Source organism: Pectinophora gossypiella, chromosome 12 (genome assembly GCF_024362695.1).
Source record: "Pectinophora gossypiella chromosome 12, ilPecGoss1.1, whole genome shotgun sequence".
NCBI classification, from domain to species: Eukaryota; Metazoa; Arthropoda; class Insecta; order Lepidoptera; family Gelechiidae; genus Pectinophora; species Pectinophora gossypiella.
The window spans coordinates 13,846,678-14,118,737 of NC_065415.1; the positions used below are offsets into that span (position 1 = coordinate 13,846,678).

The 272,060-nt window shown below is 36.7% G+C and overlaps 10 protein-coding genes across 21 annotated transcripts in view; 4 read left to right on the forward strand and 6 right to left on the reverse strand.

Moving 5' to 3' along the window:
- Positions 1-6,947, forward strand: part of LOC126371281 (spondin-2-like) — a 13,754-nt gene extending 6,807 nt beyond the window's left edge. Inside the window, exons 2-7 of one of the 2 annotated variants that reach the window (XM_050016575.1) lie at positions 805-1,016; positions 1,962-2,066; positions 3,195-3,338; positions 3,576-3,820; positions 4,261-4,403; positions 6,014-6,947. In XM_050016575.1, coding sequence (XP_049872532.1) covers positions 805-1,016; positions 1,962-2,066; positions 3,195-3,338; positions 3,576-3,820; positions 4,261-4,403; positions 6,014-6,189 — 1,025 coding nt within the window. In that variant the 3' untranslated portion in view covers positions 6,190-6,947. Of the gene's footprint in view, positions 1-804; positions 1,017-1,961; positions 2,067-3,194; positions 3,339-3,575; positions 3,821-4,260; positions 4,417-6,013 lie in introns of both variants that reach the window. The other variant, XM_050016576.1, reaches the window with a different exon arrangement.
- A 22,937-nt stretch (positions 6,948-29,884) lies between these two features.
- On the reverse strand, positions 29,885-40,871 carry LOC126371180 (uncharacterized). 6 transcript variants are annotated; one of them, XM_050016426.1, is made up of 14 exons: positions 40,661-40,871; positions 39,686-39,894; positions 38,695-38,777; positions 37,903-38,011; positions 37,113-37,325; positions 36,710-36,946; positions 36,294-36,479; positions 35,680-36,198; positions 35,390-35,485; positions 34,833-34,967; positions 34,280-34,528; positions 34,002-34,053; positions 33,827-33,903; positions 32,272-32,409 (listed from the first exon to the last, which is right to left on the reverse strand). In XM_050016426.1, the coding sequence occupies exons 2-14, from the start codon at positions 39,881-39,883 to the stop codon at positions 32,398-32,400; spliced, it is 2,166 nt and encodes a 721-aa protein (XP_049872383.1). In that variant the 5' UTR covers positions 39,884-39,894; positions 40,661-40,871; the 3' UTR covers positions 32,272-32,397. The 6 variants fall into 6 exon arrangements, with proteins under 6 accessions (XP_049872378.1, XP_049872379.1, XP_049872380.1 ...); XM_050016424.1 differs by lacking the exon at positions 32,272-32,409 and adding an exon at positions 32,440-33,576; XM_050016421.1 differs by lacking the exon at positions 33,827-33,903 and having other exon boundaries at positions 29,885-32,409.
- Positions 40,872-42,219: 1,348 nt separating this feature from the next.
- LOC126371335 (probable methylthioribulose-1-phosphate dehydratase) lies at positions 42,220-46,572 on the forward strand. The gene is made up of 7 exons (XM_050016642.1): positions 42,220-42,410; positions 42,564-42,658; positions 43,184-43,297; positions 43,710-43,860; positions 44,375-44,577; positions 44,939-45,088; positions 45,382-46,572. Exons 1-6 carry the CDS (start codon positions 42,393-42,395, stop codon positions 45,039-45,041), a joined length of 684 nt encoding a protein of 227 aa, XP_049872599.1. The 5' UTR covers positions 42,220-42,392; the 3' UTR covers positions 45,042-45,088; positions 45,382-46,572.
- A 3,835-nt stretch (positions 46,573-50,407) lies between these two features.
- LOC126371287 (uncharacterized) lies at positions 50,408-53,864 on the reverse strand. The gene is made up of 5 exons (XM_050016586.1): positions 53,653-53,864; positions 53,230-53,461; positions 52,278-52,577; positions 51,420-51,665; positions 50,408-50,713 (listed from the first exon to the last, which is right to left on the reverse strand). Exons 1-5 carry the CDS (start codon positions 53,848-53,850, stop codon positions 50,514-50,516), a joined length of 1,176 nt encoding a protein of 391 aa, XP_049872543.1. The 5' UTR covers positions 53,851-53,864; the 3' UTR covers positions 50,408-50,513.
- Positions 53,865-54,135: 271 nt separating this feature from the next.
- On the reverse strand, positions 54,136-62,209 carry LOC126371175 (uncharacterized). 4 transcript variants are annotated; one of them, XM_050016405.1, is made up of 7 exons: positions 56,689-62,209; positions 56,373-56,552; positions 56,088-56,195; positions 55,746-55,856; positions 55,468-55,602; positions 54,741-54,929; positions 54,136-54,327 (listed from the first exon to the last, which is right to left on the reverse strand). In XM_050016405.1, exons 1-6 carry the CDS (start codon positions 62,104-62,106, stop codon positions 54,750-54,752), a joined length of 6,132 nt encoding a protein of 2,043 aa, XP_049872362.1. In that variant the 5' UTR covers positions 62,107-62,209; the 3' UTR covers positions 54,136-54,327; positions 54,741-54,749. The 4 variants fall into 4 exon arrangements, with proteins under 4 accessions (XP_049872362.1, XP_049872364.1, XP_049872363.1 ...); XM_050016407.1 differs by lacking the exon at positions 54,136-54,327 and having other exon boundaries at positions 54,494-54,929; positions 55,468-55,587; XM_050016406.1 differs by lacking the exon at positions 54,136-54,327 and having other exon boundaries at positions 54,494-54,929; positions 55,468-55,590.
- A 947-nt stretch (positions 62,210-63,156) lies between these two features.
- Positions 63,157-234,166, reverse strand: LOC126371182 (axoneme-associated protein mst101(2)). Of its 3 annotated transcripts, XM_050016427.1 has the most exons (23): positions 233,885-234,166; positions 211,059-211,572; positions 206,752-206,865; positions 205,778-205,861; positions 110,591-110,647; positions 91,516-91,584; positions 90,692-90,769; positions 85,025-85,174; positions 80,936-81,325; positions 80,246-80,764; positions 79,751-79,857; positions 74,986-75,118; positions 73,462-73,566; positions 72,450-72,619; positions 70,729-70,939; positions 68,466-68,675; positions 68,052-68,291; positions 67,247-67,432; positions 66,252-66,782; positions 65,537-65,746; positions 65,166-65,234; positions 64,401-64,481; positions 63,157-63,612 (listed from the first exon to the last, which is right to left on the reverse strand). In XM_050016427.1, the coding sequence occupies exons 2-22, from the start codon at positions 211,440-211,442 to the stop codon at positions 64,425-64,427; spliced, it is 4,074 nt and encodes a 1,357-aa protein (XP_049872384.1). In that variant the 5' UTR covers positions 211,443-211,572; positions 233,885-234,166; the 3' UTR covers positions 63,157-63,612; positions 64,401-64,424. The 3 variants fall into 3 exon arrangements, with proteins under 3 accessions (XP_049872384.1, XP_049872385.1, XP_049872386.1); XM_050016428.1 differs by lacking the exon at positions 110,591-110,647; XM_050016429.1 differs by lacking the exon at positions 66,252-66,782.
- An 8,418-nt stretch (positions 234,167-242,584) lies between these two features.
- On the forward strand, positions 242,585-257,704 carry LOC126371265 (serine/threonine-protein kinase PAK 3). Its single transcript, XM_050016548.1, has 2 exons — positions 242,585-243,461; positions 253,367-257,704. The coding sequence occupies exons 1-2, from the start codon at positions 242,762-242,764 to the stop codon at positions 254,158-254,160; spliced, it is 1,494 nt and encodes a 497-aa protein (XP_049872505.1). The 5' UTR covers positions 242,585-242,761; the 3' UTR covers positions 254,161-257,704.
- A 685-nt stretch (positions 257,705-258,389) lies between these two features.
- On the reverse strand, positions 258,390-261,943 carry LOC126371270 (methionine synthase reductase). The gene is made up of 5 exons (XM_050016555.1): positions 261,732-261,943; positions 261,472-261,618; positions 260,562-260,798; positions 259,274-259,990; positions 258,390-258,652 (listed from the first exon to the last, which is right to left on the reverse strand). Exons 1-5 carry the CDS (start codon positions 261,843-261,845, stop codon positions 258,437-258,439), a joined length of 1,431 nt encoding a protein of 476 aa, XP_049872512.1. The 5' UTR covers positions 261,846-261,943; the 3' UTR covers positions 258,390-258,436.
- Positions 261,944-262,197: 254 nt separating this feature from the next.
- On the reverse strand, positions 262,198-264,377 carry LOC126371294 (uncharacterized). The gene is made up of 9 exons (XM_050016599.1): positions 264,284-264,377; positions 264,133-264,175; positions 264,000-264,052; positions 263,755-263,913; positions 263,459-263,639; positions 262,827-263,077; positions 262,588-262,746; positions 262,388-262,505; positions 262,198-262,288 (listed from the first exon to the last, which is right to left on the reverse strand). The coding sequence occupies exons 1-9, from the start codon at positions 264,335-264,337 to the stop codon at positions 262,251-262,253; spliced, it is 1,056 nt and encodes a 351-aa protein (XP_049872556.1). The 5' UTR covers positions 264,338-264,377; the 3' UTR covers positions 262,198-262,250.
- Positions 264,378-264,409: 32 nt separating this feature from the next.
- LOC126371278 (lipoma-preferred partner-like) lies at positions 264,410-269,499 on the forward strand. The gene is made up of 3 exons (XM_050016566.1): positions 264,410-265,714; positions 266,110-266,345; positions 267,024-269,499. Exons 1-3 carry the CDS (start codon positions 264,932-264,934, stop codon positions 267,262-267,264), a joined length of 1,260 nt encoding a protein of 419 aa, XP_049872523.1. The 5' UTR covers positions 264,410-264,931; the 3' UTR covers positions 267,265-269,499.
- Positions 269,500-272,060: the final 2,561 nt, after the last annotated feature.

The window sequence follows — 272,060 nt, forward strand, 5'->3', positions numbered from 1 at the left end:
CAAAAACGATTAGTCCGTTATCTTGGCTATTTTTGTAGGTAATTAAAGTTAAACCTGCATAAAGGGTGGCTGCAAACTGCTTTATTTACATATCTCCCGGTTGTTCTTCGCAAATGGTCCATAAAACCTCTTGATAACGGGTAAGGAGCCGTTTCTATTGAAATGGGATTCTTAAAGCTGATTAGTTACTTTGTATTTGTAATGAGACGGTTGGATCTGGTAGATTCTCGCTGCTCACCTTCTTTCGCGTTTTCATTATGTTTTCACAAATTCTAAATTCAAATTCAAAAATATCTTTATTCAGTAGATAGTTGATAGAATTATTAACTTTCTCTTATGAGAGAATTCTTGTAGACCTCAGAATTTAATATTACCCACCTATTTGATGTAATAAATATAGCATAATTATACTCTTGTGAGAGGAGCTCGGTGGCGCAGCGGTTAACGCGTTCGGTCTGCGATTGTTGAAGTAAAGCAACTTTCGCAAAGGCCGGTCATACGATGGGTGGCCACAAAAAAAAAAAGTTTTCATCTCGAGCTCCTCCGTGCTTCGGAAGGCACGTTAAGCCGTTGGTCCCGGCTGCATTAGCAGTCGTTAATAACCATCAATCCGCACTGGGCCCGCGTGATGGTTTAAGGCCCGATCTCCCTATCCATCCATGGGGAAGGCCCGTGCCCCAACAATGGGGACGTTAATGGGCTGATGATGATGACTCTTGTTACAGTTTTCTGCTCCTACTTTCACCACACATGCAAAATTCCAGAGAATATATGAAGACTTACAGATTTTTTTCTTATCTTCAGGTCAATCGCACAACAAAACTTACGCACTGTACCGAATCGGAGAAGTTTCCCGACCTCTAGTTAGAGATTTCCTACTACATGGTGACATGGATGATCTTATGGAAGATAGTGATGGAGAACCGAAGATCTACGATCAGTTTATAGCACCAGGTATTGGAGATGGAACTGGTTACACGGAAGCAGTCGTGTTTGTTGATGGTGGGCATAGCTTGGTAAGGAATGTTAATAATAATAATAATACCACCATAGTCCCGAGATATGGAAATAACAAACATAATAATACACATTATTGCACGCAAATTTACAAGACATTTACAGTAATGAATGGAATGAATAAATGGTTATATGTTAGGAATGTTGCTAGTATTTTAAGTAGATTTTGGCAGGATAAACCGCAATCTAAGAAATGCACTATTTAGGTGATGCTAAGCAAACCATGTAATGAATCTTTAAGCATATTAATATACTGACAAATTAGAGACAGTCATCCATGTTAAAGTTAGTATGAAATTGTAAAAATCAATTATGTTAGCTTCATAGAGTTTATAATTTTATTTCTCCCTCGGCGCATCTCGACGCGATCTGAACGCAAAGCGCCAAATACGGAAGACTCGACCAAAACTCTCCTATAACTACACACTCATATCGTCACGCCAGCTTTATTGCGTGCCGTGTGACCGAATCTTCAAGTCCAAGTTCGGTTTCGCCAGCCTCATCAGAGCCTACCACAACATAGCCTAGGATGGATATTTAGAAGTCGCCATCGCCGAATACGGTTTGGACGACATGATGATGATGGATGATGAATTTTATTTCTAAATCATAAATCGCATAGAGGCGCGATGTTCGTACTTCATTCTAGGTTTCACAGCGTCGTCGTAGCTAAGTGAGGTCATTTTATTTGGGACACCATCCAGTTCACATATGAGAAAGCCGACATACCATCACATTTAATTTAGATATAAGTTCTGTTTTCGTTTTTTTATACCTATGTTATATCACCTACCTGATAGTTAGCCATTTACTATCTGTTCTTAGTTGTACGTCTATCATTTGTCTTTGTCGTGTGATGCTATTGTAACTGTGATCCGTGTCTGTGGTGTCTTAAAATATTTTTTCTTTCTTTTTTTTTTCAAAACAACATGAAACATTTTCAGGTATCGCTGATCTGTCGCATGGTGGCATCGCACAACTGGTTTGTTGGAGTGGACAGCCTAGATCTTTGTGTTCATTCTTCTTGGATTGAGGATGTCACTTTGGATGTAAGTTTCTCAATACTCAATAACATTATTGCCATTCCACAGTGTACGGTCACGAGCATTAATATGTATACATTTTGGTACCATGTCACATTAACTTTTATGACAAATTGAACTGTAAGTCTCACTAAATGTCAAATATGTTAGTGCGACAGAGTCCTAAAGTAGGTACATCATATTGCTCATGACTGTACATTCAGGTGTCATTATAAAGTAACATTATCACATTTGACAATAATTGTTTTTAATATTCTAATGTCCCACACATTAGAATAAGAAGAATTATTGTTAAAGGCGATGATTATAACCCTATAAACCCTATAACCCCGGCTCTCTTGTGTAAGTTGTTTTTCTTGCGTGTTTTGATTGTAAGTTATGTGTTATTCCGTGTTTTGTTTTAAATTTGTTGCTGTGGTGTCCTTTTATAATAAACGGCTTTTTCTTTCTTTCTTTCTTTATAAGGTTGATCATCAACCTTAAGTTGGTTGGATGAGTTGGTTGGTTGGTTGTAGAGTCTTTTGTACTTAATTATTACTTTTTATTTTGGTACAATAAAATATATTTGTATTTGTATCATCGATGTAACTAATCCAGATGCCAGAATTAATATTGAGTGACAAAGGACTCGTGTAATGACTACGTACTTACTAAAGCAAGTACAGGTAGTTAGTACTGTAGGCGAGCCCAACTGCTTAACGTATTTTCTGAATCGAGAACAGATAAGTTCATTCAAGTGCTGATATAAAACGCTTAAAACCTAAGATACCTAACTACATACAGGGCGTTAGTGACATCGTAACGCATACTGAGGGGCATTCCCCTAAAAAAAAAATCGGGGAAAATCCACTTGATATCAACTCAGAATAATGATTCAGACCATGATTCTGAGTTGATATCAAGTGGATTTTTCTATTGGAAAATTTATGGAAATTTTAGTGTTTTTTTTTATTATTTTTAGTCCCATACTTTTGGGACAGTCTTCATCCCTCAAAGATTTCGTTAAGATGTCACTAACACCCTGAAGGGGTAGATAGAGGCTAGAGGTGAATTGTACATGCACTTACTATTCGCCAGCTATCCGCTACCAATTTATTCGTTTTTAAAGGTTCACCCATCCATACCCTGTTTCAGTTGGAGCCTCTTCAAACAGGGGTTAGTTTAAATGAAGACCAAGAGGATATTAAACCTGTTGAGAGAGTTTCTCACCGAAACTTTGCTAGATCGTACAGACATCCGAGGCAAAATCAACCGATTGCTAAAGTGGAATTTATTAAGGTATTTCCTAGAAAAAATATAAAACAAAATGTTCATAATAAATTAATGAATGACGTGGCATATAGAGAAAATTTTGCTTAAAACATACGGATTTTTTTAAGGACAGAAATATTTTTTTATGTTATTTTCCAATAATTTTAATTAAAGAATACATTGTATATTTGTTGCTCTTAGCTTTAATAACTCATCTAAATATAATAAAAATGGATTACCTAATAATTGATTTCAATATTTAAGGTTAAGGAATACTCAACTAAAGAACTGAATGACTTAGCTCGAAGAGAACTTTTGACTAAAATAAAACATGACGACAAACATAAAACGATTCATAAGCAATTCAATCGAGAGTATAATTTCAATGAAGCTACTATTAGAAATCCATTTGAACAACTGAAAGATTTAGAAGAAGACGCTGTTGGTACGCCCAGACCGAATAATCCTGATAATAATGTTATTGTGGTGACAAAAGCACCGGAATTGAAGTAAGTATTTATTTGTTTTTTTTTTTATTAGACTTCTCTGGGCGCCATCACACTCGCGTCAGACAGAGAACTGCGGGGCGGAAGGCAAGAGGGAAACCACTGCTCTATTTTTCCCTAAAAAAGTAGCATAGAGAATGCTACACCGACAAGAGTGTGGCTCTTAAATTAGTGATGATTTGTTTTATGTTTTAATATTAACAATTTTTATATATAACATTTTATATCATTTTTACATCCCGATGGCGGCTACACAATTCCCAACTTGCACACGTATTTCCCAGCAGACGCGAATAGAGGGCTTAGTCTCTGCTTACCCCGGTGGGAAATAGGCGTGAGTTTATGTATGTATGTATATATCTAAAGTTGCATTTAAACAACAACATAACCTTATGGCGGGTTGGTGGAGATTCTCATTATTATTTATTTACTGATAATTTCAGAAATTCAGAAGAACTTAACCCTGACTTGGAAAATATGGACGATGTGGTACTAGCAGTTGCAAATGGAAAGAAATTGGGCCTTGGGAAGCATCTACCTCGTCACTTCAGGTCGAGACTCCACCATGCTGTGAACAAACGTCACGGTATGTTTTATATGTAAGTTTTTACAAAATAAATTAAACGAGAAATCCTTTGGCTAAATACATCTGTCTAAACAATGTGATGTTTCTATATTAAAACTGTTCTTATTTATTTTTTAGGATTCTATGCCATTATTTCAATGACGCAAACCTAACCTTATCGACGTAGGTCTCTCCCTATCTAGCTAGTTAAAGAGATAGATTAGATATTTTTTTATTTTTGTGAGTAGTTTGAGGCTGTGCTGGGAGGTTTTCTGATCACGTCTTTCCCTCAGCAATACAGCTTCCGATGTGGTAATAGTTTTACAGCCAGTTATATAATACATAATTTGATTTTTGACGTTCAAAAAGTGCTAACTATGTAAGCCAATTTTGAAGAATAAATATTTTTGAATTTTCCGAGATGTGTTTTTGTTTTGCCTTTTTAAATAAAAGGCATAATATATTATGAGGAAAGAAATGAGTATGAATGTGGATGGATATAGAGGGACAGCCCAAGAAAGTGTGGATGGATTGTGTGAAGAAGGATATGTGTGGGAAAGGTTTGAATACTGAGAATACGACTGAAAGAGTTCAATAGAAAAGGAATAGATGTTGAGCTCGGTGGCGCAGCGGTAAACGCACTCGGTCAGCGATTGTTGAAGTTAAGCAACTTTCGCAAGGGCCGGTCATAGGATGGGTGACAACAAAAAAAAGTTTTCATCTCGAGCTCCTCCATGCTTCGGAAGGCACGTTAAGCCGTTGGTCCCGGCTGCATTAGCAGTCGTTAATAACCATCAATCCGCACTTTAAGGCCCGATCTCCCTATCCACCCATAGGAAAGTCCCGTGCCCCAGCAGTGGGGACGTTAATGGGCTAATGATGATGATGATGAGATGTTGTGCTGACCCCAGATAGAGTGAGATAAGAGCAGGAGGATGATGATGGAATTATACCTTTTAAAAAAGTCAAATCTACTCCTTTCGTGAAATTCCCAGAGAATTTTTTGCCGAATTGGTTTGAAATCGACTCATAAAACCGACACAATGTTACTCGGCTGTTCCTGTAATATATTCTAGGCAATCTTGAAGAAAATTATGTAAAAGTGCTACGGCTTAAAATCTCATTTTCTTCGCTTCAAATTGATATGAAATCAAATTCAGCGCCATCGCGGAATCTAACTCGATTCTACACGCGATACATTACCATACGCATTTAAATTCACATAATATAGGTGTTTTAACATTGACAGTATTAAGTATTAAATGATTGCAAATAAAAGTCCCCGACATGACTCATGTAATGACTATGTACTTACATCAGTAAGTAGTAACGCTTAACGTGCCTTCCGAAGTAAAGATCATCATCTTACTTTTGGACAATCGAGTGATCAGCCTGCAATGTCCTAATGAAACTAGGACTCACAAATTGATTTTGTGATATGTCCCCACGGGGTTTCGAACTCAGTCTTGGACCACGGAGGCCATTAGGCTTAAGTTATGTTTATGTGTGTTGTTCATACAAAATGCAAAATTTTTGGATAGCTGACGTTTTTATTGGAATTTTAGTTTTCTACGAGAAAATCTATGTTCAACAAAGTGAAGTATGTCTTCATCGTTTACCTCAATTCCCAGGTAAAGACTGCGTTTTAAGCGAGTGGGGCGCCTGGTCCCCCTGCTCAGACCCTTGTAGCCAGCAGACCCGAGTGAGGACAGTGCTGAAGAAGAGAGATGGAAGACATTGTGCTGAACTGAGGCAGACCAGGCGTTGTGGACGATGTGTTAGAGGCGACGGAGATTATATCTGGTGATCTACTTGAAACTTTCATATCGGCTGCTGTTTTGAAAGCATTTTTATTACACCCAGGGATTTAAAAAAAAACAGGCAAATAAACATGATTGGCCGTACATTTATTAATTAGATGTCTCACCAACTCCCCTACAGTAAAACGGTCTTCCGGTGGATGCTATATGCCAGCTGCGATAGTAAATATATTTGCTCGCCTTAAACACCACAACGAACACCACATAAGCGCCTTTTTTAAAAATCACAGTCGGATGTAATTTTTGTCAACAAAACGTCGCAATAGACAAACTAGTTCAACACCCATTAATTTAAGAGCCACGCTCTTGGTTGGCGGTGTCGCATTCTCCATTCTAGCATTCTATATTTTACACCAACCCAAGCAAAAGCTAAAACTAAAACAATAAAAAAAAAACACCAAAACCCAACCACAAAAAAGAATAACTGTTGTTATTATTGTTGTTGTGTGTTGTTGCTGTTGTTGTGAAACTTGTTTCAATCCACGTAAAAAATAAGATCTCAACTTTTACCAGGATTGAAATTAAATGAAAGAAATCGAGGTATTGTTGCATAAAATTACATCAATATGTAATTTTACAGAAAGTCGCATACGTGATTTGCACTATAATAATTATATTTTCGTCTTAATTCTGAGAGGTGCTAACCTTTTTGTATGATAAGATATTGTATTGTATTCAGATTACTAGTTTAAGCAAATAATATGTTTGGTGACAATAAATATCATAGATAATTATTGCGTAATTATTTCCCAGTCTATTTATATATTATTTCTAGTGATTCACCTGGCTACAACAAAAACAGTATCAACAGTGGCTGCAAGTTGTCTATGATTACTTGTGTGCTCACCCCATTAGAGATTATGGGCGTGAGTTTATGTATGTACGTAATCTGGTTACTCTATTATCAAAATGTTGTGGTCTTACTCTAATTCATTCTATGTTTGTGTTTCAGACACATAAAATACAAAGCTACTTAAATAATTTTATGAGATTAATGAAAAAGCTGAAGCTAGTCATAAAGGGAGAGCGAAGCCTGCGTGGCAACTTTATAGAGGTCCGAAAGTGTCAATAAAGCACCGCTCGCGAGATTACGGGGTCAATATTTAATTGACCCCCGCATAATACTCGTACACTTCAAGTTTAAGATGGACACTGTAGGTGTTATAAAATGTATTTGCTCTAGGTTACAATGTAAGCAGTTGGGGATGTAAAGTGTTTGGTAGACGTTTTAGAAAAAAATTAACATTTATACGTCTTGTCTGGGCATAACATACATACATAAACTCACGCCTATTTCCCATCGGGGTAAACAGAGACTCTCTCTCTCTTTATTTAAGAGCTGTGCTCTTATCGGTGGAGTAATCGCCATTCCTCTCTTCTTCCCGCCAAATCCTTTACCTCCTAATACGTCACGACCTGCACCTTCTCTTTTATTTGTTTCATAAATGTTCTAAGTCTACCGCTAGACAAAGACTATGGAATTTCATTTCTGAGCGGAATTGGAAAGGCATATAACTCCCCGCCCAGCACCAATAGGTTTCGAGCGCCGACCTTACCCCTCTGGGTCTTAATTTAGTCTTAAAAGGCCGTAAGCTAAGTAGTGAAGGAGAACACACGGACTATCTCGCTCACACTTACGCGTAGCTGCGTTTCTATTGACGCGGAGCTGTGCGGAGATGAGCGGAGATGTGCACGCAGGAATCGACCAATCACCGTGAGGGAGATAGTGACAGAGCGTCTTCGTTATTCGCTCTCTCCAACGCTGTGATTGGTCAAATCCGCACATCTCTGCTCTTCTCCGCCCATCTCCGCGTCAGTGGAAACCCGGCCTTAGGCGGCACACGGCAAGAATGAGATTTTTGTGAAAGAAGTGCCAGAGCTGGAATTCTAACCCGCGATCTCACAATAAAAGTGAAGCGTTTTTCCAACTGGGCTACCATAGCTTAGTTCTTCGTATTTTAAATTATAAATTTTCAAATTCCCTCAAATCCAACTAAAACATTTTAATTATTTATTTTTAATATAAACTTCTGGGTTTTTATGAACACTGCCTACCTTCAAGAAGGATTTAAGAATTTATCTTTCCCTTGAAACTCTCAAGAGATTAATCAATGACACAGATAAATGGTGTCTACCAACATCATGCCTATCGGGAATCAAGGGTCTTTGCATAGATTAGCCGAAGGTTTCGAATTCGTAGAATATACGTATATAATTCAAAGTAAACATAATATTCTCTTAAAGTACTTCGAAGTTTTTTTTATAACAAACATTAGTTAGAGTTACATCCCTCGCAAGATGAACTAAGTGCCCAGGTTTACTATCTGCTGTTAAGTTCTTTTTAAATATTACTTTAAAATCTTGTTGAACTAACTAATGCAGGTTGTGTTTAAAAAAGTAATATATAAAAAAATCGACAGGTGGCGAAAAGAAGTATAAAAACTTCACGCATAATCTCGCAAAACGGAGAAAAAATGTCCGTCTTTGTTAGATTATGCAACGTAAGTATAAAAGGAAAAATTAGGCGGAAAAAATATTCGTGCTCACATCAAACTGTGATCACCATAATAAGTTGGAGTTGCTGATGCTGCCCAGGAAGGGATAGTAAAATGTTACCCATCGATCGAATGCTATTTGTATTCCAACCGTGATCTTCTCAAAATCAAGGAGTATGTGATTCGATTTCTATACACTTGCGGATTTATAAAGAACTGTGTTTACCACCTAAGGGATCATCTTGTGATTTATTTTAATTTCTTTATTCTTAATGTAGGGTAAGTAGTTAGGATTGTAGATTTGCAAAATTTTGTGTTTTTTGGACATTGTAGTTAGTTTTAGTTGTTTAATAGCAAATGCCTGACCAGAATACCTGACTCCAGGGTTTATCAGGTTGAGCATTGATCCCACAACCCACGTGAGACAACGAGAGAAGAAGATGTAGCAAATGCGAATATACCTACTATGCTGAAAACCCATCCTTTTGCTAAGAAAAGCTAGTAAAAAATATTTTGCAACTAAAAATGATATTATGACTACCTAATTATAGAATGCTTTTGTATCATAATTATTATTTTTTTGTTTTTGCTCTATTGTTACTTTCTCTTCACCTGTTTTACAAGGTTAATGTCTTTACTAAGATAGATCATTGAGAGAGTGTGTTTCTGTTATTCCTTATAAGTCCAAATTCCAATTCAAAAATATCTTTATTCAGTAGGTAACAAAGTTACACTTTGAATCGTCAGTTTTTACATAAGGCACGTCTCATCCACCTAAAAGTATTACAACTTCTCATAGCCGGAAAAGACGCTGCAAGGAAAACCTCGGCACAGGGACCTTGACGTTCTTTAAAAAAAATACTGTTATACAATTTAGTAATTTGGCTGCCTAATATAAGAACTGTAACATGCACTTTTCCTTTCATTTTATACGTAAAAACTAAATATAAAAAACCCTTAAAAAACCGTGCAACTGAGAATGTTTCAATTGCTGCGGAGGTAAAATGAACTCTATATAAATCCGAAGTTCACTCAATCGGAAACATCAATTGAGTGTCTCAGCGCGCCTTACATACTAAATACGCGACTTGCTTGCACGTCCTTTCCTCTACCCCTGACACGTCAAAACAGGATGAGCAGAACACACACGATATATGTATCCCTATATTGCATTTGTATTGATAGAAATTATGGTTAACTTGAAATAGTTCTATGGAGTTGTAGAATAACAGAGTACATAAAACCACGTCAGAAGTTGATTTTCACATCTGTCAGACTCCTAGTAAAAGGTAACCTGGAAGGAAAATTCAACCTTATAACTTTTGCGTTAGGAAAACGTCAAAACGGACTTCATTCGTAATTTTTATTTTATATCGTCATTTAATTGTAAGAGTTTTGTGAGATTTATAGATTTTGATCTGGAGGGTAAAAAATGACCGCATTGATTCAATTCATCTAAGAAAGCGATGTTGCTATTTGATTTTTTAGATGAGTCGTTTCAATGTAACTATTTCAATCCCCTTCTTTCGGAAGTTCAATATTGCTACCTCGTATCTTTGCCACTTGAGCCGCCATATTGGAAAAGTGGCGACGAGCGTGTCATTACATGAGTCCGCAACCTAATGTAATGCTCGTCCTAGGGCCTGTTTAATAAAACTTACAATTGTAAATTACAATGACAATTTGATGTACATTGCGGAGTGTGTGGTCACGAATATTTTTCAGTTTCATATTGGCTACGTAACGAACACCAAATTGTCGTTGTAATTTACAATTGTAAGTTTTATTAAATAGGCCACTGGCTTGACAAGAGCTGCGGGTTCAAATCCAATCCGAGTATCACTTTATAGTTTTTTTTTATACTTTCTTGTTGTGCCTGTTCTGAGCAAGTAGTGAAAGCCATCGACAGCAAATCTCCAAAAGTTACCTTTAAAACAAAAGTAACACAAGCTTACGAATATATCCCAATTGGGGTAGTCAGAAGTAGATCCATCGCAAGATGAACTGAGTAACCACACACACCTCTCCCGAGCTTTCTGTTAGACCAACGTGATAGGTGGTGGGCCGTATCGCCGTCTATAATGGTCGAGCCAACTGTGTTAGTGAAAACTTCACTAAGATAAATTAATAACGATCCATTCTTCTATCGTGTAGGTTGTGAGGTGGAGTATCACCCTAGTGTCAGGGTTACTATTGCGCCGAAAAAGGCTCCTGACATGGCTTATGTAACGACTACTTACTTACATCAGTGAATAGTAACCGGGACCAACAACTTAACGTGCCTTCTGAAGCACGGATCATCTTAATTTCGGACAATCTGATGATCAGCCTGTAATGTCCTAACCAAACTAGGAATCACAAAGTGATCCATTAAAAAACTAGCACTTTTCTGTTCGGCGTTCACATATAACTTTACTACATTTGGCTTTACCGTACTGTTTGAGCAAGGCTTTAAATTGAAAATTAGAACTCAACTAAATCATCATCATCATCAGCCCATAAACGTCCCCACTGCTGGGGCACGGGCCTTCCCTATGGATGGATATGGAGATCGGGCCTTAAACCATCACGCGGGCCCAGTGCGGATTGATGGTTATTAACGACTGCTAATGCAGCCGGGACCAACGGCTTAACGTGCCTTCCGAAGCACGGAGGAGCTCGAGATGAAAACTTTTTTTTGTGGTCACCCATCCTATGACCGGCCTTTGCGAAAGTTGCTTAACTTCAACAATCGCAGACCGAGCGCGTTTACCGCTGCGCCACCGAGCTCCTCAACTAAATATTTGCTTTTAACTAAATTATTTTTAAGGCAAGTCTTTGTCAACGCTTTGCAAATCCTACACGAGCTTTTAGCCTCACAGCATTGTTATGTAGTAAGTACCTAAACCCATTTATTGCCAACGAGATCACGTAATCGCACCACTGTGGTGTCATTTACATTTTTTTTTAGGTAACCACTGCCGACTAGTGATGTCTAACATGTATAAAAACAAATCGTTATGTTTTTTGTTATTAATAAGTAATATCACTTCTTCTTCTTCTATCGTGCGGGTTGTGAGGTGGATTACCAACCCCACCAACCCTGGTGTCAGGGTTATTACTGAGCCGCCCCTGACATAGCTTATGTAACGACTTCTAACTTACATCAGTAAGTAATAACCGGGACCGGGATATTACACAACATTATATTAATTATTTTCACCGTACCTTTTTCTAACCTCATTTGCAATGTTTGCTGAAAAATTAACATCAGGATAGCATTTATGTTTAATTTTTGGTATAGTACTTTATTACCCTGTTGTGTATTAGAACTTCATTATTTTGGTGTGGTTACCTAAAAGAAATGTAAACGACACCACAGTGGTGTGGTTTCGTGATGTGGTTGACAATACACGCCTAAACCAAATACTAAGTACTTAAGTATGCTACGTAGGCTGAAACGGTATCTACGCCTCAAGTCGTTTGGAGTAAAACTTTTTGATTTTTCCCTCGGGACGCGAGTCTGCGACCTTGCGAGTGAAAGACTTTCACTTGTCTGTGGAGAGATGTAAAAGTTAATTCTGTTTATAAGCACCCTTTTTGTTACATTCGCGTTTTGGGTTTTTGTAAAACAGGCGACGGCTGTAACGTCTACAAGCCTGTAGGTATTTTACGTGGTTACGTCTTGTAAGAAAATCGAGCGTATAATAACAACTAATTAATAAATTAAGTAGAAATAAAAGGAAAGTTAGTAACAGGGGAAATGATATTTAGGTATTGCGTATGTGTTATGTAGATAAATAAATTTATACTCGCATAAAATAAGTACAGTCACGAGCAATTTAATGTACCCACTTTAGGAGTCTGTCGCACTAACATATTTGACATTTAGTGAGACTCATAGTTCAATTTGACAAAAAAGTCAATGTGACATGGTACCAAAGTGTATACATATTAATGCTCGTGACCGTACCTATAAACATAAACTGCCTATATACGTCCCACTGCTGGGCACAGGCCTCCCCTCAATCAACCGGAGGGGGTATGGAGCATACTCCACCACGCTGCTCCACTGCGGGTTGGTGGAGGTGTTTTTTACGGCTAATAGCCGGGACCGACGGCATAACGTGCCCTCCGAAGCACGGAATCATCTTACTTTTTCGGACAATCAGGTGATTCAAGCCTGAAAAGTCCTTACCAAACAAAGGACAGTCTCACAAAGTGATTTCGACAATGTCCCCATCGGGAATCGAACCCGGACCTCTAGATCGTGAGCCTAACGCTCTAACCACTAGACCACGGAGGCTGTGTGACCGTACCTATCTAAATACATCTCGTAATATTGTAGATTCGAGAAGCTGATTATTGTCTTGTCCTTTCAATCAGCAATGAGGTAGACTGGTTATTTGCTTTACGCACGCACGCACGCACTAACGCACGCACGCACGCACGCACGCACGCACGCACGCACGCAAGCACACACACACACACACTTACTACATACCTAACACTTCTATTGTTACATGTCCTTTTTAAAGTTACAATTTTGTTGTATTTTCATCTTGATCTCAATATCTTTTAAGATCGTTCTAAATGTTTTAGATTCTAAGATTTGTTATGTCCTATCTTTCTTAACTGTATTATATTTTTTAACTGTATTATTCAGTTAAGTTTCCACCGGACTTGATGTATAATTTTATTCATATTAAGCGAAAATTGTATCTCATTGAGCCACTGCGATACAGGGTGATCCCTAGTGCAGGGCTCGCTGTGAAAATGTTTAAATTGTACCTTGTTTGAGTAATAAAGAATTTTTATTATTATTTTTATTGCTATTTGACATTTGTTTGCATTGCGCACTTACTTTTATATGCCTTTTATTGTTATTATTTTTTATTTGCATTTGCGGAAAGGAGAACAATCAATCATCATTTTATTTTACGGTGTTAAAGATAATATTACGGCATTTTACGTTCTACAACAATAGGCATGTAAACAATTATTTTTATTATATTTAATTATTAAATTTATGACAAGATAATTAAAATTAATCATAATATGTACATGTTTTTTTAAGTAAAGTCCAATAATAAAGTTCAATAAATATAAAAGAGAAATTCAATTCGAAAAAAATCTGTCTTAAGCAGGACTTAAACAGGCAGCTCTTGTCCCGGCTTGACAAGCGCTTCGGGTTCAAGTCCCGTCCGAGTCAGAATTTTTATCGAATTAAATTACTGTTTTTGAATGGCCCTAAGCACGGATGAGTGCTATAAAAAATCCTTCAACCTAAGTGTCGCAATAACTATTTGATGTTTTATAAAACTTGCACATTGTCAGCCTTACAAATAAATCTGGTGTAACTTTTTATACCGATCATAACCTAAGAATAAGCGCAATCTACAAATATACTCGGAATAACTTATACCTTGGTGTAACGTCTCATACTACCGCTAAACCAACCACGCGAACCTAGTTTAAGTTCGGAATAACCTAAAACTGACTGACATTGACAGATGTGATTTTTTTGGAGATTTATTGGTTTCTTCTCGGATTATTTAAATTATCTCCTTATTATCGGTTTATACCAGGTTTAAATATTCCTAGTATAATCTTGAAATAAGGATGGAATTTTTATTTGTAAAGCCATTTATCATTAACAAAGGTGAAAGCTAAGTTTACTAACAAGTAATAAATACTACGTGACTACGCTCGACCTAGTCGACCACTTATTTCCCAATTTCCAAAGAGAACGCCTCAGCATCTCGTAACATTCAAATTTTACCGCACTTGAAGAAATCTATCAATTGTCAGCCGAAAATATAAGTTCCCGAAGTCAATAGCACATCGATATCTTTGTGCCCGTAAACTTTTTCATATCCAGCCGAAAACAATTTGCCGAGGAGATGTAAAAAAAATATAAAAACTAGCCGAGTCAGCTCGACCCTTAGATCCAGTTGGTTGAGATGCCATGCTGGAGTTATGAGAGGTCAGGGTCTGATTAAGGATGGATGTCCAGGTTTTATTGTCTAGAGAGATACAACTAGTCCAGACAAAAAAAATCTTTAAAAAATATTCCTTTAGAAAGAAGAAGTTGGCAGTGCACTTTTTAAGCATTTATCGATAAATTCCAAAAATCTTTGAGGGAAATTAGATTGAAAGTACAATAAAGAGGTAGTTGTTATGTAAATACTTAATAACAATGTAATATGTATATAATTTTGAAGTATAAGTCTACATTACAGTTATGTAGACATTGTTGTATAATATGTTACTATTTGCATGTAGCTGTATATGTCGACTCGTTTCTTTTTGACATTTCTATAGATAACAACTAGTTACTTATCTACAAACCAGCAAGAACTATCGCTGGAAATAAGTAGGTATGCATATGGAAGTACATTTGTTGCAACACTCTTATCACAATTCCTCTGAGAAATATTCATAGACTAGGCTTTTAGCTTCTTGCATAGAATACTTAAAAGTACAATAAAAATCTACGTAGTTCTAGTATCTTCATAGGATAGGATTAAGTATTTAATTCCATTATACGACAATACATGGCCAGACAAATGGGGAGCGCTAAGGGCTCCCACTAGGTATAAAGTTCAAGACGACTTGCCTGAAGGTGTTCAGTCTTGCTGTCCGATAGAAACTCCCGAACTCACGTATTAGAGAAAATCCATATTAGTACATACACAGTCATTTATTATGACATCCAAAATTCATTATACACATATATTTGTTTCGATGTCTACAAATTATAAATATTGATTCAGTGCAACTAATAAACATATTCAATATTCTTTATTTGCATACTTACTTTGATGATATACAAGTTGGTAATAAGTTACATTATTATGAGTTTCACATCATAGGCCCTTCGGGCACAACAATATAGTAGTCTAGAAGAAAGAAGCTTTTCAAATTGTTTGTAATACCAAAATCATTAAGATAGTAACTAGTTAGAGCATTTATAACTTATAATTAAATATTTGAAGTTCAACCATGACCAATCGTTTTTCGCTCCCGATCGTCAACTGTCTTCATTTATTGTTTTCTTCTTAAAAATGTCCGCCATTAAGTTTATTTTTCTTTTTAAAAGATTGGACCAAACAGTTTTGGACAAAGGAGTGTTTACATAGTTCGGCGACAACACTCCCCAGATCCGTCTCTGCGAAGGATCTGATATCTTTACTGCCTTCACATACTGTCAGCTGCCTTATTGATATCCCAGCCTGCTTGAATATTGACTCGCTATTTCTAACTCTTAGATCTGAATTCTGAATACGATCTGCCTAAACTTTATGTGAATAAAAAGTATCTGTACTTCTGGTAAAATAGGGTGATGGATTGCCAAAGATATAAGTACAGGAGGAATATGTCAATATTCTTCACAATATGTTACATTCTTTCGAAAAAAAAACGTAGCATCATCAATAAAAACATAGGCCTGTATCCCAGAAGGGGTTGCAGAGGTGTGTAGTATAAACAACGAGTTCTCAACAGCTATGCTTACATAGCTGCCAACATAGGCAAGCAATGAGGATAAAAACTAAAAGCTCAAATGTAGGTGGCAGCACTGTGGAGTGATCCTAAATTTTGTCAGTTCTCCATATTATCCATAAATTCGTGATAAACTGTTATAAAACGTGGAGTGTATCCCGTTTGAAGGATGAGTTACGAAAAAGAAAATTAGCCAGTTGGAAATAAAATTTTCTAAGTTTCCCTCTTTTCGATCTTTATGAGATAATTTAAATATGAAAAAGTGTAAAAATATAACCAAAATAATGTTTGTTTACTCAAATAATATAGGGAACAGTTAAAATTTTAGAACACCCAATAATAGCGAAACCTGATGGGAGAAATGGGCAGATTTTATCCTCATTTTCTGAAAAATCATATCTTTTACATATAGAGATCTCGTTTATTTTCCATGAGGGCAGGCCTTTCTCTTCACAGTAAGGATAATTTTGTCTTGACACTTTTACACAAGCTTTGAAGCAGTTGATAGTATTTTATCATATATATTTCTCCTTCTCACGATTACTTGAAACCGTTCCAACCAAAACGTCTCGCCCCGAATAGGTACGTAACTACAAAATTCCAGACTTGAGCGATCCGCATCACATATAAAAAGGGAAAACTCGTAACACTGAAAGTTCCAATTTTCCGAAAGATTAGATCAGGACCATCTTCGTTCGGCACGTGATTGATACCCGGTCCGCAACAGAATCTTTACTGATTGATTCAGATGCAGAAAAACACGGGAAATCTACTGGTAATGGGTTGGAAAGGGTTAGTTTTCCGGTTTTCTAGGTGTGTGTAGAGGTTTTGGGATGATGGATACCAGATTACTGTAGCCATACAGACAGCCAATCTATTCGCGACATCAAACACTTCAGGGGCCTTATTTTGAATTAAGGTGATGTGTTTCAGTCAGCTAGGTAACGCTGCGTCAGTAGATGGCGTTACTTCTGCAGTTTTCGTATTTTTTTCCATTTATTCGTTTAGTGTTGAGTTCTGACCCAGTGAAATGTTAGGTGGCGAAATCTTACATACATTATCTTTAAGTTAAGCTACAATTTTGAAGTATTTACTGAAGATATCATATTGAAACATTGCATCAAAAGTTGGTGTCATTTCAATTTTGTGTACAAACACGAAGCTGTCACACACACATGCGAACTAGGTTAGCTATTAAAAGAGATGCATAATTTGAAGTCTACTTCTAACTTCTAAATGGCGCATTTGGTAAAGCAGTAGCCGCCATTCTTAAGGTTCACGGTTCAAACCCAACTGCATGTTTTAATTGTTTTTACTTTTTGTATTTTTTTTTACAATTGAATTTGGCGAACCCGTCTATTTGTTACGGACTTTTCAAAAAGTATCACTTTTACCAATAATATTATAATTAAGTATACAATAATTTACTTTGCACTAAAGTACCTTCCGTAATTTCCGTATTTTTTATTTTGTAAAATTCTAACAGGCATTAATCGCATCAGTGAACATGCGGCTAACTAAAAAACTACTGAACGGATTTTCATACGGTTTTCACCAATGAGTAGAGTGATTCATGGGCGTGCTTTAGGGTTTATAATTTATACAAGTATTTTTTTTGTATAAAATGGTTCAAAAATGATGATGAATGTCAAACATAATTATCGTTACAAATATAGCCGACTTGGAGCTTTCGGCGAAAACGCTGCCTGAGCCCATTGAGATATAACAAAACAACGTATGGTTGAATTGTTCCTTTTTTGTAGGTATACCGAAAAGTCCACAATATGTCATAATAATTATATTGTGTATAAAGAATTGTGTATATGTATTGTATGATTTTACAAATAACGATCACAGTACAGTAATAATAAGGTAGATTTTTCCTAAATTGCGTAGGTTCAAACTTTGTCGCATCGCGTTTGAAAGATGTAATAGCGCTTCAGGACGTCCCGCAAGCACGGCGCTGATGTCGCAGTATCCGCATATAATTATTATGACTTGTCATTTAGTTCCAATAAAATCCGCGGGACTTCATACGTATGTCAGTGACAGCTGGTGATAGCATGCGGGACACTTAGCACCTAATCGAATTCTATGTTGTTTTCGCGCCCAGTCCAGACGACTCACAGCGCATTTCTGGACATATATTTACGCGTGGTGTTTATTGTTAGGTTAGTTAGTTCAGGTTAGGACGTCTTTTTATAACGAGGACGTTAAAAAAAGACGAGGCTGGGACGTATTGAAGTAGTATTTCCATATATACGCGGCCTGAAATGGGCTGTTTCGGGGACCTGAACTGGTTGCTGTCGAACTTATTATCACGTTTTCTTGATTAAAATTCATAAATAAGTCAAATAGAAAAAAGAAAAAAGATTTTATTTAGTTTTAGATCTGCCATGATGTCTGTGATGTTTGTTTATTATACATAAGAATTTCAAAATTTATCTTATTTTTTTTCCCAAAAGGCAAGGCAAAGGGAACTATGAACATACAGCCATGTCTTGTGTTTTTTTTTTCTTGATGATGATTAATGAAATGATGAAACCTAAGCCCCCACCCTCGGAGCAGACTCCTACTCCGAACCCCAAACGAAGTAAGCGGCTTGTTGGCGCAAAGCGAAAATAGATAGGTACACTTTGTTTATTGAATATTCCGATTTAATAATACTATCGGGAATGTTTTCCGACTAATGTGATCATTAACCACAAAACACCACTTCGTATTGATTATTTAGATTATTCAATGAAGAAAGCAACCTTCCCGTTCCCGGTCCCACCAAAAAGTCCGCGACAAAGAGAATATAAATAAATCTGTATGTTGGATGGAAAAACAATTAATTATAAATGACTACTATTTAGGCCGGCAAATGCAACAACTTCTTTTTTGATTTGGTTTTCCCCGAAGGGTAAGGCAAAGGGAACTATGCCCATACAGCCATTTCATTTTATGTATTGATTTTTTATTATAATATATGTCCTCTTTTAAAACACGGTATTTACCCATTATTTAAAAATGTTTAAATAAGATACGTTATTACAAAAATATTTTTCCAATATTCCTTTTCTCAGATTGTAGTATTTTTAGTTTTTTATTTATATTTATTCTCTTCATACAAAATCTCTTTATAAATTGTCACTGACATTCTATTACACTTGTCAAGTAGTCAAAGCCTTTAGAAAAAAAAAAACTATCACGCACACAAAGTAACATTGACACCTCTACACGCTCAGCAAATACACTGTAATCTGCACCACTACAAATGTAGAATTGATCAAAATTGAGGGTCTGAAATATGGTACTTCTCGTATTCGGACCCTAAATTTTTGTTAGTTTGCGAAAATAATACACCAAAATATTACTATTTATCGGTTTTATAACAATATTCCTCTATCCGTTTTCCTGTAGCACTGCATCAACTTTTGTATGGAAAACGAATCACCTTAAGTACCCGGCTTCAACTCGCGTGCCAAAACATATACCTATCTCACCTTGGAAATGACAAGTTCTGATGTGCTGCGTGAAATGGGTATATACAGGCTGGTAGTGACATCGTAAATCGTAACGAATACTGAGAGGGTTGATTCAACTCATTATTCTGAGTTAATATTAAGTGAGACGAAAAATTCCACTTCATATCAACTCTAAGTCATGGTCTGAATCATTTTCCAAAGTTTTCGTTAAGATGTCACTAACACCCTGTATTTTCGAACGTGAGTTGAAGGCAAGCGTTTCAAAAAAAAGGCCCCAGGACCCTGATACCGGTCGCGCCACTGGGGTCGATTAATTCTTTCAAATATTAACCCCTCAAATGACAGCCTGAGCCGAAGTTCGCGCCTGACTAAGCACCCTCAGGCCTGTTGTCTTAAATTTTATACCGCATGAGTACCCTTAGCGCTCTCCATTTGTCTGGCCAAGTAGTGAATGCAATTTGCGGCAAATATACAATAAGTGACGTCAAACAAGGGGGAATTAATCACAATCTTCCAAGCCATTTCGCTTGAGATTGCGAACGTCTCACAAATAACAGATCTAAATAATATTGCGAATTACATATTCATTTATGCTAAGTTGACGTGTAGTCTGAAGGTTTTAAGATGTATGTTTAATGGGTCATGCAAGCACATAGTTTGAAGTAGGTATGTTAAATACTCGCTCAAAGCTATTAAGATATCAGGTTGACAATTATCATTTATCTGATAGTTTGCCTTTTTTAGACGTCCGTCAGATTTAATATCGAGAGAAGAGGTTTGTCATGGAACAGATTAAAGAGAAGGTGAACGTCGTGTCTTATAAGGAAGTGAAGGAATTGGCATCGTCAAGAGCGTGGCTCTCAAAATTAGTGATGTGTGTCCATCAGATGCCATTAACTATTTGGCCAGACAAATAATGAACGCTGAGGACTCTTAGTTTCTACTTTTAAGACAACAGGCATGAAGGTAGGTCGCGAACCTCAGCATAAAATAAATAAATTTAAAAACAATTTTATATCCTCCATTCACGGTCGTTTTTCTTTAAAAACACGGTACGGTAGTACGGTGGTGTTTGTCTCCTTAAAATGAAACTAACTTAGATCGGGTATTACGCAAAATATTGTTTATGAATAACCAACTTGTTTCCTGTAAAATTAAATATTGAATCATAAACAAAAACAATAGCAACTTTGTTCGAACTTTATGTAAGGTGCTCAATAAATTGGTGCAACTTACAAGAGAAGCGTATTTCTTTTACGTGACTTATAAGAAAATAATAATAATAAATAATAATAATAATTTTTATATAATTTAATATTAAATAATTATTATCACGAAAATCTACTTATAAGTATATTTTATATAAAGCGCAGATGGTATTAACTACTTGGCCGGGAAAAAATGATTAAGACTATTTTTATTAATTTTCATTCATAATTTTTCCGATAAACAAGCCATCATAAAATTATTTCTTTCTATCCTAGAAAAGTCAGGCAACAAATTATGATGAAAATTAATAAATAGTTTACAAAGTCAGTCTATGAGGGTTTTTCCAGGCGCTGTTAAGATTTTCCATCGTTTAACCTTCTACTTTCATGGATAACAGACATGACATAATGCATCTTTTATCTTTGTTTTGGGTATAAATGATGACCCTTTTTATTACACTCAGGCACAATTTTATCTTCACCTATTATTATTCTGATCAAAATAAACAGAAGCAATATTAGTAGCAACATAATTATATACAGGGTGTTAGTGACGTCGTAACGAAAACTTTGAGGGATGATTGAGACCATGATTCTGAGATGATATGAAGTGGAATTTTCCGTCGCAAAAGTATGGAACAGAAAATAATAAAAGAAAAAACAAAAATTTTCATGAATTTTCCGACTGAATATTCCACTTGATAATAACTCAGAATCATGGTCTGAATCATCCCCCTCAGTATTCGTTACGGTGTCACTAACACCCATACCTACTTGTATGGGTACAGTATGTACTTGTGTGGGGTGTAAATGTGATCGTAACGAATACTGAGGGGGATGAAACAGCTGATTATTCTGAGTTAATATCTAGTGGAATTTTTCATCGCAAAAGTATAGAATTGAAAATAATTTTAAAAAACTAAAAAAAAATGGGTAGTAATTAAACAAGCTTCTATTTAATAGCATTATTCGCATCTGAAAATCGAATTTGCCTTCTAAATTACTAAGACAGCCACAATCAACGCGCGTCTAAATAATATTATCTTAGCCAATAGTTATCTCCTAAGTAAGCCACTCTAAATATAACTCAACATGGTGGTTATTTTTTAGCATCTAAATTTGTGGCATGCATTCGAGTAGCTAACTTCTAAAATATTAATATACTGCATCAAAATAGTAATTCTATTAGCTTCAAATTTTATAACTCAATATGTTTAAAATGTAATACATCCTACATTAATTGATCCTCAAGTTTACCTAAAATTTTCATCAAATTCTATATTAAAGCCACTAATTTCAAGTACCTAGACGCTATTGGGGGAAAACAAAATTAAATACTTTTTTATTTAAAAATCTGTGTACTTATTATTAAAATACCATAATGAAAACGTACAGTTATGTAATTAAAAGTAGAAAAAAAAAACATTATTGAATAATTAACGCTGCTCGCGCTTTAGTTGGCCTTCCACGCTTTCTTTTCATTCCAAGCGGTTGTGCCTTAGCCTCTAATGGTGGCGTTACGAATTTCAGTCTGATTGCAAGGCCTACCACATGCTTACAGATGTATTTGCGATAAAAGTCCGGACATTCACAGCAACCAGTGATCCAGTCAGTCGGATTTTTTGGTAGTGTTACTTTCCAAAATGAAAAAAACCCTTTTTTATATTCATCAAAATGCTTAAATTTCTTCTCAGCTTCATTATTTTTGAACGAGTCTTTGCATGGAATTAAATATGTGTTGCTGACTGGTGTTGATTGTACTATTCTTATTTTGGTATCAGTTTTGGCCCATTGATATCCTGTTGTCCAATCAGATAACTGCAATGTAGGTTGTGTCGCAAAAGTTTCTTCTTTTGCTTGTTGTGACCAGCCATTAACCATTTCCTCTGCCACCACTAAGAAACGAGCCAACGGTATACGCTCGCGGAGGGTGTTGTGGTCTTTTATAACTCTGTTAAAAGACTCGAGTGCGTTGTTCGTCGCTGGTGATACTGGCGCTGCTCCTAAATACCTTTTTTTTAGTTATACTAAGTATCCGCCTCAAATAGCAAATATATTTCTGCAGCACACTGTACTCCTTTACGTGGTACTTTGTTGCACCTATAAAATTGTTTCTTCCCGTCCATGGTATCGTGTGTAGTGCGTACTGCCCACGTATTCTCTGCACTCACAGCTTCTTTGGCGGAACTAAAACTCAAAAATTTGTTTTGAAATATCCATTTTTTAGATTCACCTCGCTTTTTTTTCGACAGCCGACCTTCTTCTTGCGATTCCTCGTCAGAACAGTACATAGGCACTTCGTTTTCACTTTTAGACGTCATAATTAATTAATACTTATCGAAAACATCAATTTAATTACGCCGACACGCGCGAACAACAATAAACAAAACAAACACGGGAGGTAGGCACTCGTCTGCACATGAATCGAATGGCGCTCTCTGATTGGTGCAAATGGCCAGTCGCTGTCATCTCTCGCACTCCCACCAAATCGTGCAGTGGCAATTTTCACGACAAACGAATATGAATTATTATTTTACGTGCTAAGTAATGATATATGATGTTGTCTATTGAAGCTTGAATTATTAAAAATAGAGGAGCTTGTATTGAAGCTGTAAAACGTAAAATGGTGATGAGTTGTAAAATCCGTGGCTGAGTTAGTAAATTTCGTGGCAAGGTATAAATCAGAAGGACAAATAAAAATAACAGTTGATCCATTTTTGATGCATTCTATACAATATTTAGTTGGCATTATAAAAAAGACGAATTAGTTTATTAGAGGCTATCTCATTTTCCCGTTGCTTTTTTATTAAATGAGAAGTTTGAACACGTGGCCAAATAATAATTCTGCGGCTGGACTTATAATTTCTCAAAAAAATCATGAATTTTGCGACGGAAAATTCCACTTGATATCAACTCAGAATCATGGTCTGAATCATCCCCCTCAGTATTCGTTACGATGTCACTAACAACCTGTATACATAATGTGATTCAAATATCAAGCACAATTATTTTTATGTATTCTGCCATTATTACCCGAGTTAATGAGAAAATAGGTAAATTATCACGTAAAATTTCGACAACGCCATCTATATTATTTTTGACGTAGCCTGGAAAGACCCTCTTTAAAGCATTTACTTGAAATGAAAACACAATATATTTGGGATTCGCAGTCCATTTCTAAGAAGCAACCTTTCCATATGTTGCAAGTTAGCAACATCATTTAATTAGAACATCCCTACTTTTATATCTTGAACCACGTCCTAAAATATTACAGAAAGGGCGTCCCCTTCTACAAAGAACACAATAACTGATTTGAATACACTTGTCTTGAATACAAATCAATTCATAATAGAGAGCCCGACATTGCAAACTTGAGACTCAGTGCGCTACAAATTTAATCAATTATTTCTGTTCCTCTGAGATTTTTATGGAGTTATTCCTTGCAGAGAGTTGTTGAAGCTTAGTGTTTCTTACAAAATATTACTAAAGTTGTTGACAGAGAAAGAGAACTGTTGAATTGAAGAATTTGTTATAAGTACTTACAAAAAATAAAAATGTAACAATAAAAAAGTGGTACATTTCCATCTTAGGACTTCGTATCAAAAGTGGTTGCAATTAGTGTCCTGGTTAGGTATGGTAGAATTGGGCTCTGCCCACCCTTTTAGTAAGTTTATAGATATGTGTTTGCACATTATTAATGGTCTATGATATTTCAAAGGATAGAGCAGAGCTCTTCTATCGGTGACAAGCTAAACAGCTGATGAGCAGCTATGTGATAAATGTTATTATTGTATAAAAAATATTTTGAAGATGCTTATTGTAGAATATTAATAATGTTCAGAGAGTTTTGAGACTGTATATATATTTTTGTTAATTGTTGTAGTTTGTTATTTTATTTGTTTCTTACATTTATATTAGGTTAGTTAAGTTAGTAAGTAGATTTATATTAGTTAATTAAGTACCTACCTACTTAACTCCTAATTTTTTGCATGCTTATATCTAGCGGATCATGTGATAGGTACTTAGAACATAAAACCTACCAACTGTTGACAAAACCATGAATAATATTGACGTTGACTGTTGTAGGACCATTGCCCGTACAAAATAATAATATTTATATTACAGTCCTACTGATAGAACCACGGGCAAAAAAAATCCCCATGGTACTACTAACTAGTAGGACTACGTAGTAGGACCACGGGAAAAGAGTGAAATCAGGTTTGCGAATAAATGATTTGATTTGATCGTTTTTAATGTATTTTATTCACTCCCGATCTACTATAGAAGCAATAGGCAGATTATCTTTCTCCATACCTTTAAAATAAAATAACAATGCCACTTTCACATTGTTTCCCCATCCTGCGGGACAAACGATAATAAATATCATAGTGATAGCTCGAGAATAGAAGAACCGTAAAATATACTTTCATGTTACTAAGGTATACTGTATTTTATCGTTACCGATCACGCTATCGGCTTTAACGGTAATCTTCGCGTGAGAGCGTCTTACCCCTACCATATTTTACCATGTGATAGGATTTTAATACGTTTTATTTATTACTTTGGTACTATTATTTCAGGATTCCTATTTTTTAATGTACTAAGAATCAAAACTTTTGTAATAGCCCTTGAATGTGAAACTTAGACACTGACACATAGAAGCTTTAGAAATGTGGCGATGAAGGAGGATGGCAACAATAAAGCCCAGAAAGGATGACTAATGAGGAAGTGCTAAAAAAAGTAAGACAAATATTAAAAGTTATCGAGGACAGAAGAGGCAATATGATTGGACACTCAATTAGACATGAAGAATTTATCAAAAATACTATGGAAAGGAAGAGAGAAAGAAAGAGAGGTAGGGATGAGCAAGAAGATCTTAAATGGAACAAATTAATGAGAAGGCGAACGTCGTCTTTTTTAATGAAGTCAAAGTATTGGTATTTGATATACAAGAATAGAGAATGCTACACAGACAAGAGAGTGGGTGTTATATTAATAATGATGATGAATTTGGAAGTGCCTTCTATTACTACGTATCGGTGGTGCAAATGTATTGGCTGCAAGGACCATACGATTTGATTGACAGGAAAGTATAATGCTAACGCGTCATTACTACCGCATTACGTGCGCCACGAAAAATACTGTAGAGGCAATTTCAAATATTCACCCATTTGTCCGTGTTTTGTGACCGTAACCTCAGGACCCTGCGTCTTATATATTTAAATCCTAAGCACACTCGAGGACGGACTTTTTCTCCAGTAGTTTTACTACCACTCGACCTCTCGTTTTATTCGTTCCATCCCATCCTGTTTTATATGGTTTCCGATCTCAATGCAGGTCCGTATCATGTTTCAATGTGAGGGTTGCGTTTCATTTCGCTATTTTCACAAGGGGGTAGTATCATATGGAGTTTCCGTGAATAGGAGCTAAAACTTGGGAGTTGACATTTTATTGCATTATAAACTATACATTTTTGGGACTCTAAAACACATATTGCATGTATTTTCTAACATCTTTGTCACCGTGAAGTTCATCATCCGTGGCTGCAAGATGTCTTTGATTACTTTTGAGTATAATTTCATAGCTATTTTTGAAAGTCAAAATTTTAGTAGGTATAACCAATATAAAACAATAATATAAAAAATAAAAATAAAAAAAAAACAATAATATTACTTAGGTAGGTAATTGTCGCGACTAACACACAGACGAAATCCCAAAAAATAATGTTACATTATATACCTAACGCTGCAAAACAATTCGATTCAAACTGCATCATGTTACCCTTACGTCCTACTTCCACTACCTAATTTACATTTTAAGTGACCCCCCTCACGTCCTTGGAAACACGACCCTGATTTACTACGGATGTCCTTTCCGCAGGTCGAGTATTAAAAGTTTTACAGCCCATTTTAAGTGTTCGGTCGGACGGATTGACAAATTGTGTCCCGCTTTTATCAAGCGTAAAATTGGAAGTCGCTGATAAGATTTTTACAATTCAACCTTGAAAAACTTAAAATACCCTTGAAACGAAATAGACAAAATTGATCAAAATATATTGTGGATCAGTGTTATAGTGTAAATATTTCTATAAGAGAATCACGAACAACTAGTTATAAAGAGCAATGTATAGTTATTTTTGATAAAAAATAAAATTATACTTGTAAGTAAATAAAACATTTGATATAATTACGTAGTCATTACATAAATCATGTCAGGGGCCTTTGGCGGCTCAACAGTAACCATTAGTAATTCACCTCACAATACCGTGGGTAATTCACCTCACAACCCACACGATAGAAGAAGAATTTTATGTTTTCATTGAATATCATACTAGAAAATTGTTCTCACTACTACTACAAAACTGAACCACTTGAAATCCGCCCATCGACAACTCGAAATCATCGATCTCGCCCACATTCCCACTCCTAGTTTCAGGTCTAGCTGTTTTTCATCCAGCTATTGTTTAAGGATATATCATCCACACAGATCCAAACTTTTTACAAAACTCGGCAACTTTTTTACCAAATCTCGTCAGACAACAAGCCGCACTCCAGAGCCTTTTCTCCTCAATTTTTCGCAGCGTGTTTTTGCCTCGAGCCTTCGCCCTGATTGATTTACGGCACGATCTAGTTTCATGCCTTCAGATGTTTCGGATAACGTTGCGAATCGCAATTTTTGATGGAACCCCACACATGAGAAAGATTTGCTGATATCTGTGTTTATAGCTTTATTTTCAGACAAATGACGGTTGTAGTGCCTATTACAGATAACACTTTTACTGTCCTTTAGGTTTCTTACTTAACCAAAGCGATCACAATTTTCTTGTTCGTATTTTTGTGAAAACTTCATTACACTTTAATTAAACGTTATCCTTGAAACTATAGAATCAGGTTTTAACAGCGCTTTAAAAATCCAAACCTCTACCACTGTAGACTTATTCTCACACGTATAACCTCACCATAACAAACCGAACAAAAGTGACACTCAACATTCGGAGATTATTCCCGGTGTAGCCACGAAGTTGGCTGATAAAGAAACAATTTGTATTCAATAAGCCTGTGCCCTGGGGAGTAAGTGCCGAGCAGAAATATCGCCCCGTTGGTGTTTCAGCTACATCTTCGGAACTATTTGTGCTGGAAACGGTACGAGGAAATACTTTTAAATTATTTTTCTTTTGTCGACGACCTCTTAGTTGTGATCTGATATTTGCGGAAACTTAATAATATGCTATGAAAAATGGGTAGCTGCTTCTTAAAACAATTCCTTTTCGGGATCGAATAAAACGTTATTTAGTTTAAGCATTATGTTCCCTTAAAACAAAGTATTAAATTTATGTTATCGGTTCTTGTATAGACCGGTTGCGTAAGAGTTTTTCAATACAAAAGTGATAAAATATAAGCACCTGAATATCCGATCATCAGTAATAATCTCTAGAAAGGGTTTATAGTTGAGTCATTGTAGGAATATTAGTTATATTCTTATAAAAGATCTGGTTTCTGACCAACCAACCCGCCACATTGCCCGCAGCATTGTTGAGTGTCTGTGCACCCTTACCACCGGGTTTCTGATGGTAAGCATTTTATAGATGTCAGTTTTATCTTCACTTTTTCTACTAATCCTTTCCAATAGACAAAAATGCTCTTTCAAAATCTTTAACTCTCTAAAACTTGGATCTATACTACACCTCACTTTCGTTTCGCAAGCTTTGTTGACGGCGAATAGAATACGGTGGAGGTTATGAAAAAGGGTGCTGTGAGCGAAACGTGTAATTCAAAACGTGTTACTGGGTCACGCCAGAATTTACTTGGACCTTGCACTGCAAATGGCGAAATTTGTCCTCGGCTTGCAAAGTATGGAAAAGTTTCTGTATCTTTTAAGGAGGAAAAGCGGGGTGAAATACGTTCCACGGGAATGATGAATTTTGTTTTGCATAACGCGACTGAGTGGTGCTATATTTGTCTAGCTGTGCGGTTTTTACTTTTTACTATGTTTGAACTGTACGAAGAAATGACAGACGCTATGTGGCGCCACTCACTGTGAATATTTCACATCCAAGGTAAATAAACTAACCGTGAGGAGTAACAGTCAAAATGGAAAAATTAATTAGATGAATAACGACCAACCTATGCAAGTCTCATCATCACACATAATTACACAGCCTATGAAAAGTAAAATTACTTTCTTTAAAAAACAATATTTTTTGTTTTAAACTCACTCTCCAATAATGTATGTACTCAGGTATCAAAAGGTAATTTTAACGTTTCATATTTTATCTAAAGCTTTTAAATGTAACTGTTTCAACAAAATGCATGCACATGAACATTTCAAACGCGTGTGTGTAAAAAAATATCACAGAGCAAAGTCATTAAACTACAAGTTGAAAGTTTTGGAACAGCGTAAATCCAAATCGAGTTATTCATTGTGTTTTTCGGATCCATTTGAATTAGTGTGTTCGAATTTATACCTTATGTTAGGTGCGGGCGCTTTAGGAATTATAATTATTAGTTAGTACTTACTAGTAACATTAAACTTACACAGTTACGGGGTAAGTAGAGACTGGATTTGCATTTGCAACCGCAATATTCGATCTTAACGTACTTCCTTCTATAATTTCCCCACATTTTCACAAAAAACTTATTGGAAATCACGTTTCCACTACTTTCATATCACTTACTATCAATATAGAACGTACTATGGCTGATGAGAAAAGAGATCGTCATCTTATTTAATATATTTTCGCTATGCGAAGAAGATTATTAAGATTTCAAACTAAAAAAGGTTGAACATAAATTTAGCAGAGAGTACAACCGCGATCTGAGAGCTCCGATCCCAGTTGCAATGGAACTTTGCCCATTCGCCGTTTGACAAACGTTTTGGCGTTCTGCAAAATACTGCAACTATTACCAACTCTACAGCGAGACACATAGCAGCATTCATCATGTCAGTTACATTCTTGTTTCCAACTGTGATAAATGTACTACAAAGAAATAATAAAAAAAACTAACAGAATACCTTTATTTTTCGCATTCTAACTACACATATTATATTTTTTGCCATTGACCAAAAACCATATTTTACAAAAACTGAATCACTGCAAATGTAAAAATATCAACCATAACTTAAATTTTGAAGAAACGATGGTAGTTGTGGTGGTAGGTACTTCATTGAGTCCCACCCTTCATCTGTGCTACTATCGCGGGAAGTTACTGTATGTAAAGAATCTTGACCTTTTAAATCCTGTAAGACTTGATTACAAAATCCAGATATATCCAATATTACATTTTCTGTCGTATCTCTTCCCTCAGTGGCTCTATCTCTATTGTACTCTGACTGCGTCAAGTAATAGCAATGTTCCATTGCTCCTGTGTCACAATTTGGTTCAGAGGAGCACGTGCAAGGTTTGCGTTGGTCATTCTCATCGAGCTCTGAACAACAACCCGCTAAACACTCCTTGGGGTCACAATCCTCCTTACCGCAAGTTTTATCTCTTTTTCGCATTTTTAATCGATGTCCGCATGTAACGGACCTAAAGGAATTAAACTTGATACCTATCGCTTTTTGACGTTCCAAAAAATAATTTTGCATACTATCACAAGCACACTTCAGTGGTTCACAAACACAACTATTACCATGTTTCAACTTACAAGATGTTGACGTTATTTTATTCTTTGTGTCCTTTGGTATATATTTAATATCATTTTCATCAATTAATACATAAATGTTTCCAGATGGTGTTAGTTTTAAAACGCCGTAGTGAGCTCCTTCTTCATTAACATTTAAATGTATAGTAATTTCTCCTGAATCTGTTTTCCTGATAGGTATCAGACCATGTGGGCTTAATGATAAATACTTTTTTAAATCAAATATAAATGTTTTCATTGATTCTTTCTCTAATATTACAGTATATTGGCCAGACGCAGTTCTTTGCAGTTTGGCTGAAGGTTGAGAAAAAATACTATCTCTTACTTTAATTTTATTTAATAAATTTGAATCACTATTAGATCTAACTTTAGAACAGTTGGATGAAGAAAAAGGGCCATCGTTTCGAACTTTGTTTTTATAATTAGGGAGCTGGTTTACCAAGTTTTCATATTGTTTGACATTGAATGGTGTTGTACTTTCTGATAAGTTTTCATAGACAGGGCCATTTACAAGAATTTTAATACGCCCTGAATTAGTTTTAACTAGTAATGCATTTTGATCATTAGCGTCAAAACTTAATAAAATGTTTGAACGCGTTTTTTGTAAATTTATATAACATGCACTTTGTTTTTCGAGAGAACTGTTAAGATAGTCGACATGTTGTCTTTGGAATTCTTTATCCACAATAAAAATGTAATTAAAGGACGGTGTTGCTTCTAATACTGCAGGAATATCTTTAGCACCATTGCTGTCTCTTACACTTACTTTAAATAGGTCATGAATTGATTCAGTAGTGGATCTTCTTGTTGTTGAAATAGATTTAAATATAGGTTCTGTAACTACTAACAAAAATCTTCCTGATCTGGTTCTCCTGAGAACCGCATTAGGCCCTTTGTCCTCATTTGAAAGGCGACCCACATAAACTGCAAATGTGCCTGACGGTGACCTCTTTAGTAAAACTGGCTGTTCTTCTAGCTTGTTCGAGAACTTTGAAACAGCTTTTATTGCACTAATATCAAGGGCAAAATTTCCAGATGATGTTTTAATTATTGAAGTAGTTATTTTAGTTGATAATCCGTTTTCGCCGTCGACTTTTACGGCGATATTCTTCATTTTTTGATCATACAATGATTTTAAGTCGTTTTTATAGGCATCTATTGACTGACATATATACGGTTCCCTACAAACACGTAATTTTTTAATAGCTTTTTCATCTTTGAAAACGGTTTCCTCCACAATTCGTGCAATTTCTTCATTCCATGTTGGATGTCTACTTTTTTCTTTCTTAATTTTGTCGTATGCATAGCTGGTAGATTTTGTATGTTTGCGGTTAAAATAGTGTCTATCAAAATAGTGTTTATCAACATAGCCTTTATCTATGGACTTTTCATAGTCCTCATCAACATTTTGTTGTTCTATCTTAGTGTGTAAATTGGGTTTTTTGTTTTGACGGCTTTCACTCATTTCAGCAAACTGTTTCTCGGCTAATCGTAAATCAGCACTACGTTTTTCTGAAGCTCGTAAATCAGACTCAACGCCACTATCTGATTTTTTGAAGTTTTCCATGTTATCTTTAATTGCTTTTAAGGCCATGGGACTATAACCTGGCGTACTTACTTTATATGCTATACTTTCACTGGAGATGGCATCTGGATTTGGATATTCAATAATGTAACCAATCGGCTTTGCAGCACCTGACACATTTGATTCATTAACAAAAAATGAATCAATCTGGTCAGTTTCAATATATTTGTCTTCAAATGACCTTTTTATAACAACTATCGGATCTGTTCCTTTCTCATTATCATGTTTTTCTTTTTCATATAGATACTGAATAGATTCTGCTTGAGGCAGTTCAACAACACATCTCAAACAGTTTTTGGCTATTGCTGCTTTCATTAGTTTTTTATCTGTAAGTAATCAAAATATATTAATTTATTTGAGCACTATTTAATTTGAAATATTCCAATAATTTATTTATTTACGTGGGAGCACAAAACAAATGAAAGCAGTATGACAAAATCTATGATTACATACTAAATATTACTATAATTAGTTTTTATTACGTTTATTTTTCAATTTTATTCGACGCTACTACAAATACATTATGGGTTTCACAACGAATATTAATCAGATTACTCGCAGTTTGCTACTTTCCACTTCAGTACATGCTACTTGTCCAAAACCGCTGAAATTATTTTCACGCGGTTCTTGTCATTACTTTTCGTTAAGTTAAAAATTTCATTAATCTCTTTATTTTTGGTATTAGTTATTACAGTAACTTTACGGTCCTCAGAAATCTTATCGTGAGGGCGTTTTAAGCGTTTTGTTCGAGTATTCGAATCTTTTGTTTTTTTCTTGTCTGCAATTTCCACATTTTTATCAGCTCTGAAGCTTTCAAGCATAAAAATATCTGTTGATGATTCACTACGTTTTAAAGGAGAATGCTTTATCAAAGGAATAATTGAAGTACAATTTTCCTTAGTTCTTTGAGATTTGACCTTCTCCCAAATACCGTCAATACTTTCAATTTCGCCAATATCTACACTTTCGTTCAACGTAAAAGTATAGCAATTTGAAGAGCCTGTGCCCTCATTTGTGAATGTTTTAACCTCTGTCTGTGACTTTGATCCAACGTGACAGTTTATTGGTTGCATATTTTTTGAGGAATCTGACCCCATCAAACATGTCGTTATCGTATGACAAGATGATAGCTGATAGCCACTCACTGATCTATCAATGTGTTTAATACCATGTTTCACATGGATCTTACTTGAAGCAAATACTACCCTGTTGCTACTTGGAGTGGTCTCTTGGGAAGTAGTTATATAAATCGGCCTTAACAATGGCACCTTTTCCTCATTTTTAGAAGAATTAATATCTTTTTTATTTATTTCCTCATAGTCTGCTTGTCTAATCCATACATCTTCAAGCTTGTGTTGATTTAAGTTCTTACTGGACCGTGCGAATTTGTTTACAATCGTGTTCGTTGTCAAGCATATGTTTGATGTGTTTAAACGAACACAATCTTCGTATCTTCTCACACTTATATCCGAGAGACTGTTTATGTTTGCCACCTAAGACGAAAACACAATTTTTCAATAATTTATACCTTCTGAAATTTTGAAATTCTAAAGCATGGTGGTTCATTTATACAAAACTACATCTAAAATAAAACCACCATGCTGGTTTTAATATTTTTATTGAAATTTTACTTGTTGTAGTTTTACTTCTTATAATTAACAAAGGGTAAATATGAAATATATAAGTATTTAATTTTTAAGATGACGTGTCACTAGGTGATGTCTTTGTGGACCAGAAACTTACTTTTTCAATAGGCATCACATCGAGGTATCTTCCCATGACCTCCTCAATCATTTTCTGTCGTGGAATGGTTCTTTGATCTAAAAACGAAAGTTCCAGTTCACGACGCGTCACAACAAGCAATCACGTAACAAAGTACTCCCACGTAAATAAAAATACATTTAAACAGAAAATTTACCTTTTGAACAAGTACAGGGTTTCATTGGTGACTTGCCGCATTTGCACTCAATCTGAAAATGGGAAAACTATATTATTTTCCATCCTTAAAGAGACCATGAAGACTATTTTGAAAATATCAGTGCTCATTATTAGTTTGGCATACCAACAGTTACTACAATCATGCATCAATGACAATGTACACATTTCAAAATTTTTTTTCTAATTGCGCAAATAATTTATTGACAAGCTCTGTATGAAAAAAGGGGTATCAGAAATTAAAAATTGCTTTAGCCATACCTGATCTTGCAATACATAGCTCGGCGCTTGTGGTGTTGGTACACCGAACTTAATGGGTTCGATTAAAGATTCTGGTCCCAGAACGCACTGGGCCGCACGCATGTTCTTCCCGAAAGGACAGGACTGCCCAGGCGCACAAGGGTCTGGTCTCCATTTGGCCACATCCTTGCCCACCTTGTTGGGCGTATGAGAACCACAATCCGGACCGCAAGCTACGTTCTGCTTATGCGGACACACCACGATTTCACCCTGGTTAACATAGACAATAAGAAACTTTAGCATCGGCTTTAGCAGGTGAATAATAACTGATATCAAAGTTGGTGATGTTACAGTGACGATCTCACTGTCAATATCACCTCACTAACCTAACCTAACCAAAATCTTATAACCCACACAAGAAGAAGAAACGCCTAATAGACCCTGAAGCCTGACAGTTATTAAAACCAATTTTAAAAATAAATACGACTTCTCCAAGCATGATGTGTAGGTCATTTTCAAAATTAATGCAACACCAGATAGACAAACTCAAAATATAATTCAACCAAATACTTACAGCGTCTTCCTTTTCTGGTGGTGGACAAGGAGTGGGATCATGCACAGGTGGTGGAGCTTTCTTGGAACATATACACGCTTTTGGTCCTTTCGGACAGTTACACTCGCTCGGACCTCCCCAGCGGAAGCATGGATCCTGATAAAAAGATATAACACCATTTTTAAAAATGTAATATATAGCAAAGTTAGTTTGATGCACCTTTATGTTGATTTATCTACGTTCATATTATTTAATGCGTACAGTCCTTTTGTGTAATATTTTATATACCCACGACATTGAATCTCAAAAAGTCTAGAGAACGTAATTTTCATGTTCTGAGTAAAAACTTGAAGACTTTAGAATGTATTTTGTCATGTAATATAATAACTCATACCTACCTACTAAGTTAAAACAGCAATATTTTGAAAGACTTGTTGTTTGAAGACTCATTTTAATATAGCATAAAGTTATGCTAACGTTAGAAGGTCACGAAATTCCAAAATGATAATTTGAAAAAGTTTATGTGAAATAATTCTCTTTTCAAAAACTCTTTTGTACGAAACAAAAAATAATCGTACCTTTTTTACGTCTGTGCCTTTATCGGATTTCGGAGTAGGAGTAGCTTTAACTTTTTTCAGACACAACATCAACTGTTCGTACATTGCAGTGTCCAACTATAAAAAAATAAGCTTAAGTATTAGTAACAAGTATGAAAGCAATCGCCAATGCATTTTGTCTAAAAATATTATTATAATTCAATTACTCTAAACAAATACGAGTCTTAGAAAAAATAAATTAGTTAAATTTTATTTCTTTTCATTCTTTCATTATTTTTTGTCTTTTCCTCTTTATAATTTTTTTAACTTACCTCACATCTTGTCTTCACGGCGCCGCCAACTATTGTCAAGTTCAAATTCTTCTTGACCGTGGTCAATATAAAGTCTTGCAAGATCCTTCTCGTGTGCTCATTTAGCTTCCCATTCCTGCTCTTCTTCAAACAATCTGCGATCTCCTCAGCCACTACCTTACCCGCATCGGTTCTAATTTGCTTCTCCAATACCGTGTACATATTCTCAAATACATTGTCTAAGAATCGTTGTTTAACAGTCATACATACACATTCTTCTTTAGCATCAGCGGAACAAGTGCCACCTTCCATCAAACATTCTCTTTGCTGCTCACATCTTGGACAATCAATACAGAATTTTCTAACATCAGAGGTGTCTATACACACGTTGCATCTAACACATTTCAGTTTGAAATCATAGATTTCAGTGTCAACATTCTTAATTTCTTCAAAAATGGATTGTTGTTTCTTTGCGCATCTATCTTTGCAATTGTCACAAGTATCTTTTAACATATTGATTTCTTGAATAAGGGCCACTTTCTGCAAGCAAATCGTACCATTTTTAAAACAAACTATTATCGATTATTGAACCGAATTCACAAACTGCGTTTTCATTCTGTATCTGTGTAACGTACCTCTGCTTTTAAGTCTTCGTGTTCCAATTTTTTCTGAAGTAACATTTTGCACATTTTCTGCAAATCCTCTCTAGCTCCTTTAATAAAACCATTCCCTTCCTTCTCTTTCTCTTGTTTTCGTTTGGTTTCTTCTTGTATTTCCTTTTCTATCTTAGTAATTTCTTCACAAATTTTGGATAACCTGCCCTGAACATAAAACAATATTACTAAAATAATAAAGTTTTTTTTTCAACTATTATTATAAAGCTTTATCTTATTTTGTTAAGACACTATTTTGTCTAAAAACCTAAATATACCTTGAGCTAATATAAACGAGAATGTTAAATTATATTATTTTTCAACCTTACACTCTTACTGATACAAACTTTAATACCGTTACGAAACTTACTATTTCTTTTTATTAAAAAAGTGCTTACATCAGACGCTATTTTCTTATTAGATAACTGTTTTCTTGTGGACTCGGTTTCCTTCTTAGTTTTTTCTATCCTTGACTTGTAGCCTGTTATTTCAGCATCTATCGATTTTAGGTCATTTGTCTTTTGGTTTATTTTTTCTGTCATGTCCACCTGACATTTGTTTATTGCTTCCAACTGCTTTTCTAAATCTTTCTTGTTTTTACGCCATTTAGCTGCGCTCGTTTCTATTTCGTGTAACTGTAGAGTTAAGAATTTTAAATTAAATTTAGCATGTTACTCTATAGTTTTACTCACATCACGTAGATACGAGTAAATACGACATTTCTCAGACGAACAGCCGAAACGTCCGTTCTAAGTTTTCTGTAACTATTTTCAATAGAACATCTATAGAAAAATTCCTTACTTCTTTAACGAGATCTCTTTGCCTCTCCAAAGATTCAGCGATCTTCTCCTTGTAAGCATTTTCCATACTAGACCACATGTCATCTGCTTTCTTCAACAGCGCTATACCTTCTTTCTCTCTGGTCTCCAAACGCGCTATTTGACACCGCAATTGTTTTTCAACGGTCAAAAGATCCCTTAGTTTCCTATTACAATCTCTATCAAATGATGCGGCCTGAAATTTGGGTGAAGCACAGTGTTACTATAGTAACTTACATCCGTATTCTAAGATATTAATTCAACTCTTCCTCCACTCGATTCGGCCTCAGCATTTTGGTATTTTAAGTTGAGATATACGTTCTCCACTTGAGGACTTTACTCACTGGAGTCGATCCTATCATACTACCAACATGATAATACGAAATTAATGACGTCATGGCTTACTGGACGACGTCTAAGTATACCGATTATGAGCTGAGTTCGCGGAAGACCTTGAGGTCGCCTCAACTAAGGACGGATTCGAGGAAGGTTCGTGTAAATATCTTAGAATACGGGTGTTATACATTAATAACGTACTTACTTTTATTTATTCATAGCTTACCAATTATTAACACAACATATTATTATAACTATCTGCTCAAGTAATTCGTGGTAACCTATTTTTGGCTTAACGACATAGCTTAAGATGTATTAAATTGTAGCTTAACATATGCATAAGTAAGCGCGTATTGACCGAACCTTGAAGTTTAGACTCATACGATCTACGTAGTCGAGAGCAACCAACCGATATAAAGAAGACATTATATACTAGCCTCTTTTAAGTTGCCTAACACTTTGCTCAGTGGGGGCGCATTGCTATTGGCTCCGCTGCAGCACCCTCCACCCTCACCTGCAGGTCTGGATCCACCGCTTCTTTGGTCCCTGATAGAAAATTAATATTGTTTAAAAAGTTTATTATAAACGCCCTAAACTTATCATTGACTTAAATCTATCCTTCGTTGATAGAAGTTCGGCACTGGTGCCTATTCGGTGTTTGTTCTTAGTCTCAATAAATGACTTAGGATTGCAAAAAATCGTGTTTGTAAGTAGGTAAGTATATATTTGTATATAATATAATTGGTTGTTTTAAAGCTCCATATTCCATCATAATTATATACGAATCACCACACTTAGAAATGTGTGAGGAGCTCGGTGGCGCAGCGGTAAACGCGCTCGGTCTGCGATTGTTGAAGTTAAGCAACTTTCGCAAAGGCCGGTCACAGGATGGGTGACCACAAAAAAAAAGTTTTCATCTCGAGCTCCTCCGTGCTTCGGAAGGCACGTTAAGCCGTTGGTCCCGGCTGCATTAGCAGTCGTTAATAACCACCAATCCGCACTGGGCCCGCGTGGTGGTTTAAGGCCCGATCTCCCTATCCATTCATAGGGAAGGCCCGTGCCCCAGCAGTGGGGACGTTAATGGGCTAGTGATGATGAGAAATGTCTCGACTTAGATATTTGTAATTGTCATGAAAAAGTTTGTGTGAAAGGTTTTTTTAAAAACCACTATGAAATTCGAAACCGATGCAGTTCGCTATTTAAATAAGTATATAAGATGGCTTACTCACTCGTTAGCCATATAACAGGATATGTTCTGTGGTTTCATGATGACTTTGTCGTCTGACAAGTACATGCATCGATGCACTGCGTCCTGTCGAACATTTAAATCATCAGTCATAAAGATATGTATATGACTGAAAGGACAGTAACGTGGGTGAATCGCCTTACGCCTCGCTTATGAAGACGTAGCGCGTCCCTACATTTTACGCATTTTTATAGCTACGGTCACGAGTACTAATGTATACAATACACTATACACTTTGAAACCACGTCACATGAACTTTTTTGACAAATTAAACGGTAAGTCTCATTAAATGTCAAATATGATAGTGCGACAGGGTTCTAAAGCGGGTACATGATATTGCTCATGACTGTACGTCACTATATTTTTAAACTCCGACGCGACGCTACGCGGAGAGGTGTTATAAATTTCATTCGTTTGTCTATATGTCTGCGCCATCGTAGCTCCAGAGGAGGTGGTATGATTTGGTTGCGGTTTTTTTTTTGTTTGATAGGTGGTATTTCAGAGAAGGTCCTTAGACATGACTGAGAAAATAATGATAACTAGGTAAACATATAGGAACTCGACAAAAAAATTACACAAGACCCCCAGTTTGGGCTTGTTTAAATTGTCTTGATAGGTAATCACTTCGGCTTTAGGTGATTTTTGTGGTTAGTGTTCATTGAATTTACCGCGCAACTAGCCCCTTCAGGCACCGTACAATACGTCACATCAACATGAATGAGGCTTTACCTACTTATTCTTGCACCATTTCTAATATCGTTACTTGACTTTGGTTTTATGCTGGATTGGGAGATAAAACGTGTACCAGAACCGAACAAAGGAATGTGTCCTTCAAAGCGTGATGACCGATCACCTGCCAGCATACGGTTCATCTTAAACATTCTAGAACGATTAAGGTTGCTCAAAACATTAGCGATTACGTACAGGTATAAGTTTCTGGATGTTTCTATGGTTGTATGTGACTAGTATTTTACCGGCAAATTGCAGTTAGGTTCCTCCTTGAGAATGTTCCAGAACTTGCACATGAGTCTGACGCCGGGATTGGAGGTGGCGCAAGAACCCGACTGGGTGCTCACAGGCGACATGGCGTTGAGCTCATGGATCAGTTCGTCGATCACCCGGTAACGGCGGTTGAGACATTCCGGTACGTCGGATTCGTTTTCGTCCCGCATTTTTGTGGACACTACGATAGAAGCAGATAACTTATGATGAATATTTGACGTGACTTATTGTAGAATTGCGGCAGATGGCATTAACTACTTGGCCGGAAACAGATAACTTATGGACAACATTATGACTGTATGTACGTAAAAATGTATCTCTCCTTCCGAGAAACTGTGAAAGGCATACTTACAATACAAGGAATAAAAATAAAATTACTATTCAAAATTCTAGATTAAGTAAATTAAATTCATCTTTTTTGGGGTTATGTATACGTTTTTACAATAAAATACCAGATAATATTTTAAATTTGTCAGAGAATAAATTTAAAGCTCATGTGAAGCTTACTTTATGTAAAAAAGCTTATTATAAGATTAATGACTACCTAAATGATAAAAATGTCTGGTATTGAATGTGTTCCTCTAGTTATTAAATAACTTGTAATGTATATTGGTTTTTAAAAGATGTGTTGCTGTTGCAGTTTCTTGTCATTTCTTCTCCTCAGCTATAACACCTTGCGAAATGACGTAAATTCAAAAATGTTATATTGACCTTCAACAAGTTTATCCATGATAATTACGTTGAATAAATGATTCTGATTTCTGACAAACTCTAGGTATAGTTTATTAGGCCAGAAGGACTTTGGACTTAGACGCGTTTTCATACACATTCCTGTCATCTAGTGCGTACAAGTAGGGATAACTTAGAAGGACCTACACTGCCGCCGCGACGTTTCTATACGTTTAAGCTAACTAATTAATTAGCAGCAAATAATAATCAGAACTTACCTGACGAATAAAAAAATGTTTTGGGTTTCGATTAAGTATCTAGACAATTTTATTTTTTTAACATGGTCATTGATCAAAGCATTAGTTAATATATAAATTTTTACATACTATAAAGTTATAAAAGTGTGAACACAAACTGACATTTTATTTTCAGATTAATTTGTTTCTTCTTGTTATGACGGAAAGAACTACAATTTTACAGGCCAGTTTGATTTTTTTTTTTTTTTGTTTTGGTTTTCCCCGAAGGGTAAGGCAAAGGGAACTATGCCCATACAGCCATGTCTTACGTATTTTTTTTTCTTGATGATTAATGAAATGATGAAAGGTGATGAATGATGATGATGAAACCTAAGCCCCCACCCTCGGAGTAGACTCCTACTCCGAACCCCAAACGAATTAACTCAAAAGTCCGCATAAACTTTTGAGCTATGAAGCGGCTTCCCAGCACGAAGCGAAAATAGGCAGATACACTTTGTTCATTGAATACTCCAATATAATAACACTCGCGAATGTCTTCTGACTAACTTAATGCGATCATTAACCACAAAACACCACTTCGTATTAATTATTTAGATTACTCAATGAAGAAAGCAACTGTCCCGTTCCCGTTTCCCGCCGAAAAGCCAGGCCAGTTTGATTTTTTTTTTTTTTTTGGTTTGGTTTTCCCCGAAGGGTAAGGCAAAGGGAACTATGCCCATACAGCCATGTCTGACGTATTTTTTTTTCTTGATGATTAATGAAATGGTGAAAGGTGATGAATGATGATGATGAAACCTAAGCCCCCACCCTCGGAGTAGATTCCTACTCCGAACCCCAAACGAATTAACTCAAAAGTCCGCATAAACTTTTGAGCTATGAAGCGGCTTCCTAGCACGAAGCGAAAATAGGCAGATACACTTTGTTTATTGAATACTCCAATGTAATAACACTCGCGAATGTCTTCCGACTAACTTAATGCGATCATTAACCACAAAACACCACTTCGTATTAATTATTTAGATTATTCAATGAAGAAAGCAACTGTCCCGTTCCCGTTTCCCGCTAAAAAGCCCAGGCCAGTTTGATTTTGGCGCTTTAAACTGTCAGAATTATTCCATTTGTAAATGTAGCTAATACCATTTGAGTGACCATTAAACAGGGCAAATTCAAGACATCTCTGGCTTTAATGTTGAACAAACTGTATATCAAAACTAAATACAACATTATAATTCGTAATTAAATAAAAAAGAATAGAATTGTTATGAGAAAAATCGAGTAAAATGTTATTACCTATTTTAATAGAACATTAACACACTTTTCAAATGCATTCCCAATTGTCACTTTTGAAAGGTGCGTTCGAAACATCCAATGAATGGTAACTTTTTCGGTGAACTCCATTCCACAATTTACGAAATAAATATACCTATTGTTATTTGAATAAACTTGCTTATAGTAGGTAGGAATTTTAATAAAAAAGTAAAGTAATATAATTTTTTGATTAATTTTTAGTATGTAACTTTTAACAAAACTGTTTCATACATTTTACAAAACAGTTAAAGGTTTGGTATATCATCTTTTAAACGCTCGCATGTCATCTTTTATCTCGCCCTTTGGTGTTTTCGTGTCGTTTATTCGAAAATATACGTAATTAACAGTAATTTACTTGTACGTTCTCATACACGTTTAACGATAAGATAAAGTTTCTATATTGACACTATATTCTATCCCATGTGCGCATATTATCAAAGAAACAATGTCTGACTTGGGACCTGTAAGTAATAGTTTTTGGGTATTTTGAGCATTTTAATACTATTTTATTGGGATTAAAACTTGAACTTCAAATACCTAGCCCATTACTTATTTCAAAACTTGAACATACGGTCTTTTTTTTCTGAAAACCTAATAGATATGATTTGAATTGCAGGAACACCCAAAGAATTTAATTCCTGAACTTTGCAAACAGTTCTATCATTTAGGATGGGTTACCGGCACTGGTGGAGGAATTTCTATAAAAGAAGAGTAAGCCGTTGTAAAATATACTATTAAATAAGTACCTAAAAATGAGTAGGTTAGGAATACATTTCTTGCAATGAGGATATACAAGCATTTTTATAATGTGATTATGCTTTAAGGAAAACTTAAGAAACTACTATTAAATGTGAACATTACTTAGTTACATACATATGTATGTACTTGGTAATCAATAGTGATTACAATTTATTATTTTATTCAGATTTTAAAAACGAAAATCCATTGATACAATGTGAAAGATGATCATATTTATAAAACACCTTTAGCATTTAAACAGTATAATGTGGCCTTATAACCATGTAAGCGCCTCTTTGAAAAATCACATACAGAAGTGATGTTTCTTAACAAATTCTCAAATAGACAAGCTAATTTCAATCCAGGTATGTTGAAAAAAACATATTATAATGTAATTTTTTTTATATATAGAATCTACATTAAATTAAAAACAGAACTGCCATCACTCTTTAGCACCTTACAGATCACATCATAACTTTGCTTCTTTTAATATTACAGTGGCAAAATCTACATAGCACCTTCAGGAGTCCAGAAAGAGCGGATGAAATCTGATGACCTGTTTGTACAGACTATTGATGACGAAGATTTGGAACTGCCTCCTCCAGAAAAGAAGTGAGGTTTACTTTTTAACATTTTGAAGATCAAACACAATACAAAATCTAATCTTATTTAGCTTCCCTAGGTCACACTACTAAGGCCATAAGGCTGTAAGGGTCATTGATCATGATCTCAGAATGAATGACATAATAATAATGTAGCCTATATTTTTTACATATTTTAGACAGATATATTTAACCTCACCTGAAACCATCAAGAAAACAACTTGCATCTTGTTAATGACAGTTTAACAGTCCATCACTCATAAAGATAATCACTACTAAACAATAAATGATGTTCTTTGTTCAAGGAAAGCCAGTCCACACCCCACACTTCCCTTCTTACAAAAACCTCGTTTTAGAGCGGAGAGTTGCCGTTATAATGTAGTATTATTCCTTATTCTATGGCCTGTCAAATGTGATTCCAGGTTAAAAAAGAGCCAGTGCACGCCGCTGTTCCTGATCGCGTACCGCGACCGCGGCGCCGGCGCAGTTATACACACGCACTCGCCTCACGCTGTGCGCTGCACGCTGCTCTATGACAAGGAGTTTGTTATTACTCACCAGGAGATGATTAAGGTAAACTTTATTAAACACTACACTTAACAAGTCCGGTACTGGGGTTGGAATCCAGCGCTCTCCGTTTGAGAAGCAAGCTGAACCACAGTGACTTTCAGTGATTATCGTTGATATGTGACACATTACCCATAATAAATCGACAATGGCCCCGATTCCTGCAGACACATCCTAATTTTATTTTAAGTCATACCTGTCATTCTCATATCCGCCGAAAAGGAAAGGGAGGAATGACTACTGTTAATTTTAAAATGAATGAATAACCTTGGCGAATAAAATAGGCATGTCGCTGGTATGCAACCCGTTTGACGTGTGCTGTCAATTTAATTCTGACAGGTAATTAAAATTCCTGCCTAAAATTGATGTGTGTTTCCTAAATTTTATGTCTGCCGGTTACCCGTCCTTTTCCTTTTCGGCGGATAAGAAAATGACAGGTATAACTTAAAATAAAATTAGATGGTCTCTACAGGAATCAGTTCCGTTGTGACATACTTATTACCGGTTATCCAATTTCCAGGGCATAAAAGATGCAAAGCTCGGCCGCTTCCTTCGCTACGATGAGAAGCTAGTCGTCCCTATTATAGAGAATACTCCCTTCGAACGAGACCTGGCGGGCAGTATGGCGGCGGCGCTGAAAGAGTACCCTGGCACCAGCGCCGTGCTGGTCCGCAGACATGGCGTCTACGTATGGGGCGACACTTGGCATCAGGCCAAGACCATGTGAGTTACCAAGTTTCACAGACAAATTGACGTTAAAAGTAAGACCGAGGGGGGGGGGCTAAATCTAGCTCAGCCGTTGGTGGGGATACGTATCCCTTACACTCTTTGCTTATAATATATTCAAATTCAAAAATATCTTTATTCAGTAGGTAACATAGTTACACTTTGAATCGTCAATTTTTACATAACGAACGTCTCATCCGCCTAAAACTACTGCAGCTTCTCACAACCTGTATAGCCGGGGAAAAGAAGCTGCAAGAAAAACCTCGGCACAGGGCCCTAGACGTTCTTTAAAAAAAAAACATAAAATATTGGTATACAATTGAGTATAGAACTTAGAGCTTATTTTTCACCTTTACAGGACCGAATGCTATGATTATCTATTCGAAATGGCGGTGGAAATGAAGAAGCTTGGTCTGGACCCCGCGCACAACCCTGAGACTGAAGCCAATGGGAAGTCGTAACATTGAAAGACTGGATGAGGTCATTCACTCCACTATATTAGGCAGGTATTGGTGCTAATTCCTGTAAATACCATCTAATTTTATTTTAAGTTATATCTGTCATTTTCTTATCCGCCGAAAAGGAAAGGGACGGGTAATCGACAAGCATAAAATTTATGGAACACAAATCTAAACCAACCGTCTAAAAATTTTACATCAGTCAATAACCCGACACATTCATTTACTCATTCTTCCTAAAATTAAGAGCTGTGAATCATCCGTCCCTTTCCTTTTCGACGGATATGAAAATGACGGATATAACTTAAAATAAAATTAGGCGGTGTCTCCAGGAATCGGGGCCACTTTCTGTATATCTTTCTTTATACAGCGTGTCCTGTAAGGAATGGTTCATACATAAGTGGAAAATGGGTGGTATCCTAGGTCAAAGATAAATTATGAAATTCTAATTACTAAACTGTATAAAGACAGATCTAACTGTCGGAAATCATTTTCTTTATTCTATTTAGCTTTTTTATGTTTGTTATCGACAAATACGCAATAATATGTCCGATATTTTATCACGTGTTTCTATGATGTCACAGTGTGCTTTTTCAATTCCATAGTAATTTCGTGTTTTGACGTTTAGTTAAAAGTAATAGATTTAACTAGTTGGAAACTAGCCTTTTTTAACGACTAGACGTAAGTGTTATACCATATTAGAAAACCAATAAAATGTCCCAGTTTATTAGAAAATAATTAAAAAAACTCATTAATTTTGCGACGGAAAATTCCACTTGATAATAACTCAGAACCATGGTCTGAATCATCCCCCTCAGGATTCGTTACGATGTCACTAACAGGCTGTATTGTCGCCTTATAAAATCACATTACAATTCGCGGCGCGGTTGCCATATGGCGAGAGCTGGATTGATAACGTGGGTTATTGGTCTCACAGCCCATACGAGAGAAAGAGACCTACTATGATAGAAGAAGAACACCTAACTTACCGTATAGCTGGTGGTCAGTCCTCATCGTCGCCTCCATCGTCGTCGTACACTTTAGGCTTTTCACGCGGCGGAGGCTGATAGCTTTAGGAATCCAATAAAATGACCAATGTACAGTTCACTGTCGCACATTTTTTTCATAGGACAACTTATTAAAATTCAGAGGGCTTAAAAAGGCCACATGGAAGCAATTTATCTAAAAAGCAATATTGCTATTTGACTTTTGCGCTAATTAGGTGAGTTATTTTCCACTTCCGTTTGATCCACTATTTACGGGACGCGCTGTATATTAGCCGCCTTATCAATAAAAAATAAACAACCTGTGGTGAATGCATAGGTACCTATGACATTATAAAAAAGCCAAGCAAAGTTCAACCTGTGGATTACAATAAACATTTTGTTTTTATTGAATTATTTTATGATTGGACTCCATTTTGGTCGCTGGTTCAAATCCGGCTCGAAGGACCATTAACAGGGAAGCATTTAGTTTTTCGGTGAAATTAAATAAAAAACTGAAATTACTTACAGCTCCCTTCGCGTCTTCATTTGGAAGGGAAGAATGAATGGTACGAATGTACATAGAATATATAGTTGGCTCACAGATTATAAAATTGTAAGTCGTGAACAATACTTAAACACACTTTCATCACTTGCTTATTTCTTATTGGTAAGGCGGTAGGTGTGTAGTAACTCGTTTGAGTCAACTGATGCCTCGTTTTGATGCGACACTCTTCTCGCTTCTCCGGGCGCGTTTGTGAACTTCGTATCAGCAATTAATTATATAGATAATCCATTTATTTCAAGCGATTAGGCCCCTACTCCCCTGAAAAATGCCGTAATCTAATGGTGCTGATTCTTGTAGACACCATCTAATTTTATTTTAAGTTATACCTGACACTTTTTTATCCGCCGAAAAGGAAAGAGACAGGTAATCGACCCGCATAAAATTTAGGGAACACACGTCAATTTTAGGCAGGAATTTTAAAAACCTCAAAGAACATTGGCGAGAAAATATTTTGAAAAAAAGTTAGCGTCTAGAAATGCGACATTTACTAATCTTCATGAAATAATTTTGGCCAATTTTTCAATATATCGTAATAAATAGTAAAACCCGGGTATGAAACTTATATTTAATTAGAACCACGATTGATTAAAATATTTTCACTTTATATATTCTCAAAATGTTTCCTTACATTCTTTTTGAGTTACCATTTATAAAATTAAAACTACTGATGTATTAAAGTAAAACTACTCTTCGCCTCTAGTGTTTTAGGCATTTGAAGAACAGATAAAAAAATATGAATTTTAAAATTGTAATAAAATAATTATATTATTTTTTATGAATAGAAATCAACATGTATGGTTTTATTATTATAAAATCTTTCATAAATACGTATTTTTCTATGTTTTCTTATGTCGTGCACACGGTAATTGTTTTGGCAACATTATTTCGACAATGACAGCCAGTGACATTGACAGTGCTTTTAATCCAACATTAGATTTTGAAAATATAACAGAAATGGATGAGATAGTATTTGAATACTAGATGGGACTTACAAAAGAAAAATTCAATATCTTATTGCAAGAGATACCCCGAATCGTGAGAATAAGAAGAGGCACCTCTTGAAGAGGTCTTGCAGCCCTGCTGTCAGACGACAGAATAGCCAGTTTGGTTCATGTTCCACGGCGCTCATTGGAGAACTTAATGGACAGTGTAAGGGAGATTCTTGTCCAAGACTTTGTGCCAAGGAACTTGGGCATCGAACAATTGAGCAGGGAAGAGGTCTTGCAAGGCGATGCAACATTAATAAGAGGCAAAATCAAATCACGCCACGTTTCTAGACGTCAATATTATATATAATGGATGGTCCACCATTTTCACACAAGTCCCTATCGGTGATGGAAGGCGAGCAAAGCCGATAGGCTAACGCATCCGGCTTCTACAGCGGTGGGGCAAGGCAAAGGGGAAATGCCTCAAAGGGCGCACGTCTGGATCCTTTTAGTGGCGTGCGGCCAATCTCCTGCGGCCTCTGCCTTCTGCCGGTCGTACCGGCTGTCCGGTCCATCGGCACCGGGAGGTTGAGGAGGAGAGAGTGGACTTGTACCAGCGCAACTACTTGTTCACTATAATACACTCACGCGCAGATGACTCCTGCATGATGATGATATAATATAATTGAGAATAATATACTTGGACGAACATGTATTCTGGCTTACTGTTGCAGTTGCCTAGTGGGCCGGCGCACAGTCGGATGTTGCGCACATGTTATGACTGTAGTGTGGTATTTGGTATGGGCGAGACGTCAAAGGCGTATTAGGGCGCCAGCAGCTTTCTTAGATGATGTTATCATAAGAGATGATGAAGATTGTTTGTAATAATAAAGTATAGTTGAAAATAAAGTGATTTTATTTCATAACCTGACGTACAAAAGAGTCCTTCATTGCACCTACTACGTTACTTGTTTATAAAATTATATATTTAGGTTTTAGTTACCTAACTAGTATTCATCATCACGATTTCAGTAAGGGAGAAGTCCACAACATATGCCTCCCATAATTGTAGGGTTTTTTTTGTCACTATGCTAAGCAGATGAATTGGTAATTGGTAGGTAGTAGGTGATGTAGGCAGTCGCTTAGAATAATATTTATGCAGTAGATGCTGTCAAGCATGTCCCGTTAACCACCATCGGAAAAGATGCTGTGCCCTATTTGAAGCCGAGTTTGCACGGTACCTACCTACAGTTGCTTACCTACTAAGTAGGGAGTTACCTACCAATCACTTTTCTTATCCACCGAAGCCCCACATATCTTCTTTCTCTTTCACATACCTAAATAGGTTATTACTGAAGATAAAGATGATGGCTTGTTAACATAACCTCAATTTTTTTAGTTTTGTAATAATAATGTCTGTCCTAGGGTTTCTCATGCATTTATTTTAAGACTAATATGTTTAAGAACACATATAGACTCATTTTAGATATTTTTGATGAATAGACGCTGTAATTTGGACTTAAATAAAACCTTGTATGGGCGCTCGCCATTGTTCTTTGATTATTGGCCAATAACCCGACAGAATTAAGTTGACAGCACACATCAAACGGGTTGCATACTAGCGAGATGTCTATTTTATTCGCCCGGGTTGTTCACTCATTTAAAAATTAACAGTTGTCAATCCGTCACTTTCCTTTTCGGCGGATAAGAAAACGTGTGTAACTTAAAATGAATTTAGGAGGTATCTGCAGGAATCGGGGCCGATATCAATATAACGTAATTTAAAAATTGATAATGATGGCACTGTTGTGCTGCATTCTTGTAGTTTAATCTATGTATGTGTGTGTCCATTATGTCATCAGCGAAATGTATAATATCAAGTTGTCTAATACAAGTTACTTAATATATAATAATAATCTAGTCTAGGCCAAATCAATAAAAATGTTTTATAAGTTTAATAAAATAATATAAATAAAACAAGATGTTTAACAGAAAAAATGCAGTTTACTTTGTTACTTCTGTGTAACGGACGATTTAAGTTACTAATGACATAATATTACAGCACGTGGGTAAATATGGCAGAACTGGGGGTTAGAAGGTGTTAAAACATCCAAAGCGTCATCTCGTTTTTTACAGGGTCCGCCTACCTAACCTGAAAATTTGACAGGTCCGGTTTTTTACACAATCGACTGCCTGTCTGACCTCCCAACCCGCGAAGGGAAAACTAGAGAAGGGCACATTAATTTAATTTGATATATTTTTGATATTGCGCACTTACTTTTATATGCGCAAATGTCAAATTGAAATATTGCTGTTAAAGGTCCGTTATCCTCTAAACCGTATTATAGACCGTATCTGTCTCAGTACGGTCACGAGCATTAATATGTATACACTTTGGTACCATATCACATTAACTTTTTTGACAAATTGAACTGAAGTCTCACTAAATGTCAAATATGTTAGTGCGACAGAGTCCTAAAGTGGGTACATTATATTGCTCATGACTGTACAGGCTAAAAATAATCTTTGTATGAATTTGTATGGCGCAACCGTAGCGTTTCATGTACGAACCGGCCAGAATTCTCGGTACATACGGGATAAAACGGGGTTACTCCGTTGCAGTGGGCCTAGTAGCGTCCGGCACGTGCCGGTCCGTGCCTGACACAGTTGTAGGTACATGCCTTTAAAATGTGCTCCAATGTGGCCTTTTGAGACCCCTAATTATGTAATATTAGCTATTCCAGAAAGAGTCAGTTATCTCATTTAGTGCGATCGACAGAGATAGACTCACAACCCAAAATATCTATAATATAATATCTATAATATACATAATGTACTAAATGTTCAAAACGCATTTCATGTCCTCAACACATTATATTTCTATTTCCGAGGCCAAAATTTTATTTTTCCTTTGAAAAGTAAAGAGCCATATTTACACATGTTTAAAAAAATCCACAGGAACGCCAAGCACATTTTATTGGTAAATGTTAGAAATGTGTTACATATTACTAGCGCAATCACGCAGAATATCGTAGAAGGCACTGTCAGATTTCATATTATCAGTGGGTGCTCCGTTAGGGCGTCTGACCGTCCTTCTGCTAATACCGATAGCTCCAGACTCGCATTTCGCCAGGATCAAATCTTTGATTTCTTGTAACTCTGCTTTAGAAAGCAGGTTTGTGTTCGAAAAATCGTGGTCTGAAAAAGACGTCGGCGCATAATCACTATAAAACAGTAAATAAACATGGAGCATTCTTGTGGCTCAATAATGACGCAACGAAAATCGTACCGCGGGGGCGGGGCTTAAAAATCATCCCGTCAATATAATAAGCCAAAAGTAATAATAAAATAATAATAATATACCACTAAAAATAAAAATATGCCACCACTATGCTCTTTATTGCTGTGTGGTATAAAGTTAAAAACCGGCGTGCGCCTTTTGTACGCCACGTACCGGTATGTCAACTTATTAACGAAACGATGTAAGCGGGTAATAGCGATATAGAATCAAGGCACAAACAAATAGCGACATAGAATCAGTAACATTAACGTGTTTCTTTTATTTTTGTGTACGAATATTTTAGTACTGTGAGTGTGTTTTGTTTTGAGTGAGTTTTGGCGTCGACAATCAACTGCAGCGTATAGACTGCTTCCATGTTTATTTCCGTTCGTCGCTATAAAAGACAACAATGCTGTCACAGCATTCACTTCCCGTTTAATATTTCTGTACGCATTTTTTTATGGTCCGAAAAATTGTACAAAATTCATGGACACTATAGTCTTTCTAAAATGGGAATGTAACTTGACAAGTAGTTGGACAAATGCCTGTGAAAACAGCGATGGTGTCCAAAATTTAGATAACAAGCGTAAAAGATAAGAAAGATACACAAAAGTAATATCACACCTAGTGGGGGGTAATCTTTCCTGGCCATGTCATACATAGATAGCAAGTCGAGAGTAGACTTCTTCTTCTTGGCGGTTATAACCCGTTGTTTCTTCAGAACGCGTCTGAGATCGTCCAAATAAGGTTTGTTCTCAGAAATTTTCTCGTCAATCATTTCTATTTCCTTCTTGCTCAGTTTTTTAAGCTCCTCTTCGTCGATTTGAAGTTTATTTTTAATCGCTGGTGGTATTTCACTCAGAAGTTGTCCTAAAAACGGTAATAAAATATTCAATTGTTAAAAAAATGGTGGTACAGAATAAAATAGTCTAAGGACCTATTTCACCTGCTGCTAGTCTATCCAGTAATTATATTTATGTACCTATTGTACTGATCAGACTGTTTTACGGGAAATGGTGAAACACTTCCAGAACCACGATAAATAGCATGTGCAATTATACTCATTCATATTGAAGACGGTAACAATTGGAGCGAATATACATAACATAACATAAACAGCCTATATACGTACCACTGCTGGGCACAGGCCTCCCCTCAATCAACCGGAGAGGGTATGGAGCATACTCCACCACGCTGCTCCATTGCGGGAGTGAATATACTTCGAGAATGTTATTTGGTATAAGAATACAAAACGTAAATGATAATAGGTAAAAATGTAATTAAAGCATAAACTTTCATTACTTGTAAGTCTCATCAGTGGAGGTTCTTGGACCAGTTTCCATTGTCCTTTGAACAGTGTTTATTAGAAAGCAAAGACTAAGAGATAATGTTTAATCCATCGACTTCTTATGTGGCACGGATGACTATTTTAAACCTAGTTTATCTTTAGTCTTCGTTTTGTAAAGGCGGGAACTGTCTTACCTCCTCCTTCACACTTCTCACAGCTAGTAGTTATTGAGAAGAAAGCCCTCATGACCTGAACAGGGTGCTTGAAGAAACCAAGTTCCTGGTCGTAAACGTCATACTCTATACAGACTATCTTCTCTTCTAGCTTGCGAAGTTCTATATTGTTCTTCTTGAATCTCGTATATTTTTCCGCGATGACCTTTACTCGAGGTGTTTCTGATATGTGAACGTCTTTTGAAGTATAATTTGTGAATGGTTTTGGAGTGGAGCTTGGAGTCTCAGTTTCGATTGGCTGTTTCTTTATTTGTCCACGTCCTGTGTAATTTTAAACTATGATTAGCTTTAAAATTAAAGGCCTATTTCGGTATTTGTTTATTAGCAACCCATAATACCTGCTATATAAGTTCTAGATCAAACATATCTTCGAACACTGGTGGTCAAGATAACTACCGTGATTGCAAACATATCCCAGAATCTTTTGTCTTTTTGCAAATATCCAGTTAGAGCATTTTTGCATTCACGGTAATGATATTGACGTCCGGTCTTCGAGATACAACCCGTCAACAAGTGACGAAACATTAAATATTCGGATCTATTAATTTCTTAAGTCAGTTATCCCACCACAGACGATGAACGAGAAATGAGTAGACATAGAAACTATTAAGAAGTTGGCGAGCAGCGAGAAGCGAATATGTAGCTCCGAAAGTTTTGTTGCTGGTATAATAAAAAGTTCTGAGCATGAAGTGAGGAGAATCGTGGAGCGAATATCGCTGGACGTGTTTTATCTTTGATGGTTCTTGTCGCTGCGACAAACTGGCTCTGTTATTTACACGGAATGTATATCTATTGTACGTTTCTTGAGCAAGGAAATAGCCGGTGGGACAAGTGCCTAAAAATCTATAATACACCATCAGAGGCCGGTTATCGTCGTTAGGACGGTAAAAGAAGGGACGAGTATAAGACCTACCTTTGCTTTCTCTTTTAAGGAACTGGTCAATATCGTCGACTGTTTCAAGAACAAACGGGGTCTCTTCATTCATATCCGCGTAGGTTTGGTCTGGATTGGCATATTGTGAACTGTTTTCCACCTTAGGCGATAAGCTGTTACAGAGAGCTTGTTTCAAAGCCTTAAGTTGGTCAATCGTTGTGCTGGGATCTATTGGGTCGAAGCCAAATTGCTCTAGGAGTATATTTTGGTACTGGAATATTAATTTTAAATAGTTGAAAGATAAGATCAGGATTATTGCAGTAAATTGTTATTCCATATTCTGATGTAGTAAATTGCTACACACAATACCAGACCATAAAAGTTGATTGCACTGAATCTACTCTAATAACCGCGTATTGGACAGTAGAGACTGTGTAATAAATTTGTCGAAGGCGGATTTACCTGGTCATTCCCTTGGGCAACAGTCGTGTTATTAGGCAGTATAACGCTGGTTAGTTGCCCAAAATCCTCAAGTTCTGGTAATGCAGTGCACGCTCGACTAGTCATCATCACCCTACGATCAGCAGTCAGTTTAGGTGGTGGTGATGGTGGTACATTATTATACTCTATAGGCAACTTATTCGTCGGAAACGGCAACATCTCTTCAAACTGATTTTTCCTGTGCTTATAAACGCGAACGTTCGCGTCGCTATCACAGAATGGCATTGCTCGATCCCGACCCATCTTGCCCAAATTCCTTTTCATTGTCCCCTAATTCGTTGCATAACATTTTTTTATACTTTTTACATCGTAAGAAATTTTGTTGAAAATGTATGACAAGTTTATGACAAAGTTGACGTCTTTCATAATTTACTTCCTAAAAATGCAAGTTAAATTTTTACTTTTTATATGCTATTGTAACATCCCATAAAACCCAAAGAGGATTTAACCACTATAAAATTTTCATTGGGCATCGACACTGCTACTGGTGTGGTGACTTGGTGTGACTATGGGTCGGATGAGGCAGTAAACACAGGCTGTGAATGAGCAAATCTAGCCTCGGATACCCTGTTCCACCTCATAGAGCTACACGGACCTCCGCGTTCCACCAAACAGTTTGGCGCATAATATGTTAGTCTGCAAAGAACAACAAGCAACTATAGTCGCGAATAAATAATCTGTATACCGAGGCTTTGCCAATCATCTTAGTAAAAGAAGCCTCCAAAATATTGATGACAATATTATTACCACTATAAATAAAACAACCCAATTAGTTCTATTTTATATTATCGTTACCATTTACTTAACAGGTGAATATTTCCAAGAACTAATAATGATAAAGATTTGGTAAAATAAAATGTGAAAACCTGCATCAAAAGTCAAGACTGACCAGTTGTGCGGATGTGAAACTTATACCTTCTAGTAATTAACTCTGGCAAATATTTCTCCCAGTTTCAATATAGGCAGCACACGATACCGCACAAATCTAGCAGCAGTCTATTGTAGCAGAAAACTACAACTATTCTGAACGGTGATTTGAAAAGACGTACAATTTAAGACTACTTGGAACGAAGACGATAGACAACTGTGGTGGTAGGATAGTTGCCAGTGGTAGCTGACGCCAGGGTGATGGTGCGGACGGTAAGGAGGACCTTGTTGGTATGCGGCAGGCAAGTGACAACCGCCATGTTGTGCGTTGGACTGAGCATCTTCTGAACTGAACGTCCGTTCAGAAGCAGCTGTGAAACATAGATACAGTTAGTGATAAAAAATAGGCACCAATTCTGGAATTGGATGGGAATTATCCCATCCTAGGTCGTTAATCAAAAGGATAATATTATGATGAAATCTTCATCGGATTAGTGAAGTCGCGGTTAACCCAGCAGCCAAGAGCTGATAAACTATCCAAAGGTTTCAAACCTACTTATGGAATGATGGTTGCGATAAGCCAGCCGTCGATAGCACAAAGGGACTCGAGATAACATACCACAAGATGAACTTCATTAAGGGGATTCTTTGTAACTTATTTCAATATTTTGTAAAAAAATGTAGTTATTTTTTTTGCCTACGACTTCATAGTACGTACTCAGAAAATGACTACCCTATCATAGTGTACTGGATGAAGGCACGTATTATTTTTTCTCTCTCTCTTTTAATTTATAATTAATATTTTGCAGTTATTGTTACTAAAAAATTTTGAGTAAAATCTGAATTACATGAAGAAGAGAGAAAGTTTCTTAGAAGTCTGGTTATAGTGATGATGAAGAGGAATTTTACCTCGTATCCTTCAATATCAGTGGTGATCAAAGGGACTTTCCACTTCACTAATATAGTGTGATCCGACACCTTCCGCACCGTTTGGAAAGCCACCTTCTTAGGGTCGTAGCTGCTCGTCGTCTTCTGAAACAAATGCTGCACATAGTCATATCAATTTAAAAATCACTTTCATTTTTATATTCACAGTGTTTAGTGCTAGCGAGAAAAGTCATATTGGTAATAATTCAATGTTCAGTTGATCCTTACCTACTATCTCATGATTAACAATTACCACTCACCATGATATTACTGGATGCAATTTTTTCTATTGAACTATCGATGCCCGTTAACAATCGCCCTTTCGTCTGTGGCACGCTTGGCATACTTTCAAATCTTCGTTGAAATTCGGCCTGATAAGATGAATTCATTTTTAATAATGTTAAAGTAATTCAGGGGGGTTAAAAAGGCCACATCAATTCGTCTAAGAAAGCAATATTGCTATTTGGCATTTGTTGAAATTGCGCACTTACTTTTCGTTGCGCAAATATCTAGTTGCAATATTGATTTTTGGATGAATTGTTTCAATGTTGCCTTTTTTTAAGTTTTTAAATAATTTTGGTGGTAAACGACAGATAAATTACCCTTAAAGTTTCATCTTGACTAGTCGACGCTTCTTCGATGTCTTTGTTCATTATATTGTAGTAACCCTTTGAAAAACTCATTTTCTGATATACGTTCTCATCTTGACTCTGAAGCCACAAAACATATAGTGTATAGCATAAGTTGTGAAACATGCGAAAATGGGTCTTGGTTACCTGAGGCCATGACTACTAAGTCAGTTCCTTAAGGCTGGTCTTTGGAAAGACTGAACGAAATTCGCACTTTAGAATCTTGAAATAGCTACGTTTACCAAAATATTATCTTACCACACAATCTATAGCCTCATTGGTGTTTAACCTTGCAGGGATGTCTATTAAGGCATCCTCTTTTTCCAGTGCCAGATTTGGATACGACACGTTCACGTTATTACTCGTTGTCAATTGGTTTTTATCCAAAAATGATTCTTTGTTAGAATTTGCAAACAGATTTTCATTATTTTCGAAGACCTGCAAAATATTCGGTTAATATGTTAATTATGATAAAAAGTAATTAAAGAGACAAGAGATAACAAACATTTCATATGGCCAAAAAAAATTATGTAGATTATCATTGCTACTAACTAGTACAATATGTGCAACTTACCAATATTTTATCCGTAGAAACACTGTCCAGGTCTCTCGGATCTACTGTATTCAGGTAAACAGTATTTAGTTTGTAATTGCTATCCTTTTTAATTTCATCTTTAGTTTCTTTATTAAGTAAAGAGACGTTTTCATCGTGACCATTATTCTGTATTAAGCTGTAACAATTTCTCGAGTTATCGGGACTAGCCGACTTCGAATGTGATCCGCTGCTACACGTTTTCTTCCATTTTTCTTTCTTGCACTTTATTATAGCGCGACTTATAAGTTTACTGTACATTTTGTATTGATTTTTAAGACTGTCCAGCTTTACCTTCATATCATTATTTTCTTGCACATGATTTGTATCTTTAAACGATGTTAACATCACCTTCACATTACTGTTTTCTTGCTCAGGGCATTGTTCATCTGGTGTAATTAACGGAACAATTTCGGGTCCGTTTAGATCATATATGTCTGTTAGAATTTTATTTCTTTCATTTTTATTATCCACGAAATTGCTAGAGATATTTATGGGAACGGTTTGTAAAGATATCGATGTAACAGATTCAACAGTTTCAATTTTGTTTGTGCTATCTGGATATATGTGAAATTGTGATTTAGTTGAATCATTTTCATTATTGATTGAATCATTCTCTATTGGTTGTATTTTTTCCGTTACTTCTGAGTTACTACTTTCTTCTTTATCTACTACGACATCGTCATTCAAGCGTGTTTCTTGTAATTCCTTAAATTTCTTAGACACACTATCAAAATCTTTGTTTGCTTTCTCGTACTTTTGTAGTATTTTGAGTAATTCTAAAGAAAATGCTTTAGCATCCCTTAAAGTATGTTGTACGCTGTCGTAATAATTAATATTTACACCACATGAATTTATTACGCAGTTATCATTCTTATATATCGCGCATTTATCATCAGTGCTATTTTTGTTAGTGTCCTTAGGTTGGATGTCTTTGTCCCTAGAAACTTCTAATTCTTGAGTATTCCATGCCGGGTAAAACTGTTTGACTAAAGTTTTTGTTTCCGGATTGATATTGTGGGCACTATGCAAACTAACTTCACCGCTGTCTTGTAACTCAAGAGTTTGAGTCAACTCGTTTTTCCGAATGTAAACAGACTTATCTTCGCTGAGACACGTTCCGTAGCAAAAACAATTATTACAATCGCAACGACATCGGTCGTATTTTATTGTTTTATACAAACATTTATCACAATCGCATGGTTGACAACCACAAGGACTTTCAGAATTAAAATTTTCGCACATTTTAAGATTCGATATTTTTATGACGCCTTGTTTTGAACTATTGTGGTTTACTGACGGATATTTATCTTTCAAAACTACGGTGTTATGAAGGTACTCTGAAATCGTTGATGTTTTGTACTCGCTTTCAGGTTTGGTCTGTGATGGTTTCAAAGGCGTAAAAGCAGACTTTTTGTAATTACTTAAATTCATGACATCACTTATACACGTTTCGACGGTTGACTTTGGGAAACGGATTAAATAATTCGAATTGTCGTAGCCTGAGCTATTACAAGAGCTCTCTTTCGATTTCGTATTACGATTTTTCAAGTCACTAATTTCTTTGTCATGTGTCAATCCTGAAGTAGATGGTTCGAAAGACGATGACGATTCACGTGTGATAGATTCGTCATTTTTATTTTTCATGGCTCTTTGCTTTTCTTTGTAACATTCATTATTTGTATTCTCAGTAACTTTCGTAATATTCGTTTTTTTCCTGCTTACATAATCATGAATTTTATCTTTCAATACACTAGGATTTGCCCTATCCATTATAAGTTCTTTGTTAATGTTTCTATGAGATCTGTTAATATTTTTATTGTTACTTGTAATTTCGCAGTACATATCGACCTGTGGTTTCGTTTTATGGTTTGGTTCTGTATAAGAATGATAAAAGTTTTTACTTTCTTTATCGGTTATAATTTTGTCTAAGAAACGATCCGATTGTTTCGCTTTAAGTAACGTAAGATAGCGACTACTGCTATCATTCATGCAAGGATATACGGATTTTTTATTTTTACTCGTATACTCTGGTCTTCTGTAACCGTAAGTTCTCAGCCTAGAAGGCAAGAATTTCTGACATTCGCTGCAACCGCAAGGCTTGCAATCACATACACTTGTATCGCACAACATACTTTCACAATTAATACACTCGCAGATTTCACAATAGCAATTTTTCATACGTTCTTTGGGATTGTGACCTTCTTTGTAATGTTTTAAACATTTCGGACATTTACACGGTTTGCAGTCGCAATCACCGGAATTGTTTACTTTAGCAAAGTACTTTGCCGTTGGGAAATTACGTGTTAAATTTAAAGCAACAGCTATCGTATCGTCGCCACCAAACCGGCTGCATAACTCGTCGCTTACATTAGAATTATCATCTCTATTAGAGTTTTGGTTACGTACAGCTGAGAACAACCATGCTGCATCATCTTTGTCAATATCTTGGTTTTGATGTTCACCATTATTTAATTCGTTAACATCATTATCATCACGGGTGTGATCATATAATTTCGAATCGGTGCTATTTCGTTTCATGATTTTTTGAGTTCGATGTATTTTAATATTCGAGTCATGGATAACCACTTCTTTACACCCAAAGGGTTCACATATTGACACTTTGTCATTGCAGCCATCATCAGGCTCGGCAATCTCGTTATCTTTTTTGATTGAGATTTTTTGTTTTGGATGTAAATGTAAGTCAGGTTGGTAGACGTCGCAATTGCCACTACCGGGTACAGCTGCTATTTGATTTGGTTCATTACAACCAAACCGTTTACATAATGCATCTAATACGTTGTTATCGGAATGTTGTTTCAAAAAGAGCCATTTGGCATCTTCATTCTTATTTTTTTTATTCTGATATGCACTTTTACTTATCACCGAGTCAGATATTTTAATTTCTCTACTACCAAACTGGGTGGATACTGGATCGATTACCTTGGCGTTGCTATTATGCGAAGATTCCTCGTTTGAGTCAGCAGCAGAAAACAACCATTTTCCATCACGTTTCTTAATTATTTTACTTTGAAATGCAGATGGCAAAACATAAGTCTCTGTTTCTCTGCAACCAAACTGGGCACATATTGCATTAGCAACTTTGGTATTATCTTCTTTAGAGCTCTGTTTTGGCGTAGTCGAAAATAGCCACGCTGCAGCGCCTTTATCAAGTTTTTTACATTTATAGGCATTTCTACCCAAGTTTGAAACTGTGACATGATGGATATCGTATTCTTGTGTATCCTTCAATACGGGTTTGCTCATTACTTTAGAATGCCTATCGCAGGTACAAGTATCTGCTCCATCTTGTTCACAATCGACATTGTTGCAAGGGTGACAGTGACAGTTGAGGTGCCGACGAACCTCGGTGCTCGTTTCTTGAGTTGTTCGGTTACTTACTGTTCCGTACGGATGCGCACATTCGTAACATCCACAAGGTGAACAGTCACAGTAACGGCGTTGTTGGTTTTCTCCAACCGGAGCTACTATATATTTTCTGTATTTTTTTATGTTACTATACTTACATTCAATGCATTCGCAAGCCTTGCAGGCACATGAACCTGAAAGTTTTGCGCTTGTACATTCAATGCACTCGCAAGGTCTACAATTACATTTTTCTGATGTAGTACTCCCTTTTCCATACCCTTGGCATTCGTCACAGTCGCAAGGTTTACAGTTGCACACTTCGCTTTTGGTCGTAGGGTTCGCGGGTACTATACTTGAGATGCATTCACAAACTTTACAACTGCAGGCTTCGTAAATATCTTTTATTTTCTTAAGTATATATTTACTGCCTTTTTGTTTCGGGGTACTTTCTATAGCAGGTTCTGGTTTACTGATATACTTTGTATATTCTCTGAAAGGTACGTTCATTATTTGGGCACTTAGTTCTGCCGAAGTTTTAGTGTGAGAACAGGAGTAAGATACGTTTTGATTAGGTTTGGTTTCTACTTCATCGCTTTTACTGGAAAACTTATCATTCCCACGAATGTCATAGACTATTTGTAATTCGATACGCTTTTTAAAAGGTTTGTGTCCTTCAAGGGTACAAAATTTGTTTTTACATTTACTTGATGTTTTTTTAAGGTTGTTATCAGGATGATTGTTTGTAATTTTCTCCTTTTTAGTAATGTTGACCGAATCAAATGCATGCTTGCCGTTGTCTATAATGTCATGCTCATCTTTTTTTGTTTGACTCTTTTTCGCTGTCTTTACACTATCGTTGATATTTTTATCACTGCTCTTGGGTTTGTCAGTAATGTGCTCCACATCTATATTTGTTTCCACCTTTACATTTGTAACTTTATCCACTTTAGATTTTTTATCAGTGTGTTTTTTATTAATCGTATCATGGTTCACATTTGTTTTCTGCTTTGCGTTTTGACTTTTTTCTTGATTTTGTTCTAAAATATATTTAAGCACCTCAATTATCTTTTCATACTGCTTCATCTCACTGTTAGAAAGGACAAGTTTATCAATTCTAATGGTATTTTTGTATTCATTATCTTTCTCAGTTTTAGGGGCATTCTCGTCGCTTTTATGGATGTTATAAGTCTCGGTGCTTTCTACTTTTATATAATCTGTACGGTCAGAATCAACGATTGGAACGACTCTGTATTTCTTATTCGCAACAGTTTCGCTGGACTCGATTTTGTTGTTCGGTTTCGTTATGAGATAGGACGAACATGTATTGTTTGTTAGTACCTGTCCTGGTTCACTTAAAACTTGTTGTTTATCCTTCTTGTAGTAAGGGCAGGATTTAGAGATTTTACATGAGCATGCTTTCAGACTTTCTAATCTCATAGGATATGGGATAGGGTCGCCTGGCGTGGTCTTTTTCTTAATTTGTGAAGGCGTCTCTGAAAACGCTTTTGGTAACGTATCAGGAGATGGCTGTGGAGTTATATTTGGAGGTGATTTTAAGGTTTCAGTTGGAAGTATCTGTGGAACCGACTTGTCTTTAGATTCCTGACGAGACTTTATGTCTTTTATAGCAGCCTGAGCCTCCTCGAGACGTGCTTTTATATTTTCGTAAAAGATAAGAGTATTTTTGGTGTTGCAATCATCGTGGAACTTTTTACTACAATCCTCTGTGTGATTATGTAACATATTGCATTTTGGTGTTGAGGTACCTGTGTCTTGGTAAGAGAAAGTCTTAGGTGTTTTTACTTGTGGTGTCTTTGCTTGAGGTGTTTTTAGTAAAGGTGCATTTAAGTTTGTTTTTACTTTATTGTAAAAGAGGCAAGTTTTGGAGTGTTCGCACAGTTTGCATGTGCAGCCGGCAGCAGCTTCGTGTCGTAGGGCGAAGCAGTTGTAGGAGTCGCAGTCGGTGCAGGAACAGACAATCTTTCGCCAAGCTTCAGGCGTGGAAGCCAGGTGCAGCATTTCCCCAGGCATTTCAAAAGTATGGAGGTATACAGTCCTTGTGATATTTTGATTTCGTTGATCTTGGATACTGAAATAAGTAGATTAATTGAATGATTATTAGTATAAATAAACATTTTTTTGGACAGCCTAGCGCAAACTTCATCTTCTTCTTCTATAAGATCTTCAGGCTGTGACAGCTAAATTCTCCTCTTTCCAAAAAAAAAACACGCGGCGTTTTTTTGCATCAAGCACCGTGGTGGATATGATCTGGTAACTGGTTACTTTTCTGGTAAATGGTTTGTGCCCAGTGACACGTATAGATATACACTGCTTATTTACGTATGCAACTAATTTCGAACACTACTAAATCTACTAAGTACTACACTAAACTTACTCATAATACTATTAACTTCATATCACACAAGTTCGCATAACTTAAATTTATTTTTTTTGCATTTTCAATATATTCTATGTGTGTATTTTGCAAAAATTATGTTTAAAATTTTACTTTAGACATTTTGACAAGTAATGTTTATTTATTAACGGATATGATTGACATTTATTCCTTGTCTTTCTGTTCTTTTTCTTCGACTATTTTGTTAAAGAACTTGACTGACAGTTATCTAAAAAGTTTATTATTTGGACCACGCGCGTTTATGAAATGATTGACGAATGTTGAGGAAGCAAGAGAAGTGCGTCAGGATCGAAGCAAATCGAATTCCATAGTTTCTGCTGCCGATGGGGAATAGATGTGAGTTTTTGTATGTATGTACGTATGTTATAATATGGATAAAAATCTAGAAATCTGGTAGCCCAGAAGAGGGACGTACTTATACAATGTCTACGTTCGTTTTTAGTCAGTTCAATAGCTTATGTTTACTATAGGTAGTCACTCCACTTAAATGTAACTAATTAATAATGTTTGCACTACGAAAATAACAAAGCCTACACTACCATAAGCTTATTGTAAATCTAATCTACTGTACTAAGGTACATTTTGGATTTTACTCAGGTACCTACTGTTACCACAAAATATACACTTCAAAAAAGTCAGGAACATAATAATTAAAACAACGATCGTTTAAATTATATTTTTAATCATCAATGAAATTCACTTTTCGTAAATAAAAACATTTCTAATCAAATAATAGACAAAGATAAAATCGCTAATTTGAGAACTTTGTTAGGTACAAATTACATTGATTCGTCATAGACATCGTTTGCCATTTTATTAGCAAGGAAGAAATTCGTCAATGAAAATCGATAAAATTAATCGAGAGAAATTAATACTCGTAATCGAAATGTTAAGCTTAAACAATGTTAAACAACTATTTACACAAAACTAAATACGATTGGCACGGAAACGATAAACAAAAATGTCGATGTCTTATTCGAAATGATACGACTTGTTCGATAATGTTCGCTTATGTTAGGTTCGAATTCTAGAGTATTATGAAATATACAGATTATATACAATCGTTAATTACTGGCTTAACTAATGAAGGCACCAGAGTGAGGTCGGTGGAGGTTTTACACCTGGAATGAAAGAGAGAAAAATATATTATATTTACAAGTCATTATCATCATCAGCCCATTAACGTCGCCACTGCTGGGGCACGGGCCTTCCCTATGGATGGATAGGGAGATCGGGCCTTAAACCATCACGCGGGCCCAGTGCGGATTGATGGTTATTAACGACTGCTTATGCAGCCGGGACCAACGGCTTAACGTGCCTTGCGAAGGAGGAGTTCGAGATGTAAACTTTTTTTGTGTGGTCACCCATCCTATGACCTATGAAGGTGCTTAACTTCAACAATCGCAGACCGAGCTTACCGCTGCGCCACGGAGCTCCTCAACTTTACAAATACTTGACTCCTAATACAGGTTCTTAAGCTTAACCCTCCAAAAGCAAGCTAACTTTAAGGCTACTCCTTTCTTTTTGTGTCTTATTTAAAAATATCTGCTTATTATTATATAACAAATAAGCTCACGCCTGTATCCCAATAGGGCTTTCATCACAATTGATTATATTCCCACTAGGGCTATTCACAGGTACGGTCACGAGTACTAATATGTATACACTTTGAAACCATGTCACATTAACTTTTTTGACAAATTAAAGCGTAAGTCTCATTAAATGTCAAATATGATAGTGCGACTGGGTTCTAAAGTGGATACATGATATTGCTGATAAAGTGGATGCACGACTGTACATCCATCGCAAGATGAACTGATCACCCACGCGTGATCAAGCTTTTAGCTATACCAACGTGATAGGATAGGAGGTGAATTAGATTTATAATAATGTATTAACCGGAACTTACATAAAGATCGCACGATTAACGGCTTTAGACGTCCGTGCTCCAAACTATCGCATTTGTGCCCAACGCACAAGATGGACAATTCTGAAAGCAAAGAAAAGCACGTTACATAAAATTATGACATTAACCATCATTTTTGGCTCAACATACATAAACAGCCTATATACGTCCCACTGTGGAGCACAGGCCTCCCCTCAATCAACCGGAAGGGGTATGGAGTATACTCCACCACGCTGCTGCAATGCGGGTTGGTGGAGGTGTTTTTACGGCTAATAGCCGGGACCAACGGCTTAACGTGCCCTCCGAAGCACGGAATCATCTTACTTTTTCGGACAATCAGGTAATTCAAGCCTGAAAAGTCCTCACCAAACAAAGGACAGTCTCACAAAGTGATTTCGACAATATTCCCATCAGGAATCGAACCCGAATCTGCAGATCGTGAGCCTAACGCTCTAACCACTAGACCACGGAGGCTATTTGGCTAAACAGTTGAGCAAATCTAAACTTTGTATCTGTGCAACAGCCATTTCTGTGACTTCAAAAGGTAATATGCGCTCGCAGCCTCGCAACGAATCAATTTGAAAACTGACGAACCTTTTCAGGCAGTGTATGTACAAAAGTCAAATCTTACTACTGAAGTAGAGTTGTTAGACTATACTCATCTCATAGACTCACGTAATATACCTTAATTATAAAACATCTGCAGTCTATGTAGTGAGTAACTATGTTCGTCTGTGTCTCCAGTGTAGATAATGATTGAATACTCACAACAATACTTTCAATGGCGTTCGCCAACTGCTCCTCCATAATCTTCACGTCGCCATGGTCCAATACTTCCTGAAAATCAAAAAAATTAATATATTAGAATTCATAATGAAATCTTTTGACGATTTTAAAGTTTAGTTTTTTTTTTTTTTGACGTGTCTTAGTAAAATTTTGTAGTTTTGTTTTGTTTTGTAGTTTTGTCTGCATAATACAGACAAGTGTACAGTTTTTTTTTGTTCTAGGGTTAAAAGGCCACATTGAACCCATTCATCTAAAAAAGCAATATGGCAAATGTCAAATTACAATATTGCTTTTTTTTTAATGTGGCGTTTAAGACTCCACAACAAAAGTCAAGCTTCGTAAAGTAAACCCACCTCCTGACAACTCTTGACGCTATCCGCAAGCTCAGGGACAGCGGCGCAGAGCCGTGCGGCCGCGCAGGCGCAGCTCACGCTAGCCAATCGCGTGGCGCCGTGCAACACGCCGGCATTGCCAGCCAATCGCAGCGACGCAAACTCGCCGCGCGCGTCGCTCGCGTAGTTCGGCACTGAATACGTCATTGACGAAACTGCGCGTTGCCATTCCTTGATTGGAAAGATGGGAAGTAGATACTTAGATAATCAAAAAAAGGTCCCTAGTTGCGAAGTATCAAAGGTAATTTGTTTTTATCTAACTAATCTGATGATTGTGGATGATGTATGTAGAGATAGGAGGATAGGATGTCTAATTCCTGATGTAAAAACAGTAAATTTATGTTTGGATAAATACAAGACGGTAAAAATAACAAAACAATTTAATGTTTGCTAATTTAAGAAATAAAAAAAGGTTTAAAAATAAACTACCTAATATATGAAAAGATGTAAAAAATAACTGCTCAGGTATAACTACTTATTGGTACTCAAACAATAACAGTCAGTAACTCATAGAAATCATGTATGCAGATTAGCATTTTTGGTGACAATACAATATTAATATTATTATCTACCACAACCATTAAAGTAGTAGAAATCGTTATTATTAGTTAAATTAGAGAATTATCGATATCTATCGCTGTTAAATAATTTAGTTACAATTTGTTAGTATACTCACCTCTGTATCAGTCTTAGCATCAGCATCGCCTATGGATCTGACAAGCTCCTTCGATATTGCCATCAGGAGGTAATTCGTGATTTTCGCTTTGGTTTCAGCACTAGCTTCCTTCCCCTTCACAGGAGTGATCTCTCTACACAACCGCGTCAAGTCATCGTCGACCGTGTTGTGGATCCTGTCGAACAGGTCCTCGATCAACTGACTAACCAGCTGGCTTCTCATCGACGGACACGAGCATCCAGACTCCGATGTTATATAGCTCATGCTATGGTGCATCCTTCCGTAATCTGTCTTCTTTGGTACTGCAGTGTATATTGAATAACCCTCGTCTACATACTCTGTCCTGTCTGGCTTCAGCTCTACTCTAGACGCGTGGTACGTCTGTCTCATAGTTTCACTTCTCAACTCTTCCAACTCCTCAGTTTTTATTGACAGTTCATGACTAAGAGTCTTGATCTTCTCATCGCATTTTCGCTTGCATTGGTTCAAAGCCTTTTGTGTTATAGATAGCTGCTTTTCCAGAGATTCAACCTGAGAACACACGTCTTCTTAAAACTTCTTCTGTCACCCCATGCAACACACTCCACGATCCGAAGGCGCATGCTAACATGAACCGAGCGAGACAAACCACACCGTAACATGCAGGGTTAGAACACAAAATAAAGCTCTAAACATTAAAAGCGTAACGAGTGCATGTCATGCTGTACGATAGCCAATACCCATTAAACTAGTTACACCAAGATATTAACTACTTATAAAAATACATTGCAGTCTGCATAAATCGTATGTGCCAATATATGTAAAATATTGTTGTGCAAAGGGTTCTTTCAAATTATATCAAACAATAAAAACACTTTTAATTTAATTATAAATCAACGCTTGCGAAGGACTTGAAAATTATTCTTCAAAAAATTAACAGTATCTTCTATGCATAAACTTTCTTAGCTTTCATCACATGCGTTGATTCTTCTTATGAAACTCCTAACTACACTTACCTCTTCTCTAAGCTCTGCGTTGGTCACATCCAAGTCTTGGTTGTACTTGGCCACTCTCATTAGCTCCTTCTTGAGGTTATCCACCTCATTCGTGTACCTACTATCCATATTCTTATTCTCCGCCCGTGTATTTGACACCTCATCAACAAGTTGCTTATTGAGTTTATGCAACTTTTCTAGCTCACTCTGTGAATATATAACATTGTATTATATAAAACCTACACTAAAAATCTTCACTGCTCATTTAATTATAATTTCAAATGGATTTTTTACTTTTCTCATAATATTTTTTTTGCAATTATAGAAATACTGTAGTGTTTTGACTGAATATTAATTTAGTTTTCTGTCAAATATTAAACCATTATTAAATTAAAGAGCATTTAGAAAACGTAAGAGTGTATATTTTAAAAATGGTTTGTAGCTTAGAAAAGTTGGCACACTATTTGCTTGATATGTTTTGCAGTGCTTAAGAAATCCCAAATATGATTATTGTGAATATTGTATTTTTTAAAGCTGAGATGCTGATGTGAATATTGAAGTTAAGCCTGTCAATTATGGAATTATATTTTACAACTGTGGAATATATGTAATGCAATTATGGGATTTATAAAATGCAATTGTGGGTGAAATCCTTGCGAAATAACAAGACACCTGTTCAAGTTTGCATACCAGCGATGTGTTAAGGTTATTGGCACAGAATATTATAATTATGCAATTATGGGATGTTGTTACGCGATTGTAGAATGTATATTATGCGTTTGTGGGATGTATGTTATACTGTTTATATAAATATGATTCCCCTCACCTTAAACTTAGAATCAAGCACCTTTAATTCGTTCTCTGTCCTCTGAACTTCGGAGCTTGCTTTTTGATACTTTTGGCTGAGGTTCTGGTTTTCCTTCATCAACGATACGGTGTCTCTTTCAAACTTCTCAAGGGCTATGCGAGATACGGACTCTGTTTCTTCTAGTTCCTTAAGTTTTTTCTTCAGCGGCTCGATGATGTCCTTATAGTTTCTGCTCTTCTCGCATTCTAAAGTTTTTATCTGAAAACGTAATATTAATGATAACTTATCTTGTGTATTTACATTATTACTATGTCGGCAACTTTGGTTCGTCTGCGGATCTCCTCTTTCTTGGTTCGATCACGCAGAGAAAACCGAATATAGCCCTATCCATTGCCCTCTGAGTGACCAAAACTATAATATCTTAAATTTTACCTTTCCCTTCAGCTGGTTTTCAGTGTTCTGTGCATCCTCAATCTTCTTCTTGTACCCTCCTTCCATCTCCGCCCACATATCATCCGCTTGAGTCAACATCTCCAGATATGCCGCCTCTCTTCGCTCCAGGTCTGCGATTCGCGCCAGCAACTTCTGTTCCGAGTTGATCAACGTCTGCAGCTTCGAAGCTGTGAAAACGTCTGCGGGTTTCTGTTAAAGAAAATATAAATTATCAGACCCCTGCGATTTCGTCCACGTGGACTTCGCTTGACGCGGTAGTTGTGCTAATTTCAACAGAATATATTATAACATAAGCTCACGACTATATACCAATTGTGGTCAAAGGTACAACCATCGCAAGATGAACTAATTTCCCACACGTCACTAAGCTTTCTGTTAAACCAACACGCGATAGGTGGTGCGCCGTATCACCCTCTAAAATGGGCGACACAACTGTGTTAGTGAAAACTGCCCTTAGGATAAATTAATAACTCATTGGTGCAAGTCCGGTACCGGGATTTGAACCGGCGCTCCCCGATTGAGAAGCAAGTCGTTATACCGTTGTACAGGAAAAAGTAAGTTCGTCTCTGAAAAGAAGGTACTCTATACCCTGCTTTGTACCCTGAGTTTCAACTTATCCATGCCAATTCCATCTAAAGGTTTTACGTATGCATGACAATTAGACACCTACTTTTGCATTTGTAATATTGGTATGGATTTTTCATCTTCATGTACGCGTTGTTAGGTCGATGACCAACCTCATCAACACTGTCAGTGACTATAGAGCCGTCAAGGGGAAGATTAAGTTACTAAAGTCAAAGCTGTATGGTCCTCAGATCTTTTCCTGCCTCAGATAAGGCGAATTTAAACATCAAACATCTCCGATATCACAGTAACATAGTGCCTTCAAATAACGAACACTTATCTCACACATAATGTCGGTCAATCGACTTTTACTTTCGCAATCTCAACCTTGAACTTATAAACGCGTATCATACTGTATGCGCATTTAACCAACAAAAGTAGTTCAGTTGCAGTGCTTTATCAACAATCGTCTATCGCAATTTAATCTAAGAGATGATTGTGGCATTGTTTTATAAAAAGCAGTACGCTAGGTTGCCAAAACAAGACAAACACGTGTCACTTGAACTAGTGGGGTTAAAAAGGCCACATGGAAGCAATTCATCTAAAAAAGCAAATAATATTTTTGGCATTTACATGCGCAAAATTGAAAAATTGGAAAATTGCCTTTTAGATTGCTTCTTTATGGCCTTTTCAACCCATCTGATCATCTTTCCTCATGGCGCTAGTATGTCTTATAATAACATAAGGTTTGATATTAGATTTAGTCTCTTCATTACTTTGCAAATATATACCAAATTCATTATAAATTAATGAATTCAAATACTATTGCTTCGGAAACATCGCAATCATTTGATTTGTGTTATTTTTTTGCCAAATTGTAAAATCGTAGGTTTGCATGGACGATTTAGGTGCACGAATGAAATATGGGCGTTTCTTCAGTTGTCTCACTGGTTATATAGTCAAGTCTGATCGTTACGCACGCCGCATTCTTCATACGGTCCAGTTGTTTCTATGCCAAACACTGATAACAATCATTTGTGGAAAGCTGCAACGTCGACTGAAACCAGATGGTTATCGAACCTATTGTTATCTGTCAAATTGATATAACAACCGTTAATTACGTCCAGTCTAATCTAATCTAAAATTGAAATATCATAACAAAATAAAGTGATTTAGATTTTACAGCTTATATCATAAAACTGCACGCTGAAGCCAATCTGTAAGTACCTAGCAATTAAGTAAGTATAAAAAAATCATATTAAGAAAACCTATTAAATCTACTTTTTCTAATAATTTGATTTCACAACCATTTTTTTATGTTACCTAGCTCTAATTATCTTTGTGAACTTGTTTTTACAGCTTGATTGATTGGATAGATTCTAAAGATATTCCAAGTAAAAGTTCGGTCAGAAAATTCTGACTGATTGGAAGATTGTACATACTTTACAACCATATCGCATTAACTTATTTCACAAATTGAGACCGAGTCTCTTCAATGGCAAATATGATAATGCGACAGGGTTCCAGACTATATACTTGAATTAAAACACATAATACCGGGTAACACAAAATAACTCAAACAATGTATGTATATGGGACCGCATTCATATGCGGTCCCATATACATACATTGTTTGCGGTTGTAGGGTCATCCCTACAACGTCACTTTCCTTACTCACCTTATCATCTTCTTTCTCCTTATTTATCTTCTTCTCTAGCTTGTTGATCTGGTCGTCTAGTCTTTCCTTCTTTGCTTCAGAGCAGCACACGGCAGTAGTCACTTGTCTTCTTGCTGTTTCTAGTTCAGATTCCAATTGCTTGATCCTTGCTTCTAGAGTACTCTTCAACTGATGCGTTTTGTTGTCTACTTCTCTCTTCTCTGCTATCAGCCTGGAAGTGGAGATCAATCATATTGCAAATTGTAATTCTAAGAAACTGTTTTGCCAAAATCCTTATCTTAATCATTCAGACATTTCTTGTATCTTGTCACGTCTGTTGTAGATTTAAGAATGAAAATTGAAACGAACGAAACACTGATACGTCTCAGAAATTTAGACTCAGGCTTAAATGAAAATAGTAAAGGAAGAATGCCTTTAGCACAAAATAATCCAATTTAATATTTCAAAATGGCCGCTTTGGAATCGACGTTTTTGTTCATGTTCACCCAGGATATTGTGTTTACCGCTTCGTTGGTTTCTCTTGCACAAATCCTGAACCCACTACCGCTTCCACCAAACGTACTAAAACAAATCGTTTTTTTTGTTCACAACCACTTAAATACCTTTCAGTATATTTCCTCTCGCATTCGCTCTACATACCCACATACCGCTTCTTTGAGAGACTATAAAGTGAAAATCAAAATATACCACTTAATTCTGTAAGTGTTATAAATGCTAATATTTAAATAAACTAGTTTAACAGTGAGTTGCCACGTACAATAGCTATATAATTGGTTGTACTGTATGGTTTTACTATTCCAGACACAGGTAATTATAATTACGATAACAATAACATACATGATGAAGACAAACATGCAGACAAGATCAATCCGTTAACAGATCAACAGTAGCCAGGGGGGCGGCAGAGGGGGAAGATTCTAAACGATGTTACGTGCTAAGTACACTAGTAAAGCAGCGTTATCAGTAGCGGAGCGTTCGTTAGTTATATGAACAAACATTACATTATAAAGCTATATCAATAAACTTGATGAAGAAACTTGAAATCCTTAATAGCCCTGTTCGGAGAACGTGCGACTTACATCCTAGTGTCATGGGATCGAATCCCAGTTCGGGCTCTAAATAAAAAGAGTTTGAATTCATATTTGGATCAAAGACAATTGACACAGTTACTGGAAATCAATTTACTTTATCATGTGTTTCCAGGATTTGTGCCTGATTAAGGAGGCACGGTGGCGCAGCGGTAAACGCGCTCGGTCTGCGATTGTTGAAGTTAAGCAACTTTCGCAAAGGCCGGTCATAGGATGGGTGACCACAAAAAAAAGTTTTCATCTGGAGCTCCTCCGTGCTTCGGAAGGCACGTTAAACCGTTGTTCCCGGTTGCATTAGCAGTCGTTAATAACCATCAATCCGCACTGGGCCCGCGTGATGGTTTAAGGCCCGATCTCCCTATCCATACATAGGGAAGGCCCGCGCCCCAGCAGTGGGGACGTTTATGGGCTGATGATGATGATGAAGGAGGCTCGCCTTCTATTACATGGAACTTGAACATAGCTGCCGAGGAGTTTCTATATATACCTACCATACACCTCACAGGCGTGATGCTATGTTGGTGAAGAAAGGTTGGTAGAGACCATGGAATTTCACTTACTATCTGACACACCACTTTCGCTTCTACCAATCTCATCAAAAACTTAAATAAAATATATAAAAGATCGACTTACTTATGGATCTGCTCCTCAAGCTTCCTCAAACCAGGCGTGCACGCTCCTCCGAGCACGCTGTCAATGTTCACCGTGGAGCACTTAGCTTCCCTGGCTCTGGTCATCTTCATCTCGGCGATTATGGTCTTGGTGTCGCTGCTCATCGGACCGATACGAGACGTTAAGGCTTTCTGGAAGTTGCAAACATTCGGTTTATAGTCCGTGTCCTTATTCAAGTGACATACTACTATGAATGACAGACATAATATGACTCGTGGTCAGACAGTATCCAAAGTAAGTAGAATAGAAAATCGATAGTAAGATGATCCGTTCTTCGGAGGGCACTTTAAGCAGTCGGTCCCGGTTACTATTTACTTAATCAATCAATCAATCAATGAATAATACTTTATTGCACAACGACATATACAAAGGACATAAACATACGAATAAAAACATAAGTACAATAGGCGGCCTTATTGCTAAATAGCAATTTAAGTATGTAGTCGTTATCCGGTTGATTGAGGGGAGGCCTGTGCCCAGCAATGGGACGTGTATAGGCTGTTTATGTTTATGTAGTCGTTGCATGAGCCATGTCAGGGGCCTTTGACGACTCAATAGTAACCCTGACACCAGGGTTGATGAGGTCAGTCGTTGATCTAAGATAAGAAGTCAGTATCCTTCAAAATGTCGGAACACAGTATAAACGAGACACCGCGCAGGATTTATAAATATAATCTATAATACTATATGTGATTAGAATCGAGATGCTAAAATTTAAATGAAATTGTTACTGATAATGTCATTCATCAACCACTGCTGGGTTAGTTCTTTTCCTTCTGCCACTTACTCTGTTCTCTGCTATTATAGTTGTATTTATCTTAGTGCACCGCTCCGATTATTATTTCTAATCACAATTTCTTTCACCCTTAGGTCGCCTAGTATACTCCTTCTGCCCTACTTGTGTACTGTTCTTTTCTTGTGTGATTGTGCAATGTTCAGTATTGTATATTATTGTTAAATGATGCATAATTACCAGTCCACCGGGCGAAAGGTCTGCCCCAATGACTTTGAAGACATTAAACGCGATGATGGCAGGAACTGCCCTCTCCAGTTTGTCCAATCTCGTCATTAGTTCGGCCTGAAATATTATACAGTAATTTTAAATTACATTATTTTTTATCCAACATCCATACACGACTATTAGCAGCAGAAGTATATACCGCAGAGTTCCACCTGTTCTTGCTAAAGCACTTACGCATCATTTTCTCTCATACACTTCCAATATACCACTCTTCCGTTTGACCTTTCTCTGCTACATCCTTATCTACCTTATTTATTTATTACATCTTCAATTTGATCGCGTTATGTTCGCCTAGTCCTTCCTCTTCCGACTCTACCTTTTCCATATTTATCCAACGGCCGATGCGGTCTAGTGGGAGAGCGTTGGGCTCACGATCCGGAGGTCCTGGATTGGAATCCCGGTGGGGACTTATCACAACAATCACTCTTTGATCCCTAGTTTGGTTAGGATATTACAGGCTGATCACCTGATTGTCCAAAAAGTAAGATGATTCGTGCTTAGGAAGGCACGTTAAGCCGTTAGTCTCGGTTACTACTCACTGATGTAAGTAAATAGTCGTTACATGACCCATGTCAGGGGCCTTTGGCGGCTCAATAATAACCCTGACCCTGGTTGATGAGGTTGGTAATTTACCTCACAACCCACACGATAGAAGAAGAATATTTATCCAAGACCAATTAATAACGATCCGATTGATATAAAAGATAGCCAAAAAAATCTGTGTCTACAAATTGAGGTATCGAAAGGAATACAAAATTGAAAGCACGGATGTTCCTCCGTTTTTGGCAATCTGCGTCATTAAAGCGGACGTCGACCTGGTGGGCATCTATGTTAAAAATATAATCTTCATAGACAACTTCACTATTTGGTCCTAATATTCCTAAGATTTTGGTCTGTGAGTAAAAAAATAGGTTTACCTGCTTATTATAATAAACATGACACTTACTCGTGCTTAAAGAGAAAATTTAAATCGAAAATTTCTGACTCGGGCAAGACTTGTAATGGTGGTGGTAATGGTGGTGGGTGGTGTAATGGTTAACACGCTCGTCCCGGTTTGGCAAGAGCTGCGGGTTTAAGTCCCGATCGAGTCAGATTTTTTTTTCGATTCTTCTTCTATCGTATGGGTTGTGAGGTGAATTACCAATCTCATCAACCCTGGTGTTTTCGATTTAAATTTTCTCTTTATAATAAACATGTCGCAAAAGTGGAGTGGTGATTCTTTCGGCTCAAAATTCGTCGGACGATCTATACGGATACGGTATCTATCAGTAGATTTAACATGCTTGCCTACCATGCCTTCTCCTTCCAATCCTATTATCCCCTGTTGGGATGTGTGGTTCGAATATCAGATTTCCACTCCTCGCGATCTATTGCAGCCTCTGTAGCTTGTTCCCATGACATGCCGAGAGTTTTTAATTCTCGGCCAACCGAGCGTCATCAGGGCTCTTTAGGCCGCTCCTGATTACATTTACCCACCTCTCTTGTCTTTAAAGCGCATTCTCGCTTGTTGATCTCGGCCATCAAGCGTTCGGCCTGCGCCCGCGAACACTCCCGTTGCTCCGTCATGTCTCTCAGTTGCGCTGCGCAGAGCTCATAGTCTATCTCAAGCCTGAGGAAGAAAAGGAGAGATTTAAACTAGACATTCTTGTAACTCAGGAATAGACAGCGCGATTTCTATATATCCTATTTTCAAACATGAATTCGAAAATGATTTCCAAAAAAAGCATTATATTGAATCCGTGCTGAATTTGAACCTGCGACCTCAAAGTGAGAGTCAAGCATTCTTCAAACTGGGCTGTTAGCGATATTTAGAGATGAGTATATCATACCGGTAATGGTATCTTCTTTTTTTTTAACGTGGCTTATTGTAGATTTGCCGCAGATGGCATTAACTACTTGGCCGGACAAATGGGGTGCGCTGAGGGCTCTCACCCAATACAAAATTTAAGACAACAGGCCTGAGGGTGCCCAGTTGGGCGCGAACCTCGGCTCAGAGCGTCATCTGAGAGGATAATATTTGAAAAAAATAATCGACCCTAGTGGGTCGATAGCGATAAGCGCTGAATAAGGGAAATCGTCGACCACGTATCGTATCGGGTATCATAAATCAATGGTATGTACGCTTTTGTAGAAGATAATATCAACATTGTTGATAAATAGATAGACAATAGACATTCAGTAAAAGAAAATCGAAAGTATAGATTGATAAAGCCCAACTCGTATCGCAAAACTTGTTAGATTATCTGATAGAGTTACAGCAACATATTGCAATATGGTAACTGATAATGATGATAGTGCTGAAAATCACAAGCAACAAAATCACTTTCATGTATATTATTTGAACACTACACGAAAAATCAATCACAGTTTTAAAACTTTCAATAACATTCAATACGTCTTTTGATATCCTAGCCATGCCAATAACTATATTTTAATTATAGAAATTATGCCAATTGCATCCTGTAAGTAAACTAGTGATCATTCTTGTGGTAATGGAAAATATAACCAAACAAATCACAGTGGGCGAGGTCAAACAGCCTACTATAAACCCGTTACCACAACCCACATTCATAGTTGTCATTATCAAGGCGATGGTACTTAAAACATAGACGGTAAGTAAACGCAACCTTTTGTATCGACTCGGGTAATGCTTTTATGCACTCCATAGTTCTAAGTAAATATAATCGAATCAGGAAGTGGCTTCAAAGATCATAAAGAAGGATATAACGAAGTATTAGACTTCTAATTGTGTCAAAAACGTCAAAGGAGATCATCGGCTCTCCATACTTTGGCCGGCCCAAATTCGAAAGTGCCGGCCAGAGAAAAAAAATGTGTCGAACCTTTCGAGTACATTGCTGTGAACATTTTTTACTATGACACCAAACGTGTATGACCATTAGTTTGGCTTTAATTGGATTTTAAAAATCTCGATTTTTCATACATTTTGTAAAAAAAATATTATGTCCGTTGGGAATAAAAGGGATACAGGCGTATTACAAAGGACCGTTAGAACATTTATTAGTATGGCGCCAAACTTCTATGACCATTATTTTGACGTTTATTGGACTTTCCGTTTTGGTTAATATGTTAAAATGCCGGCCATCGAATTAAATACGTCAAATCTGTCTAATAGTTGCTTTTCAATATTTTTTAATATGACACCAAATATCTATGACCATTATTTTGACTTTTATTGGAATTTACGTTTTAGTTCAAATGTGAAAAGTGCCGACCACCAAAAATACCATGTTGAGAGTATCGAGTAGATGCCTGTTAACATTTTTTTCTATAGCGCCAAACGTGTATGACCATTAGTTTGGCTTTAATTGGATTTTAAAAATCTTGATTTCTTTTTTGTTTTGTTTAAAAATAAAGTGCTTTAGGCAAAACTTGCGGTACGGCGGATTACAAAGGACCTTTAGAACATTTAATAATCTAGCGCAAAACATTTTTGACCATTATTTTGACTTTTATTCGTCTCTCTTTCCGTTTTGGTTCAAATGGGAAAATGTCAGCCAGCGAAACAAAATAAGTCAAATATTTTGGTAAACGACTTGAAACGTATTTTTTTACTATATTACCAAATATCGACTTTGGCTTTTATTAGACTTTTTAAAAAAAATCTTTTTTTATATACATTTTAACAATGACAATAAGCAGAGCTTTCCCTATGACTAGTTATTAGTCAGATAAATACTTTGTGTTTTTGTTTTGTGTGTTGTTAGGTGAACTTCTATATTAATACTATCTGATTTTAGATATGACGTTGGCTATAGTTTTTGCATTCGACTCAACGTTACGGCCTAAGTATAGGTCGAATTATGGTATTGATTCATCTTGACCGTAGATGGTTACCACCCTCCAAAGATAAGCTTGCCATCTAGTGACGAAACTCGTATTTAGGCATGACGTCTGAAGTAGCTGTTAGGGAAGACAGGAGTCGGGTAGTTGTACTTTGCATGTATGCCGACCACAATGTCCTGGTGCTACTCGGCCGACATAGCATCGTACCTCACTTTTCTTAAAAAAAAAATAAGCTTCTAAAGCGTGTATCACCATCAGGTGAGATAGTGGTCAAACGAAAACCTATTTTTGATTAATAAAAATGTGTCCAAAGACGACCACGATATTACGCCTTTACCTGCATTATCGCCAGATAAAACTTTTTTCGCCAAAGTGTAGGTATCTATGAAAACTCCAGATTTTTGAGAAATCTAATTGAGTTAAAAATAGTGGCCATAGACGTTTAATGTCATAGTAATAAACATTCTGACGATCCTTTAAATAACGCGCCTGTCATATTTTATTTTATAACAAAATAAATCAAGAATCGAGATTTTAAAAATCCAACAACAGCCAAACTAATGGTCATACACGTTTATTGTCATAGTGAATAATGTTTACAGGTATCTTCTCGATAGTTTTGACATGTGTTTTTCCTGACCGGCACTTTTCACTTAGAAACTAAAACGTAAAGTCCAATAAAAGCCAAAATAATGGTCATAGACGTTTGGTGCCATAATAATAAATGGTCAAAGGGATAAGTTTTAACGGGATATACCAATATTGTTTCTTGGCCGGCACTTCACATTTTCACCAAAATGTATGAAAAATACAAGTTTATTTTTTAATTCGAATAAAAACAGAATTATTGACGCTACGGCTTTGGTGCCATAGTAATAAATGCTCAGATGGATAAGTTCTAAGGATATATACCATTATTGTTACTTGGCCGGCACTTTACATTTTCACCAAAAATGTATGAAAAATACAGTTCTTTTAATTCGAATAAAACCGAAGATATTGACCCTACAGCTTTGGTGCCATAGTAATAAATACTCAGACGGATAAGATCTAACGGAATATAGCAAAATTATTTTTTGGCCGGCACTTTGACTTCTGGGCCGAAATCCGATGATCTCCTTTAGTTCAATTTATTATTATTATTTTATATAGTAAAATGATCCGTGCTTCGGAAGGCACGTTAAGACTTCGGTCCCGGTTACTGCTTACTGATGTAAGTGAGTAATCGTTACATGAGCCATGGCAGGGGTCTTTGGCGGCTCAATAATAACCCTGACACCAGGGTTGCTGAGGCTGGTATTCCACCTCACAACCCACACGATAAGAAGAAGCTGAATTTATTCGTATTTAAGGGTGTTGGGACCCTAGCCTGTTTTCATCCGTTACCTAGATGGCGTACCTACGTACAGCGCATTCAGTGTAAAACATAAATAAATTACTCTTTTTCTCATTTACCATTATTTCTGAGGCATCATTTTATTTTTGCCACAAGAGATAAAGTAATAATGTATTTTCTTTAAACACATTATTGATTAAATATACATTCCCTTACAAAAGTATTTACTTTGTTACTGTATTTTTGTTACATATAAACGTAAATATAGCTTTACAAAACAAAAACGCTAACAAAAGGCTTGTTTGCTAAAGCAATCAGCTTCCAAATGCCATGAGTTGAATGATTTCGTTATAGCACATCCTCTCCTTTTTTGCCTTCCACGTAGGTTGACCAAGCTACCTGTCAGCCTACATACATACGTATTTGCATTTGAAATAGTCGAGCCACGTTCGTACCACTCGGCCATCACGACTTTACGAAGGCCGTAAGTTCCGATACCAACTCCAGTGGTGCCATATCTCTTAGATTTAGTCTCGGATTTATTATTTGGTTCATATTTTTGATACCTTTTTTTTGGCGTGACTTATTGTAGATTTGCCGCAGATGGCATTAACTACTTGGCCGGACAAATGGGGAGCGCTGAAGGCTCTCACCCGGTACAACGTTTAAGACAACAGGCCTGAGGGTGCCCAGTTGGGCGCGAACCTCGGCTCAGGGCGTCGTCTGAGAGGAAAAATATTTGAAAGAATTAATCGACCCTAGCGGGTCGATAGCGATAAGCGCTGAATGGGGGAAATCGTCGACCACGCTGGCGGGGTCGGTATCGGGGTCCTGAAGTGTTTGGTGTCGCGAGCTGATTGGCTGCCTCTATGGCTAATCTGATCGTCGGGATCGTATATTACGTCCTCAATTTTTGATACCATACAAGACGTTGAGTAAGGAAAAATCTAGATGTGAAAGCTCTTTGTTCGAAAAAGTATCAAGAAATTGTTCTCCTATCATGCCTAATTCTATACTCAGAATGAGTTATAATCCATTCTCACTTCTGATTATAGAAATAAGGTAGGTTGTTTATTAGGTTCAAGGATAAGTTATACTTACTGTTGCCAATGCAATCGAGTATCATTTTCGATTTCCTCTAACTCACAACAATCCTCTTCTAGCCGCTCGTATTTCTCATGGAGTTCTGTAAGTTGGGCTTCGAGCTCCTGAAATCATAAGACTTTATTAGAATGCATATATGAATGGAATATTGTCTGGTAAATGTCTCATTTGTTACTTAAATTGTGTCGCCTAGGCCGATATACATTCAAGGGTTAACTGTAAATGAAAGGCTACAACGACTTTAGATTCTGATTGTTGAATCCTAACTTCTAGAATTTGTAGTTACTTAAAATTTTTAATAAGAGTTTTTTTTAAGGGAGGAGACCTATACCTAGCAGTGGGTGGATACAGGCTGAGTAGATAGATTAATTCTAAATGTTTTTACTAAAGTCACAATTACTTAATACGTTCTCACAGTGAACACAATGCAAATGTTAATCTGTTATCTATCAGTATTCCAAAGGAGTTGAGTAACTAGTCGAGATTGCGTACCTGTACCCTAGTCTCTAGCTGAAACTCTTTCTGCAACCTCTCTGCAAGCTTAGCCTCTTTCACGTCTTGCGCCGCTTCGTATATCGAGATCTTCCCCTCCAAGAACTTGAGTCTCCTCTCGTAATACTGCTTATGCTTCTTCCCCAATTTCACGCACCTGCACTCAAGGCCATCACCCTCTTCCTTACTGCTTAACGATCTATTCCTAACACCTTGCCTCTCAAGCTTCTCCCTAATACTATTCAGTCGTTGTATTTCAGTGTTCAGTTCCGTGCATTCGAAAGTTTCGTTGACATCTGTCTGTGTACTCTTGCACTCTGTCTCGACACCTTCGAAGATGCCGCTCTCCTGAAGAACGCTGCCCGGTTTCCTCTCGTCGCTACAAAGACTCTCGAGTGATTCACATTTGTATCCTTTCTGTTGGTACGGTGTGACCGTTGCTATTGCCTTATGAGTTTTGTGCGATGGAATGTCAGTTTCTAGTTTTTGTTTCAGATCACATATTTTCTTCGGTTTTGTCTGTAACAACGGATAATTTATTTGAGATTATTCTGTTCTAATTTTGTTTTCACCTGTTGTGTTATTATGTCGGTTCTGACGTTGACAACGCCATGCCAACATGAAAGATACTATCAAACCATACTTTTTGACTAAAAGAAATATAATGTTGACAGTAAAGGAGAATCTTACCTGATAACATTCATCTTCGCTGACGGAGCTGCTTAAAGCTTGGAGATTGTACAGCAACATGAGGACCTGCTCCAAGCAGCTCCTGTCTTCAGCGGACGCCGCATTCAGGATCATCTGTTCGAGATGCTCCTTCACTGGATTACTCCTTAACGAATCGCTGGACTCAGAATTTCTATCCAGTATATCGGCGAGGACCTGTGCCTTGTTGAAGTCGTCTTTGAAGTCATCGTGGGGAGTGCCTAGCGTGCGCCGCGGATTGCACGGGCTGCCGGGGTGCGGCGATTTGTACCCGGAATCCATTCGTTTGAGCTCTGGAGACGCCGAGTCCTTAATACGGGAGCCTGGGGACACGCAGCCCGAGTCCGAGTCAGTTAGGTTGTCCCTAGCACCCTGCGGAAAAGAATAAAACGTTAGGAATTTGAAAGCAAGTTCGATAAAGCGGAACTTGGGCTACCATTGCGGCGTTAACAGTTGAACATAATCCACCTTACAAATAAAATATAAACCAGGGATGAACGTGGGTTTAAGTATTTGACAGCCAAGCAAAGTTCAGCCAAAAAAAAGTATGATACTTGGATTAAATTTTGCTTAGCTGTCAAATACTTAAACCCACATTCAACCCAGTTTTTTTTTGTTAAGTGGAATAAGTATGTCACGAATTAAGTATTGATCGAGTCTAAAGGAAAATCTAAAATAATCCTTTTTTTTACTTTTCCTGTCTAACCTTCAATTTCAAAGACTCCATGTTTTATAGATCATAGTATATTTACACAGATAAATAGACGTACAATTTAAAAATGGCCTTCAGTTATTACCTAAAGCGAACATCAAAGCATGACGCCTTTCTTGCGAAAATCTTTCGAAACGATATAATTTATCTCACAATCTGACATAAAATATAATTAAACTAAACCTCTACATTATAACTTCGGAAAGTAAGTGAATGGGGAATCAGGTGTATAGAACTGAGTGAGAGTCGTCAGTGCTCGCCGTTTGTCCGGTCAAGTAGTTAATGCTACCTGAGGCAAACTTACAATAAACGCTAAAAATAAGAAAATACTAGTAACTATTCCCAGATCAAATTGATCGTGGGAAAGTATCAAGATGGTTATGTTTACATAATTATAAATACAAAAGATGCTACTTGATTCCTAAGAGATAAGAGTGCGCAAGAGTCGAATTCACAAGACACGTGTTCTAGACTATTGTTCTGAACATTATGAAATTGTGACATGTATAATGATCGAATAGTGTAAAACAACTATAATAAAGGTAGAATGCACACATACCCTCGTAGAAAATTAACTAGACGAAAAACTAACGTACAATATTACAAATAAAGCGGCCAAGTACGAGTCGGACTCGTCCATGACGGGATCCGTAGGAGCAAGTAACATAATGAAAGGTAAACTGCGGTTTACGATTTATGACGTACTATAAAAAAAAACTATTTAATAAATCTAGTTCAAACCAATTTTCTTTAGAAGTTTGCATGGTAATATCACATATTTTTTTTGTTTTATAATTCTCTTATTTTAAAAGTTACACGGGGGGGAGGGAGAGACACATTTTACCACTTTGGAAGACCTATCCACCGATACCACACACGTGCGTTTGATGAAATTTATGAGTTTCAGTTCTAAGTATGGGCTACCCCCAATATATTTTGTTATTTTTTTCTATTTTTGTGTGAAAATAATTATTATTGCGGTTCTCCCAATACATCTACTTTCCAAGTTTTAACAATATTTATTTTAGCTAGTGACATACGGACGGACAAATGGACGGAGGAACAGACAGACATGACGAATCTATAAGGGTTCCGTTTTTGCCATTTGGCTACAGAACCCCAAAAAACCTAAAAAGAAGACTAAAAGTCATCGGGATTTGAACTCGGGTCTCCAGATCGTGAACCCAACGCTCTAACCAAAGAGCCATTACGAATCCAAACACACATCACATCAAAATTCTCAACGTGTTGATTGTATTCACATGTTGGTCGGAAACTAGCGTGTAGAAGTTAAAGAGTTATAAATTAATTATTAGGAACTGGTAAGGATAACTAGAGCATAATTTGATTAACTTACAGTATTTCCGTATTAATTACATATATGCTACCCAGTGTTATTACGGTTAAACTATTGCATTGAAATGTATGAAATATCTAGCTGCTTCCTGTGGTTATAAGTATTATTATCTTGATGTGAATCATTTTAAAGGTAGATGCGTCTACAAGTACCCCGGCTTGAGTTCTTAACCACTGAATTCGACAAGGTTCGGGCTCTAAACCATTTAATTCGCAAGGCTCGAGCTCTTAACCACTGAATTCGACAAGGTTCGGGCTCTAAACCATTTAATTCGCAACATTTGAGCTCTTAACTACTGAATTCGACAAGGTTCGGGCTCTTAACCACTGAATTCGACAAGGTTCGGGCTCTAAACCACTGAATTTATTTTATTCTTATTTATTTATTATTATTAAGCCTTAAGTAACACTAGTATAAATGCAATGTCCTGCAAAATTGCACCACAAGGCTCGAGCTCTAAACCTCTAAATTCGACAATATATAATAATAATAATTTTACAAAGAAAATTTAAGTTTAGAACGTTAGAATGTGAATTACATTAATTATTTAAACCTTAATAATTATTTTATTTATAATTTATATAGGCAATGCACTCTGCACATATTATGAGTATTATTCATTCAAGGGTAAATGTATAATTAATTAATTGGCAACCGTATAATGAATTCACCTCGTAAATAAGTTATATTTTAAACTAACCAAAATATAAATAGGGCTCCGCATAAGCGTTCTCCGAATTCCCGGGAATTACTCGAGACGAAAAAAATGTGTTGAAAAACCGGGAAATCGCGATTTGTGAATTAACAATGTTAATTACATTGGTGTTTTAACTCATACTTGTAATTCTTATTAGGGTAATCAGAGCCTCCACTTGCGAGATGACTTGCCCGTAGCCGTTTTTGTCAATGCAGCCACTTTTGATACCAGCCCGATGATTAGACGATACATAAACATTTGACACCAGATACTTGTGTATGCACTTTATAAAAAATATTCACTTCTTATAAATAGATTCACAGTCAACTAACAATGAGACTACAAGTTATTATAATAAAGTTCCATAAACGTAAAACATCTCACATCGATGATATCACTATCGCAAAAAGATATATTCAAATAGCAAAATCTTAAAACCAAGGACAGATAAGTCTTTTGATAGGTAAGTAAATATATAAAAATATATATATTCAGGTGCCTATATGTATAATAATTTCAAAAGTCCTTAAAAAATAAAAGTGGGATTTTCTAAAACCATACATATACACGTCCTGTACCTAGTACTAAAGTTGTAGCCACTCTGGGTTTTGGTATCCAAGAGTGGCTGCGAAGCTTTATTGTGTCAAGGTGTCAGACGATTATTGTTCGCACTCCAAACAATTGGTACCCAGCTTATTTCTAACCTAAAATACTTGTTAAAAAAAAATTATAAGACAACCTATTACTTCTGCTTTTAGCACTACTATAATTCCTAATTCTCAACTCAAATGGTACATCAAAGTTGGATTTTTCAAGCAAAAAAACATAAGTGATTGTCAATTTTCGCGTATTCAATTCAAACTATTCGTAAACAATTAATTGTTTGTTTGAAAACACATTATTGTTCCACCAACTGACAATAATCTGGCGAGATAATATCGGAGACAATAGAAAATTCATATTTCTCTCATTTAAGCACCCAGCAAATTTACATACCCGTAGATAAATACTATACGTAAATAATAGGTATTTTACTCACCTGACCAGTTAATGAATAAGATAAGGCGGAAAACCGGAAAATGCCATGGAAAAACTGTATCTTTTCTCACTAAAACTTTGCTAAAAATATCAGTATTTATGTACCACAACACACATTATAATTAAATATTTCCAAAGAACAAAAACAGACCTTCACAAAAACACTATTCAAACTTCATTCACTAAAAATCACTACTTTACTTTTATTCCCGGAACGGTATTGTACGGTGACCATAATTTTTGAGTTAACAGGATACGGGAACTCACCTTATCGGGATGTGCGTCTTCCAGCTCGAGCAATCGGAACTCCATGAGCTCTAGTTGGTCGCGTGCGTCGCGCAGCGCGTCCGCGAGTCGCGTGCACTCGCGCGCCGCTGCCGCCGCGCGCTCTGACGCCGACCGGCATTGCCCGCATGACTGCCGAAAACGGTGACCATGAGTTATGTTAATGGGGATAAATTGGTTATTAATGTTTAGGTAGGCATTTTTACGTAGAACATTATAGTCTTATTGCAATAAAAACAGTGAGTTCACTCACATAAGTATAGGTACAGAATTTTTAGGACAAGTGAATGTTTTTTAGTATAGGTGCTGACGGAACTCTCAAACTGGGATGCATTATTTGTTTCTGGGAGTAAGTTAATCTGGGCATTTGTATATTTTGTACTATACTCCTAGATTTGAGCAGTTTTAGGGTATAAGGCGATACTTTTTTGTTCATGTGTTAAGGTTTGAATTTAACCACAATCTCTCCTGATGGCAAGTGAAGATATGGTCTATCACAGAGGTACAATACAAGTTATTACATACCTACATAAAAAATCTTAATAGAAATATAACAACATAGACAAGTTACATCAACAGACAAGTTGTTGTCAACAACCTAAGCCTTTATCCAATAACTGTCACAAATACAGTCACACTACTCACTACGAAACACAATATACGTGTGACGCAACGCTCAAGCGCCAATAGTTTACTGGGTGACAGAATGTTTGCTATTGCAATGTTATCTGACATTTAGAAGGATTCTGATCCTCTTTAAATGCCTCTACCTTTTAACTCAAGGTCGAGTATCGTACGCCTCTTCTTGAAAATGCCTATTCTATATAAGCTTTATCAGAAATATGTAGATGGATATGTATTATTATGCTTCTGTACTGTACTGGGAGCGAATAAAAAACAGATTGCGTTCAGCTGCTTATCTTCTCAGACTTGTCGGAAAAACCGACAGATAGATTGTGTCCTTTCTAATATGAAACACTAAATCTAAAGTAATTCATAGGCTACTGTTTTAATGAAACAATGTTTTTCTGTTGCTTAAAATCTATCACGATGGAAAATACCAACAGAGAGTTGTTGACTGCCTGTCTGTCTGTTGACCGACTGTCTATAGACTGGCTGTTATTGTCGACAGTTAGTTAGACTTCGAGTAAAACATGAATATTGTTGCCCAATCACGTCCAGTTCAGCAGATAAGTTGAATTAGGACGTTCGAAAGAACCAACAAGAGAATCTTATAAATCAAAGGACTATCTCGGTCTTGTTGACTGACTATCTGTTGACCGACTGTTTGTTGACCGACTGTCTGTTTACCGGCTGTCTGTTGACTGGCTGTTATTTATGACTGTTGTTCGACTTTGAGTAAAGCATTAATGTTGTTGCTATCCAATTCACGTCTAATTCAGCAAATAAGTTAAAGCTACTAATTTACAAACATTTTATATGGTCACCCACATCAAATGACCGCGCCAATCATTGCCCACCTTTCTCAATCGTTTCCGTTTAACAAGCGCAACCGAACAAGCTGCGTAGGAGTTCAAAATTGACTACATTTTATACTGTTAGATATTATTTATGTGGGAACATCAGGAAGTCTACCAACCCGCATTTAAACACAATATGTAGTGTGATGAATACGGAAATGTAAGACAGGAGGTTTTATTGGTGGGCTTACAATCTGGAAGTCCCGGATTCGAGTCCCAGTGGTGACATAAACATATAAAATCACTTTCAGATTCCTAGTTTGATTAGGACACTGCAGACTGATCATCCGATTGTCCAAAAGTAAGATGATCCGTGCTCGACACCTTAAGCTGTTGGTCTGCTATTTGCGTCAGCAACTAACTATACAGTGTTAATGACATCGTAACGAATACTGAGGAAGATGATTCAGCTCATGATTCTGAGTTAATATCCAGCGGATTCTTTTTCGTTGTGAATATCAACTCAAAATAATGGTCTGAATCATCCCCTTGTCACTAACACTCTGTATAGTCGTTACATGAGCCATTTCAGGGGCCTCTAGGCTGCGTTTCCATTGACGCGGAGCTGAGCGGAGAGAAGCGGAGATGTGCAGGAATCGACTAATCACCGTGAGGGAGAGAGTGTCAAACGCTGTGATTGGTCAAATCCGCACATCTCCGCTCTTCTCCGCCCATCTCCGCGTCAGTGGAAACCCGGCCTTACAACCCACATAATAGAAAAAAATAAAGGGCGATATAACTTGTAACCACTACTTGTACTCTGGGCGCCATCCCACTTGCGTCAGACAGAGTACTGCGGGGCGGAAGGCAAGAGGGAAACCACTGCCCTATTTTTCCTTAAAAAGGAGCATGGAAAATGCTGCACCGACAAGAGCGTGGCTCTTAAATTAATGATGATGATAACTTGTAACCATACAGCTTACGACTTCAATTCTAGCGTTCAGATTATTTGGCATCTTACTTTGTAGGTAAATGGATGTAGCGATTTGAAAACAGTCATACCTCCAATTCCTAATAAAACCTTGAACTGTATTAGGAGTCCTAATAATAGAGAATTAAACTAAGGTATTATTTACGGTTCATTGTTCTTTGGCCGAGGTAATTCGGTTTGGCAGTTTCGTGACCTGACGTCGCCTCTGTCGGAACTCACGACATTTATAAGTTTTCTTACGTATAAGGTGTCGTGGTCTTGTTAAGACTTTGTTATAATGTGAAGATTACATTGGTAATCCATGATAGTCATGTTCGGAAATCGCGTAACTTGCATCGTAGTGTCACAGGTTCGAATCCTGGTTTAGGCTCTACACCACAGAATTCAACTTTTACTAGTTTGAATATTTGGATCATAGATAATTGATATCACGTGGTTGCCAGGATTTATGCCCGGTTAATGGTAATAGGTTCGCCCCGTATCTTTTTCTATCGTGTGGGTTATGAAGTGGAGTACCTACCTCATCAAACCTGGTGTCAGGGTTACTATTAAGCCGCCAAAGGCCGCACATGGCTCATGTAACGACTACTTACTTACATCAGTAATTAGTAACCGGGTTCAACGGCCTAACGTGCCTTCCGAAGCACGGATCATCTTATTTTCGGACAATCTACTAATCAGCCAGTAATGTCCTAACCAAACTAGGGACCACAAAGTAGTTTTTGTGATATGTCCCCACCGGGAATCGAACCCGGGACCTCCGGATCGTGAGGCCAACACTCAACCACTGGACCACGGAGGTAGTTATGACGTCGCCTCGTATTATATGGGAGTTAAACACTGGCGAGGAGTGGCTGTATAAGTAGACTATACACCTCTGCCTACCCCTCCGGGGATAGAGGCGTGATGATATGTTAAATTGGTTCCGTTGTCCTTTGTTTATCTATGTTGAATCAAGCGTTTTTCCAACCGTACTACCCGAACCAATTTATTCAAAATATTGTACTACTGTTGTATGCAATACATGATAGTTCATATTCATAGATGTTTACGTAAATATCTAGTTATGTTCAGAATAATAATTATCTATGTATTGTTGCTAACAGTTTATAACTCGCTAGGGTAAACATGTTTTACGCGGGAAATGAAACATTATGCCTGCCGGGTCTGCATGACAACCGCGCCGCGCGTAGTGCGAATTATATCGAGCGCTTGGACCAATAAACGATACAAATGCTATCTACGTAGATGGAGGTCAAACGGCTATTGCTCGAAGCGCTCAATATACTTAATTCGCGCCGCGCGCGGCGCGGTTGTCATGCAGACCCGGCTGGAGTCGTCATCCTTATTATAGAGTTCTGTATCTTTACTTGTGCTGTAAGTCCTTGTTTCTTGCTTCATGATTCTTAGTCTATGGGAGTAGTAGGTCCTATAGGTTTTGATACCCCTACGAAATGTATGAAAGGCTAAAGATGTTTGTAACTTTGAATTGCGTTGTTTTAGAAGCTTGATTCTTTTACAGCTTCAAGGGACCGTAGATATAAGCATTAGATGTTAATTTCAATGGTCTTGACGAACAGACGAACAGACGGACGGGCAATAAAGTGATCCTATAAGGGTTCCGTTTATTCTTTTAAGTTTCGGAACCCGAAAAATGCACCTAAAAGTAAGATGACACTGTTTAGTGACAAGTCAGATCACCAGGTCAAAAAAACTTCTAGTAGGTCATCCGCACATACGCACGTGTAAAAGCGATTGTATGAAGTGTCCGCCCTGTACTATACGTATACCTAACTCACAACAAATCAAAGATCTATGATTCAACAAACATACACTTGTACCTATGGCACACTCTGGACACTTCGTATAAACCTCGTTTTACATAGACACCACACATTGACGTTATCGTACACGCGCATCTGACGTCTGACGCCATACGATTCAAATCTAAACTATATTCGAGGGGCGGGGGGGGTACCCTAGCTCAGACGCTGATGAAGAGCGGAGAGTTGCCGTTCTATACTTAGTATTATTCCTTATTCTATGCCTATGGGAAAACAAGAACCAACTGGGTTCTTTACATATTTCTTGCATCCCATTCATTTCCGTGACATTGATATCTACCAAGATACTAACTACTAATTACTAATGGTAATACTGCTTTCATTATACATATTTAATTGCTGTTTTCTTCCCCTGCATGAATCAGTTGATTTGCTTTTACATGGTGAGATGTTTTTGCAGAGGACGCAATCCCTCTGTCGGTTTTTACGACATGCCCGGGAAGACAAGCAGCTGAACGTGTTCTATGTTTTTTATTTGCTCCCAGAACAGCATAGAAGCCAACTCCGCACGACTCTTGCGACTCTTGCGTCCTCTAACATAATGGACTAATGTTATGGGCGATAGGCTGATCCCTTATCACCATAATGTTCATCATATCCATCTTAGGACTTCGTATCAACAGTGGCTGCAAGTTGTCTTTGATTACTTGTGGCTCTGCCCACCCCATTTGGGATTACGGGCGTGAGTTTATGTATGTATGTATGTATGTTTTTGCATTGTAAACGTTGAAGATGTTGCAGGCAGGTATTATAATGAGAAAAAGTTTTAGCGCCATCTAGTGGAGCATGAGAGAACTTTTTATATTATAATAGCATAAGGTACGTAAAGAACGGACATTCGGTCCAGACAGATTAATAATGACCGACTGATGTATTTTTAATGTGATTTAAAGAGTTTTTGTATTGTATTGTACATGTGATAATGACACCGTACCGAATACTGAGGGGGATGATTCAGCTCATGATTCTGAGTTTATGTCAAGTGGGATTATCCATCGCAAAATTCTTGATATTTTGTGTTTTTAAAAATATTTTCAATTCTATATTTTTGGGATGGAAAATATCACTTGATATTTACTCAGAATCATGAGTTGAATCACCCCGTCAATATTCGTTACGATGTCAGTTACACTCCGTACAAGTACATAAAGGTAGCCGTAAGTGTACTTACGTAGTGACATCGTAACGAAAACTTTTGGGGATGATTCAAATTATGATTCTGAATTGATATCAAATGAAATTTCCTCTCTGTGTCTTTCTGATCACATCCCAAGAAAATGTATTTATAGATCCGAAAAATCGAGGGGAGATTTTCTTTCACAATTGAATTAACGGCTTCCTTCTGGTTTTTGATTATGGCTTGTTTATTCTATGATGACACATTGATACTGACCCACATATCGTTGAGGGGCTGCGGCGAGAGTGAGGCGGGGGCTGACGACACGGCCGAGTCCTCGTCTGAAGGCGCCTCCTGGAAACACATCCAGATTTTAGAATGCTCTTTACTGCATAAACTCACGTTCTAATGTCACTAAAAGTCACAGACCGGACACTCTATACAAAAATCTCGTTTTTACGGTGTGCCTCTACCCCGTGCGAGTGAGCTAGACAAAATGTCGCATTTCCTTACTCGTTAAAAACGATCCGGAGGTTCCGGGTTCGAATCTCGGTGAGCCCTTGTTTGGTTAGGACCACCTGATTGTCCGAAAGTAAGATGATCCGTGCTTCGGAAGGCACGTAAAGCCGTTGGTCCCGGTTACTACTTACGTTGTAATTCGTGATGTAAGTAGTCCTTACATGAGCCATGTCAGGGGCCTTTGGCGGCTCAATAATAACCCTGACACCAAGGTTGATTGGTGTTAGTAATCTACCTCACAACCCACACGATAGTAGAAAAAGAAGTACGTAATATCTTTGATTCTATGCCTGTGGTAAGCACATAGGGTGTCAGTGGTTTCATAAGTAAAACATTCGGCTCTGGAGATCTTGGGATCGACTCCCGGTGGGAACATATCACAAAGATCACTTTGCCATTCATAGCTTTTTTGTTACTACGCAATGAACGGTGGATAAATGGATGTGAAGGTCCAGTCAGAATTGTCTTAGTGCGGCCTCTTCACACGCCGACGTGAGTTAACAGGCGACATGCGGACTCGTGTAATTCAGTGCTAAGGGCATATCTCCCTTGGTTCCATGATCTGTGAAACGCATACTCACCCTGTAGAAAGTTTCCTTTCTGTGTTGTATGTCAGTTTTCAGATCTTCGCGATTGCTCTTCTCTTTTCCCTGGAACAATAAAAAAATAGGTACATTAATCACTCATCATCAATTTAAGAGCCACGCTTTTGTCGGTGCAGCATTTTCCATGCTACTTTTTTAGGGAAAAATAGGGCAGTGGTTTCCCTCTTGCCTTCCGCCCAATCACTACATAGTATAAAACAAAGTCGCTTTTTCTGTCCCTATATCCCTAAGTGCGCTTAAATCTTTAAAACTATGCAACGGATTTAGACGCGGTTTTTTTAAAATAGATAGTGATTCAAGAGGAAGGTTTATATGTATAATAACATCCATTAAATAGTGGAGAAATACTGTTATTTTTGAGGATTTTCATGTGATGTCGTAAATAATTTCATTTTTTCCTCAGCATTGCACCCGAGGGAAGCCGGCGCGGGTCGCTAGTTTATAATATACCCGACATTCGTCACTGGTAAGATAAAGAAAAAAGATTTTTATTGTGTATAAATTTTGGTACATAAATAATAGTTGCAGTTATATTTGCAAATTACATCTCACTAAATTTGGTTATTGGGACCAGCCGGGTCTGCGCGCGCATCGGGGCACATCGACCAATAAACGATACGAATGTTATCTACGTAGATGGACGGCTATAGGTCGAAGGCCTCGATATAATTCGTTACCGTGCAGAGCGTACAGGGGGGTTAAAAAGGCCACTTTGAAGCAATTCATCTAAAAAAGCAATATTGTCATTTGACATTTGTTTCTGTTGACATCTTTATTGTGCATGTTAACTGGTTGCGCAGTCTGGATGTAGATTTGGAAAGCATAACATAACGTAAGGTCACGTTCATAATCCCAATTGAGCTAGTCAGAAGTACATCCATTGCAAGATGAACTAAGTAACCACGTCTCACTGAGTTTTATTAGACCAACGTGATAGGTGGCGAGCCGCATCGCCGCCTACAATAATCAATCCAACAGTTTTAGTGAACATTGCATTTAAGATAAGTTAATAAAACATTGGGATAAGTCCGACATCGAGGACCAAACCTACCATACGTTATTGTCATATTTTAATGACACCAACAAACCTTCACCTGTCCATTTACCCTAAAACATGGCCACATCAAGCCCAAAGCCATGTCCTCATTCGCCTGATTCTTATCACGAACGTAATAAATTATCATTATAAGTAAGCTACTATAACCTAATGACGCTTAACGAGTATAAATGAGACTTTCTTTGAAGGTCCAAAGATGGTTGAATGGTAATAGTCGCCTGGGGGTACCATCTGCCGCCTGACACTAATATCAACAAGCGACCTACTAAAGATGAAAATAAAAGTCATTATTGTCTTTAGAGTAACATGTTTATCCCGTTGAAAGATCGCGTGGGAGATCCATAAATAGCGCCTGACAGAAGTAGAATAGCAATGGGCGCCAATGTAACTTTGCTGTAATAAATTGTATAGGCGCTTATGGTTACGCGACTTCCGCTGGTACGAATATTGATTGCGAATTTTCATTTTGTTTAAATCACCGTGGAAATTTTTATCCGTGTTCTATTATTAACAACACTCAGAAAATCATAATCATAGCTTGTTTCTACTGTAAACATAATGAATGAATAATCTGCATTCATTTACTAGAATTAGAAAAACAGAATACAAATACACATATTAATATTATGCAACTTTAACTGTCTAAGTTATTTTTAAATATCTGGCATCAATGAACTGTTACGCAATTTAGAAGATTCCATTTAGAGAGCATCAAATTAATTATAAGTTAAGGTTATCGAGTTCAAATGTTTGTTTTGTATATGACGTGATATATTTTTTTACGTCATTTACGGTATTTGTGTCTGTCTGTTCGTTTGAGATTTATTCCACCAAGAACATTATAAGTATACTTATTTATCAGCTCCCTAACGTTATCCCATTTTCAAGGGGTCCACTTACCGAACCTGAAGATTTGACAGGTCCGGTTTTTTTACAGAAATGTCTGCCTGTCTGACCTTCCACAACCTGAAAGGGAAAATCAAATTACGTCACATAACTCCGAAAACATATTTCTCGGGTATGTGGGTCTCCTCACGATGTTTTCCAATCATTATTCGATCATTTTTCAATCCAATCATTATTCGAAAAGAAATTCGAAAATCATTGGTTTAGGCCCGCGCTGGATTTGAACCCGCGACCTCACGAGAGTCAAGCGTTCTTCCAACTACGTAACTACTACTCCCGCTACTATCAACAACATTATTATTGTTTATAATAGGCTAGTTTCCAACTAGTCAAATCAGTCACTTTTTACTAAACGTCAAAACACTAAATTACTATGGAATTTGAACGAAAAAGCAATCTGTGACGTCATAGAAAAACGTGACCAAATGTCGCACTTATTATAACATTTTTCTTTATTAAAATTCACAGATAAATTATGCCTTATTCCTTTTTTTTGCCTTATTCTTATTCGTTTTTTGAATAGTCAAAATTTCATAATTTTGGTTGATCTAGGATACTACCCAATTGAATCTAAGCCCAAGATAAGCATCAAGACAGACTCAACTACAAGCTTTCCCAGGAGGAAAGTAAACAGTGTCACATGACTCGTAATATTATCTTCAGCATTCCCTTTCACCGATATGCATAATGCGAGATATTTATCACAATTCCATTCTTGCGCGCCTGCGGATTTACCTGATCAAAGATAAGCTTCCGAATTCTTGGTAACCACGTTGTAAGTGGGGAAAAGCGGTTGGCTGGCTGGCGGCTCAATAGTAGGGTTGATGGGGTTGGTAATCCACCTCACAACTCACGTCAAAACACGAAATCACTATGGAATTTGGATGAAAAAGCAACCTGTGACGTCATAGAAAAACGTGATTAAATGTCGGACTTATTATTACATTTTTCTTTATTAAAATTCATAAATAAGTTACATTTTAAAGTGCGAAATAGGGTAGTTTCCAACTATTCAAATCAGTTACTTTTTACTAAACGTCAAAACACGAAATTACTAAAGAATTTGTATGAAAAAGCATATCGTGACGTCATAGAAAGCGTGATTAAATGTCGGAGTTATTATTAAATTTTTTTTTTATTAAAATTCATAAATAAGTTAAATAGAAAAAGGGAAATGTTTTTCGCCAGTTTTAGATCTGTCTTTATTTAATAATCAGCATTTCATAATTAATCATTCATTCTTTTTTCATTTCATTTCAATCATTGACGTCGGAAACTACCAAATTCTAAGTATTCCCTAATACGATTATACTGAAATGAAAACAAAACTTGAAATTACCATTACAAATCAGATTAGAAATGGAATAAAAATATATAACAAAGCAATCGACAATACAAAAGAAGTACCTACGATCGCAAGTAGTTATTTGATTAGCGAAAGCAGATAGAAAGTTATTGAGAATCATCTTATATTTGTACTTATATTTGTCCCACATCTTAGTAGATCTGATCAAAGTTCCAATGATTTGATTAATGATAACAACCAGCTAATACTGATCGATGAGATTGATAATGACTTCGAGGTTACAAGGTCAGGTTGAAAGTAAAGTGAATAGTATTTGTCCTAAGTACAGTGTAAGAGTTTTCTCCTGTTTAGATTTCCAATAAATAGATTAAACTTGCTGATAAATCCATCAGAGCCGTCATGGGCCTTTGGCGGCTCTATTGTAACCCTGACACCAAGGTTGATGAGGTTGGTACTCCACCTCACAACCCACACGGTAGAAGAAGAAGAATCCTGCAGAGTTGTTAACTCTCTTCAGACCTTCAAAAATCTGCTGCGAGCTCATTATCAATCTGAATGTGGTTATTCTTAATGTATTTACTATTACGATGTATATTCTATATATTTCCCTACTTATTCTGTTCCATGTTAAAAAAAAATATCTAAAAATAGCAATAATAACAATACGAGCTTTTTTGTTGTGTGTTTATATATAGTTTATAATTTTCTCCATAGCATAGTTAGGTATTAATAGGTTACTAAGTATTATAGTATATTAAATATGTATTATTGTATAAACTGTATTTGTATAATTATTGACTCTAGTCATTATATTAAACGTTGTTGTTGCACCATCCAAGTTCTTTTTATGGCTGATTCCTGGTAGTGGTTTCCTAGAAGAAATTGCTACAGAGATTACTAAATGTTTTGTAAATATTTATGTGTAATGAAGAATATTTGATTTAGTAAATTATCTGATAGCATTGCTACCAGGAAAGTCCTGGATAAACTGTCCAGCAGGTGAAACAGGGCAAATAATTATTTATACAATTATGTTGAATCTTATTACTTATACCAGAAAGAATAGCGTGATAGAAGTTATCATAAAGATGAGATGGAGCTTGTAACGGCTCGCAAAATATGAATTTGTAACCTTTGCTCAATACAATAGATAAGCAAAATAATGTTTTTTTAATTAAAGCACATAATAACGGGTTCTTACCCGGGGTTCGGGTTAATATCGGGAGTCTCATATCCCCATTTAAACGCGGTAAGAACCCGTTATTATGTGCTTTAATTATGATAATAACCGCGTAAACTTAAAACAATGTATAATGTTTTTTTTTTGGAAATTTTAATTTAACATTATTACAGATGAGAAATGTAGGAATTCAAACGAATTGTGCAATGTCCTTGACAAAAGTGATGTAAATAATTTTATCAGCTTCATCTTTCTCGTACCCGTGTTAACAATTGTGACACAGATTTCTCAGCAATAAAGGACATAAGTGCTTGGCACCGCACCTTTTCCTTTCAAAATACGAGATGAGCAGATTCGAATGCATCAACACGGACTCGTCCTAAATCCAAACATTTACTTTCATCAACATACTCGTAATACGATCCGCTTTTCCTCTATTTGCCCAACAATCGCAGATTCAGTACTTTCACTGGCTTAACATTGTTCTGTTGTTGATAATTAGCATTAGGAAAGCTGCGAAATTCGAGTATTGCACAATGAAACGAGGGTACAGGTGAGAATTGAATGGTCTCCAAGCTTTCTTTGGGTGTAATTAGAATTAGGTTTATTACTTTCAAACTACGAAGAACATATTTGTTAAAAACCTGTATACAGCTACTGATAAAAGTGCTTCATGTAAGAATTAGGACCAGTGTAAATCTCAGGTTGAAGAACTTCAAAATTATACTACTGTAAATGTATTGTACAAATCCTGTTACCTACAGATGCTGCAAAATTGAGTGACTCTTTTTGTAATTCCTTCCTCTCTAAACTTCTCTATCTTATATCATGTCTTTTTAACACTACATTTTTAGCATCATAAATTAACATTTCAATAATTTGAATGATTCATAACCATTGCCTAACTCACATCATGTCATACCAACAAGCCAATGTAACAGTCCATGTTCTACCAACTTTGTCACTGTGTCCTTGGTCAAGCTAATTGTCTCTGGCTGCCCCAATTCCCATGATCCAGTACACAATATTGTTATTACAAGCTGTATATTGTGAATTACTATGCTCGATCTTATAATTTGATTTACTTTAGCCAGTCATAAAGCTTTGTAAAAGGTTATTTAGGATTAAAGGGTTCGGAGTGAATTTATACAGAGCACAAAATTCGTGAATGAGTTTCGCTAACTCTGAGTTGATATTTGAACTAAATGTCAGAAGGAAATTAATGAATGTGCCATTATACTAAGTTAGATCCTAAATTATTTATTCTATAAAATAATGTTTACGGAGAAATATAAACTATTCTGAAGTGTACAACATAATTTTGACCATGATTTTTCCTATCACGTACACAGCCTTTTCTTTTTTAACAACATAACATAAGCTCACGACTATATCCCAATTAGGGTTGTCAGAGGTATATCCATCGTAAGATGAACTAAATACCTACACCCACCGAGCTCCCATACCAACGTGATAGGTGGTGAGCCGTATCGCTGTCTATAATGGTCGAACGAACTGTGTTAGTGAAAACTACATAAGTTTCTGTTTTCTGTCTTCAAATACCTATTCTCTTCTCTGGTATCAAATTACTTTTCTAATTGCTTCTGTGTAACTAAGAAGTTATCAAAGCAATGCTACGGTATAATTCATTAGTTAATAACTATCCGTTAATCGAGACTAATAAATGACATTTCACAGACACAATAAATTCCAAGTGATTTTATCGATAACGTTATTCTCTACATAATTCACGAGATATCGTAACTGAGAATGTATTAAGTGTGGCGATAGTATGAATTGTATCTAGATCGGAATGAATCGAAAGTTGTCGGCATAGTACAGTTAACAACAAAATAAAGTGTAAAAGCGCGCTTCCGCGATTTCTCTATGCACAATGGAATACAAACTCGGGGGTTGGAATCGCTAATTCCACAAATCTGGTCTCGAGTGCTAACATGTATACACTTTGAAACCATGTCACATTACCTTTTTTACAAACTAAACCGTAAGCCTCATTAAATGTCAAATATGATAGTGCGACAGGGTTCTAAAGTGGGTACATGATATTACTCATGACTGAACACCCTTAGTACCACTTGTATGGATATTGAGCTTTAAAGACATATTATTTATATTCAGATTATTTCATTACTTCGTGTTATCGATGTGGCGCCGCACTGCGCGTGAGACGGTAATTCTGGTGAATTATTACTAGTTTCCAGTCCCGTTTCAATCGTTTTATTGAAATTCTAACCCCATGATAATTACGTAGAATAAATGATTCTGATTCTGTTATTATTATTCTATAATGCTATATGGTAAAGATTGTATCCAGAAGTATGCAGCCGAATCGAGCTTCAAGTAGAGTGTAAAGAAAAGTTTTAATTCGTAAGACAACGCTGATGATACGTTTTTATTTTTAAACAGGTAATTGTGCAAAGATATCTTTGTTTACAACCAAAACATTATAATTAAAGCTAACATCAAACTTGACCCTCGAAATTAAGCTTTCAACTCGTGATTCTAATGACACATTTCCAATGTAAACAATATTATTATGAGCTCAAACAATAAAAGAAAGTCGAAAGGTATGAATGACCCTTTGAACGTAACATTATTCGCTGACATTGTAATTATTTCGTGTTTTGACGTATAGTAAAAAGTAGTTGATTTAACTAGTTGGTAACTACCCTATTTCGCACTTAAATATTTTGGTCAGCAACCGTAGGTCGGGCTGTTGCAAAATTGCTAATAGTCTAGTTTAGTTTCATATGCACCTACATGCCAATGACACCTGTGACCTTCGGCCGTTCACTTTATGTTCACACATGTGTACTGCATACAAAGTGACCTGACCCACATTTAGGTCACACCTAAATGTTCAGTCTCCAGTTAGGTAAGCGGACCTTGGGAAAAACGGGATAATTCTAGGGAGATGATGTACTAGTGTGTCAGTGGATTTGTAGACCTATGTGGGGCAGACGATGCAAACAATTTCAGTTGCTAATATTATATTCTTACAGATAATAAGGGCCGGCCTTATAGAAAATGATTAAATACACCAAAGCGAATTCTAATGAAGTTCATTGTTGATTGCATTTCGAGGCTGGGAAACAAATGAAAATAAAAGTCTAAGGTTCTGCCGTAGTTCATTGACAGGAAAACCAGTTTGAGTTTGTGTTCGGGAGTCTGATTCACACATCAGAAGATACAATCATAGTAGTGACTCATTAGTCATATCTATGACAGACATAATATTTATAGTTAGAGAAGTTCTCATATAAAAAGCATTAAGTATACTTTACAATACAAAATGAAGAAAAGATTAATCTATTACTCGGTGGATAATACACATAACATAAAAAAAATGTTCAAGCATGAACTTAACACTACATCGTTTTGATGGGTGATGGAGATTATTATCGTCAATAACGATCGTTATAATACATCTGTAGATAATGTAATAATTGTTATAATTGTAATCGAAGATTTTAACAAACATGAAAGTGTATAGATACTCGTTGAAAATGTAGACTTGAAGACATTCTGTTCTTTACTAAATCTATATTATATAAAAGCAAAAGGTTACTGACTGATTGACTCACTCATCACGAAATCTCAGGAACTACAAGTGTTAAGTCTAAAATTTTGTATAGGGGTTCCTTTAGGACGTAGGTGTTCACTATGAAGGCATTTTGTGAAATTCAATGTGAGGAGGTAAAAAGGTGTGGCAAAGTTGGCACAAAACTAGTTTTAATACTAGGGTTTCACGCGAACAAAATTTCGGATAACAGCTAGTAATGTATAAAGTATGAGCATGAGTATGTATTATTATGTGAATTGTAGTTTTGTAAAACCGCCATCAGACAATACTCATTAAGGTAGCTTATGGGAGCCATTGTTGAGGCAGACGGGTCGATGTTGGCAATAAGAATAAGACAATGTTTAAGCAAACCGGAAACGTCACACTTACTTTAACCAGAAGTAAGCGACAGTTCTGCTTGGAAGTCAAAGTTAGTGAATCTATCAAGTGTGCGATGATGTTTGTCAATTGCTTCACGTCAATGTTGCGATTATAGCATTTTTATTGAAAATTGATAAGGAATACAATAGCCGTGGTAGCCCAGTCGGTAGAACGCTTGCCTCTCACTTTGAGGTCATAGGTTCGAATCCAGCACAGGCCTAAAGCAATGATTGTCGAATTTGTTTTCGAATTCATGTTTGGATCATAATTGTTTCGTGCTCATCGGTGAAGGAAAACATCGTGGCGAAACCCACATTCCCGAGAAATGCATTTTTGGAGGTATGTGACCTAACCTGTATTGGACTGGAGTTCCTTTCGCGGGATAGAATGTCAGACAGGCAGTCGCTTCTGTAAAAAACCGGATCTGTCGAATCTTCAGCTTAGGTAAGCGGACCCCGTGAAAAACGAGATGATGATACAAAGTACAATATATTGGCTTACTATGAAACAGGTCAATTGACTATAGAAGCATATTCCCACAAATGCCAATAAGTAGCCAATAAAATATTTCTTGCACGTGGAAAGTCCACGCCAACACAATGGTCAAGATTTTATTCAAACAGAATTTACGACGTCAAGACGAGATCGAAAATAATTTATATCGTCAGCTAATCGATTATTACGAGGGGATTGACCTGAAAATAGCAGGTTTCGACGAAACTGATGCTGCACCGGCCAACTTATAACCGGTGAACTTTCACCAAACAATGCACCCATGTCCCAAATCGATTACAATCGTCAATCGATTACGCAACGATTACGGACAATCGATGCTGTATCGGCGTTTTACGCTCCCTTTTATGATTTTTATTACTATCTTCTCCAGTGATTTTACGAGGATTTTCAAAGGCGGTATTTAGAAGATTGATTTTACAGCCTATAAAATGGAACAGAGGAAGGTTATGTAACGTTGTGCAACCAAAGACGTGCCTGTCCATTATTTTTGCCTTTTATCTTCCGTATTTGTACACCATCTGACATTTTCACCCCAAAATAAAATAAACATACCTACCGAATTGCTGTTTCTAGACTTAAAAAACAAAGCTGTGTTAGACAAGTATTGGGGAAAAGGATTGTAATTACGATGACCATGAATGATTTCACCGATAAAACACCTCTGGAATGGAGGTCAGTAAAAATCAAGAAAGTTAAAATGCCAATAAAGTAGACCATGTAAAGTGTTAAGCGATGTCAAGCCCTAAAAGCGAGAGTACAACCGCGCCTATATTTTCCAAAGAAAACATTATTCTTGATGTACAAGTCCGTTCACAGGTGCGTTCACACGTGGCCAGACCCGCGGCCCACATTCTGCCACTTTCCCAAACCCGCCCGGAGGCAGGGTCAAAAGTCTACGGCCGTTTATGGAGAACCCACTTTTGTGATTTGTATGAGAAACTTGATGCATGCTCGGTGCAACGCGGATGGTTTAGCAAGGCGAATGCCAAGTTCAAGAGTCTTTATGCAAAACAACGCAATATCGCTGACAAAGTTTTGAACAAAGAAGAAATTACACGATGCTATCTTGAAGAAGATTTAACACTTTTTTTTATTTAAATAAATTGCCAACACGTAATTTTTTAATTAGGAAATATACCTACATAACATAAATAGCCTATATACATCTCACTGCAAAGGTCTCCCCTAAAATAAACGGAGGAGATATAGAGCCAACTGGAGTAGCTGGTGGTGAACCACGCTGCTCCAGTGTAAGTAGATGGAGCTGTTTGGGTTAATAGACCATGCGGTCGACCAGCGGCTTAACGTGCCTTCCGAAGCACAGAGTTGTCTTACTTTTTCGGACAATCAGGTAAGTAAATCATCATTAACACTTCTGTAAACAGTCAGTTCATGCAATTTGATGATCACCAAATAAGTTTTACCAAATAAGTGCACTATAAAATAAACCTTACATCACATCAGGTAAAGGAAAAAATATCGCACGTGAGAATGCAGTGCCTTCCGGAGTAACAAACATTTTTGATTACCTCAGCAAATCACGACAAGAATAAAAGATACACCAAGTAATAGCAAAGAGACAATGTTTTTTTGAAAAATGTAGCGATACTTACCTAGTCTTAAAAAAAGAAAAGTAGAACACGCAGAAACATGACACTCGTCTTAAATTATAGCTCTTTAGAATACATTTTCTAGGCAAGTGTGTCACGCATAACACACAATACTTTATTTCTTCTAATGCACGATGCATTGTGATATAAAACATCTAAACACGTCGTGGGACTCAAAACAAGTTTTTAAACGAGTGTTGAATGAACTGGCTCAAACCAGTTTTCGTGCGGTATCCCTTTGGGCACCATCCTGCGCCCACTATTGTATCTATTATCCGAAAAAACACAATTCATAGATACAACCACTTACTACCTTATTTCTTCAGATGTAAGGATTAAAATTATTACTGTTGCACAGTTCAATAAAGTTGTTAAAGCTAAAAAAGGAAAGGTAGAAACGTTTTTACGGCATTTCATGAATGGGTTAAATGTTAGGTTAGGATTTTTTGTGTGATGGAATTTAAAATGACGACAAATTGGTTCATGAGTTTCGTATTAGAATTTAAAGTCGTGTAGGAAGGAAATTAGTTACTTTTAAAGAAGACTACGGTAATTTGGTATTTGGGGAAGGAAAATAACTGATACTTTGTGTGCCAGTTCTGAAACTTAAAAAAATCGTATTCGGGTATCAAGACTACTTTCATACGACATATTTGTCGTGAATTATATTGATGTAAACAAACTTTTTCTCATTTTATATATTTTAAAACTAAACAGCAGAAGCAAAAGAAAATACCAAGGTGGCGTTCATACTTAAATTACCATTACCATGCTTTAGTCCCGAGTTCCTAAAACAGAATTTAAACATTATTTTGGCATATCATTATAATTCGAACGTCAAATTAAGTGGTAGTCAACAAAGGTGGCAGCATTTAACCCAATGCTCCACTTTAACACGAAAAACCTGCCCTCATGTCCGCAGGTACCGACCATTAAGGGCAAGCGCAAGCGCAGGAAACGCATTAACGTTTATACGAGCGCAAAAACCGTATTGATATCCGATAGAGCCAGTTGTATATCCGTATTAAAGTGGCGAATAGTTTCGTTTTATATGCTTACTCGATAGAAATGGAGGTAAGTCTGTCTCTTTCTTTTAATTTACTTACAGTTTTTTTTTTGGTTGGTTGAAATGAGGTTTTTACTTACAGGAAGCGTCAAATTTATGCAATAACACTTAACGATGAAAGAGCCGGAATAAAAGGCTGGTTTCCTTTTTTCTTGTAAAGGCAATCACAGTTCAATACACAAAATGGCAGGATGTAACAAGACGAAAGATACTTAAAAACTAATACAAAGCCTTTTCACATTTATCCTTATAAAAAAAAAAAAACAAGTGACATCTCAAAGCATTAGCACTAATAACTTTATAAACCTGTCTGGCCAGCGTAAGTGCTACCAACAAAAACTATGAAAGGGATATCCATTTAAGAATTAAGTTCTTAGAAAAGTACATAAAAAATAATCCGTAAACCAATCTAGACATTAAACCTTGGAAGTGTTAAGCCAGATTATCTACTTATAATATTGAAAGCAGATCAAAATTCTTCCACAACGTTCGTGCTGTCAGAATTTTCACTTTCATATGGAATTATAATCACTATCCTAGACCAGAGAGGATCAAATTTTGCGTTGTTAATAAAAATTGGAATGCTATCCAATGACATTGCATGCCGAATTCTTCTGATGACGTCATCAGAATTTTTATAATTAAAAACTAAAATCCACCTTTTCTGTTCTGTGATAGTGATTATAATTCCAACATCATCATCACCAATCAGCCGTCATTTTGCACTATCCTTTCCAGCCCAGACAACACGTACGATTCGGAAGAATTTTGATCTGCCTTCAGCTTTATTCGCGAACGATAAAGTTGTAAATGAACTGCTGGACTGGAATTGAGAAAAATAATATAGAATAAGTACAAACTACATGTTGTGAAACTAAACTTGATCTAAAGGTTTGTGTCCACCATAGAATAGTAATAGGATAGTCGACTTTATTGTCCACCGTTATATCAGCGATGAACTGATCACCTGTCCCCTTTAGATTCATCATATCCACATTACAACCTGGTATCAAAAGTGCAGTCAAAGCATTAATTGGGGGTTGAAAAGCTATTCATCTAAAAAGCAATATAATAATTTGACATTTGCGCATATAAAAGTAAATGCACAATGCAAACAAATGTCAAATAGCAATATTGCTTTTTATTGGCCTTTTCAACCCCTCTGGTCTCAATAACCAGAGACGAATTCCTAGTATATTAACAATTAATGTACCCTGTGGGCCTTTTAAGCCCCCCTTGACTCTGTCCACTTCATCAGGGACAAAAAGAGCGAGTTTATGTATGTATGTACTATAAAGTCATACTTCTCCTTAACCTGTCCGTCGGTCGTAGAGTACCGTTCTAACCGGTTCTCCGGACCGATACAGTTCCGATCCGGTTAGTGACGAATTACCGGTACAATCCTGCCAAATGTCACCGGTTGTTTTGGTAGTTTGAGAAATTGTCTGGATCGTACTTAGGTAAGTGGAATTCCATGTTAGAGACGACGGAACACAGAATAGGATGATCTATCCCAAGGGGAAATAGGCGTAGTCTTATAACATAAACAGCCTATATACGTCCCACTGCTGGGCACAGGCCGCCCCTAATCAACCGGAGGGGTATGGAGCATACTCGTGTTTGGACTAGTAGCCCGGGACCAACGGCTTAGCGTGCCTTCCGAAGCACGGAATCATCTTACTTTTTCGGACAATCAGGTGATTCAATGCAATGTCCTAACCAAACAAAGGACAGTCTCACAAAGTGATTTCGACAATGTCCCTATCGGGAATCGAACCCGGACCAGATCGTGAGCCCAACGCTCGAACCACTAGACCACGGAGTTTATCTTATGGTATGTATTCTTTTATTTTTCATAGATTTCAAAACGATAATAACAATAAGACCCACACAATAGTAATTCACATGACTGATTAAGACTGAAATGTGGTGAGTTCGCAAAAAAATGACTGAGTAAAATGAAACCGCAAAATTTTACATCCGCGGTTAAGGCTGAAAGTTGAAAAGGTGGCCAGAGAAATCTCTGGCATTCGGTTGTCTTTGCGACAGACTTATAAAATAGACTTCACAAATCGTTATTTCTTTGGAATGTCATTTTATTTTATAAAAGTGAAACTTTGAAAAGTGACTCAGACGGGATTTGAACCCGTAGGAAACAACGCCCGTTTATATGGGTGTGATTTAATTTTCTCTTTTCTTGAGTTTCTCTAAACACGATTAAGTGCTATTATAACAAAATAATTTTACTTTCACTTTAAAATTTCACTTTAAAAAATATTTAGATATAAGTATTATCAAAAAAATATTTTTACAAATCACTTTGTTCTGAATTCAAATAATATTATTTTATTTCAAACAATTTTTTATAATTCTTCTATTATCTTTATCTATCTCGACAATCATAGTATTTCCGAATACAAATTTCCGTCATCAATTATTATTACATTACATTTATCATGTAACAGAATTTAAATTTCGAAATACATAAACACTTTATTGTTGTTTTGTTCACGCGAGAATCGAAACAAAAAAAAAGCAATAAAGTACCAAATTCTGAATTCAAATTCTGATACATGATAAATCTAATAATTAATGAACATGGAAATTTACATTTGTTTGTAAACGGAAATTCAATGATTACCGAGGGACATTTAAGAAAATAGAAGCACAGTGCTATCGGTGTGTGTGACAGACCAAAATATTTTCGTTACATCTAGTTGCTCTTGGCTCTGTGGTCTCTCCATCGACAACAGCCGTCAGCAAATAGACTCAGTGACACACTGACTGAGAGACTGTTCCCACGAGGTCACCACTCTGAGTTAAACCTGCAATCGTATTGTCAGATATGCTAATACTAAGCAAACAGCTTTGTTCCACTGAGATATTGGACTCTTAAATTTTGTTTACTGATCAAGATGTATTTTGACGTGGTTTTAGAAGATTTCCTCTTATGGCTGTTACTACTTGGCCGGAGACTGTTGGAAGACTTTCTCGATGGCTTCATTGTTTAAAAACATATCGAAATCGAATATCATCATCATCATCATGTCGTCCAAACCGTATCCTACGACGGCGACTCCTAAATTATTATCCTGGGTCGTTTTTGTGGTGGGCTCTGATGTGGCTAGTGAAACCGAACTTAATTTAATCAAATATAATGCCATGTTCGAATGCACCTTTTTTATGGTTGTGAATAAAACTTTTTAAAAAATATCATTCTAAAATTATACTACCCACTTTTAAATTTGAACTTGGACATTCGTGCGGACAGTGTTGCGGGAACCTGACGCATTGTTATGTGCTTAGATAGTATAAGATCAGTAGGCTGTTAATCTGACCAATAATGTTAGTAGTAATATCTGATTTTGTTTAACAACTTCACTTATTCTTTAAAATAATCATTTCCCATCTAGAAATACCTTTTAAGCGTCCCTCACATACGATCTTATCACTGAACGATCCTTAAGATAGAAAAAAACATAATACAACACTTTTCGTAGCTTTTAATTGGCATTTGTTTGTATTCACAAGTATCCATTTTGTAAAAATGGCTGTAAGCAACCCAAATACAGTAAATACATAACAACTCTCACTTCTGAATCACAATGATTCCAATTTTAATTTATACTTTCCTGCCAAGCACTGTATGTCACCTGAGGCAAATATTCCCTGCAGGCAGGAATTGTCCATTACATTACTATTATGTAACAAATAAACATATCGACAACAAGCAATATAATACTATATTCACACGAAGACAATTACATAAAGCTATTGAGTCTATCAATAAGAAAGCTAATAGCGAAAATAATCACTTGTCGCTTGACAAAGGTGCGAAAACATGTTTGAATGATCACGTGGCGGATGAAGGATTATAATAAGAATATAAAAATGTTATCTGACATCTAAAGGTTAGACAAATTAATGCGGATAGAGTGGACACAAAAGTGTGAACTTATATACATACATAAACACACATCTATTTCAGATAAGCAGAGAATGATGAATGAGAACAATTGATGAATGTGAAGGAAAGAAGAGAAGGTCAGGACCGAAGCAAATGAAATTCCATTGTGTCTGTTTACCGCGTTGGTAAAGGTGTGGAACCTTCCGGATTCTTTAAGATTAAGTCTTCGAAATTGTGTGACATAATGACATAGATAATTTCTACTCAAGTGGGTTCCACCCTTGTCTGAGTCATCACTTTCTATAGAAGCCAGTCATACAAAAACTTATCCTAAATCACAATATATAATAATAATAATATATTTATTTCAAGTCACAGGTACCCATACAGATAAAAACTAAACTAAGACTAAATTAAAAAAAAAATGTATATAAATGTGTAAAAGGTAAACATAAAAAATGTAAAAATAAAATAGTAAAATTGTATACAACACAACACACTAAAATAATAAGTAGTAGTAATAATAAGTAGTAATTAAGTAGAATTATGACTACTGCAAACATTTATCACACTCTGAGATAGTCAAAGACAATTGTTCGCTGAAGCAAACCTTGTGCAATTTTTCATAGTTCAGGAGATCTAAAAAGGCACCAAATAAGCAATTCATCTAAAAAAGTAATATTGCTATTTGACATTTCTTGGCATTGTGCACTTACATTATAGCCTTTTTAAACCCCCTGTACACTCGACCACAATAAGATCTTAGAGACGGCGATAATGTCTCTATATTTTTTTTATTTATTTAACTACCTTCTAAAACACTCGGTTTGATCATCACTCTAGCCTTCTGAACGACGCCGTCCATTTTCCTTATTGACTTGTAAAACCAAATTATAAAAACTGTAAAAACGTTATCCAACTGCTAAAAGCTAAGCAGACCTTATTAATTAAATTAACAATGGTGTTTTTGCCACTAGTTAGAAAGGAGGTCGCCAAAAGTGTTATTCATTGTGTGTGGTATTAGTGAAACCACTCGATCTAGCGCGGTACAGGTGTTGATATAACTGGTAAGCATAAATTAGAAATTGAATTAGTCATTGTTTATGTTATTAAACTCACTCTTATAAGTATCACAGAGAAAGGTCTATAAAGATCCAGGAATTCTTTCTGGCTTTAGTTTCACACTGCGATTTTTTCAAATAGTCATTTATAATTACCCCTTTCATGGCACCAGCTTCATTATCCTCATGCCATATTGTTATTTCTATCTCTTAATCAGCCTATTACTGAACTTTAACTTGTTTAAAAGTAATTTCTTCACCCAAATAAAACTCAAAAATCATTAAAACTTCGATAACTTCAACAATAACTCTCCAGTAGACATCGGATGTATCGTCTGCAGCGGAACCGTTACATAAACCGCTCTCGGCAATCGATTATTGAATGGAATCGATTCAAAACTCGATTACATCTGTGCCACTAATGTGTGGAGGCGATTATTGGTGAAAATTGGCTTGGACTATTAGGCACTCGTGATATTGGAGCGTGATACTTTTGACATAAACGTAACTATGCGGTAGTCACATACCGCTTTTTTAAGGTGATCAATACTGCCGTTTAAAACAAGTAACAGAGAATTAAAATAAATAGCTCATCAAACAGCAAAAGTTCTCTAGAAAAACGCTTGTCACGATATGGCGGCCGCAACTCGACTAATTATTAATAATTTATTAATGAAAACCATATTTTTTTAGTCAATGCAAGATGACAAACAAAAACTGAATACAGAAACCGAAGATTGGGTTCAATGACATGCCGTGAGAAAATACTACGTTCACTTATTGACGATAATAATGATGATTATCCCAAGTTTTGAAACCTTGTTGGATTCTGTCATAACATACGTACATTGATAAAAAGTGAAATTCTCAAAAGCGACACATAAATAGACGATACGGTAAAGAACACTTAATTATTCACGTAGATGACATGACTTGTGCGAAGAAAAAGTATTATCTGCTTATTAAGAAAAAATATATCAACAAAGAAATAGAGCCACCTAATTTAAAAATACTTATTCATTTCTAAGTAAATCACGATTTCCTTATAAGCCCTTATAAAGAACAGACTCCCAATTAAATACAAACCACGTATCAATCATTATACGAAATTATCTTCATTAGGATACCGACAGCAGAAAAACCGCACGATGGATAGAAACTTAAAATACTAGCAATCGACCCACTAACAAGGACAGGTGAGTTGTAATTAGTAATTAGTTGCAATAAAAATACATTACTATTCTTAGAAACAACTGCATTTGCAAATGTAAATACATACAGGTGCTTTACAAAGCAAGAAATTCAAAAGACGGTGCCTTTTATGACGCGAGAGCGGAAGAAATAAGCACTTTGTCATATTGGAATAAAGACAGAAAAATAGGCGAAAGATGCATTTGACAAATCTTTTAGGTACTCCACTAATAATTAAGAAAAACGTAAAACTTTTAATACAAATGTAACAGCAACAGAAAACAATAAAGCTTGACCATTCACTAATACTACACTACATCACGCAGGTGGGATATTGCGCAAGCTAAACCGCACCACCTGACAGCTGTCAAAACGAACGCGATATGTCAAATTTGAAAGTGAACGCGATCGAAACGTCTAGATAACATACTGCCATCAGTCAAAGGGCTCGCTATTGTCAACGATGCATGACCAAACACTTTCAATTTCAATCTTAGGTATAATATGAATATTATGATACTGTTTTTTGTCGCGAGTTTGTCTACATGAAATTGGGTTATTTCGGTGTAAATACTCTAAGTTAATCCTTGGAAAATACGCTATCAACTCTATATTCATTCATGGGAGTTTATCTATTCATTAATGTATTAATCGATTCAGATAGATATAGCTAGATAGATTTATTTACGCATTTACAAATTAATATAGATGCAATGCCCACTCTGGTTTCATTTGTAATAAGCAATGTATCCGATTTTTGAACGTCAAATAAGATGAATGCATAGGCGATTGCAAAACGTGAACTTTTAGCAAATGTGGGCTCGATCGATAGGGCTATTATTATGGTAATGATCTATTTACGAAACAATGGTGGTTCTATATAATTGACAGACCTTGAAAATACCGTAGATATCGTTTAATGAGATACAATATACCGTCTATTGTTCGTAAAATGCGAATGATGTGGGTTTTGTAGTGTGTATTTAAGAGTATTAACTTGTGTCCACTACGCGTAGTAGTATAATGTAGAGCAAGTAAAAGAAAAAAGTTAAAGGACGTGTCAATTTTGTAAATCAATATGTTATCAAAATAGGATCGAAATTTGGTCTAGCGACAAGAACATTATGAACAGTAAAAGAGAAGACATAATTTGTATCAGATAACATCTAACGCATGCAGATACACTTCACATTAGTATTGCTATAAATAGCGTTAGAGCTAAGAATTATTCAATGCGTTTTCGCATCTATATCAGAAACCTTTTTAAATAAGACAGTTTAATCTTACCTGATCAATTCGCAGTTTCCTGCTAAGCTCTGTAGCTCCGCACTCCATTCTTTGCGACTGCAACAAGAGAAAAGAAACTATTAATATTTGCATCACGTTGTATGCAAATATGACTATAATATTTGAATACGTTGTATGACTAATATTATGATGAGTATATTACAGGTGATAGGCATTGATCTGTGTTAGAGGTTTTAAAACTGGAACTTAATATTCTTTACGGATTAATTATTTCGGCGTTATGCTGATCACCTGTTGTCATATGGTTCATCATGTCTATCTTAGGAGTACTAATCAAAAGTAGCTGCAAATTGTCACCAATAAAAATCACTAACATGAGTTTATGTATATTTTATTAATAGCCTCATCATATCTATCAAGTCCATGTTAGCTAAAAGTTCAAGTTTAGCAGTAACCACCTGATAATCTTCGAACAGACTTACAAATAAACAAAAGTATAACCGCAGTTGTCGTAAAAACAAGCCGGTCGCATCAATGCAGGAAAGCAATCGTATGAGCATGCTACATCCGCCAACATACGTTATGCGATTTCGTATCCGGTGAAACACATTACTAGACTTTGAACTTTATCGTTGGAGATTGAAAGCTAACACATTTTGCCATTGCTACACGGCTTCAGACACAACTTTTGACTGGAGCTGTTTTAAAATAAACTTTATAGAAGAAGACTTTAAGGTTATATAAGATGTAAATACAAAAGTGGTAATAGTGTTGGAAACTAAACAAATGAAAGACGATAAGGACGTAACTAACGATGGTCAAATAAGATTTGTAGGAGATTATATCTAAGTAACAGTTGTTTTAGTCAATGAAAGATTTGAAGTGGTAAGAATGATGTTTTTTTTAAGTAGTGCTAGTTGATGAAATTTTTAAGCAATGAAGAGAAATAAGTTTTCTATTTAAAAAATTTGATTGGATTTGTCACATTTCAACAATAAATTCACCGAAATAACTTGCTACCGTGGTAAACAAGTATAGATCACGAATATAACATAATTGATAAAACAAAACAATCCACAAAGGCACAAAAGGTCAGATCGATAGTGAAGGCAGTTCCTTGAAGGCATTCCTTTGAGGGCAGCCCAAGGTCCGTCTTAGAAATCGAGTTCCCGAGAGGACCCATAAAGGCTACAATCGAAGAAGCGACAACATCGTGACTGGACTAACTACTTTACTTGTTTGAAAATGGGCAGACGATTTTCGGATTTATAACCACAGGCCTTGCCCTGTTCGACATTATATGTAATTTTGTGATGGAAGAATGTTATTTGAAGTGTTTGATAATTCTCCAGTGTGAGTTCTGGGGTACTGTCATCCAACATAATTATGCGATGTACATTGTATCAGAACCAGCGCTCGCGGAAGCGTGAGCTGAAATTACTACGAATTTGACAGTTTTCTTTGAAGATATAAATCAGAGTTAAGGACGACTGACGATGACGGAGTTGCTTTTAGAGTATCGCTCGCTCGATCGCTTTGGTGGCTTTGGTAATTTTGACGCTTAGTTGCTCAGCTCATGAGGGTCAATAACCGACCTTATCTATCCTAGTGTCAGGGTCACTATCAAGCCGCCAAAGGCCTCTGACATGGTCCATGTATCAACATACATACATAAATTCATAAACTTAGCTTATTTCCTATCGGGGTAAGCAGAGACTATAGAATTCCATTTACTTCGATCCTGTCACACTTCTCTTGCTTCCTCCACATTCATCAATCACTTCGTATTCGGCGTGCGTGTATACGCACGCCGGTTCAGAGTAGATCGTACTAAACCTTTTCTAAGGACATCTCCAATTTGGTCAATGTCAGTTCTTCTAGGTCTATTCGTGGCAATTATATTATCCTTCATCCACTCTACGTGTCCAAACCAACCTAATATTCCCAACTACATACTTATTAAGTAAATAGTAGCCGGAACCAACTGCTTAACATGCCCTCCAAACCACGGATCATCTTAGTTTCGAACAATCGAGTGATCAGCCGCTATTGAATAAAGTCAGCTTCGCTATAATTCTGAAATAAATTATGTTAGTTACATGAATGAATAAATCATTTGAACTCCGTACAACTGTAACAATTAATAGAACTCACGAAGCAAGTTAAGTTGTCATCCAACTTTATTGTTTAAGCATTTCCATTAATTAAACTTGTAGATTTATAGCCTACTGGTGACTCTTGCCAAATGCATGCTATTACGATCGTTGTACTAGAATATCAGAGTATGTTTGAGAAGGATTATATTCAAGAGATTTTTACATCTGTTCACATTTGACCATGATTATACGCATCTAAGACGGAATATGATTCAAAGGTAGAGCCAAAATAGTGGAAAGACGTGAATATCTAGCATTTTTTTTTAAATACCCAAGTATTAATGAAAAATAATAAATAAAAATGGAATGTTTTGAAAAAAGGAAATTGAATATATCAAAGCAAAAGAAAATTCTGTCGAAGAGTTACCGAACGATTTCATCTGTAACAATACAAACAACCAGACAATCGTGAGTCACCTTTTCGCAAGAGCTATCAACCTCAAACCGATAGACTCCTTTGTTTTGCAGGTTAAAAGGCAATGCGAAAATGCGCCTTGCATAACAATTAAAGAAAACAGCCATCTCTTAGAGGCATCGTTAAGTTTACGACGTTGTGTGACAGAAACATTTATTTTAAAACGTGATGTCTTCGAATTTGTGGGAAGAATACAATAAACTGCACTTACATATTCCATGTGCATACGTAAATAAAAAATTAAAGATAAAAGAAATATAAGCAGGCAGAACGCAAACGACTCATAAAGTACGGATGTGTTTATTGAAGAAGACAATCGGGGCTTTAAAATAAAAAAATAAGATTTGGTAAAGTTATACCATGAAAGTTAAGAAATGTATTGTGTGTAGATTGGTGTGGAATGAAAACCGTGAGATTTGGACAATTCATTTTTAATTTCATAATTTATTCCTACATATTATTTGTCAAAAGCGCCAAAGCCTCACTTGCAAGTATTGGGTTACAGGTATCATGGCAAATCCCGAAAGATATATTTATAAGATACCAGAGGAACCGCCTGTATTACGCAAAAGAGCCCAGCCTGATTTTTGTTCGGTTTTTGAGCTTTAACGTACGGCCAATGCCCTAATATTATACAACCACTTGTACTGAGACTGCATTAATAATTCCATCTTCTTATGTTATTGCGTTGACTGTACATAATTGAGTTAGGAAATACGTAGTTACTATTAGATATACATGAGAAACAGAAGAAGCTTCGTATCTCTGTAAAACAACACAAAGAAATGAATATTCAGCAAGTTGCAAAACCTCGAAAACATCTAACAGCTGACGTGCTGATATCAGATCACACGACCATGACAGAGAACCTACTTTTGTCGACAGTCTCGCAATTACGAAATCTAACACACCCGTATCGTTTACACTGATACGAAATTGTATAATACAATTATTGTATATCAACCGAGATGACAACTAGTGCGGAACTCACTATTGGTTTAGAATTTAATGCTAAATATATTTAACGAGTTGTAGGAGAGGAAGTTGCTTATCATTCCAGGCAGATCCTTACAGTTAACAAAGGGATTATGCCCTTTCCAGAAACATTTTAAGACTAGTTGTGGCTAAGCCCATCTCCACAGATATTTATGTATGGATGTTGAAAATTTGTTTACGTAAATTACGAACATATGTTTGCATCATACATATTAGGAAGTAAAATTTACACTCATTATTTGTGGGGTAGAATTAAATTAGGAACAATATATGACTATAGTCTAGATACTACATATGCATACAAAAGTACAAATATGGTTGTACTTCTTGGCCAAATTATCAGCCAACAGTTCAATCTATTTATTGACTTTATAGCGACTAAAAACATTTTTATTCAATTCATCGAAGTTCCCATCATTAAAATTAACCAAACAAATAATAAAATAATTAATAGTAAAAATATAAATACACAACGCACTTAAATTATAATGTTCTATTTTACCATTCAAATCTTTCAAACAATATTGCAAAAAATAAACAACTAGGCAAACATAAATTGCATGATGCACATTGCAAGGCATTCGATAACATGAGCATACTTAATATTGTTTCAAAAACAAACCACATCTTTGAAACTGGTAAACGTGCGCTACAAGGAAGTGTTCTGGGTTTCGCAAAATCGACACGCCGAGGTCTATCGGAACATAAAATCGAATCGGATAAAGTCAATGCTGAGCGTGAAAACATGAAAACTATTAGTCTAAAATGCGAACTAGAATTGGAAAGTAACAATTACTAGCGTTTCGCACGCAACTGTTTTGAAACTGTATCGTTGTTGCAATTTGATATTTCTCAGAACAGCCACATAGAAGTTTGTAGCAAAGCAATAAAGTTTTTAAATGTTAAACAAACTTAATGAATTATAGAACTGAATTTGTGGAGGTATAATTTTCATACATATACATACTGGTACATAAAGTGACGCCGAGATCTAGGTCTGTCGCTAGAGCCACAAGTCATCATCAAGATAACCTGCAGCCACTCTTGATATTCGTCCTGAGATAGACATGATGCAAAGTGACAGGTTATCAACTTATCACCCAAACACTTAGTATGCAGAAAGGACATCTTGAACATTAAGTGTATGCTTTATAATTTCCATAACCTTCAGCATTACATTGGATCGCAATAAAGAGTAGGGAGCTGTAAAGAACGTTTAACGTACCTACTCTGAATTATTATATTTAATTAATGACTTGTAATAGTATATTACCAATAAAATTTTCATTTTTCATTTTCTAATAGATATTATATTAAGGGCTATTTTAGCTCCATAATCTTGCCTAATATCAACACGGCTTTATGAAAATTATTATACTAAATCTCATGAATTATATTACGCTACTGCCTCTTAAAACATTTATGGTTTAATTAGTGCTAATATACGTTATTTTGTTATAAGTTATCCTTTCTTATCAGCATTTAATTTATTAGATGTTTATAATAAAGTGCGGTCACTCTACGAGTCATATAATATTTGTATAATTTTAATAACTTCCTACTTTTCAAAACAAAAACGAATGTCATAGTCCTTGAAGTAATAAAAATCTTTATAGAAATTGACCTTGGCAAAACAAACGAACTAAAGTGTGTTGTAGTTTCCATTTGTGCAAGTTTCCACTCATACACACATCAGTTACCTTAATAAATTGTCATCTGAACAAACTATAATATAAACTGTATCATACTATATCATATCATCATACTATATCATATCAAACTATATCAAAAATGCGAAAATCTGTGCTTTTTTATCCGTCTGTTACTTCTCATCATAATCATAAACAACCTATATACGAGTACATCCCACTGCTGAGTATAGGCCTCGCCTCAATCAACCGGAGGAGGTATGAAGCATACTCCAGCATGCTGCTCCACTGTGGTGGTGATTTTACGGCTAATAACCGGGACCAACGGCTTAACGTGCCCTCCGAAGCTTACTTTTTCAGACAATCAGGTGATTCAAGTCTAAAAAGTCGTTACCGCACAAAGGACAATATCACAAAGTGATTTCGATCATCCCCATCGAGAATCGATTCCGAAACTACAGATCATGAGCCTAACTCTCAAACCACTAGACCAAGCAGGCTGTTACTTCTATATCCCTAAATCTCTGGACAGATTTCGGTGAATTAGTACATAGATACATTGATGTACCGGACCTAGGGAGTATCCTGGAAAGTACTGTCGAACTATGATTACTTTCCAGAGACGGGCTTGGTGAACTTCCCGCGATAACTGCACAATATAGACAGTCATGGACGGGTAGCTATAAAACTAATAAAACTTTAATAATACGCTGAATTAATTCAGTAGGCATTCCATCAGATCCGCTTATTACGTTAAGTTACACAATAAACAAAAAATCGATTACAACTTGTCATAATGACACAAACGATTAGTTTCCTGATGATCACATGTTATTAACATAATCAGATACAATGAATGATGATCATTAGTTGTGTAATGCCACCCACAGGGCCCTTTCACGTTTAGCAGAAAGTTGTGAACATTTTCTTTCACATACTTATCACTTTATTATTTATTTAAAAAGTAGTTTTTCCGCCCGTGACTCCATTCCTTAAGGGGTGGATAAAAACTATATTATGAACTTTCCAGGGTCTCAAACTATCTTATCTTTCGATGAAACGCCTGTTAAGTTAGCCAAATGAGTTGTGACATTTTTATTATATTTCCTTTTTTCCTGTTTTTCCAATTATGGTCTGCTATAACTTGGAATGGTCTTACAACAGTAAGATAATTATCATTTCGAGCATAAAAAGTCAACTAAAGATTAAATTATGGAGATACTTCTAGCGTCATTTCATCATAAGTCATAATCTGGTTAAAACTATATTTTTTTAAGATTCGTGTATGGTTTTTTAATGTCACTGCAGTATCCTTTATAGGCGAGTCTGTATAGGTCTGTTGGTCTTAGTCTGTTCACGTATATCTACTTTTATGTCTAGACTAAATGAGGCTACAAATATCATGACCTAGGTTCCTAGACTATCAAAAACGTCAGACTGACAGGTTGTTAGTTCATAATTCGCATGTCCTACTTAAGCAATTACAGATTTAAATTCGTTACAATCAATTTAATCTTAAGATAAGCTTCTATTAATAGTTAATAGAACTGCTTTCAAGTAGGTACTCTCACTTATGCGTAATATAGACGATAACCCGAATAACTATTACAGTTATGAATATATTGAATACTACAATTAAATTCAGTTGATTTATCTATTTAACACTTATTTTCTACAGTATTTTCACACATATCAAAGATCTTAGACAGATAGTTCGGTGAGATGTAGGTACTTAGTTCATCTTGCGATGGATTTAATTCTAACTACCCCATTGGGGTATAGTCGTGAATGTGAGTACATGTGTTGTTTTATCAAAGATATTGTCTAAGATAATTCTATCTCGTATTATGTCTTTAACTATTGTTCTTTGTTTGTTTGTTTCTGTGTGAACAATAAATAATAAACTTTCATCTTTAAATCTATGTCTTAAGTACCTATCTTACATCATATTTGCCAAATCCATTACTATTGAGTGGCAAGTCGTCACGCCTACCTTGTCAGTTATATTTTCCAAATCACCTTCTTCGGTTGCATAATATTCATAAACAACTTCCTCTACAACTCCAACATCCTATTGATACTCATTCGAATGTTAATGCAAATTAAACCCTTTGGCCCTTAAAAATTGGTAAAATAAATTAACATACTATTGTCAACTCTGACGTTGATGATGTAAGAATGAAAACTATATTGCGTAAGAGAAAGCGACTCCGCCTTTGGTATCGTTTACCGAAGGTTGTGCCTTTAGTAACATTAGGGTGGAGCAGGAAATTAAATAGTAAGCCTTTTTAGGTAAGTATTTTACTGAATATTAATCACTACCCTAAATTCTAGACCTTGTAATGTCTGATCAAAGATAAGAGATAATAAATAACGTATGGAAGTTACTTTAAATTTTGTCGATAATCGTCATCAGTCTAATTTGTTTTAGCGGAGTATTAAACCACTAAATACTTGTAATGCATACAAACTTGATCGCATATATTTTTTGGAAGTCCGATTCAATAGTTACTTGTCAATTGAATTGAAAGACGAAACATAACGTTTTGTTTATGAGTATTTCGACGATTATTTTCCACATAAAATCATTCGGGGAAGTCTACACTTATGACCACCTAATCCTAACAACTCATCGGAACCTATTCTCAACAAGTCATCGTCATCACCTTTCAACAACTTAAGCCTTGCTAATCGAATCCTAAGTTGATTGATCCTCAGAATTTTAAATTCAACAATCAACAAGACGGTTTGCATACAAATATGATATAAATCATAATCAACAACATTTCATAACTAGACCTATTCATCATGGTCTTGTAAATTCATCATCCAAACACACGATACATTATTCAGACGAATCCCATTGCCATTACAGTTCATTGTATCTGCAGACCCATCAGCGATACAACCAAACAGACACCCAACGTTCGGTGTCTTGCATAGAGTTCATTCTCTGAAGTAAGGAAGAGAAGAAAGCGAGACGCACTTATTAGCCAATAAGAATAGAGAGAGCCCTCTCTAGATCCTAAACAAGTCGAAATATCCCGTCGTTGTCGAACGTCATCAGGCGGCCTTTATAATCGTAAGACAAAGAGTTTAATAAGGTCTCTTTAGGTCAAAAGTTTAAGTAGAGAATTTTAATGGCGGATGAATTTTTTTGTGAGCCACACTCGCGTCGCGGAAAGCTGCTCAATGATAGACTATTAGATATGTCCCATACAAAAATACAAATCCCACTGTTTAACTATTGTATCTGAAAATTTCGGCCTTACATCCGACTTATTTGCTAGATGTGTTGACATAACCCTATCGTCTGTTATTAGGAGTACAGAGGTTCTATCGTCGATGGTCAGACAGCCAAACGACCAACTCGTTTCTCCCAGCGACCATCAGAATACGCAACATAAAATTTGAATAATTCCAATCACGAACAGATTCGTAATGGCCATCATTTCAATTGCTTTCATTTAAATTGCTTTCGATGACCATTCTTATGCGATTTGCTTGCGTATTACGTAAAGGAAGAGATTCTTTTAAATTGATGCGAGTTACGTGCGGAATCATAAAATGATAACAGGATTGAGACTTCAATAACGAGTGTGGCTACAGGTTGACTTATCATTATTTCATTACATGTCAGGGGTCTAAAAATGTCATATTGAAGAAAATAATATAAAAATTCAATAGGTAGTGTGTTGTTCATAATGTTAAAATTAGTTTGTTTTCTGTGTTGTCTAAGATGTCGAGAATTATAGATAGATAGATAGATAGATAAAATACTTTATTGAGCACAATGGACACAAATAATGGATTATAATTATTAGTAAGTAAGTATGTTCTAATTTAGAATGTTTAATATTATTAAATAATTATTATTTCTATGTCCATTATATTGTACACCTGAAAAGGTAAACTATAGAGGATGTATGCGTACTATTAGCATAAAGCCTGCTTTTTGCTAACCTATAGTTAGTTAATCTAACCTAATCTATAAATGCATTTGAATTGCCTGTGCCTAGCAGTGGGACGTATATAGGCTGTTTATCTTATATTCATCACTAATTTAAAAGACACGCTCGCCACGGTAGCATTCTACGTTCTTTTCTATCAAAGGCCAATTCTTTCTCTTCCTTATAACGACGTTCGCCTTCTCTTTAATCTGTTTCATGTAAGCTCATCTTAGTCTTTCCCTTCCTCTCTGTTATGTTATATTATTGTAATTTAACAGCAATGTCAAATGTGTATGTTATTAGCCCTAGTTCAGTTATCATAATTTCTTGTCATTGTTAAAACAATATCTATAACCTTTTCCCTCGTCGATGTTAAATCTATTTCATTCATTGTTTACAGTATCTGACAACTCTTTATCCTTGTTCTTTGTCTTAAGAGTAAAAAAAAAGTTAAAAAGGAAAGAGTAATAACTAATAACAGCAGTCTTGAGATCGCGAATAATGCCCACAGTTGTCCGATGGTGTCGGTTATGTTACACCTGTGGTACCTATAATTGGTCGCAGGCGCAGGTGAAAGCCATCCTGCCACCTGGGAACTGGACAGACGGGTTCGAGATGAGCTCTTTGTTTCGTCTGGGTGCGGTCATGTAAGGTACAAAAAGTATTAACGATGTATGGGAAGAAAGGTGTGTCTGAGCGATGACGCAACGGTAAGTGCTGGCTTTGATGTAGAAACGTGTACTTTGTTGACATATTTAAACAGTGCTTCTATTATCTTAAAGACCCGGCAATTATCGTGTTTCCGAATACATTCCGAATAAATAAATAAATGAAGAATCTTTTCACGGTTGAAAATCTGTTTTTTTTTTGTGAGCAAACTTTTCAAATTTAATTCAAATGACTGATACAAATCAGATATTCGTAAACCACTGTTTACAAATGTCTGTTTTAGCTGAATGCAGCTATATATCTTTGTAGTTTTGTCAAAAATCACAGTTCTTATTTACTTCTCACGCTTTTCGCACATTGTTTGTCAATTGTATGCTAAACAGTAAGCCCTGTCTACTCCTGATCGGTCGACGTTTGATCGGCAGACATCGCCGATAGTGATCAAACTGTTGGCGAAAGGTCTTGTGGCATGTAATTGAATGAGAACCAGGTCTTTGCTATACTTTCATCTGCCATCGGTTATACTGTCTTCGGCACTGGCGGCACAGACCCCGCGGCTGAAGGCTTTGGCCAATAGACGCAACGAATCTTATCTACTTGGATAAACGTCATCATCTACCGTACGACATTTATTTACAAAGATAATATTTGCTATGTCTATTGGTCGAAATCCTCGATGTAAATTGAGCCGCGCGCCGCGCTGTTGCTGTGCCGTGGGGCTGGGTTTGATCACGGTTTGTACGCCTAGGCCTTTTCCATCATAAATCTTTTTCGTAAGTCTGCTTTCACTCATCTTCTTTACATGTCCGAACCATCTAAGTATGCACACGTAGGTTTGGGAGGATCGTACTCGTCTTAGACCGGATTTTTTTGAATTCGACCCAAACCCTCCTATAACACACTCAAATTTTAAGGCCGGCTTTATTGTGTACCTTGTGACCGGATCTTCAAGTCCAAGTTCGGTTTCGGTAGCCACATCAGAGCCGACCACAACAACGACCCGGGATAGATCTTTAAGAGTCATCGTTGCCGGATACGGTTTAGACGACATGATGACATGACTTTTCAGAAATACTTACCTCTGTAATTTTTTTGCCCAAAATCAATTGCAATATATGAATTGGTAATTTAATTAGCATGTAATGGTTGGTAGATGGTAATTATAACATGTAAGTGTTACGTCAAATAGCGGATAATTGGCAAGATTGTAACAGACTGTAACGAGTAATAATAACCACAAGAAGTCAATACTTACGCTGAATATAGTGTTATTAATCTGAATTGGCTGTTATTTATTACTTCATTACTAGGTCACTGTGTCAAAGTGAATAATAGATGCAAAAGTTATTTTAAATCGATCAGTTTTGAAGTATTTACGATTGTTCTATTCAGGGGCCCTTACTAAGGTACTATGACGATATACCCTACTTCTTTGTGGAATTTACTTCCTTTTGAGGATCTTACATCATCATCATTAACATTTTCCATGCTACTTTTTTAGAGAAAAATGTAGCAGTGGTTTCCCTCTTGCCTTCCGCCTCGCAGTACTCTGTCTGACGCGAGTGGGATGGCGCCCAGAGTAGTCTACTTCAAAGCCGTATTAGGATTCCTGTCCTTCGTCTCTGAATAGTACTGACAGTTACACTGCCCTTTGTCAGGTTCCTTGTCCCTTTCGTCCTGCATTGCCGTACCGATGGCTCCCATCTCCGCCTCTGCAACCACGACGACCGAAAATTCCACTTGATATCTGCTCGCAATCATGGTCTGAATAGTTATGATGTCACTAACACCCTGTATACCATACACCTCTGCCTACTGCTACACAGGCGTGATGTATAGTCATGAGCAATATAATGTACCAACTTTAAGACTCTGTCGCACTAACATATTTGACATTCAGTGAGACTTACAGTCAATCAATTTGTCAAAAAAGTTAATGTGACATGGTACCAAAGTGTATACATATTAATGCTCGTGACCGTATGTGATGTTCATACTTCCTGCCTTTGTCCAAATAAATGTCAATAGACGGTTTTTCTGCTCGTCTTTGACCTTTGCCAACATCTGCGGTACCTTCCACCTTGATACATAACAGTTTCAGCTGTGTTGTTCCTTTACTATTGGTTACTCGTCTTTTGAGAAGTCAAGATATTTTTCCAACTCAGTAAATAACAAGGTTTTATGGCCACGGTGGTCTTATATAGCTTGGTGGAACGCGGGTCGAGGGGGACTCACGATCTGATGGTCCGGGTTCGATTCCCGTTGGGGACAATGTTAAAATTACTTTATGACGTTGTGTGCTTGGTAGACATTTCAGGCTTGAATGATATGATTGCCCGAAAAAAATAGATCATTCCGTTAAAACGGTAAAATATATACGTGCACTCTGTAGTGTGGATTAATTTAAATGACAAGGAGTAGTGTGTGTCCTAATTTTATTATGACTATGACTGTACCCTATAAGGGCAAGAGTGAAATAAGCACTAAAACACAGTTATGATTTGTGTACATGTATGTAAATCACAATTGCGTAACGAAACAGATAAACACATAGAGTAACGCCATAACAGTGACAGCGGCAGATGACAGACATTATGGCGCAGTTAGTGGCAGATGCGCGCGCGCACATTGCAACACTTTCTAAGCACAAACGAGCCTGCAAGCCGTTATGGAGGCTTGGGCGCTGTGACGGTAATTAGAAGGCTGCCGCGAACTTCGCTGTATACTTGTTCACTGGTGTTTTTATGTAATTAATTCCAGTTATTTGAATTATATACATAAACAGTCTAAGTCAGTTTTATGTGCAGGTAAATAATTCCGTTTTTTTTTTAAATTATAAAGTGCATGGTACATAGCCTTTGTCCACTTACTTTACAATAATTTGTCAAAAGTATTGTAAAATGGTATTTTGTGGAAATAAGTGTCATTATTAGGTATTAATATATTTTATGTGGTTTCCGTATCTCAAGACTGTTGAGTCCCGGACTTTTCAAAGGCGTGCGTGGGGCCGAAGCCAACACGTAGAGGCCCCTATTATTATTCATCATCATAATCAATTTAAGAGCCACGCACTTGTCGGTGTAGCATTTTCCATTCCAGTCTATCAAAGGCCAATTCCTTGACTTCCCTATAAGACACGAAGTTAACCTTTTCTTTAATCTGTTCCATGTAAGCTCTTCTTGGTCTTCCCCTTCCTCTCTTTCCTTCTATGATGTTTTTAATAAATTCGTCGTGTCTTATTAGGTGTCCAATCATCTTGCCTCATCTGTCCTCAACCCCTCTTGTGTCTCTGTGTTCTTGTCCTTCGGTCCTGTCCTATTATTATTATGATTATTAAAAAGGCATTACATTTCTTTGACTAAAATCTTACGTAAAAAAATCACAATAGACTAATTTCCAACTAGTCAAATCAGTTACTTTTTACTAAACTTCAAGACACAAAATTACTATGGAATTTGAATGAAATAGCACAGTGTGACGTCATAGAAAACATGATAAAATATCGGACTTATTACGTTTTTCTTGATTAAAATTCATAAATAAATAAAATAGAAAAAAATTAAGTTAATTCTAGACCTGTCTTTATTTAGTAATCTCAGAATTTCATAATTTATCTTGAACCTAGTACACGACCCAATTACGACAGTTTTATTAATGATAATGGTAAAAATGATTAAGTCAATGTGGGGAAGACCGGCATACTGTTCTAAAATTTGAGTTTGACTAAGTTTATTGAAGAAGATATCATTTGTAAATATAAATAACCTAAGTGATCAGAAAAACTTCTGAAAATCCTCCGATTTGCCACTTTTTTTGATCAAAAATCCGCCACTGGCTACTGCATTCTGAAGCGCGAAATAGTAAAAAAAATTGCAGGACCGATATTGTCCAAACTAATGATACTAGCGCCGTCTACGGTTTTTAGTTCGGAATGGCTCTTTAGGGACTGTTTTATAGACAGAGACGTAAGGCGCTAGTTAATCAAATTTAGAAGTTATTTGCAATATACGGTCTTTTAGCCCAGACGGTCTTCCCCACATTGACCTTAAAGTATTTATTATATTTTACGCATAGATACTCAACAACCGTCCCTTACGATCGTGATAAGTACAAATTCTACGTTACGAATGTCGTAAAATTGTACACGCTCGATCCAATTCATCATAATGACGCGGAAATAATCGATAAGCGTTGAAAATGGCGGATATCCGAATATACTACACCTGTCAATCACCCGTTATCGCAAACTTGGTAATAAATGAATTTAGCCAAAACGAATAGTATAGAAAATGGAGTAATTACAAACAAAAATTGAACTTGTTAGATCATATTTTATAAGTAGCTATATATGAAATCAAATGAATTTATACCTAAATAAATGTATAACTTCATTTAATTTGATTTTAAAAATAGGTAACAAATGTACTCACCTACTATAAAACCTTAATATTGTACCTACAGTCTGCTTATGTAACTTCATCGAAATTAATATAAAATATATAATTATGATTGCGAGAAAAAGTACCGTATGTGAAACGTAACTTCAACTGCGTGGTGTCAACATAACGGAAAATATCCGCTGTCACCAATTCACACTACATAATAAGGGTGCTTTTCCACCAGAGATGTGCTATGTTGCGTTGCTATGGATGCGTTTGATATCCACCAATAATATCCATATAGCATAGCATGCTGGAAACGAATCCATCTGGATACATATGCCTTTTTATGGAAGAATGCGCGCTATAACGGAATAGAAGAAACAGGTTGTAAGGGCCTAGGGAGCTTTCCACGTGCGCCATACGTATATGAGCAATAGTTTATACTTTAACTTTGCACTCCACTCGTCCGCAAACTACGACACAAGGAGCTCAAAAAGTCAAATATCGACTACCGTGCAAGGAGATCCCTCCTTGTCAAAGGAAAGCTAAAAACCTTAATCATCTCAGTGGGTAGACCCGCTACAAGGTGGACCGACGATCTGGTAAAGGTCTCGGGAATCCGCTGGATGCGGGCAGCGCAGGACCGATCGTCGTGAAGATCCTTGGGGGATGCCTATGCCCAGCATTGGGCGTCGTACGGCTGATAAAAACCTTAGTATGATCGGCAAATTTTATTAAGAAGTAACTTTTAAAAGACAGTGGGGTTCTTATACAAAATGCGCGTTAAGGCCTTTCCAACTTCTTTCTTCCATACCATACATGCTATAGATTGGCAGTTATATCAAAAGGAGAGTAGCATAGCTTAGTTTGAGGTTTACGCGGTTATTATCTTAATTAAAACACATAATACCGGGTTCTTACCGCGTTAGAAATTGCTCTAGAGCAATAAGGCCGCCCAAATTGTACTGTATTCATGTGTTATGTCTGATTGTTTAAATGTAGTTCTGTGCAATAAAGTATATTTGATTTGATTTATTTCAGGGATATGAGACTCCCGATATTTCATCACTGTTGCAAGTGCCATGATCACGAGACGACTGTTGAAATTGGAGTAGGTAGATCCATAATTATTATCTAGAGCCTCATATCCCTGATTTTAACGCGGTAAGAACCCGGTATTATGTGTTTAATGAACATAGCTTAGCATCAGTGGAAACGGTCATATAATTTCGTAACTTAGCTTTGACAGCTCGCAGCGTAGCTACAGTAGCACATCTCTGGTGGAAAAGCGCCCTTACACTGTTCGTTACAACTGAATAATTCTTCTATAAGCTTATATCATATTTATTTGCAGGAAATATACTAGTTTCTTAGGTTTTGTCTCAGTTTACGGGAAATGTATCATACAGATCATCCGGGCCCTTGACGCGTCCGGCATGCAGACATCTAGTCACTTCCGTAATTACTAAGTTATAATACTTAGCTACATCTACCGTGCGAATGGCGAAAGAAAGTGGTTTATACTATCTTCTTTCATATGTTTTTACTCTTTCATGGCCTAGTAGACATATGAGACAAAGCTTAACATACATAAACGAAAGCACGCGACTATACCTATTCCGACTGAGCTTTCAACGACCTCCGCGGTCCAGTGGTTGAGCGCTGGGCTCACAATCCGGAGGTCCCGAGTTCAATTCCCGGTGGGGACATATCACAAAAATTACTTTGTAGTCCCTAGTTTGGTTAGGATATTACTGGCTGATGATCCGTGCTTCGGAAGGCATGTTAAGCCATTAGTCCCGGTTACTACTTACTGATGTAAGTAAGTAGCCGTTACATGAGTCATGTCAGGGGCCTTTGGCGGCTCAATAGTAACCCTGACACCAGAGTTGATGAGGTTGGTAATCCACCTCACAACCCACACGACAGAAGAAGAACTGAGCTTTCTACTAGACCAACATGATAGCTGATGAGCCGTATCGTCGTCTATAATGGTCAAGCCAAATGTGTTAGCGAAAACTGCACTTAAGATAAATTAATAACTCATTGGTGCAAGGCGTTGGCGCTCCCCGTTTGAGAAGCACGCCGGTAAACCACAGACCACAGTGACTTCTTGACGAAAGAAAGTGTTTTATATTATCTTCTTGCATATGTTTTTACTCTTTTATGGCCTTGTAGGCATGTGCGAAAGAAAGCAAACCACGATTTTGATAATAAGTAAATCTAAATTCTAACTTTATGACGACATTAAAAGATGAGATAGCATCATTTGAGTATGTGTGTTAATTGTTAATGACTTGATTCCGCAACTAATCGCTTTTAATTTGGACATGTTCCACAGAAAGGCTTCATAACTATATTATTACATAAATAAGATGACGCCTATATCCCATTGGGTTAGGCAGAGACTACGAAATTCCACTTACTACGATCTTGACACACCACTTTCGCTTCATACATTCTCATCAAAGACTTCATGCATGCTCGCCGATTTAGAGTAGATCGTACTAAACCTTTTCTAAAGACATCTCCAATAAAATTAAAAAAAAAACATAAAGTAAAGTAAAGTAGTCTTACGAGTAGGTATATCATGTATCAAGAGTATCTACTGCAGCCGCAGCTAAGTTCCCATAATCATTGGTCCCGTCAAACAGTCGCCAATCCTGACCACTACCAAGAAACAGAACACAATCAGTATCCAAATAACAGTATAATTATTCAGATCACACCATGAGAACGTATTGCGTGCTGACATCCAATGGAAGAATTATTCGCATAGGTTTAATGGTTAATGATCCTCATGTGACCACACGCATTTATATAGCTATCACAGAGATTGACTTCGAAATAGGAGAGTAAAGTAAACAAGATAATGAAGATATTCGAAAGCGAAAAAATATTTTGCTAATAGATACGCTGTAATGCAATCCATGCAATCTAGCTGTAAAAGCAATTGTATACAAATATCAACATAGATAGAGATAGATAGATAGAGATAGCTTATATACAAATATCAACATAGATAGAGAAAAACTAGCTCTAAGAACTTGTAATTATATCTTCACCACCTTCAGTCTTCTAGTAAACGACTCACTAAGAATATGCATATATTATTTGCCGCCTTTCTGAACCATATTAATAGTCATACACCGACATAACATACCAGTAAAGCACACAACCCAAACCTTACTCGAAAAACTAACACTTAAGCAAGTTTTACTAACAAAATATTCAATAAATGTTTTCTGGTGGTTCATGCTTTAAAAAAAAGATGACATTTATGCGCATATTGGACGCATTTATATGATGATAAAGTACAAACATCACCACTAATAAAACGAATAAGAAAGTAGAAAAAACTTATCTATAATAAAATAATTCATTAATAATTTACCGTAACCCTGTTGTTCATAATCGTTGACAAATCAAATTCAAACAATGCGTAAAAATAAACATAACAGAAACACTTCTTAAAGACAATGGTTTTCGACGACACATTCAAAGTTGTGACTTGTGATGACGCTTAGCATACAAACTCCACTACATTGTACTCGCCATTCATAAGAACTAGACAGTTACAATACGAAAGTTGAATATGTAATATAATATTAAAGAAACTCCCGATAAAGACGTTGTTGGAATTATAAATGTAGGAATATCGCTACAATCAGCATAAGTCTGTGTGAATGCTGTTTTGAATGGATGAATAGTTCAATAACTACTTGATTATAAAAACAGACACGCATGGAACCTAGAAGAAGCTACTAATATTGTTTTACTTCATTTTAAAAATATTACTTACGTATGAAAAATTACAAATCAAAAATGCTGCAACGTTGTGTGTTTACAACTTATTCATCTTATTTACGACACACACTGGCGATAGGTAAGACCGCCAATCACCAAGCAAAAGTTATACTTCTTTTTTTTGGGAAGCAGACTATATTGTATTGTACTTGCCAAACTAATTACAACCAACGGGACTTATACAGTAGAAGCAATTACAAACTGTTCGTGGGACCGATCACACGACCCTGTTTCTAGCAGTATCGAATTCAAAGAACCTTATTGATTTACATAACAATTCTAGACAATCCCTTGCAGATAAACAGAGGTCTACCGCAAGGCGATAATTTAGTATTGCAGCTTGCAATTTTGCGGTTACATCCATGATAGATGCTACTAAGTAATCCAGTGGGAAGCCATTGATTTCTTTTTGAAAAAAACCACTACTGTCTTACATTGGAAACTGGGACTGTATATCAAAAAACCATGTAATATAGCCGTCCTTCAAATAAAAACACTTTGCACTGTTTAGTTATTTAATTATTTCACCCAAGAAGATCAAACTATAAAAAAATAAAGGATATAGGCGGACAGCGCGCTTTTTTGGCGAGCGATTAGCACCAATAGGTGGCGCGTTTATTTTACTCGCTATAGTATTACAATTACGTGAAAAGGCTCGTCCCCTATTACATGGGAGTGAAATAGCCAGCGAGGCACTCCTCGCGAGGTGTCTAGTACATCCACTTGTGTACTAAACACCTCTGCCTACCCCTTCGGAGATACAGACATGATGCTATGTTGTCAAACAAACACATTTTTAATATAATAGAATATGAAAGAAATAAAGAAATCAAATAGATAAATGGTAATATGGATAAAACGCCCTTTGATCCAATGGTTTATACAAAAGAGGAAACAAATGACACATACAGCGAGAAATAAGCTGCAAATTATAATGAGGCTTGTAAACTACAAATTAAAATTTACCGACATGCAGCACTAGAAAAATACTCACATTAGTCAACGGAGAGAGAGAGACTAAACAAGATAGTCAAACCACCAAAGATTTTGTGTCCCCAATTAGTAAATAGCATGCGAATCCACATTCAGTAAGTATAATAACATCTAGCTATTTTAATATAATAGTGTGAAAGAATAGGTTATGAATTCGGTCACTTGCTTTCCAGGTCGTCGTGATTGCAAACCGCAATGAAATAATAGAATTGTTATGAGAAATAGTGGTAATTGCTTATACTTGTATTTAAATTGTTTGCTGCTGTATATTCGTGTATCTTTGCTTTTATATTTTATTGTGTTCTTGTTAAAGTCAAGTCAAGACAAGTCAAGTTCTATGTTAAACTTTCTCATCTTTCTTATTTTGTATTTACCTGTAATATATTTTCTTTTGGGTGATATTAAACTTGACCGATTTCAAGGAGGTGATAATTATCGGATGTGAGGAATACTACTTAAGAATAAGAATAATGTTTATTCTTATTCTTAAGTAGTATTAAGAACACTGTGTTCTTTTGATTTTTGTAAGCTCTTTTTTGGGCTTCTGAATCTGAAACGGTAAAACAGAGCCGTCATATGATCAGTTTGTTTTCCGTCCGTATGTCCGTCTGTCAAGACCTTTTTCTCGGAAACGGGTGGAGGTATCAAGTTGAAATTATTTTCTTTTGCAGGCGGTGCTCACCTATAGAATTTTATTGAAATGTATAATTGATGAATGAGTATGTATATATTGTAATAACTGTTGGCCTCACTACCCATACGAGAGAAGGAGAAGACTGTTGGTGTGCCAAATAAAGGACGTTTTAGATAATAATTGACTGACTTCCCTATAAAGAGTCAAAACATAAAGAAGTGTAAAACCCGGCTTGGCTTACCAAATGTTCATCAGCAACAAAAGCTCTGAGGCACCTCTAATAGTAAAGATAAATACAAGAATGCATCTCATTCACAAAACCAAAAGTCAAACATTAGAAGCAGCAACAAAAAGTAATTTACGACACGACTTCGTTAAAGGTGTGAATAACAACGGAAATTGAATGAACTTGAAAATACGAAGTGTTTTTGGTGACCCACCGAACTGTCAAAGAAAGCATTGATTTACTTAAAAGTTAGACTCGGAAGTTAAAAAAGATCTCCTGAGGATTTGATGTACAATAAAAAAAAGTAAGAGAAATGAACCCAAACACATAGAGTAACCAAATAAAGCACTCGCTGACAAATAAAAACGAAATCTGAATACAGAATACTTTATACATCATAAAGTGTACTTAATTAAAATTTGGCGAACTTACCATTCTACCTTTTGTTTGACGTTACTTATTGTAGATTTGCCAAATATGGCATAAAATACTTAGCCTTGCCAATCTACCAGAAATAAGTGCAATATAGATGCTTAGAAACTTCATATAACAACAATCACAAGCATGTTGATATAATCTTCCAACTTGAGTCAAACAAATACCTACTAAGATTTAGATGTAACCAATAGAGGACAGAGACTTATAAGTTATGCATACAATAAGAAAGGGCCGTACCCAAACGTGGGAAAAGTAAACAAACACTGGCTTTAGAGCAAATACCCACTTCCTAACTACTTATTGGAAGTGTTGACGATTTACTAGTTCCTGTTAAAACGGTCACAAGAGTACCAATACTATAAAAAGCCCTTGAAAAGTATAACATATATAATCAGATACAATTAACTCCCGCAACATGGAGCCAATTTTGATATTACAGGTACCAGACAATCACTCTAGCTGAAAGCATTCTTCATTCCTTCTTCCGCATTATAAGCACTATCAGAATTTTCAGTTTGATAGGTATGCAATTATAATCACTATTACAGAACAGTATATATTTTGGTCTGCTTCACATCGGATAGATTCGATTTTCACGACATGCATGGGATGGGCGATAAAGATGTATATATGAACGGATAGTGTTTATCAGGCCACATAGAAGCAATTCACCTAAAAAACAATATTGATATTTGATATTTTCGCAATGTCAAAAAATGACAAATAGCAATAGCTTTTTTGGATGAATTGCTTTAATATTGCATTTTAACCCCCCAATACTCCCAGTCCAGTATATAATTACGTATAAGGTACCTAATGAGAAGTCAATGTTTACGAAAGGAATTAAACTAATATTTGTACTGCTGTATTGGACATTTTTGCTGAGTTATTTACTTCCTTGGACATTTACAACTTCGTGTTTACAATATATGTCACATTTTCATATAGAATGAATATATATAGTTATAACGGACAATCTTACTTCATCAACGGGATACGAAATGTATACGAGTATTTTCTTTCAAATAAAAGAGAAACATTAAGAAACCAAACATAATACCAATCAATACAACACACCACACTTAGCAATCAATACACTACCAACAAAATCCTCACAAGCACGATAATGATATTAACCAATATAATCCAAGATCACGATATACCAACTTAAATAAACATAAAGTGATCGATAGCGCAGACGCAGACCAACCACAGTGGTATTGCGCAAGAGTGCATCGGCGACGCCCAGGTGACTGGCCGTGTGGTGTCCGGTATCTAGTGTCCGAGATTGAGGTGAATGACAACAGATCGACGCAAGATTAATATGCAAAAGTGTTCAATAACAATTCAGATGGTTTACAATCCATGTCATCCATGTTATTGTAAAGTAAAGGCGAATATATAAATGCATAATTCGGAAGGGGTAAGTCACCCGGACTGTAACCTGAAACCTGGCAGAGAGCAGCAGTAATCGTCAGTACTATTCAGAGGTGGAGGACAGGAGTCCTAGTACAGCTTTGAAATAGACTACTCTGGGCGGCATCCCACTTGCATCAGACAGAGTACTGCGGGGCGGAAGGAAGAAGGAAGAGGGTAACCACTCCCCTAATTTTCCCTGAAAAGTAGCATGAAAAATGCTACACTGACAAGATCGTGGCTCTTAAATTAATGATGATGATTATTCTCACGCCGCAACAACTCGTGTGTAAGTTATAATGAACAAACATGATGGAATTGAGGAAGATGTCTTTTTCCTCATATCCAAACAACCTATCGCCGCATAAAAATCCGGTGTAAAGCACTTTAGATGACAAACTTAACTCGACACTGAACTTTCATAATAAGTACTTACTCTTTATAAAAGAAAAACTCAAGAGACTAAAGGGACTAAAGGGGCCTACTCCCCCAAAAGAAAAAAGGGCCAAAAGAAATTCCCGTTTGCAGGCAACCCTAAAACATAGGATCGTAATAATTAATCTTTAAAGAAATACTTTCCCTCGCCAACTAATCCAGTTAAGGTTCATTAGAATAAGCCGGTATGCTAAGACTGAACTGATCGGTCTATACATATTCAAGATTAAGATGCAAAAGTGTTGCATAACAATTACGATGTAAGTAAGCGATAAAATAAAAATTATAATATATGCATCGATAGACAGCGTGATACGAGTTTAGAAGCGATTTATTGCAATCTTAATATTAAATCTTCCAACTAATTTGTGTAGGTTGAAAAGCGTGTTCATCGGAAGTAATCTAATTTTCAGTTATTGGAAAGTCGTAAACAATAGCGAAATAAATCAAAACGATTATAAATGTCACAATTCTCGCAATTTCGTTTCTTTTCTGTTCATTGCATTTGATTTCATTGGGTTTGTACGATCTGTGTTCTGTGGCCACTTATCACGTTGGTCTAAGGTAAAAGCTCGGTGAGGTGTGGGTACTTAGTTCATCTTGAGATGGATGTACTTCTCACTACCCTAATTAGGATATAGTCATGAGCTTATGTTATGTTGAGTTGTGTTGGTTTGCATAATATTCTGTCATTTTATTTTACTTCGTTTTAACCGATACTTTATATCAAACATTCATTGGATTATGAGATATGGTCATCTATAAGTCACGATCTCGAGGTTAAGATGGTCACGTTAAGGATTTTGTAACTTTTAAGTGTCTATTTTTCTTACTGGAGGCTGGATTCACTATTGTTTGAGTACTTTTACTAAAGCCTGCCGCACTCAGAACTCAAAGCCCTCAATTGGAACGCACACTCTTCTGGATATTAATTTATCTCAGTGCGATTGAAGAGGGACTCTCACATCATGCAAGTTATTATTCAAGTAGGTAACCATCGATTATCTAAGCTTGTTTTTTATAACAACATTGCTGCAATAATAGTGTGAACATCGCAACGTGGAGCCAATACTTAACTAGACATTCCCAATGTGAGAAATATGAATGTATAAAGTCTTAATGTAGCCTTGTTACAGACCAGTAGAATACGCGGAAATATTTTTTTCTGCAACAACAGGCAATAGTTACGTGATTGTGGTTACTTAAACGGCGTTTAGCATGACAATTGCTCCCGAGGTTCCGCTGTTCTCACAACTAGACGTAAGCGTCCTCTGCTGTTCTCTGTATGTTGTTAACCTTTGTTGGACACAGTATACTGGCGATACGCGAACGGAGAAGGCTTCTGTATCAGGTGTAAATGTTAGTTCGGGCACTGATTTCACAACCCACACGAGAGAAAAGACACACACACACACTGATCTGATGCAACAGCGACCGAAAATCAGTCGCCTGATATTATTCTACCTTTCTTCTTCTTCTGTATAGTGGGTTGTGAGATCAATGACTGACCTTATCAACTCTGGTGTCAGGGTTATTATTGAGCCGCCATAGGCTCCTGACATGCCTCATGTAACGACTACGTACTTACTAGTACAAGCCAGTTACAGTAGTGATAGTGCAGTAGGTACCTTTATTATTTATTGTAGCACTAGCTGTTGTCTGCTGCTTAGTTTGAATTAAATTCATCCTTTTAGAAACGTCCTTCTAAAAATCCTTTCTAAGAGCTTACCCATATTTCTAGTATATAAAATTTCAACTTTCCAGATCAGTTGTTTGAGCTGTGTGCTTGAATGGCAGACAATTCCTTTTTTATCATAACAAGATTCAAAAGTTACAGGATGTTTCTGACTGACCGATAACTTACCGTTTAATATGACGCAACGTAGATCCTTTTAGCAAGATAAGACATTTTAATGAGATCAGTATGTTTCAGATACTATGGTGAAAGTTACGAAACAATACCGAAGAGCAGTAGCAGATCGTCAGTCTGGTTGCTGCTACTAATTACTCTCATTGGCGAGTGGTGTGAACTATTATTGTTTTTCCTTGCGTGTTTCTTTGACAAAGAATGCAATAAAAGTATAAGTTAAGTATGCAGTTTTTTTAGTACAGTGGATTCTTTAATCAGATGACACATACGTGTCATTGTCAAGTTTTCAAGAAGTAATGAATCAGAAAATAGCAAGTTTCAAACGTATTTTCAGAACATAATGAATATTACTGCTTATCAATATGATACTTGCTTCATTGATACTTTAAAATCTACAAAGGATCAAATTGTAAGTTGAATTCCTAGTTGGCTTCCGAAATGAAAAAAAAAATTACATACTTTTATATTGTCTTTAATTCGACACAACTTTAATATTGGATTAGTACCTACAGAAATATTGGCTTCTCCTTGTTTTGTTTCTTATCGCCTCATTCGCAATGTACAATTAACTTAGTTACTTCACAATAATTACTCAAATTATTGCATGTTTCATTTACGGACAATTCACCAATTACACTCTACTTCACACGTCTTTTAGCAAAACCAAACCCATTATTAGGTGTGAAAACAATAAAGCAAAGTTCTTTATTAGTCTTGCTAAGTCAATGACTTTTTATCTCTCAATCAATGCGTTTATTCTCTTGAACTCATGATCTGTTACAACATTTATGTGAGAAGATGTTATGTTGAATATTACTTGTTATTGGCCTTGAGTGTTATTTCATAATATTTTTTATAGTTTTTGTGAAAGAATTGAGTACTTATTGCAACGGTATGTGCCTATCTGGCGGTAAGTTTATGAGTCTTGCGAAGCAATGAAAAAAATAATGTTACTAAACGGTCGTCTAATAGTGCTAGAATTTGACCGGAACTGGAAGATGCCTAAAGTTACATTCAATTGTCAGCCTACCCATTTATCTGGTTAAGGCAAACCTACAGTGAGGCAAGCCAAAATAAACAAGTATTTTCCTTACTTACGCAGCAGTAAAATGTATCAGAGATAATCTGTCAGTTTCCTAAATAGGGTATATCAATTTTTATTTTCATGTATTACCTAACACAACACAACACAACATAACAAATACTTTATTGCACAAACAGGACCCTAATCAATAAACTCAATAAACTTTCATCTCAAACAAGAGTTTACAACAACAGTAGTTAAATCAGTTAACATAACAATTCCCTTCAACAGCATTCATAACAAGACCTACGTAACAATCTGCAAGCTCGCCATTTTCGTCTAACACTATTTGTCTGTGATTTTCACCTGACATTTCCGGTACTTCAGTACTTTCATTTATATTGTTATTCAACATGACCATACCGGTATCTGTATTTTTAGTTATGCTGTCGACAGCTCCGACTTTCATAGAATCATAGACGATGTTTGGATTACTAATTAGTTTAAGTTAATCGATAGTAAGAAAGTGAGTGAGCAGAATTGAGGCATGCTTAGGTGGTACGGATATGTAGAGTAGAGATTAAAGGGAATAATAATAATAATGTATTCTTCTTCTATTGTGTAGGTTGTGAGGTGGAGTACCAAACTCATCAAACCTGGTGTCAGGGTTACTATTGAGCCGCCAGAGGCCCCTGACATGGCTCACGTAACGACTTCTTAATAATGACTCTACTTTATGATGGGGGTTAATAGGGGGTGGGGAGGGGGAGGGAGGGAATTAACGAAACTGATTTACAAAATTGATGGTAGTAATATGTTCGGAAAAGGAAGGTCTAGGGGAACATACCACCACGTTCAAAGATGTTTTAAAGAAAAGACACAAAACAAAAAGAAAAATACTTCAAATTTCTTCATACCTAGGATCAGAACCTGCATGAAACAATTTTTTTTTTCTTTCCCGTATTATGGACGCTACTAATTATAACCTACAAATACATAAAAGTACTCAGATGATGATACATGATGAAAAATATTAATGTTATAAAATGTAATAAACTAATACTAGTATTAATTCATAATTTATTTCAAAGAGATTAAACAAATTACACAATTTAAAAGATCCGTTACAGTATAACAATTTCCGAATGCAATTGCATTGGAATTAATTGAAGTCTAATTGAACATAATTGGAGGTAGCTCGTGACTTCGTTCATGCTAATTGTATTCCTGCTGCATTCGTGATCCAAATGTCAAACAACTGTGATTAGCTGTGTTTATGACTTTATTTAGTCGTCGACTCGTCGTTGATCGTTAATTTGAATAACTTTAAAAGTTGTTCGTTTCACTGTTATAAGAAACTAGCTGGTACCCGCTACTTCGTCTGCGTACTTTTAATTTGAATATTAATGATTATATAAAAGGAACGGTATAGCATTTGATTAAAAGAGAGTGAGTAGGAGCAAAAGTCCCAACAAAAACGACTAAAAATCACTAACTCAATTTAGTTATCTGCCTACTGCCTACCCCCTAAGAACGATGGCGTGATTATTTATAGACTATGACTATTTCTAGGTTATCATCTATCACCATACCAAATTTCATCAAAATCCGTTCAGCGTGAAAGAGTAACAGAAAGACAGACAGACAGAGTTACTTTCGCGTTTATAATATTAGTATGGATTAATTGGAATAGCGAATTGTAAATAGTGTTTACTTCTAAGATTGTTTATGCTTGTTCATAATTGTTTTTTAAAATACAATTTAAGATATTTAGTTAGATTTATATTGCAACTACTGATCAAAAGATCCGAATTATATTCTTCCTTTTGTTTGAAAAAAGATAATTCTAACTTACAGAAAGAAAGAAGTCAAAAATGCCTCTCCCTCTTAATAAAGAATATCCGACATTAATATTTCTTTGCGTTATACCTTCGCAAGAAGTTAAAATAATCGGTAACCTGGTAATGGCATTGGTAATTGGCAACCCCTTTCTAAATATAATTGAATTTTCCTGTAATATAGTTCTAAGAACAGTTCCGTAATCCAAAATATTTAAATCGCAGATTTGTATTTTGCATATCGCAGTCACGACCTTAGCGATCTGACACGGTCGCCTGAGTTACCATTGCAAATGTGCATTGCCCATTCAGTTTGTTACAACTAATTGACTTTCTAGTATTATAGGAATAGGGACAATTATTCCTTGATGAGTATTTTCATTGTGAACTCATGTGGAATAAGATATTTGGCGTACGAAATAATAGAAAGTGAACTTATCACTAAGTAATAATTTTGTATGTAGTCTGTTAGAGACCTTTATAATTAACATCACAACACACGGAACAAATCTAAAACCTACAATGAGTGACTTTTCAGGCAATCAAATAGACATAATGCTTCTTTTGTCTTTGTTTTTGATGATGACCCTTGTTACTGCACCCAGGCACAATACACCTTCCGTCCATTATTATTGTGATCAAATTAAAGTGAAGCAATATACGTAGTAACATAATTCTGCACGTATCTAAATATCAAGGAACAATTATTATATTTATATATACATTTATATCTGCCATTACAATATTTTTTTTGTGTGATTATGTATCTCGAGGAATGAGAAAATAGGTAATTATCGCGTAAAATCTGAACAGCGCCATCTATAAATTTTTTTTGGAGAAAATAGCCTGGAAAGTCCTTGATTATGTTAATAGCTTCTCCGTACATGGTTCCAGGTATGCAAGAAATTACTTTAGCACCAGCTTCAATACTATGTGGAAACATCAGTCAATTGTGAACTGTGGTGAGGCGAAAGCTCAAAATTACCACAGAACTAATAGGAGACTTTGTTTGCTTATTTCAACCACATGGTTTACACTTTCACCCATGTTTACTATGGGACTAAAGAAAAACATAGATAAATAACACTACAGCTAAAGGCTAACTGCAACCTACAACCACTGAATAGATATGAATGAAAAAAACAATAAGTAAAGAGATATGAACTGCGTAGTTCCCTATTACATGGGACTTAATCATAGCTGACAAAGAGTGGATGTAATGAGGCGTGATGCTAAGAATTTCATCAAGTTTACATCTTTTCTCTAGTAAAAAATAAAATACTTCTGCTTTTAGTAAAGATATGATTTTTTTGTAATTTTATGTATCTATACTAATCTAGATAACAAATCGGATGTTCCTGACCTAGACCACACACCATATCAGATCACATCAGCATATACGTCGGAGACGCCAGGCGCCGATTTTTACTTAACATGTCTGTCACATACAAGCGTTAGACTACCAACTGACTAATTAGTAGGTTATGCTAATCAGTTGATTTAGGTGACGAATTGAGGATATCTTGGAAAGCTACTTGAAGCTCACGCAGTCTTGGATAAATTCCGGACAAATAATGGCCAGGTACACGTTGTAGAAGTAAGTAACAACTTACATAAAAGGTAAAGAGAAATTAAGGATACTTTCCTTTTGCAGAAAGAAACAGAATAGCAGCAAAACATAGCAACTATAAAACGTTGCTTCCAGGTTTTTTGTAAAAGGTCCCAAATTCGTACCCTGGTCAGGCAAACATATTGGGAGCTGTAGTAGCCCAGTTGGTAGAACACGAAAGTGAGAGCACTTTGAGGTCGCAGTTTCGAATCCACAGGCCTAAACCAATGATTGTCGAATTTGTTTTCGAATTAATGTTAGGACCATAAATGATTTTCACGTGCTCAGCGGTGAAGGTAAACATCGGGAGGAAACCCACATTCCAGAGAAATGCATTTTCGGAGGTATGTGACCTAACCTGTATAGGGCTGGTTTTCCCTTCGCAGGTTGAAAGGTCAGACAGGCAGTTGCTTCTGTAAAAAACTGGACCTGTGAAATCTTCAGGTTAGGTAAGCGGACCCGGTGAAAAAACGGTATAATGCTAGGGGGATGGATCAGGCAAACAAACATTAGTTTGAATATTCCTAGCGTCCAAAATACAAGATAACTCAGTATATCATTAAAAGTAAAGTCATTTACACTCGCGTATTATGTCACTGACACTTGTTAACCGACAGATGCCACTACGCAACCATCAAGCCTCTTTTTGAATATGACCAACCAAAGCCGATTATTTCTAAAGACTCACATCGACTCGTTAAAAAATAAAACCAGTGGTATTAAACAAAATGACAGTAATGCCAAAAATATTGCTCACGCTATATCTAATAGGACGGAAGATATAAAAGCGAATGGGAGTGTATGTGTGATTACAAGACACGCTGATGGTAAGCGCTGATGAACCATGGAACTGTACGTATCTGATAAAATAAACTCGTTACATATAAAAATAAATAGCGACAAACATATTTTGATACATACATACATACATAAACTCACGCCTATTTCCCACATATTTTGATACGTGGCCATAATCAGAACTAACACAACGCGTCCTATAAAACACGCCATAGTCCTAAACACGTTATTTACATCGTAGTTGCTTGTGCTCCAAATCACTGAATTTGACTTTATGAGTATAAAGGTTTGGATCATACATAATTGATATCACGTGGTTTCCAGGATATGTATCTGGTTAACGGCAATTGGCAATAGACTCGCACCCTATTACATATGCCTTAAACATAGCTGGCGAAGCACACTATCGACCTCATTCAAGTGCCACAAGATCCTTGAGGACTCATAGTCTCGCGTTTCATCAGCGCGCTTACCATCAGCTCGACTATGTTACCGTTAGTGTACAATTGTGCGCGCACGCAACGAATGGTAATTGACATGTGCACATTGATGCGATGACAAAATGGCAGTGTTTCAGATCGTTATGTTAAATTATAACCAATTCACTAATTTCATACTCAACGGTCGTTGGTTTTAACGAGTGCTGTGAAGTGGGCACATTTAATTGTTGTTCAAGTTAGTGAATATTTCAAGTGTAGTGGATAACGTTAATGTTTTAAGAACACTAGGAAACTTACATACATACATACATAAACTCACGCCCGTAATCCCTAATGGGGTGGGCAGAGCCACAAGTAATCAAAGACAACTTGCAGCCACTACTAGGAAACTTGACCGTTAAAATTAATAAAAAGAAAGTGGAGATAGCAAAGTGGACAGTAGCATAACGAATTGGGAATCCCCAATGGTAAAAAGGTTAACCACCCAGCAAGGAAATATGGGAACACCACAGACATTAGAAAGTCAAGACGTAATAAAAAAAGAAATGAAATGAAAAAAATGTGTTTATACGTATTATCTATACTTATAGTAAATCTGTAGAGAGGTCAATTCTGTACATTAAATATTTTTTCAAAATAACTATCAGGGGGTGATACTGGTACGGTGATATAAGTGGTCGATACTGATGCCAAAAATGCAATCAGTAAAATTTTTGTCTGTCTGTCTGTCTGTCTGTCTGTCTGTCTGTATGTTCCTTATAGAAACAAAAACTACTGGACGGATTTTAATGAAACTTGGTACAATTATTCTTCACACTCCTGGACAGGTTATAGTATACTTTTCATCACGCTACAATCAATAGGAGCAGAGTAGTGAAGGGAAATCCTTTTGTATGAAAAATCTAAACCGCTCAAGTTAGACGTTTGAAATTTGGCATGCAGGTACCTTAGATACCGTAGAGGTGCACTAAGAAAGGAATTCCCGAAATTCCTACGGGAACGGGAATTAGCGGGAAAATCCTTTTGTATGAAAAATCTAAACCACTCAAGTTAGACGTTTGAAATTTGGCATGCAGATACCTTAGATACCGTAGAGGTACACTAAGAAAGGAATTCCCGAAATTCCCACGGGAACGGGAATTAGCGGGAAAATCCTTTTGTATGAAAAATCTAAACCACTCAAGTTAGACGTTTGAAATTTGGCATGCAGATACCTTAGATACCGTAGAGGTGCACTAAGAAAGGAATTCCCGAAATTCCCACGAGAACGGGAATTAGCGGGAAAATCCTTTTGTATGCAAAATCTAAACCACTCAAGTTTGTCAAAATTTGTCATGCAGGTACCTTAGATACCGTAGAGGTGTACTAAGAAAGGAATTCCCGAAATTCCCACGGGAACGGCAATTAGCGGGAAAATCCTTTTGTATGAAAAATCTAAACCACTCAAGTTAGACGTTTGAAATTTGGCATGCAGGTACCATAGGTACCGTAGAGGTGCACTAAGAAAGGAATTCCCAAAATTCTCACGGGAACGGGAATTAACGGGAAAATCCTTTTGTATGAAAAATCTAAACCATTCAAGTTAGATGTTTGAAATTTGGCTCGCAGGTACCTTAGATACCGTAGAGGTGCACTAAGAAAGGAATTCCCGAAATTCCCACGGGAACGGGAATTAGCGGGAAAATCCTTTTGTATGAAAAATCTAAACCATTCAAGTTAGACGTTTGAAATTTGTCATGCAGGTACCTTAAATACCGTAGAGGTACACTAAGAAAGGAATTCCCGAAATTCCCACGGAAACGGGAATTAGCGGGAAAATCCTTTTGTATGAAAAATCTAAACCACTCAAGTTAGACGTTTGAAATTTGGCATGCAGGTACCATAGGTACCGTAGAGGTGCACTAAGAAAGGAATTCCCGAAATTCCCACGGGAACGGGAATTAGCGGGAAAATCCTTTTGTATGAAAAATCTAAACCACTCAAGTTAGACGTTTGAAATTTGGCATGCAGGTACTTTAGTAAACTTAAAGCTTAGTTGCAACAGGATATTACAAAATTCCCACGGGAACGGTAGTTAGCGGGAAAAACATTTGTATGAAAAAATCAAATCTAAATAAAAGGAGAAACTGACTGACTCAGTGACTGACATATCAACGCATAGCCTGAACGGCTAAACGTAGGCATTTGAAATTTGGAAGGGACATAGCTTAGGTACCGTAGAGGTGCACTAAGAAAGGAATTCCCGGAATTCCCACGGAAACGGAAATTTGCGGGAAAATCCTTTTGTATGAAAAATCTAAACCGCTTAAGTTAGACGCTTGAAATTTGGCATGCAGGTACCTTAGTTAACTTAAAGCTTAGTTGCAACAGGATATTGCAAAATTCCCACGGAAACGGGAGTAAGCGGGAAAAAAACATTTGTATGAAAAAATCGAAACCGCGTAAGATAGATGTTTTCAATTCAATTCAATTAAATTATTTATTGCATTCCATGTAGTACAATGGGGTGTTACATAGGCATAGGAACTAAAACATGGACCCTGTAGGGCACAGCAACGTTGAAGGGAAGAGAGGAAGTGTGTATTAAAATTAAAACTCAATGAACAATCAATTAAAAAAAAAATCAATTCAATCAATTGATTCAATCTAGCATGCATGCATACCTTAGTAAATATAAAGTTTATTTTTGGCTGTATTTTGAAAAATGGGAGTTATTGGGAAAAAAAAATTATGAAAAAATCTAAACTGCATAAGTATGCACTCCCACACACACAAAGATCTCTCTCTTATATAACACGCCACGCGGACGAAGTCGCGGGCAAAAGCTAGTCAGAAATAATACAATAATGAAGGCACATGAAATAGGATGGGTACGTTATAAATGAAACGATTAATAACAGTTGGAGGAGCTGCTTAAGAGAAGTAGGTCAAAAACGAATCAAGCGAAAATTCTTCCTACTTAAATTCGTTATCACCCCGAGAAATGTGAATTTTACGAATTTATACAGTCATCTTTCTAGGTATATGATTATATTTTGTCCCTTATTTTACCCCTTATTTTGCCCCTTATTTTTTATTAATAAATATTTTACTCACGTAACCGCGAACGATCTCTTGCCGAATCCATTAACTTTGCTAATTTACCTGAAACAAAAGAAGACAATTATATTATTAATACTATTGATGAACTTGAAATAAATGATTACGTGTGTACCGATTGAGTAAAGTAAACAATATTTCTTAACAATGGTACAATGCGTGCAGAAATACTACCACCTACATTCAATCACTCCATGACATAGATTGATGATATTCAACTTATTTGCTATAAAGTTCAAAATCTAATTATAAAAAGTGTTAGTGGGAGTGAATAGATTGAAAAAACACATGTATACTACATAAATAGACCGAATAGGACCGAAGAGAATACCTGAAGCACAGGCACATATCTATAGAAAGCTGGTCAAATATTAATATAGATATGTCTGAATCAAATGATTTCCAAAGGTTACCAAAGATAAACATCACGACGTGATCTCTCTAGCCAAAACTAACTTCGAAAAATAAAATCTAAATATTTTATTTAACGATGAATATTTGATGCTAATGATAATTATGATGATAATATACCCTTCAATGATCGAAGGCAAACCACTTATTGAAAAGTTCAAAAGCTAATTTCATTTCAATATACTCTACCATTCGTTAATGAACTAGACAAATAATTAAGTCATTTAAATGCTAATATAAATTTGGACATATAATTAAACCCCAATATGTATGTACTATAAGTCTTAATGTATGTTTAAGTAATATACCATAACATTTCCTAAGAGCTAACGGCCTAAAGCCCAGATACATAGGTGATCGAGTTAGGCAACAAATATTCAAGACCTAAGCCCCCTAATGTATGTAGTAAATTGTAGAGCATATGCAAATAGATGCAGTTTCGATAATACTAGTACAACTAGTATGCAAAACTAGTATTGCATAGAACACTTTCACTACACTCGGTTTTGAGAAATATTTTAACAGGTGGTAAGAGTAGTACAAGGCTACACGCTCTCAGAAAAGTATTGAAAAACATTTATTAAGTAAGAAAATGAAACGTGTTGAAAGGTCGTGTAAGTTCAAAATTAAAGTACGGTTATTAAAAACTGGTAATTTTAAAAAAATGGTACCTACTGCATAATTATTACATAAAGTACTTAAGTACCACGAGGATGTACTTGTAATCGTCTTGTTAAACTTCAATACTGAGGACAAGTTACGTGAAAATGACCTTAATATAATTTTAAAATAGTCAAAAAAATGAGCACACGCTAAAATACACAATAACAACAAACAATTTTAGCAGGAAAAATGTTCATTTATCACAATTAGTATCAGGCTTTAAACCAATCAATCACTCAATCGATTCAAAAACACGCATAACTAGTTGTATAATAATAGACGTAAGTAAATAATGCTGCAAATAATAATCGTAATATAAAACACAGTCATCAATATCGGTGTCATGTATAAGATATGAAAGCTGAAGGCTTAAAATGGCCGGGTCGATCGTGAGCAATCGCGACGCACCGCTAAGGGCGATGAAAGTGTCCCAAATGAATTGTTATCAAATAATAACTTATGGTCAAAGTATGTTATTAACCGACCATTTGTGTAGGCGCTACCCATTGAATGCTAAGTTGTATAATTGTGAAGCACCGATTAGTAACGCGATTGGGAACAAAGATAATGATGTTATTGATTTACATCTGCACGTGTTATATAAATGCTCTTTAGGAACAAGGAAATGCCACGGGAGATCGTTTATAACGATGCTTGTGTGACATAAGTGCACAACAATGCTTCCAATTACAAATTGACCAGTGCATAAACACACTTGTTCCATTGTTTTATTGTGTACTAATATGTAGAGGTTTGTATAACTTAAGTAAACAATAAGATACATATTACATATTTCTTTTTATTTTGGTGCAATAAAGTGTATTTGTATTGTATTGTATTGTATTGTAAGATACAGGTGTTTGTAAAAAAAGTAATTAGTAGCCAGCCAGCCTGTGCTTCCATCGTAAATCATTTTTATTATCCCGCAGTTCCTTCAATTTCCATCAAACGTGGGAATGAAAAAACGCAGCAGAAAGAAATCAATCTACTCACTTTTCCTGACAATGCTGACAATGGCGAGAGATGTGCAGGCGCATCAAAGACGGCGGAACATTAAAGGCTTTTTATCTTAGTTGAATTACACTCGGTCAAGGCTTAGCACCGAGGTCGGGTGGCATCCACGATCCACCATTGTTCAAGTCGTGATCACCGGAGCATGAAGAGGTATTCTGAATAGGGACTGCACTGAGCAAAACGTCAACATAAACAGTAGCCTCTATAACATTGAAACAAAACATACAATTGAATACAAAATTGACTAAGAAAATGATGAGAAACCAGTCTCTAAGAATCAAGGGAGACGCAACTATGTATAATAAAACTATGGGAATCGCAAGCTTTGACTTTAAACTTGAGAAAGAAGTTATTAATGAGGAATAAAACAGACATTAGCCTATATGACGAAAAAAGCACTTCTGTTAAACAGCTAACAAATATGCGCCATCAATAATTGTTAATGTCACGTTAAAAAGGTTTACAAAATACATTACGACGATGCTGTAAATTTTAAGCAACTACTTAAGACTATGGTTGTAATTGAATTAGCGTGTAGAAAAAAGTAGTGACAGAGATCAACAAACTTTGTGGCATAAATACTTTAATGGTTACCTTACCATGCGCATGCAGGACCTATGACCAATGACCACAGTAGAAAAAAAGAGTTGACAAAAAGAAGGCAACAAAGCAACTTCTTCTAGGGAGACTAAAAATTATAGACTTTGTTTAACTTTTACTACTACACGACAAGAATTATCAACGTTATCCTCTTTTTCACTGGGTTTTCTATTAAAGTTAACTCAGTCCAATAATTTTACTATCACAAATGTTTTATACAAAGGGAATATAACGGGACTGAATACTCTTCCCCATAGAACACAAGACTTATCTAAGAGCATCTGAAGGCACACCCACAGCGTTCAGCGACGATAGTATCTCTAGTTTACCGGGCACTTTGCCATGCTAATATGGTTTAACTTCGATCTTAATGTACAGGTCATTAGCTTCCAGGTTTGGGTTTTATTTGCAACGTGACTGAGGTCCTAGGCCTTAGATAGGTCTTAACTGGATAATCATGTCTTCTTTATTTCTGTTTACTAAAGAGTCGTTATACTGCTTTATTAAGATTACGATTTAGGACCGTTAGACACGAAACTAAATCTGCATCCTTAATTATATTTTACCTTCTTTTCCTCGCCTTGGAAGAAATCGCTTTGTATTCTATTTGTATGCTATTTTATGACAAGTGTTATTTGTTAAATCAATATTAATAATTTTTACGCAAGCACCATACATGTCCCAATCAAACGCATCAGTGTAATCAAATAAGACATTTGACAGAAAACTACTGATGAAATCATCAACATAATTATCTCTCTCCCACCTATCCACCTGCGATGATTCATAATCAAATGTGACCTGAAATCAAACCTGAATATAATGGGAGTGCGCCTACTCAAATTATAACATTTACATCAATTACCCGTGGTGGAATTAATAGACCGCCCGTAGTTTCGCTTGTGATTGCCTCATCAGAATATCTTCAATTCACATGACTAATTCTTTCTTCTACTTCGGTATATTTATAACGTTCAATAAGGTTTGCCACCGCATATATCTTTTCACCTAAAAAGATATAGATGGTAAGAAGTATATGGATCACATCTATGTTTTGTCCATCAGACAAGATAATACAATACAGTCATGAGCAATACAATGTACCCACTTTAGGACTGTGTCGCACTAACATATTTGACATTTAGTGAGACTTACAGTTCAATTTGTTAAAAAAGTGAATGTGACGTGGTACCAAAGTGTATACATATTAATGCTCATGACCGTACATATAACTTGAGCAGAAGACACGAACATTAGAATTATCTATTCTTTTTCTTCTTCATTAAAAACCCACCTCATCAATCCTAGTGTCAGCGTTACTATTGAGCCACCGTTTTTATTTTCGTAGCTATTCATATATTATGAGTTTCTCCACTACAATAAAGACATCATTTTCAACAGTGTAAAATGTATCTAATCCATACATATCTTTGAAAAAATACTTGCAACCATATACTTCTTACAAATCCCTAGATAGAGCAACATTATAAACCCCGCTTGATAACTGGAAATCCATACCAAACAAGGGATAAATATAGGATGTCACTGTACTTGTTCTAAGTGGTCACATTGGACCACCGACAGCGCTTGCAGTTGCCTCATCCAAGCCAGCTCCCTGCTGAGCAAATCACTTACTGTTGTTACTGCTCAACTACTCACAAACTCAAACGATCCAGAGTTTGTTGTCTCATCAAAGTATTGAGATTGAGAACCCTGCTGAGCAAGTCACTTGCTATTGTTACTGCTCATCTAATCTGATTTGATTCGATATTTCACGTTGTTTGCATTGCTTGCATAACAGACTCAAAGACAAAAGATTTATCACTACTGGGTACAAAGGTACATCTTGTAAACAGAAAAAGGTACAAAGGCTCAACGTTTGGTAGAAGAATATTCAAAGCAGAAACAATTCGTATAAGTTGTTTTCTAACTATAAAACAAAAAATATTATTATACAACGTAATAGAAAGATAATTTGTTAAACTAAATGGGTCATTTGACCTGTCCGTTAAATCTGATCTAACTAGGAATCGAACTAGAGATTGCTATAACGGTATTATAGAATATAACACAACTATACAACAGTCGTCTTAGCTTCTTCGGTAATTATTAGTCCAACATTTTATCAGATTTATTACGTAAACTGTTTGTGCTACAGAACGTGTCAAATTAGCGTCTATTGTAATTAGTATACCAATTGCTTGTATCCTAATCTGTACAATCTATTTCATTAAAGCTTCTATTAAGTGTTGCATAAAGGTTGCATTATGAACACTGTTCTAGTTGAATAATGTGGAAAACAAAACAAACATTTACATTGCCTGCTACGCGAAATTTTGTGTCTTCAAGTCGTAAAAAACGTTTAAACTTATATGAACCCATCGTGGGTATCTAACATGGTATACCTATTTCTTGTGGTCGGTTTGTAACCGTGGTTAGTTTAACATTTCTATTTTAAGACAACTGATTACAAAAATAGATACATCTTATTCATAATCCGAACAGCATTACATAACTGTCAAATTTACAACATCTTTTATGATAGCAAAAATAAAACTAGCCTGTAACTATCAGCAAAATCATCTTTAACTCTTCATTACCGCATATCATCAGATATTAATAATCTGATTAAAAACTTGAAGCTTAATCATCAGTGCCATATAAGAACACCTCCATAATCGGAAGACTCAATTAACTTCCATCCTGGTTAGGTGAATGACATTTGAGACGATATAGATGATAGCAATAATGAATCAAGTTTTTTGTTCACTCATGTTCAGGGACACCTGCTGAACCAAATAAGGTTTAGACCGAAATGGCACGAGACGGTGAACTCGACATGCGATAGACACATAAAATTCAGACAATACACACTTCGTCTCAAATTAATAAACTTGGAATGACCTATTTTGCACAAAACTTGTTAAATGGTTCTGTAATTAGTAAAGTTCTGCTTAACATGCCTGAAATCCGCAACGAAGTTGGGAAAAAAACTTAGTAGAGGATTTTTCTTTGCAACTGTATAATCTATGATGCACTAGATGAACTTGATGTTCGATTATCGGACATCGCTAAAAAAGATAGTACATAACTATGTTAACACTAGCATAGGTTACGTAGATAGTGACGTATTAACAGATATTAACAAAAGAATCAATAAACAACAACCTCCAAATATTGCTTGATTCAGGCCAAGTACAACTGGATCCTAAGTGTGTTCGCCGATTATCAAAGCAATCAATTTACTTACCGATTTATGAAAATGTTAATATACAAATTATTGCCAATAATCTTAGGATAGCGAGATTACATGCACGATTCTAAAATAACAGCCATAATGTGTGGTAGGTAGTGACTTTATAAAAGCGACTCTTAGCAATCATATTGATGTAAGAAAATATTCTAGTACGCCCCAACGGCCTCAGCGGCGGTAACGGCCTCTGTGGTCCAGTGGTTGAGCGTTGGACTGACTATCCGGAGGCCCCGGCTTCGAATCCCGGTAGGGACATATCACAAAACTCACTCTGTGATCTCTAGTTTGATTAAGACATTACAGGGGATCTCTTGATTGTACGAAAGTAAGATGATCCGTGCTTCGGAAGGCACGTTAAGCCGTTGGTCCCGGTTACTATTTACTTATGTAAGTGAGTAATCGTTACGTGAGCCATGTCAGGGGCCTTTGGCGGCTCAATCATAACCCTGACGCCAGGGTCGATGAAACTGGTATTCTACCTCAAAACCCACACGATAAGAAGTAGTAGTACGTCCTGCGTCACAGCCAGAACACTGACAGTGTACAATGGTATATTCGATGCCTGCGTGACGAAGAATACTTGAACCATCAAAAATCAGAAACACTTCTCTGCCAATAGGCATTAGCGATGTTTCTGTTGTAAATAGATGTTCGCCAAAGTTTATACAATCTCATATCTAACATCATCCAGACGCCAGATTGAGATTCTAATTACAAAGGGGAACGACCTAAACCTATAGGCTGATCCTTGACCAGTAGTTTAAATTGGGGTTGTAAAATTGATGGAGTATCTGATGAGAAATCCAATCCAGACAGCAGTTAACAACCTGTACATATCCTTATAAATTATCTCATTAACTTGAACAGGGTATGGAACGGGTATGAACAGGGTTCAAGGTATGTAAGCATAAATGGTTTAATCTTTAGAGTTCGTTTCTCGACCTAAGTCAAGAGTTCAGTTACTGGAGACGCTGGTAATAAACACTTTGTGAGAACATCACTTGTTTAATAAGTACATTGCAAGAGTCTTCTATCGTGTGGGTTGTGAGGTGGATTACCAACTCCATCAACCCTGGTGTCAGGGTGTAACGATTACTCACTTGCATCAGTAAATAGTAACGGGGACCAATGGCTTAACGTGCCTTCCGAAGCATAGATCATCTTACTGTCGGACAATTATCAAACTCGGGTTCACAAAGTGATTTTTGTGATATCTCCCCACCGGGATTCGAACCCGGGGCCTCCGGATCGTGAGTCCAACGCTCAACCACTGGACCACAGTGGCTGTAATTCAAATTCAAATTCAAAATCTTTATTTTCAGACTATTGTCCCTAGATGTTAGTAACATAGTACTTAATCCTAATGTTAGTAGACCAATATTTATTTATGATATAATACGTATATAATACGTACTTATAAAAAGGTAATAGGTACGTATACATTAAGTTATGTAGATAGTATAAGTTCGTCCCCTCAAATAAGATATTATGGCTGTTCAAATAGAGTGCAATATCGGTTGTACAGTGTCACACGCCGTCGCTTGCGACAAGATGCGCCACTTTTGCGGACACTTTTTTTTATATGTTTCTTTTTTTAACTTTTTTTTTATTTTTTCTTTTTTTATAGGTTGTCTAGTTGTTTTGCGAGGTCTATAGCTATACTCTATGCTGGGCTGGGCTGGGCTGGGCTGCTATGCTGGGTACGTAGTCGTTACATGAGTCACGTCAGGGGCCTATGGCGGCTCAGTAATAACCCTGACACCAGGGTTGATGGGGTTGGTAATTCACCTTACAATCCACACGATAGAAGAAGTATAGCTACTATATAAATAGTTACTATCTAGTGAGAGGCAGTTTGATAACGCTGCGCTGTTGGTACAATAATAAATCTTACAAAAAAAAATACCAATTTTTACACCTTACTTATAAGAATGAGTTTAGATTAATTTGAAGGTGACAACTTTTGATTTATAACTGTATACTTAGCATGACAAGCGTGCTCTATATCGTATGAAACCCCATAATTTGCCGCAAGGTTGTGTCAAAACTATTGTAGCTCGCCCTTGACTATTATGACATTACTGTGTCAAAGGCGGTAACATGATTTTTTTTTTTTTTTTTTGGTTTTCCCCGAAGGGTAAGGCAAAGGGAACTATGCCCATACAGCCATGTCTTACGTATTTTTTTTTCTTGATGATTAATGAAATGATGAAAGGTGATGAATGATGATGATGAAACCTAAGCCCCCACCCTCGGAGTAGACTCCTACTCCGAACCCCAAACGAATTATCTCAAAAGTCCGCATAAACTTTTGAGTTATGAAGCGGCTTCCCGGCACGAAGCGAAAATAGGCAGATACACTTTGTTCATTGAATACTCCAATATAATAACACTCGCGAATGTCTTCTGACTAACTTAATGCGATCATTAACCACAAAACACCACTTCGTATTAATTATTTAGATTACTCAACGAAGAAAGCAACTGTCCCGTTCCCGTCTCCCGCCGAAAAGCCGCGGTAACATGAACTGTCAACGTGGTTATTTTTTTAAAGGATTTAAAGCTCTGGCCTAGTAGCCTTTACGGTGCAAATGTTACCAACATTTTTAACATTTGTATATTTTTTAAAACCAGAGTCGTTTTACATTTATTGATGTAAATGTTACTATAGTCGTAAAATCTTAGCAGATCCCGTGAAATCGGGATAAAGCAAAAATACATCATCTGTGATGTTTTTTTTTCATTTGTGAGTTGAGCAGCGGGTTGTAGAGTATACTCCATACTCCTGCCGATTGTTTGAAGGGTGGGCTATGCCTGGTCTATATAAAAGATAAAAAAAAAAAGATAAAGATAATTTATTTGCTTAAACATGAGTAATATAAATACAGATGACAGTGTTCACATTATAAGTTCTTCATGTTTGCCTTGCGGCGCACAAAATTTTAAGTGTAAGTATACTAGTATAATATTGAAAAATCGACAATAGGTAAATAGAAACAGTTATTGAGCATTAATTGCAGAATAAAATTAATGTTTATGTTTGTTTATTTGTTATATGGCCTATATGTTTCTATATAACCCTGATACAGTAAACTTAAAGATTCAAAAATATTTTTCTAGAGTTACTTTTTTAGCATGTATCATGGTGGTAACTCTTAAGAGTTTACCAGGTACCTACCGATTAAAGACGACAAATTATGTCTTCTAGTTTCTTTTTTGATGTGGCTTATTGTAGCTGTAAATGGCATTAACTACTTGGCCGGACAAATGGGGAGCGCTACGGCTCTCACCACAATACTAGTAAGGTAAGACCACAAGTTATAAAAAAACTTCTTGCAAACACCCTTATAAGGTATACATACATACATAAACTCACGCCTATTTCCCACCGGGGTAAGCAGAGACTATAGAATTCCATTTGCTTCAATCCTGACACACTTCTCTTGCTTCCTCCACATTCATCAATCGCTTCATACACGCACTCCGGTTCAGAGTAAATCGTTCTAAAACTTTTCTCTAAGGACATCTCCAATTTGGTCAATGTAAGTATAATGTGTTATAAGGTACAATTAAATGTAATTTTCAAATATGGCATCGCGTTTGCATTTTGGGGAGTTAACTAAGCACAAATTGTTATTATTCAAAATTAAAAATATAATTATGAACACGCACAAAACATTATACTCCTGCCCTTGACACAAATTACTTATGAAAATGGAAAATTTAATTAAATAGCTGTACTTTGAAAGGCAAAATTATTAGGTATTATGTTGTAATGTATTAAATTAGTTAAACAGAATGTATCGACATTAGTTTGTCGACGAAACACGCCGTACCTAACGAGATAATTTAATAAATGACTTATCTTATAGTGAAGGCATAAATACATAAATAAACACGCGCCCGTAATCCCTAATGGGGTGGGCAGAGTCACAATTAATCAAAGACAACTTACAGCCACTGTTGACCTAAGTCCTAAGATGAATTATGATTAACCTTATGGTAACAAGGGATAACTGCCTCCGTGACCTAGTGGTTAGAGCGTTAGGCTCACGATCTGGAGGTCCAGATTCGATACCCGATGGGGACATTGTCGAAATCACTTTGTGAGACTGTTCTTTGTTTGGTAAGGACTTTTCAGGCTTGAATCACCTGATTGTCCGAAAAAGTAAGATGATTCCGTGCTTCGGAGGGCACGTTAAGCCGTTGGTCCCGGCTATTAGCCGTAAAAACACCTCCATCAACCCGCATTAGAGCAGCGTGGTGGAGTATGCTCCATACCCCCTCCGGTTGATTGAGGGGAGGCCTGTGCCCAGCAGTGGGACGTATATAGGCAGTTTATGTTTATGTTATGTAACAAGGAATTAGTCTGTCATAGTCATAGCTGGCGAGGAGTGGGTACCTATCTACTATGCACCTCTGCCTACCCCTTCGGGCATACAGGGGTGATGCTATATACAGGGTGGCCCAGAGGTTCACGTTCAAAATAAAAAAATAGATAGAGGGGCTCATTGGCTACCAGAAACACCCCCATGTATCATTGATTATGGTTTAGGAGATATCTTAGAGGAGATATGACCCATTTTGTACCTTTTTATAGAATTTCATTTTGAACATGATCCTCTGGGCCACCCTGTATATGAGACTCAATTCAGTTGAGGATAAACATGGACTCCGATGTCACATAGGCCGATTAGGAGACCCTAAGGCCATAGATCACGGCCTATGTACCTCTTGATTACTAATTAATAATTACTTATCATAACCTCCTCATTATTCAACCGGCATAGCTTTCATATTGCGCATGCGCACTCATCACAACACTGTAATAGCCGATGGAACGTGACGGACAGACTGACACTTGATGTTTACTTAACTAGTAATAAAAAATATTTGCGTGGAAATCGCAATCCTAGTCTTATTAATGAGGTATGAGGGTATGAGGTTAGCTACGTTCCCCAATAACAATATACAGTGTGTAGTTTTTCGGACCCGACAAACTTTAAGGGTGGATTCTACGAGTAATTTCATCGAGAAAACACACCTCCCTTCAAGTTCGTCGGGTCCGAAAAACTACACACTGTATGGCGCTGTCGAGATTTAACGTGATAATTACCTATTTTCTCATTACTCGGGTACTTATATAAATTATTCAAAAATACAATGTAATGGCAGAAGCATATGTATATAAATTGTTAATTAAAACACATAATAACGGGTTCTTACCGCGTTTAAATGGGGATATGAGACTCCCGATATTTCGACACTGTTGCAAGTGCCATGATCACGGGATGACTGATGACATCATCCCACCATCATCATCATCTGATGTCATCCCGTGATCATGGCACTTGCAACAGTGTCGAAATATCGGGAGTCTCATATCCCCATTTAAACGCGGTAAGAACCCGTTATTATGTGTTTTAATTATGATAATAACCGCGTAAACTTAAAACAATGTACATAAATTGTTGCTTCATATTTGGGTCTGATATGTATAGAACTATATTGCTGCCTATATTGCTTCTCTTTATTTGGATCAGAATAATAATGATAAAAGATTCATATGTCTGTTATTCATGAAAAATAGAAGGTTAACCGAAGGGAATTCTTACAGCGCCATCTATAAGCACCTACCTCTCATCATTGGCCTCATACGTCTGTTTCAGACGATTCGTCCCTGACGTCGCAAACAGACGTATCTGCAATTTTCTGCTAAAATAAATTGTGTCTTAATGAAACATAAGGTGCAAATCAGATCCGCCAAAAAATTAAGATACGTCACTTTGCGACGTCAGGGACGGATTTATGACGTCATTGCCTCGAAGAAATAGATAGATAGATAGATAGATAAAAACATTTATTTGGTCTACAGACACACTTGCATACAAAAGGAAAAAGATTAGATACAGACAACCAATCAACAGAGACGAAGCTCTGTATTAAACACGCCAGGTATGTATGTGTGCTGTAGCAGCGCAAATCGGTCATAGCTCAGCGCAAGTTTTTGCTCTCACGAACAAAACGCTGATTTATAAAAATACACTTTCTTTCTTGGCTGACCATACAATAATGTTCCACCATCGGCTGAGCTGTACGATAACGTAAATGTGTTGTGTCTGTGTAAAACGGGATGCTTTCCCCTATTCCCACTAGTCTTACCGAGTAGTCTTACCAGTTGAACTACTGAGAATTTCCTTCCCAATAGATTTACTGAATAGTAAGACTTGCTTTACCCATTAGTTTTCTCTCTCTCTATTTAAGAGCTGCGCTCTTGTCGGTGGAGTAACCGCCATTCCTCTCTTCTTCCCGCGAAAACCTTCGCCTCCCGATACGACACGACCTGCACCTTCTCTTTTATTTGTTTCATAAATGTTATCCTAGGTCTACCCCTTCCTCTCTTCCCTTCAATTTTTCCTTCTATAATGTTTGTTATAAATGAATCGTGTCGTATCAGGTGGCCAAACATATTTCCTCTCCGGTTCTCTATAGTCTTCATTAGTTTTACTTAGTCAAAATTTTTCGTAGTTGATAGACAGTAGCTTTATTGTATGATGTGCCCGGGGTGCCCCGATACCGACCCCGCCGGCGTGGTCGACGATTTCCCTCAATCAGCGCTTATCGCTATCGACCCGCTAGGGTCGATTAATTCTTTCAAATATTTTTCCTCTCAGACGACGCCCTAAGCCGAGGTTCGCACCCAACTGGGCACCCTCAGGCCTGTTGTCTTAAACGTTGTACCGGGTGAGAGCCTTCAGCGCTCCCCATTTGTCCGGTCAAGTAGTTAATGCCATCTGCGGCAAATCTATAATAAGTAACGTAAAAAAAATGTCCGGGGTGTGCTCTGACTCTGAAATTGATTCTATGGCATGACCGGAATGATAAGCGGTTATATTTCTATTTTTATGCCATAAAAATAATAACTTTATTGCATTGAAATTGTAATCGTATCTAATTTATTTATCACGCAATTATACAGACTAACTATGCAATAAAATAATCAATTTTAATAATAATTATTTAATAACCGTGATAGGTCGTATGATTGGCGTAATTTGATTATGTAAATATTTACATCATTCTCCTGCCCTTATCCCACTCTAGGTGTGGTCGGCACAACATGTATTCCTCTTCCATTCATTTCTGTCAGTCCTCTCCTGAGTACTCAAGAGACTGAGTACCAAACATATCCTTCTTTACACAATCCATCTACACTTTCTTGGGTCGTCATTCACATTCATACTCATAACTTTCCTCGTTATATGCCTTTCATCCCTCCTCATTACATGTCCATACAATGGCCCAGATTCCTGCAGACATCTCCTAATTTTAGTTTAAGTTATACCTGTCATTTTCTTATCCGCCGAAAAGGAAAGGGACGGATGATTGACAGCTCTTAATTTTAGGAATGAGTAAATGAATGAATAACCCGGGCGAATCAAAAAGGTATGCAAACCGTATGACGTGTGCTGTCAACATAATTCTGGCGGGTTATTGGCCAATGTAAAATTTTTAGACGGTTGTTTTAGATTTGTGCTTAAAATTGACGGTGATCCATAAATTTTATGCTTGTCGATTACCCGTCCCTTTCCTTTTCGGCGGATAAGAAAATGACAGATATAACCTTAAATAAAATTAGATGGTGTTTACAGGAATTAACACCAATGCTAACCTAAATATTAACAATTTATTTTATTTTATCGTTTAAGTGTCGCACAAGTGCTCATAAGCAAATGATGGTAATGGTGACAGAAACAAATAAGTTTTTATTTTAGTTTGATAGCTCTAAATAATAGGCTAATTTCCAACTGGTCAAATCAGTTATTTTTTACTAAACGTCAAAACACGAAATTACTATGGAATTTGTATGAAAAAGCTAACTGTAACGTTATAGAAAAACGTGATATGATAAAATGTCGGACTTATTATTACGTTTCACTTGATTAAAATTCATAAATAAATTAAATAGTAGACACCATCTACTTAATTTTATTTTAAGTCAAGTTAATTAGTTAGTTAGTTTTAAGTTTATTTTAGGTTTTATTATAACTTAAAATAAATTTAGATGCTGCGTACTGGAATCAGCACCATTATTATATTAACATACAAGTCTTAATTATAAATTTAATAAAACTGACCTTAAGTTATCTGCTCAGTGTTATTACAACACATTTTCACAAAAGATTCCTCACCTGAAACAAAACATAAAAACATTTTAAAATAAAAATATTCCAAAAATTCTACCTCTCATAATTGCATTTTATTATACACTATTTAGAGTAATTCGACGATTATTAAGATAAATTATATCATTTAAGAAATTCTGACATCTGTTTTTTGTTGTGTTATGTAACAAGCGACACTGTATTCAGCTCACATTCCTTTGAATGTCGTTTACCTTAAGAGTGCATCTTGTTTAAGTTATTTTTATTTATTATCTGTATAAGGAAAGGATCGCACTATAAAAGGTGTGAAACCGGAATGACTTCTATAAAGAGAAATTGTTACATAATTGAGATATGTTTGTTTTTAAATGTTACTACCTGTTTCCATTCGTCTTCTGCCTTTCGACCTGTCAATGCCTTTACAACAGGTTTTCCTAAGAGTTTTATGTTTTTAAACCTTTCCACATAACATAACATAAGCTCACGACTATATCCCAATTAGGGTAGGCAGAGGTACATTCATCGCAAGATGAACCTACACCTATACCTGTTTGAGCTTCCTTTTAGACCAGCGTGATTGGTGGTGAGCCGTATCGCCGCCTGGTCGAGCCAATTGTGTTTGTGCAAAACTGCACTTAAGATAAATTAATAACTCATGGGTGCAAATCCGGTGCGGAGAAACAGAAAGCGCGCGCAGAGCTCTTTTACAGACTCTAAAAAAACTAACCAAAAAGTCAAACCTTGAATTCGCCTGAAAATCTCGCATAAAACGTACGTTGCAATCATCCATAGCCTGGTAATTGAACCCAATGAAATATTTATGAAAAACACGTCCGTGCGGTTTAACAGGCCACACACATTTCCTACATCCGTTTTTCATTTCCTACATATAAAAAGTTTAAGCAAAACACACAGTTTGACGAATATCGTTGACAGAGCGTAATGGCCAGTAATCGCTATAGGTATATATAATGAAGTTTCGGTCGAGTTGTCTGTCCATCTAATTGTGCCACATTCCCACGTGCGGCTTTCGCAATGCAGTTTTAATTAGACCGCTTTTAGGGTACCGTGTGGAATATGAGATAAGCCATTTTGAAATAGATACAATTAATGACGAAGCCTCTGGTAGTTGGCATTTTGAATTGTAAAAAAAAACAATTTGTGATTATATTACTTTACAAGTTCGGTCGATCGATTCTGTTCTACGTAACAGTACCAATGCCTTTTAATTGTTGATTTACCCTGACACAGGGGTTGCTGAGGTCGATGATATACCTCACAACCGATACGATAGAAGAAGACTTGTTATGTGTATGTATAATAAATAATGTAGTAGGTCAGTTACCTTATATATATATATAAAACTTCAAGATATGCGTTAAAAAAATTGCTTATAATGAGACACGGTTGGACTAAAGAAGTGTTCATACAAACAAAATTCCAAACCGTCCTTATTATAGATGATATTTATTTTATATATTATAGTTAATTACAAAATAAATAATTCTACATTCAAATAATTAACAAAGTATTTCTATTTTAGAGTAAAATACGGAACCCGCAATAACTATTCATATTATGTATTTTAAAAATGCATTTTAAACAGTTCCTCTAGTAACTGAGGCAACGCGAATCGCAAATCACGCTAATTTTTAGAATTCACATTCCTAGCTATTTTATTAGTTTGAATTTATACTTCGTGCGAAAATATTGCAACTGTAATAAAAAAATAAATTTATAATAAACAAATTAAATGAAAAACCATTTGTTTTATTTGAAAAAAGAATCTATGTCCTTAGGAAACTTTTAAAAAGACCATTTGATTCCTTTTTCAAATAAAAAACAAAGCTACCGATTGCTTTTTCTACTTTTAGTCACTGTTTGATTTCGTATTCAGCAACCGAACTAGGAAAGGCTAGGACACAAGTTAACAACCGCTTGATGGCATAAAGCTAACGGGCGAAAAACATGGCGTGTGTACATTTTACCCATTAAAACTAACAAACGGCCATCAAAAGTGCACTCACTTGTTACTTCACAAACAAACCACCTGATTACACGCAAAAAGTGACACATGTACAAAAGTGACGAATGACTCAAAGATTCAAAGTTGCATAAAGCAATGACACTGCACTTCTGCAGCTAGCAGCATAATCAATCAAACGGCTTTCTCGATTCAATAATGGTGTAGGTACGAAGTCACTAGCCGAGTATAGATATTGACAAGCAGTAATACAGCTTAGAATAAACGGTTTGAGTTGACAATTGCAACATGCACAAAATGCAACTATGCTTCATAATCATGATGGAGTGAAATATAACCTACGACCAGGACTTCCAGACACAATAGTTGGATTGGAACTGGATTTTGGATTTTAAAAGGACTTTGAAAAAGAAATAGAGGAACATTATTTTCAGACACAGATATTATACATTTACGCAGAACAGAATCCACACAAAAAGAAAACAAACCAAAAATAAAATCATAATAAAAAAAAACACAAGTATTTAAAAATGCAACGTACTGACGGCCCGATCAGATTCATTAAAATTTCGTCTTTGGACCTTAAGACCAAAAAAGTTTCCTGGCTAAGTGGTTTAGTATTCATAAATAAATAACTATTCATTTTCCTAATACCAAAATGTAATAATTCATATTACTTAATAATATATTGCCTGTTCTTCTTTTGACTATGCCAATTCTAAAATATTACACTTACAAAATGACCTACCTTTTCGTTATTCACAAACTGATGGACAAAACTAACCTACGTTACTGTATGAGACGTATACGTTATCTATGTTTTGCCTTGTCGGCTTAGTAAAAGCTCACCATACAATATAACATCAATCTGTACACATCATCTCCGCAAATTGCTTCATAAATTATAAGCATTGTAATTTTCCGTTCCTTTGGAAATGCTCAACTTTCGATAATTGATAAAGTAGAAATATTAGCTCGTGAAAAACCAATATGCGATAGATATTTGACAGAGCACTTAGTGTAGGTAGAGAAGTCATGATTATAATGAACAATATCACATAGCATCAGGCATATACCCCGAAAGGGTAGGCTGAAAATGGTATACACACCCACTCCTCGCCAGCTATGTTTCACATCCCCAGCCCATTAACGTCCCGACTGCTGGGGCACGGGCCTTCCCTATGGATGGAAAGGGAGATCGGGCCTTAAACCACCACGCGGGCCCAATGCGGATTGGTGGTTATTAACGACTGCTAATGCAGCCGGGACCAACGGCTTAACGTGCCTTCCGAAACACGGAGGAGCTCGAGATGAAAACTTTTTTTTTTGTGGTCACCCATCCTATGACCGGCCTTTGCGAAAGTTGCTTAACTTCAACAATCGCAGACCGAGCGCGTTAACCGCTGCGCCACCGAGCTCCTCAATTAGCTATTATCAGCTATGTTTAAGTCCCGTGTAATAGGCGGGGAATCTATTGCCATTAACGGGAGACGAATTCTGAAATCCACATGATATGAAATATCTATGATCCAAGCATAAATCCAAAGTCTGAAATCGAATACAGTCGTTTACAGCCCGAGCCGGGATTTGAACCTGTGAACCACGATGTAAGTAACGCCTTCTCCGAACAGAGCTCACGGACCATGATGAAAAGTATCCTTACATACGTACATTAATATAAATAACTGGCACAACATACTTCACTAGCCAGTAATGATAGAGTTACATGCCCTGTGAAGCGCGAAGGAACTCGAAATCAATGCTTCTAAACGATCACGCATCAATAACCCTGACACTCTGTCCAATTTTACATAAACCACTGGTGAACTTCTTTACTGGATGATTAGAAAACATTCGTTTTGTTAATGTTAGATAGGTAGGTAAATATTATTTATGGAACACGACTTACACAGTTTAACAACATTAATATTTTATTTGTAATCCTCGGAAGCATCGTGGTCCCTCCCAACGAGGGAGGAGGTCCACAATTTTGTTATTGTAAAATATTGCAGAAAAATAAATTTATTTTATTTTATTATTTATTAATTTGGGCTGGTGATGATGATGATGATGATTTATTTATTACTTTACTTAAGAATAAAATAACAAACACAAAATTTAAATGAAGATGGGGTGCCATAGGCCACCGATTCAGCGATATTTGCCCAGAGGGCAAAACTGATTTTCTACCCTCATTATTGGAGTAACGCAAAAATTAAAACATACTCCAACATAGCGTGGTAGCAGTTAGTGTTCAATACTCGGACAAAAGAAAACAGGAAGTTAAAAGTTAAAACAGTGTGTGTAGCCGGCTAATGCGCGCGATTTGTGTGAGTGAATACAAAATATAACAAATCAACTAACATAAATGAAGATGGTTGATGGATGGAGTGACCGCGAAAGACGCCGTAATATAATCCGTGCGTATTAAATTGACATTCTGTGTAAAAGGGTAGCATTCCAACGACGTGTCTACTGAATTCGGAAAAATAATTTACGTAACCACCGTAGTTATGTAAAGCCATGTTAAAGCCAATGTAAGTATTATGATTCCAATCAACGAACGCGAAGTAAACAAAGATAATAACGAATGCACAAAACCTGTGCTATCGCATGAACAAGTATCGTCCAAGACCATAACAGACCTTGCAGACCAAGCCCTAAAGAAAGCAGCAGAACTAATCAGTGAAAGTTGTATCGATAGACGGACTATTGATAAGGCGATCAAAGCAATGCAACTTGTATAGCCTTTAGAGGGTGAAAGGGTGCAGTGCACTTATATGGTAACTGGAACAAATACGTTTTATCTAAGACAGAGGTGGGTGGTGATAAAAAGCCAGTGACCACAGAAAGTGTTGTAAGTAAAGATAACGTGTTAGTGGATAAGATTGATAATGTTAAAGGTACTGTGAAATGTATTGACAAATGCATATACGTACTAACGACTGACTTACACGGTGTAGCATTTTTTTGACGTGACTTATTGTAGATTTGCCGCAGATGGCATTAACTACTTGGTTAATAACCTGTAACATTTATGTATTTATCTATTTGTATTATGTACCATTGTCTACAAATAAATGTTTTCTGTTTGAGTTATTATTTTCTAATATAACTCGTCTCTTGATGACGACAAAAACAAAGTGTTAATATTTTCAGTCATTTTCTTGTCACGATTTAAATACGTTTTTTTGTTACCTTTGATAGGTTTGCTCTTGGCCCCAGATTTGCCCCAAGGCATTGACGAGGACTAAGATGGAGCGAGCTCGCCCAGAAGGTGCCTGTTCACTCTGGCCTTCAAAGCACTCGGGTTATATGCATTCGGAAATACAGAAGACGGCAGAGAATTCCACTCCTTAGCAGTGCGCATAAATACATGTCACTTAAAACTAAAAACTACAAATACGGGCTCTGTAGTAGAAGAAATAATCTGGCAAATGTATGCAATTTTAATATCGACATGACGAACGTATCTGAATAGGTTTGCTACCTTGCAATTTCTTGGAATTTCAGATGCACGCACTTACGTGAGGTTATTTGTAAATATAAGCGTTCTATAAGATTAGGAATACAATATAGTCTATACCAGGGTTGGCCAACTTGTTTAGACGGAACAGCCATTGATAAATTATGGGTACAAGATGATGCGTGTACTTGCGATCTTCCACGAAGTGCAATTGCGATCATCTTACTAGCCGTTGGTCCCAGTTACTACTTACTGATGTAAGTATGTAGTCGTTACGTGAGTCATGTCACCTTTGGCGGCTCAAGGTAACCCTGACGCCAGGGTTGATGAGGTTGGTAGTCCACCTCACAATCCACACAACAACAAGAAGAAGAATCGCAAGGCCCTAGTGACCGGAGCACAGTCCCCCATGTCCGTTCTCGAGGGCTGCACCAGGAACATTTGCGGTCTCCGCCTTGGTTCTCTCGCGTCTCTAGGCAGTAGTCGTAAGTTATCTAGACAACCGGTAGCGTGTCAAGCCAAGTTCAAGTAACAGAACTAGCGAGCACCGTGTGCAATAATACACGAACCATTTGGAGCCACTTTTGACCCCCTCTTAATTTAAAAACTATTTGACATACTCGTACACGTTCCAAATTTGGCACCCATTTAGATCTCACTTCTATTGTCGTTGAAGTCAACAACCAAAGCTTAGATACCTATATTATAGTCGTAAGACTGAATGTCCTTTTAAAATCCAAACCCCATTGTTTAACTACTGTGTCTGGCAATCTCAGCCTTAGAAGGTTATAACTTGGCTCTCATTTCACATTTATGTTTTTGTTGAGTAGATAATAGACTCAACGTGACTGCCTTCGGAATTATCGCCCTGTCCACGTTTACTACCAAATACGTCTAGTCTACATAGATTTATATAACATCCTGTTCTATCAAAACCGTTCTATCACCATAGTCGAGCTTTTACCCCATTACATTAGTAGGTACTGGGCAGGAACTTTGTCCGGCTAAGTAGTTAATGCCATTTACGGCAACGATAAGTCTTGGCAAAAAAATAAACAGGAACTGAATAGTTATTGAGTGCCGTAAATTCATGAGCGTGTTGTGAGTACACAGAATAGACATAGTAACGAATACTAAGGGGGATGATTCTCCTGTATGAGACTCGTAGTACTTGTTTTATTTTTTTTAAAGAACGTCTAGGGCCCTGTGCCGAGGTTTTTCTTGCAGCTTCTTTTCCCCGCCTATACAGGTTGTGAGAAGCTGCAGTAGTTTTAAGCGGATGAGACGTTTGTTATGTAAAAATTGACGATTCAAAGTGTAACTATGTTACCTACTGAATAAAGATATATTTGAATTTGAATTTGTAGTTTATGAGATTTTTTTTTATGAGAGAGTCAGTGAGTAATCATTGTCCGAAACTAACATGATCCGTGCTTCGGAAGGCACTTAATGATGTAAGTAAATAGTCGTTACATGAGCCATGTCAGGGGCCTTTGGCGGCTCAATAGTAACCCTGACACCAGGGTCGATGAGGTTGGTACTACCACACAACCCACACGATAGAAGTAGAAGTAATTTCGTGTTTCGACGTTTAACACGTTGACAGTCCCCATACAAAATGTTTTGACTTCCTTGTAAGTCCCGCATATTACTTGACTATTTTAAATATGTAATATTTATTATATTCTATTATGAATAATAAATATTTATTATGAATAAATAATTGAATTGAATCGAATTGATACAAGTGGAGCACTCGCCCTTAGTGCGTAACTGGTCGTTCCTTAGTAACCCATGTATGTGTTACGGACGTATGGAGGCTGTCCGTCGTGACCCGTATATGGGTCACTGGACTATCAACGTGTTAATAAAAAGATACTGATTTGGCTGGTTAGAAACTACCCTATTGTCGATGACAGAATCGAGCATTGTCATACTTTCCCGATCATTTCCTAACACTCATACAGCTAAATCATCCAGCTAGCACTGTGTTTTGCGCGTGTCCATCTAGTCCAAAGCCACTGATGCTTATCATTGCCCCACATTCAGACTACACTTAGCATCCTACTTACTCTCCAATCGAAGCAAATGTTATACCGCTTTCTTTTAACATTAACGCATAATGAATACTTCGATCAATGGCTATACTATAAACTGTAATGGTCGAGTATACTTCTACACATCGAATGCTGTATCCTATCAAAGTTTCTTTCCTATTCTACTGGTAGATCGTATACCAGTATGAACATCTGCTAAGCAATATCCTGTCTCCACAGGATCCGCTCACCTAACATAAACATAAAAATGGTGCTAACGGCCTCCGTGGTCCAATGGTTTGAGTGTTGGGCTCACAATCCGGAGGTTCCGGGTTCAAATCCCGGTGGGGACACATCACGAAAAATCACTTTTTGTGACCCCTAGTTTGGTTAAAGGATTACAGGCTGATCACCTGATTGTCCGAAAGAAAGATGATCCGAGCTTCGTAAGGCACGTTAAGCCGTTGGTCACGGTTACTAATTACTTGTAAGTTAGTAGTCGTTTCTTGAGTCACGTCTAGAGCCATATCGCGGCGCAATAATAACCTTGACAGCAGATTTAATGAAGTTGGTCATCCACCTCACAACCCACACGATAGAAGAATTAAATGGGTGAAAATTATCACCAACTAGTGTAAAAACAAGTAAATACACTTCGAGAGTTTACTATTTTCGTGCCACACCTAAATGGGTTTGTCATGAGCAATGGTTGTGTGACCACTGTGACTTAGGACTTTAGTACATTATATTTTACAGTGGTTAGATCGAGTATTTTAAATGGAATTGGGGTTATGATCCGGAAGTTCCGGATCCGAATCCCGGTGTGGTCATAATCACAAAAATTACTAAAAAAATAATAAAATAAAATATCTTTATTTCAGACCTTAAGGCCCATATACTGTTAGTACGGTCACGAGCATTAATATGTATACACATACACTTTGGTACCATGTCACATTAACTTTTTTGACAAATTGAACTGTAAGTCTCACTAAATGTCAAATATGTTAGTGCGACAGGGTTCTAAAATGTGTACATTATATTGCTCATGACTGTACGTGACAATTGTACGCGCTGTCCGGACTTTCAGTTTTATATGGAATTGGGTAGTTTCCTAGGTCAAAGATAAATTATGAAATTCTGATTACTAAATAAAGACAGATCTAACGGTGACAAAAACGTTTTATTTTTGCTATTTAACTTATTTGTGAATTTAATAAAGAAAAATGTAATAATAAGTGCGACATTTTGACACATTTTTCTATGACGTCACAGGTTGCTTTTTCATACAAATTCCATAGTAATTTCGTGTTTTGTCGTTTAGTAAAAAGTAACTGACTTGGCTAGTTGGAAACTAGCCTATTATAATCACTATCACTGAACACAGTCGATATTTGTTTTCTTAATTTGAATTTGGATGTCATCGAATTCTTCTGATGACGTCATCAGAATTTTTAAAATGAACAAATCAAAAATCGTTCATATCTGTAATTAAGTTTTAGTTTAGATTATATATTTTGCGTTGAGACAAACCCATGTCGGGTTTGACAATGCTTCTTAGCGTTTAAGGTATTATGTTCATGTTTTTGTTTTCAATAAAAAAAAGTATGTATCATTTTTGTTGCGTTAAAAATGGCAAAAAATGGCTTATAAAAATCCAAGTGAAAATTTTCGGCAGGCCGTAAGTACTCAGAAGACAACTTGATGACGAATGTATTAAACCGTGTGGTGGCGGTGATCAGCCTATGGTCCCTAATATCTTGTCACATAAAATATGTACTTTTTGTGCATGTACAAAAAAAAATATACATACATTAATACATACATAAACTCACGCCTATTTCCCACCGGGGTAAGCAGAGACTATGGACCATTTCCGTTTGCCTCGATCCTGACACTTCTCTTGCTTCCTCCACATTCATCAATCGTTTCATACACGCACGCCGGTTCAGAGTAGATCGTACTAAACCTTTTCTAAAGACATCTCCAATTTAAAAAATATAGTCAAGTTCAAGGTGAAGGACTTGGCCTTTGATAGACAAGAATGGAGAATGCCACACCGACAACGTGGCTCTTAAATTATTGATGACTTAAGTTCAATGTGCTTGTGGTGATCTGGTATTACAGCTCATGGGTCAAAAAACTATGCAGGGCGTGGGCGCTTTTCCGCTCCACTTACACCCAGTTACATTATGCAACGGTGGCGGTGTACCATGTGTATCACCACATGAAAGCATTAACTTTGAAATTAAATTTTTTTGACGATAATTGTGCCACCCAAAAAGCAACAAAAAGATTAACAATAAGCTTGCTTTCTTTAAACTGCTTTTTTTTTGACGTGACTTATTGTAGATTTGCCGCAGATGGCATTAACTACTTGGGCGGACAAATGGGGAGCGCTGAAGGCCCTGAAGGCCTGAGGGTGCCCAGTTGGGTGCGAACCTCGGCTCAGGGCGTCGTCAGAGGAAGATTTAATCGACCCCAGTGGGTCGATAGCGATAAGCGCTGATTGAGGGAAATCGTCGACTACGCCGCGGGGTCGGTATCGGGGTCCTGAAGTGTTAGGTGTCGCGAGCTGATTGGCTGCCTCTATGGCTAGAGTAATAGGGTCGTCGGGATCGTATATTACATCCTTCGGATCTTTAAACTGCAAGTCTACAGAAGAGCTTATAAAATAGAAGTATCGCCTAGAAAGATGCGTGTACAATAACGTCAATGTGTAGTGTCTGTGTTAAACGAAGGTTTTTGTAAAAGTATAGTTTAGGTATCATATTTCCGACTAAGAAGATATATCGCAATAATTAATATATACATACATAAACTTACGGCTATTTCTCACCGGGGTAAGCAGAGACTGGAATTCCATTTGCTTTGATCCTGACACACTTCTCTTGTCCTTAGAAAAGGTTCAGTTCAATCTAGTCGGAACCGGCGTGCGTGTACGAAACAATTGATGAACGTGGAGGAAGCAAGAGAAGTGTGTCAATAATTAATAATACAATACAATAATCGCATTACAACCCACCTCAGTTTTCATCACAATAGTACAATAGTCTTTAAAACCATATAAGTACCCTAAACAAGCGAAAAACCGACTAAATACCACAATAGGTACTACAGTTAGTCACGACTATGACATAACCGCATTATGCTGCTCTGATACAGTACGTGCTACAGTGTAATAGTTTGATAGTAATCGCTGTGGGCAGAACAATAGGCGTAGGGCGCAGCATCCGTTGCGTTGCGCGTGCGCCGGTGGAGTAGTACAGGACACATCGACAATACAGCATCTAGACCCCTAATAACATACGAATGGGTTCTGTCATCACACCTGACTAATCGATCAGATGTAAGTGGCCGCACTTCCGTAACTTTTCAACGTGTTTAGAATTTTTAGTGATCCAATTCCCAGTGGGGACATATCACAAAAATTACTTTGAGGTCCCTAGTTTGGTTAGGACATTACAGGCTGATCACCTGATTGTCCGAAAGTAAGACGATCCGTGCTTCGGAAGGCACGTTAAGCCGTTGGTCCCGGTTACTACTTTCTGTGTAAGTACGTAGTCGTTATAAATGAGTCATGTCAGGGGCCTTTGGCGGCTCAATAGTAACCCTGACACCAGGGTTGATGAGGTTAGTAATTCGCCTCAAAACCCACACGATAGAAGAAGAAGAAGAGTGATCCAATCATAAGGTTGACGTCGTTAACGTTGGGCGGAAGGCAAGAGTGAAACCACTGCCCTATTTTACCCTAAAAGTAGCATGGAGAATGCTAAACCGACAAGAGCGTTTTTCACCCTCTTCCACACCTAGTTGACAGTATGAATTATATGCGAAATATCAAACATAAGCCGTCTTATTATAAAACAAAGACTAAAACTCACTCAAGTCTCTCTTGTCACGTAGGTCAGCTGGAAGAAATCTCTTTGTTTAGAGATAAGCTTGCCTGTACTATCTGTTTTCTTTGTATGTTTCTTATGTCTGTTTCATTGTGTACAAATAAATAAAATAAATAAATAAATAAAATAAAACATAAACTAGATATGAAATATAATCCGTGTCACGAAAGAAGTCCACGGGTTTTGATGAACAATTGACAAGTCATATAAGCATAATCAGTCTATGCAGAATCTTTGTCAGTAGCGGGCCTTTGTGGCACAAAAAATATTATAAGTACCTAGTTTATCTTCGTTTTGTAATAAGGCGGTAGGTATCTAGATGGTTGTATCGTCGATGAGTATGGGATATAATTAGTGAAGCGGTTCGTTGAACGTTGGAGTTATGACAGAGTTGCAAAAGAGGGTGTGTGAAGACTGACTATTTTAATGTAGGATGATTAGAATGACAACAAGCCAGAGAGATAGATGTCTCTTTCGCACTAACAGTAAAAAGCTTAGTACGAAAGAGATGGGAGATAGGGTATAGAATAGAAATTATTAACTAAACGTATCTTCTTCCTTTATCTCTCTTCGTCTTTAGCTTAGCCGGCCAAACGTTCTAGACTGAAATGGCTCACCGGACTGTTCCTTGCGAATCTCCCGGTTCATCATGGATCCTATTTTTGTTTGCCATACGCAATAATAATAATCTCTCTTCGTGTCGTCGAGGAAAAAAAAGAGCTTTTTGACCGGACGGATTTGATCAAAATTCAAAATTAAAAAATATGTTTATTCGGTAGGTAACACAGTTACACTTTAGTTTAGATCACCATAAGGGTTCCTATTCACCATTTTGGTTCGGAACCCTCTAAGCCTTCAAATAGTCCATCGCATTATAGACAACAAACAACAATTGACCCTTCAAATTGACCAGTAATAAAAAAGATAAGCGACGCTTTAAAATCTATTTATAAAGCAAATGAAAAAGAGCCGTGGTAACCCAGTTGGTAGAACGCTCGCCTCTCACTTTGAGGTCGCAGGTTCGAATCCTGCACAGGCCTAAACCAGTGATTGTCGAATTTGTTTTCGAATATATCTTTGGATCATAAATGATTATCAAGTGCGCAGCGGTGAAGGAAACATCCTGAAGAAACCCACATTCCCGAGAAATGTAGTCGGAGGTATGTGACCTAACCTGTATTGAGCTGGTTTTCCCTTCGCGGGTTGGAAGGTAAGGCAGGCAGTCGCTTCTGTAAAAATCCGGACCTGTCAAATCTTCAGGTTAGGTAAGCGGACCCCGTGATGAAAGCAAGCAAATGAATCTCTTTAAATTACGACCGCAATAAAATCTCAAGTAAAAGACGTTATACTAATCACGCCTCATATTGCTATAAAAACTATGACAACTGCCAATTCTCGTCAGAGGTAGTATAGGCCTGAAAGAAAGTGGTCCAGTATCTTTTACCATATTACAAAGTTATAAACGTACAAGACACGCACCACAGATTAAAGAAACGAGGTAGATATGCCCTCTGCACTGAATTAGACGAGTCCACATGTTGCCTGTAAGTTCATCTAGACACTTCTAGCTGTACCGCTACATCGATTTACCCGTCACCCATTGCGTAATAACAGAAGCGCTAGTTGTAGTTGCGCGGTACCAAAGAAGCAATGAATGACGTAGAAAGTTTTATAATACAGTCTTTGGTTCAGTAAAACATTTCATTTTGTGCATATTTTGGTTCCACCAGCTATGCTCCCGTTCTATGCTATGGCCCACTGATAGTCGCAGCTTCCGAATACATCCCGCTTAGGGACGGTACTGAAAAATATCGTCGCTCGAAGAACCTAATATGGATACGATCCTGACAACCCGATTACTCTGGTCGTTGAGGCGGCCAATCAGCACGCAACAACAAACACTTCAGGACGTCGATACCGACTCCGCCCCCATGGTCGCCGAAGTAGTTAAAGTCATCTGAGGCAAACCTACAATAAGACACGTAATACAACCGTATCGCACTTTATACAAAAATCTCGTTCTTAACGCATAAGTGCGAGTAAGACAGACAATCCGCGCGCGCTCCCTTACTCCTTAGGAGCTTACAGCCAATTAGATTTTGTGATTTAGACTAAAGTGAACACCAGCGGGGGGTGAGGTAAATTTAGCTTAGCACCGGTAAACCTCAACGGTTGCAGAGGCGAAGATGGGAGCCATCGGTACGGCAATGCAGGACGAAAGGGGTAAGTTACAGGGACTGTAACCTGGAACCTGACAGAGGGCAGCAGTAACTGTCAGTACTATTCAGAGGCGGAGGACAGGAGTCCTAGTATGGCTTTGTAATAGACTACTCTGGGCGCCATCCCACTTGCGTCAGACAGAGTACTGCGGGGCGGAAGGCAAGAGGGAAACCACTACCCTATTTTTCCCTAAAAAAGTATTTTAATTTTACTTTATTTTTAAATACTTAAGTACCCTTAATTGTATAAGTTATGTACGCCGTAATTGTCATATATATTAGTCACAATACCGTAACCTTATAAATGTAAAATGTTTAAATATATGTGATGTGGTTGTACTTTATAAATAAATAAATAAATAAAAAGTAGCATGGAATGCTGCACCGACAAGAGCGTGGCTCTTAAATTGATGATGATGATGACCGGTACGAATTGGTGCAGGGCGGAGAGTGTCCGTTCTATACTTATTATTATTCTTTACTCTATGCTTCTTGTTACTTGCTATGCTTTTACTTGCGATCTAAAACGGTTAGTTTTTACCTACCAATAGTTAGCATAACACCTTCGGTTGATTGACTATAGTAATGAGATGTCGTGCGTCATTCTAATGTAACCGACTGGATCTTGCATGCTAAACCCACTTTTTCTCTTCGTAAGCTTTTTTTCTGGATTTTGTAACGGTGGTTGTTTACACTACGTGCTTTTATAATCTAGCCCATTTGTTTTACGTCAGTCGACAAGATTTCACTTTGTCTTCAAAGTCAACTAAGGGCCATATAATAATAAATAATAAAAAAGTTTATTCAGGTAAAATCTACGACACACATATACATTTACAACATTAAAATATACACACATTGACATTAATATTTAGCTGGAAAACATAAAGGTATATGGGTGCCGCAGTTCACCAAAAAAGGCCATATCTCAATACAACATGGCGGCGAATATAAAACTCACGAATTCTACCTTCGTTTATTTTTCATATAACAGCTGACTTACCTTTAACAAAAACATCAACAATTTAGTAAATAAATAATTATCCCTATAAAATTTCCCACACGTTATTAGTAAATAAAAAAAATATCGGTGTACAAACTTTTGGCATAGTTAGTAATAATGCTTCCATTCAATGCTAGCTTTTGCACGGCGCAAAACGAACTTAAAAATACCATCATGCCGTGTAGGCTACAAGCCACAAAGAAACAGACATACATATATACACTCTAAAAACATTACCCACCTCCTTTGGGAGTCGGGTAAAAAGACGTGTAATAAAACTACTTAGGTAATAACTAGCTACTGTATAGCGCATTAGGGATGTTCGCAGACGCTAAAGTGAATTGTTTCTAAACAAACATGCGAAAGAAGTCCGGCGCCAAGTAGCTTGCTGCGTTCCGTCACGTGTGTGAGAGTGCCAATGCCCAGTAAGCTCGCTCTACCCTCGATCTCTTCTTCTCCTCGTGGAAGAATGAAGTCAAGAGCAAACCCATCTTAATTAAAAAAAAAAGATCCCTAACGCAACATCATCCTGAGCATGATCGGGGCTACTAACACAAGTAAATACGTGTTGCCTAAAAGTTGTCCCAAACACGAGGATTGTATTGATTTTTGGTAAATAAATAATTTTGGTATTTTTTTTGATGATCGCGGACCGGCTCGACTGTTGCTACGTGGTCATTGCTGCGCCTATTATAGAGTAAGATATACTAACCCAATGAGTCTTGTTACTTGAATCAATAAATAAATTAAATTATAACACGACAATCTTGAATAGGCGTTTTAAAATTCCAATTTTCCAACTAGACTTAAGTACCTATAATAACAATGCATATTTATTTTTAACCTGATCATCTACAACAGCAACCGATCTTGCCTACCTTGCACGTTAGCTTCTAAATTATCAACAAAAATCTCGTAACTGCGTTCCTCGCTTCTCGCTAACAGTAACACAAATATCTTAAATAGTAAACGGTGAATGATGGTAAAAAAGGTAAAAAAACAGCAAACGCATCATTGTTTTCTTTGCTCCATTTACCCAATGAGACGACATAGCGGTGTTGTTTTTGCTTCAAACATGAGAAGATCTAGCGAGCTTGAGAATTACGTCTTATGTTCTGTTGAATATAATTTTGTGACACTGGTCGTGGTAGCGCAGTTGGTGAACGCTCGACTCTCACAGTGAGGTCCCAGATTCGAATCCCAGCCTAAACCAACGATTGATGGAATTGCTTATTGTAATTGGGTCGTGTACTAGGGTCAACGTAAATTATGAAATTCTGATTACTAAATAAAGACATCTAGTATTTCCCGTGCTGCACTATCCCGCTATATTACATAATAATATTAAATATTTCCTATACTTAAAGGTTGTCTGGAAGAGATTGCTACTTAGCAATAAGGCCGCCTATTGTACTCATTCTATTTCTCTTTTTTTTTGTTTTATTTTTTCCTGTTAGTGCAATAAAGTATTTGTTATGTTATGTCTAACACTAATGAAAAACATTTTCTTTTTTCTATTTAACTTATTTATGAATTTTAATCAATAAATACATTATAATAAGTCACGACATTTTATCACGTTTCTTTATGACATTTATTTTTATTATTCGCAAATGTCAATTACTTCTTGATTGTTTTCAGATGAATTGCTTCAATATGGCCTTCTCAGACCCCTGCTCAATTTTATTCACATTTTCTTTTTAGAGATGCAGATTTGCTAGAATAGGATATTCTATGACTGAAGTCGTGGGTAACAAGTAGTATCAACATAACATCTAATCAAAGTAGGTATGTATGTCAACCGTAAAAATAGCGATAAGTATACGTATATAAGTATATCTGAACAATAAGGTAATTATGTCGCGATAGTGTGAAGAATGGTTTGATTGGTTAACAATGAGCCTAATATGTTGTCATGATTAACTCAACTCACTCTTCCTCCCCTCTCTCTCTCTCTCTCTCACCCCCTCTCTCTCAGCCCCCTCTCTCTCTCTCGAGCTTATATTATTAAAATATAAGAAATATTTTATATAGTTATAACGAAGAAGAAGCATTCTAACATGAACCAAAAAAGAATATATTTCTTTAGCGTGTAAACTGGGTCCAGTAATTACTCAACGTTATAAACTAATCATGCATCTTGTTAACATGCAAATTCATTCTCACGCATTAATTGTAAATGCGTTATATGCGTGCAAAAGATTTATGAATGACGTAAATTTAATTTTACTTTGTTCGTGCGTTGCTGTTCATATTACCTAACCCTAAGATAAAGGTACATTGTAATTAACTTTTAAGACACCGATGCAATGTGACGTGACCTAAATTGGTACATTATAATTATAATAAACCTATAAAGGCTTCTCCTTAATAGTGAATATGACTAAGTATGGATACATCTTTATTGACATTACGAAGCATAAAACCATAGAAGAAATCTATTCAATTGACGAGACTGCAAATTGGTTTTCAATGCTCACTTTATTATTACTCGTAAAATACTTTTATTACTCCTTTTAGGCAAACATTGGCCCCGATTCCTGCAGACACCTCCTAATTTTAGTTTAAGTTATACCTGTCATTTTCTTATCTGCCGAAAAGGAAAGGGACGGACGATTGACAGCTGTTAAATTTAGGACGAATGAGTAAATGAATGAATAACTCGGGCGAATCAAAAAGGTATCTCGTAAGTTTGACGTGTGCTGTCAACTTAATTCCGTCGGGTTATTCGCCAAAGTAAAGTTTTTATATGGTTGTTTTAGATTTGTGCTTAAAATAGCCGTTCTATGCGTTAGTGTTATTCCTTATTCTATGACTACAGTTCATCTCACCTCACTTACAGTCGCCGGGTTTGCCTAACTTGTTTTTATTAAGGTTGTGGTTCTGCCCAAACCCATAATAGTTGGGGCCAGTAAATACGAATTGTACTAGTAAATTAGACGTTGTTATTTTTTGATTAAAGTGTATTTTCATTCTGATTAATTTGAGAATCAATTAGCTTGTAATTGAATTAGAAGTTACTAACCGATTGATATAAAAGGAGTTGTTGTGAGTTGATATTAGTATGACTCCAGTAAGATGCTGTGGGTTTTTGTAGTGAGTTCTTTACTAATTGTGTCCAGTCATGCTAATCAACGAATCCATAATGATTTAGCAAACCAACTCAGTGAGTTTTATTTAGTGATTATTTTTATAGGACTATTCATTCATTTAAAAATGTAGTTTTTGTATGAAAAATATTTTATTTTTAAAGCTGTCGACACCAAAATCACATAATATGCTACGCGTACGAAGCCGAAGCGGGTCGCCAATTTAATAAAAAAATGTATTTATTGCAGACAGTGACGAGGAACATGTGTTATACTACAATAAGCATATAGCCCGTGGTGGAGAAGAAAAAAACATAGTATTACACGTAAGAAAAAAATTTTTTTTTTTTAATAATCCAACGTCATTCGAAGTTGAGTACGAAACCCGATACGCGATGCTATGTTATGTTTACATATAGTAACAGTGTGTGACTTCATATAATTATAAATTATATTTTGTAAGTAATTACTTAAAAACTCTCGGCATGTCATGGGAGCAAGCTACAGAAGCTGCGAAAAATCGCGAGGAGTGGAAATCTGTTATTCGAGAATTAGAAGATGAGAAGAAGTAAATACTCATATAAGTAATTTATATTATGTGCTTATTTTTATTTTTAAACATTCCAGGCACCAGTATTCGTGGGTAAACACAGAGGAAAGATGACACTGAAAGAATTTAATATAATAAAGAGGAAGCTATATGAACTAAAACAGTGTATTCACAGTTGCCGGAGAGATTATATATTGAGACCCCAGCGGCAAAGATGCAGACAGAGATGTAAGCTAGTAATGAAAGGATGGTATACCACAAGCGGACCCAAACCCACAACCGAACCCGAATCCACAACCGAACCCGAATCCACAACCAATCCCGAATCCACAACCGAACCCGAATCCACAATCGAACCCGTATCCACAACTAAACCCGAATCCACAACCGAAGGCCAATCCACAGCCGAATTCGATCCCGACTCCGGGGATAATTCCGACACGGCCACAAGTACCACAGCCCGACCGTGGTGGAAATGGTGGAAATGGTGGGAATGGTTGACCGCTGAAGATTGATTTAACATTCGAATATTCGACAAACCCGACAGCATTTGACACTAAAATGCGGCTAAATCTAAAATGTTCACTGTAATTTTTGAGTTCATAGAAATGTTAAATACTGGTTTTACTTAACTGTGTTTAATTTAAAATAAACCCAACGCAATTACATATTATTTCTACACTAAAAGATGCACATTTTGAAAAATGTTACGTGAGTAAAATAGAAAGCTCAAGCTCCTAATACTTCTTAGAAACTAATATTTGCGGATATCTTATTACGATATGAGGAGCTCGCTGGCGCAGCGGTAAACGCGCTCGGTCTGCGATTGTTGAAGTTAAGCAACTTTCGCAAAGGCCGGTCATAGGATGGGTGACCACAAAAAAAAGTTTTCATCTCGAGCTCCTCCGTGCTTCGGAAGGCACGTTAAGCTGTTGGTCCCGGCTGCATTAGCAGTCGTTAATAACCATCAATCCGCATTGGGCCCGCGTGATGGTTTAAGGCCCGATCTCCCTATCCATCCATAGGGAAGGCCCGTGCCCCAGCAGTGGGGACGTTTATGGACTGATGATGGTGATCTTATTTACCGGAACATGTATGGGTTCTACGTGTTATAAGTTTGAGGGCAGTAATGGAGAAGTAATTGGCCCATAAAAAATTCAAACAGCGAGCTAAGCGCATAGTTAGCTTAGTTCGCATAGTTGACAACTTCAGAACCCCGATACCGAAACTGCCGGTGTAGTCGACGTTTTCCCTCATTCAGCGCTTATCGCTATCGGCCCTGAGCCAAGGTTGGTCCCTAACTGGACACCCTCAGGCCTGTTATCTTAAATTTTATACCAGATAAGAGCCATCAACGCTCCCCATTTGTCCGGCCAAATAATGAATGCCACTTGCGGCAAATCTACAACTTCAATGGAAATAGGAAATCTACAACAATTATCCATATTGTTTGCATTGTTTGCGGTCTATGGAACTTCAATGGAAGTAGAAAAAATATTAGACCATAATAATAAATTGGTTTGGATACACAGAGCGGATGAAGGATAATAGGATTACCAAAGCAGTATATAAAGTGAATGTCAACAAACGTCAAATAGCAAAATTGCTTTCATAGATGAATCCACTCCCCCCAGATCACATTAGCACTCAACGTTTCTAGTTTTCTGTAGTACCGCTCCATAACGAAGTTTCGAGGCAACAATAGTTTTCCATCTTGTTCGTTCGAAAACCATTAGCTCTACACGTACAGATAACATTACGGTTGTGATCGTTCCACAGTCCACAGGTCCACACCTATACTTTCTCCAGCGATTTGTATACCAACAGACAGTCACGATCGACACTATTATAATAAATACGAAGCCTTTTATGGAACAAGTGCTCGAGGGACAAAAGATGCAGGTTAAAAATTGATAACGCTATTCAAGAACTTGCCCGCACGAAGTGGCTTGACTTTAAGTCACATTTCCAAAGCATCGTTCGTATCACAAAATTCACAAATGATCACAATTATCACGTTTCACAATAAGAATGTGATGGCCAACGTTTCAATAAAGTTTGAACTGCTTTAATTGCTATATTTATGATCCTTATAAGGAAATGTCAACGAAAGAATGATAGAAATGTTTATTATAAAGGAACACCACTGTAACAAATACAAAATAAAACACGGAATAACACATAACTTACAATCACACGCAACAAAAAAACATACACAAGAGAGTACAAATAAATAGGCAGTAAACATTAAGACTTGTAATAAAGTGTATGGTGTAAATCGTCATCCTCTTCCATCATCATCTCACATACATGCATTTCTCATGTTCATCTTGCGATAGATATATCTCCAACTACCCCAATTGCAACATAGTACTGAGCTTAGTTTATCATATAAGGATATGTCTAAATTCCAAGCCGTTTCAAACGTCACTGTTCTAAGAAAGAAGGGCTAGACTATTGCAGGAAACGCTTCCGTTCAATTGTTACGCACATCACCTCATCTGTTCCCTGAACCAATCATATAAATGTATTGTTTATGACCTATTCCAGGCTATAAAAAGGAGTTTTCATTCTACTTTGTATTAACATTTGTTGTTACTACTCGAAGCATGTTAGAAAGAGAAAACATGTCATAACACTGCTTGCATTCTCAAGGGACTATGTGCTAAAACGGTACATCAATCATTCCGAAGATAAGAGACAATCAATTGTCTGTGAAAAGCTTCAGCAACAATAAAAAACAGATAACAAAGCTGCGATAACATCGAACGTGATCATATTAACGATTAATACCAATGAACAACTATTATCGCTTGAGATAGGCCCAGATTTAAAACGATCCAAACCTGTTACATTATGACTGATAGGAATTACGATATATTCACAACACAAGGAGCAAGTTTTCGAAATCCGCGACACAAAGCCGACAAGTCCGAAGCATTGTATTCAAATCAACCAGATGATACAGATACGAATGACTATTACTATTTTGTAACGCTATCAACGAATTCAAGGTCTAATATGGGAACCTGTGAGACAACTATTAGAGGTGCAATAGTTTTGATGAATTAATTGGTATTGAGAAATCTTTACCATCTTTGAATGAGTACCTATGCGCATTGTGAATGTTTAATAGGTATGTAATAGTTCAAGCACGCCTTTATCGTCTTGTTCACGATGGATATCTAAATATAGTGTATTAACCTTCAGCTATTGGGCAAGAACCTCTGCAAGCAGGACAGGAGCTAAATCATGAACAGATTTTTCTCGGTTGTCAATCATTTTTTTTGATATACGACCATTAGGACCCCTTCTATGACCTGGTTTGATTTCTTATTTTTAGACCAAGGTATTTTTCTATTAATACAGAAGTATTTTTTCTACCTTCACAAGGTTTCGAGTTATCTTTCCCATTAAATTCAGCAGCTCGTTTGCATTTGTAGAACGTAACAAATTGGCATAAGAAAATAATGAAACTGGAATTTACGTTTGTTAGTTCACAAAAATTGTTTTCACTTTCTACACGAAACATGGATGCGCTTCGATAAATTTCTCGAGCAATATTTTTATTCCAATCTTTGTTTCATGTTATATCATAACAATGTACTTAGTATTTACGAACTTATAAATTACTCTTATTGTCTTCTTCGAAAGCCTTCAATTGTATTTTGTTTTCTTACGATTTTGTTACGATTGTTATGGGACTTCTGAGAGTTTTTATTTTGATTTCATTGGGTGATATATACTCTGGATTATTGCTTGCGTTGATTGGAATGCCCCTTCGTGAGATAAACAGATAACGAATCAAGGCTTCTCTGATCAAGGTGACATTCTTTAGGCTTTGTTTCAAAGCCTGTAGATAGGTATGCTAAACTGACATTGCAGTCGAATACTAGGTTGAGATTTATTTTAGTATTATTCGATAGTAATTAGGATAGCTGAATTAGATTTTTAACAATCCTTAATAAACTGTTTCTTCCATTGCTTGTAGTCTATGAAATCAGAGGTCTTTTTTGATAGTAAATATTTATTTTTCAATAACAAAAGTTGCCGTAGTTTCATTTCAACAGTCTTTCAAATTTCATTTAATATTATAACCAAACATGCACTTTATTCAAAGGCCATATTATTGCAAAACCTGATCATCGAATCTTTAACAGTGTAAGAAGCGATGAGGTCAAAAACTGCCTTTCAATAAGTTCTTTGAACCCGTTGGCCGTTGGCCGCGTTTGATAAGAATCTAGTAACAACGACGCCTGATTCCGGAATCGTAAATGATTCATAGACTGTATTTATGAGCTTAGGTCTAAAGAATATAACAAATGAGTCAGATGTATCTTGTTTATCCGCTTTTGGATGCACTCTCCATGGTTTTATTCGTTCCTTTCACATTTTTATTAATAAACTCATATTTGTTGACATTGCGCACTTACTTTTATATGCGCAATGCAACAAATGTGATTATGTCATCATCTCCCTAGCATTATCCCGTTTTTCACAGGGTCCGCTTACTACTAAACTGAAGATTTGACAGATCGGTTTTAAAAAAATATGTCAAATAACAATATTGCTTTTTAGATGAAATGCTTTAATTTAGCCTTCTTAGACCCCCTAGTCAGTTTGTTCTTGTATAGGGGTCGTGAGTGCGGTACGTCAAATATTAATAGTTAATAGCATAATTAGTTACTGCTTAGCGGAAACGGACACCACACATTAACTCCTAGATTTTTTTACTTTCTCCGCATTATTTCCTTTCTCAAATGAACGGATAGATTAGATAGATTGCTTCCATTTCATACTCTACATTTGCCTGTTTCTTTTATGTTTATTTACCTAGTAAGTCTATAAAATAGTTACAAAACCTGGATAAACGTTTAGTTAATTTCAAAGTAAAATCGTGGAATTTCACGGTATTATCTACAAAAGCTATTAGTTTTTGTTTACATCCAAATTTAACTTTATCAAGGTTAACTTAGCCTAAGTTACTAGACTTCTAAGTTTGGCTACTTACGTATAGTTAATACCTGGAATTATAGTGCTAACTTAATAAGTGCACTTTACTAGCCTTGAGAATAGTAATTTCTCAATAGATTCTAATTAATAGAACCTTATCTTCATATGTCAAGTATGTAACATTGTTGCAACTGATAATAACACATTTGTTACATTTAACGGCAATTCTGTTAATTTTATCAACGATATAACCGTTGAGTAACATTTTGCTTCGATAATCGTTATTGCTAACGATTCTTATTGGATTAGCTTCAAACTATAAAGATTATATCGTTAGGCTTAAATTGAATGAGTATCCGGCATACGTAATATATAAAGTAATGTAATGGCACCTCAAACTCTGGTTCATTTAGACTCATCATCATCATCAATTTAAGAGCCACGCTCTTGTCGGTGCAGCATTTACATTCTACTTTTTTAGGGAAAAATAGAGCAGTGGTTTCCCTCTTGCCTTCCACTCCATTCATTCATTTAGACTAACCGAGCGAATTCAAATTCAAAAATAATTTTGTTTAGTAGGTAACATTTTTTATGACAGCCTCCGTGGTCTAGTGGTTAGAGCGTTAGGCTCACGATCTGGAGGTCCGGGTTCGATTCCCGATGGGGACATTGTCGAAATCACTTTGTGAGACTGTCCTTTGTTTGGTAAAGACTTTTCAGGCTTGAATCACCTGATTGTCCGAAAAAGTAAGATGATTCCGTGCTTCGGAGGGCACGTTAAGCCGTTGGTCCCGGCTATTAGCCGTAAAAACACCTCCACCAACCCGCAGTGGAGCAGCGTGGTGGAGTATGCTCCATACCCCCTCCGGTTGATTGAGGGGAGGCCTGTGCCCAGCAGTGGGACGTATATAGGCAGTTTATAGGTAACATTTTTTACATAACGAATGTCTCATATTCCCCAAACTACTGCAGCTTCTCACCACCTGCATAGTTGGGGAAAAGAAACTACAAGAAAAACCTAAGCAAAGAGCCCTAGACGTTCTTTATTTTTAAATACTATAATTCCCAGACAGCTAATCCTACGCATTCATATCTTTTAGATAATCACTAATCTTATAATAACCTTTAGAAAAAGTTCTTTAAGAATGCTCCTATACCTGGGCTCGAGAAATACTATATACGTGGTTCTCGAATTAACTCCCTATAAAGAAAGACCACAGAAGATGCAAGATGATTGGACAATTAATAAAGACACGAGAAATTTATTAAAAACATCATAGAAAGGAAGATAGAAGGAAAGAGAGGAAGGGGAAGACCAAGAGGAGCTTACATGGAACAGATTAGAGAAAAGGCTGACGTCGAGTTTTATAAAGAAGTCGACAACATGGCCTTAGACAAAAATAGAGAATGCTACCCAGTGAAGAACCAGAGAATTCAAGTCTAAACCCGCCTTTATATTATCTAAGATGATTATTATCCTTCTAAATTCAAACGTAGTGTTAATTGGTTCTTTATATAACTAGATATAAAACAAGTGCAAGAGAGCGTATTTATTATCTATTACGTGTTATTGCTGCTAATAACACGATTGTGTAGTTCAATAACATTTTTGTTAGACTCTTAACCAATTTAAGTAATTAATTTAGGACTGCAGCAAAGAATAAGCAGAAATAAATAAGCACTCTTGATTAAAAAAAATATGTTTTTTTTTCTATGATGGAACATGATTATCCAAATCCAAATGGTGACAGGCGAACCTATAATCACAGAATTTAATATTTATACTATATTTAACAATAATATAACACGCATCGCGCCTGTATCCCCGAAGGCAGAGATGTACAAATGAACGGTACCTTATCATACATTTATAAACTATTATTATTATTATTTTTATATAAAATAGGCTCGCATTTGACCACAATCTCACCTGATGGTAAGTGACGATGGATCACGCTTACCTAGCAAATGCCTATTCACTCTAGCCTTGAAGATTATAACGAGTTGGAAAAACAGACAACGGAGTTCCAGTCCTTTCCTGTTCGCCTCAAAAAGGGAAGAGGCAAAACTTTTAGTGCGGATTGGTGGTATATGGAATGTAATGGAATAAACCTAAGGACAGATGGAATACGCTTACCTGGCAAATGCTTATTCACTCTAGCCTTGAAGATTATAACGAGTTGGAAAAACAGACGACGGAGTTCCAGTCCTTTCCTGTTCGCCTCAAAAAGGGAAAAGGCGAAACTTTTCGTGCGGTTGGTGGTGTATCCACAACATAAGGATGAAATGCTCACCGACGTCTAGTTGTCCGTAGATTGAATGGAATGGAATAAACCTAAGGACAGATGTTTATTGTCATTAGATAAAATGTACTCCATACTCCCTGTCTAGCAGGGAAGTGCCTACTTATATAAGCTTACCATGATAAAAAAGTGTTAAATCTAATGACAACACTAACAAGTGAGAGTGATAGAGTGACAGTAAATGGTCACCGTTCAATAACTGATACAAACCCAACATTAGCAACAGACCCTCGGGTAATCAATGGACATTACACTAATGGCGTGCTAAGGTAGGAAACGTTTTCTCCAATACAGCAAGTTGGTGAGTCAACGGTAAGTAGTAAGTAAGTGGCAAGTCGGTAAGTCGCAAGACACGCGTCGTTGCCAGGGACAATAGATGAACGATGTAATAATAAGGGAAGTAAACTTTCGTTTGTTGTGGTCTGTGTTGTGGTTTCCAATGCATTTTTGTGGAACGTGTTTGGGTAAAACACTTAAGTAGGTACTTACAACTTATATAATTAACTAGAGTTTTATGTTGGACCGAGAACAGTTAAGAAACATACCTACGTGCATACATGGGCCACAGAGATCACGGAATCCCACTTACTCCTGACCCTGACACAACACTTTTACTTCGAGCTTCTTACACACAGTTCAACCCCTAAACAAGCATACTCGACGTAGTTCCGACGTAAATCCGCTAGAGTAACCACTGAACTTAAAAATATAAAAATCTCGATTAAATGCCAATATCTTTGATTAACTTTTGGTTGGAGTACAACTTTTAAATTATATAACATATTTTTAGTGCCTATTTATCGATTATTGACTTTAAGAAACTTTAATTACAAATCGGTACTGTTAGCGTCATCTATTGAATTTTTTTAGAACAATTTTCCTAATGGTCGCGATGGGAACCCATGCTAATAGTAACTGTATCATAAACCAACAAATAATACTACACATAACTATTTTACATTATACAGGTTGTTAGTGACATCGTTCCGAATTCTGAGGGGGATGATTCAACTCATGATTCTGAGTTAATATCAAATGACATCGCAAAATTGTTGCATGTTCAATCATTGGTTGATACCAATAATTCTTTATTGCACAAAACATATACACAGGACATATAAATACGAATAAAAATAAGCACAATAGGCGGCCTTATTGCTAAAGAGCAATTTCTGTCTGGAAAACTTAATGTTTTTGCGTTTCTTAAATTATTTTCAATTCCACACCTTTGCGATGAAAAATTCCACTTGATATTAACTCAAAATCGTGAGCTGAATTATCCGCCTCAGTATTCTGTTCGGGGTCACTAACACCATGTATAAACACATTTATAACAAATGCTATCATAAAATCAACCACTTATCTATAATTTCCTTTATGAAATCATTAAACTTGTAAATCCTTGCGTTATAATTTGTAACGCCTTTAATAATAACTGTAAGATTGTGAAACATTTGATTGGATAAGAAAGCTAAATGCAGCTACTAAACTAAGTAAGGGTTGTGGATACTTTCTATTTAGCACGTCTAACATAGTAAATACAGTAATAGCCAAGTACTTAAGTAAGTACAGTGTACAGTACATTGCACTAAACACTACATTTACTTAGAAACGTGTGGGAAATAATCGAGTAATAAGTTTTAAAGGACTGTACTAAGTGATTTTGTTAGATTGAACTTAAAAAGTGTTGGGTATCTTGTGTGCTTAAGAAAATTAACCTATATTAATTAATTATAGTGTTTAATTTCGAATATATAACAATTGGCGAAGAGATCAAGAGACTGTGCGTTTAAATGTGAAAAAATATATACTTTTAAGTGAAAACAAAGAAATAAATCTTCTTCTATCGTGTGGTTTATGAGGTGGATTACGAACCTCATCAGCACTGATGTCAGGGTTATTATTGAGGCGCCAAAGATCCCTAAATATATAAATTACCAAAATGCATCAAAGTAAATTTATTTATGAACTCACGAAGTCCGAGTTAATTAATTATAGTGTTTAATTTCCAATATTTTACAACTAAAATAAACATCTATTTACTATTCCAACTCCTACGCTTTTTCAAACAATTATATTTATTTATAACATTATAATAACTTTCTAAATAAAATTAATGCATCGATAAAATCTTATCTATAAATAATTATGTCGCGGAAACTAAAAATACGTCTTCATTACTGCAAATTATAGATAAAAAAAAGTGATACGACGATTCACCAGACACGTTTGACAGGTTTAACACAGGTGCAAATGACCCCTACACGATTTCTCACGAGTCTGATATCAAAATTAGATGAAACTTCAAACGCGCACGTTTACGTAATTCCTTTGAATAGCCAGCCTATCGTCCCTATAGAACATAGATACATACAAGAAATAACGCCTGTTATACCTAATGCAGAGGCAGAACCACAAATTATCATATTAAGTCGGGTTTGATACGAAATGTTACGAATAATTAGACCTTCACCCGTATTAGAGAGATAGATCTAAAAACAGAACTTCTGGGAGCCGCTTATCCCAGTCTCTTTCATTCTAGAATTACATAAAACCAAAGTGGTAAGTACTATTAAAAGTTAATCTTTTCATTTCTGACCGAGCGTAGACATATTATATTCAGGGTGTTAGTGGCATCGTAACGAATACTCAGGGGAACGATTCAGACCATTGAGCATAGATATTTTAAGTTTCAATGTTGTAATATGTAACCTTCTGAGCAAGTTAATATCAAGTGGAATTCGTGTTTTTGTGATGATACCACTTGATATTAACTCAGTATAATGGCCTGAATCATTCCCTTCAGTATTTGTTACAATGTCACTTACACCGCGTACATACTTGTACGTATGAGTTAAATTCATGAAAATGTTATGTTAAATGTTAAATTCCACTTGATAACTCATGGTCTGAATCATCGCTTAAAAGTTTTCATTACGATGTCACTAACACCCTGTATGAAACCAACTTTAAGGCCCTTCCTGTACCTTTCACTGAAAGCATAGAACTTTCAACTCCGAATTGCATTTTCGTTCGGTTACATAAGTCTTATTACTATAACATATAGTCGTTAATATTGTATCGCACCTTTACTTCGAGGCTACTAAGATTGCTATGAGCGGTTGTATGAGTTGAGTCGATCCAGTTACCTATGGGCTCGCCCCCTATTACTTGGGACTTGAACTTATTTGGCGAGTGGGTATATCGTCGTTACCAATTTAAATTCCAATATGTGCAATTGGGTCAATTTTACAGAAATTAAAAATACTTCCGCCTGATTTTTTTTTTTGTATGACATAAGAGTTTGTACTGAATGTTTTAGGAGAAAAATACTTACTATTCGATTCTGACATGAAAGAAATTTGGTAAGGGCAACACATAAGAGCTTTTAAATTGGCAACGACGACATGTACTATATACTACACACCTCTGTCTACATCTTTGGGAATAGAGGATACTTAGTCTTTAATGGCAAAAACGGCCTCCGTGGTCCAGTGGTTGAGCGTTGGGCTCACGATCCGGAGGTCCTGGGTTCGATTCCCAGTGGGGACATATCACAAAAATTACTTTGTGGTCCCTAGTTTGGTTAGGACATTACAGGCTGATCACCTGATTGTCCGAAAGTAAGACGATCCGTGCTTCGGAAGGCACGTTAAGCCGTTGGTCCCGGGTACTACTTACTGTGTAAGTACGTAGTCGTTATATAAATGAGTCATGTCAGGGGCCTTTGGCGGCTCAATAGTAACCCTGACACCAGGGTTGATGAGGTTAGTAATTCGCCTCACAACCCACACGATAGAAGAAGAAGAAGAAGTCTTTAATCGTATAGGCGTCAGACGTCACACACACAGATGCTCGTGTACGATAACGTCAATAAGTAGTGTCTGTGTAAAACAAGGTTTATTGTATGAAGTGTCCGGAGTATGCTTATAACTAAGAGATGTTTTGAATAAGATCATCATCTCCATCATTACCTAACATGAAGAATTACACAAGTCCGGTTTTTTACAGAAGCAACTGCCTGTCTGGCCTTCCAACCCGCGAAGGGAATACCAGCCCAATACAGGTTAGGTCACATACCTCCGAAAATGCATTTGTTTTGTATAATACATAAGATGTTGTTGTATAATACAGGGTGTTAGTGACATCGTAACGAAAACCTTGAGGGATGATTCAGACCATGATTCTGACCTTGATATCAAGTGGAATTTCCTGACGGTAAATTTATAAAAAGGTTAGTGTTTTTTTTTTATTATTTTCCGTTCCATACTTTTGCGACGGAAAATTCAACTCGATAATAATTCAGAATCATGGTCTGAATCATTCCCCTGAGTATACTTTACGATGTCACTAAGACCCTGTACATCCCACAGTTTTCCTGGCCTCATGTTTGCTGGTGGCCCATCGGTGCAAGTCATGCTCATGACGCATGGTGCAATAAGAGAAATTCCCATTAAAATGATTACTGTTTACCAGCGCCAAATTGAATAGCTCATTAATAAGAACACACATCCGAAATGAAAGTACAAGTTTTATTAAGAAGGTTTTTGTATGTCATGGTGTTGGATGGAGAAGACTTGTATTGAATTATGGTTTCGTTAAATCGTTTCATCGTATTTTTTTAACTTTATTGATGTTTCAAAATGTTTATTCAGAAAATTTCAGTGTATCTTGTCAGAGTATCCTGTACTTATTTAGGCAAGTGAATACCGTTTGGGTTTTGATTAATTATTACAATAACTTATCTACTTTAATACGCTGCTGTTTTGTTAATTTTGCTTAACGACATTAAACAATTTTGTTGTTAGAAACTTGTGCTTCGGCTCGTCTATTATAATGAAATATAATTAAGTATCAATGTCATGCTTAAACTGCAGAGAATTGTTTTTAATCACGTGAAAATTTAATAAAACGATATAAAATATAACTTATTAACGTAAGCTCACGACTATTATTCTCATTCGGATAGTCAAAAGTAAGTACATCCATCACAAGAAAAGAAATCCATTCATTCATTACCAATACAGATTACAGAAGTGACAATCAAGCTATTGAAAACGATGAAGATAGTGATAAAGAAAATAGACAAAAACAACCTCATGTTCATCAAACGATGATAAGTAATATGAATAATCTTGGACGTTTCTCCACTCGAGCGTCTCTCTAATAAATCTTGATCAATGTGTTGTGGATAGAAAACTAATCGAGATATAATTGTTGCGATTTCTATAGCGAAGGCAACGGCCTGAGCACGCGACGGCCAGTGTGGCAACAAACTTCGGAACACTGTTTCCGAATTTGCTTCAGACAGTTTTTGTATATAAACGTTTAGTTGTGATAAGAAGTTCGTGATTCGGTGTGCGGTGAAGCGCGCAAAGTAGATGAACAGTGTCGAACGCTTCACTCGGGTCTAAAAAATGACATTAAAATTGCTTCCTTGCGGAACTGTTATTAAACGTTCATACTCTGTGACCGATTTGGCACTTTAACTATTATAAAGATGATTAGTATGTGCATCTTTCAATTGTTATTTTTATATAACATAAGTAAGTACGTATTAAGCCTCTCCATAACAGCGAGATGCAAAAAGTTTATTTAGTATCTTTATAAAGTTTGAAAGCTTTAGTCAAAAAATAAATACTGACCTACTGCTAAACATATTAAGCCATTCAAATATTTAGTGACATAGTACATACATTGACCAGAGACCAATTTCGAAGAAAACATACCTACAAAAGCAGCTAAAATGTGCAAGACTTGTACGGCGTAATTTCCCAACCAGCTTCACATCTGATTGTAAGGGGAACGAAATGTGCATCAATTATAAATGTTGTGCAAAGCTTAACTGGCAGGGCACCTCACATTATACCATCCATCTCTTCCGTAAAGGTGATGTCCATAGACATAGACTACGGCTAGCAAGACAAGACAGCTCGGGAATAAGATCGCCTTATGGGCAAAGTAAATGTAGAGTTAAATGTACTTTCAAAGAAATTAAGCGACTATAATGCTGATGATGATGATTATTTAAATTTAAAAGAGAAATTACATATTATAAATTCATTTTGTTAGATCTTTGAGTTATTTCATTTCACCTCTGAAACGCACGTTTAGGAAGATACTCTTGTCTTACTATTGAGCCTTTTGCAACTTTGTAGATAATTCTAATTTTAAATTGTTTTTTATAAATAATTACTTTTTTATAATATTGTAAGAACCAGTCTCCGCCGACCTTAAGTCAGCAGATTTTTGTTATTTTCTTATTATTTTATAATCAAACAAATAATTTGAACAATAAGTTCCTAGTCTATGGTAAAACTCGTCTCGCTTCCAACGGGTCTAACCTAATCTGCCGCCGCCATTGAAATCAATGAGCGCTCCTCAGGTGCCGTTAGACCTAGAAGACTCGTTTGTTTTGTCACGTATACTAAAACAACCTTTTAAAAGTAAACAAAACGGTTGACATTTCTATTAATATTTGTTGAACACAGGCCATGGAGAAAAAAGCCAGTGAAAAATTTTCAATGGAATTTATAAAGAACTTAAAATTAAATTCACAAATTTGTTTTTTTTGAATAAAGGGTATGTCCTAAAATAATAAATTGTTTTTATTTGATACACTTATGAGCCCGTAATTGTGTTTAAAGAGTAACAATAAACGCTGCATGACGAAGTAAATACTTTCTTGCTATACTTACAATATGATCTGTCTTAATAAATACAAACAAAATAGATTTTGCATACAAATCCTTATAAACAGCTAATAAAAGCCTATAATATATCATATTCAAGTGACTAAGTTGACTAACTCTGTTAGACAACTTCGTGTTTCGTGACTAAAGCAAATACGATATCATGCATTACTATCGTAATTTGTAATGTATGACATCTTTACGTAATGTATGCCAGTAAAATTATGACGTCATATAATCAAACAGTACCACGTATAAAAGAAAAAACTTGAGATTCCTAATTTGAATATTTCACGCTCGCTATAAGTATTCAATGTTTCAGTTCTCTATAATTAGAATAGAGTATTTGACTTCAAAATGGGGTCGAAGATAAATTATAAAATGCTAATCTAGAATAAAAGGCAGTCTAAAATAATCAAAAATGAATCTCATTTTACTTTTCGACTTTAAATTGATGATTTATTTTATTTTATTTATGAATTAAATAACAATGAGTACGATGTTTGACCGCTTTTATTGATGGCGTCACAGGACAGTATTTCCATACAAACTCAAAAGAAAACTTTCGTTTTGACGTTTCGTAAAAAGTGTCTCATTTGGGTACGTTGTCAAATAGCCCATTATGATCTTTATATTATGTGCGTGTAATATTACGGGAAAAATGGTAATATTCAGAGTTTATTGTTGAATTTGTAAGTTGCGGATGCGGTGATTATGGTTCATAATTATCATATTTACAAATTATACTCTGGGTACCTTGTGGCTTTGTCCATCTGATATTATAATGTGAATTCAATCAATTGTTGAGGATTGTTGACAGTTGAGAAAGAAAGTCATCATTTTGGAGTTTTAAATGTTTCCAATGGCCACTAACGTCTTACAAGACTTAAGCGGTGGCAATATTTTTAAACGCTTGTGAACGCTTAGATAGGTAGTTAGCCCAAAAAAATATATTATTATAAATTCTTATTTTTTTTTCTTAATTTTAATTTTGTCAATGTGTTGTTTATGTTTTAATTTAATAAACCTAATTATTATCGTGACTGTATTGTGCCATTTTGCAATCGTGAACTGATGAAAATTTGGCCATCTGAAATTGTGTCCCATTGAAATTATGTTCGAATGAAACTGAATCTCTTCGTGGTTGAGCCAAATAACTTAAAATAAAAACTATGTAAGTAGTAGAATACCGATACACATTCACAATCGCACGGCTCACTACTATCCTATTGAATGGAAATAAATAAACAATAAACAGATAGTGATATAAAAAGAACAATACAGTGTTTTCATTCCTGTGTTCGTGTGTTAGTATGTTTCCGCTGGGAACAATTGCGAGGTCATGAGTGAACGGAGTTTGTATCTAATGATCTACTATACTATGCTAGATCGACGGTAATATGAGTATGATAATGTTTCTTGTCATCCGCACACGAGAGCACCACCGCACCGCACAAGAGCCACACTCTTGTCAGCGTAGCATTCTCCATTTTTAGGGAAAAATTCGTGACTGACTTTGCAAACTGACGTATCTGCATTTTTTTTTTTGCTTAAATTATTTGTCTTATTGACAATAGCAGAAGGTGCAAATCAGATTCGCCAAAAATTTCAGATGCGACGTCAATGACAAATTGGACAGTGGTTCCCTCTTGCCTTCCGCCTCGCAATACTCTGACGCGGGTGGGATGTTGCTAGTATCAGATGCAGATCAATTTAAAAGCTGATGAAGTTGTAATTAAATATTTAGGAGAAAAGGGGTCACATAACAACAGAATATAAGCTCACGACTATATCCCGATTGGAGCTGTTAAAGGTACATCCATCGCAAGAAGAGCTAAGTACTCACGCCTCACTGAGCTGTTAGACCAACGTAAAAAGAGGTTATCTTATTGAAATGTGAATTATTATGACAATACATTAACTGCCTCTCAGTTTAGGTGATCTTAGATCTAAAAGCTGCTGATCTTATATGTCCTGACATCAATACACAAATAAATAGGTATGAAGATTTTTGGTGATTGTTTAGAAACAAAATAACATCATAAAAAAGCCTAAAAAGCAAGTGAATATGATAGATAAGGACAATCATATTTTTGTTCATTTCAAGACTAACCTTGCGGGTTATTAATCTTATTCTCATGCCATTTTAAAAAGAAGCACATTTATTTTTCGAAAGTGCATTTTTGACAGTTTTCTCGAAAGTATTTAAGCTGTTTTGATTTATCTTTGTTGTTGCAGTACACGCCACTCACACGAGAAATATCTTAAAGACTACCATTTCTTATCTGTGCTGCATTTTTATCTCAGACCCCATATGTATTATCTTTCTTTATCTTTGTAATATTTCAAGTGCACACTATTTTATCTTATTTATATTTTTAACATTATCTCCCATCTATGCGTACCACTTTCACTTTTGAAACGATGGTATCTTAATTAAGTATGTTAAGTTTTCAATTTGCGATGATGCTGATATTGATTTCGATTGATCATCATTGAAAGTATTTATAATACACTGATTGATGATTGATTGAATTAATGAGCAAATTGATCGAATAATCGATAATCATTTACAGTTTTAAAAGTGAATCTTAAATTAATTGGCAACGTATTTTCAAATATAACGTAGTTTCGTTCTCACGATCATTTTAGTATTTTAGAATGTCTTCATTATAAATTATGATCCTTTTATTTATTGTCTTGTTACAATATAAGTTTTATGAACTTGATCTTCAGTCAGCACAAGTAACATAATCTCAATGCTTCATTTTTCAATTTGTTATAATGCGTGAACAGTTTTTAGAGTTCCGTTCCTAATAGTAACATCAGAATGTACTTCTATTGTCTCTTACATGCCTACTATATCCCCTCCATTACCCTTTAATTTACTTATTTATTTATTTATAATGGTGCTTCAACATCTATGCATACAAACACACAATATAAAGTACTCATAATAAAACTTTCGGAATGCCTGCCAATTATGGACACTACTACAATAGGCTAGCTTCCAACTAGTCAAATCAGTTACTTTTTACTAAACGCCAAAACACGAAAAAGCATGTGACGTCATAGAAAAACGTGACAAGATGTCGCACTTATTATTAAATTTTTCTTTATTAAGTGGAAATAAGAAAACGTTTTATGTCACCTTTAGATCTGCCTTTATTTGGTAATCAGAGTTTCATAATTCATCTTTGACTTAGGAAACTACCCAATTACGAACATTACCATACGTAAGTATATTTCAAAGCGACTAAAAGCAATTATACGTTTATAAATAACCATTCCTAAACTAAATTTTCTAACTTACACCCTCAAAGAAACATCGCGATGGTCATACCACCACATTCCTCACCCGTGTGAGGTAAAAGCCGTCTGCTGCTCATGAAAGCACAATTATCAAAAGGCAATGCAGTAGAAAGTTTATGGACGTAGGTAATTTATTACAGTGGATCCATCGTCGCTGCTCTGGTTTGAGTTTGTACACCTGTGGTCACAGTGTACTTGAATGTACTTTCGTTATGGTGCATGCTATGTTGTAGAAGAATTCGTGTTCTTGGGTGATGAGATAAATATTTCGAATAAAGTAGTGACGATATCGAACGGATCGCAGAAGACCAAGACGACGCCTACAATGAAACGCATGCGACATTAAATGTTACCACAAAAGAAAGGACGCTTAAGTTTGCAGATGACCTAGAAAGACTGCAAATAATACAGAACAACTAGAAAGGTGAAGTGTTATGCAGAAAAAAACATACTTACATCAAGAATCGAGTATAGACTTATATAAGTCTTTGGAACAGAGTATATACTTAAATAAGTCATCATATCCAAACAATTGCTGTATCAAAAGTAATAATAAATAAACCAAACAGTAAAAGCCGCAGATCAACCCGACTACTGAACTGACTATAGCATTATTTACATACAAGTTCCATTATACGGTTATGTTCTGTCGTGTCATTTGCTAATCATAATGCGGCCAAGCCCAAACGACCTACAATCCATAATTAGAAAAAAATAGCTAAGGTATCTATATGTATTTCGACACAGTCAATGTCGTCTGACATGCAAATACTAAGTAATAACCATTGGCCTCGATTCCTGTAGACACATCTTAATTTTATTTTAAGTTATACCTGCACAGAAATCAGCACCACATTGTCCAGCTATATGCTGTTATAATTTCTATAATCTAGCATAAATGTCTCTTCATGGCCTTTTTTTGGAATCTGTTATTAAAATAGCAAATACAACTAGACCTTATTACTAGGTAATTATTATACACTCACTCTAAAAGTCCCTGAAAATATTTTATTACCACGTTGTAAAAAGCCACAGCCACCTCGGAAGTTGGAGCACTAAGGTGGACTTGTATATAACCTACGTCTAATTGGTTTAATTTAAAATATTTCTTCAGCGTCTCCCTTTCATTCCGATTCTGGACACATTCTCTTCATGGCCTTATAACCTGTTACTAAGCGATTCATCATATCATATCCTTGCGTGTCATTGATTCATAATTTAGAAATTACAAACGTGACGTTGCGTTGGTGCAATAGGCTAAAGCATTATAGAAAACACTTAAATTTTAGGCAGAAATCTAAAATATCTCTTTGAAAATTTTGACAATTTATTACAATTGAAGTAACAGCAAATCAAACGGGTTGTATACCAGCGAGATGCCGATACGATTTTGATCCAAATTCTTATCATAAGTATGTCCCTTTCCTTTTCGACGGATAAGAAAAAGACAGGTAGGTATAACTTAAAATAAAACTAGGAGTTGTCTGCTGGAATCAGCGCCGTTTGTTGTACAAAGGGTGTCTTCCAACCAACGGAGGGATATGGAATTATAAATTAACAGCATTCTGCTTCTTTCGACAATGTCTTTGAACCGATACAGTTTTAATTAAAAGTCAACTAAAGTCAGTGTATTTAATCTTATCTGTGGTAAAGACCTCGTCGTGTTCAATCAATGAGACGGACAAGAGCAAGCACCATGAAATTACTGAAGGCAGGTCAAATAAGTGTTCTTTAATTTAAATTCGGTGCTTCTTTGTTGTTTCGGGTTTTTTTTTCCAACTCAAGTAGAGTTGCCTTTTTTTATCTTAAGATCAACTTACTTAATTAACCAAAATATCATCACCAATATTAATATGGTTTGTTATTATTGAAACAACATCAGGAATATATTTTTTACGATCTTCGAAAAGGTTAATTTTAAAAATGAAGGGATTATTGACCTAAGTGCACTAAAATAAGGAAATAATTGTCTCTACATTATTTTAATGTAAACAATGGCAAGTGTTACCGTTGAAATACTTAATTCTATTATTTTATTACTTATATTACAGCAGTGTCAGCGTTTGACCACAATGACACCTGCTTGCACTGAAATGAAATGGTCAACAAAGGTGGTTGACCTGTGTTCCAAACTTAAACAAACAACGAAATTAGGTAGTTATTTTGTTTTTTTATAAAGAAGACCTCTTTGATCAGTCAATCTTTGTTGTGATTGATTTGATTTCTCAATTAATTTGATCAATTTAAGAAACTGACTTTATTTGACTCATGTCTGGTTCCGTGTCATGGTCATATTTCTCTACCAATCGAAATTGGAGACACCAGGTAGGAATATGCTTCATAGCATAACCTGACCATACTTCTCCAAATCAGGCAATCAGGGTTATGGAATACAGATTGATTAGGATAGCCTGTGCTCAGCAGTGACAGCAGTATGTATGCTGTTTATGTATGTATGCATCAAAGATGTATAGAGCCATGTCACTATAATTCCCGCATCTTCCGTTACCAACGAGATGTACTCGTACCGTTAGCACAATACCAACCGTTCTGAAGTTTCCGGCCAAAATACCGGTATCCTGATAACTATTGCGTACAACATGTGTTTGAATTGATTAACAAACCAATAATTACTGTTATTATCCTCAATTTACTGCAACTTGTATGTTTTTTTTTTTAATTCGGACGGTTATTTCGAATTTATTAGGTCAACACACCAAATAACAAAGATGACAGATTTATAAAGGGGAACAAAATGAAGTGTTTCAAATTTCAATTTAAAAAATCTACTTAGGATGATTGTCAAAATGTTGGTGTACCTAGAACTTTAGAATAAGCATTAATTTGTTTCTTTCACATTTTCAAGTACAGGAACAGTTTCAAATATATTTTTAGCACCTAATTACTATATTTAATTAATATATTTAAAAGTTTGTAAAGTTTTAAGGCCGAAATCAACAAATTTTTAAATCTGAAAGTTTTCGACGTGCAAATAGTTCGACTCTAAGTACATTATGTTTCAACTGTTAATTTACTCTATGCCTAAAAATATAATTTAAAAATACTTCTACTTTCTCTAATCCAAACTCAACACTAAGTAGAAACAATAAAACATTTACTTACAGCGATAGAAAGTAAATCCGAAACACCGAGTCCCAAATGAATGTTAGATCACGACTCTACCACAGTCACAGTCACAATTAAAAAATAAAATTAAAAACAAATCACAAACGTCACAAACACAGTTCAAAAAAAGAAAATTCAAACACACGATGTGTAGAGAAACGTTATTTTTCAAATGGAACGCGTGACCAAGTGTCAGTTGGAATTCAAAATGGAGTTCGCGCGTGCGCTCTCCGCGGCAACCTGACTCGGTCTGCCGTTGAAAGAAACGAGCGCAGTTGACGCGATGCGAGCGCGACCACACCGATTATAATGTTCCCGGTTTTTTTTCCCATATCCCGCATCGTGTACATGTTTTAGTTTATGATTAACCCTTCTAGCTCTTATGGACCACACATGCTGTGTTGTCCCCTTAAGTGCCTAACGCTAGATTAAATAAGTCAACGTCTTTTTTTCTCGGTCAATTACCTTTAATCCCATAATGTAATCCTATGCTATTCGAATCCTTTTTTTATCGTAGCCGTTGGTCCCGGGCTATTGGCCCAGACACTTCTACCCGCAGTAGAGCAGCGTTTTGGAATATGCTCCATACACCGTCCGATTGATCGAAGGGAGTTCTTTGCCCAGCAGCGGGATATACATGCTTTTTCATATCGATACCTACTGAATCGTGTTTTCTTTATCCTACAAGAACCCACTAGTATTTTGTCTATATACTAGTTAAATGGGGTCCAAGAAAGTACTTATACATCTTGCACTTACTTCCAGCGAACCCCAAGCAATCATGGAAACGGATTACGCAGATTTGGGAATTAAATTACCAAGGATATGATGGACCAGCCAAAAAAACACTGTTGATATGAAGTCCTGAGGTATAGATATGATGAACTTTTGAGGAGCTCGGTGGCGCAGCGGTCAACGCGCTCGGTCTGCGATTGTTGAAGTAAAGCAACTTTCGCAAAGGCCGGTCATAGGATGGGTGACCACAAAAAAAAAAAAAAAAGTTTTCATCTCGAGTTCCTCCGTGCTTCGGAAGGCACGTTACGCCGTTGGTCCCGGCTGCATTAGCAGTCGTTAATAACCATCAATCCGCACTGGGCCCGCGTGATGGTTTAAGGCCCGAACTCCCTATCCATCCATAGGGAAGGCCCGTGCCCCAGCAGTGGGGACGTTAATGGGCTGATGATGATGATGATGATGAACTTTATGGTGGGATTATCCTATCGTCCATAACAATTGTTCATTACGTTAGAAAGGACACAATCCTTCTGCCAGATTTTACGCCAAGCCCGGGAAGACAAACAGCTATACGTGTTCCAGGTGATAGCCCTCCCCGGTCCCCCACTTGTCCGGCCAAGTAGTTAAAGCCATCAGCGGCAGATCTACTAAGTCACTTCAAAAAATAAAGTGTTCTGTCTTTTTTATTTGCTCCTATGATGTCATCATCATCACAGAAGCAATATTGTCTAAATGATCAACGAAAAAGAGTTAGGATTTTATCCCAGTAGGTACTACTTATTACAAAAATCTTCACTGTTTCAACTCAGAATAAACATTACACAAATTAATACTTTTTCTTCATAAATCGGTTAATAAATTTTTATTAGCCGTAAATAAAAGTTATTAATTATTTCATTTCTAGAAAGTACAGCATACGGAATGTTCTAATAATTGCTTGAGTGTAATTTTATAAAAAAAATGTTATTTGGGTATCTAGTTATTGCACTTGAAATATGAAGAGCTAACATTCAGAGGGTTAAAAAGGCCACATCAAGCAATTCATCTAAAAAAGCAATATTAACTCAGATTCACGAGTTGAATCATTCCCCTCAGTATTCGTTACGGTGTCACTAACACCCATATGTTCTTGTATGGGGTGTAAGTGACACCGTAACGAATACTGAGGGCTACATTGAGGGGGATGATTCAGACTGTGATTCTGAGTTGATATCAAGTGGAATTTGCTGTCGGAAAATTCATGAATTTTTTTGTTTTTTTTTTAATTATTTTCAGTGCCATACTTTAACGACGGAAAATTCCACTTGATATTAAATCAGGTGATCAGCCTGTAATATCCTAACCAAACTACGGATCACAAAGTATTTTTTGTGATATGTCCCCTGGGATGGGATTCGAACCTGGGGCCTCCGGATCGTGAGCTCAACCTCAACCACTGGACCACGGAGGCCGTTGAGAAAAACATATGCGCTTATATCGCCACCGGGGTAAATAGATACTATGGAATGTCATTTGCTTCAATCCTGACATACTTACTTTACTTGCTTCCTCCACATTCATCTATCATTTCATATTCGCACTAAGTGCGTGTTGTATGTATGGTCACGAGTATCAATATGCATACATTTTGGTACTATGTCACATGATATTTTTGACAAATTGCACTGTAAGTCTCACTAAATATTAAATATGTTAATGCGACAAAGACCTATTAACTTCTGAAACCTATAGGTGATTGATAAATTTGGAAATGCAGATAAGGGGCGCTAAAAGGGTCACATTGAAGCAATCACCTAAAAAGGCAATATTGCTAACATAGCGCACTTACTTACATGCGCAATTGTCAAATAGCAAAATTGCTTTTTAGATAAATTGCTTCAATGTAATTTTAGCCCCTAATTTCAAAAATTGTTGTTCATGTTCATGTAGAGTACCAGAATCAAACCTCTTTATGACTAGGAAATAAGAATTTACGTATGTACGTATTTTTTATTACTTTTTCTTTATTATTTTTATTCTTGGTTTTCTGTTTTCATTATTGTTGTTGTAGTGCCCTTACAAGGTTCCTGTTTGTACTTTCCTCTACTTTTAAGACCTCTGTAAAAACATCAGGAATGCTATAAATATCTTATTCTTTTTTCCTACACAGTTTTAAAACCATTATGATTTATATCCAACTTCAGGATATTTCTGCGAGCATTTTAAATTCTAAATTACATTCTTTCGCCTTTTAAGCCCTTAACGACATTGTATGCAGAGGTTTCAAAGTCCGTATATTTTACCACCTCCCTTCATGTTTCAGCCACAGACATAAAGTGGCACAGAAAGACACAACTGAAGCCCGTTATCCCTATCAGGGTGGGCAGCCACAGGTTTGCTTCAGCAATAATTACTTGGCCGGACAAATGGGGAACGCCGAAGACTCTCACCCGGAAAGTTTTCCTCGAATGCATCTAATTTGGTTAAACGGTACCTATACTATAAAGGGAGTTCACTGTAAAGATAGGCTACATAAGCCATCTTCGGGCGCATCAGCGTCGTGCCAATTAGGAGTCGAAGTGGTCGCCATGGCCGAAATCGGTCGGAGAGATCATCATCATCATCATCACCTATACTATTGACCCCCTTTGTTCGGCCAAGTCGTTAATGCAATTTGAGGCAAACCTAATAATAGCACGTTACGTCACGTCAAAAAAAGAAGAGAAAAACTTCAACAGAGCAGTTGAAACGCTTAGGAGAAGTTTTTATTGGCGAATGGTACGCCTTTGGTCAAATAAACGTTTCTGCAAAAAAACTGGACGTGTCAAATCTTCAGGCAGTGGCGGCCCTAGCAAAATATTTAGGTGGTGGGAGACCTCAAAGTGGCACCCCTCAGCCCCTTGAAATATTTTTTTATTTTCGATTAGTTTACGTCCACCGAAATTTACCTATTCAAATCTTTAAAAAAGGTTGTTTACGGCTATCTGGTATGAGTTTTATGTGGCCGCAACCTAACCCGATGAAGTTTTAGTTTCCGGGTGGACCAGTCTTGGTTGATTTTGGCGCCCTACATCCCCCCCCTTTTTCGGCGCCCGGTGCGGTGGCATACCTCGCACCGCCCTAGGGCCGCCAGTCTTCAGGCTAGGTAAGCGGACGGCGTGAAAACGGCAGAACATCTGGTTCAGTACATACAATTAGTGATTATATTTAAATATAGATAACGTTTTACAATAGCTTCAATGCGCGGTGCGAGTCAGTTGTATTTTTTTTTTATTTAATGTCCTTCAGGGCTAATATGCCTTCAGGGCAACGTGATAAAATTATCGATCGATTCAAGAAGTTTTATCGAAATCGATAAGTTTGTTTTTTTGCCCTAACATGCATGCCGCATGATTTTGTTCGTATTTCGACAGAACGACATGACTTATTTGGGTCCACATATTAGCACCAATCGACAAAACGACATAATTATATCGTCATAATCGATAAAATGGCCGTGACAAAATTTTAATATGTTACGCATATTAGCCCTACTGGCTGCATGACTTTAAGCCAAGTTTTTGTTAGGTTTTGTTAAAGTGTTGTGACGCTCATTATCATAGTGATGTGTTAGTCGAGATTAGTCAGATTGATTATATTCTAACACTAGGCAGTTGGTGGACCTCCTGTACCACCATCCAGTATCCAGTATGATAAAATTATCGATTCTGACGATATAATTATGTCGTTTTGTCGATTGCTGCTAATATGTGAACCCAAATAAGTCATATCGTTCGATCAAAATACGAGTACGAACAAAAACACGTGTCACGCATGTTAGAGGATAAAACCAACTTATCGATTTTGACAAAATTTATTGAATCGATCGATAATTTTATCACGAATCAGAATCAGAATCATTTATTCAACGTAATTATCATGGATAAACTTGTTGAAGGTCAATGTAACATTTTGAATTTACGTCATTTCGCAAGGTGTTATGGCTGAGGAGAAGAAATGACAAGAAACTGCAACAGCAACACATCTTTCACGTTACGCATGTCAGCCCTACAGGTCTTCCAGAATGACTTTTCCAGCTCGTATATGATCTGTGGTTCAAGCCATACAAGTAACGATGGTTGACGATAGCCATGTTGTTCAAATTGTATGGTTCAACAATACAGACGATATCTTTAAGTGAGTTATTGAGCTGTTGAGGCGCTGATTCATAGCTTAGCATTGTTTGTTCCAACGCCGAGTTGGGCCACTGTCTATAATATAACATATAATCGTCATCTTCCTAGCGTTATCCCGCTTTTGTCCGGCCAAGTAGTTAATGCCATCTGCGGCAAATCTACAATAAGTCACGTCAAAAAAAAATCTTAACCCGCTGTCAGAAATCAGAAATTAAAATCATTTGTTGAAGCAATTATCATGGATAAACTTGTTGAAGGTCAGGTCAATGTAACATTTTTGAATTTGCATCATTTCGCAAGATGTTCGCTGAAGAGAAGAAATGACAAGAAACTGCAACAGCAACACATCTTTTAAATCAATGAGGGTAAATACATTACAAGTTCTTGAATAACTAGAGTATACTTTGCACTTCACATGTAACAGTCATTACTAAGAGTTATTCAACCCTAGTGTCAGGGTTACTATTCTGTCGCCTTATTCCCCATGGTTCATGTAACGACTACTTAGTTACTACGACTACTACATTTAATACCAGACATTTTTATCATTTAGGTGATCATTAATCGCATTGTCACAGTGTCCGCTTACCGTAACCTGAAGATTTGACGGGTCCCGTTTTTTCAAAAGCGACTGCCTGTCTAACGTTCCAACCCGCGAAAAGAAAACCAGCCCAATACAGTTTATCACATACCTCCGAAAGTAAAATCACTAGTCATTAAAAGTTATTCAACCCTAGTGTCAGGGTTACTATTCAGCCGCCTAATTCCCCTGATATGGCTCATGTAACGAATACTTAGTTTTACTAAAACTACTACATTGAATACCAAACATTTTTATCATTTAGGTAATCATTAATCGCATTGTTACAGAGTCCGTTTACCTAACCTGAAGATTAGACAGGTCCGGATTTTTACAGAAGCTACTGCCTGTCTGACGTTCCAACCCGCGAAAGGAAAACCAGCCCAATACAGTTTATATCACATACCTCCGAAACGCATTTCTGTGGAAGAAATTCTGACATGGCACTAGAAACATGTGACGTCACAAGTGCCTATTGTCATCTCTTTCTGATTCTGATTTCGAATGACTGTAACTATTTCATTTATCAACGAATTTCGATTCTGTTTTCACATTTGCCTATCAATTTATGTCTATTTTGTAACTTTACTTAATTTTTAATGTATATTTTTATAATAACACAACACATTGGTGCTGTAAACACTATCTAATTTTATTTTAAGTTATATCTGTCATTTTCTTATTCGTATAAAAGGAAAGGGATGGTAATCAACAAGCATAAAATTTATGGAACCAATATGGAACACACGTCAATATTAAGCACAAATCTAAAACAACCGTCTAAAAATTTTGCATTGGCCGAATAACCCGACAGAATTATGTTGACAGCACACGTCAAACGGTTTGCATACCAGCGAGATACCTTTTGCTTCGCCCGGGTTATTCATTCATTTACTCATTCTTCCTAAAATTAAGAGCTGTCAATCATCCGTCCCTTTCCTTTTCGGCGAATAAGAAAATGACAGGTATAACTTAAAGTAAAATTAGGAGGTGTCTGCAGGAATCGGGGCCATTGTTATGTGATGCTTATTCCTTATTCTATGGTGGTGCGGTGTTTGGCATCACGCTTGTATCCCGGAAAGGGTAGGCAGGGATGTATAGTAACACCCACTCCAAGCAAGTGTAATTTTAGAAAACTTCTCAACTAATCTATTATTGTAATTATTAGCTCATAAGTCATATACAGTAAGTCCATCTGTCGGTTTATACGACACGCCCGGGCAGACAAGTATCTCAAGTTCTACTTATAAGATTTCACAATTAATTTATGTTTATAAAACACGTATTACTAATGTTATCAATGAATCTTCCTGCAAATACCACTCGGATAGTGCAGATTTCCGGTTATTACACACATACCAAAAAGAAAGGAATTTACCACGTGTAAATACCGCATACCGGCCGTCGCATCAAATGACAATAAACAATGATTAAGATCCGTTTTTTACATGCATGAAAATGTAAACATTATCCACACATAACATAGTATCACGTTATAGAATGCAATCCCGATTCGAGATCGCAAATTCAAGATCTCGCGGGATTGGAAATATCAATCGATCGGGATCTCGCGGGACTGCTTGTTTGTGATTGTGTGGTTAATTAAAAAAATATATTTATTGAAGGAAAACAAAAACCTTTATTCTTCAATATTACCTTATTAAAAATTTGTTTCGGGTGATTTTGAAAGTAGCTATGTAAATAGCAAAGCTAAAAACACTACTGCCGCCGAATCCCATCAATCTCGAACGCGATCTCGTCATACTGATGAGACCACCACAAACCCACAAACCCTACTCCACTCCAATCTCATCAGTCATCCCGTGATCATGGCACTTGCAACAGTGTCGAAATATCGGGAGTCTCATATCCCTGATTTAAACGCGGTAAGAACCCGTTATTATGTGTTTTAATTATTATGTATATGTATAACAATATAGTTACATATACCTATTATATATAGCTGTTGTATAACAATATAGGTACATACAGGGTGTTAGTGGCATCGTAACGAAAACTGAGGGTTGATTCAAACTATGATTCTGAATTGATATCAAGTAGAATTTTGCATCGCAAAATTACGGAACTGAAGATAATTTAAAAAACACTATAATTTTCATGAATTTTCCGACATAAAATTCCACTTGATATCAACTCAGAATGATGATCTGAATCATCCTCCTCAGTATTCGTTACGGTGTCACTAACACCTATACCTACTTGTATGGCTACCTGTATGTAGGGACTTGTACGGGTTGTGAGTGACATCATTACGAAAACTTTGAGGAATGATTCAGACCATGATTGTGAGATGATATCAAGTGGAATTTTCCACCGCAAAAGTATAGAATCGGAAATTATTAAAAAAATGAATTTTGCTACAGAAAATTCCACTTGATATTAACTCAGAATTCAGATCATGCTGAACATCCCCCTTAGTATTCGTTACGTTGTCACTAACATCCTGTATATCTATTTGAATAAAGAACAAAAAATGTGAGTTACAGCCGAGGCAACCTACTCACATAAAAAAGCTTTAAAGATTAAAACAAAAGAAAATATTCAAGCCGATAGAAGGGACTTAAACTTGTGACGTCATCCTTTTAACTGATAACAAGACTAAAGGTGACGTCACCATTATAGATAGGTATAACTGTTATAAGAGCATTTTTGTAACTTTGTAACCTTACCTGGTCAATATGATGGTCTCAAATAACTTTGATTTTCTCACGATTCTCTTTGCGTTTATGACGCATACAGTGTGGCTTCGTCGTACAGGAGTCATATAACACCTGCTTTGTTGTATTATATGATAATATGACACGTGACTATATTTTTTTTCCATTACTGCAGATCGTACACCCACCCTACACCACTATACTATAAATATAATTAATTGTATCTACTTACTACCTGCTTCTAAAATTGAATTTGAAGTTGAATTTCTAAATTTGAAGAATGTTGTATCTTTCTTCAGTTGAAACTTCTGAAGAATTTTCAATAGTTTTTGTTTTTTTCTGGTTTGACAGACAAACTGGAACCTTTTATAAGTACGTGTATGAAACGATTGATGAATGTGGAGGAAGCAAAAGAAGTGTCAGGATCTAAGCAAATGGAAGTCCATAGTCTCTGCTTATGTTTGTACGTATGTTATATTTTGTTTTATGTTTGTATGTACTACTGTTGACGCAACATAATATCATAAATAAATGAACTGGGTAAGTTAGTTTCGAATTTTATCAATTCATTGACTCATTTGTGAAAAATGTAGCAGTTCGTGTCGCGTGGACCTAATTCCCACCTGTGCACTAACCAAATTATAAAATTGGGAGTAATCACTTTCGGAAATTTCGGGCATTCCTCTCGGCTCGTATTTTAATAAATATCGAGCCGCAAGCCGCACCCTTCAGCGGTACACTTACATACAAAACTGTTAACTACTTTAACTTTGTTTTGATTTCATACAAGACCATTAACCCAGCCCTAAGGGGGACAGAGTCAAGTTCCCTGTCCTCCATCATCTCCCTATCATTATCCCGTTTTTCACAAGGTCCGCTTACCTAACTTGAAGATTTGACAGGTCCGGTTTTTTTACAGAAGCAACTGCCTGTCTGACCTTCCAATCCGCGAAGAGAAAACCAGCCCAATACAGGTTAGGTCACCTACTTCCGAAAATGCATTCCTCGGGAATGTGGGTTTCCCACCCCCTCTGGGCCTTACTTTAGTATTAAATGTCCGGGGTGTGATATTAGTGTGATTTAGTTAACACTTTCGACACCGACTGTACGGACTACACGCCCACTAGCCCCAAGGCTCGTTCACACGCCTTTTCATAACTTACACTCGAGAGCGTTTTAGTTTTTATGTTGTTTTAGAAATTACTCTTATGGGAAGCGAACTCACAAATTAATTTTAATAACACATTCGTTTAATATAAACAACAAACAAACAAAGCGCTTTTTCTGAATTTTTTTTCTGAATTCGTTTTATACGAAAAAGTGCAGTGCAGTTACTTTACCACGCAGCGCTAATTTAGCAAAATTCATCCCCTAAGTGGGTAAAAGGGGGAGGTAAAATTTTATGAAACTTCTATACTTAGTTATAATATTAGGGTTTCACACGAATTCAAAATATACGTGACGCGCTGGAAATCTACGTTAATTCTCAAAACTAACCTGATCATTACGTTGAGAGGCATTTTTCGCCACTTCTCGCCTTAACTGTATTATCACCCGCTCCTTCGATTTAATTTCCTCCAGCTGAAACAAAAATTTTATATTAAAGCGCCTATCATTTAGAAATAGCAAAGAAATTTGAAAGCGCCTCACTGATGTACAAGAATCGCAATTGCTCTCATGAGATAGATTGCTCTTTAACTTGCGACAGGCGTTTGTAAGTTTATAAAGGTTTGGCAAAAAACATAATAGGTGACATTGAAGCGAACGCTATGCATATTCTATTTGATACAGCCTTATGTTACAGTGGTGATAAAAAACCGTTATAGAAGGACACTAAAACGACAATCATCGTAAAAGGAAACTTGTCACCATTCAAATAAAGTTTATTTGCCTCCTAAACTAGCTTTAATGTGTAGGAACTGCTAAACGCCTACGAATGCACTAATGAAGCAAAATATGTTTTTCAAAGGATTTTGTGTCTTAGTTGTTGCAGTTTAATGTCTAAAGTTGAGTAGGAACTCCTGAATCTAAACAGAATATAGTAGAGGTCATTCCAATTTATGTTCTGAGTTCAAAATAAAATAATTTGTTTCTTAGCGTGTCCTAGCTAAAGTAGGCTTTTAAAAAATTTCATCAATTTACGAATTTAAACACAAATATATTATACGAGTTCTAGGGTGTTGTATAGGTAATAAGGGGGAGTGGATTGTATATTTGTATTGTATTAAAACGACTACTTTTATTAGCTGAGACATACCGTGCCTTTCGAAGCACGAAATCATCTTAAGTACTTTTTGGACAATCAGGTGAATCAGACAGCAATTAAATTCTTTATTATACACATTTAATTAAAATGAATAATGACAAAAATTTGGTACTATTTATCGTTTAGAACTTAGAAGTTTCCAACTTGAAACTCCCTGGCCGCTCGTCGTCGACATGTCAAAAAATTAGAATGGTACGGTACTGACCAGCTTGTGTGCCTGCGCGCGCGCATCTCTCCGCGCGGCCGTCTCCAGCGCCGCATGCTTCGCCACCTGCGCACGGAGCTCGGCCGCGCGTGCGCACTCCGCCGCCTGCGCTACCTGCAACCAGATGACATAAATAATGCATTATAATTTAACTAAGTAGTCGTTTCATCAGCTAGGCCTTAGGCGGATGAATAGTAACCGTGACACCAGGGTTCAATGACTCTTGTAATACTCGCTGCTGCTTGAATGACTTTTGTAATGATGTAATGCTCGCTACATTTAAAGTGCAAAGGAACCTAATATCTGGTATTAAAAGTGTTCCTCTAGTTATTAATAACTTGTAGTGTATATCCTCATTGATTTAAAAGATGTGTTGCTGTTGCAATTTCTTGTCATTTCTTCTCCTCGGCCATCTTGCGAAATGACGTAAATTCAAAAATGTTACATCGACCTTCAACAAGTTTATCCATGATAATTACGTTGAATGATTTGATTTTGATTTCTGATTACCATCATCATGATAACATAACGCAATGGAGCAGCGTGGTGGAGTATGCTCCATACCCCCTCCGGTTGATTGAGGGGAGGCCTGTGCCCAGCAGTGGGACGTATATAGGCTGTTTATGTATGTTATGTTATATATGAAAGAAGTAGAGGTTTTATTGAAAAGAATTTTCTCAAAGATTCTTTCATGGCTTTCACAATAAGGTGACGATATGAAAAAAGTGACCAATAAATAAGTCAGTGATGGATCATGGAAGACTTATACATAAGGATGTTAGTGACACCGTAGAAAATATGACGAAATGGATGATGCGGACTTTTCCCTTGGGGAAACGCATAAAAATGTCACTAAGGTTGCCTGGTAGAAATTGTTGTATCGAAATAATGCCGTATGTTGTACATGTTCTGTGTTTATGTTTTTGTGCAATAAAAAATATTGATTGATTGAAAATGTTATTGTCTTTTTAAATTATTTTCAGTTCCATACTTTTCCGACGGAAATTTCCACTTGATATTAACTCAGAATCATGAGCTGAATCATCCTCCTCAGTATTTGGTACGGTGTCACTAACACCCTGTGTTTAAAAACGCAGCTCGGAATGCCTAAATAAGCTTATGTACAAAAATAACAAATAAATCATTATTTTTTCACAAACAAATATTGGCTTCTGTCATAGGAAGCTCAATTAACCTATGCTAATATTTCCATAGCGCCAATAATTGACAGGTATAACAGGATAGGTGATCATTTAGGGGTGCGATGTTATTACAAAAGTACGGTTACGAAAGTTTCACGCTATAGACGGAAAAAATATTACTAAATTCGTCAATAAGATCCAATTCGAAAAAAGAACACCATAGTAAGTTGTTTGTCTTCCAAGACTGGTCATCACCAACAGTAGTTGTTAAAGAATATGGTTTCTAATGCATTTTAAATAAGTAAGTACGCAAAAGTTCTTCTTCTTCAGCCCTAGTGTCAGGGTTACTATTGGTATGTTATGAGAGAAATCTTTAAATAGACTCCGCACACAGGTTGGCCGAAGTAAAGATAACCTGTCCAGGTGGGGTTTTCTCAACGGATCAGACCTGAGCAGCGTGTGTGGTGTTACGCCACAGACTATGGCTCATCTTACATCTTTCCCCGCGTGCCCTGATACCTGTACGCGGGAGGAGCTGATGAATGCCACCGAAAATGCTGTCCGAGTGGCAAAATACTGGGCTGAAAAAATCTGAATGCCACCGAAACGACAAGAAGAAGAAGAAGGGTTACTATTGAACTGCCAAAGGCCACATGGCTCTACATATAGTAAACAGCAATATATTTATTCACTAAATTAATAGCAACCGGGACCGACTGCTCAACGTGCCTTCTAAAACACGGATCATCTTACTTTCGAATAAGATCAGCCTGATCACAAAGTGATTTTCGTGGTATGTACCCACCGGGATTCGAACTCGGGACCTCCGGATCGTGAGCGCAACGCTCAACCACTAGACCACAGAGGCCGTCGGTAACAGTAAAGACAAATTACACTGACAGAAAATGTCATTGGCAGTTCAATTAAGGGCCTGCCAATATTTTCCTAACACCGGTAATTGACGTGGCTCACTCCGCAGCGTGGATGCCGCCACCTAATGATTACACGTAACAAATGACCTTAACTTTGCATTCACCATCAACTGCTGTTCCACACCACACGTCTGAGAATTACTTCAGAAAAGCTTAGCTTTTAACTAATGAAATTCCGGCCGGAAGAAATTGGACAGTAGACGACAATATTCGTAAACAAAAAGACCTTTTGCGAAGTTAAAAAAATATAGCGAAATGCCCAAAAACTTAGTAAAGTGGTTGGTGTTCTTACTATCAGTGCAATATGCCAGAAGTTTACATCCACATAGTGCCCTCTACCAAGAAGTATTCACATACCACAATGAGACTGCTGACAAAGCAGATTACGCTTACGAAGTTGTCGACAAGATCTATAAAGCGTTTCGGCAATGGTTCTTCACGATCATTTTCTGCGAATTCACCTATTTCGAAAATAGAATACTAAAATATACTGAAATCAAAAACGACGGATATCCAGTGTTGCTTTTGAACAGTTGTCCTTCAGCAGATAAAACGAAAGTCAAACCAAGGATCGACAAACATGGAGAAACAGCGTACATAGTCACCTCCAATGAACTATCTTTGAAAGTAAACGAAGAGGTCATAGAAGCTTTGATAAGAACAGGGGTTTTCAAACCCAGAAGTCCAGTTGTCTTTGTAATTAATGTGCCTGTTGACGTCGACAGCTACTTCTACTTCTCAATCCAAAGTCACTTCCAACTATTGTGGAGCAGAAAAGTCACTAAATCCGTCTTAATTGTAAAGTCCGACCAAGTAAGGATGTACGGTTACAACCCATTCTTCGACTTAGTCAGTGAAATCACCAACGTCCCAAATGTGGTCAAATATCTTATGAACCAGTACAACAACTTGCATCAACACCAATTGCGCTTGAGTGTGTTCAGGAAAATATACGTGTCGGACGACACGGGGCCTGTGTTTTGTGATAGCAGGATAACCAGAACAGTGATGCAACATTTAAACGCTAGTTGTCTGCCTCTCACACCCAGAGATGGTAGCACCGTTGGAGACTTGCTGGATAACGGAACAGTCACCGGCGTTACAAGAGATTTAATCGATGGGTACACGGAACTTGAACTGAATTCTAGAATCCTCAAGAACTCGTACTACGGATACATCGACACAACCTACCCTCTATTTCAAGACGAGTTATGTTTTTTGGTGAAGAAATCAGACAGACAGTCATCGTTCTCGACCACCATTAAACTGATATCTTTAAAGATGCTTCTAATACTTATGTTTGTCGTCTGCTTTTTATTAACTGTCGGCGTATGCACACGAAGGTTGGAAGCTAGTGTATTAGGACTGCGACAAATGCGAACTTCCACAGTACTAATAGAGCTGGTAAAGTGTTTCTTGAGGCAAACAGTCGATATCAAGTTTCTAGGACCAGCATTTAGAGGCGTTGCTTTAATTACCATAATTTACTCATTAATCATCGACGTCGTTATGGATGTAAGTATCAAGATTGACCTTCCTATTACAATTGTCAATACTGCAACTAATTTTTATTTTATATTTTCAGAGCATTATAATATCAGCTATAACATATCCACGCTACAAATCGGACTATAATACAATGCAAGACTTATTCGAATCAAACTTCACTTTCGGAGTTCATAACAGGCATTTAAAATTATTTGAAACAAGCATGACTGGACAAACTTTTAAAACAATCGAAAATCGAATTGAGAGATTCAACGACAAAAAAATTAAAGAATTCATTGATGAAAGAAAATTCCACTATGCGGTTCTGTTGAGAAAAACAGATGCTGTGTACATCAGCAGGAAAACAGCAAACATAAAGAACGGGAGACCTCTTTTCCACACGGTACAGGAATGTCCTATACCGTGTTTTATAGTCTACGGCCTTAGCTATGGCAGTCCATATCTCCCAAGAATAAATTCCATGCTGCACCGTTTCAACCAAGCAGGAATTTTACAACACTGGTCAAAATCTGAAGAACTCCCCATGTCGAGTACTGCTAAAAACCTAGATTCAGGCGATGATGACAGTAATAAACGAAAACCTTTGAACATAGAAAACCTTCGAGAAGTGTTCTATGTTTGGTTTATCGGACTTCTGATAAGCACCATCGTATTATTCATAGAAATATTATACGTCAGATGTGTTAATCGCGTGTTGATTGTTCAATAAACATTGTGTGCTTACCTTGAGTTTTTCTTGAAGACCCTTATTAGCCGCTTTTAAAGACTGAATTTCTGTCGTAAACCTTTTTAGTTCAATGAGTTTGTGTCCAGGTTGTTCTTCAGCTTTTTCGGCTTTAGTGGTTGTTCTGAGCTGTTTTTCTAAGAACTCTTCCCTTTTCTTGTGTTCAGTCTTCAAGTTTCTGATGAAGCCTTCTTGTTGGGCTTTCAGTGCTCGGACTTCGCTCCGCTCGACGTCGAGCGCCTTCTTCAAGGTAGCGTTGTCTAGGCGCAACCTTTCGACGAGGCCTTTGAGTTTATTGAGGAATGCGTCGTCGACGGTTCGCTTGTGCTCCTCGGGAGCGGCGGCGGTGAGGGTGCTGGAGGTCGATGTGTCGGTGGACGCCATCTTGTGACGTCACCGTTCTCGTTTGTCTACTCGAGTCGTCCCGATCGTCCGCGATCTATGGCCTCGTACACAGTACGGATCGCGGTGTCGTTCGATTCTCGTTGTCTCGGCCCGTGATGCGTTGCCAATTCTGAAAATCAAATTACACAAGGTTACAAGAATATCTATATTTCTAGCTGTTGGACGTCAAAACGTGCCCGTAGCGAATGCTAGTGATTTATTCAACTCCGCTGTTCTTAGAAATCAGGAAGCTTTGCTTTTACTATTCTCAGCTAATTTCTAAGTGCATGCATTACATAAACATCACGTAGAACGTCTTCAGCAATAGGTGATTTAAAGGAAAATATTTTAACATGTTTATCTTAGACACTAATATAGGCACTAGTCAGTTTGCGATTGTAGATATCCATACAAAAAGTTTTTCTTTTTTCAAAGTCTATGTACGTTCAGTCATGAGCAATATAATGTACCCACTTTAGGACTCTGTCGCACTAATACATTTGACTACTAACATATTTGACATTTAGTGAGACTTACAGTTCAATTTGTCAAAAAAGTTAATGTGACATGGTACCAAAGTGTATACATATTAATGCTCGTGCGTGACCGTACATAAATATATCTATTTCCTTTCGTGCATATATTACAGTAGGAACTGTTTTGTTTGCTTGTTTTTATTTATGTATTTTCAAGAACCAATGTTGGTTTGTTTGTCTTAAAGTTACGACTTTAGGATACGTTTCACAGTATGGCTGAAAATAGCAGTTGTATAATCCAAAGTTTGCGTTTGTTGTGAAAACGTATGAAGAATGATTTATTTAGTAGTGATGTGTTATGATTACTATTTGGGTCATGGAGTTTTGGCTTAATATTACTAAAATGTAGGAAGACGTGTAGGCGATGATCAAAGGATGAATTTACGTTCGTTCGTCCCACGTTTTCGTTTATAAAGTTACATTGTTTTTGTCACTGTTCAATTCTATCACATTTTTTATATGTCAAAATTTTTGTTATCTTAAACTTCTGTTGTATTTTGTTTGTTCAAAATATCTTTATTTTTTATTTTATCGCAATCGTTGTTCTATTATAGACGACGATACGGCTCACCACATGTTGTTGTTTCTTTAAAATGTTTAAAATTTAAAAAAAAATGATGGTTTAACAGAAAGCTCCGTGAAGTGTGAGTACTTAGATCATCTTAAGACGGATGGACCTCCCCATTGGTCCCAGTCGTGAGCATTTGTTATGTTATTTATATTAACGGCCACTGTGGTCCAGTGGTTGAGCGTTGGCTCACGATCCGGAGGCCCCGGGTTCGAATCCCGATGGGTGTAGGGAGCGCTGGTAATTTTAATAAAACCCCACACAAACAATAGAATGAACTGTATTACTTAGGATATTAATTTAATTACAAGATCCAAACATTGAGACGCATTGGCTTGCTCGCGCTAGAGATGTGACTGACCATAAATGGTAGACTATTAGGTATGTCCCATACAATGGGGACATATAACAAAAATCACTTTCTGATCCCTATTTTGGTTAAGACATTACAGGCTGATCACCAGATTGTCCGAAAGTAAGATGATCCGTGCTTCGGAAGGCACGTTAAGCCGTTGGTCCCGGTTACTACTTACTGATGTAAGTGAGTAATCGTTACATGCGCCATGTCAGGGGCCTTTGGCGGCTCAATAATAACCCTGACACTAGGGTTGATGAGGCTGGGATTCCACCTCACAACCCACATGATAAGAAGAAGAAGTTATGTTATCCTTGTTATATTTATAATCGTTAATTTTATATTATGGGGATCGTTTGGTCTTGTAAATCTTTCGCTCCATTTATTTGTTATTCTTTTAATAAAATTGGTGGGTCAATATAAAATTAATCACTTTGTTAAAGAAATTACTTTGTATAACATAGTTATTACTTTAAAAAGACGAGTGGACATTTGATTTAACCTTGAACTTTAAACCTACTTCCTAAAGTTTTACACACTCCTTCTCGACTTTCAATAATAATATAGAACTGAAAAGCTTTTTCATTAATACACTTCAAGGTACTAACAATCTTGTCTTTTACAAACTGATTAATTTTCCTTCAAAGTGATTGACTTTCTCTAACATAACATTTCAATAGCTTAAGCTGGGTGTAAGTGACATCGTAACGAATAAGTACTTACTTAGGAGAATTTATTATTCAGATAATTTTTCTGAATTTTCCGTCTCAAAATTCGGGTTCCTTAATATGTTTTTTTTTTATTAGTTTCAATTCCATACTTTTGCGATGGAAAATTCCACTTGATATTTACTCAAAATAATGAGCTGTATCATTTCCTTCGATATTTGTTGCGATGTCACTTCCTTACACCCCGTACAAATGTGCAAATACGAGTAGTAAGTAGTAAGTAACCATACGAGTACGTATAGGTGTTAGTGACACCGTAACGAATACTGAGATGAATGATTTAGATCATGTACCTGGTTTGAGTATAAGAGAGACTACAGCACCGAAAACGTGGAAAAATTTTTGGAATGCATTAAGGCCCTCTCTTTCTCAAGTGTATATGACTGCAATAATGCCAGAAATGCCTTTGAAACCTTTTATGAATTGTTGTGTTTGTTTTATGATCTTTGCTTTCCGACAGTAAGGGTAAGAATAAAAAAGCAATTGCAGAAACTGGGATGGGTAACAAAAGGTCTCAAAAAATCTTGTCGTACTAAACGTTCTCTATACTTAAAATATGTAAAAATAAAATCGAATAAAAGTGTAAACAAAAGGTTATATAAAATGTATAATAAAATTCTTAAAAAAAGTATACTTATAGCCCAAAGATTAGAACATTGTAAGTATATAAAAAATCATAAAAATAAATGTAAAGCAACATGGAACGCAATCTCTTCGACTACTAATAATGATATTCGCAATTACAATAGTATAGATAAAATAAAATTGAATAAAATTGAATACTCTAACCCCCTTGACATTTGTAATATTTTCAATGATTATTTTATAGATCTGACATGTACCAATAATAATAAACAATCTACTATTAACTCAAATAATAATCAAACAATTTACAACACCATATTTCTAAAACCTGTAACGGAATCTGAAGTTTATAATATAATAATGTCTCTTAAGAATAGTAAGGCAAGTGGTTATGACGAGATTGACACTGGGATACTCAAGAGATGTGCCACATACATATGCATTCCTCTTAAACACGTGATCAATCTATCATTCTCTGATGGGGTGTTTCCCGAGAAACTTAAAATTAGCGTGGTTAAACCCTTGTTTAAAAAAGGAGACCAACTAGACCCCTCAAATTATAGACCTATTTCTTTGGTTCCTATAATCTCTAAAATCTTTGAGAGAGCTATGCAAATCAGACTAAGCAATTTCTTAGCGAAGTATAAAATACTCGGGCCGGAACAATATGGTTTTCGTAACGGTTTATCAACTATCCATGCATGTTTTGACTTAGTGCGAATTATTTCGCAAAATCTTAATAAAAATACACCCACAATGGCATTGTTCCTCGATATGAGTAGGGCTTTTGATTTTGTTGACCATTCTTTGCTATTGCAGAAGCTAAACTTGTATGGAATCCGAGGTAAGGCACACGACTGGTTGGAAAGTTTTCTTAAGAGCAGACAACAGTGCACTGAAATAAAAAAAAATTCCGGGACGAACAATTCTATCATGAAACAGATATACAGATCCAGGTTAAGAGAAGTTAATACTGGGGTACCACAGGGCAGTGTGCTTGGGCCATTGTTGTTTCTTGTATATGTAAATGACCTTCCGGGATCTACGTCTCATCACTGTTTGCAATTTGCTGATGACACGACTCTCATAATAGAAAGCAAAGACAAAAGTGGATTTGATACTCCAATTAGGAATGCTCTTGATAATGTAGTTAAATGGCTCAATGACTCTAATTTAAAAATTAATCTAAATAAAACAAAGTTTATGCAGTTTCTGTCCTACAATTCTAATCCATGTCCTATTAACCTCGCTTACAACAATGACATTGTGGCCGAAGTAGAAAAGTTTAAGTTCCTAGGTGTTACATTTGACAGGCACCTAAACTGGAAGGATCATGTGGAAGTGGTGTGCGCTAAATTAGATCGATTTGTGTTTGCTCTCAGGAAACTGAGACTAACCATTTCTAAAGAAGCGGCTTTGGCCGCATACCACGGCTACGTGTCATCGGTGCTTGGCTATGGTCTGATACTATGGGGAAATTCAGTAGATGTTGAAAAGGCTTTTAAAGTGCAAAAAAAGAGCGTACGGGCAATCTGTAACGCTAAATTTGATGAGAGTTGTAAACCCCTATTCGAAAAACTCGGCATACTCCCGTTACCGTGTATGTATATTAGGGATGTCTGTGTTTTTGTTGCTTCAAACCCCAGATATTGGAGAACCCGAGGGGAAGGGATAGAAAGGCAGACAAGGAAAAAGAATATGGACTTACTGTATCAGCCTCCCGCCTATAAATACATCTATAGGAGGAACATATTTAACTTATGCATTGTATTGTATAATAAACTTCCTGATAATTTTAAGTTAATGACAAGCGCTTCTTTAAAAATACACTTAACAAAATGGTTACTGCAACATCGCTTCTATAGTGTAAATGAATTTTTAAATTTCAAATTCGGACTTTAACATTTTTAATTTTATTTAATTTTAATTGTATTATCATTGTTATTATTGTTATTAATTTTTGTTTTTGTTTTTTTTTTTTTTTTTTTTGTATATTGGCGACGATTTGATTTTTGCATGCTTACGTGTAAGCTGAAAGCACTGGACATAAAATTGTAACAACATCTTATTGTACTGTTTTCTGGCAAATAAACTATTCTATTCTATTCTATTCTATTCTATGATTCTGAGTTAATATCAAGTGGAATTTATTTTCAGTTCCATACAATAAAGACTGAAAATTTCGCTTGATATCTACTCAGAATCATGATCAGAATCATCCCTCAAAGTTTTCATTACGATGTCACTAACAGCCTGTATACGGATGTGGAGCATACTTCACCACGCCGCTCTGCTGCTTTTCTACGGGGCGCCTGACTTAAGTAGGTGCATAGGTACTTAACGTAAGTAAAAAACTGATTAAGTACCTATTTATTTAATAGAGACAACCTTAAATAAATATATATAATATACTCCAACTAAGGGATAATGTAGCATTCTAATGGTGAACTAATTTTTGAAATGGGTCCATTAGTATTTAAGTTTATTCAGTACAAGGGTCGTTCTTCTTTTTTATCGACAATGATCTGTCTTACGTACTGCTTTTAATAAGTTATGTTTTAGAATTTTATTTCATGTTTCCATTGTCCAAAAATATAGTTATCTTATTATACTCAAAATACAAGCAAAATACTAATCGGTTCCTCAATTAGTTATTAACGTAGCTTCATTGTTTTTCACAAAATTTTGTGACAGAGTGGTATATTGAAATGCTGTCTCCGATGAAAAGGGCCACTCTGTCACAATATTTTTTGGAATGCGCCTGCAAAGAAAAGTATGTTACTAAGATAAAGAGAACCACTAAATAGTCCTTTACGGACAGATCTTTATATGATGTTTTAAAATATTTATTGCCGTTATAATTTTAAAGATGTTAAGTCCGATTAATTGGGAAAATGTCTTTTTATTGTCGATAAAAAAGAAGAACGACCCACAAATAAAATGTATGGATAAAGATTAAAGGAGCGAGCTTAAAACGGTACTGATCTATAAAGCTCTTTACATTGTATATTTTAGTGTGTACCTACTCAATTACGTCAGCAATTGCTATGTATTTGTGCTGTCCATACTAATGGTGCGTGTCAACCACAGACCATGATATAACTAGACTTCGCGTAAGCTGGAACTTTCCAGGTCACGCTCCCCAAAAAAAAACATGGATGGCGCTGTACGGTCACGAGCATTAATATATATACACTTTGGTACCATGTCACATTAACTTTTTTGACAAATGAAACTGTAAGTCTCACTAAATATCTAATATGTTAGTGCGACAGAGTCCTAAAGTGGGTACATTATATTGCTCATGACTGTACATCTTTGAAGTGATAATTTAAATACTTACCTATTTAGAGGGGGTGACCCTAGATCTGCGTCTTACCTGTACCAACGCCTGTCAGTGGCTGTGCAACGGGGCAATGCCGCTAGTGTAATGGGTTCGTTTGGACCAGGTCAGATTCAGAACACTTAAACGCCTAGTTGACGAAGTTACGTACGTTTCTCATCATGAGTTTTGATTTTATATTTATGTTCTAACTAAAATAAATAACAATTTTACCTATTTTGTCATTGCTCGCGTACATATTATCATCATCTCCCTAACATTATCCCGTTTTTCTCAGGGTCCGCTTACCTAACCTGAAGTTTGGTCAGGTTTTTTATACATTATTGCTGCTTGATAATTGGATCAGATTTGTATAGTATTATTCTGCTATTTACTTCTCTTTTTTTAAAACAGAATACTATATACATACATACATAAACTCTCGCCTATTTCCCACCGAGGTAAGCAGACTAAACAGAATAATGTAATAATGGTTAGAAGATATGTTATTTTCTATATATAAGGGTCATCATTTTATATCTAAAAACACAGATAAAAGATGCATATGTCTGGAATCATGAAATTAGAAGGTTAAACGATGATAGATAGATAGAATAGATAAAATACTTTATTGAGCACAATGGACACAAAGTACAGAGACGATGAATGATGAATGATGATGAGGAATGATGTTAGACAGCGCCATCTATATTCTTGCTAGGGAACATGGCCAGCAGGACTAAATAAATTAAACAGTTTAAAAAAAAATGTCGAAATCGATAAACGTACCACATGATTTTGTTAGTATTTTGGCAGAAAAAAATGACTTATTTAGGTTTACATATCATCATCATCATCAACAGGCTATATACGTCCCACTGCTGGGCACAGGCCTCCCCTCAATCAACCGGAGGGGGTATGGAGCATACTCCACCACGCTGCTCCAATGCGGGTTGGTGGAGGTGTTTTTACGGCTAATAGCCGGGACCAACGGCTTAACGTGCCCTCCGAAGCACGGAATCATCTTACTTTTTCGGACAATCAGGTGATTCAAGCCTGAAAAGTCCTTACCAAACAAAGGACAGTCTCACAAAGTGATTTCGACAATGTCCCCATCGGGAATCGAACCCGGACCTCCAGATCGTGAGCCTAACGCTCTAACCACTAGACCACGGAGGCTGTCAGGGTTTACATATAAAACGACATAATTATACCGTCAGAATCTTAAAAAATCTTAAGAAATTTTTATCGTGATGCGCCTTTAGCCCTCAGACCTGGCCAACATGTCGCGTAGTCGCGTCGCGTCGGTTTGCGATTTCATATGAGAATCGCCTAAACTTAACTAGTCTATTTAGCTCTCTGGTTTATGGGTTGCATAGTGACATGCTGTCGCTGACGCCCCGTTTCGATGAGCTCACTATTTATACTTGCCACCAGTCTGGGTTTGCTTGCGTTATTTACGATGGAATTTTATCGACTGCTGCTATGTTACTTATGTTAGCTTCTGAATTTCCCTGTCCGGAGTAGTTAATGCCATCTGCGGCAAATCTACAATAAATCACGGCAAAAAGAAACCTGAATTTCCTGCTGAACAAAAACATTATTCACACTCGTAGTGTGGTCTATCTTAGTGAGCAAAACCAAATGAAGTCTTACAGGATACATATTATTATCTAGGTGCTTTTTCGGGCGCACACTTTAACCTAATTTTAGTTTGTCAACTCTTAAAATTAGCGCCGTCCTTCACTAACAATACGTTGAAGAAAGAGATGGAGCTAGTTTTAGTCCTGTCAAATTAAGTTGTTGCCTGCCTGAATCAACACCATTCATCATCCCCCTGGCATTGAAAAAAATAAAAAAAAATAATTATACGTAATATCATAAACTGCCTATATACGTCCCACTTGCTGGGCACAGGCCTCCCCTCAATCAACCGGAGGGGGTATGGAGCATACTCCACCACGCTGCTCCAATGCGGGTTGGTGGAGGTGTTTTTACGGCTAATAGCCGGGACCAACGGCTTAACGTGCCCTCCGAAGCACGGAATCATCTTACTTTTTCGGACAATCAGGTGATTCAAGCCTGAAAAGTCCTTACCAAACAAAGGACAGTCTCACAAAGTGATTTCGACAATGTCCCCATCGGGAATCGAACCCGGACCTCCAGATCGTGAGCCTAACGCTCTAACCACTAGACCACGGAGGCTGTCAGGGTTTACATATAAAACGACATAATTATACCGTCAGAATCTTAAAAAATCTTAAGAAATTTTTATCGTGATGCGCCTTTAGCCCTCAGACCTGGCCAACATGTCGCGTAGTCGCGTCGCGTCGGTTTGCGATTTCATATGAGAATCGCCTAAACTTAACTAGTCTATTTAGCTCTCTGGTTTATGGGTTGCATAGTGACATGCTGTCGCTGACGCCCCGTTTCGATGAGCTCACTATTTATACTTGCCACCAGTCTGGGTTTGCTTGCGTTATTTACGATGGAATTTTATCGACTGCTGCTATGTTACTTATGTTAGCTTCTGAATTTCCCTGTCCGGAGTAGTTAATGCCATCTGCGGCAAATCTACAATAAATCACGGCAAAAAGAAACCTGAATTTCCTGCTGAACAAAAACATTATTCACACTCGTAGTGTGGTCTATCTTAGTGAGCAAAACCAAATGAAGTCTTACAGGATACATATTATTATCTAGGTGCTTTTTCGGGCGCACACTTTAACCTAATTTTAGTTTGTCAACTCTTAAAATTAGCGCCGTCCTTCACTAACAATACGTTGAAGAAAGAGATGGAGCTAGTTTTAGTCCTGTCAAATTAAGTTGTTGCCTGCCTGAATCAACACCATTCATCATCCCCCTGGCATTGAAAAAAATAAAAAAAAATAATTATACGTAATATCATAAACTGCCTATATACGTCCCACTTGCTGGGCACAGGCCTCCCCTCAATCAACCGGAGGGGGTATGGAGCATACTCCACCACGCTGCTCCAATGCGGGTTGGTGGAGGTGTTTTTACGGCTAATAGCCGGGACCAACGGCTTAACGTGCCCTCCGAAGCACGGAATCATCTTACTTTTTCGGACAATCAGGTGATTCAAGCCTGAAAAGTCCTTACCAAACAAAGGACAGTCTCACAAAGTGATTTCGACAATGTCCCCATCGGGAATCGAACCCGGACCTCCAGATCGTGAGCCTAACGCTCTAACCACTAGACCACGGAGGCTGTCAGGGTTTACATATAAAACGACATAATTATACCGTCAGAATCTTAAAAAATCTTAAGAATTTTTTATCGTGATGCGCCTTTTAGCCCTCATTAGTCCTTGCCAACATGTCGCGTAGTCGCGTCGCGTCGGTTTGCGATTTCATATGAGAATCGCCTAAACGTAACTAGTCTATTCAACTCTCTGGTTTGTGGGTTGCATAGTGACATGCTGTCGCTGACGCCCCGTTTCGATGAGCTCACTATTTATACTTGCCACCAGTCTGGGTTTGCTTGCGTTATTTACGATGGAATTTTATCGACTGCTGCTATGTTACTTATGTTAGCCTCTGAATTTCCCTGTCCGGAGAAGTATTTAAAGCCATCTGCGGCAAATCTACAATAAATCACGGCAAAAAGAAACCTGAATTTCCTGCTGAACAAAAACATTATTCACACTCGTAGTGTGGTCTATCTTAGTGATGATCAAGAAAGAGATGGAGCTAGTTTTAGTCCTGTCAAATTAAGTTGTTGCCCGAATCGACACCATTCATCATCCCCCTAGCATTAAAAAAATAAAAATAAAAAAAATATAATTATAATAATGAAATTAAAAAATATATATATATTTAATTAATATAATTAAATTTTAATCAGTATTATTATTATTGCATTAGCATTTTGTTATCCTGTTTTCTACAGGGTCAGCTTACCTAACCTGAAGATTAGACAGGTCCGGTTTTTAACAGAAGCGACTGTCTGTCTAGGTCACATTCCTCCGAAAATGCATTTCTCGGGAATGTAGGTTTCCTCACGATATTTTCCATCACCGCAGAACACTTACGTTATTTGTAAATAGTGACTTGTAAATAGAGTGAAGTAAGCGTCCTTTTATAAAAAACAATTTATATTCAATTTTTTTGTAAGAGTCGAGTGATCATCTCAGAATACGGGGGTTAAGCTCGTTCACCTGTCCATAGAGCAAATAATTAGATAAAATTGAGTAGAAATTTAAAAATACCCACTATTATGTTAACGGCTACTGACTTAACAATAGACTGCTCTTTATTAACTGTTTTTATTCTTTGCGGCTCTGTGGTTTTAACTACAATAAGGCACCGTTAAGCATTGTATTGTGCTGATCTATAATTTTATAGTAGTTGCTATTCTATTAGCTTTTTGTTCGGTAAATAGTTTTATCACCCATGCAGTGAAATGCATTTTCGGAGGTATGTGACCTAACCTGTATTGAGCTGGTTTTCTCTTCGCGAGTTGGAAGGTCGGACAGGCAATCGCTTCTTTCTTTTCGTTTATTTCGTGCTTCAGAAGGCACGTTAAGTTGGTTCCGTACTAGCCCTAACGCCTCTACCAACCCGCACTAAAGCAGCGTGGTGGAGTAGCCTCCATTCCGATTGATTGAGGGGAGGTATGTTCCCAGAAGTGTGATACGTATATAGGCAGCTTATATTATGTTATGTTATGCTTATATTGTATTGTTGGAAGTGAAGGAATTGAGGATGGTCTTTGATAGACAAGAATGGAGAATGCTACCAAGAGCGTGGCTCTTAAATGTCTGATGATGATATTATTATGAACGGCCTCCGTGGTCCAGTGGTTTGAGCATTGGGCTCACGATCCGGAGACCCCGGGTTCGAATCCCGGTGGGGAGATAACACAAAAATCACTTGGCGATCCCTAGTTTATTACAGGCTGATCACCTGATTGTCCGAAAAAGGATGATCCGTGGAAGGCACGTTAAGCCGTTGGTCCCTGTTACTACTTACTGATGTATGTTAGTTGTCGTTACATTAGCCATGTCAGGAGCCATTGGCGGCTCAATAGTTACCCTGACACCAGGGTTGATAGGGTTGGTAATCCACCTCACAACCCACACGATAGAAGAAGAATTTATATTATGTTATATTTTAGGTCTATGTATATGTATATATGTATAGTTTATCCTGAGTACTCCTGTCACTAGGTCAGGGAGTTCAATTCCACAGTAATTGTTACAATTGCGAGCGTCCCGCCTGCTTCCTATTTAAATTGCTGCTAATTCGTTGTGATACTCGGATGATACGGTGATACTGAATGAATAGGAACTAAGCTGTAGTAAGAGACGACCTAAAATGCTGCATAGAAGATCTTCATAAAAACTTTTATCCGCTTAAGCATTTAGGAAATGATATACCAAAAAATAGGTAGGGTGTTAGGTTGGCTTGGACACGTAGAGCGGATGAAGAATAATAGAATTGCAAAAGCGGTATATAAAGCGAAAGTTGATGGTAGGGCTGGCAGAGGAAGACCGAGAAGGACTTACGATGACCAATTGGAGATGTCCTTAGAAAAGGTTTAATACGATCTACTCTGAACCGGTGTGCGTGAATGAAGCGATTGATGAATGTGGAGGAAGCAAGAGAAGTGTGTCAGGGTCGAAGCAAATGGAATTCTATAGTCTCTGCTTACCCCGGTGGGAAATAGGCGTGAGTTTATGTATGTATGTATACCAAAAATAATATAAGTACCAAAAATCTTCTTAGTGGTTCCTAACGTCATTTTTTTTCTTAAAGAACCTTTGTGCAAAGTGTCAAGACATGACCTAAACCGCTGGGTCTAAAGTCTATTTTTGTTATATCATTTGCTAAATGCTTAAGAGGATGAAAGTTTTTATGAAGATCTTTTATTTTCTACATATTTCTTCGCCTTATGGTTGTCTGGAAAAAATCGCTTTAAGCGATAAGGCCGTCATTTTCCATGTACCTAGTCAAGTCTCTTTTTTACATCCTAACAGAAAGTAAGAAAGATTTAATTTACTATGTCCCAGATATCCTGAGACTCTACGTATCTCTTTCTAGAAAATGTTTAACATTTTCAACTGAACCAACATAGTGACTAAGCCAAGCCCAAAATAACTGAACCGTAGGATTAATGAGATTATCTCATAACAACCATAACTAATCTGGGTTATCTATTACTTACTCTTGGCTATTACCGGCTTAGTATAGTCATATAATAAGGAATAATACTACGTATGGAACGACAACTCTTTGCCCCCCACCAGCGTCTGAGCTTGGTTTACCTCACTCTCCCCCTACGATAACTACTCATAATAATGGTCTGAATCATCCCCCTCAGTATTCATTACAGTGTCACTAAGACCCATACCTACTTGTATGGCTACCTGTATGTACTGGCACGGGGTGTAAGTGACATCGTAACGAATACTGAGGGGGCTGATTTAGCTCATTATTCTGAGTTAATATCAAGTGGAATTTTCGATCGCAAAAATATAGAATTGAAAATAATTATATGTTTTTTAAAAAAAGACATGAGTTTTGCGACGGAAAATTTCACTTGATTTTAACTCAGAATCATGGTCTGAATCATCCCCCTCAGTATTCGTTACGATGTCACTAATACCCTGTATGTATGTGTGTTGCCTGGAAGAGATTGCTACTTAGCAATAAGGCCGCCTATTGTACTAATTCTATTTCTCTTTTGTTTTGTATTTTGTTTTTTCCTGTTTGTGCAATAAAGTATTTGTTATGTTATGTTATGTTATGTTACTTGGTCGGGCCCAGTTTAGAGTTACTCCCAATCAGCTTGGGTCGGGAACCGCCAGCCATAGTGATCATAACACTAAAGCGAATGGGTCCAGTGAACTCACCACTGATACTATCTACCAATCAATTTTTAATGGGCCGTGCGATTGGAGTATCATAGTATCATTTTAGTATTGTAGGGTTTCCATATGGAGCGTGAATGGGGACATACACGTTGTCAGGATGGTCGAGTGTAGGGTTTTCTAACAATTTTCACAAGTTGATCTTTCGTTCATTCGCTTGTTCCGGTAAAACTATAAAAATTAAATGGCAACACTGATAGTCAGCAAGTCATTATAAAGGGTTGCACTAGGCCAAGCGGGGAAGTTCGCTTTAACCTTTCGACTACAAAACACTAGTCTTAGTGGAAACTCTGTCAAATCGTGCCAAGAAGGAAAAATAAACAACTTGATACTCTTTGGGAAGTCTGTTTTATTATAGTATCGTGCATACAACATGCATATATTCACTTACGATAGCAATATATTACTATGCACTCTATTGTTGTACCGGAATTAAACACAAACTCGGGTGTAGACGCTTTATCATGTTTATTGATCGACTTCTAACTATTACCATAAAATAAGGAATAATCACTACATAGTAGAAAACAAAGTCGCTTTTTCTGTCCCTATGTACGCTTAAATCTCTAAAACTACGCAACGGATTTTGATGCAGTCTTTTTTAATATACATATAGAGTGATTCAAGAGGAAGGTTTATATGTATAATAACATCCATGAAATAGTGGAGAAATACTGTTATTTTTGAGGTTTTTAATGTGATGTCGTAAATAATTTTCATTTTTTTCCTGAGCATTGCACCCCAGCGAAGGTGAGGCGGGTCGCTAGTATTACAATACTTTTAAATACAAAAAGGGGTAAGTTAGATAGGAAAACGACTTTGTGCTAGGCACGGCGCCATCGGCATGCCCTGTCATCCGACATTTTTTTTAACTTTTCGAATAACGTGCCAGACAATTCAGTTGACCTGAATCACTCGAAGCAACTGATTAGACCTTTTTTCAAAAAAAACATCATAGGTCCTTACTCTTACTAGGGGGCGGTTAAGAATCTAAATAAGGGCCCTCACGGGGCATTGCAAACTCAACAAGTACATAGATTGGAGCTGACCGAGTCCCCTTTATGCAGATTCCGTTTAAAGGAAGATGCGACGCCATTACACCTGCTGTGCAGCTGTGAGGTTCTCATACACAGTAGAAGCCGTACCCTGGGGGGCCACATAATGGATCCCCAGGAGGTCATGGAGCTTTCTCCCAAAAAGACGCTCGATCTAATCGAACGGATCGGTCTAGAGGACGAGTTTTAAATATATATGTAGGGATTTGACCACAATAGATCTGACTAGGTCGCAGTGGCCATTCGGACTGCATTAGTTCGAGGCCGAGCCCTCTTGACTCACAAATAATAATATTGTGATGTGTATTTAATATATATTTTTTAAATAATTTAATTGTTCTTTTGGTCTTAATTTTTTTTATCAAAAAGGGTTGCGTTTTACCATCTATTCTTATGGTAAGTGAGATGTGACCTACCCAACGTGGTGTTACACGCTTACCTAGTAAATGCCTATTCACCCTAGTTTGCCTATTAATTTTTTGATGATGCACGGCAATGAGACGTACGTGTCACATTAAATTTTCTATATATTTTCTATCGAAGCAATTCATCTAAGAAAGCAATATTGCTATTTGACATTTGGTTGCATTGCGCACTTACTTTTATATGCGCAAATGTCAAATTGCAATATTGCTTTTTTAGATGATTTGCTTCGATGTGGCCATTTTAACCCACACATTCATTGATGTACTTATAGTACCTATGTAAAAATCTAAACGCCGGTACCTAAACTTTCATTACCTATCTTTCAAAACCATCTTTGCATACAATTCTTTATTGAATCATTTGTTATTTAAATCATGTATGTTTAAACAAATTACATAAAGCTATGACTGTATGTACGTAAATACAACATGGCGGATATTATCAGCTGGCGAAGTATTATACCAAACATATTGTAATAATTACAATTATTATTATAAAACACCCACATAGTTACCTACATGGTCATGACCATAATTCCTAATGACTTGGACAGAGAAACAAGAAAATGGAAGACAACTTGTCGCCAATATCCATACGAATATTATATTTATCATATTATTGAAGTTTCTAATATCATTTTATTCTAAACTAAATAGTTTGCGCGAGAGATTCTTCCAAAGAATCCGGCCAAGTAGTTAATGTCATCTGCGGCAAATCTACAATAAGTCACATCAAAAAAAAACTACCAAAGAGAATCTTCCCCCTGTTACTTCTAAAATAAGAGAATTATAAGACTAAAAAAATATATTTATAAGTATGATATACATAACCATGCAAACTTCCACCGAAAATTGGTTTGAACGAGATTTATTAAGTAGTTTTTTTAATACGTCATAAATCGTAAACCTTTTACATTAAAACATCGATCAAAGTTACAAGAACTTTTATATTATATTACTTGCTGCTACGGAACCCTTCATTCGCGAGTCCGACTACCACTTGACCGCTTTTTTTATTTTCCTCACAATAACTTAAGGCAGGTCGTCAAAATACGACATGTTTCTTCACCGAAAACCAGGCATGGTTTATAAATAGCTACAATATAATGTTCGCTCACGAGCATTAATATTATATATACACTTTGGTACCATGTCACATTAACTTTTTTGACAAATTGAACTGTAAGTCTCACTAAATGTCAAATATGTTAGTGCGACAGAATCCTAAAGTGGGTTCATTATATTGCTCATGACTGTTCACACCCCATTTCCAACGTCCTATGATGCACAACACCGCGTCACTGATATTTCTATCATACGATTTCAGTCGCGAAAATATTTTCAACTACTCACTGCATCCGTGATTCATTATTTATTTTCGTCTAGGGAACATTTGGCAAGACGGGAAGAGAACAAAATGGACTAAGGCTGTTACGGAATGGTCGCCAAGGGATGGTAGGCGATATCGAGGCAGACCACCAGGCCGGTGGTCGGATGACATTGCGAGGTACGCCGGAAAGCAATGGATGAGACTTGCACAGGAAAGTTAAGGGGAAATGTTACACCTTTACAATATTATTAATAAAACTTTTTATCCTTATTTATACAACAGTGTCTTTGTTTTGTAATTATTTGAGAAAATTATGTCACGATTGACCGAACGGAATGAATTAATCCTTGAATGATTTTATGTTACAGTTATTTGCTAGTTAGTGAACAGCGCCTGAGGGCATGCGCTTTGCAGAATGGTCGTGTTGACGATTTCAAAACAGGAACGTCACGTTACTTTTTAAGAAAATAAACGTTTTGGCGGGTGTAAGAAGCGTAAACTGAGGTGACGGATGTGGTGTAAAAGACGATATAGGTAGTAACTAAGATTGAGAAGGGAATGTTAAGTTGGTTTGGACACGTAGCGCGGATGAAGGATAATAGGATTACGATAGCGGTAAGTATAATATGTATAAAGGGATGGTTGATGGTAAGGCTGGCAGAGGAAGACCTAGAAGGACGTATATTGGCCAAATTGGAGATGTCCTTTGAAAAGGTTTAGTACGATCTACTCTGAACCGGCGTGCGTGTATGAAACGATTGATGAATGTGGAGGAAACAAGAGAAGTGTGACAGGACTGAAGCAAATGGAATTCCATGGTCTCTGCTTACCCCGATGGGGAATAGGCGTGAGTTTATGTATGTATGTATTTAGTATATTCTGTTCTGTCATCTTAAAAGTTTGGGAACCCCTGCTCTACTGCATTTGACGTTCCTTTATGTATTTAATACCTACATTCCTCCGTCCCTACATCTTTTTTTCTTGTCTTGACTGTAATGCCAATATCAATTGGAAATACAGTGGGAATATTGTTTTATTCCAAAATATACCTAAACTGTATTTATAAGTATAGCCAATCAACTATTGCGTTCTCATAACAGCCTGTGTTTACCCGGAAGTCTCGCAGCGTAAAGAAATAATAACATATTGCATGTTTGACTAAAAAGTTTTTTTAACAAACTCAAAATCTCAAAATCTCACCAAGGGGCCCAAAGCCACAACTAATCAACGACAACTTGCAGCTACTGTTGTATTCTCATTGACATTCAGAATTTACCTTTGAACAGTTTTAGGTAAGACAGTAATTAAACAGACACTGTAAAAAAGGTTATTATAAAATTAGTGATAATATTAGAACATACGAATGCATGGGATTAACTGTCTGGAAACCGATATTAGACAGCCAAATTACTAAATTGTATAACAGTATATTGTCTTTTTTTTAAACAACTGTGCCGAGGTTTTTCTTGACGCTTCGTTTCCCCTTCTTCTTCTATCGTGTGGGTTGGGAGGTGAATTGCCAACCTCATCAACCCTGGTGTCAGGGTTACTATTGAGCCGCCAAAGGCCCCTGACATGGCTCATGTAACGACTACTTACTTACATCGGTAAGAAGCAACGTATTCTTTTCCCCGGCTATACAGGTTGTGAGAAGCTAATGGATTATGTATTTATGAATATGTATAAAAGTCAATTTTATCACAGTCGTGCTTGTTAAAGCGTATCTTCATCCATATCCATATAATGTATATATCAAGGTATTTTGTATTTAATTGTTTATTCTATGATGTCGGTTACGGTTGAGTTAGCACCGTTTCTATTTTGCAATTTCATCAGGCCATATTCTACTTATCTATCATCTCGATATTTTATGTGGCGGGAACTAGGTTTTTACATGAAGAAATATGACTACACTTAGTAGTATAGGATCTCACCATAGAACGACCTTCGCCGAGCTGGTTAATGGATTAAAAGTATTTTATATTCAATTCGTCGTGTCTTATAGGGAAGTCAAGGAATTGGCCTTTGATAGACTGGATTGGAAAATGCTACACTGACAAGAGCGTGGCTCTTAAATTGATGATGATATTCAATTAAATACGTCAATAAAATTGCAAGTGGGTTGCTAAAAAGTTTCAATACAGAATATGATCAATTAACAAATAAAAAAAAAATGGTGGGCCGGTTAATTGTTCATATTCTGGACTGAAATTTTTTAGGCAACCCACTTGTAATATATATTTTTAATTTAGCCCGGATTGTCCCACTGCTTGGCAAAGGCCTCCCCTCTGAGATATTGATATCCCCATTGAATATAAAATACTTTTCATCCATTAACCAGCTCGGTGAAGGTCGTTCTATGGTGGGATCTTAGACTACAAGGTATCATGAAGATGTAGAGTCATCGTAAATAACGTTATTGGATTCCACTACACACCAACTAATTTTATTTTAAGTTATACCTATCATTTTTGAAAGGGACGAATAATCGAAAGGCATAAAAATTATAAAACAGACGTCAAATTTAGGCAAAATCTAAAACAACCTTCTAAAAATTTTACATTGGTCTATAACCCGACAGAAGTTGACAGCATAACAGTGAAATACCTATTTGATTCTCCCGGGTTGTTCATTAATTCACTCATTCATTTTAAAATTAACAGCTGTCAATCACCCGTTCCTTTCCTTTTCGGCCGATAAGACAATGACAGGTATGACTTAAAATAAAATTAGATGGTATCTACAGGAATTAGCATCATTATATTATTAATTACGGTTTTCGGTACGGCAATGCAGGACGGAAGGGGCAAGTCACGGACTGTAACCTGGAACCTGGCAGAGGGCAGAAGTAACTGTCAGTACTATTCAGAGGCGGAGGACAGGAGTCCTAGTATGGCTTTGTAAAATACTACTCTGGGCGCCATCCCACTCGCGTCAGACAGACGAGGCGGAAGGCAAGAGGGAAACCACTGCCCTATTTTTCCCTAAAAAAGTAGCATAGAAAATGCTGCACCGAAAAGAGCGTGGCTCTTGAATTATGTTAAATAATATAACATATTATGTTATTATGACTACGTAGTACTTACTATTATTTATTCTGTGTTATGAATTATGACACAAAAAGTAAAACATCGCGTTGTAATGAAAACCTCGTAAGCGCATTATTCGGATGCGATTATGGTTAACGAAGTATTGACTAAGTTTATTGTTAAAAGATATTGAATTACTTAGATACTTACCTATATTATCTTTGTTTATTAATATATTAGATGTACCTATCTAGAACATTATATTTAGAAATATAGGCATGTACAATAAAGATAACGAAATTCCTTTCTCTTACAATAGAGATTGTTATGTAGATATACGTGTATTAATTACAAACAAATCGACACCTTATAACAAAAATCTTGACAGCTCCTTTTTGGGAGATCACATGTTATTTTCTTGAACAAAACTTTGATTTCATTCAGGGTAAAAATTGAGAGTAGGTAGGTACAGTCATGAGCTATATAATGTACCCACTTTAGGACTCTGTCGCACTAACATATTTGACATTTAGTGAGACTTACAGTTCAATTTGTCAAAAAAGTTAATATGACATGATACCAAATTGTATACCTAATTAATGCTCGTGCGTGACCGTACCTACTTTTTATATGTAGGTATAGATTTAAACTATTGCGTCTATTGTGAGGTTTTATTAACAAAAATCAAATCCATTTTTTTTTTCAACACGGCGCTTACACTATAAGGCAACGATATGTAGTTTTTATTTGTAATTTTAATATTAGTTTTTATTTTGTTTTTCATCTAAGTCCCAAAGCCAGAAATGAAACCATTGAAAAAATCTGATTTAAAAATAAAATTACCTACCTACCTAATTACGTTTCTAGTAATCAAGATATTGTAGGTCATAGTTGCCATTATCAATAGTGCATCGACCTCGCCTGTTGCTAGGCGACAGGCCACTAACAAACATAAATATTGAGGGGTTTTCTTATGGAAATGGGAACCAGGTCATTGAACTTCTTCAAATAGTGTTTACAGAAACTAGAAAGAGAAATAGATATATTTCACATTACATACACAAAGAACTTATTAATAATAGGAAGTGGTATTAATAGAACAAGCTTTGAAGAGAACACGAGCGATGTTACTTTCGTATTTTTTTTTTTGAAATAATTTAATCTGTTTTAAAAATAAATCTTTAAAAAAATAAACTCAACGCTACGTTCACAAATCCATTTTCTTGTTGGTTTATTTTATCTTTGGAATGCAACGTTTGAATTTCAAAATGAAACACGGCGCCAAAACAATTTTTCTCTACATAAATTTACTTTTTATTAATTGAACAAGGCAATTTATTGAAATCAGCCAAGATAGAGCGTGTGCCAAGGAGTTTCTACTCACGTTTAAATACTAAAATACTACAACACTGGCCTTCGTTCATTTCGCTAAATATTTTATGGCATATCGCCAACAGCTTTAACGACTGGTTTTCATTACTGGCTGGAAATCTTATAGCTGTACGTCATTGACGAACAAGCCATTTGTAAGAGAAAATAATGTTTTCGTTATATTATTTTTTGTTATGCTTGAATTTTGAATGTACTTACCTAATTTAAAAAGTGAATTAGGCATGTAAGACGAATGACATAAATTACCTATTTGGCTCCGTTTAACTTTGGTTTCGTGTCAAGGTTTTTGGATATCCGGTTCGCATTAAGAAAAACTATTCTTACACATGGACCTACATAAGTTTCTGCAGTTATCCATGTCAGGGTGGGCGGATTCATAACCCCAGTAGACAACTTACAGCCACGGTTGGTGTTGAAACCAGTCGCGGATTGACAGACCCCAGCCTCTTCAATTCTTCTCATGAAGAAAATCGACCCACTTCCGAAATTTTGTTTTAAAAATTATAATACTCATCTACCCCCCGACCTGTATTGACTGGCTGGTTTTCCGTTTCCGGGCAAGTAGTTAATGCCATCTGCGGCAAATCTGTAATCATCATCATCAGCCCATCAACGTCCCCACTGCTGGGGCACGGGCCTTCCCTATGGATGGATAGGGAGATCGGGCCTTAAACCATCACGCGGGCCCAGTGCGGATTGATGGTTATTAACGACTGCTAATGCAGCCGGGACCAACGGCTTAACTTGCCTTCCGAAGCACAGAGAAGCTCGAGATGATAAGGAAATCTACAATAAGTCAAGTAAAAAAAAATGGCTGGTTTTCCCTTCGCGGGTTGAAAGGTCAGACAGGCAGTCGCTTGTGCAGTCGCTTGTCTTCAGGTAATCTTCAGGTTAGGTAAGCGGACCCTGTGAAAAACGGGACAATGCTAGGGAGATCTTAGGGCATATCCGCCCCTGAGTGAAGTTCTGCGATAAATATATATCTAGTGACTGCTCACCAACCCATCACCTGTATAGATAAGCTCACGACTACAATCATCGTAAGATGAACAAAGTACCCACACTTCACCGAGCTTCTATTAGACGAAGTTATATGTGTTGAGCTGTATCGCCGTCTATAATGGCCAACTGTATAGATTAATCACCGATTATTATAATAACAACATGGGTTCTCGTTCTAAAGCAAATACTTATAATACTTTATACCTTAGGCTCATACAAAAGTTATGAAAACAAAGACAATATATCGTAAGTATAAGTAAACTGAAACATAATTGTTCAATGCTACCTATTATTAGCACAATCATAATAATTATGCACAGGTATACTATATATACATATATAAACTTCTATTACTGTTATAAGTACAAAATTATTCATAAGAAACTGTAGGCATTTCGCAGAACGTCTTTAGAAATATATACTTTACCTACTTACCTAATACTACCTATTTCAATAGGTCATATTCCTAGTAATTAGTATTAGGTACTAGTTTGTTTGAAACTATTATAAAATAATAATAAAAGAACAAAGTATCTACTGTCTGGTAGGTAGATATATATGTTTACAAAATTGATGTAAGAATTGTAATTTCGTAAACAACACCATGTCATGTTACATTCATAAACTTACTCTCGAATTAGGTACCTATTGTGTGCGCAGAGCCAAAAGCAATCAGAAGACAACATAAAATAATACTTTTTGTAATACTATACCTTTTAAAATGGCTTAGAAAGTAAACTAGACCTACCTAATAAGTAGATATGTGCCTCGTATAAAAAATATTTTTAAATGAAATCGACTTCGCGTTTAACAAATCTATCGAATTTATGAATCCATAAACTAGCAACAAAAATTTATGGATTTGCCTAACAATAAGGCTTTCCCTTGATTTTCCCGATAACTGAATGGAGGGAGAATGCCCCTAGTGATTTTAAAAGATTAAACCAGTCACGCAATCTTTGTTTCTATTTATTCAATAGTCTGTATTTAAAGTATCCAATATACATAGTGTTTTATTTTTCTAGATATTTCATTGTTATTATATATGTACCTATATAACAATTTATATATTTCAATGTTATCTCAAACTCCTTTTGGCTTTTTAGTTATTTGTTAGGAAAAGCAACAAGTAAGTCACCAAATTATACAGAGTTTATTATTTACGGTGACTCAAAAAAATAACAATATAAAAATATAAAGAAACAAGAAGTAAGTACCACCTTTCAAATAAGAATCCTTGGTTTATCCTTCAAATTGCACCACAGGAATATTCACACTGTTCCGAAACACATTTGAATTTCGAACGGAATCAAATCGCGTGTCATCAATTCCCGCGCGCAAAAAAGAAAATAAATTTAAAAGTAAAAAACAAAATGGCGCGTTTTTCGTATCACATGGGATTTAGGGTTCGATTAGTGTAATTATTTAAATATTGTATAATTAAATGTTAGTTTCGCGGGAATGACGGGCGGACCGCGCGGAGTGGACGTCGAGACTGATTTTCAGTGGGCGGCGCGCCCAGCAGCGGTGACGGTGGCGCAGGCGTCATGCAATAGAGAAGAAGTGAAGAGCTTTTTACAATAAAGTTTTTCTTTATTTAAGACCTAAGTTGAGATATTAATAAGTAAGTACTACTTAGCAGTAACTCTAGCCTTCAATTTTAAGTCGATTTAATATAGATAGGTACATAATAAGAAACAGACAATCCTCGCGCCTGTAATCTCTATCGGAGTGGGGAGAACACAAATCACCAGAAAGCAACACTATGTATTCAAGTACGAGGATGGATATGATGAACCTTGTGGTTACCAGGCAGCCTAGATCATCGAATCATCATATATCATTAGAGATGGGTCGGAGAAGATCTATTTATTCACATGGATAGAACTATCGAGCTTTACTGAAGGTTGTTTTGAAGATCGCTTTTAGCCATTTGCGCACGTGTGTGTAATAAAGAGTTATCTAAGCAATTCTTTCATTGATTGTTTGTTCGTTATTTATTAATGCCGACTTTAAAAATTGAGCCGTTGTCCCTTTAAACACACTCTAGGTACTAAAATTAACACTATCGTACGACTCTACATTCCATTTCGGTTCAACTAACAAGTATCTAAGTAGGCATTTAATACACTAGCTAACGATTGCATTGCTCTGTATGTGATCTCGCCTGTTACTACATACAGCCGATGAGCGAATTCAAAAGCTATTGACCTAAAAATATCGCGCGCGCCAGAAAGAATTGTTTACTAGCTGTAACTGGTTGAAAGAGTTCACGCCTCTGCCTGAAGCTCGTGTTTAAAAAATATAAACACAACTTTCTTTTAGAAGGGCCGCCAGGGAATAGTGATGAGGGAGCATACGATAATAGTACTTACTCGATTATAATATTTTTATTTTTAGAACGAAGTGTCATCGGAACAATGAGTATCTTGCAGCAAGGTAAACGAGTGGTACAAACAGACTTTGACAAAAAAAAATATCGCCCTAATAGCGATATGTAGGTACGTATTCATTTCAATAAATGAAATTGAATTATAATATACACCACATGGCTCGTTAATAATGTATTATTGACTATTCAACTCGTAGCCGAACTGGGCTATCAATTGGAAATAATTATTCTCAAATACATAGGTGCCTACTTTCGTAACTTATAATGCGGATAATGAAAGAATAATCACAGTGCAATTAAATTAATAACCGTGCACATAGGTACATACATAAACTTATGCCCGTAATCTATTTCTATTGGGGTTGAAAGAGCTACTGTTATCAAACACAACTTGCAGTCAGTGTTGATACGAAGTCCTAAGATGGATATGAAGAGCACTATAGTCAGTGGCAAGGGACCAGCCTGCCGCGTATAACAATCGTGCATCGTGTTGGAAAGGACATAATCCCACTGTCCGATATTACGACGTGCCCGGGAGGACAATAAACAACTTAAGGTGTTTGTATATCTTATTCGCTCCCAGAACAGCATAGAAGCAGCAATGCATTAGGTAAATATATTAATGTATTATTAGGCTAAGTAAGTTTCTTCGTTAACAAACCCCCTCCGGCATATATGGAGCCGAGGTCACAGGCTGCGGGGAGACTGGTCTCGTCAGCCCGAGGGAGGCAACCAGCCTAGGAGAAGAAACTGACATCAAATCTAGCGCAGTACGCTTCGAGACAGCAGCCCTGCTATCAGCCTAGAATACTAGGGGCTAATAACCTGTTTACCTGAACATGAACATATTACTGAAACTCGATTCCAACAGGGGATAAAATAATTAGAAGAAGAAGAGAGGTAAGTTTAATATATACGGCTCTTTCCAGCAATGAAGAATACGTCAATCTATCGTTAAACTACTCATAATATGAATCATGGCCATCAAACCACTAAAACCCAAACCTGGACATCTACCAAATCATAAATGGAGCAATATTATTAACAAATATTATTAATGTTCATGTTTTAAAATTATTGTAAATATATTATAGAGGATAGTAAGTAAAATATTTGTAATAATTATTTTACTTACTTACTAATATGACGTAGTAAGCCAAACATACCTACCTAACGTACATCTTCTTGACACTGAGGGTAACTCAGAAATAGTCACTCAGTCACTCAGAGTAATAGGACGTCAATAAGCAGTCTATTTAAGTACCTATCTTCCTACGTTCACCACATTGACGTATATTTTACCTCATTACATAATACGTCATCACGATCCACGTTTTGTCTCACGTGATAGACCAATAATAGGTCATAGGTTGGTAACCTGTTACCTATTGTACAAGTTCGTACAATTGTAACGTTCTTGTAACTCAGATTCTATCTTACTGAACAGATCAGATTATGGAGTTAAAAAGGCCACATCAAAGCATTACATCTAAAAAGCAATATTGAAAGCAAGTGCGCAATGTCAAGAAAGAATTTGTCCGGCCAAGTAGTTAATGCCATCTGCGGCAAATCTACAATAAGTCACGTCAAAAAAAAAACAAAAAAAAATTTCAAGAAATGTCAAATAGAGACATTGATTTTTTTTATGAATAGCTAATGGGGCCTTTTTAACCCCCCCAGTTGCCAGTTTCAACCAATCACTGAATAGGATTGCTATATGTCAAGCATCTGAGGCTATCCTCAGATGCTGTCTATCACGTAGAGAGACTTGTCTTAAGACTATCTGACCTACGTCATACCCCATACAAATATCTAATTCTTACAGTGCGGTGCCTTACTGCTCTCCCTCCACCATTTAGACTAAAGTAAGACCCAGAGGGGGTGAGGTAAATCTAGCGCAGCACTCGATACGAATTGGTGCGGGGCAGAGAGTTACCATTCTACAAGTAAGTATCTATTATTCATTATTTCACGCATATGCTACCAAATAACGAAATAATGTTATAAGGCAGTGTTGTGGTGTAAAAAAAAGGTAGTGAAGAGAATTGAGAAACGAATGCAGACATGTAAAGAGAATTATTGAAAGCAGTCTTACGAAAAAGATTTATGATACAGGTGTAAGAGGTAGGGCGGTAAGTGAAAGGCCTAGGTGTACAATCAAAGAGCAAAAGTTCAGTCACTTAACCCAGCGAATTACTTGTAAACAGTGGTGAAATTATGAACCATTAGTTGTCATAATTATCAAAATGTTTTTGTAGGTGGTTTTGGTCTATTACAGAAATGACATGTAACCAGGAGGTCTTAAGTGCAACCAGTTAATTGGGTCGTGTACAAGGTTCAAGATAAATTATGAAATTCTGATTACTAAATAAAGACACATCTAAAACTAACGAAAAACATTTTCTTTTTTCTATTAAACTTATTTATGAATTTTAGTCAAGAAAAACGTAATAATAAGTCCGACATTTTGTCACGTTTTTCTATGACGTCACAGAGTGCTTTTTCATACAAATTCCATAGTAATTTCGTGTTTTGACGTTTAGTAAAAAGTAACTGATTTGACTAGTTGGAAACTAGCCTATTTGTTACTTTGCAATAAACTGATTGGACTTTTGCACCTTATCGTACATATCAGATCCTGTATGTTTTAAAGAAAGGTCAGATCAAGAGTACTCTAAACCGGCGAGTATGCACGAACACTTTGATGAGAGTGGAAGATGCGGAAGTGGTGTGTCAGGATCGTAGTAAGTGGAATTTCGTGGTCTAAAGTACCTAAGCCTCAACGGGAAATAGGCATGATCTTAAATACTTACTGATGGCTATGTCTCCTTAAAAATGTATGATTAGATTTTTTTTTTTTCTCCTTATTTTAATTCTAGTGTATGTATTTTGTCACAACGATAATTATTCCATGTTTTGATGTTACAAACCTAATAATAAGACAGCAGAGTGCCCTTAATGATGTTTGTACTTACTTTCCGCATGTATTGGTATTATTATTGGTGTTTTGGTTGCTTTTTATTATTTTGTCGTCGTTTATTGTACTTTATCAGTATCCTATAGATTATCGGCCTTCACCAACACAGGTGCAGGCTGAAAACCAGCGTCGAGATATTTCATCTCGGCATATGCTGAGCTTGTTACCTTTTGTGATGGAAAACTTTATTTTATAATTGTGTTATGTAAACCTGTGTATCACAATAAACATTATTTTATTTATTTTTATTTATTTATTTAATATGTATGTATGCTACCACAAATGGAGACACGGGTGTGATGGAGTAGACAAACATTGAACCAGTAGCGGTGTTAGGATAGGGCGCGGTTGGGCGATCGACCAGGGCGCCGGATAAAAGGGGCGCCGCAGCCTGCAAAAGAGATGCTGAAAAGAGAGCTGATAGAAAGGCCAAAAAAGTAACATTTTATTAGTTTTTTTCTAATAATTATGTTTTTTTTTTTTTTTTTCATTATATGTTTTCACTTTTTTCGTATGGGTTTGAATTGCAGTTGGAGGGTGCCGTAGAAATCTCGCCCAGGGCGCTGGTAGAGTTAAAACCGGTACTGCGTTCAACCAAGTTCATCGCTCATCTAGTAATTACTAGCACATCTAATAACAAGATTTACAAAATGAAAGTTCCGCTAACTTAGTTATAACTTCCACGAACCGTCGATTCACTTCAAAATAATTGTTAATAGCCCACATACATATTTATTGCGCTTGAGCTTGCTTTATGCTCAACGTGTATAGTATCTGTTACAACAATACGGAATGTGAAACTTTTGTCGGCACTTTACTTTGTGTTCTTGGAAATAAGTAGGTATCAATTTCAAACATAATATCCCACGTTTGTACCTTTAGATGTTTTTCAAAAGTCTCTCTGCAAGCCGCAGATGTTAGTTTTCTGGGGGGGGGGGAGGCAAATCTAATATGCGCAAATGTCAAATTGCAATATTGCTTTTTTAGATGAATTGCTTCGATGTGCCCTTTTTAGGAGGCGAACTGAAAGTTTAGAAAAATAAAGCAGTACCAACCTAAGCACTTAATATTTATTCTTTTTTATAAAATAGGGGGCAAACTAGCATTCGAATCACGATACAGAGCATTCGGGGTTACCCATAACTATTGACAGAAACTCGGTCACATCTATGATTTCTAAATCCTATTAAGGTGGGCAAAGCACCAGACACGAAGTCCTATGATGGCTTTTATGAACTGTATGGTGACAGCTGATCAGCTTATCGTTCATATTAATACTCGTGTATCGGTTCATACATACATAGGTACATAAACTCACGTCTATATCCTACCTTGATAAGCAGAGACTATGGCATTCCATTTGCTTCGGTCCCGACTTTTCTCGACATACCTACTACTTTGGTTCATCATGTGAGAAAGACCACAGCTACGTCGGTTTCCGATATCGAACAGCTGAACATTTGTCATCATCATCATCCTATTAACGACCCCACTGCTGGGGCACGGGCCTTTCCTACGGATGGATGGGGAGATCGGGCCTTAAACCATCACGCGGGTCCAGTGCGGATTGATGGTTATTTACGACTGCTAATGCAGCCGGGACCAACGGCTTAGCGTGCCTTCCGAAGCACGGAGGAGCTCGAGATGATAACTTATTTTCTTTTGTGGTCACCCATCCTATGACCGGCCTTTGCGAAAGTTGCTTAACTTCAACAATCGCAGATCGAGCGTGTTTACCGCTGCGCCACGGAGCTCCTCGTTTGTCGAACATTTGTGTTCGATGTTTTCTTCATCGCATAGAAGCAATAATTGAAAATCTATAGACAGTAAGATACTAAAACGAAATCGACGTTATTACATACTTACAACTTACCTACATCCCTAGTTGCACTATGTTGTTGTTTGTACGGCCAAGCTTTGATACTTAAACTAAACATTCCTGATTAACTCTATCTACTTATAAGCAGGTGATATGTAGCCCTTTCGATAATAATCAGTCTTATTTAAATTGAAATTAGAGTTAAATCCAAGAAGCTATCAGTTACTTAGCTTCCGTGAAAGTTGCAGACGTGTTAGGCGAAACAAGTTCGTTGAAGATTATAAATAAATATATGTTTACGTCAATCCTTTCAGGGATACGTGAAGATGAGATGTTCGTTATATAAATGACGATTCAAAGTGTAACTATGTTACCGACTGATAATGATATTTTTGAATTTGAATTGAATTTAGCCGGACAAATGGACACCGTTGAAGGCTCTCGCCCGGTATATAACAACAGGCCTGATGTGTCCATTAGTGCTCCAACCTTGACTCAAGACATCGTCTGAGTGGGTTTTATTTGAAAGACTCAATCGACACTAGCGGGCCGATAGCGATATGCGCTGAATGATGTCTGTCCACGAAACCTATAGGTACATGCCATTGACGTAGATAGCTGAAGTTATAAAATTTCGCAGTGTACAGTCATGAGCATGAGCAATATAATGTACCCACTTTAGGACCCTGTCGCACTTACATATTTGACATTTAGTGAGACTTACAGTTCAATTTGTCAATAAAGTTAATGTGACATGGTACCAAAGTGTATACATATTAATGCTCGTGACCGTACGGAACCTACAAGCAAGAACCCGACTAACGCTAATCGATTCTACAGAACGTGTGTAAAAGTGCTTCCTATTTAGAAACGTCAAGATAATACTAAGCAGGTGCGCGGGCTGAGGAAATAGACGGACAGACCGGCTGTTTATGTTTGTCTATATTGAAAATATTGCGCCATCTCCATATAGTCTAGTCCATAACATTATACTGGCAAATTGGGTAGGTATTTAATTTACCTACGTCTATGTGACAGTTGACACTAACACAGTTGGCTCGACTATAGACGTAAAACAACCGATTTAAAACGTTTAACGTCATAAAAATCGTTTAAAACTGTTGAAAACTCGCCTACAACAATAAAAGAACTGTGTCTTAAACTTCATTATGGGCAAGTTTTGGTCCCCTGACGTTATGTTTCGTTTTTAATTAAGTTGTTTATAGAATATCAATAGAAAGTACCCACGACGGAGCAAATAGAACTAAACACGCTAAGTATATTGTTATCAATAATTAATTGGAATATAGGCGTGAGCTTATATTATGTTAAATCTATCTATTTAAACTATTTATAAAGTTTGCTATTATAAAACCATTTAGGTACCTTTTTCAAATGTACTTAGACATCACTCAGGTAAAATAATAAACCAAAACCAAACCAAATATTGTGATAGTCATTAGAAAAACTTAGTTTGGCTGCACTTAACTACTGACCCTACACTACTTGGTAAGTATAATCTCCGGGTAGACATAACTACGTACCTAATTACAAGCTTTCAGACAGCGTACGTAGTATCTCTTACTAGTCTGTGAGCGTACCGCTACTACCTACATAAGTACAGTTGTCAACATTTCGTAAATAATGGTAAACTATCAGGTAATTTACTTATCAAGAAACACTTTTCTATAAAAAAATAAAAAGACATGCATTCTCATCGAGACTAGGTATATAGGTACCACAACCTATAGAGGTACATGTGGAAAAGCAATAGAAAGGTATGCTATACTGAAGAAATTTCCAACAAGCACGCTGTTAACCTTACTGTTCTCAATATTCATTTCTCTATTTTGCATGTAATAAGCGACTGTAGAAATGGAACTAAGACGGTTTAGTACGCACACATGTTATTAAACGAGCTAAATTGAGCTTATCACTGGCCATTGACCCTTCCTTCGCACAAAAGTGTTTTTAGACATCTCCGTAGGCGTATTTTATAAAGATATCCGGTACTTCATTGAAAGAGTTAAAGATTTCAGTGAGATATGTAGGTATACAATCACTCTAGGAACCGAGAGAAAGACTTTAAAACATTACCGAAAGGTTTCGAAACAGACCTCTTTCCGAATAGGTAGGTAAAGACGTATTTTTTTAATTACACACTGGCCGTTTTCCGACAAAAAAATAAAATGTGCTAGCCTTTTAAGGATAAAAACAACAATTAGGTATTTTATTTTTATCGATAGGTATCCGGCTTCCCTAAGCACGTTGTGCCAGTAATCATAACCGATCGCTATTTAAATTATGGTAGAACAATATAACCCTAAAAGCAACAATAAATAGTAAAAGTGAATAAACGAATGTCATATCACACATTTATATTAGATAAGTCTGACTAAATATTTAAAAATCTTCTACGCGGCCTATGAATCATCCGGAATCCCTATTTATCAGCAATCAGTGCTGCCAACATTGTGTTCCGTTAAAACGTTCCGTTTCCAAAAAGTGTAATACAGTTCCATTCGTGTCATTAGTCCATTTATTCACAATTCGCACAAAGAAAATAAACCTTGCCTGGTTTTTAGACTACCATGACAAACAGTAAAGAAAGAATATAAACCGTTATCAAACGATTCACATCATTATTATTTTAAATTATTTTTCAATATGAATATAATTTATGTGCGTAAAACGTAACGTAAGTGTCCACTCATTTGACAGATGATAAAAAGTTTCTCCATCCATTTCTCAATTTTTTATCCGTCCGTGATTTGCCACTCCTATAATAGTGAAAAACGTTTTCACTTTTAATAAAACGTGCTCCAGCGTGAAATGTAGGTTGGTGTTCCTGCGGGAAGCGTGTGGAAATGGCCTAGTCGTTATTAAGAGTGCTACAAAAGTGATTCAAGATGACTGGGCGTCCGCGGGGAGTGTTTGGGAAGCTGTTCGCTAAGAAGCAGCATAACAGAGAGGAGAGGGCTACGGAGATTGGGATGCCCACGAACGTTAAGCAACATATACATGTCAGTAAGAATTCTGAGACGGGCATGCTGGAAGGGCTGCCATCCTCGTGGTTGAGGCTCCTGAACACGCAGATCACGCCCGCCGAGCAGAATGAGAACCCGGACGCGGCCATCCAGGCCGTCAAGTTCCACATGTACACCATCAAGAAGGAGAAAGCGCTAGATGAACCCTTCAAACCCTTTGTTACTGCAGAGGCAATCACCGAGGAAGATTTGGAGATAGAGAAGTTGCTAGACAAGAAAAACCATCAGAGCCAGGACTCTGACCTTTCTTTAGGCCAGAGCAGTGAGGAGGAAGCTGTTCAGAATGATAAGCCATCATACGGTCACCGGGCAACAATGCCAGCAATGCCGCACAAAAATAGTATTAAAAAGAAAGACCCGCTGTCGGACTTGAGTGCAGTTGTGGAAGACCTGACTCTGATTGGTAAAGAGCCAGAGGAGAGCCCAATCCTGAGGAAGAAGGAAATGATGAATGCAATGATGTCAGATGAGGAGATTTATGAGGAGTTGAGGAGAATTTGCAACCCTGACGATCCTCACGTGAGGTTTGAGAGGGTCAAGCAACTGGGTGCTGGGGCTTCAGGTAAGAATTTGGACTATTGTACTATTACTTGTTTATTCTACTTAAGATAGATGGGGACTAACCTTTATCTTACTAGATAGATAAAACTAAACACTTATCAATAGACACATTTTAATTTTGTGATGAAAGATGAATGGTGCATGAATGTGATAAGAAAGCCATTTCTATCTAAAAAAGTCCTCTGAAGGTCTATTATTATTATTGTTTCCTATAACCTCTAAAAAGTTAAAGAAGTAAGTTGAAGCTTCACAAGTATTGGTTACATTAATCTTTAATACATAATTAAATTCACACCTGTGATTCCTAATGGGGTAGCTAGCTATAAGAAAACTTGCAGCTACTTTTGATATGATGACCTAAGATGGATATGAGGAACCATACGGTAACAGGCAGATAAAACCCATTGCCAATCTTATGGAAGTAATTAAATAAATAGGAAAAAAAGGGAAAATTTAAATCGAAAAATTCAGTTTTCTCTTTGTGAGTTTCCCTAAGTCAGTGTTCGGAAAACCCATTTAAAAAGTTAACCGATATAAAAGGTTAACAGATTCAATCGGTATCCTTTTATTACGGTAACACGTTAATCTGTTAACCTATTGAAACCTGTTAACACATATCAAGGGTTAACCTCGGTTTTATAGGTTATTACTAACGAAGAGTAAAATATTAAAACAAACTCAGCTGGAAAGAGAAAGATGGGTATAAACGGGAAACAAGCGTTTTTGAAGAATCGGCTATATTCGACAAAATTGAATGGAATCGTTAAAAATCGGCTAAAATCGTCTGGATTCGAGTAAAATTTACAAAATTGATTGGAATCGATAAGGATGGCTAGATTCCACTTCACTCGACTGGATTCCAGGTTATTCACCTACCTTAATGACACATCGGAGTTGGCAAAGTGGAGTTGGTAATGCGGAGTATAGTATCCCTCAACGCAACTTTTTCTTCTGGGGGACTTCAACGCCTGCCATCAAGAGTGTTTGTACCCGTTCCAGCAGACCGACCATGCTGACAAAGAGGTGCAGGCTTTTGCCTTGTCACTAAGTTTCTCACAGCTGGTAAATTGCGCTGCAAGGGTACCTGACGTTGCCAACCATACCGCCAACTGCTTGGAACTTCTGCCGACAACTGATCCGGACCGATATCAAGTATCAGTGACTTTCCTTTAGGAACTTCCGGCCATTGTTTGGTGAGATCTCTATCTGTCTATCCCCCATCTGATCTTAACCGCAGAGAATCCAGGCGAAGATGACGATACAAGTTAGCAGACTGGGATGAGATGCGGCACTTCTTCGCGTCCTATCCTTGGAGTGAGGTATGCTTTTCTTCAGAAGACCCGACGAGCTGCGCAGACCCACATACCGGGTGTGGGGTGAAGAATATACCTGCAAAGCTCCTAACTCTGAAGAAAACTCCGAATAACGCCGCCAAGTCTTGCAAGAGGACAATACGCGGAGCTCGTTTCGACCATATAAGTAGGCCAAATCGGTGCGAAACTGGCTAAGTACCCAACTGGTATTTATCTAGCTAATTTCTGCCGTCTGTTGTTGCCGCCATTGCTGAAACCTGATGGATCGCTGACCTATACCGCGCACGAGAAGGCAAATTTATTTATCTCCTCACCTGCGACTCTCGTCTAGATGCTGAGAACAATATTCCACCTAGTGTACCTCTTTGTGATCTGGCAATGGCAATACTGGGCTGAAAAAAATTTGAATGCCATCGAAACTACAAGAAGAAGAAGAATGGCAGAGATCTGTATCCGGCAACATGAGGTCCTAAAAATGCTTCACATTCTAGACGTGAATGAGTTCCGTGGTCCAGATGGTATTCCAGCAATCGTACAGCAGAACTGTGCACTTGAGTCGTCTCCAGTACTGACACGGCTCTACCGGCTCTCTTTGGGTTCAGGACTAGTCCCGAACCCATGTAAGCTTGCCTATGTGCAGCTTGTGTCCAAAAAAGGTAGTCGTGCCGTGCCGACCCTGCTAACTACCGCCCCATTTCAGCGAACTTGAACAATTCCCTTCTAGCGTACCTTCACCAACGATCTATTTAGTGACCGCCAATTTGGTTTCCGCCGTAATAGGTCAACTGGCGAATTCTTGTGTACGCTACACACTTGCGAGGCTCTTGCCGTGTCCTTTGATATCACAAAGGTTTTTGATAGGGTTTGGGAGAGTCTTATTGGAAATATAGCCATAGGCTTATTGGAAAGCTTCCGGCATATGGGATCCCTTCTAGCCTGCGTAATTGGATATCTGACTTCCGGAGGAATAGACGGATTTGGGAAGTCGTCGATGGGTGCTCGTCTGATTTACATGGTATTAGTGCCGGAGTCCCTCAGGGATCTGTTCTCTCTCCCACTATCTTCCTGCTCCAGATCAATTATCTGCTGATTTATGTCCTATGGGTATGCAGACGATAGCACAGTGACGGAGAACAAGCACCAGGAATGTCAGCGTTATCAGAACTTGTTATCAGGATCTTATGAATCGTGTGAATTTGACCCTTAAGTCCGTCTCAGAACGGGGTGACAACAACTTGGTCGAATTCAACGCTTCCAAAACCCAGGTATGTCTGTTCACCGCGAAACGAATCTGGCTCCAATGTTCCGGAGTGTACCCATTAGTGATGTAACGAATATTAGCATTCGCGAATATTTTTTGCAGATATTCGTATACGCATTCGCGAATGTCTAAAAATTTACATTCGTTACACCATCACTAATATCCACGTCAATTACCAACTATCTCGAGCTCTATGGTATGGACCTAATTGCCAACCTAAACTTCGACTGCTACACCGAGTCTATAACAAAATTGCAGCCAAAAATCAGACATCCTTTCTAAAGTCAGATGATATTTCCCCTCAGAGCAGTTGCTCGATCTATACACAGCACAGGTTCGTTGTAGTATGGAGTACTGCTGTCACCTTTGGCAAGGCTCTGCCAGCTCTCGGTTGGCCGCTCTCGACTTGGTGGAGCGTTGAGCATTAAAGCTCGTAGACAATGAGTCGTTAGTGAAGACTCGACTCCAAAGTCTAAAACACAGACGAAGGGTAGCGGTTTTTTATAGGATACTTCCTTTAGGCTCTTCCTTTTTGATGCGAATAGCAAAGGACTGGAACTGTTGTCTGCATTTCCAACTCGTTATAATTTGGCATTCTTCAAGGCTAGGGTGAATAGGCATTTACTAGGTAAGCGTGATTCACCCTAGACCACATCGTCCCATACCACCAGGTGAGAATGACGCGGTTTTCAAACGTGAGCCTATATTATTAATAAAAAACTGGCGATTTTAGTCGTTTCCAGGCGATTTTGTGGAATCCAGTCTAGTGGAGTGGATCAAGTCATTTGTGTCAGTTTAAGTCCATTCAAGCTGATTGTGACGATTCTAGGTGCTTGTCAAATCCAGTCCATTTTAATCGATTCTAGTCGAATCCAGTCGATTCCTCGACTAAAAAATAGACTCGATTCAAGTCTTTAAATTAATATACGCATCATACAAAACCGTAACGTACCATACGCCTAAACCATGCGATACGGACTTCATCCTATGGCTACATATTAAGATGCATCCCAATTCCATCTCAGATCAGAGTAATATTCAAGATCACTCAAACAAGTGAGTTAGAGAGCGTTATTATATTGTCTAGATTCCATGACGACTACCTTCCGACTTCATACTAGTAACCACATCTTGCGTCATTTTAAAATGGAGTTCCTATAACCATCTGGTTACCATCAGATCTTGAATACTAACCAGAGCTAGAATGCTCGTCAAGGCAAATTATTTTAACATCGAGTTTCTAAGTTGACAATACAAATGACCACCTGGTCATCATCACACCCTGAGTATCAACCAGCAACAACCACCTAGAGTCAGAGTTCTCATCAAGACAAATCAAACAAACCCAAACTTCCTTTTGGTTATCATCCAATCCTAAATACCAACCACCAATAAAGTTCTCATCAAGACAATTCAAACAAGCCCAAACTCGAAGGTTACGCGTTATTTTAATATCGATTTCCTAACTTATGACCACCTGGTCATCATCAGACGCTGAATACCAACCACCAAAGCCAAGTATAGCTAGAAGGCTCATCAAGACAAATCAAACAAGCCCAAACTCGGAGGTCTAGCGTTATTTTAATAACGAGCTCCTATCCTTATAACCACCTGGTTATCATCACACCCTGAGTATCAACCACCAACAACCACCTAGGGTCAGAGTGTTCATCAAGACAAGTCAAACAAACTCAAACTCGGCGATCTTGCGTAATTTTTTTGTCGAGATATAATAATATAATATAACCTGGTCATCATCAGACCCTGGATCCTTCCGTCATGTCTACAAATCTTCTCGTAATTATCACCTATCAAACAAAAAAAAATGTAACCAAATCGGATCATGCGTTCTGCAACTACGTTACGACCTTTCCGCGTAGCGTCGCTGGTTAAAAAGTAAACGTCGAAATAGTAAAAAACAAAGCGCGTGGAACGATTAAACGACGCCGACAAGTGCCTGCAGGTTGCTTGGCGCAGCGTTGCCAGCATTCATTTCGCACGACGGAATGGCAACATGCAAAAATAACCGTTTGTAAAGCGGTTAACCTATCATTCCTGTTAACCTTTAATTTCTGTTAACAGTGTTCGCAATAACCCCCTTAATAAAGAATACCGAAATGTTTCGGTATACGCCTGTACTGTTAACACATATTTATTTCGGTTAATAACCGAATTATTTCTGTTATTAACCCTAACCGGAGGAACACTGCCCTAAGTACAGGTAAGTGATATAAAAATATGATGGGTAAAATATCAATACAATAATTTATTATATACACTAAAACCTGGACCAGATTAGTGCACAACAAAGAAGAATGGAGAAAAAGGGGGGATGTCTTTGCCCGAAGGCACACAGATTTGGTTATCGTAGATTAAGGAAAAACTTAAAAAATGCAACTTGTATTTCTGATATAAGGCTATAAATATAAAAAAAAATATTATAGATGAGATATTTCGTCATGATTTTATAAATATAATGCAAGGTCAATAAGGAATAGAAAAGTATGTTTATTTTGTAATTCTTTATGATGCTTAAAATTCAAACTAGATTATATTATAATATAAAAGCTATTTGTATCTTGTAAACATACTTACAAGACCCATTTATTTTTAAATAAAATACTTCTTCACCATAAGCGGCTGTTAAGGCTGTTGGCAGCTCAATAATAATTCTAGACACCAGAGTTGATGAGGATCAAACCTGGTGTCAACCCTAGCTCATTGGTTTCACAACCCATACAAGAGAAGATTTGAGATAGATTGCTTTCCTTTGTATTTACTTTTGCATTAGCTTGCACACATGTCAATACAAAAACAATTATTTCAATTTATTCTTTTATTATTATTGTCTGTTATTTTTGACACTAAATATTTCTTTAGAATGTTTTGTTTCCACTGCTGTTACAAAGGGTGATAAATTTGTCTCACTTTGACCTTCTGGCTTATGTCTACGCTAAATATCTGTTCATATTCTTATACCTATTAGGATTATTAGGAGGTAGATGGGTAAAAAAAATATTTGCATTTATATAATAAATGACTATAACCATTGTAATTGGTACTGGAATAAGCAGATTATGAATGGACTTGTTTATTTGGTTCAAATGTGGTAAAGCCTGAACAAAGTCTTATATGCCTGAAAAGCTACAACCAGCTGCCTATCATAATATCAATAAGGGTTATTTAAAATGTCGAAAGATGGCTTTGGTTTATCTATATTTTTCATTTCATTACAACTTTCATCTGTAAGTTTTCCATAGCCACATTTTCTGTCCTTTCAAGTAGATTACAAAAAAATATATATTTATTCTTCAAAATTGGCTCACATACTTAGCGCTTTTTGAATGTCAAAAATTACAGTACATATTATGTAACTAGCTGTAAAACTACTACCACATCGGAAGCTGTAACGCTGAGGGAAAGACGTGGCCAGAAAACCTCTCAGCACAGGGCCTTACTCCTACTGTTTCATGTTTTCCTTTCTTTTTTTTAAGTCCAGTTTGTATTACATATAAACTTAAATACAAATACTAACAATTTACATAGGTATGGAATGAAACAAATGACAATGTTAAACTATAGTTTATAGTATTTTATCTTTGTTACATGTTTATGTAATGATGTGTAATCAAATATAAAATTAAGATAAGACAAAAATAACATACCTACATTGTATATACCAACTACTAACTGCACTATAATTATTTGAGATTACACTTTAGGACAAATTAAGATTTGGCTAGTAAGCTAGCCTAACCTTTTTTTTTGTAACGAAGGGGAAATCCTCATGGATATGTCTAAGTATCGACTAAAACTCGTCCGATGGCCCTCTGCTGTGCATGTCAGGGAGCTCCGGGATCTCTGTCGAACGCACCGGTGCTCCCCTCGCACTTGCTTTTATTAAAGCGCATCCCGGGGTAGATCCCCATTGCCGTCCCTCCCGGAGATCGTGCCCTTACCACCCACGATCCCCAGTGTCCCCTTTCAGTCGCCTTTTACGACAGGCAGGAGGTACCGTAGCCCTATTCTTACGCCCGGAACTACAGGGCGGAACCTAACCTAACCTAACCCAACCTAATAAATAAACACAACTTAATGCTCACACACAACTATATTCTTAGGGCGCGATTGGTCGCAACCATTGCAAGATGAACTAACCCACGCTTCGCCAAGCTTTCTGTTAGACCAACATGAGGGCTGAGTCATATCGCCGTATATAATGGTCAAGCCAACCTTGTTACTGTAAATTGCCCCGCCGGCGTGGTCGACGATTTCCCTCATTCAGCGCTTATCGCTATCAACCCACTAGGGTCGATTAATTCTTTCAAATATTCTTCCTCTCGGACGACGCCCTGAGCCGAGGTTCGCGCCCAACTGGGCACCTTCAGGCCTGTTGTCTTAAATTTTGTACTGGGTGAGAGCCCTCAGCGCTCCCCATTTGTCCGGCCAAGTAGTTAATGCCATCTGCGGCAAATCTACTATAAGTCACGTCAAAAAAAAAAACAACTGAAAATTGCACGTAAAATAAATTCTCTCATTAGTGCAAGTTTTTACCTGGAAGGTAGGAAGCCAGGGGGACACAGGATTTTTTGGTTTTTAATTACAGTGCTAATGATATATGGTCTGAAACATGTGGTTTGGCAAAAATCTTTGTGATCCCTAGTTTGATTAGGACATTGCAGGCTGATCACATGATTGGTCGGTGAGCACGTCAATTAATCAGTCACGGCTGCTAATTACTTAAGTAAGTCAGTAGTCGTTACAAAAGCCACGTCACAGGCTCTTGGCAGCTCAATAGTAACCCTGACGCCAGGGTGGATGATGCAGTCTTCTTCTGTCGTGTGGGTTGTGAAGTAGATTACCGACCCCATCAACCCTGGTGTCAGGGTTACTATTGAGCCGTTAAAGACCTCTGACATGGCTCACGTAACGACTACTAACTTACATCAGTAAGTATTAACCGGGACCAACGGCCTTCTTGCTGATGATGAAGTGGTACCTTCAGAGCAACGCACGTTGGCGATTTTCTGTTCCCAAAAAAATGTATTTGCTGTTTAAAATTACAACTGAATCTTATCTATGAATAGCTAGTGGTAATCTACAAGTTATCTTTGATTCTTTTCAATATATGCTCAATCCACATGACTTGAAGACACAATAAGCAAACTTGATGTTACCGAGTTCTCAGCCTTGATCTAAAGATATAGAAACAATAGAAGCAAATTCCCATGCATCTTGCTATATTATATGACAACTTGAGAAGTAATTAACTTGATACATGTCATACACACTTATGTTAGAGAATAATATTATCATCTTAACCAAAAGTATTCTGGTAGTTATTCCCAATGAGGGACATTCCAACTTTTTACGTTCCTCAAAAACAATACAGAAGGCGCTGTACAGTTTTCTTCGTTTAATCATCTAATTTCATGGAACAGACATATGAATCTTTTATCTTTGTTTTTGGGTGCAAATGATGACCCTTTTTGTTACACCCAGGCACAATTACATCTACCACCCATTATTATTCTGATCAAAATAAAGAGAAACAATATAGGTAGCGACATAATTCTATACTATATAATGTGATCCAAATATCAAGCAACATAAACTATCGCAATAAAACTTAAGAGATAGGTGGTTAAGTACATAAAATTTATGAGAAAATAGGTAATGGGCACCGATTCCTGCAGACACCTCCTAATTTAATTTTAAGTTATACCCGTCATTTTCTTATCCGCCGTAAAGGAAGGGACGGATTGTCAACAAGTTAATTTTAAAACGAATGAATACCCCGTCGAATAAAATAGGCATCTCACTGGTACGTTGTCCGTTTGACGTGCTGTCTACTTAACTCCGTCGGGTTATTGGCCGATGTAAAAATTTTAGACAGTTGTTTTAGATTTCTGCTTAAAATTGACGTGTACTCCATAAATTTTATGCCTGTCGATTACCCGTCCCTTTCTTTTTCAACGGATAAGAAAATGACAGGTATAACTTAAAATAAAATTAGATGGCGTCTGCAGGAATTAGCACCAATGTTTACGTTAAAGCTGTACAACGCCTACAGCTATACACTGGAAAGTCCCTCAGTTAGGGTACGCGTAGCAAACTCACGTACCCCTAAGTCCCCAGGAGTAGGGGTACATGAATTTTCTTTAAGGGGTAACATAATTTCAAACGCTTAACTCTCGTTCAATCGAACCAACTTTCCCCAAATTTTTATTTTCTTAAGTATCGCCAGTATTAACTCCTTCCTTAATCTCGTAAGGCCGAGATTTCCAGTGACACTATTTAAACAATAGAGGTTGTATTTTAAAAGGACATTCGGTCTTACTTTAAATGATGTAAGTACAGTCATGAGCAATATAATGTACCCACTTTAGGACTCTGTCGCACTAACATATTTGACATTTAGTGAGACTTACAGTTCAATTTGTCAAAAAAGTTAATGTGACATGGTACCAAAGTGTATACATATTAATACTCGTGACCGTACAGGAAAAACTAATTGGTAACCTAACCACTAGTCTAGGTCAAAAAGGAAAATTATTTTTCTATGTTGCATATCATTGAGAACTACATATTGTCTAACAATTGACGCGTTCTTTATAGCACATTGTTTGATCATTTGTCACAGTTCATCGTAATTATCTTTTATGTGACACGAATGTCATAAGCGGGAAATTAAATTCCAAAACCTAGGTATATTGTATGCCATAGAGAAGTTTCATAGCATGGCGAAACAAGTTTGTCTTCAGAGTTGTAGCTCTGTCTACCTCGTTAGGGATATGTGGCTTTCTATACCATCAAAAGGTCATCAACTCAATTCACATGTTAAACTCATCAGTCATCACTACACAGGTCTGCAGATGCACATAAAGAATATTAGTCATGTTAATTACACTTAATTTATGTAGTTTTTTACCTCTCGAGATGTTGGAGAGCTCTACAGATTTCGTTTAGGAGACGTGTGATTTCGAAATGAATCCATTTACCAAATCTTAACAGGGGGTTAAAAAGGCTGCATCGAAGCATTTCATCTAAAAAGCAATATTGCTATTTGACATTTGTGTGCATTGCGCACTTACTTTTACATGCGCAAATGTCAAATAGCAATATTGCTTTTTAGATGAATTGCTTCGATGTGGCCTTTTTAACCCCCCTGATCCCTCTTTACATTAGTGCCTATGTTTTATTCACTAGTTATTAGACACTCAAGTTATCTGATTCCAGAAATCTAATAGATAGAATGGAGAATGTTGGTACTATCGCCAATTAGCGCGATATATTTGTCTAACTGCTAATCTTCGCATGTTTTTCTTTCAGGTGTAGTGTTCATCGCAATAGACAGTAAGGACGGCTCCCGTGTCGCCATCAAGGACATAGACTTAACCAAACAGTCCAAGAAGGATCTCATACTCAACGAAATTAATGTCCTGAAAGGCTTCAACCATAAGAACCTGGTCAATTTCTTAGATGCCTTCCTCAGTTACGACCATCTGTGGGTGGCCATGGAGCTGCTAGACGGAGGGTCCTTGACCGATGTAGTCACAGAAGTAGTCATGAAGGAAGGCCAGATCGCAGCCGTCTGTCGGGAAACCCTCCTAGCCATAGCGTTCCTTCACTCCAAAGGAACCATCCACAGAGACATCAAGTCAGATAATGTTCTACTTGGAATGGACGGCACGGTCAAGGTAACAGACTTCGGTTTCTGTGCCAACATTGTTGGTGACGAGAAACGACAGACCATGGTCGGGACTCCTTACTGGATGGCGCCTGAAGTTGTCACCAGGAAGCAATATGGCAAGAAAGTCGACGTCTGGTCGTTGGGTATAATGGCGATCGAGATGATTGAAGGGGAGCCGCCATACATGAAGGAGACGCCTTTGAGGGCTTTGTATCTGATCGCGGCGGTGGGTCGCCCGAAGATTCCGAGGTGGGAAAACCTTTCTCCGGACTTCCAGGACTTTTTGGACAAGTGCCTTCAAGTGGATGTGGATATGCGAGCGACGGCCGACGAGCTGCTCGCGCACCCGTTCCTCAAGTGCGCGATGGAACTGCGCACCCTCACGCCCCTCATCAAGGCCGCACAGAAAATACTCCACAAAAGCTACGAGTGAGACTGGTAATGCTTCCATTCCCCACTATAATTATTTTTTTTACCAATATTTCCACTTTTGTAACCGTTTACAATTCGTATGTACAATTTCTTGTTGGAATGCAATGTGGTGCCAAGTAAATGGATAGTTTAGGGAAGGTTTCACGTAGGTATGACTGGAATTTTATAAATATATGCGATTTGTTCATCGCGTTATTAAATACAGGGCATTATTGACAAATTGGCGCCTGATAATAGCAAGAAAGAATCGATAACATACTCGTAAGTTATTTTAGACGCTTTGATAGGTAGGCTATATGCGTTAGATATGGGGCGTAAATGTTCACACGTTGTATATTCTAAAACGGTAATACTTTTGACAATACAATCTAGTATAGAGCTTTGTCTTATCAGATAAAACTACGCGAGTGTAGATATATGCTATCAGCTACCGATATAACGTCAGATATGTACATCACTTTGCGACCGCCGTCGTGAAACATTATGTACAATTATATGCCATATTTAAATAAATTGGAAACGATCGAATTAGATATATAAAGTTGATTAGTTTAGTTACTTAAAAATATCTGTCCAAATTGGTTTACACGAATTTTAAACTTATGTTTCTTGGGGCTATCATTTGTAGTTAATCTATATAGTTTTTTTAATTGTTTCGAAAATTATTACTTTATAATGGTAAGTAAAAACTTGCACAAACTTTCAATGTTACCAACATGCAAGATAGACGACTACGGTGGGTTTTACTCATGGATTGGTGCACTGATTTATGTTTTACCAAAAATGTAAATAAACGTTATTTTTAACTAGTCTTAGTAAAACTTGCACCATACCATTTTCAAAATTTCCAATTGACGCACATTCCTTTTAATTTCCGATCTATAAACTATTTTGATACTGTGCTTTTCGTGCTAGATTATAATTAAATATACTATATTTCTATAAGACTGTAATTCCATGCTCACGTTAAAATCGAACAATAATTTGACAAGTTGCACTGCCCCTATATATATAGAATTGGATATACCTAATATAATGTAGGTCTTATGGTATTTGTATAATATGTACAATTGGTGTTTCGCTAATTCAAAATTATTATACAATTTCCTTAATTAAAATAAGCCAAGGAAAAGCTACATTTTTTTTAAATATTTTATTGTTTTTTCCTCTAAAATAAATAGGTGCAATACAAGATTTTAGAAATCAACTTTTAACCAAATCACAGTTAAGTACAAAATGTACTTTTAAATTGTATTTTATGTATAAGTATTATTGTAATTGTATTATTTTCGCATTTTTTACTCCTGTAGCCATAAAACGAGTAGGTATTTCACGTATCCCTTGAATCTTTGAGGTAACAGGACATTTGGCGACGTTGGCGAATAGATGAGTCATAGATACTAAAAACAGACTGAATCATACATACATAATCTTCATAAAATAAACCAAAAAGGGCCTTATTAAAGATAGTAAGAAAGACTGAATTGTTACTAACGTTGATTCGTACATAATCATGACATAACCCGAGTGGTGTGGCTAACTTACCCCCAGTCACCCCACGGAGCACATTCCGCGAATTTCTATGACTCATTCGTCGTCGCATGGCTAAGTGCTACGCTACATAGCTTGCGGTAGACCTTTGTAAAATTCGGAATTACGTTTTTTTTATACAAAGAATCATCACAGGCCTTTACATCTTTATCAGATGATTCAAACAACGTTTCTGTGGCAGCTTTTAAAATGGCTGTAAAGTCCGATGCGAGAGCGACAGTAGCGGCCGCACGACTGGCATTGTAGTTGAGGGTTATTAGACGGCACAGGTGGTAAATCAGCCCTTTGAAAGGGCTGAAACAAAGAATATCAAATAATAATTTGATGAGATTAATCCGTGTACGGTACGGTCACAAGTGCTAATATGTATACACTTTGATGTCACATTAACTTTTTTGACAAATTAAACCGTAAGTCTCATTAAATGTCAAGTATGATAGGGCGAAAGGGTTCTAAAGTGGGTACGGTCACGAGCATTAATATGTACCTATACACTTTGGTACCATGTCACATTAACTTTTTTGACAAATTGAACTGTAAGTCACTAAATGTCAAATATGTTAGTGAGACAGAGTCCTAAAGTGGGTACATTATATTACTCTTGACTGTACTGTGTCACCGACATTCTTCTGACAATGTTACCAAGATGAAACCGACTAGCATGTACAGTCATGAGCAAAATCATGTACCCACTTTAGGACCCTGTCTCACTATCATATTTGTCATTTAATGAGACTTACAGTTTAATTTGTCAAAAAAGTTAATGTGACATGGTTTCAAAGTCTATACATATTAGTACCTACTCGGGATCGTATGCAAATAATGACGCCGGAAGTTAGTGATCTCTACCTAACTATAAAAGGCGTGAGGCGTGACATATGTTTGTTTGTAGATATCTGTCTAATCTACTTACCTGAAAAATCATACCGTCGGAAATAGAAAGAACCTTTTTGTAAGTGGGTAAAAATAACATAACTAATTGCCCAATTGCAGTAGCCAGAGCTACATTCACCGCATGATGACCTAAGTACCCACCTCTACGAGCTTTCTGTAAGACTAATGTTCAAAAAAATTAAAATTTAAAAACCCCTGACCAGAAAAAAGTACGCTAACAGCAGACCAGCTCAGTGGTTCCAGAAAACATTAGTGTTTCAAATGTCAGATCCCACATATACTTGCAAGCAAACTGAGCGTGTAACATTCCTTTCACATCTAACAAACGACCTGATGACCTCGAAGACCTGAACCGATTTCCACCAAACAGCTAAGAACACTCTCGACTGATATACCTTTCAAACAAAAAAAACTGCATTAAAATCGGATCATCCGTTTGGGAGCTACGATGCCACAGACAGACACGTACACATTTCCACACACACACAGACACGTCAAACTTATAACACCCCGTCGTTTTTGCGTCGGGGGTTAAAAACGATTGAAAACGTAGGTATTACAAAGGTCTACCAAATGCATAGCGTTCAATGTAATTGTAACTTGTCGACCGCGAGTGCCTGCTTGACTAACACCCGTATTCTGAGATGTTAACTCCAACCTCGACCCCGTCCTCAGTTGAGCGACCTCAAGGCCTTCCTCGAACTCACCTCAAAATCGGTATTTAGAGACGGCGCCTCAATCTTGAGTTTACTGCAGTACGGCATTACGTCATTATTTTCGTATTCTTATGTTGGCAGTATGACATTCTCGACTCCAGTGAGTAAAGTTCTCAAGTCGGGGACGTAAATATCAACTTAAAATACCAAAATGCTCAGCTGAGGCAGAGTCGAGTGAACATCTTAGAATATGGATGGAAGCGTTAATTTAGGTGTATTTTAGATTAGCTTTAAGCATAGCATAGCGTAGTGCAAAAACACAACGAAACTTGTGTAAATTGTATTTAAGCTACATTGCTTTAGACTAAGTTTATATACACCAATGACACTTTTGGAACATTTTATTGATACAGATTTGCCTATTAAATTATTTTTGTAAAATTATCACTTGTTTTTTATTAACATATTTTACCAGTGAATCCGGCAGATGTCCTACCCGATCGCAGCGCCCATTACCGGGTTCGATAGCGTATCAAACCACACAGGGATTCACTCAAACCACAGATATATCTACTCAAACACACGCAACATTTTTCATCAAAATCGGTCGAGCCATTTTAGAGTATAAGACTTAAACACGGCAACAGATTTTTATTTGAAAAATACATTCATAAACTCACTCCTATAATCCACAAGTAACCAAATACAAGGTACTTACAGAAATATATTTTATGATACTTTTTCAAATAGCTTTTAAGCTGGTCTGTTATTCCTTATGCTATGCTTTTATTGGTGGTGTCACAAGACAATAATTCCATGCAAACTCCAAGGAAAACTTTAATTTTGACGTTTTTGTAATAAGTATCACATTTGACTAGGTTGTCGGGTAGCCTATTCTAAGATCTGAGGGGTTCAAATGGTCACATCGAAGCAATTCATCTAAAGAAAGCAATATTGCAATTTGACATTTGCGCATATAAAAGTGCGCAATGCAAACAAATGTCAAATTGCAATACTTACTTTCTTAGATGAATTGCCTGGCCACGGCACGTTATATAGCGTGCGCTCCGATGCATATATATCATAATTGAACTAAAATTCGAATTGGGTTCTCACAAAAACAAGTTACTTATGATGCAACAAATAAATATTTATTTACAGTCAACACTAATTAAGTTAACTCCAAGTGTCGACAAAGTATTTATCACCTTTCTGCATCTCAAAAATATATTTCTCTGCTTCTTCTTTCGTTTTCCCATCGTATTTAATTAGACATTGAACTAAGACATCTTTTACTTGCGACGCCATATTTTTCAAGTCACCACATATGAAAATTGAGGCCCCATCTTTAATTAACTTTGTTAATTCTTCTCCATTTTGTGTTAGAGCATCCTGTGAAAAATAAAACAATTGCATAATTATTTTTTCTATAGATTCACAACAGGCTCTGTGGTCTAGTGGTTAGAGCATTGTGCTCACGATCTGGAGGCCCGAGTTTGATTCCCGATGGGGGCACTGTAGAAAATCACTTTGTGAGATTAACGGCTTAACGTGCCCTCCGAAGCACGGAATTATCTTACTTTTCGGGCAATCAGTTGATTCAAGTCTGCAATACTTACCAAATAAAGGACAGTGTCACAGAGTGATTTTGACAATGTACTCATCAGGTATCGAACCCGGACCTCTAGTATGTAATTGTGGTCTATCAATCTAATTTTCAAATTCAAAAATATCTTTATTCAGTAGGTAGTATCTTTATTTGGAGGCGTTCATAGATAGGCCCATCTGCCTGCTCTCGTTTGCTAGTGTTTGACACATTTCTTCGAGATTGGATGGGTTTTCTTCAAACAAGACTAGATCGTCAGCAAACCTGAGATGGTTAAAAAAAAGGTAGGTATCTTTATTCACTACTGAATATAGTGTAACTATGTTACTATACTATATTCAGTAGGTAACATAGTTACACTATATACTTCCTTTCAGTGATAATCTTATAATGGTTCACTCCCTTACCTGAATGTATTTAGTTTCACAACCGTCCACTCTGGAAAATGCTGTGCTCATTTTCTTAAGAATACCATTCTCTATAAAGTTCTTCAACTCTTGCTCATAAATAAAATCTAGCTTGGGATCTCTGCAACCGAAGAACAACCAAGCTTCACCGAGATTTAACTCAGGGTTCTTTCTTTTCAAACATTCCCTTTCTTGAAGAAATCCTATATAGGGAGACACCCCAGTACCCGGCCCAATAAATATCATAGGGAATGCTAAATCTTTAGGCATTAAAAACCCAGACATATTCTTTCTAATATAAATAGGTATTTTACTATCACAACTTTCTTTGCCTCCATTACTGATGCTCAAACTCTTTATTCTACTTTCTAAGTCCACATTTGAACTAGAAATTACTTCTTCTAACCATCCAGTTGTGAGACCTTTTCTATTATTCCCAATATCCATTACTGAGAAACATATTTTGAGTGTATTTGGGTCTTTAATTTGACTGTTTACTATAGAGTAAGGTCTGGGTAATAATCTGGGAAGATTTGCTAGTAGAACTTCAGCTGGTGGCTTACAAGTCTTGAAGATTGAGAACAGATCCAAAACACAAAGGTTTTTGTTGAGTATGTGTGTTGTGTACACTGTGGCACCCTCTTTACTGCAGACATATTCTAGTACTTTCCTTTCATTATCATCTTTCGTATGCCTTGACAGGGCTAGGAGGAAGAGCTGTAAACAAACAAATAAGCAATTAACATGATAACTTGTTCTCAATTGCATCTATGAAAGCAAAAAAGCCAAGATTGTGTGCTAATAATTCTGTAACCATTCGTTCATCAATACTTGGAATTAAAACTAAGGGTGGTATTAATAAACTAATCTCAGCTGAGACTGCCCTCAAGATTATGCTCCAGTCCCTGTTTTTATGTAAGAACTGTCACATTCACATGATCTTGAGGGCAGGTTCGAAGCTAAGATTAGTTTATTAATACTACTTTTTACTAAAAAGTCCAAAACACGAAATTAATTACTATGAAATTTGTATGAAAAAGCACACTTTAATGTCGTAGAAAACGTGATAAAAATGTCGGACTTATTATTACATTTTCTTTATTCAAATTCATAAATAAGTTAAATAGATGTGACTTTATTTAGTAATCAGAATTTCATAATTTATCTTTGACCTAGAATACTACCCAATTTTTAGGATAATGAGAAATATTAACAAAATAGGATGGTGTATTAATCTATTTCATTACCAATTTATGAAATGTAGGAAGAAATATAATGTAAACCATACCTTTTTAATCACACTCCTAAGATCCAAGCAATATTGGAACACATGTCTAAGTGTAGATTTCACAGGTACATGAACTGGTATCTTGGCTCCTTTTAGAGTTTTGTCTACAATCAATGTGTATTGGTCATCTGCTTGTGATTTTAGGTTGAGGTGGTCTAGGATCTGCTCCACATCTGCAGTGCTGTTCTGAGGTATCACTCCTATTGTATCACCAGGTTTGTAGTTGAAGGTGCTACCCTGTAAACAAAGTAATAAAAACTCTTTTACATTTCAGATAAGAGCGTGGTTTTTAGTAGTGAATGTGGCTGTAAACTGTATTGTTACGACTTATGGCACTGCTCACATTCGGGATTTACAGGTTGTTAGTGACATTGTAACAAAAACTTTGAAGGATGATTCAGGCCATATTCTTGAATTGAAAATATAAAAAAAACACGTAAGTTTTCGTGATTTTTCTGACAGCAAATTCCGCTCTATATCAACACAGAATCATGGTCTGAATCATCCCCCTCAGTATTTGTTAGTGTTACTAATACCATGTACATATTAAAATAACATAATATACAAATATTGTGTATAACTTATACTAGGGTAACCTTTAAGTAGCCTAATTCAGTTTGTTAAACACTTTGTCTAATGTTCTGTTTTACAAGTTGTTGGTCATCTAAATAAATGAAATATTTTATATTAGGTACATATTTAACAAATGCAAAGTTCGTATAAACTCTGAGAAAGAAGCTGATCCCATTCTGGAGGTGGACGAACATACTGTGAAGAGTACGAGAAAAGGAGCCTTTGCTTTTAGTGGACCACACATGGCTAATACACCAAGAGATATGGACATACAACCCAAATAAAGGGAACATTACAAAAATCTGGAAAATAAAAATTAATGCAATTTAAAACATACCGTAACATCAAACGTGACCTCATAAACAGCTTTACAGTCGTTATTTACCGCAGTCAAGCGCCTCCAATCCGAAATATCGGCATGAAACACATTGCTGCTTGCAAACGGCAGCGGAGGCGCCCGAGACTCGTACAACGTCTCATTTTCCTAGAACAGCCCTTACATTAGTACCTCTCTATCTCAAGTAATTAACTAACACAATTACGGCCAAAAATATAGTCAATAGCAGTATTTCTTTCACAAAATAGGACGAAACTTACATCACACTTCTGAAACTCGATTTTCAATGGATTTTCTTTAACAATCGGTAAACTGAGCACTGTAGTCTTAGAGGACGCTTCGAAAAGGTCCTGGAAATTGTGTGTAACCACCATGGTTTATTTAAAATATTTAAATAAATCACAATTTATCAAAGTTGAAGCACATGCCATGCTCAACATGATACCTACCAAATCCCAGATGATTCAGTCGTGACGTCATCAATAATGACATTTGGATCGACATTCATAAAGTATGGAAAAAAATTAACAAAACCATACCTGCCTGCGCAACCTTAATAATTTCATTTTTTTATTTGCTCATTACACTGTAAATATTTTTTACCGCTATTTTACTTTTATTACCACTCCATTTATTGCGTTTTTCGATATATATATGTATATTTTGCTTTGCTGCATTTATGTACAGGCAAGTAGAAAAGTTAAAACTAATTATTATTTATAATTTAATCATCAATCAAATGTGTTAATCAACAAAAAAAAACACATTCTCAAAGCCAATTACTTCTTCTTCATCACATCTTCATCGTCAGAGAATACTGTAAAAAGCAAAAAAGAAGATTAGAAGTGTTCTTATTCTTAATCGCCATTAAAGGTTGTACATGTATAATCACCTGCCAACATAAAAAAATACTTACTGTCAATAGGCACACCCATGTCTTCGGTAGCACCTTCCATACATTCTGGACACAAAGTGGTTTCGCATGGATTTTGGGTTGTCGTAGGGAAAGATGGAGTCATTTCTATTGGTGGTGGCTATAAAACAAAGGACAACACAACATTTTATTTTATTTGCCATCTTTAAATATTATATGATAAACTGAACACTATTCGTTACCTCAAGACGGTAAAGATAAGATAAGCGACAAGGATCCCACGTCGTGCAAAGAGTTGCGTTATGCATCATATCTTTTCTAGGTTCGTCACCAAAGTAGTCGAACGTAATAACAACGTTGTTATCTATTGCGCAGAGGTCTAGAAATTCATCGACTGACACCTACATACAAAAAAAACATAAAATTGAATATTTAATAATTCTTAACATATATTGTGGAAGCTCAAGAAATGTTTCGTCACCTTTGTTTTATTCCCACAGTCGAGAGTTCCATTCTGGAAGTAATTGTTTTCTCTGTCTCCGTTTCCTAGACAGAACATCCACCCTTCGTGGAAGGAATATTCAATCGGCGCTATTTCAGCTTCAATGCAAGGGTCAATAGGAATTTGTATGGAAGACTTTCCGTAAGTACATTTTCGTTCGTGCATATTAGCTTGTACCCGATATGCATCTAGATCGGGTTCTGAACCAGGAGGACAATGGAAATAATTCCCTGAAAATTTATGAAGAGAATAAATAGTAATTCAATAGCAATAGATTCGCTCCTATTACAAAGCTGGTGAGGACTGGGTGTATATCTATACAGCTTTGCCTACCTCTTCGGGTATACAGGCTAGATGATGTTATGTTAGAGATCCTTAATCAATATTTCGCTTTCAAAATGTCTTATACACAGTAATCACTGAAACGAAGATGCAACAAATGTGTTAAAATAATGCAATAATAGCAAAATCAGTGGGCGTAATGTTCCCATAAGTCAAAGTATAAACATGGAACGGATGAGAGAAATCAGATTAACGGTGGTTTGGCATGATCTATAGATGAGCAACGACCAGTGACAAGATAGAAGAGGAACAAACCCGAGAGAACTCACCGTTTTGAATAATGTAAATAGTCTTGTTTGTAGCACTAATGACGGTTCTAACAGTGAGGCCGTTGCCACCGCTTTTAATATTTTCCATGAGGACTTCCTGCGCTGCACGCTGCTCCCTGGACCACTTCGCCGCTTCCTCAGCTAGAATTTGGCGGCCTACCTTCCCTGGTGATTGAGTAGACTGAAAAATGTATATTACTATACTAAATAAAAAGTTAGGATAGGACCGCACTTCACCGTACCATAATAACAAGGTTGCACATTATTGTCATAAAAAGATAGATCAAATAGTTTACCTGTGGAGGATTCTCCATGATAACGTGTGGGCGGCCAAGAGTGTGTTGCCAGATCAACTGTGCCGCCATTTTGTACTTGGAACTGTGATGTAGAGGTTGGATTTGTAGGATCCCATACCAGGCTAACTCTCTATAGACACTGTCTGGCAGATAGCCCGTCTGTGTAAACGTAATAAATAGATAAGTATCGTAATAAATAGGTAATTATGTTAAAAACTACATACCTACTTATATTTGAAACTCACCGGCATAAAATCCATATGCCATTCTTCTTCACTTTGTTCGGTACTGTAATCCCCTAAAAATAAATTATTATAAATGTTTTTATAACTATTTTACAACATACAACAGTTAATTTTAAAAAGAAGAGGAACTTACCATCTTCTTCGCTCATGAGTGAATCTGAAGATATAGGTGTGAGCTAAAATGGAAACATATTTAGTAGTTATTTGAGTATACAACGTAAAACTTTACCTTTAATATTACATAACATATTTTTTATCCTTTATTTTCAATGTTATTTACTCACTTGGAATAAAATTAAAAGAGAATATAATAAAAATGGACCAAAATACGATCCCATTCTTTATTTTACAAGTGGATTAGACCCCTAGCTACATTGAATGACTAATATGCACTGCATTTCAGTTTTTTAATCAATTAGTACAAAAAAGCCAGCCATAAACTTTTGATTGTAGCAATAAACCTGAAATTGGCTTACACTAACAAAGTTAACAAGCAATTATTCTTCAAACAAAATAACAGAGTTTAATGTTTCTCACTTTATTATTATTATTTACTTATTATAACTAATTGAATAAGAAGAGGTGATGGCGCACTATCTATGGATGTTGCAATCATTTAGAGTTTTATATCTAGCAGTAGATTAGCAGAAAGTAAAAAAAAATCGAAATTTAAATCAGATCGAAAACCATGTGTTGTATACAAATAATTGATTGTAAAAGTCAATTTTGTTTCCGACTGTACTAAAAATGAAACGAAACGCTATCATATTTTTTTTCAGTGTTGTTTATTTTTGTATAGCGAAACGCGGCGCCGCCCATCATCTCATCTGTCATTTTTGCATCAAACAAGGTAATTAGCGAGTAACGATTTTCTTTGATTTATGAATAAAATTAAAACCTTAGAGTGAGTTTTTGACTAAAAACCTGTGAAAATGAACACTCTCGATAAGCAACTGGCCGATCTGCGTATCTACGCAAACGAATTGGATGCCAAATTGCAAGATGATATTAATGCAGCAAAGATGAAACCTTCTATTCCGCCCAAGAAAAATAAAGCTCCACTGCCTCAAATACCTCAGAGTTACACTGTGAAGTCTGCGTGCGAGCCCTCGTACTCATCGCGGCTGGAGTACGGGAGTAAAGCGAGTTCTACATACTCAAATTTGGTGCCAGTAAAAAGTTGTATAGTGCGGAACACGGCGCGAGTGCGGAGTGGCGATGTGCTTTTATACAGTAACTTACTGCCTCCGGGAGGTACTAACCACGTTTATTCCAACATACCGATCCAGCGTCACGTCGCTGAGGGTATTTACGACAGGGACACACGGTCTGAAGTTTCTAGAATCAGTGATTTGGGCGCGCAGTCTAACTACAGCGAACTCCGGCGGCCGGGGTCGGCGTACCCGCCTTCCTCGGCGTCTATCAACGCGCAAGACTTCTCCACTTATGGTGGATCTCAGACTTCCTCCACATATGAGTCGTTGTATGAGCCAATAAACCCTAGACCATGTAGTCAACTGTCTGGTACCTCGTTATATAGTGGTTATGTTGGGCCAACAACGGAACCTACACCAGAGCCTGACGATGAGCTGTACTGTGGCAACTGCTATCATTGTGGGGAGAAGATCATGGGGGAGACAACAGGATGCACTGCCATGGAGAGAATCTATCACATTAAATGTTTCTGCTGCCAGCATTGTGGGATCAACTTACAGGTACATTTAATAATATATATCTACTGACACACATTTGGTTTACTACATTATCCCAGGAAGAGGAAATGACTGAAAACTAGCACTGAATTGTGAGAGCATGGTTCCATCACATGAGTTATTTCTTTTTGCCCATATTCATAATAAAATAATATTCATAATTACCTAGTTCTTATAGAAAAATATAAACTATTACTGGCAATAAATTTATTTTATTGTTATTCTTACTACAATTAATGATCTCAATATTTATAAATAAAATAGTATGTTGTAGGTAGTTATACATTTTTATTTGCATCAAATCAACAATATTTTTTGTTATAAAAAATAGTATCTTTACTATGGGATGATATATTTCTCTACATAAAAACATTAATTTATTTATACAAATTTTCCAGGGCCGACCTTTCTATGCAGTGCAAGGGCGCGCATTATGCGAGCGTGACTACTTAGACACACTAGAAAAGTGCTGTGTGTGCAACTCTCCCATCCTAGACCGGATCCTACGAGCCACAGGCAAACCTTACCACCCACGGTGCTTCACCTGTGTCGTTTGCCAGAAGAGTTTAGACGGCATACCCTTTACTGTAGATGCTGTGAACCGCATACACTGCATTGAAGACTTTCATAAAAGGTGAGGGTTTGTTATTAAAAAAACAAAAGACAAAATATTTTATTGGTTGGAACCGATCCAGTGGAAGATGAGAGGCTGTTGGTTCGGAGGTGAGACACATAAGAGATATGATAAAATGCACGATAAGGAAAAAAGTTATAACTAAAAAAACTTGTCAGCCTTTTAAGTCTTATTTGGAATCCCTCCCACACAGACTTAACACATTCATTGTGCAATGTTATTTTTAATAAACACATTGGAATTTATGTACAATAAGGTGCAAAAGTCCAGTCAGTTTCTTGCAAAGTAATAAATTAACTGGTTGCACTTAAGACCTCCTGATTACATGTTGTTTCTGTAATAGACCAAAAAACCTACAAAAACATATATTTTTTAATTATGACAACTAATAGTTCATAATTTCACTACTGTTTACAAATAATTCGCTGGGCTCAGTGACTGCACTTTTGCTCTTTGATTATACATAGAAACACTATGGCAAGAAAAAATGCCCCACATATGGGACATGCAAGTTCGAGTTTCAAATTTATTGCCTCATACACAGTGAATGTGTTAATTTGACGAATACTTATTTTATTTTATACATACATAAGTTTACACCTATTTCCCGCTAGAGTAGACAAAGACCACGAAACTCCACTCTCTTGAACCATATTTTATGGTCTTCTGTCTGTGTAGATACGCCCCCCGATGCGCGCGCTGCCACGAGCCGATCGTGCCAGAAGGCGGGGCCGAGGAGACGGTACGTATCGTGGCGCTGGACAAGAGCTTCCACATCGCATGCTACGCCTGCGAGGACTGCGGCGCGTCGCTGTGCTCGCGGCAAGAGGGCCGCGGCTGCTACCCGCTTGACGACCACCTCTACTGTCGCGAGTGCAACGCGAGACGCATACAGGACCTCTCCAGGGAAATCAACTAGCTCCAAGGTTGTGTAAGCAAGAGTATAAAAAGAAATATAGCCTAATTTGTGAATCTGGCCTAATAGTTTGAAAAGTGTAGCGTTAACATGGTAGGCGCTTGTGAATCAGGTCTAATAGTTTGAGCGCTACCAGGCGTGCATCGCAATTTTTAAAACAAAGTGTAAATATGCAGCCGTAGTATGCCAGGCGCGTCACAACATGGGCTTCAACCTATAGACGCATTAGGGGCAGCAAGCAAGTCTTATCTACATCGATAAATTTATTACGATGTCCACTATATGTATTGAGTCGCGTCGCGCCTAACGGCTGCCTATGTTCTAATGTATAAACATATAAACTGTGTAATCCTCGCCTGTTTCGGCCTATCCCAAGAGCTATGTAAGTATTTCACCCCATAATTCTCAATGGCCTATGAAATATTGTAAAAAAAATTGCAATAATGAAAAGTTTCACCTTACGCCGACTATTGTTACAACGAGTCTTCAAACTTTACGTCGGGTTTGGTATAGTACAGTCAAAAGCATAATGGAATAACTAAGAAGTAACTTACACACTTATTAGTCCCTATTGTGACTGAATAGTGTTGTTTCCTAATCTATTAAGGAATAGAAAAGGACACAATAACTAATCACGAGGTTTCCAGGATTTTATGCCTGGTTAATGGCAATAAGTTCGTCCCCGATCACATGGGGCGTCATGGGACAAACATGTCGGTGTATACAGGGTGTTAGTGACATCGTAACAAAAACTTTGAGGGATGATTCAGGCCATGATTCTGAGTTGATATCAAGTGGAATTTTCCGTCGCAAAAGTATGGAACGGAAAATAATTTAAATAAGTTCTAAAATTTTCATGACTTCTCAGACAGGAAATTCCACTTGATATCGACTCAGAATCATGGTCACTAACACCCATACATACTTGTATGGCTACTGTATGTACTTGTATGGGGTGTAAATGACATCGTAACGAATACTGAGAGGGATTATTCAGCTGATTATTCTGAGTTAATATCAAGTGGAATTTTCCATCGCAAAAGTATAGAATTGAAAATAATTAAAAAAAAACTAAAAAAATAACATGAATTTTGCGACGGAAAATTCCACTTGATATTAACTCAGAATCATGGTCTGAATCATCCCTCTGAGTATTCGTTACGATGTCACTAACACCCTGTATACTATTACATTTCAGCCTAAGCCACGGTAAACAATGACTAATATTGTGAATGTTGTCATCTTATACATAATTATCAGTATGTAAATTACTATAACTTCTTTCCCACTTTATCTATACCACTTGAAGTAGAGAAAGACCCGACGAACTTTACGTCTCGATGTAAAGAGACTAGACTTAGTTTATGTACAAGAGTAAAGCAGTTTTATAAATCTGCCCCGTAACATGATATATATATGTATACCACACGCAACGCAATAGATGAGTCGACCGTATTAGCCACGCGATAAATGAATTAACTAATTGTATCGTATCGCGCGTGCTTTATATCAGCAGCATGCTTGTCACGTATAAGCCTAATAATTATAGTGTATATGCTAGAGTTGTTTCTGTATAAAGGTAGCATTGTATAATTATTGAATATTACACTAAACATTCCTAATGCATTTAAATGTGTACTATTAATAAAAGGCTGTGTAGCTCTCACCATTCACGTATCTCTAGCGACATAAATGCAGTATTACTTTAAGATGTGATTGTATTATAGGACTTACTATATACTTGTATAAAATATCTGCACTTGTTTATTGTAAATTGTGCCATGTAGTTACTATAGAAGCTAATAAGAATTTGTCGGTTGTATTATTTTACAAGTTCGTTAATATACACGTTTATAATTTAGGAGGTAAGTTCGTACTTTTGTACTTAATATTGTTGGTAAGGATCCGATATATTTACTGTTGTCCTTTTAAGCACATTGTCGTTTAAACTTTGCATTTAATGAATTCTTGCCATCTAAATTAAAATATTATAAATGTAATCTGCCCGTTGCGTGCCGCCCGTATGTCGCACGAGACGCGATAATGAGCCATTACTTTGCAAACTTCGCCTCCCACGCGATATGCGGGCTGTATGCTACGGCTCCTGATCTTTATAAGGCGTATATATAAAGCATGTAGGTATGCTAGTCACCTAGTGTACTATGATTGAATATATGTCGTTTATCTGAACAATTAATAAATGTAGCTTTCGAAATATACTCCTATCATATTATAAAATGTCGTTTTTTTTTTCTAATTTTTAAGTTGTACGTAGAGGGTAGGTAACGAAATAAAGTAAAACAGTAAATAAACCATTCTGTTTTAACTATTTATTTTTTTATACTATACAAGACATTTGTATTCTCAAGCGCCTCTTACTTGACTCAAGTCGTCACTTACAAAACCTAACTACGACTATTTATTACAAACAACAAGAAGACTTTGGCTTCTTCACAAAAAGACTTTTAATACAACTTCATTGCGACCATTTTTTACAAGTAGAGGTATGTATGACACGAGCAAATGCAAATTTTACACAACTAGAAAATACAATTTTATAATGCAGCAGACATTTAAGTGCTATTCTGTTGCTGCCAAGAAGTAACGGCGTAGCAAATTATTTTTGTTGCAATTTACACGACCGTTTGTTCTCATTAGTTCCAACGTCGACCTATTGAGAATTAAACATTTCATTTATTACTGCATGTAAATATTTTAATTTCAAAATTGTGCATAGGTAATTCTGCTGCAACTCAATAATAATCCTGACACCAGGGTTGGGTTGAATCCACCTTATAACCCATACGATAGAAGATTAGGTAGACGTTGTAAGGGGTGTACAGAACATTCCAGAATTAAAAAACACTGCAGCGCACGGTTGCCGAAGTCAAAGCAATCACGTAACTCCACTGTGAGACTTATTCTCACTAGTTCGACTGTCGAACGAATGAGACAAACATTACGACATTCCAAACAACACTTAGATGGCAACATATCTTGAAACATTTCCCTCAATTGTCCTCTTTGGAGTTAACATCAGCATCACCCATTACCGTTCACGCGCCATTCAACCTACAGTTATCACATTTTCTTAGAGGCTAAGGAATATTGAAATTACAAGAGATTTTTTTACAAAGATAAAATGTAGATGTAGCACTGAAAGCTATGAACATTTGTTCAAATTCTGTGGTTCCAAACCATAAGATTGTTTTATTAGATACTATAACGCATGCAATGCCAGTAATTGTACATAGTTGTTGCCTAAAGCAACTATAGAAAAGTATATCTGTCGTCCTACAAACCCGAAGTTCACTCTTATAGAGATTCCGTTTACATTATGTATCCAGTCTATAAGTTCCTAGTCAGCGCCCTCTGTAGCTCTATATATACACGTCGCTTTGCGGCCGCGGGCACACTTACATCTAGGTACAAATTCTCATGCCGAGTTGGCATGCTCCAAAACCGTATAATTTTAAGATAACGTGAAGATAAGCATTCATTCATTTATTACCATTTCGGTGGTCTTATCAAAACCTGTGTTAGAACTATGTAGACAAGCTGTAAACGAACCATGGAATTTGAAATGTCTAACTATACCATTTTGATGTTAAAGTGGTACTATTACAAAGACAAATCCCGTAGTGTGATTAAAGCTAGTTCTAATTAAAATTTATATTATAACCAGAACATTAATATTGAATACACACTGACACCTCTTAATTCTTATGTAATTATTCGAAAAGAACAGTAAATCAATTTTAATTTAATTACTGACAAAAACGACTGCAAAATGTTGATCTTAACTTTCTAGTCACATTAAATTATGTATACTATGAGGATTAGAAGGTATGTTTGCACAAGGAATGTAAGAAAGGGTGTACTGTCTATGTTCATTGTACAATATTGGGTGCCCAGTAAATATAATACACATTAAAATTTTGCAGGCATAACACATACTTATATTAACTTACAGGCAAACACCATCCCATCTTACAAACAATAAAGCTTCAGGAGTTTGGATTTCAAAACAATACTTTCACAAAATAAACCTATATAGACAAACATCAACAGTTCATACTAATCATTGTCAAGTTACCAAACTTAAGACTAAGGTTATATCTATTTAAAAAAAACAGCTATTTGTATATAAATTCTTATGAAATGTTTAATATACAATTTAAAATGACTGGGATCATATAGCCGCGACAAATCATGGTAGGCCAAATATTATTTCTAACACTCAGATAAATTTAAAAGCTTATTACTCTTAATTTAACATGCCTTGTGAGTGAAGTTATAAATTCATTATTATGTATACTGTAATGCAAAGTGAACTTGAAATATAATGGCGCTGGTTCCTGTATATACTGTCTAATTTTATTTTAAGTTATACCTGTCATTTTCTTATCCGCCAAAAAGGAAAGAGACGGGCAATCAACAGGCGTAGAGTTTATGGAACATACGTCAATTTTAGGCAGAAATTTTAACAACCCTCTCAAATTTTACATTGACCAACAACCCGACAGAAATAAGTTGACAGCACACAACAAATAGGCTGCATACCAGCGAATTGTCTATATGATTCGCCTGGGTTATTAACAGCTGTCAATCATCCGTTCCTTTCCTTTTCTGTGGATAAGACAATGACAGGTATAACTTAAATTAAATTTAGGTGTCTGAAGGAATCAGGGCCATTAAGTATTTAAATATAATTATTATACTTCCCTAATACTACACATACAATTTTCATATTTTACAGAAACATGTGGGCAATGAATTAATGTGATTAATAAATACGT

Bases quoted from the DNA above. Each gene is read 5' to 3' on its own strand.
- LOC126371287 (XM_050016586.1), bottom strand. From the start codon at position 53,850: ATGTTGCCGTTTCCGACGAATAAGTTGCCTATAGAGTATAATAATGTA. The intron at 53,462-53,652 runs GTAAATCCGCCT...TTAATATTCCAG, and splicing joins TTGCCCAAGGGAATGACCAG to TACCAAAATATACTCCTAGA. The intron at 50,714-51,419 runs GTGTGATATTAC...CGTCTTTTTCAG, and splicing joins GAAAGATTACCCCCCACTAG to ACCACGATTTTTCGAACACA.
- LOC126371180 (XM_050016421.1), bottom strand. From the start codon at position 39,883: ATGCGGGACGAAAACGAATCCGACGTACCGGAATGTCTCAACCGCCGT. The intron at 37,326-37,902 runs GCTAGTATATAA...CCCAAATTTCAG, and splicing joins TGTTAGGCAACTTAAAAGAG to GCCGCATCATTTGATAGAGA. The intron at 34,529-34,832 runs GTAAGTATTTGG...TATGTTAACCAG, and splicing joins CACCAGAAAAGGAAGACGCT to GGTGAAATCGTGGTGTGTCC.
- LOC126371294 (XM_050016599.1), bottom strand. From the start codon at position 264,337: ATGGGATCGTATTTTGGTCCATTTTTATTATATTCTCTTTTAATTTTA. The intron at 262,747-262,826 runs GTGACGAAACAT...TTTTGTATGTAG, and splicing joins ACTGTGGGAATAAAACAAAG to GTGTCAGTCGATGAATTTCT. The intron at 262,289-262,387 runs GTAAGTATTTTT...TGCTTTTTACAG, and splicing joins CATGGGTGTGCCTATTGACA to TATTCTCTGACGATGAAGAT.
- LOC126371278 (XM_050016566.1), top strand. From the start codon at position 264,932: ATGAACACTCTCGATAAGCAACTGGCCGATCTGCGTATCTACGCAAAC. The intron at 265,715-266,109 runs GTACATTTAATA...CAAATTTTCCAG, and splicing joins ATTGTGGGATCAACTTACAG to GGCCGACCTTTCTATGCAGT. The intron at 266,346-267,023 runs GTGAGGGTTTGT...CTGTCTGTGTAG, and splicing joins ATTGAAGACTTTCATAAAAG to ATACGCCCCCCGATGCGCGC.
- LOC126371270 (XM_050016555.1), bottom strand. From the start codon at position 261,845: ATGGTGGTTACACACAATTTCCAGGACCTTTTCGAAGCGTCCTCTAAG. The intron at 260,799-261,471 runs GTATGTTTTAAA...CTTTGTTTACAG, and splicing joins AGGTCACGTTTGATGTTACG to GGTAGCACCTTCAACTACAA. The intron at 258,653-259,273 runs GTAAGGGAGTGA...TATTTTTCACAG, and splicing joins GTGAAACTAAATACATTCAG to GATGCTCTAACACAAAATGG.
- LOC126371182 (XM_050016427.1), bottom strand. From the start codon at position 211,442: ATGGCGTCCACCGACACATCGACCTCCAGCACCCTCACCGCCGCCGCT. The intron at 72,620-73,461 runs GTAATTATGCAT...TGCAACTTCCAG, and splicing joins ACCTTTCGCCCGGTGGACTG to AAAGCCTTAACGTCTCGTAT. The intron at 66,783-67,246 runs GTAAGTGTAGTT...GTGTGTTCTCAG, and splicing joins ACGCAGAGCTTAGAGAAGAG to GTTGAATCTCTGGAAAAGCA.
- LOC126371335 (XM_050016642.1), top strand. The intron at 43,298-43,709 runs GTGAGGTTTACT...ATGTGATTCCAG, and splicing joins CTGCCTCCTCCAGAAAAGAA to GTTAAAAAAGAGCCAGTGCA. The intron at 43,861-44,374 runs GTAAACTTTATT...TCCAATTTCCAG, and splicing joins CTCACCAGGAGATGATTAAG to GGCATAAAAGATGCAAAGCT.
- LOC126371265 (XM_050016548.1), top strand. From the start codon at position 242,762: ATGACTGGGCGTCCGCGGGGAGTGTTTGGGAAGCTGTTCGCTAAGAAG. The intron at 243,462-253,366 runs GTAAGAATTTGG...TTTTTCTTTCAG, and splicing joins ACTGGGTGCTGGGGCTTCAG to GTGTAGTGTTCATCGCAATA.
- LOC126371175 (XM_050016405.1), bottom strand. From the start codon at position 62,106: ATGCCTGGGGAAATGCTGCACCTGGCTTCCACGCCTGAAGCTTGGCGA. The intron at 56,553-56,688 runs GTAAGTTGCACA...AATATTTTGCAG, and splicing joins TTTCTACGGATAAAATATTG to GTCTTCGAAAATAATGAAAA. The intron at 55,857-56,087 runs GTAATTTATCTG...TCATCTTATCAG, and splicing joins GTCAAGATGAAACTTTAAGG to GCCGAATTTCAACGAAGATT.